Genomic DNA, 288,358 nt, shown 5'->3' on the forward strand with positions numbered 1-288,358 from the left:
TGTCAAGCTGAAAGCTGTGCTCCAGGGGCAGTGGGCAGCTGCCTGGTGAGTGACCAAAGCCCTTCCCATATCTGCCTCCACAAGACTGCAAATATGCAAACTGAGAAAAGACCACAGGGTTTGGGGATGCCCTTGGTAAGAGTACATATGGTCTTAGTACATCATGGAGGCAGTACAGACACTACGGTTGGGGTTAGAGCATGGGCTTCAGGCTGTGAGGATTCTATTTTTCCTTCTTGATTCATCCTTTAGTTTGCTTACTTCAGTTTTCCTAGATTTTAATACACTGAGGGATGCCATGATAATCTGGCTGGATTTCCTATATAACATGTTTCACTGAGTGATCTTGTGGTGGCTGAATACAGGAGACAACCTTCAGCAAATGATCCCGTTTTGGCACAGGATCCAAGCTCCAGAACTGCAACTAAAACCTGACATTTTATTGTCTATCCACCATGAGTAAAATTTTAACACTCACTATATCATTTCCCTCACATTTTTATCACCACAATGAACTGGTAGAACATATGCCTATAACTCTCTAAAAGCAGAGATACTAAATGCACAGAGAACACTTTAAAATAGAAAATCTTTTGAGAAAAGTCATTCTTTTATGTTGTGTAGAACACAGATTCAACTAGTACAAAATTGTGTAGTTGCAGGTATTTTCCCCTTTCTCCTTGACCAACTTTGTCACTTATTTACATAGGCAAAGATAGAAAAATAATTAATATTTGCATGCACTTTAACTAGCTGGCTGTGCTCATCTGAGGCTGAACATCTTTGCCTGGGCATAAAGATGATGCTGTCTGCAAATGTTTTAACTCCTCTGTTCTAAGAAATTCAACTGCAGCTTTATCTGTTCTGTCACTTTATCTGTTCTGTCACTTAATCATGTTTCCCAAACATCACTCCATCACCTGCCTGTGACAGTTTCCATGCTGAATGAAAAACACTGGTGAAAAGGCCTGTCTTCATCCCTGCACCCTGTCACCTTTTAGGGCTTTCCTGTTATTTGAGGAGCATCTATTGAGAGACTCTGAAGGCAGTCTTCCTTACTCTGGCTGTGGGCATGTTCAGAAGACACAGATATGCTCAGCCCTTTGAGATAGATGTTTAATAAGTTAGACTAAATAACAAATATTTTCTTAACATTCCTAGTGACAAATATGAGTAAATAACCATCACATATTTCTGCCTATCTGCATGGCATTACTTGCACTGCATCATGACCTATGAATGCGTAAATTAATATGTATGGTTATGATACTGTAAGAAAAGCAATGGTAAACAGTTTCTGGAATTCAGATGTCTGAGCTCATGCTACATATGTAATACCTGCTTAGGTAACAGCAGTTTTGTATGCAGGTGTTGTAGTTTAGGAACTGTATTCCCCAATTTAGTGTTCCCAATGAAATATGCCAAACCAAGCACCACTCACTCACTCTCCCTTCTCTCCCCTCGTTCCCCTGTAGTGGAATGGAGAGAACTGGAGGCATAAAAGGTGAAGATTGTGAGCTGATATATGAAAAATTTACTAGAAACAACAATAAACCAAGAAATGAACAGTAAAAGCAAAAACATTAATAACAATATTAATAACATATATCAATAACCCAGTGCCACCCCAACCGCTCACCCTGCCTCTGCCAACCGGAAGGGGCCCATCTCCCTGCTGCTCCCTGTGTATGGCATGAGGTGGTACAGAATAACTGCAGGTGGTACAGAATGAGGTGGTATAGAATAACCTAGCCATGTCCCTTCTGGCTACTGCAAAATTTAACTCTATCCTGGCCAGAACCAGGGTAAACAGGCTTCTTAAAAATAACCAACCAACCAACCAAAAAAAACTAACCAAAAAACCCAAAACATATATATATATATATACACACACATATATAGAGTAACAGAGTCGAAGACGGGGGATTTCCTCATATAAATACATCCCTAATGCCAAAATAGCACCAAATTACCCCCTTCAACAGGAGCAACTGAAAGTCTCAGGAAAGCCATAGACTCTCTGCTCTATTCTGAAACCGATCATTTGCTCTCCCTTTGTCTTTTGAAATTTTATCTAATCTTAATCCCACACAGACAGAGCTTCAGAAGCAATTGCCAAGGAAACACTGGTCATGCCCAAATGCACCCGACTCCACTCCCCCTGCAGGCAGCAGGCACTTTGCAGGATTGCTGGGCAGACCAGGAAAACAGCATGCAAAGCACAGACATGTCTGTGGGGAGCAGAGGAAAGGCTTTACATTTAAGTAACATCTTAAAGTCGCACAAAACTTGCCTCAACATGTTCCAGGAGAAGCAGCCAGGCAGAGGGGCCACTGTGTCCCTGTTTGATATGTCTGCCAAGAAGTTTGTGTTTGCTTTTGTCTCTGGGAAATGCTGAGGAGGAATTGTGCTCAGGATTGTTGGCTGTGTTTCTCTTGCATACCTCATTTAAATTGCCAAGCTCAAATCACAGTCTCTGATCCTCACTCAGGAAAGGGTGAGGGGGCTGAGGAGGCTCTCCCAGCCTGGCAGGAGAGGGTACTGCAGGTGATGACACTTTCCCAGCAGCTGTCTGCTGAACTGACTGCTCTGTGGTGGGGACTTGGCCTCATCTCTGCCGTTGTGCGGGTCTCTCTGCTGCCACCTGAAAAGACCCCTCCAGCTTCATGCTCAACATCTGAAAACTTCAGCACAAGTGGGATGCAATTCAAGTGAAATATATGATCATAGGTGGATAAATTACAAGGGATTCAGGGAGCATATTGGCACATTTGCAAATAATTCCTGCAAGACAAGTTGCACAAGACCTTGCAGGAAGCTCTTCTGAAGACTGTTGTGTTCACCTGGTAGTTGCTGTGTCAAAGCAGGATCCAAGGGCTTGAGATCTAATTTGGCAAAAACACCCAATGTTGCTCCTCATTTCCAAGTGGGCCAGAGAAATGTAAAGCCACAGCCAGCATAAATGTGATGGATGACCAAGAAATGGTAAATGGTGCTATTTCCATGTGAGGTCTTGCATGTAGAGCAGCAGATGGCAAGATCATAGAATGGTTTGTGTTGTAAGGGAGCATAAAAATCATCTCATTCCACTCCCCTCCTGTTATAGGCGGGGACACCTACCTTTAGACCAAGTGCTCCAAGCCTCAAGGCTGCTTCTCAGCCTTGAACATTTCTAGGCATGGGGCATTCACAGATTCTCTGGGCAACCAGAGTGCCTCACCACCTTCACAGTAATGGTGTAAAGGGAGGGCTGCATGTGTGTGGTGCGTGTAATCATCACATAAGCATCTGGGGGTACCAAGAGGGATCAGGCAAAAACAGATCACAGTGTAAAGGTTGGAGAATCCATTTGACACCCCTCTCCCTATCAGTGAGATCGTCTACTGTTTCGCTTGTGTTTTGCAGCATGTGGATGTGCATGGGACAACACAGAGCTGATCACGTCAAGATGCAAAATGCAGAATGACAATCCCTTCCTTTTTACTGATGCTTCTGCAAATAAAAAATGACTGTGATTTTATGCAAACATATGTCAAGAGCAAGAGCTGAATATGTAAGAAATCTAAAAGGTCTTTAAGAAAATATTGCTGAATATGGGCAGTATTCTAGGTCGAGAACATGGCCTGCAAGTCAGTTTAAATCCTTCTGTGGCACTGCAGATATAAAACATCTTATACTGACAGCTTTATGGCCTCATCATGGCATCCAAAACACTCCACTACTGAACATCTGGGCACCCCTTCTCATCTCTGCTCCAGTAAAAATTACCTGCAGAACCATCCTAAGGGGCATTTGGAAGTTCAGCACTGCTGAATTTCGGTGTGAGTCCTGTTTCATAGCACATACTTTAGGAAAGATGGTGTGAAAAATCAGCCTCCTGATTCCTGCCTGAAATAAATCTGCCTTGTGACTCCTCCTGGACAGGACAAAGCCCCAGAAAATATCACAACACTTGTCTCTTCTCAAAGGACAGATGGTATTTTGCTATTAATTTGGATAGAAGAGAACCAGGTCCAAAATTCCTAACAACTGACTGTTTCTAATTAATATCTGTGCCTTATCTGATCCCCAAGGATCTTCTTTCCTCCCTCTGACTACAAACTTCTAGGGTGATCAGAAGAAGAACTCCATACATGCTTGCTGGTGAAAAGGAACGTCCCAGAAATATATTGTCTGATTAACCACTCAAACAAGGTTTGTTCAGATGCCTTGAGTTCCAAAGCTTGTAAGGAAAGTTTGTGAATAGAAAATAAGATAAAAACCTGCATCATCACTGTGGGAAGATGGCTAGGGTTAAAAATTACAGGAGACTAAGAATTATAGGGTAAAATGCAGCTATATCTCCCTGGATGAAGCGTGGTCGCAAAGACATGGTCCACAAAGATTCCCCATACAACGATAAGCACCTGTTGTGGGTGATGAAACAGAGGGTGGAGTGGAGACACCATGGCCTCCCTCCATAGAAATCCCTTCGTGGGGGGGAACATGGTGGTACTTTGTAGTTCTTAAGACCATATAGCATCTGTCAACCAAGGGAGATAGATGAAGATGTTCTGCAGCTGAGCCAACAACTACATCAAAATCCCTTTCCTCGGATGCCGAGATACAACCACCCCCATTAAGCATGTGAAGCAAAGTGAGAGAATTCTACATCAATCAGAGATGAAAGTATTTATGACTGAAGTAATTCAAACTCCACCTAAACCTTAAGAAAAAGTATAAAAGTAAGTTGCAAATGGGGTGAAAATTGAGGAAGACTCCACCAAAACTGTTGGGATCAATCATCAACAGGCTGAACCTGTCTTTTCCCCTCATAGGAACTCCTGTTGGGTAAGAATTATATTTTATGCATGTTAAATGCTGCTATAGAATTAGAGCTTGCTTTAGAGTATGGTAGATTGCTTTAAACACGTTTTTGCAGTCAGATGCTATCACTAACAACACTCAAACCTTATCAACCTGTCACAATCCGTGTTAATAGAGTGTTATTCTGTAAACTGTTAGAGTGAGTCCTTTATAAGGTGCTAGCAGTTGCAGGTGGTGGATAACACATTAGAAAGACCCACTGAGGGGTCTCCATGCTGTTGGCTTAGCCCCCCAGAAAGGGCAGTCAAATCACCCTCCAACCCAGTGAATCTGTTCAGTGAAGGATCTCCTGATGGGATGCTGACAGACCAGTCAGACATAAGGGTCTCAGCTTTCCTGGGGCACTGACAGACAAATAAATCACTAAGGGTAGAGAAAATGTCCCCACACCAAGGACTGGGTAGCCCCCCCCTCCTTTTCACATGACAGTCACCAATTCATGTGTAAAAATATATACCATGTTTTAAATAGGGAGTTAAAATTATTCACTTGCATTTTCCAAGACTTAATTTAAGTCTCTCTGCCTACCTCTGCAGCTAACAGAAGGCTTAACCTACTTCTCAGACCGAAGATATATATACATCTGTGTTATATACATATATATATAACATATATCTCATATATACGTATCATATATATATGATCCTTACATATATAAATATTTCTTTATGCTGCGTACGTATATCCCCACCAACCAGCAAGAAAGAAACATAGGCTTTCCTAGGCAATGGGGAGAATTTTTGGAATATGCATATTCCAGATAACAATCAGATTATAAACCCTCTCTATCATGGGACGTGGAAGAATAACAATTTCAAGTGGGGTGCTGAACAACAACAAGTTTTTGAACAAATTAAACATGAGATTTTTCATGCAATAGCCCTTGGGTCAGTGAGGACAGGACAAGATGTGAAAAATGTGCTTTACATTGCAGCTGGGGTAAACAGTCCTTCCCAAAGTCTTTGGCGAAAAGTAGCCACGGAGAGTAGAGGACGATCACTGGGGTTCTGGAGTTAGGGATACAAAGAATCCGAGGCCTCACACCACTGCCTGGAACACCATCTTTGGGCCTTGAAAAGCAAGTCCTGTGATGACATGGCACACCAGAAAGAATTGAGTCATACAACAGGACCCATTTCAAAGATAGTGTCATAGACATCTAGGGCAGAGGACATGGTATTGAGTAGGTATATCGCAGTCCCCATAATGCATCAGCCTCTGGGAAAACTGAATGGTACAGTGGACTGTTAAAAACATGGAAAGCAATGGGTGGTGATACCATAAAGCGGCAGCAACAAACTTCTTAACACCAATTTGGAGGTATTAAAAAGCAGGCATTCTTCTTTATTTAGTGCGCTGGATGTTTGGAGGATAGCTTCTCTAATCAAATGTGCCAAATGACAGAAGGACGGGGCTTTTTATTATGCATATTGTTTACATATTCATTAGATATTCTTGTTTACTTAATACATATTCATTAGTTTGTTTTACATAGTCACAACCCTATTGGAAGTCCTTCTTTGGTCCTTCTGGGTCTTCTTTGTCATCTTGACCTCACTTCTTGAGCAGGCACAGCATCATTATGTTTCACCACCAAAAACTGTAACGTTTATTCTTTATCTGGATACACAGAGCTTAATTTACATCATATTTGTTTGAGTTACACCCCCTATCTAATTCTTGAGGACTTCCCTAAGATTATATTGTTGCTTATTTAGGGATTCTGGGATACTTGTGAGTAAAGTTTCTATTTCTCCTTCAGTGGTGGGACCTTCAAACATTGGGATCTACATTTAGTGAAGGTTACTTAGTTAATATTAGAGGCTCTACCAATTGAGCTTGCCCTGCCCAATCAAGACCTCCACGTACTGTAGAAGAGGATAAAGTCCCCATGGTGCATATAAGGAATATGTTAGAGAAGACCCTTTGGATTAGTCCTGCCTCAAGCAAAGGCAACCCCTACATAGAACTGGTTTTGCTCAAGGACTTGGGTGCACTTGGTGCGTAAAGGAGAGCGACAGAGAAACATCATATGTACCTAAAGGGGATTTGATGTTGGGTGAGAACAGTCTGTAATTTTAAATTCTATAATATTAGTTGTTGAATGACACTGCCACTGTATGCCATAACCGCCATGGTCAATGAGTATGGACTGCTCCAGATACATCAGTTGTGAGCTTCTGATGCAGCTTGTAAGCAGCCAACAGCACACCAGCCCTCCTGTCCTGAAGACATCTAAAATGCAAAGAACCCAAAGCCATGGGCTAAATGAACTCACCAGACATCTTGAAGAATGGCCATTGACTATGGAAATGATACCTGTGCTTGCACGTATACATATATAAAAATACACAAATATATATGTATATAGATGGAAGGTATAGGATCTGGTCATGATGTAGATGGTATAAAATAAGGGGTGGATAATGCCCTGGTTCAAACCAGGACAGAGTTAATTTTTTGCAGTAGCTGTGAGGTAGTGGAGCCTGGAGTTATGTGGGCTTGACTAGGTGGTTTATTATATACTACCTCATGTCATTGCTGGGGGCAGGGGTAAGGAACCTTCTCGCTCCTGAGAAGAAGGGTGGGGCTTCCAGTTGAAAGAAAGGGCTAGAGGAAGCTGTCTCCCATTGTTCATTGTTGCCAGGGATCCACAGTGAGCGTTTTTTGTATGTGAATCACCCCCTCCTTTGTATACTTTTATTATTAATATTGTTGCTAATATTGTTCATTTTCTTATCTCATAGCTACTTCCAGTAAATTGTTCCTACCTCAGCCTGTGATCTTCACCTTTTGTGTCTCCAATTCTCTTCTTCCTTCCTGCCTAAGCGGGAAGGGAGAGTGGAAGGGGGGGAGAGAGAGAGTTGTGTCTATTTTGGGACAGTCTCTGTGGGGGTATGTAGGGGTCAGGTTTCAGGAAGGGTGCCAAACAGCACCCTGGGAGATGTAGTTTCCCAAGCACTCTATCACATGGGCAGTAAGATACCCATGGCGATTGGTTGTTAAGGTCACATGGTGTGACGTGTTAACCCATATATAAGGTGTTGTCTCATTTGAATAAAGAGGATTTGGCAGTGAACCCTCAACCATCTACCTGGGTCTGTATAATTTAATTACTTATTATCATTCATGGCTGGGCTTCACGAACGAAGATTTGGGAAGGGCTCTACCCACGTTTCTTGCAAGTGCGTTGGTGGCTAAAAAGGCCAATGCGAGATAGGCATGTCCGGTTGCAAAAGGCACAGCAGAAAGGCTCCTTAGATGGTATATTCTGCAAGGCACGATTCTTTCTGCGTTGTCTTTTCTCCTCAAGGGTGATCCTGCGTGCTTTCTCAAAGGCATCAGCAGCGTTATAGATGGTGTGTCTCCAGGCCTCCCGATTGGAGGCCAGAGTAGACCAGTTATGGTGGTCAATATGCCCGAGGCTGAGATGTTGTTTCAAGGAGTCCTTGTATCCTTTCTTCAGGGAATTACTTATTATATTAATAAGCAATAGGGGCACTGAACTGGGGAGTATCATTCCTGAAATACGACACAATATTATCAGTAGAAGTCCTTCGTCATGAGTATATGAGCTCTGCATGTGATAAAGGTGTAATTATTGATATTACTACATCACTAATAGTAATGCAATTATTATTGTTATTATTTTTATCAATGTTATAATAATAATACATATAATAATGATATTAATATAATTATATATTAATTTACTTTAAGCAGACTGTTATAAATAAAAAAAATTTGAATATGTGGGTTTGTAGCTGCTAGTTTTCTGTAATTTATGCCATGGCATATTTTTATCAATTTTTATCAGTCCCCGTTTGGGTGAGTATGATATTAACACTGGACATACCAAACCAAAACTTTTAATTTTGGCCAGGTAACTAAGATAAGTAAGGAATGGCCGAGCAGCTCTAAAATAGGTCACCCTTCTCATAACCTCTGCTCTTATTCAAAATAATTTGTTCTTTCAGTCAATGTGTAGGAGTAGAAAAGACTTTATGTAATGAAGCTCAGCGCAGTGAGTTTAAGTCCCTTTGAAAGCCTCTGATTTATTTATCACTCTTCTAACCCTTGCTAGTCCTCACAGCAGGCAGCTGTGGGAGTGAGTGGGATCAGACTAGACAAGTCATCACCGGCCACTGCAGGAAACGAGTGGCTCTGGCTTAAGGATCCGCTGACCTGTGCATGAGGACAACTCTCTGTTGAGATGCTGTCTGTGTGCTTTAGCTCAGCTATTAGACTGCTTCCTCGGGCAGCTGGCTGCTTATATCCCTAGTATTCTTGTAATAGTGGTGTCACAGTTATTTCAGAAATTGCAGTACGTGCAGTGGTTGAGGCAGGGTCAGTTTTAGCATGATCTCCTCTGTTGGTCAACACTTTACTCATATATCTTTGAGAGATTTAGTGAGAGCCTGAGACGGCCTGTACGAACTTCAATGCAGAATGACTCTCTTGATAGCCAAGGAGGAGGATAATTACTGTGGGTTAAAGCTTGAAATACAAGCATAAAATCATCTCCACAGAGAGAGCAGACATGGTCATGTTCTTCGAAAATGTATTGAGACTCACAAAAATATCAACAGGAATGAGGTTATTTTGGTTAGCGGAGAAAAAAAGAGTTGACTCGAGAAATGTGTTGTGGGATCTAATTGAAGGAAGAAATTTGGCTTACAGTTGTTGGCAGGAATTAAATATATTTGGTTCAAATACTTTTCAATCAAAGAATATAGAATATTTTGTTGCCAATAGAGTAAACCAAAATTGATGGAAACTGGCATGGAGTCTAGGATAGGAAAAAGCACAAAGAAAATAATCATAGGGAAGTCTAAGGGCATTGCCTAGACACCACCAACGTGAAAGTAGGACAAATTGCTAAAGAGAAGGGGAACTTGCCCATTGCCCTCATGCTGGATGAAAGTAGAAGAAAAAACATGTCTCAAATCCCATCCTGTTCCAGAATGGTAAAATACTAGAGTTAGATTTATCAAAAATATCAACCTTCCTCGTCACTCAAAAATAACTCTGAGTATATTGATTTTAAAATATTCTTCCATTTATAGTTCTGGTTTTTTTGGCTGAACATTGTGATGACTAACAAGAATTATGCAATTTACCCAGGGAAATTAAAAGCTTCTATGAAAATCATGCAAAGTTTTGCTGCACTCATAAATACTGCTTCACAACAACCTATCTTTTTGATTGAGTTTTGTTTAAACTGATGGAAAATGGAAATATAAATTAATAATTTTATTTTAAAAAATCAAAGTGTATATAAAATGCACAGTGTAATAAAGATAATGTTATTGCAAATTACATGACATTCCTATGGCTGTGAATATTTAAGTCCATGTCGATGAATGTCAGCTATGTCACACTTACCAAGACAGAAGGATGTAGGTAGTTGTAGTCAAATCAGATGAATTTTGCAAAGCATTACTAATTAAACATCTCACCAACACATTTTCCCCTGAAACCTAAGATATTTAATCTACTTACCACATGTCAAACAACTTTTCACCGAAACTATCACTCCAAAAATGTTGATGGTTGATTTCTCCAGTTTTGTGGAGGCCACTGATATGGTGACCCTTTTCATCTGTTTCCTACAGAAGAACACACAGGACATAACTAAAGGCAGTCAATAGCCTCCTTTCTTGTTAAGGAAGAAGCAAAATATCCCCATTATCACCCTTAAGCAGTGCTAGGACAGCTCGGGTAACCTCAACTCCCAGTGCAAAGTACAGCAGGGAGGGCCATATTATTTTTTCCTACCTGGCAGTGAATTTCTAAAGCTATGATGATGGAGAACATTTGTGTATTCCAGCAGAAAATTACTCATAAACTCATGCATTGTTTTAACACATCTTTCTCATTTGTTCTAAATTCTTTTTAGAAAATTTGTAAATGACTGGATTTGTCATTTTTATGGCTTATTTATGCAGTCCCAAACCACTTGATGTCAAGTGGTGGTCCACATATTTATTGTTATCTTCCTATAAGTAACAAGACAGTGAGCTCTGTTGTGCATATTCACTAAGGAAAATGTTTCCTGCATTAATATGTCATCATATATTAATTCAGATGAATGCTTGAAGATGTCTAAGAAGGGTTCATCAGCTGCAACAAGAGAGGAGGCACAGAAAAATTCACTAGAAATTCCTTCAGAATATTGCTAACTTTTATTGTACCCCAACTTGGCTTAACCCTGACGTGCAGGTTGACCTGAATTCAGCTAAGAGAAATGTCATTTTGACTTATTTCAAACAGGCATCATCCTGCCTACTGCCCATATCCAGGCAGGCATGCAGTCTGGAGATCTCGGTGGATGGCAGGTTATTTAGGTCTGTGCAAGGAAGCAGCCCGCTAAACAATGCCATGTGAGTTCTAATTACACGAGCTGCAAAGTGGTGGTAATGATGGCTACAGACAGCAGGCTTTCTCAGCATGCAACAGTCCGTTTTCATTAAACAAAACCTGCAGCCTTGTCTACACATATTATTGCTAATCTCAGTCAAGCGTCACAGGGCTGTTTCAGGTGGGAAAAATGTGGATGTGGGGTCCTGTTGCAAAATTACTTCTGTAGCAATGAATTTACTAATATACAGAATAGTCTCCTCTTATGGTAACCACATTCTATTTCTTACAAAATGTAGCCCTTTTCCTAGTAGACAGACATCAAATTTTGGATAAAATAACAGTTGGCTGTATTTTGTCATTCTTTTCTCCCCGACTGTAAAATACTGCATTAAATAAGCCTCTCAACATGTCTGTGAAGTAAGTGTTACATTAATTAAGATATGCATGGCCCTGGAAAGTCTCCTGCAGATCTAAGAACTCATACCATAGCAGAATAAAAAACAAGTCAGCTTTCTGTACACTAACGAAACCAAATAAGAAATGGTTCTGTACACCAGACTATTACAGTGCTCAAAGTGAAAGGCAGAGAAATATTTTTTTTATAAGCTCTATTCCACACCATCATTTTCCACTGGAAATCCATACCAATAACAAGACACTAGAAAGAACAAGCTGGAAAGACCTACTGTAAAACTTAGATTAAAAGTGAAGGATATGGACCTTATATCCATTTCGGCTTCTTTTTTTGGTAAACTAATTGATGAGTCTTTCTTAATTTAAAACTAAAAATTATGCATGTCACAGAGAGTTTGAATTTTACAAGATGTCATTTTGTTCTTTGTGTTTAGAAACATGTCTGTCTTGGAAACAAGATCTGGAGACTGGCAGGTGAGAATCATGACAGACTAAGTGTACTTCAGCATCCCAGCCCTCATGATTAGGGATAAAAAATATTATCTTTATTATTACTGTGTTTTTTCCTAAACAGTTTTCAGACCGGCTGAACAACCTGCTAAGGGATTTTTTCAGAGAGGAAAGATGCTAGTCTACAGTATATTCCACCTCAGATGTTTTGGGTCACTGGTATTAAATCTGGGGTAGTGTTACCACTAACCCAAAACATCTGAGATGAAAGATGCTACATCCTTAAAGCCCTTAAAAGTATGGTGTTAAAGAATACACATCCAACCCATACTGCAGCATAAGGAAAGAAAAAGCAACAAAAAGGACTGCTGCTGTGTCCTGTAGTTATTTTTGTCTTACTGAAGATGACATGACTGATCAATAGATATTTTTTTGCCATACATACAAGGTTTTCTTCACAAACACTGAATTCAGAAGTGTAGTTGCTCTTTCCTGAAAGTTGATACAGGAGCTGTTCTGTACAGCTGCATCTCAGAAGGCTACTATAGTGCAAGCCTGCACAAGACCTTTGGAAACATGAATATATTGGTTTGACAAAGGTGTGTAGAAATGCAGGTGAAATTCCACTGGGGTGCCCTTGCTGGCACTCCTGGGGCTGCAGGTGACCCTGGCTTCCAGTAGCACCTCAGCAGGGAGGCTGGGGACACCAGCACCTCCCAGCCAAGTATCATCTGCACTGCTGGGAAGCTGCTTTTGAAATGGGACTCCCACAAACATTCAGGGTTTGCAGGATTCTGGATGTGCAGTAAGGGCTTATAAATCCCAGGAGCTGCAGCTTGTCGGAAAGCTTTGCAGCTTAGGCTGTCTGGTACAAACTAATTTCCAGGTTTTTCTAAAATTCATCTGGACAAGTTTTCTGTATGTGTCAGTGTATAGTTAAATGCCTTAAGGTCAAATAATCAGGCATCCATATCATAGCATAGCTCTGTACATCATCATCTAAACAGTGCACACTGTTTAAATACCTAAACAGTACTGTACCCTCCAAGAGTGCAAAGTCTACAAAAATGTGAACATTGAAGTAGTTGCCAGTGAATCTGACTTGTAGCTATTTGTACATCTATTTTAAATAAATATTTTTTTAATCAATTTGTTTTATGGACTGTAGTCTCCATGTCTGGAATGCATTATGCATCAAATGATTTCTAACAACATTCAATCATTCATTAACCTTTTTGATCTAGCTGAAAATGTTCACATTAATTTCAGTAGACAAATATTAATTTTTTTCTATGTGTAATTATCCCTTTGACAACAGCTGTTGTCATGGGTTCTTTGAGAAAAACCCATAAAAAGAACTCATTATGAAAGGGAAATCATTAAACTTAATTGCTAATTTCCTGCCAATGACTGGGTTTCTCATGGTTCTCATGGATACTTTCAGGGATGGAGAAAATATCAACAGGAGAAAAAGCACATCTGTCACAAGTAAGAAACAAATGAAATATTTTTTGAAAAAGATGTCTTTATCTACCTAGTATAAGCAAACAGGAAAATGTGCAAGTGTTGCTTAGATGGATTTTACCCTTCTACTTTTCATCATAATATTCCTTAAAGTGTTCTGACACTTCAAACTTCTTACATCTGGCACTCGGAGTTAAAATGTGGTATGACAGACTGTAGGACTCAATTTGACAAAATTTCTGATTTTGCTAGAAATGAAAAGGCAAAGACAACTCTGAAAAAGCAGACAAGTCAAAAGAAGAGTGAATGAGAGAGATTAAATAACATGCAGAAAAGAATTAAAAGGAAAAGGCAGAGAGATGCTTGGAAGGATTAGTGAGAGTGAAATGATGGAAAGGGCATGTGGGCTATGAGATCACTTGCAATGTTGTTATTCCTCACAAGAGGAATTTGGCTATCAGAGGATAAAGGCAGCTCACCCACCTTCCATATTTTGAGATGCTGTTGGAAGAGCTTATCATGCTGTAAGAAAGAGCTATAGCTTGGCACAAATATGTAGCCTCGAATCCCTATTATATCCCACATCTACACACAGTGGTCCAAAGGAACAAAATGCTCACTATGCTGCTCCACAGGGACTGGTAGAAGGAACAAATCTCATTGGGAGAGTTCATCATCCTGCTAGATGTATAAAAGTAGTGAAAGCAGCAATGTATTAACCTTGAGAGACCAAATTTTTCCTGTACAAACCATAAGGTATGGAAAACCTTTCAAGTCAAACAGTAATTTCTAGGTTTCTTCCAAACTCTGGGTGCTAAGAAGTCTCTTTTATGTAGCACAACCAACCAGGTTGGTCTTAGAAGATGCCTGTTTCCTAAATGCCAGCTACTTTTGGCTTTTTGCATAATTACAAAGTCCTGACATAAGCAGTCTAGACAATTAGGTTGGTCCTTCCCAGTTAAAGGTGTGGGACTGATATCTCATGCAGCACAGCTCTGCTGTTCTGCTCCTTACTTCTCTACTAACCCAGTTCCTGTCCATCAGAAAATATGGCACAAAGTGGGGAAACAGAGGTGAACCCTCTTGATCTCTGGGTTTCCTCTGCGTACTTATAAATATACACGTATGTGGGTATAATTCCACACATTTAGTGGAAAAAATGTATCTGTATTGTTCTTTGTTTCAAAATAAACAATTTTTTTCTGCTCGAAAATATTTCCATTACAGATTACATCAGTTCAGATCATTATGCCAAGCAAATCATCTTACACAGATATTCTTTTTTCTCCTTGTTTGATATATTTTAAACTACCTTTTTTTCAGCTAGTCTACTTTTTCTAAATGTCTGCTTTTCCAGCTTAAGTTCTCTGATCATAACTTTTCAGACAATGGGGATTTCTTAAATTATCTGATCAAAGTAAAAATGTCTGCAAAGTAGCAGACAAGGATTGGGAATACTTACTCTCCTACTGTATAACTAGTAAATTTGCTTTGAATAGGTTTGCAAGTAAAAAGAACATAAAGTTCTGCAGAAAATTAGTTTACCTGAATTGAATAATGAGGCTGTTGCCAGATTAGAGGGACAACTCCTCTCCTCTTCTTGGACTACCCTCACATCTTCAGTGTTGTCTCCCCAGGACTACATGAATAAGTGAAATGCTCTGGCATCTTCTTGCAACCTTCCAGTGAAGACTCTATACAGCTGAAAACTGCCCATTTTCAGTACTGCCTGGTTGCATTCCATGCAGCAGAAACTTCAGCAATATGAGAATCCTCTTTGCATGTTGTCCACTTTTCTTGTAAACAGATTATAACAAAATACAGGGAAAAACCAGATCTAATGTGGGTTTTTTTTTCATTTGCAATGCATCAGCTATATAGAGATACACAGGGATAAACAGAGATAAACAGAGTGTGATACAAACAGATATACAGAGATACTACATTGACTCAGAAAGACATCAAAAATTTTGAAATGCTGAAGTTTTGAAGCAGGAAACAGTTTTATGTTTGTGTGTGCTGTTCAAATACTTAAGATCAATCAGGAAAATGTCCATCACCGTATAAAAGCATCAAATCACTTTCCAGAGTAACTGCCAGTGTGACACACCCCAGTGATTCGCTCACAATGGATCAACCCAGGTCCATGATGCCCTCAATTCGACAGATACGAATGGACCAGAAACTTTCAACAATGCTCAAGTACTGCTTTTTGGGGCTTCAGAGTGTTCTCTGCTGCAAAAATTGTTCAGTCAGAAGCTAAAAGGCTTTTCAGCTTCATTTTCAGACAGAGTCTGTTTCAGATGTATTCACAGATGTAAAAATACTGCTCTCTTAATTTCATATGAGACAAACCAGTAATTACACCTGTTGCCTTAACGCATCTACTTTTGTTTTGTCTTTTATTGATGCTTTCTTGTACAAGACATGAAGTTAGCCCTGTCTGACAACGATCCTTTTCTGATCAGTAATGAGTACAAAGAAGGGTAAGCTGTAGTTCCAATAACACATCAAGGAGAACAGGTGCTGAATATTAGTAGGTATACCTATTCTTCTTGATTGTATATGACAAAGTTCTAGGTTAACATGTTGGAAAGTCTTTGATTGCAGTTATGAAACAAGCTCACATTAGAATGTACATACTCAGGACTGAACATGCAAAATGAAGTGCCCATTTTGGATTACACAGATTTCACAAAGGTGTGATCTCAATCACTTGTAGGCCACTTACATGACACTGATCAGTTTCCTCAAAATTTTTGCTTGGTGAGAAAAATCACAAGAGTCATGCCTAGTCTTAGTGGGTGGGTATCTTGGTTTATTGACAATGTGTCCTAAGAGGTGGGACCTCCAATGGAATAGAAACCCCTCCTCCTAAATTATGAGGTTTTTTTAAATTATGAGGCATTCCAGTGGAATATGAAAATTAATAACAATTTTACTAAAAACGAAGAACAAACCAGAACAAAACAACAACCAAACAATAACAGAAAAAAATTGTCACCCAAAATGCAACACAGTCCCAACATGGTCACATGATCACGATGTAGGTGGGGCAGAGTTGCAGCTGCACGAGTGGCAACAATGGTGGTGGCAGTCAACGGTGCCAGGAATGGTGACTCCGGGCAGAGATGCTGGCAGCAGTGGCAGCAGCGGCAGCAGCAGTGAAGCAGGTCCCCATGGCGGCTGGCTGCAGGCAGGTGGTGGCAGCAAAGCAGGTCCCTGTGGCAACTGGCAGCAGGTGGGCAGTGGCAGCAAAGCAGATCCCCACAGCTACAACGGGCAGGTGGCAAACTCCTCTGAGCCACAGCCCCAGGACAAAGAGAGACAGTTCCTGTCCCACCACCCGCTTTTATCCTTCTTAAACACTCACAGTATCTCTTAAGGGAACCTTCATCTCTCCCCGCTCCACCCCCTAGCCCTGCATGGGGGACAAGAGGAAAGGTTTCCCCCCACGATCACCAAAACCACGTGATGACATAAAAAAATTAAACAGGAAAATCTAAACCATATCAGTGGGTAACAGGAGATTCAGATTACAATTTTTCACATGAGCAGGGGAAATAAATTTATTGTGGTGTGAGATTGCTAAAGATTGAAAGGACTAGTGTTGCTTTCATGCTGCTCAAAAAATTTCTCTTGTCGTAAGAACACATACTTTTCAATGTTTACAATATAGATACTAAATACAAAACCATTTTAACATTTAGAAGTGTGAAATTGTTACAAAACTAATTTCAGGTGAACTTTATACATAATCTCCAGCTGATAAACAGCTAATGGGATTAATAATAGGCTACAAAGTCTCCCATTTCCCAAGAGAAGTTCTCCTCAAAGGATGGCAGTGCAAAAAAGTGTTACATTCCCATTGCTCAGTTCTGTTGCTCAACAGAGGCTTAATTTTTCAGACTTAGTCTCTCAGACTTAACATTATTCAGGTTCAGCTCTCAATGTAGCTTGCAGTTTGGGAGTTTACACTTGCAAATAATTGCACATGCAAATAAAGTGTGTGCAAATACAAGTTGGTAGACATCCAGCCTGAGATTTTCAATGCTCAATTCAAAAATACAATAATAAAACATGTATGCTCCATCCATTTCTTTAGAAGTTTCCATGTGCACGCAGGTAATTAGATAACAAAATAGTACTGCTTGCATCTGTCATTTAAAAAGTTGAAACGTAAAAGAGTACCTAGAAAACACTTGCACTCACACCTCTGAAAATCTGTCTGTTGATGAACATTAAATTTGTCATCTGGCTTCTGCACTTTGGATGCCTCTCAAAAATCAGTTTTGTTTGGGTTTGTGCAGGATCCCGTGCACCAGATGGCACTTTTATTGAACTTGGCTCTCAAGCAACTGGCCACAAATTAATATGCATCCTATCAATTCTGTAAGAACGTTTATCATTTAAGGTAACTCTAGCCTACCTTTGAAGTTTTTTACTTCTTCTTGCCAATCAGAATTTTCTCTCTCTGTAATGCAATTTAACAAATGCATTTATGGACTTTGAAAAATCAGAAAATATATGGTAAAACCAACTGAACAAATCAATTGTATAAACACTGTATTTGCTATGAGTTTCTTATTGAAGCTATTAATGAAAAAAATGAAAGCATGGTCAAAATTGTATTAGATTATATTATGCTCAAGGGAAATACTTATTTTAAAACTCTTTTCCACTGGAAGTACAGTGAGTAGTTTTAAAACATTTGGTCTAAATTAGAGATAGGAAACATAGACACCACCTGAAGGAAAATTCTCTCAATGTAGTTGGAAAATACAGTTGGTCTCCAGCAGGACAGAAAAGTTGTTGCTTTCCAGGAATCTAGGTAATCACTGGGAACCATTTCCATCTTACTGTTGTCTGTTGCACTTTGTTTTTATCAGAATAGACACCTACATTTCACATTGCCTAATTTACAGATGCAGACACTTGTAGTTAAGTATTTAATAACCTATTTCCACATGTGCATTCTGTCAGGATAATATGGATTTTTAATCAAGCAAGGCAGAATGAATTCAGAATTGTATTTTTAAGACTTTGCCTACTGCATTTAAATCTACATCAAAAGTTTTACTTTTGTGAGAAGCCTGATACTGAAATAGTTTATAAGTGAAATATCTGTGTTTATCTGCCATCTCAAGTAAAAAAAAAAAAAAAAGGTTTTTTTTCTACTCGGTTATGAGCAGCACAATGCTGCAATGTTCAGACACATAAATAAGATTCTTTTTTACTAATGTATTAGAAAAAAAGTGTAACTGCAGTTTATAGAAAAATACATTAAGGAGACATGATGAAAACCTTAATTTCCAGCCTCTGTCATTTAATGAGTCAGTAAATGTTCTCCTTTCTCAGATCAAAAGCTATCCACATGGAGACAGAGAAAAATAAATAAACTCTGAAACATTAAAAAGCTGACTCAAATGCCAGAAGGCAAAGAGAAAATATCCAGAATACCAACAGGATGATCAAAGTCCACAGCAGAGAAATAGTTAAAAAATTGTATTGTAAACACTTTAAAGCAATTCAAATCATAAAGCAGTTGTGCACCAATTATTCCTCATTAAAAAAAATAAAAGAATTGTTAGGACTTTTAAGTTACTGCTTATGATCTTAAAACCAGGATTGTAGTTTTACCAAGTACATGGGATTACACCGGAATGTATATTCACATTTAACTGGAGTTCCATTACTAAAATAAAAGCAGGCATCTTGGGGGTGCTTATTTAGAATGTTGTTTCCAATATACCTGCTCTAAACTACAATACAAAGTTCAAGGAAGAATTAACACTAAGTTTTTGTGAATAATTACTGGATTCCTAGAAGGCAACCATGCTGAATGTGTGGGAGTAGGTGCAGGCAACACTTGAGAGGTCTTGTCTCCTCTTTGACCAGAGAGGAGGACGAGCACTGTCTTTTCTTATCCCCACATGCCACTAGGGGTTTGTTCATCTAACACCTGATGCTGTCTGAACTTCTGACAGGTGGATCTTGCTCCAGCATAATCTGCACTGGGGTTAGTTCACTTCTGAATGTCCTGTAGCAAGTGAGGAAGTAGTTTCATTGACCTCTAAATCTGCCTCACATCTTGGCATATTCCTAGTGAAGCTCTTTAGATATGGAGGACCCAAGGATGAGAGATTATGGTGGGAGTGGGGAGTGGACCTGCTCAGAAGTTCTCCCTCTTAACCTACAAGATGTGTTCACTGAGAAGTAAAGAAGGATGCTGAGCTCCCTCAGCATCAGAGTTTGCAAAAAGAGAGAGCCTCTCCTCTTCCACCAGCTTCCAAACACCTCACCAGTGCGAAAAGGACAACAAGGTGATAGATAGTGTGGCTGTGGAAGACAGTGTTCCTGTTGTGCAGAAAACAAAGTAGAGCAGGGACCAAGGCGTTCATTCTGCATCGTATTAGCAGGTATGATTGCAAGATGGGGCATTTGGATGAAAGCCTCCTTGCATCTGTGCTGTTTGTACCACACAGTGCACACTGCTGGCATCTGCTGGTGGGTGTTTCTCCTTGTGAAACCTGTGCACCAGAAGCAGCACCACATAGCATTTGCCACTGGTATGGCACACTGCCTCACCTGAGTAATAGTCAAAGTGGCATGTCTCAGATCTAAAGGCCCTGCCTTCTGTCATTGCTGACACATTCACCACAGTCCTAGCAGAGCTGAGGGAGACAGCATGCAACTCCTGTTACTGTCTGAGCATTAAGGAAAGGAATAAGGAATTTGCTTTCCTTAGTCTCTGGGGAAAGAATATAGCCTCAGAGCTATTTCTCTCTTTATCCTCCCAAATTCACTGGTTGTGTGGTAACAATGGGGACCACTACGGTCATAGGACATCAGTGAATGGGGTGGTCACAAGGACTTAATTGGTAGAAAGAGTTTTTTCCTTCCAGACTCCTTTCCCAAATGTGCATTATGTTTGGATTAATGCAGTCACAAAAGAGATGGATAATGGATGCAAACCAAGTAGCAGTTGATCTTACTGTTTATCCAGCATGCAGGTGATCAGCAGCTCTGAAAGACATAAAGAATGAGGAGAGCAGAAAAGCAACAAGGTAAACTCAGGAAACTGCTCAAGCAGAGGTTCTGTGGCTATGAGAATGGGCAATATGTCAGTGGCATCAGTAAGCCCTGACAAGGTGGCCATTGTTCTGGAAGCCAAATTAAAATAAAAGTAAAATAAAATAAAATAAAACTATAAAAATTTTTTTAAAAGGAGGAAAAGAAAGAGAAGCCCACAGTAGTGAATAAGCTGGTAATGACAGCTAAAAAGATGGGGAGGAGGAGGACTTTGGAGATAAAAGATGGAGAGATGGTAATAGCTCTGGAGTGTCAGAGACAAATATCAGAACTTTGGGGCTGCGATTAAAATATTATTACTCTAGGACTTCTACAAGGGGCTACTGTGGCTTGAAACAAAGGTTCTCAAAGCCTAGAAGGTGGTAGTCAAATAAGATTGCAGTTGAAAGACTACATCAGAGAAAAAACTTCATTAGGGTACATTCAATTCAAGCATAGTTGCACAGTAACAGAAACCTCTTTTGATTCTCCATGCTGTCAGAAAATTGAAAAAAAAAAGTATGGAGACAGCCAAACTGAAAAAAAATATGGACAGAAACAGCCAACTATTCTTTTATTTGGGTAACTTAATAAGCAGTTATGCAATGATGGATAGAGTTAAAGCTAGGGGGGATTCAGAATTTTAAAGTCAAAAGCAGCTGCAACTCCCTGTACAGACTGAGGTTGACATGCTCCCCTGAACAATGATAAACACCTGCTCAGAGAAACAGAATGGAGTGTGGAACAAAGTGGAGACTACATAGTGTTGTGGTGGGGGAAAAACCAGTTTTCCCCCTAGAGTTATAAAATGGTAACCCTCTAGGGGGTAGTGACCTTTGGGGTCAAGCCAATGAGCGCTTCTGCAAAATATAAACATATCACCCAGCCCGGAAAAGAAGGTAGCTGTAGTTGGTGGTTGGAGGAGAGTGGCCATGTTGTGAAAGCCATGCGCTGAGGGGCCCGGAGCCCCACTGGGGGCTGAGCCCCCCCCAGCCCCGGCTGGGGGGCTACAGGGACTTGGAACAGTGCTGGACTGGGCTAAGTATCTGTAGCTGAGAAGTTGGGAGTTTTTTCTCCACTGTGAGCAACAGCAGGAGCAGCGGCAGAAAACAGCATGGAACGGAGAACAGTGGCAAAGAGCCAGAAGAAGATAAGAACTGAAGGAGCAACAAAACAAACATACAGCCAAGGAAGACACAGAGATCTCTAATGGAGAGAGAGAGAGCAGAACTAAGCCTATAGAGACAGGGTTTGAGGTAAGAACTGAAAACCAAAACCCCCAACCTCCTTTTGAGTACCCTCCTAAAGTGGAGGGGGTGGACTCCTACTGGATGGAAGTCCTAAAATGCAGCATGCACTGCAGAGAGGAGCTGAGAAGCTCAAGGCATCCCGGAGCTGGACCAGGACGGCCAGAAGAATGAGGAGGAGGGCTTTGCCCCCCCCTGCTGCCAAGCTAAGCTAGCAGCCTGAGATCAGAGCACGGGAGCTCTGTAAGGGAATTTGAATCCCCTGAGGATAAGGACCGTCACGAAGGCTTCTGCACTTTGTTAATATGACGTGGTGAAGCGACCTTTGTCCTGGTGAACGCAGCCCACGGAAGAGAAAGACCCTCGCTTGGAGCTGAAGGGCCAAGAGGGGCTTGGAGGCCTCCCTCGTGTGTATTTAATAAAAGTGATCCAGCTACACCTGCTGCATGGGAGAGAGAGAGAGAAACTGCTGCCCTGGAGAGACTGCTGCTCTGAGAGTGGAAAGGATCTCTTCCTTCTTCCCTCCTGGACTTTTATTTGGAGGAAGAAGAGATTTGATCCATTGTAAATACTGCTTTATCATGGTAGAGATAGTTGAGATTGTGTGTGTAATGTATTATAATATTTATTTGTACAGTCATTGTAATATAATCCCCCCCATTTTTCAGTCTTGTGTGGTGTCTGGAAAACCCATCTCACACTGGGTTGAGATGAGGGAGGGGGGCTTGGACTCGAGAACTGGATTTTTGGGGCTCTCAAACCACTACAGGCCCCCCTCCATTCTAATCCCAGCAGAATGGGAGAACCTTATGGTACTGAGACCATACACTACCTGTCTGAAAAGGGAAAATCAAGATGTTCTGTTGCTGAAGCCAATAACCATGTCAAATGCCCTCCTCAAGTGCCAAACCACAACCACCATCCCTCTCCCATTAAATACACCAATCAGAAATAAATGGTATTTATGACTAGAGCCACTCAAACTCCACCCAAACATTAAGAAAATAGTCTAAAAGTAAGTTGGAAATATGGAAAAAGTGGGAGAAGACCTCCACCAAAACTGCTGGAATCAGTTAACAAGCTGAGTCCCCGAGAGGGACGCCTTCGGTGAGAAATATACTCTACGTGTGTTAAATGCTGCTCTTAGGACTAGAGCTTTTGCTTGTGGTTACCCCATAGCGTATTAGTTAGACTGCTTCGTATCAGAGCTTGTGCTTGCTTAATATATGTATCAGTAGATTGCTTTAAAACATATTTTTGCAGTAGACACTATCACTGACAGTAAACCTTATTAATCTGTCACAATTTGTATTAATAAAAAGTGTTATTCCATAAACTGTTAAAGTAAGTCCTTGCAGTTGCCACCAGTGGAAAACACCTCGGCATGACCTGCTGAGAGGTCTTGGCTCTGTTGAGTTCCCCCTAACAAGGGAGGTCGAGGTACCCTTCAAATCTTGTGAATCTGTTCGTGAATGATCTTACAAGATGCTGACAGACTGTCGGACACCAGAGTCCCAACTTTCCTGGGGGACCGACGAGCAAAAATAAAAACTCCGACCTTTGATGTGACAGCAGTTATAACAAGAAGGCTGAATTTACAGACAAACAAGGCACCCAAACTTTCAGTTAAAATTAAGAACCAAGGCACCTTTTAACTTCATACCAGATAGCTTCCTATGTCCTTAGACAGGAAAACAGTTTAAAGAACATGACCCATAGGAAAAATCAGGCAGCTAGGTACAACCAGATTTATAGTTTGTCAAAGCAGTGTAATATAGTTACTAAATTCACTCCTGCTCCAAGAAATACTGATTGTAACAACAGCAAGCAGTAGAAATGCAGATAATGGTTTTCCTTGAACAGAAATTTTGCAAAGGTGATGGAAAATATTAATTTAGAATGCTAACTACTGTCTCAGGAAACCCTCAGTACCTTCAAGGAAATAGAAAATTTTTTTAGGAAAAAAAGCAACAATGCAGATAGATAGATAAACAAGGTAGGTCCAGGGCTAGTATAATGTCAGATCATAGTATGTTTATAGGTTCAAAACCAGAAAGAGTTATAATAAGAGTTTACATGGATTTTAGTACTAATAAAGACTTTATTACTTTTTATTTATAGTATATTGCTAATTCTTGAATAGAAGGGAACCAAAGAAGCCATTTGTATGAAATTAAAATTAAAAGAGTTTGACATTTTGATGAAAGAAAAGACACTGTGATTCAGATTATATATATATTTACATGCAAGTTCCAAATGATTCTCCAATCAACTTTTTCCTTTTCCACTACTTCTAATGCCAGTGCTAGGATGGAGCAGGAAATCAAAGAGACCACAAGAGTCCTCCACAATCTCTCATTTCAAATGAAATTGAAATTGCTCATTGTGTTGCAGGACCCCAGTGCCACTAGCAGAATCAGGAGGCAATTCTAAATGTGAGCACTGTTAAGTCAAAAAAACCCTATAAAAATCCTTATATCTCCTTGGGATATTGAGAGCTTACAAAGGAAGAAGGCTGTTGGGAGGAGAAATGATTTTAAGTAGAGATGACCTATGAATACGACCTATGAATAAGTTTAAGAGACAAGAAAAAAATTAGTTTCTCTGAATTTGTTCACTGGTAGTTGAAAAAGATTAAGTGTATTGACCATAAAGATCAGTAAATGTTCTGGGTATTGCAGCATTTGGAACTCTTATTTATGATGTACGCAGTCAGTTCCTCATATAATTTATACAGGGTCAACAGGAGACACCTGAAAGAACTAGCAGGAATTGAAAAATGGGCACCACTGATGATGCTTCAACAGAGATGTAAAAGTTGTCAGAGACTACTGCCAAGAAGATTCCCTCTGAACATCCAAGATACTTAACATCTAGATGAACATACAGAGAAGCTTTTTTGTCAAAGGGTAAAAATACAGAATACTGACAAAGACTAAAACTGTTACCCTTTTTAACTGTAAAAAGAATTAAGACAGCTAAGGAGCCAAGCAGAATTTGAGGCTGACATGGCAACAGAAGTTGAATATGGAAAGTATCTACAGTTTATAATTTTTAAAATAATATTTCCTTTTGTTTCTAATACTAAAATAAATGACATTCTGATTCTAAGAAGACTTTCAACTCAGTGGCTACTGTGCATGCAAAGGAAGGAAATAAAAAAGCCTGAACTTAATACCTGGAGAGACACAGGAGTTACGAAGACATAGGTTCCACAGTGAATCATGACATTTCTCTGAAAGCTAGGCAAAGACCTAAAAGCAAGACCCATATAAAAGAGGACGAAAAGAGGAAAGAGCTACAGCTGTCCCACTAACCCTGACAGGTACTGAAGGAAACACCAAAACCTGTCCTAAAGAAAATGTTGAGGAGCAGTGGAAGCATTTTAAGGTTTTGCCATTGATCTAATAGTTTATGAACTTGGGATTTTGCAATGATATAAAACTACTTGAGTCAATCATTAAAAATAATTTTAAAGGCCAACATGACTATTACTAGTGAATCATAAGCACTGATGGGTTATACCATATAGGAATAAAAATCTAAGGCTGAAGCTGAGAAGAATCATAGAATCAAAAAGAGCAATTGATGGACATATTTTATTTTGCAAAAATACTTGTCATGCTAGCAAGATAGAGGGTCATAGAATAGGCCAAAATATTTAATACTACAGAATACCCTACAAACCATTTAAGGATATAATTTTCTTTACATATATTTTTCATATTATAAAACAAACACAGATACAATATAAAATATGCAAAGAGTAGTTTGAAATGTATCAAATACAGACTTATCAATATTTATATGTATTAACTAAGGAAATACTTAAGATGCCAGACAAGTTAAGAATAAAAATGAAGCTTTATAAAATTTCTAAATTAATATTAAAATTTAGTACTGACATTGCTGCAATTTAAACCAGAACTCAAAAATAAAAGGGTTGTATATTCAGTGTTGCAGATCTGAATCACAGATTCATAGAATGGTTTGGGTTGGAGAGGACCTGAAGGATCATTTTGTTCCTTGAACACTTGTACAATTCCAGCGATGAGGCATTCACAGCTTCTCTGGGCAACCTGTTCTGTGCCTCACCACCCTCACAGTGAAGAATTTCTTCCTAGTACCTAATTTAAATCTACCGTCTTTCAGTTTAAAGCCGTTACCTCCTGTCCTTTCCCTATCTGAAGGGGAAAAACATCTGCTAACATCAGAACGAGTGCCAGATCTTGATACTTGGTCCTCTAGTAGGGTCAGCTGTTGGAGGTGCCCTAAGAGACTCCTATGACTGGTGGAAGAGACTTAATGAGGAGAGACTGGCAGGAGAAGAAGAAAATATCTTGGAGTGCACTTATGCTGTCATGCACAAGACATGATTATCATAACCACAAGAGTGTTTCCAGTGTTTTACGTGGTTGTGCAATTGTTCTCTTGTTGGCATAACGTGTTTTATTATGAGAATATATGATTCCCTTCTCTGTACTCCTGTTACCTTTTCTCCTAGTGGTTCTATACAAACCCTTTCCCTATTTGTCCATGTTTAGATAGGTTCCGCCCCTTGTTACCATGATTGGCTGCCCTTTTGAGTACTCCTCCCAATCTCCTCCTTAAGTTCTAGAAAGATCCCTGTTCTCCCTTTATAAACCTGCATCCATGTTCAATAAAGGGCCATTTTGTGTCACATTGTGACTTGCGTGCAGAGTGGTCCTTCTGGGTCTTGCATATGGGGGGTTACAGCTCTCCCCCCATCAGTCAGCCTACTTCTTCTAAGCTGTGAGAATATCTTGCTGGATTTTCCACCATTGTCTGTAGACCGGAATATGGTCTGACTACATGGTCTGAATTGCTGCACATGGCTTAGGATACACCAATGCTGTGTGACTCTGCTTTTTCTCTCCTTTATTCCCAGGAGCTGCATTAGACCTTCCAGTACATGTTATTGAAGGAACTGTGTCAGGTATCAACAACAACAATCAAAGAAATAGCTAAGGAACATTAGCAGAAGGCTAGCAATACGGTTAAAATATTAGAGACAAAGATGTACATGAAATGAAGGGAAATTAATCTCCAGTAAATTGACTTAATTTTTCATAACAGTTCAACTTGGACTCTTCCCAGTACTTTGTCATAAGGAGGGTTCTCTCGCTTCAGGAATACACTTTGAAGCCTGCACTATCCTAGGTTAATGGCTGAATCTGTACTGTTATCATTACAGCCAAAAAACCCCGTAGCTGTATAAAAATACTCAAAACTACATTAAGACAATGGAACATTTTGTGGAGCTAAGTTGCAACTGGTTTTGTGAGATGCTATGTTTAGTCACATTAGAAGAGCAGGAACAGAATTACTGGTATAAAATGCAAGAAGAAATGTACTCATTACTGTGTAGCTGTGGGTGAAAACAGGACTTGTAGCACTGTCTACAGCTAAGGTTGCCTGAAGCTTCAAATCATAAGACACAGTTTCAGTACTTGTAATATTCCAAAGCTCTTCACTATTCTGGCTACAATATTCTGTACTGGCTACAATAGTCTATTTCTTGATTCCCACTGAATCTCAATTAGAAAGTTTCAGGTAAAAATATTTTCACTGTGGAGGAGAAGAGTTAAAGAGTATGTGTTTGTCCGTATAATATGAAACTTCTTACAGTGGGCGGGGGAGAACTCATTGCCTGAGATACTGTTTATGATGACAAGATGTGAATTTGTTTACTGGGATGCCTATGTTCATTTGTTAGTGTGGAGATAAAATCAAGCAAAAAACAACATTTGAGGGTGTAGTTAAAAACTGTGTTACAGACAAGAACTTTTCCATCTGAAACACAAGTCTGATGAAAAAAGGAAACACAAATCCATAATAATTCAGAGTGAAGAAATATAGAGAAAGAACAAGGCAAAATGATGTGAAAGTGGTGTTAAAAATGTGGTTCTAAACTAGAAGAACAAAATCATGCTAAGCTTTTGAGCCTAAGGCCATCTTCCAATACTGCCTTCAAAAATGTCTGGTATGTATTTCCATATTACCATTCTCGCTGTATTTTATATTCTGAATGATGGGAGAAGAGAGGGTGTTTCAAAAGGAGGCATTAGCTAAAAAATTAAGTGTCTTTTGAAATATAAATACCTAAATATCAGAAGCAACAAAGTAACTTTTTTTTTAAGAAATAAGCAAAACCAAACCAAAGATTTTTATTTTACCTAAATAACTAGAGAAATCTGGGGCTTTGGGTTAGAGTCTTAAAAAGCATTAGGAAATATTTAAAAAGAAAATGCATGGTGCTTAGTATTGAGTGGTACATTTGTTTTATCAGTTTAAATTAAACTAATTAGAGTAATGACATATATAGATAGATGAAGTACAGTTCTGACAAGACTGATAGCTGCCTTACCCAGAAAATGTTCTTCCATTTTGACACATATACTTTATATGTTGGAAATAAAAAACATATTCTTCTTGGTTTCCTAATTGAAATACCACATCATTCTTTTATGTTTGTTTGTTTGTTGTGTTTTGTTTTAGCTTACAAAACTTTGAAGCAATATGGTGTAAACAAGTATTTTCAGATAGCCTTCTTTTATTTCTAAGGCTAATAAAGGTTTATTTGTACGTTTAGAAGTATCATTTTCATAGGCACAGGTGTTAAACCCATGGTTTTGTTAAACATTGAGATTTCTATTTGAATGTTGTTTGAAGTCTTCCTGTGATCTTTCTGCCAGGTTCTGCTTCAACTTTAATAAACGAACATAGCTCAGAGAGAATTCAATGTGAAGAATGACTCATTTTGTTGTAAAACTGTTTATGGTGAACCGATTTGAATTAATTCTAGAATAATCTCACTCTGCCTGTTGCAGCACAGCCATATACTGCCTTCTCATCCCAGATGTACTTCATACCCAAGACAATGAGTATTTCTGCAACTAAACAGCCTAAGCTCCTTTGATCCTTTTATAAGCAAATCTACTTGCTGGTTGGATAAAAAGGAGGTGAATTAGACCAATTTAGAAATTACAGTGTAATGACAGAATTTTAATGCAAGGAAAGCTTATGCTGGTTTATGTGGAAGAAGAATCAGGACGTTTGCCAGCATGTTATTTGGGACCACTCAATGCAGGTCATAAAAACACAGTAGAAGGCATATTGAGGCTTGTGTACACCTCTCCCAGACAATGAGCATCCATGTACTGTTCTACTTGCGAGGTTACTTTCTTTAGGGATTATGTCTACACAATCAACAAATTTCTGGTCTTTTTTTTTCTTGAAAAGGAAAATGTGATCCCTTGTGAAAATAACTGTCATTTAAAGATATCAGAGTAGTTCAGTACTTTGACAAATAAAAATTTCTTTTGGACAGAATGTTGTAGTCCTCTATACCTATTGGCTTTGTGAAAAGAGTATTAATTTTAACAGAAAATGCTGTTTACCTGACAAGCTGCTTATTCTATGTTTTAATGGTAATGTGAAAATAAAAAGAGTGACACACAAGGCACATGTATATATCGAAATACTTCTGTAGTCTTTTTCACTCACTGGGGAAGAATTAAATTCATATTTTATTCTTTTGATTCCTGCTCATTGAGTAAACCCATTATTTACAAGAAAGCAGACCTTTTAAAGAGCTTCCATTTTAGCACATTTCTTCTTAAATTTAAAGATGTCATTTCAAAAATTCTGACACATAAGCTTCCTCGAGACCTTGATCCATTTGAGCTTTGCTACCTGATGGTTTTGCTTTTAGGTAGTAGAAGCTAATAATTTAGATTCACTTACAGGGATCAAAGTAGGCTGACCTATCTGTCATTTTCTATCTTCAATTTTTTTTTTCTATGACTATCTTTGTCTTTTTCTGGTCCTGAAATGTCATTTATCTGACAGGACTCATCAAAAACAACCTTCAGTGGTTCAGAGGTTATTTTGCCTATTTTCTCAAATACTGTAGATATAATTCCAAGCCCCCAATCATCTGAAAGCACCCATTTTATCTCAGTATTTTTAATTTGTATTCTTCCTGTTCTGTTCAGCAAAAGTTGTACTGTCAAATGCCTGGCTGCAAACTTTTTTGGGAAAGTTGAATACAGGTGGCCAAAACCTCAATGGTGTGAAGAAGTGTCTTGTGAAATGAAACCCAAAAGTACGCTACATAAAGGTAGCTACATAAAGGTATGGCTCACTATACACCAAAAGATTTCTTTTGCTTGTTTGTTTCATGGAACGTAAACTCTTGTTGTGAAATCATCCTGCTGGTATTATTTTAATTAACAAAAGACATTTTAGATAGCGTTAAGCATCCAAAAATGCAGTGACGGGGCTACTAATCCAGTATGCTGTGATGAGAAAACATTTTTTTTTTAAATTAAAAAATACGAGAGGGGCAAACGCCCATATCTGGCGGGTTCTGCCTTGCCGTGCTCTGCATTTTGCGCCCACCGCTGCCGAAGGGCAGAGCCAGTGACGAGGCCGGTTATTTTCTGCAGCGTTTACTGTACCTGCACGAGCAAATCCAACTGAACCTTCCCTCCGCAAGGTTGCCGCGGCTTGGGGACGATGTCTGCCCTGCCAGGGACCCACTTCACGTTCGCACCTTCACACAGGGGCCTGAGTGTACCCCGACCCCAAAGGAGACCGCAGATATCACAGCGCAGACACCCCCTACCCTCGCTCTCCGCGGCGACCTTCGGAGCCGTTTGCCCTCCAAGCTTCTCGTACGGTGCAACTGTCTCCAATGCAGAAAATAGATGGGGAGGTGGGCAGGATAAGCCCCCTCCTGCTATGTCCTCATGTGCATTGCCGCACGTATACATAGCCGATCCGCCGCTCCCCTTGCACCTCGTTTCGCGCTGCCCGCCGCCATCGAGGGTACAGCCAGGGTGGGGGGCCTAGGGAGGCAAACTTTCCGCCCGGCTGGGCCAAGGTGAGGGTTTCGTCCTTCTTTTAGCTTCAACGTCAGCGCTGCAGCTCCAGCCTCCCTCAGTCGCGCCACTCTGAGTGGAGGGCGGCGCGGCGGAACCCTGCGCTCGTTCCCGACGGCGGGCGCTCCGCTCCGGCCCGCCCAGCACCGGAGAGTAGGCGGCGGGCTCCGGCGTGCTCTGCTGCCGCCACCGCCTCCGTCGCAGAAGAAGAATGGAGCCAAGCAAGGAGCCCCGGGTGACCACCGGGGGAAAGCCCAGCGAATCTGAGTCGGCGGTATCCTTCCAGGCCCGGCTGTGGAAGAACCTGCAGCTGGGGGGTAAGGGCCGGAGCGGCGGCGGGCGGGCAGGAACCGAGCGCCGCACTGCGGAGCCCCCCGCACCGCCGCCGCCGACCAGCGGCAAGGGGGACCCGCCGCCCGGCGCAAAGTGGAGCGGCTTCAAGCGGCGGCGGCAAGTGCTGGACCGCGTCTTTTCGTCCTCCCAACCCAATCTCTGCTGCTCGGCCGCCGAGCCGCTAGAGCCGGACGGCGAGTCCGGCTCCGCCCTGCGCCGCCTGCGGGAGCACCTGCTTCCCCAGGGCAAGGGGCCACCACCCGGCTGCCGACTAGTGCCGGTCGCCGGCGATGAGGGGCAGGCGAGCGGGAAGGAGGGGCGCCGGCCTGGGGCGCACCTGTCCCACCAGAAGAGCTCTTCATTGCCCAGCACCGCTTGCCTGGAGCAGCTGCTGCAGGGCTCGCCCACCGCCGGCAGGAGACAGGAGCAGCGGACGGAGGACGGCGACGGTGGCGCGGTGAGTGTTGGGCCCCGTAGCCCTTCGTGGGGCTGCCCTGGTGGTTTTGTACGTACTGGGCCGGGGTGGAGAGGCCAGGCGGGAGGGAAGGTCCCGGAGAGGGCAGGCGAGACGAGGCGCTGGGGAAGGGAGCTGAGGAGAAAGAGGTGGGAGGACGGACAGCGTTTGGACTCAAACCCCCGCCCGCTCGCTCGCCAGTGGGGATATCCTTCGCCTGAGAGGGGGAACGGCCCGGGGTCCGCCCGTGTCGGAGCCCTGCACGCTGTGATAGGCCGTGTGGCTGAGCCATCCCGAGCTGTGGGCGCAGCGCTGCCAGGGGTGCTTGTGCACCGAAGCAGGAGCTACTTCCATAAGGCATTCCTTTTTATAAACCATGCAGAGGAAAGTTGTTTGGACGGGGAGTTGGGGTTCCCTCACTCTCACGCCTTTCCCCAGAGCCACATCTCACCTCTCTGAGGGCTCTCTCTGCTGGCGTCTGCTCTTGCTTGACACATGCATCACGGCTTTTCCTCAGACAGCCTCTGCTTTTTCCCTTGTCTGCTTATCCAAATTTGAATTATTATGTCTTTTAATTTCTGCAGGACACCCAAATGATGATCACTAGTACACATTTAACAGATGATAGATAATTAATTGGTACAACATACTGGGTGTTATCACATGCAGCTGGTTTCTTCAGTCTGATAAGATAGTCATTCTTCCCTGGTTGTTGAGGGAAGGCGGTGAACAAAGCTTCTCCGACTGTTAGTTTTGAAATAGGTGGTGAAGTTAATGTTCATAGGGGCTGCTGAATCTTGGCATAAATTTCCTGCGACAAAAGTGCAAAGCATATGAGTATTTCTGGAGTTTGTGTAATTCGAAGCAGTCATCCACTTTTCTTCAGGAAAAATTGACTAATACCTATTGTTATAAATTGTCTTCTGGCATAATTAGGGAGAAATGAGTAGCTGAAGTAAAAGGCACGCTCTGTGTGTTGTCAGAAATAAATGGTATGAATACATTTGGCTGCGTACCTGTGCTTGGGATCTAGAGTGGTAGTAGTTCTGTGATGATTTGCAAGTGTCCCTTGATGTCAGTGGGACTTTCATGTCTGGCTGCAGAGTTCAGAGGAGTTCATCTTTACAAACACGGGACCTAACTTTATGTCTGAATCTCACAGGGTTACTTTGGTGATAGTCATCATCCTGACTGGAAACCACAGTGGTTGTTCCTTATATATTGCTTGTAAATGTTTTACATCGTTGCTTATTGATGTGGGATTATCATGACAGGTGTCTGCTAAGTGGGAATTTCCCTGCAGTAGTTAGTCCCTTCCTCCCCACACCCCGGCTCACAAAATGTATTGCACATTTTAGTATTATTGTTTAAGACTACAAGCTATTATTCTGCTTTAAAGACTGCTACATCTAACAAATAAACAAATATGAAAATATGAGGTTTTCTTTACACGGAATATGCTGAGTTGGAAGGGACCCACAAGGATCATCAAGTCCAACCCTTAGCAGTGCACAGGACCATCCCCAAGATTCACATCATGTGCTTGAGAGTATCATCTAAATGCTTCTTGAACTCTGTCAGGCTTGGTGCTGTGACCACTGCCCTGGGGAGCCTGTTCCAGTGCCCAACCACCCTCAGGGTGAAGAACCTTTTTCTTATATCCAACCTAAACCTCCCCTGACACAACTTCAGGCCATTCCCTCAGGTCCTGTCACTGGTCACCACGGAGAAGAGATCAGTGCCTGCCCCTCCTCTTCCCCTCACAAGGAAGTTGTGGACTGCAATGAGGTCTCCCCTCAGTCTTCTCTTCCAGGCTGAACACACCAACTGACCTCAGCTGCTCCTCTATACGGCTTCCTCTCAAGGCCCTTCATCATCTTCATTGCCCTCCTTTGGACACTCTCTAACAGCTTAATATATTTCTTATACTGTGGTTCCCAAAACTACCACAATATTCAAGGTGAGGCCCCACCAGTGCAGAGCAGGGCGGAACAATCCCCTCCCTTGTTTGGCTGGCGATGCTTTGCCTGATGCCCCTCAGGACATGGTTGGTTCTCCTGGCTGCCAGGGCACTGCTGACTCATATTCAACTGGCCATCAACCAGGACCCCCAGGTCCCTTTCCACAGAGCTGCTTTCCAGCATCTCATTCCCCAGTCTGTATGTACATCCAGGGTTTCCCCAACCCAGGTGCAGAATCTGCCACTTTCCCTTGTTGAACTTCATGTGGTCAGTGACTGCCCAGTCCTCTAATTTCTGCTGTTGTGTTCAGCAAAGAAACGGCATGTTCATTTACAAAACCTGTCAATTGCTGTTTAGTTGTGAGGGCACTGCTCTTGTTTTGAACAAGATACAGTCAACATTTGGAAAGAATACTGCTAAATCAAATCAAAGTGGTACCCAGGTTTTCTAACACTTGTCTTTAATTAGCAGGATTATGGTCAATTCCTCCAAGCAGTTTCTAGTATTAATATGGGCTGTGCCTGCATACCAAACCTGCTGGTTTTGATATAAAATAAAGCTTGTTTGTGTGTTTGTGGAGTTTGCCAGAGCTGCTGATCATGTTTGTTTTGGAGGGATGATTGGAAATAGAATACCTGTTCTTATACTGCATAATGAGCACATCCACTGCTCTTCTCATCTCTAGAGGTGTAATCTCACTTGATTTAAGTCAGCGGCTTCACTGAGCCATGGGATAGTTGTGGAAATGAGACTGTGACTATAAAGCATTGTTGGACTGTGTTCAGGTATGCCTGGTACTCTTCAGTGATCTGTTAACAGAGCAAGTACCTTCCATTGTGAGCAGCTGGAGTTTCTGGTTCAGTGCACTTCAGGAGTCAAGTCTTGCATGCTTCCTTACAGTTCAGTATACTTCAGAAGTCAAGGCTGCACCTCAGGGCAGTAAGGTGCCTGTAGTGGTTTGAACCAGGTTTTTCCCCCTAGAGCTAAGAAAGTGGTAACCCCCAGGAGGTGGTGACACTTGAGATTTGAATCAATCAGCGCTCCTGCAAAATATAAACATATCACTGGACCGGAAAAGAAAGTAGTTGTAGTAGTTGGACAAGAAGTGGGCATGTTGTAAAGCCACGAGGAAGGGGCCCGGAGCCCCACTGGGGGCTAGGCCCCCCCAGCCCCCAGCTGGGGGCTGCAGGGACTTGGAACAGTGTTAAACTGGGCTAAGTACCTGTAGCTGGAAAGCTGAAGGAGTTTTCTCCACCGTGAGTGGGCAGACGGAGAAGCGGCAGAACATCACTGACCGGAGAAAAAGCGGCGGCACAGAGCCGAGAGATAAGAGAAGCACCAAAACAAAACATGCAGCAAAGCAGACAGGAAAACTTCTGCGAGCCGAGAGGGAGAGAAAGAAAGCAGCAGAGAGTACTAAGTTTTACGGAGAGAAAGTTGGGGTAAGAACTGCCAAACTCCCCCAAACTTTCTTTGAGATCCCTCCAAAAATGGAGGGGGTGGACTCCTATTAATTGGAAGTCCTAAATGCAGTGGTCCTGAGAGCTCAACCAGGACGAAATGTGTGAGAGGGGACCTTGGGCCCTCCCTTGCTGCAGCTTCAGAGAAGCTAGCAGCCATCTTGAGGCAGAGCACAGAAGCTCTGACAAGGGGCTTGAATCCCCTGAAGATACCAGACTGTCACGAAGGCTTCTGCACTTTGTCGACATGACCGTGGTGGAGCAACCTTTGTCTGGGGTAACGCAGCCCACGGAAAGACCCTTCGTTTGCGTCGGGGGGCCGAGAGAGGCTTGGAGGCCTCCCTGGTATGTATTGGCAAAGATCCAACAACTGCTGCTTCATGAAAGACACAGAGAGCCTGTTGCCCTAGTGGACTGCTGCTCAGAGACTGGAAGGGGTCTTTTTTTCTTCTTCCCTCCTGGACTTTTATTTGGAAGGGAGAAGAGATTTGGCCCATTGTAAATACAGTATGTCATGGCAGAGATAGAGTTAAGATTGTGTGTAATGTATTATACGATTTATTTGTACAGTATTGTAATATATCCCTTTCCCCCCATTTTGAGTCTCGTGTAGTGTCTGGAAAACCCATCTCACACTGGGTTGAGATGTGGGAGGGGGGCTAAGAATCAGGAATTGGATTTTGGGACTTCAAACCATGACAGTGCCTTATCTCAGTCATGGCATTTACACCTCTCTGAGGACCTGAGAGTGCACATCTGGTAACATGAGTTTGGAATAACTTGCGTTTTTAAATCCAAGTTTTACCTAGCACAGACTTTTCAGTGTTGTCTGGATTTTTATTGCCCAGCAACCTTACACGTCCAAAGATGAAAAAAATTCTATAAATTAACAGAATCACAAAAATGAGATTAAATTACCTAAACGTAAAACAACCTAAGATTTCAACTTCCTTTAAAATGTATTTAAAGTTTTATTGAACTACAGGGCAAGCAGATGCTACTGCTTCATTTGGATCTGTTGAATTTTTTAGCAAATCTGTAAACAAAAAGACCTGCTAGATATTTTAAGGGACATGGTGGGGAGAAATAAAATCCCACAATAAGTCAATTTTTTTGTGCTTTTAAGCTAAAATAATACAGTTGTCATAAGTGAAAAGGCACATAAATAGCGGATGGGAAGATTTACAATGTAAGTTGCCGTACTCTGTGGATTTTATCTTGAAATGTAATTTTGGCATAATCAAACCGGCATGGACAATCCAGTGAAGACCTAGTTTTCTTAGCATTGAATAAAGCTTCTGTTATAGTGAATAGGGTTAGTACCTGGGTTTGAGTAGAGGTGCACGCTTAAAAGTAGAGTCTTATACAAACAATACCTATTATATTTCCACACTGAATACTCATCTAGTTCTTTGCTGAAGACTGAATACTTTGTGGAGCTGTCTGTGAATATTTTTGGGTAGGTGATCATAGCTATTTATTGGCAGAAAACTGAGTTTCCTTTTAAAGGATAGCCAGAGTGTAAATGTGGGTTTTTAGGGCAAAGAAATGAACACATGCAATTAAACATTGTCTTCTTCCAGCTTCCTAAGACCATGGCATGTCTCCTTGGCCAAACCTTCTGTAACTCTCCATGTGGCATCCAATTACCTTCATGTAACTGAGAGCTGCCAGATGTGTGCTGTATCTTTGAGGGAGTGAGAGAAGGACCATGGAAGCCTCCTGGGGTGTCCCATGGGCAGGAGATGACAAGAGCCCTCCAGGGACAATGCTTCACAATGCTTGTGTCTGTGTGTTGCCATGCCCCAAGGCAGTGTGGTAAGGGTCCCTTATAATTTGCATCTTCTTGCCAGCTGGAGCTTGAATTTATCCAACAATGCCTGTGCCAGCATGGTCTTTCTCTTGAATATGAGACATAGTTTTGTGTGGAAAGTTTTATGCCTCTTGCATTTTGTCATAGTAATGTAGTGAAAACCAGGAGGCTGGACATATCCTTGTTTCTTAAGATTTGCAGTAATAAAGACCCTACAGGTGTTTCACAGCCTTAATTGGAGAACATAGGTGTGGGCATATGTTATTTTGAAGCAACAGTGAACATGAAGAGGGCTTAGGGAGAGGATTCCTGAAGGGGCATCCAGGCTTCAGTCTGACTGCCACAGTGAGAACTCTTGTGGGCACTTTTCTTCAGTGGGTTTTCTTGCAAGATAATGCTCTAGTAACAACAAATCCTGTGACTTCTTAAAGAATGTTCAGGTTGATCGATTAAATTGAAAGAGTGGACAAGTTCCTAACGCCTTCCCTCAATGTCTGTTTTCAGTTTTGTGATTGCATAAGTAAACTGGAGATGTGGCAGGGCTCAGGGGTTACCACAGAGGGAAGAGTGAGGGCTGACTAGGGCTGCTTCTCAGTCTCTGGGTTCTTAGCCATAGTAAATCAAGAGTCATTAGTTTTGTGAACACAGACTATTTGTTTCATTAATAAGCATCCTGCAGACTTACATTTGTGGGTCTTCAAAGCCAGAGATTGGAAAACAGTGGTCTAGATTATGTAACACAGATTGATACAAGAGACAGATTAGATGAAGTAAAAAACTAGAAATATATGTCCAGGTACAGGGTCTCTCCCATTCCTGCAATAATGTATAACTGTTGGCCAATACAGTTCATATAAGAAGGTGAGCTCCTCCATGAGAAAGATCTGCAGAATAAAGGGGAGTTTAGTGGGCTGGGTTGTATGAGGAGAGGTTGCACTTTCAAGGCAAGGAGCATGGTGTTGTATTGAGATGCTGGGAAAGAGAAAGGGAATAGTGATGTAAAAGGAGCAGAGATTGAGCTGTGAGGAAGCCTGAAGACAAGAGAATTATGAATTTGGTGTGAAGGGGGATGTAGAGCCAATGCAAAACAAACTGGAATACCATGCACATTTCTCTGTCTATACCAAATAAATTTATGTCTGGCTTAGAGCCTTTTGAGTCAGTGAAGTTACACAAGGGAAAACTTTGGCTTGTTGGTTATAATTGACGTTTGTCACAGCTCACGATTGATCCAGCCAGTGAAGGAAAAGGAACAAAATAAAGACAAACGGCTGAAAACATCAATGAAAAGTTACACAGATAATATCACCCAAGAGAATCTTAATTCCTACTTTAGCTAATTGCACTGAGAAAGATGGCAGTGGTGAGGAAATCTGAAAACTGCTGACTGAAAGGCTTACCTTTTCCTGTCATAATGCCAATACAAAATAGGAAGAGTCGGAAAGACTAATTTGCACAGGTATTTAGAGCATGATTTGAGAGCAGCATAATTCTGAAAATTAACAAGGCAATATTTGGGACAACACCAGAAAGCTTGCTTTTAGGGATCTGGCCATTTACACAAAGGGAATGAGTAGATAAATAAATGTCAGAAGACTGTGGAGCTAGTTAAATTACATAGAAATAGAAACCAGGAGTAAAAAGCTGTTGCTAATGTTCATTTCTTTTTAAGAAAACTTTGCAGCTGATCAAAGCTGTTTCTCCAAGAGTTTAATAAGACAACTGATTTTATCAAGGAATGTTCTGCATTGCCCTATTTTGTTGTTGTATTAATTTCTAATAAAAGATTTATCTTTCAGCAGCTTGAGATATGTTAATCTGTTTCCTGTGCTCTGTCAGCATCTGACCGGTCTGTCAACTTACAATATGTTAATAGAGTGTATGTATATTACTGATATGGAAATCAAGATATGGTGCAACAGAATTGTAATTTCTGCTTAATTAACTAAAGAAGATCTGCAGAGTTTTCAAAGTGAGCTACATAATTTTTCAGGATTCACCAGTTTGCATTTATTGTTATGTGAAATATTTAGATGTTTTAAAGTGAACTAGTAGCAGCAGTTGAGTTACTGTTTATCCATGACCTCACTTCAACTTTATTTTCTCTCCCCCCCTGGATTTACTGCTTATATATAAAGGTGTTCATTAATAATTATATTGAGGATAATAGATATGGATAGGAATTGCAACAGTGCTTGCACAGAAAAGTTAAAAAAATGCATATTTTGTACCGACTGACTCTGCTGTGAAGTGTTTAATTTTCGGTGTAGGGGTTCTATCTGGATTTCAAGTGAATGTGTCAACTGTTACTTCAGTGTACTTCATGTGTATTTCATAACCTACTGACCTATGTTGAACTTTCAAAATTTAAAAATACAAACACTTAAACATGGTTATAGCATTGCACTTTTTTCCGCCCAAGAAATGCTGGAAAATGTTCTTTCCTTCTTTTTGACATGTCAGATGCAGAAAATTATTAGTCATACCAGTAAGACCTATCATCAATTTCTATATTATTGCTAAAGAATTACTTTCCAGTGTTTTTTAAAAAAACAGTTTTAAAACTGCCAGTGTGTCATTTACCGTGCAGCTGTATGGGTTGTTCCAAGTTAACTGATTTGTCTTGTGATATGGTGCTACCAAATTAATAGACTTTTCTTCTTTTTTTTTTTTTTTTACTTCTTGAATGAATTTCTGGTCTTTGGCAAGGTGACTAAGAACTCACAATTGATCTTAAGATGGAATTTGCGTTTTTCTCTCTAATCTTGCTATGCATCCTCGATCTCAGATATTACAAGTGTTTCCTTCTAGGGAATTTTAAGAGGTTAGCTATAATGTAAGCCCTGAAGCTGTTAAGTTTAAAAAAAGAAATATTTTCCTCTTTCCATATAAAAGAAGGCAGAATTCCCCCCAGTTTTGTGCGTGGTAGACTTTTGATTTATCAAAATGGCAAATTTGATCACTTTTAGTTCAGTATGGAGTTTTGTTTTATGTGGCGTTTGTGTTGTGTTCAGGGTATGTTCCATTCAATGTATTTCTGTAATGGAGAACTGATGACAAACCATAGCAAATGCACCAAAAAATGATCTGTCTAGATTTGTATATTTTGAAGTCTTGTGGGGTAGGTGATTCATACCTTCCCACCAAGCCAGAGGTTTCATCTTTCAAAGGCTTAGGAGCTATGATATACCATCACTGTCAAAAAAATCTAGTTTTGAATGGTACGGATTTGGTCTGAGTAGTGGGACCTGGGGAAAAAAGTACTGCAGTGCTGGGATTTTTGTCAGTAAAGGCACCTCATGTTTCATGTGAGTGATTTTTTTGGTGAGGAGGAAGACTATGTTTCATCAAGTCAAGTAATCACTGACTCATTTTTAGATGGTGAGCAGTCTTTTGTTCATTTGTGCTTGGATGTTGCTGATTTGATTTTCTATGTAGTCATTTGACCAAATAAAATCACAGAATTACAGAGTGGGTTGGGTTGGGTTGTAAGAACCTGAAGGATTATCTTTTTTCCACCCTGCTCCCATGGGCAGGGACACCTTCCACCAGGTTGCTTCAGCCTGGCCTTGGACACTTCCAGGGATGGGGAACCTGTTCCTGTGCCTCACCACCCTCACAGTAAAGAATTTCATCCTAGTATATAATCTAAATTTACCTTCTTTTGGTTTAGAGCTATTGCCCCTTGTCCTATCATTGACCAAATAAAATTTGTAGTCTCACATTCTTAAGTGACTGGAGGGTGATAAATATACACCGAATTCCTAAACCCTAAATTTTGGTGGGTCTCCAGGTCAAGTGTTACGAGTAAGAAACATCACAGCAAGCAAATTTATAGGCAGCAGAAAGAATCTTACTTCTTCCTGTGCAAACTGGGGCATTGGCCATCAAACCTCCATATTCTTACAAGTCCTTGTATTAGCTCCTAAGCTAAGTTTGGAGTCCTATTACAATAGTTTATATTTAACAGGAAGAGGGTACAAAGGACATATTGCCAAGGAGTGATAAGTAAAACAACTAGGCAAACAACAACACATCGTCAAAATTCCTGACATTAACACTGATCTACAGAACAAGGTTAATTTAATTGCTCCATCATAGTTCCTGTAGGAAAAGAGAAAGAGAAAATGCTGTAACGTAAACCCAGTGATTAAAAAGAAGGCACTATCAATTTGGTGTGAATACAGTGTTCTTATCATGGGCATTGGTAGCTACCCGTGAATAATTGCCCAAGGCATCTTGAATCACTGCTCCAATAGTGGATAAATCCATTAAAACTGGTTGTCCTGGGTGGTGCTTAAGCTTAATTGGATCTTTACCTTCCCTTTCCTGAAAGGACCAATTAATCCCTTCACCCTTGGCCCACTCCTGTACCCCCCCCGCCATCAGTAAAGTGGCTGCCATTATTTGATTGGATGAAACTAGGCTTGGGTAAATAACTGAACATCTCTTTTAAAACTCTTTGTGTGCTTTTGCCTGCGGCTTGACTAACGGCTTCTGCTTGGGTTAGTCCAGAAACAGTCTCCACATTTGAAGTGAGAATACTTACAGGGTCTCCCATCTCCTCATTTAACTGATCTGGCAATAACTTTGGTATCTCGGTTCCAGTATATGACATTGTTTTGGTAGGAGTTGGCTGACATGACCATCATCTGTGGTTTCAGTTTTAGTTAGGGGTCCAGATTCTACATCCTGCAGTTCCTCCAGTTAGATTCTCTTTCTCTCATACACATCCCAATGCTCTGCCTAAAGCCTCTTATTATGATCATGCTTGGCAGCAAGCAGCCCCTCTGCCTGCAGCCTCTTTTCCTAATCATGCTCATCAATAAGCAACACCTTCTCCGGAAGCCTGCTTTCCCTCTCCAGGGGATCCAAACCCCCTGACCAATAGGCAGCCTTCAGGGTGACAGACCAGGGTTCACAAGAATCATTTACCAGTAGGAAAACCCCTGGTTCCCAGTATCCCTGGGCTTCCCCTTCTGCAGCTTCTTTTTGCTCCACAGCAGTTGGTGCCTGCGCTTCTGCTGCTTATGCCTGCCCTTCTACAGCCTCTCCCTTTTTCAGAGCTGGCTTTTTTTCCTGTTGCTTCTGAATCAAATCACCCTGTGGGTTTTCAGTGAGCCTTCTTAAATACCTCCACTGGCTGTCCTCCAGTTCACTTTTTGAGAACGTCGAGAGGAGTTTCCCAATATAGGCTAACCAGATCTCCAGCTGGAGCTGAGGGAGTAGCTGGAACAGCTTGAGGGCCCTCAGGACTTTCTCCCACTCAGGGGAAGAGATCCCAACTCTTTTGGTGTTCTTCTGTCCTCCCAGCCACTTGTGTACCAGTTTTTTGAGAGTAGCAGTGGGCAATTCATCCATCAGCTCCATAGAAGACATGCCCTGTTTTCTCCCTTCAGCCCATAGCATATTTCGCTGAGTTTCAAACTCCTTCCTTTATATAAAGAGGGTGATTTTTCTTTCTCTTGCTCCATTTGTCTAACTGCAGGCTTTTGCCTCTCTGTATTGAGGCTAACACCCATTCTCCTCCCATAATTCATCAATTCCTAGGCCACTCTCCCCACATCAGAGGTCTTCCCTGAAGGGAAGACCATCTTTACAATTGGTCTTGCAACTGAATTGCATACATTTTTAAGGAATTTGGTAGACACCAAATGAGTAGAGTTGTAAAATTGGCATTAGTGATCAAATGCAGGGGGTATAGCTAATGCTGCACTAACTGGCAGTCATGCATTAGTTGAAGACAGTCAATCTTCTGAATATTTTCTGTTGGAGCCCCCCCCTTGACATGGGGATACTTACGGGGTCTCCCCTTTCCCAGGGAGATAAACTCCTCGCCCAGTAGGCAGCCCTCTGGGTGAGGGACCTGGGTTCACCCTGGAGCTGGATCATTTACCATTAGGAAAACCTCCCTAGTTTCCCTGGGCTTCCTCTTCTGATAGGAGGATCCTGTCCCCACCAGTTAAAACATACTCTGTTTCTAACTCCTGGGGTCGCTTGCCATACTTCTCTTGGAGTTTTACTAAATTCTCAGCTGAATAGGATACTGACTTCTTAGTTATTTCCTTCTTCTCATCCTCCTTACTCTCCACTACTTCCATTTTAATTAGGGGTCACATTGCAACTCGTTTTCTGTGCATGGTCTCCCTGTGCTCATTTAATTCCTTACTGGGTACAGGGACAGAGGGCTTAGTGTTTTGTTAGTCACTCTCTCTAAAAGTTTTGCAGCCTTTCACTTGCTAATTGCTGCTGCAATTTCTCAACTAATTCCTTAACTGAGCTGCTCTATAAGACGTTGTACTCCCCTCACTAGCATCTTATCCCTGATAGGGTACCTATGTCACTCTCAATATATTCTCCTGCTCTGCAGCCTTATAAAGTTCAAGGTGCATTCTTCTGATAAGGCCTCTTTCTATATTAAGGAGGGATTCCAATTTCGTTCTCTCAGTTTGCTCTCTATCTAGACATTTTTGTAAGGGGTCAGCCAAATCTTATAAATGCTTTTGTAAAGAGTCAACAAAATTTTGTAGGAATTTGTTTCTCTCTATCCAAAAGTTTTAGTGAGGAGTCATGAATCCTTTTATCCTCTTATCAGCACAACACACAATACTCCACATTTGAAGATGAGGATGGGGTAAGCATTGTCTACGAGGGGAGAATGGTCAAGATATGGCATTTCCTGGGCCGCTGTATCTTGCTCTTCCTTCTTCCAGATCCATCCTGTCCCCCAGTCAGGGATAAACAGATCTGAGCCCATCCTGGCTATAAATAGCTGTTTGTGATTCCTATTGCCATGACCCACTGCCAGTAGAACAAAACCCCCACATTTATCTACCTACTTCTTCTGATCTCTTTACCTAGCTTTTGAAAGTATATATTTTGATACTTCAGAGGCATATTGCGGCTAGTATGCTCTAGGGTGGTCTGAGAAGACCATATGTGGTTAAATCTACCAGTCTCTTTTGTGCTTGTGATACAAGATTGTTTTGCACTGTTTTTGTGCAGACTTTTTTGAACCACAAAGAGGTTGCAGGCAAGGAATGTAATTTTTAAAAAATAAAAATAGGCCTTAGACTTCTAGTCAGACATAACAAAATTGCTGCAATTGTATCTAGACTACATAACTCCTTTCTTTATTAAGTCAAATAGTTTGTGTTGTTTTGTTCCTTTCAAGGTTAAGGTGTTTTGCATGTCTTCAGACATTAAACACATTTTTCATGTGGTGGAAAAAGGAAAATAATGGCATGTTGATACCAGCTGGCCATGACCATTTTTTTGTGTGTGTATACCGCACTTGAAACTAGCAAATACCTATCTTAATGAGCCAGGTCAGCTGGAGGAGCTGGTTAGGTCATACGGTTCTTTCTGGTTTGGGGCTGTTTGTTCAACAAAACATGGCTGTGTTTTTTTCCCAGGACTTTTGGGCAACATTATCTCGTTTGTAGACTCTGAGGTATTCTCACTTTAGGATCACTAGTTACACATCAAGGTGATATTTTTGCAGTTACTTTATAGGATGCGTTTTTACTTTATGTATACCTTTCTTATGTCTACAGAGTAATGCAGATCGCTGTAGGACCAGCTGTAGTTGGTTACCTTCTATAAATGCTGCTGCACTATTTCTGGTACTAAAAATAATTATGATGCTTTACAGTTGACTCAGGCTGCTGTAATACTAATGTGGAGAACGTGGCAGACATCTGTATTGTATCTGTGAATGTGACTCATTTGCCTAACTATTCTTATGTTATGGCTGGTTTGAATTCAAGGGGTTAACTCTTCCTTCAGTCTGTCCATCTAGAAGAATAAGCAGTGAGGTTGTGTCTTACTCTTCTGATGGTAGACACAATAAAGCTGTAATTGGCCAAAATATTTTTCCTGTCTAAAAATTGAAGCTGGATACTTGATCCTTTCTGGTCTTTATCTGGAATCTCAATATTTTTGTTAAAGATTTATTAAAAGTAATTTCAACACATTCTGCACATTTTAGACACAAAAAGTCAAAGCATGCCCTTTCTTTGTCAGGTTTGGTGTCATCATGTAGCAGTCAGTAAGAAACAGCTTTGAGGCTAAAAACTACTAGTTGTGGGGTTTTTTTATGTTGGTTTGGTTTTTTTTCCCCCCAAGTACAGAGAGCTTTTTTCTTGACATTGGTGGAATTATTCTGAGTGCAGAAGTTCAGAAAATTTGGTTTCGAAACAGTTCTATGGTTAGGGCAATCGTAGGCTTTCATGCATGCTCCCAAGTTGCTTGTCTGAATATTTCTAACTTCAGTTCGTTACTACAGGCCGTGCAAAAGTGGTTCTTTGTTTCCATTTTAATTTTTGAACTCATTAATTAAAATAGGTGATTGAAAAAATGATTTATTGAAAGTTGTGTTTATTATGGCAACCTCCGGTTTTAATGGAATGGTACTTCAATTGGGATGCAGAAATACTTTGGTTTGACTTTCTAAATACTTAGGGACAGTTAATATCTCTGCCTTTTGTTTAACTGTTTACATACTGTAGGCTTGTTACATTGCTCACCTAAGTGTTTCTAGCCTCCTTGAACAGCTGAAAAACTGATTAATGGAGCTCTGTTGCAAGAAAAAAAGATGGAAAAACATTGAAAAATATGTGAGAAGTGCAAAAGGAAGCAACATGTTTAAACCAAGGAAGTTTAATGTAGAGCTTGCGTTCTACCTCAGAGGGGAAGAGAGAGGAGGAATATAAATGTTGGGAGACATCATGTTTCTTTTGTGACTGCAAATTCTTGTAGAAGGGCAAGAAAGGGGAAGGAAAGTTTTGGTTTTTATTGTTACTGCAGAACACATTTCTTTGTTTCATAATACTGTGATAAATGCTATGGTCATGGATGAGGCTGGGGCCATTATGCAGCTTTTTCCTTATTTCTGACTGGACTAGATACTAAGCATTGCAGGAGTGGGGTCACTGTTGTCAGTCTTGTATCCTGCAGACAGTGCATTAAAAAAAAAGAGTGAATAAAAGAGATGATAAGTGAGGAGTTAGTAATTTAAAAGAAGCTGGTGGCTGCCTTCTGCAAGAGTCTTGCAAGGTCTTTTGATATTTTCAGGCATGCCTCATCATTACTTTACAAGGACAAAATTAAAAGATAAATGTTGCTAGATTTCAAGAACAACACCCCCCACCAAATCAAAACTCATCTAACCATTTTCTTTGAAATGCACTAGTGTTGAAAAAATTTCATTGCTGTGGAACCGGTGAGCATATCGGTGCGCGATTTGGCCAGCACTGTATGTGTGGCAGCAAAGGTTAAATATGTTAGGGCTCAGAGTTATGACTCTGGAATAATGAGAATAAGCCATCTGTTGAAATGCCTTTATTTTGCGCCTGCCTTTGTGCTTTAGTTTCATTATTACCTTAGTAAGAAAAAAGGGTGTAGTAGGAAGAAAGAAGACAAAACTTGTTTCTTTTTGAAATAGTATAGCACTTGGTACCCATATGGTCTCTGTGATATTTCTGTCATGCTGTTTTTTTTCCCTTGCAGAGGACCTGTAATCACATAATAAAATATTAATAGCACTGCTTTTAAAAGATTTAACTTCTAGCTTGAGCATATGTATATGGTGTTCACTGTAACAGATAAAGTTCCTGTATGTACTGTGAATGTATAATTGGTATAGTTGTTCTAGTCTTAAAATAAAATGTGGTGTTCCAAGCACACACTGTAATTAGATTCTACTTACAGAGAGATGTGTTGAAAACTATTTTGCAAAAGCTTATGTGTACTAAGAAATATAGTTTCTCTACTTTGTCGTATGGGACAGAAATGTGGTTACTGTTCATGCAGTCTGGAGGTCCAGAGAGTTACTTGCATTCTGACTTCCTTTATTGGTTTGTTTTTTTTTTTAATGATACATTTTATACAAATAACTAATCTAAGAGTGATTGTCCTGGCATGCAGAGCTACAGCTGCATTTAATGTCTTTTATGATTATTTTCCCCTCACAGCTTCCCCCAGAACTTGTGGAAAAACCCCAAAGTACTGCAGTAGCTGACAAAATCTTAATTCACGTATATTTATTCAATGCATAGATTATCACTCTTGGATAAACACAGGATTTGAGGGTACTGGTGATGACTACTCCAAATAGTACTGTAAGGTCTAGCTTTTCTTTTTCTTACCTATTTTGCTTTAGTGGGCCAGGACTGTATGTGAATGTAATTAAAAGTGGAGGTTTGTAGAATCATCAAATGATTTGGGTTGGAAGGGACCTTAAAGACCTTATTTTCACCTGCTGTGTATCAAAGAATTATTTTTTCAACCACATTTTTAAAATAACGTATTTAACTATCAATTGTCAACCAGTTTATTTTTCTGGTGTTGTGTGTTGTTTTTGTTAAAAAAAAAAGCGAATCTCAGGAATTGTCATACTGATAAGATGGACAGATTCCTTGATGCTGGATATTAGCTCTGAGGTGGGAGAATGGGATACGGCCTTGTCTTAGTTCAGTAGGATGGTGATACATAATACATACATAATACCTTACATGAAACTTTTAGTAACATTAGCTATCGTGTTTTTATTTCCGCCCTCTGCAGAGAACAAATTTGGTTGGAATAAGTAATGCAGATTTTCCCTCTGGGGACCCTGGAATGTACCAGTTGGATGTTACTCTAAGAAGAGGACAAAATCTAGCTGCCCGGGACCGTGGCGGTAAGTGTGCTGTTAAACACTGCCATAATGATTGGGAAGCTCCATGTTCATTATGTAAATTTATATGAGGGTATTAAAATTACAATTAAGGTTTGAGTTATAAACTCAACTCAGCTTCAAACTTTGTAGAAGTTCTTCGACTCAAGAGCGTGAAGTGAAAGGAGCTAGGGCCAGTTAACCCCACAGAGGTGGAGTAATAAGATTTAACTAATATTGGTTTAATACTTGTGCTAGACAATTTTCCTCTCTTTTTTGAATATTTCAAACTAAGAAAAGGTCAGTAGATGTATTTTAACCATGTAGCTTTGTGCTGTCTTGCTTGCACATGTGCTGTCTTGCTGTTTATTTTATTCCTTGACTGCTTAATTGATAAACACTGGAGCTGTGTTTAAAGACAAAAACAGTAAAACCCTAAAACCCCTGTACTAAATGTGTCCAGGCTTTGCCGGTTGATCACTCTGCCAATCTCATATTAGCATTTTTCAGTCTGCTCTCAGACATGTACCACACACATAATTCAGATTTAGAAAGGATTCCTAAAAGGTGTCTTTGTTGCATATAACTCAGTGTCTTTGTCCATACAACTGCAGCTCATATTTAATATTAGGTAAGTCAGTAATCCCCTTTCTGAACAGCAGTATAAGCATGATAAATCTGATTAACAGCATATTTGGATTACCTCTAATAACATTTCCTGTGAGAAAGAAGAAGCCATAATAAATATTTAAAATAAATAGTATTGCACAGGACCTTTCCATGCTTACCTGATAAAGTTATATGACTGCTTTCAGATCTCAGATATGGTAGTAGAAACCTAGACAGCTCTTTACATGAATAGGACATTACTCCAGTGATACTTATGTCATGAAGCTGAAATTTTGATACACTCACTGTTGCAAGAATAAACTTTTCTTCCTCTAGATTTATTGGTATTCTGTCAAGCTTTGCTTGAAATTCATTAAACACAGACACTCAAATGTTTCTGTTGCATGAGCTAGAGAGATTTCCCCAGTTTTTGAATGATATGTTGAAATTAGGTCACATCCATTATTTATATTATTTATAAATGGATAAAAATTTGAATGTAAACATGATTATTCATATGCAAGGAATACATATGTACTTTTTTCTCCCACAATACAAGAGTTTAGGTCTAGACTAAATAAAGGAGATCTGATTCCTGAGGTGGAAATACCAGGTGCTGTATAAAATGTCAAGTGCTTTAAAAGGTAATTACAGAAAGCTGCTGCTTCAGCAGGAAGGAAACCTCTGAAAGCTAACTGGGAGGCAACATGGCAAGAGTGGTATTTTCTCAGTACTTATTATTCCTAGAGCCCAGAATCAAGGGTTGCAGTCTTCTCCCACCCTGTTTCAGAGCCAGTAATTTGCTTTGAATGGCATATACCTATAACCTTCCAGAAGGCTGAGCAAGTACTGGTTCTCCTTTTGAAGAGGTTGTTGGGGATGGAACAGGGGAAGGTTGTTGGGCTCTGGAATCACAGAGTAGTCTTGTAACTTGAAAACTTAGCAAAAAAGCAAGATGCATGGATTATTTTTTGCTCCCTTTCTGAATTTTTTCTTGTCCCTGAAAAAGCTCAGCACTCCCATCTTAACCAACCAAGGGAATGTTTTACCAAGGCACTGCAAGCTTGTCAGGAAGGAGCGTGTGCATTGCACTTTAGTGAGTATAGAATTTCCTTCAGACCAGGTGGGAACTACAGATGTGCTCCCTCCTGCATTGAAGGTTTAAGATCTCCACTGGGTTTGAGCCTCCAGGACTGAGTTTTTGTTTCTTAAGGGCAAAATACAGAAATTGCACTTGGTACTAGGACATCAAGCTAGGACCCATTCACTCGTGACTGAATGTCCTGGCTGCCATCCACTGTGTTTCTACTTATTTTCCTTTATGGAGCTACCTGGAGTGAGTTTTTAGGAGCACCTGCAGCATTTGAATTGAGGAGACACTACATGCATTAGTCAGGCACTTAGTGGATTCAGATGGCAGCTCAATAGGAAGTGCACAGAAAGGGGCTTGATTTCGGTAGTCAGTTTTGTCTAAATTTTTTAACTATAATAGTAGCTTTTTTTTATTCACTGTTTAATATATCAGTGGTAATTAACATATCTGGTGGTGTTTCACTAAGAAACCGGGCATGTAAAATTGGTGTCTTACTGAAAGTTTATGTGGGTGCAGAGGAGATTCAGTGAGTTCACGGAAGAAAAATCCACAAAACACATTGAAATGCACAGAAAACACATCTCACTCAGAAGGTCTGTGCTGCAAATTCTTGATGCCTAAGAGGGCAATGGAAGGATATAGCATATGTACGTCTTCTTGTTTTTCTATTAGCATCTGCTTACAGCCCTCATAGAGACAAAGGACTGAACTCACAAGACCTTTGCTCTGGGCCAGTATCAGTGTTTCTGTGGCACTGCTAGCATGCTGCAGCAGTGCTTATAGCAGAGATTACAACACAGAAAGTGATTAGAGGACAGTCTGTGAAAGGGACTGTGTAACAATGTATATTCAAATGCTAAATGGAGCTACTGAAACAGATGTGATATATATTAACACATCTTGGAATATTTATCCCAGGACCGTCTCAAAGGAGTCTTACACTATAAGTCTGTAACAGGGCGTAACACCCCATTCTTCCAAAATCTTTCTCAGATCCTCCACTTAAGACTGACAGTTGATTTTTCTCCAAGTGCTGTGAATTTCACTCTAAAATAATACTTGAACTTGAATTTCAGTTCAGTTTTAGCTTTTTGTTCTTCAGTTTTTGAACTGCAGTTTCACATAACTTTTTTGGAAACCTGCTGCTGATCATATTGCAGTCTTGGAATTCAAAGCTGAATTCTCATGTCATGAATGTTCTGCACAATTTTTCTTCCCCAAATTTATAAAAAGAGATACCATAACATTCTCAGAGGAACAGGGGGTAGATTAAAGCTATATTTATGTGGGTAGAAATACCAGCATTAATCATAGCTATTAGTTGATAAATGGCACCACTGACAGTCATTACAAAAGAGGAGCACAACATTCTTCATGAGAAGACCAGCATCTTGCTGTTGTCTTCTCAAAGGAATATCCTTCATTATAACAGGCAGTATTATGTTCAGGAAACTTCCCTTGTCCAACCATCTAGGAGCCACTCTGACAGTCACACTCGCATCACCTGAACTAGAACTGAAGCCCCTTCGCAGCTACACACCCCACACTCACAGTCAGACCTGGTCTCCTTACCAGCTTGACCCTAGATTTCCCATGGCAGAGTATCATACATCCTGATCTTTAAAGTTATTTAATCTTGGTGCAATAAGTAAATCACAAAATAACAGCTTGAGCTGGGTGCCTGCAAGGAGGGAGGATCCCAAACAAGGAAACCCTGGGCTTTTATACCCTTACAGTCCAAAAGTCTATGGGTCACCGTCTCCTGCTGTGTCTATGAGTGTCTGGTCCCAGTGCCCTTTGTTATGCAAAGGGTCAGCAGTTCATGGCCTGCTTACACTGCAGCTGCACACTGTGAATGTATTCCTCAATCCTGTCAGGAATCCTCAGAATTCCTCAGGAATCCTGTCATCAGTCTGATCAAGCTTTCCTTCCACGTACCCTGCAGCTGTGGTATCCTAACTTCACCTAAGCTATGAGATGAGACAGCTTACATTTTTAGCTTCTGGCAAAATCCTGTAGTAACCTCAGATGTTGTTTATAACATATTATCATGGTTTAACCCCAGACAGCAACCAAGCACCACACTTGTTCCCCACCACAGGGGTGAAGGAGAGAATTAGAAAAGTAAAAGCAAGAAAACTCATGAATTGAGATACAGTCTAATAGGTAAAGCAAAAGCTGCACATGCAAGAAAAATAAAACAAGAAATTAATTCGCTGCTTCCCATGGGCAGGCAGGTGTTCAGCCACCTCCAGGAGAACAGGGCATAACAGTTACCTGAGAAGACAAACACCATCACTACAAATGTCCCCTACTGCCTTCTTCCCCATCACTTTATATACTGAGCATAATGCCTTTTGGAATGGAATATCCCTTTGGTCAGTTAGGAGTCAGGTGTCCTGGCTGTGTCTCCACCCAATTTCCTATAGACCCCTAGTATCCTCACCAGTGTGCCAGTACAAGAAGAGGAAAAGCCCTTGGTTCTGTGTAAGCACTGCTCAGCAGTAACAAAAGCATCTCTACATTATCATTACTGTGTTCAGCACAAATCCAAAACACAGCCTCATACTACCCACTATGAGGAAATTAACTCTACGCCAGCCAAAACCAGCATACATATGCTTTATTTAAGCCCATCCTGAAGTAAACTATACACTTGGTTTGATTTAAAAATTTCTTTTCTGAGACACTGTCATAAAATTTGGAAAACCTGTGTAATGTTGGACCTGGTAAGTTCATTAACAACATAACTTTATCACTTATATCTTTGTTTTCCTTTTCAGTTTTGATTTCTCATTTGCTTCTTGTCATATACAGTGCTTGTGTAATATTGTGTACATTTTTAAGAGCTTTTTCTGGAGTTAAAATTTTTGGGTTAAAAAGTCCCTTTTGATTTGTTGGTGGTCTCTGACTTCTTGCATGTGGAGTTTATGTGGCTACTTCATTTTGGTAACATATCTTTACAGATGTTTGCAGTATCTTAAATGGATTTTTAAAGCAAACAAACAGAACTTTCCCTCTTATGATTAATCTATTTTTGCTTTAAGAGGCTCATTTTGAGATGCAAACTGAAATGTTATAGCACAGTTGGTGAAAAGGGGAATTATCTCTTAGTTGCTGGCTTTCTCCGATTCTCTTTGGTCCAAAGAAAAACATCAAAATATTCTTTAAGTGTTTTAAGTATGCTTACCTCACAGTGTCTCCTTGCTTCAATGGAGCATGTGATCCACTCCCTTTCATCCTTTTTGAGAAATGTATAATGTTGGTTTCTTGCTCTACTTCAGACAGAATAGGGAAATAAGTAGCACAGGTTAATCCCATAATGAATTTGTTGCCTTCTGCCTTTAAAATTTATATTATTTTTTTCTTTTTTTTTCCAAAGTGCATAAATATTGACCTGATCTTCAAATAGCAGTAGGAAAACACTTGTTCTGAGCACAAGGGAAACATTTATTGGCATTTTCATGATGACCAGAAGTAGTGTGCTTTCTGGTTGAAATCTTACAGGAAGAGTTCCTGGAAACAGCTGTTGATCACCATCTAAGATCTTGACCTCTTAATGGAAAATATTTCTAGATCTCTGTGTCTGTCTCTGCAGGAGACAGTTCAGTAATGCTTCTTAAGGCTAGAAAACCTGTCTTTGTAGAAAGAGCTGAGGCGATGATCCTTAAGTGGCTGACTCTGATACCAGAAATGGCAAGAGGAATGCCAGAAATAGTGCACTTAGTGCTCTGATGCAGTGCAAAGGCTTGCATTTCAATTTGATAAATTTACCATTTCTGATATGAAATATTTATAACAGTAATAAGCTAGCTGGTTAAATTCAGAATAACTGGGAGAGATGACTGTCAAAACCGGGTGACTATGAAGAACTGTAATAGTCCAAGAGTATTCACATAGACTTTGCTTTTTATCTGGTAACTCTGTATATATCTGCATTTTCAGGATCTAAAAAATTAGGTGCCAATGGGATAACAAACTGTGATGATTAAGTAACCTTTTAATATACTCTTGATTTTTGTGCTTGAACACAATGTTGAAAGCAAATCTATTTATAAGGCAGTGCATTTAAAATTATTGAAAAGATTTTTCATTATAGCCTAACTACGGAGCATACTATATATGTTTGAACTGTGGGTTTCACTGATATACCATACTGAAATTCTGTCCTTAACCTTTCTTAAAATACAGTGCATAAACTGTAGTTTTTTAGATTGAAAAACTTCATGCTTAGGGTTCAGGTAACCAGGATTATGAATAAATTTTGTTTTTGTGAAATATTGCTAAGTCTCTCACACAGTTGAGAAAGATAGGAACATGCTCCTGTTCTTTTTCCTGTAGAGGTGAGATGAGAAAATTATTGGCATAAATCAATAACTTAATGCTCACACCATCTTCCAAATTTGGCAGGTAGTCACAAGGCAATAATCAGAGAAATGCTATTCATACTGTAACAGCTAGACAGATGCCACATTCTTTTAAAAGTCCTTTCGGGCCAGTATTCATGTCACTAATTGTAAAGATGCATCAAACTAGCTCTTTACATTTTTATTTTAATGTATTAAAGAAGTATATAATTTGAATGCTGTAATACAAAAGAAATCAGATATCATTAGTTTTTGGATCGACATCAAAGGGTTTCTATTTACATTAAATCAGAATGGGCAAGAATGTTATCTTATACAAAGGCATTTCAGAAGGGTTTTATATGAGGTAAAAACACACTTAATTTTTAAGAATTCCTGGGGATGTGAATGTCTGAAAGAACTAATTTTTAAATGCTCAATTTCCTTATCACAGAGGATAAGATACTGAAAGAAGAAATGGCAGCTTGGCGTACTATTTACTCTGGAATTCATGTAAATATATGTAGATAAATTTGACTGCATTCATAGAATGCAAAAACTTTTATAGGACGTTTTATATAAAGGTACATACTTGTTAGCTAGGCAGTGGTTTTACTTGAGTAAAGATGACCAAAGTTCATGAACAGCCTTCAGTCTTTTTTTTTTCCTTGGATAAAGAGAATTGTGGCTCCAGATTTAATTCTGATTATCAACAGGTACAGTTCAGCATTGCTCAGTGTGAAAACTAGACTAGGAAAATACTTCTCCATTTCTTTTCTACTTTGTCTTAGCCTTGCTGCCATTGTTTTGCTCTCTGCAGCAGTGCAGTGATTTCTCTTTACCTTGCAAGCCTGGCGTCCTGCTGCTTGGCAGCTGTGGAGGCCAGTGATATTTTTCTACTCCCCAAAAGGTAGCCAGATCTCACACCGGAGTCCTAGTGTCTGATACTAGTCATGATGGTGATGGGATGTAGTGTCCTTTTGTGATGTAGAAAGCATGGATGGAAGAGCAGAGAGGAGTAGTGAGATATGGTGGTGTGCACTTCTCTCAATGTACTACCACAGCTTTGTCGGTTTGAACAAGTCCCTTTGCACAAGGTGCCAAAGTCCACTTAATGATGGGCTGTGTTGATTTGGTTCTTTCTGCTCTCATCTTGACCTGCTCTCACTGCCAGGTCCCTCACTCCATCCAGCAAAAGGCTTCTACTTGGTCTACATACAGCATTTTTCTTCTAATCTGGCTTTCTGTTTCTATCATTGCCAGGAATTATGCACTTCAGGAAGCGGTTACCTGTTAGGGACTTTACTGTCCCCTTGAAAACTTCAGAGGGAACAGCTTCTCCCCTTTGCCTGTGAAGCTGGAAAAAACATCAGGCCATCATTTGAACCTTAATAATTGATCGCTTGTTTACCCCTGTATTTCTGTAAGCATCTGATGGACTGTTGCATTTCTGTTAACACACTGTGGCTCTTGTTTTCTCTCCTCATATTTCCACCCCAAGAAAAAGAAAACACTTGAGGAAATTGCATGGCAGCCTTCTAAGAGTATGGTTAAATGCCCTTTCCTAAGCTTTTAGGTTTATTCCTCTAGGAAGATGGACTGTCTTAAGTAAATTGTGGGAATATTAACTAAATGAGAATATAGTTTAGGAGCTAATCCTGGACATTTTACAATGAAAGCTGAAGGCTATGTAATTTAGTGAAAATTTTAATTAAACCCCCCCCAACAATATTAATTCCCCAGATTGAGATTTGTTTATGGTGCCTATGCAGAAATATGTATTGATATGACTGAATGGATATCTGTAAGACCTCAGCACCCAAGCTACGAGCTCACTGAAGGGGTTTTACTTTAAAAATTACACAAGGCTCCAACAATATCTGCCCTCTGGATGTATTAGAAGAGCCTTTGATTCTTTTAACACCTTAAGAGAGAGCACAGAGGAGAAAGGCTGCACACATTTTCTCAGGGGGTACTTTTACTGGTATACTTTAGGAAAAAAGAGTACTTGGCAAAAGTTTTTTAAAGGGTAACATTCAACCAAAATAAAGCATTCCACAAAACATTGACTTAGCACACGCTAACCCATACAGTTTAGCAAAATCCAACCCATCTGGTCTCAAGCTACCCAAAATATTAAGAAAGGAGATTAAAAGACAAAGAAAGAAAGAGAAAAAGAGAAAATTATAGCTACCACTGGAGTCCTGTGTAAGTCCAGCTTCCTTGTGTCCAGGTAGCAGGGTTTGCACAAGCATGGACAGCACATGTTGCTGTTTTTATTTGCTTTGACCTCCCTGTGGCCGCACCCCCCACCCCCAGGCAGGACCACCCCCCAGGCACACCAGGGTGTGGTATGGGCAGTGCTCCCAGGCTGTTTTTGACTGACAGCTTCTCCAGGGTTGCCCAGTGAGATTTGCAGAGGCTGGGGTGTAGGATAGGGCATTACCTCACCTTTGTGAAATCCAGCCTGTCCCTTCTTCCTGTCCCCAGTCCCCTCAACACTTGAGTTGCTCCGAGCCAATAATTAATATAATAACCCAGTGTCCCGCAACAGCAGAAAAATAGTTATGAAATGCAAAAATAGCTTTCTAGATTTTTCAAGCATTTTGTGATTAGTTGCTTTTAGGTACTCAAAATTGAAACTGTCCGTTTGCAGTACTCTAGGAAAGTTCATATGCAGCGAAGACAGTGGTTGCATGGAGATGGACTGTGGGCTAAATAGGTTTATTGTAGTACCAGAAATCACAACACATATTAAACAGCAGGCTTCCTGTGTATTTTAGGTGCACTCTAGATTTTATGATTAATTAATTCATTTCTGATCTGATTGAAGTAGATAGCAGAATCTCCATCAGTGTGAGTGGACCAGAATTTCCTCAGCTGTAACAGTTACGTGTGTAAAATATATTAGAATCCTATAAAAATGAAATAGAAAGAAAACAATAAAATAATCTTTAATTTCTTGTGAGAAGTGCTGTTAAAACATTTTTCATGTTTTCTAGAAAAGGCCATTTAATGGGTTGAGTTTTACAATTAAAAATAGAAACTAGAGAAACTCTCTGGTAAGCGCTTATAAATAGCTGTTCAGAGGTGATCTTTGGGGCATTTCTTTGTATTTTGGTTACAGGTCAATTTAGAAGAATAAGAGGGGATTCTAATGAAACTTGATAATGCAGTGTAACATAAACTGTCAATAAGAAATGATGCACCACATTGAGCAATGTGGTGTTCCTGCCCATGGCAGAGTGGTTGGAACGAAGATCCCTTCCAACTCTATGAGTCTATGATATAACTTAATACTTAGAGGAGTCCAGCTCTCTAAAAATGCTTTTTCCAGTTTTTTTTCCCCTCTTTTAAGACATCATAGCTCTTGTGTGCCCATTCAGCTAAACTCATGATCCAGTATGAGGAAGAGTAAATTTGCTATTCAAATTTGTTTGTAAAACTTTCCTACTGTAGTGACAGCCTTGCCACTCTTGTTGAGTACAGGTAGAGAATGCTTTTGGATTAGCACATCAATACAGAGAAATCAAGATCAGTTTTTACGGCAGAATCATTCCAGTCTTAGCTACCTAAAGTAGTATTTTGAACTGTGTATGTGTCATTTCATGGCGGATCCACTGAACCGTACAAAGTAAAGATCTTGTATTATCTCAGTCTGTCACCTAGTTAAACTTCACACTGGCTAAACTTTTATTAACAGCATTTCTAACTGCAAGGTGTCCTTTCCCTTTTGCTCATGTTCAGGAAGACATTTTTAAAATAAAAGAATCCGTTAATCCCAGCTTCTGCAGTCTTTTTGGACTGACTTCTCCATTGATGTCCTTGAAAAACGTTTAGGAAATAAAACAAGGAAAAGTGTTTACCAGGGTAGTTATTTTTCATTGTTATGAAAATCAGTTTGAAAGTATTAACTCATCTTCATATCAGGAGTATGAAGATAGATAATTTTTAATCAGAATACTGTATCTTGACTTCTAATGGTGCTTGCCTTCTGTGTTGATTTTTAGCTGACTTCGTACAGTGATATCCTTGGTAGCTTTCGCTGTAATGATGTGAGAGTTTTGCAAACGGGTTCTTAACTGTAAATAATCCTTTTCTGATTGCTGTTTGTCATTGATACTGTTAGTTTCTTATCATACAGGATTTGGTGAACAAGTATGGTCATGTAAGCTAAGTTATAATGCAGAAGATGGCAGTCATGGGAAGTGAAGCTTCTGGCCAAGAGCAGCTCAGTTATTAAGACTGTGTGCTGTTTTCTGTGAGGCTTTGTGACTGTAAAAATTCAGAGACACTTATTCTGTGTCTAAAAATGATTCGAGCATTGACTGTGCTCAGAATTTGACTTTAACCCTGGAAAAGGAAACTGCTCTGTTTCTCTCTATTATGGCCCTATCTGGACTGCACAGAAGCTTACATTTATGAAAAAGACTTGCTATATATTTATTCTGAAATTATATAAGGCATATATATACACATATACCTATATAGTTGTTCATTTTTGTGTCCTAAACAGGAAAGTGAATCATAGGCACAATCCATCCCAGAGTGATCTTAGTCTCAACATATAGATATGCACAAAATACAGTTAGAGACAGATGAGAAAGTGTAGGAACTTCATCCTCAGAAGAGCCCCACTTCTCACAGCAGTGGCATGATGTGGATGCTTTGGTGTGAGCTATGTGGCATGAGATTGAGAATGAAGGAGGAGCTGGGGTTAAGTGCACAAATTCTCGGGGAGGCCAGAAAGTTTCCTACTATTCCAGTAAGAGTAGCAGTAGATACTTCTATGATGCAAAGTGGAGTTTACTATTGTGTTGCCATTATTCCAGTCTGTTAGGGCTTATTGGCATGGGGGTCACATTGTTTGCCTGCTGATCAACCAATACACTTTGTCCAAAGCACACATTACATGGCTTTGTACTTGTTCATTCTTGTAAATTGTCATAGTTTAGAGGCATCATTTGGATTCTTTTTCTCTCGAACTGTGAAACTGTAGCTGTGATTCCATTTTCAGTAGTTACAAAAATGGTAAGAATAATCAAAATTTGTTTGAAAATTCTAGTACTAACACTAGAGATCATTCTTTTTGGCCTGTAAGCCAATCCCAGCAGACTTTTCCACATTTTTAACTTACTTTTATATTATTTTTTTAGGTTTAAGTGGAGTTTGAGTGACTCCAGTCATAAGTGCTTAATTGGGTAGTCATCCTTGGCATCTCTCTTTCTTGGTGGACAGATATGGCACAGTCTTTGAACTACAAAGTGTCACCATGTTCCCCTTCCTGCAGGATGTTTGTGGAGGGACACCGCAACACCTTCACATAACTCCCCTCTCTGTTGCTTCCCCCCTAAGAGATGCTTATCAGTGTTTAGGGAACCTCCATAGGGCATCATGACCCTGTTCCATCTGGGAAGCAGCAGCTGGGTCTCCTCTCTAATTCTTATTCTCCTTTAACTTTTAACCCTATTCACTATTCCACAGCTTTTATATTTCCTTTACCTAGCATTTTTATTTTACGTTTTAAGTTTCAGCTTTCATTTCAGTCTGAAATAATAAATTATTGTCCCTGTGGAATGAAATAAAAATTGCATGTTTTGCTGGAGAGATAGATTGTTGCCTGCACTGTTAAATTGACAAGGGCATCTCACATGTTTGTCAATTGCAAGTATATAGCCAAAAGATTATTTTCTATTAAACTGGAAGGTATAGTGTATAACAACAACAGTGAGCTCGGTTTTTTGGGCAAGGCAAATCAGAGGCTTCTGTCCTTGTCCCAGTAGAGATGAAACCTCCGGTTTTGCAGAAGTTGACTGTCTTGAAAAACAAATGGTCATGCTTTAAACAGTTTCAGGAAGACCATAATTTCAGGCCTGAGATTTTAGGCTAGAAGAAACAGAGTTTCCTTTGATTAAGGGATTCTCTTTTTGTGTGGTGGGTTGACCCTGGCTGAATGCTAGTGTTCAAGGCCACGTTGGACAGGGCTTTTGGCAACCTGATGTAGTGGAAGATGTCCCTGCCCATAACAGGGTTTTGGACTAGATGGTCTCTAAAGGTCCCTTCCAACCCCAGCCATTCTATCAGAAGAAGATAGTTTCTTTATTTTCCTTTTTGAAATTTTTCCCAACAGGCTGAAACCCAATTGTTCCCCAGGGGAAAGTTAGGTTTTCTTAAAAAAAATTAAAACTAGAATTTTAATTGCACAATGATGAGTATCTCAACTATGCAGAACTTTCATGGGACAGTCACTCTTTTCTCTTCAGAATGAGCTTGCTTATGATTTTCTCTTCCATGTTGAAAGTTAAAACTGTGAGTGAACAAAAGTGATAGAAAAATGCATGTGACTGTGCGATAGCTAAACAGCTTTAGTAAAATCAGTTAATTAGCCATAGTAAATGTACTTGGAACTCAGTGTTTTTCTAAGATGTGATTTCTTTCTTCTTAATATATGAAGTATAAAAACATCTCTTCCTCAAGTGACAGCTCAATGGGCTGTTTTTCAAAATGGGACTTCATGATATTGGGGTTCCTGTAGCTGGTGTTCTCTCTTTTTAGTGGAATATTTTAAAACTTGTGTCATGGTTTGAAAACCCCAAAATCCAATTCCCGAGTCCTAGCCCCCGTCCCACATCTCAACCCAGTGTGAGATGGGTTTTTCCAGACACCACACAAGACTCAAAATGGGGGGAAGGGAAATATATTACAATGACTGTACACATCACATAAATATTATAATACATTACACACACAATCTTAACTATCTCCTATGATAAATCACTATATACAATGGATCAAATCTCTTCTTCCTCCAAATAAAAAGTCCAGGAGGGAAGAAGGAAGAGATCCTTTTCACTCTCCAAGCAGCAGTGTCTCTAGGGTAGCAGGCTCCTTCTCTTCCATGCAGCAGCTGTAGCTGGATCTTTGCCAATACACATGAGGGGGGTCTCCAAACCCCTCTCGGCCTTTCGACTCCAGGCGAGGGTCTTCTCTTCCGTGGGTTGCGTAGCAGGGACAAAACTCGCTTCACCACGTCATACCACAAAGTACAGGAGCCTTCGTGACGGTCCCTATCTTCAGGGGATTCAAGCCCCTTGCAGAGCCTCCCATGCTCTGTTTCAAGCTGGTTGCTATCTTAGCTTAGCAGCAGGGGGGAGGCAAAGCTCTCCTCCACATTCCATCGGCTGTCCCCATCCAGCTCCGGGACACCTAAGAGCTTCTCAGCTCCTCTCTTTGCAGTGCTGTAGCACTCCAAGACTCTTCTCAAGCAAGAGTCCATCTCCCTCCTCCTAGGAGGGTTCTCAAAAGGAGTTTGGGGGTTTTGGTTTTCAGTTCTTACCCCAACTCTTTCTATAGAGATTAGTTCTACTCTCTCTCTCTCCATCAGAGATCTCTGTGTCTTTCTGCTCGGCGGCTCTGCTGCTGCTTCTTATCTGCTTGGCTGTTTGCCACTGTTTCTCCGGTCAGTGCTGGTCTGCGGCCGCTTCTGCTGCTGTTTACGGTGCAGAAGCTTCCAACTTCTCAGCTACAGATACTTAGCCCAGTTTTAACACTGTTCCAAGTCCCTGTAGCCCCCCAGCCGGGGGCTGGGGGCCATGGCCCCCCAGAGGGGCTCCTGCCCCTTCCTCGTGGCTTAGAACGTGGCCACCTCTCTTGCAACAACAACTACAACTACCTTCTTTTCCGGTCTGCTTGCGATATGTTTATATTTGCAGGAGTCCTCATTGGTTCAACCTCAAAGGTCAGCACCCCCTGGGGGTTACTATTTTTATAACTCTAGGGGGAAAACTGTTTCCCCCCACCACAACTTGTCTTAAGGATTTCAGTGTGTGGTTACCTTATGCTATAGGTGGAGCTTCAGTTGGGGTTTTTTAGACATGCTGGTAGTGTTGCCAAATACCTCTGAAAACGATGGGAGTAATAGAACCCTCTAACACTGTCTTTTTAGTGTTAGAAAGCAAGTCATAACAATTTTTGCTATATGCTGCCTAAAAGTGACTTAAGGCCTAACACAGCTTATGATTAATTAAAACAACTAATTGAAAGGTTTAATTAAAAGGTAACTAATTATAAGATTAATTAAATTATTCTCTGCTAAAACTATATATTAAAACCAAGTATTAGAAAAGTTACGTCATTTCCAAGAATTCCTCCCTTTGGAAGTGATTTTATTTTTTTTGTAAAGATTATTTCCACTTTTTTTTAGTTCCATTGAGTATTTAGCAAAAGTTAAAACATTAATCACTACTAAACCATAAACCTTTTAATAAAACTAATCACATTTATTAGACTATTTAACACTTTAAAACATGTAATTTAATCTTTTTTAGGACTAATTTAAACTTATCTTATTGAAGTTATCTGGTACCTCAACAAAACTACTTAAGATCCTTAACACTGTATGAACAAACTTAAGTTTATAAAAAAATTCTATTATGTAGAGTGACCAGCTATCTTTTGAGACCCTGTTTCAGCTTTAGATTAAATAGTTTGCATTGAATGTACATGTTCTGTTACATCCTATTTTGCAAATTTGGAATAAAATCCATAGTCCAAAAATTAATATCAAAACTATAATAATTATGCCAATCAGTTTTCTTGCACTTGCACTTAAATTTGGGAACCCCACAATGATGTTAACCAATTAAACACATCTTCCCCTTGGTTTTGGTATATGTCATGAAAAATTCTACTTTTTCCAGATCAGTCTGAATTCTTAAGGTCTGATCCATGTATACACAGCAACTGATGTTAATGACTGTGCACACACCACCTTTGGAAGCCAGAATCAGATCTAGAGCCATTCAGTTTTGTTTGACTACTTTTGAAAGGCTGGTAAGTTCTTGTTGCAAAGCATTAATTGCATTGTTTGTTCAGTTTTCTATTTGTTCAGTTACTGTGGATATACTCCCTATAGCTTTCTCCAATTCTCCTAGCCGTGGTAGAAGTCCTCTCACAAACTTGTGGAATCCAAAGGACCTCTCAATTAAGGGATTTAAATTTCACTTATGTCTTCCTATGAAAGATCCTAGATGTCCTGTGGAGAATTTCAGTTTATGAGTGTCATCTGGTTTTGGGCCTACAGTTCCAATGGTGCATATTCCTTGCCATCCAGGGGGTAGAGCTTTTCTAGCCTTGTTTCTGCAAAGCCATTAGTATCCCATGTTATCTGGAACAGGCCACCAATGTATATTCAACATACTTGTTCCTGTTACATCTGAATATGAACAACATTTGGGATAATCTCCCACCATTATTCCTTGGTTGCAATTAGATGATCCCATTTCCGTTGAGGGGCTGCTTCTGGTCCTTTTAGGAATCTTTGAAACAAGAGTCCCCATGATTGCTATTTCTACTGACAAAATTTGTCAATCTATGGCTTTGGGCTGCTTTTCTGTCCAAAAAGAGCATCACTCCAGTTGGAGTAAAAGCATTGGAAGATACACCTAGTATTGGAAGCTCCATTGTCTGAATGCTTTCATCTGAATGAGTGGGAAATTGAGAAGAAATCCAACAGTTACTGCTATTTGTTGTCAGTGTCAAAGCCTGCATTAGTTTTAGGTGTGAATTTTCTTCCAAGGGTCTAGTAATATTTGTTCTATTTGTGTCATGCTAGAGAGATCTTCAGGGAAGAGGATGTTGCTGTCTTTCCCACTTACCCCCCAGGCTTAAACAACAAACTTATATGGTAATGAAAGTATTTTAACCAAAGAGATTATATATTCTCTTAAATTGTGATTACCTATCACATGGCTCTCTCCAGGAGTAGTTACATTTTGATATGGTCTCCCATAAAGGGTTTTGTATGGGCTTACCTTTTTCATGGAGTTTGGCTGGATTCTAGTTTTTAACAATGCCAGAGGAAGAGCCTGCATCCATTTAAGTGAGGTTTCTTGACAGAGTCTGTTTATTTGCCTTTTTAATCTTTGGTTAATGCTCTTAATCTCCCAACTAAATTGTGGTCTCCTAGGAAGATGTAAATCCTATTTGATTCCTGATATTTCAGAGCATTTTTGCACAAATTCTGCTACAGACTGAGGCCCCCTATCTGAGGACATTCCCAATGTGATTCCAAGTTAGAGTATTACTACTTCTAATAATACCTTGGTAACTTCCCTTGCTTTCTTGGTGTGACAGGGAAAAGCTTCAGGCTGTCCAGAAAATATGTCAAGTAAAACCAAAAGGTATTGACATCCTTCTTGTCAAAATAACTTAGAAAAACCTATTTACCAATAATCTCCAGGGCAGTTTCCTCTTTTTGTAGTCCCCAGAGGCTTTTTGTAGGAATATGGATAGTTTTGTAAACATATTTTACATTTACTGACTACACTTTCATAGAATCATGGAATCAACCGGGTTGGAAAAGACCTCTGAAATCATCAAGTCCAACCCTTGATCCAACACCTCCATAGTTACTAGACCATGGCACTAAGTGCCACATCCAGTCTCATCTTAAAAACCTCCAGGGACGGAGAATCCGCCACCTTCCTGGGCAGCCCATTCCAATGCCTAATTACCCTCTCTGTAAAAAATTTCTTCCTAATACCCAGCCTAAACTTCCCCTGGAACAACTTAAGACTGTGCCCTCTTGTCTAGTTTCCTGGGAGAAGTGACCGACACCCACCTGGCTACAACCTCCTTTCAGTTAGTGTAGAGAGTGATGAAGTCTCCCCGAGCCTCCTCTTCTCCAGGCTAAACAACCCCAGCTCCCTCAGCCTCTCCTCATAGGACTTGTGCTCCAGTCCCTTCACCAGCCTTGTTGCTCTTCTCTGGACCTGCTCCAGCACCTCAATATCCTTCCTGAACGGAGGGGCCCAGAACTGGACACAGTATTCCAGGTGTGGCCTCACCAACGCTGAGGACACGGAAAGAATCACTTCCCTGGACCTGCTGGCCACACTGTTCCTGATCCAGGCCAGGATGCCATTGGCCTTCATGGCCACCTGGGCACACTGCTGGCTCATGTTCAGCTTTCTGTCAATCCAAACTCCCAGGTCTCTTTCTGCCTGGCTGCTCTCCAGCCACTCTGTCCCCAGCCTGTAGCGCTGCATGGGGTTGTTGTGGCCAAAGTGCAGGACCTGGCACTTGGCCTTGTTGAACCTCATCCCGTTGGAATCAGCCCAACTCTCCAGCTTGTCCAGGTCCTTCTGCAGAGCCCTCCTGCCTTCCAGTGGATCGATACTTCCCCCCAACTTGGTGTCATCTGCAAATTTGCTGATGGTGAACTCAATCCCCTCATCCAGATCATCCATAAAGATATTAAACAGGACTGGGCCCAACACTGATCCCTGGGGGACACCACTAGTGCCTGACCGCCAACTGGATGCAGCACCGTTCTCCACCACTCTTTGGGCCCGGCCCTCCACCCAGTTCTTAACCCAGCACAGAGTGCCCCTGTCCAAACTATGGGCTGCCAGCTTTTCCAGGAGTATGCTGTGGGAGACGGTGCCAGAGGCTTTGCTGAAGTCCAGATAGACCACATCCACAGCCTTCCCCTCATCCACCAGGCAGGTCACCTGATCATGAAAGGAGATCAGGTTGGTCAGACAGGACCTGTCCTTCCTAAACCTGTGCTGGCTGAGTCTGATCTCTTGTCCATCCTGTAGCTGTTGTGTGATTGCACTTAGGATGATCTGCTCCATAACCTTGCCAGGCATGAGGTCAGGCTGACAGGCCTGTAGGTTCCTGGGTCTTCCTTTTTGTGGATCGGCATGACATTTGCCAACTTCTAATCATCTGGGATGTCCCCATTGAGCCAGGACTGTTGGTAGATGATGAAGAGCGGCTTGGTGAGCTGTTCCACCAGCTCCCTCATCACCCTAGGATGTATCCCACCTTGTCCCATAGACTTGTGAGGATCCAAGTGGCTCAGCAGGTCACTATTTCCTCCTGGATTACAGGGGGGCTATTCAGCTTCCTGTCTCTGTCTACCAGTTCCAGAAGCCAGTTGTCTTGAGTACAACCTGTCTTTCTGTTGAAAACTGAGGCAAAGAAGGTGTTAAGTACCTCAGCCTTTTCCTCATCTTTGGTGACTATGTTCCCCCCATGTCCAACAAAGAATGGAGGTTTTCCTTGCCCCTCCTTTTGCTATTGGATATTTTGCTTTGGATAACTCTTGTCATTTTTTCACAAAGTACTTGATGACCAGGCTATTTATAATAGCTTCTGTTTCCCAGTGTGTTTCTATTTGCTTATCTTCTGCTTTTTGTCTCATCACTGCTTGAGGTACTATGATTTTCTATTTGCAGTTACCCACCATCCTTCATAATTGAGGTGGGCTTTTAAAGTTTTAGCTAGCTTTTTGTTCTGGGCCTGGTACTCTGGGGTTGCATCTGAAAGGTTCACACATTTTAATGGAGTAACTACTAAGATGCTTTTCTGTGCCACCTTTGTAGCAGTTTTATCTGCTTGTCAATTTCCAACGTTAGTTGGTGTGTTTCCAAACTGATGACCTTTACAATGCATAATATCCACTTTGATTGGTAACTGAACACTTTCCAGTGATTGTTTAATGACGTCTCCATACTTGATAGGGGATCCTTGTGCTGAAAGGAGCCCTCTTTCTTTTGAGATAACTCCATGAGTGTGTACTATTCCAAATGTATATTTAGAATCAGTCCATATGTTGTTCTTACCTTCAGACAATTTTAGGACTTGCTGCAGAGTGATGAGCTCAACTTTTTGTACAGAGGTGTTAACAGGTAACGGATTAGCTTCAATTACTTCCATTTGGGTTACTACTGCATACCTAGATTTCCGCTGTCCTTTGCACACAAAACTGCTCCCATCTGTGAATAGTCCCCAGTTTGGATCTTCTGTTGGAGTGTCCCTTAAGTCTTCCCTGCGAAGTCAACTTTCTCAATGGTTAGGAGACAGTCATGTTTTAAGGCCTCTTGGCATTCTGGTACAGATTCAAGAAACATAGCTGTGTTCAAGGCATTAGTTGTTTTCAGTTTCACATCAGCCTGTCTCAGCAGGAGAACTTGATACTTATGCATTTGGTTTGGGGGCAGTCACCACTCCTTTTGTTCTCGGATGGAGATAACCATGTGTGGAAAACAAACAGGTATTTCCTGGCCCACGGTCAATTTCCAGACTACTTGTATTAAAAGTATAGTTGCTGCTCCAGCTGGAAGACAGGTGGGCTATCCCTCACTTGCATTGTCCAATTGCTTGGAAAAATGTCCCACAGCTCTTTTTCATGCCCCCAGTCTCTGAGCTAGCACTCCTAATGCAAAGTATAAGCGTTCATGCACAAACAGTTCAAAAGGTTTGGCCAGGTAGGGTAATCCTAATGCAGTGGCTGACATTAGAGCACTTTGTAAGTGCAAGCCAGCTAGCATTCCAGAGTCCACTGTAGTATCTCTAGGGTTTCTTGGGGCCTCATATAAAACTCTTACCAGAAGTCCGTAACTAGGAATCCATGGCTGATACCAATCAACTATTCCTAAAAATATTCTTAATTCACATACAGACCTTGGCTCTGGAGTTTGGCAAATCATCTCTGTTGTTTCAGTTTTGAGGCTTTGCAGTCCCTTATATTTGAATCCCAGATATGTCTGGCAATTTGAGCCTTCTTCTTGGATACCTGTAACCAGCTTGTCCTAAAAAGTTTAGTAAACTTACAGTCATTTCAGTACATCTGGTTTGGACTTCTGTGGCTATCAGTATATTATCTACATGCTGCAGCCAATGTGATTTTTTTATTTTCCTTTTTCCATATTTCCAATTATTTTGCCAGTTGATTCTCAAACAAAGTGGGGTTATTTTTGACTCTTGTGGGAGGACAGTCTATGTTGATTGGGTTTTACATCCTGTCTAGTGACTTTCCCATTCAAAGCAAACAGAGATTGATTTACAGTTGCAAAGGGTGTGTGGAGGAGAGCATCCTTAAGATCCAAACCAGTGAAGTATCATCAGATACCTTAATTGTGGTTAGAAGTGTATAAGGATTTGCTACCACTAGGTGTATTGCACTGTTTTATTAATAGCTCTTGTACTAGTCTGTATTCATTAGTATGTGGCTTTTTACTAGTAAGATGGGAGTATTATATTTTTACTCACATTCCCTTAGTATCCATGTTTGGACACATTTAGTAATTAATTCCTCTGACCCTTGTCTAGCTTCTAATTCCAAAGGATATTGTTTCTGCCATACCAGTCTGACATCTGGTTTCAGCTGTATTCTGACTGGCTCTGCTGCTTTTGATCTCCCCAGAATTCCAGAGGCCCACACCAAAAGACTTAACAGCTTTTTCCACCTCTTCTGGGATTTCCTTTGTTGTTTTTGGTTGTTGTAACAACATAAAATCCTGGGCCAACACCATTTCACTATAAAAAATTAGGTACTTGTATTTGTTCATTTTCAAATATTATCTCTTCCTAGCAAAACCATTGGGCATTCAGGCCCAATATATAGAAATTGATGTGTTAACCACTGTTTACCTATCTGGAATTTTTAAAGGTTGGAAAAAATGGCAAAGTTTTGCTTTCCCAGTTGCACAGTGGCATTTACAATATTTTGGCTCAGAGCCCTTTTGCATGTATTGAGAACAAAATAAACTGCGCTGTTTAAAATCACCAGTTCATTCCTCAGCATCTAGGCGTCAGCTGGAGATGCCTCCCCTTTGTGTTTTATCTAATATAATTTTAATAGCATAATTGCCTTTGGAATAGTGTCTTTCATTCCACATATATGTGATCTCTAGTAACTGATTAGTAGCTTCCTTTAAACTTAATTTTTAAGATTCTGCCAATTTAGTGGTTGAAAAATGATCATCTACTGTCCCCTGCTGGATTCCTTGAGCATGCATTCTTTCTCCCTTCCTCTTTTTCCTCTGAGGTCTCCCCACTTTTCCAAGTCAAAAGCTTTGTCTCAGTGGAGTCACTAGAACTTGTTGCCAAATACCTCCAAAATTGTAGGGGAATAATAAAACCCTCAAGCACTGTCTTTTTAGTGTTAGAAAGCAAGACATTACTTTATTTGCAGCATTGGGTGTGTATGTGGCCAACAAAAATCCTGCCTCCATATGGACACCAATACATTACTTTTTCACCTATTTATATATTTTTACCAAACAAATTATTATTAATTGGTTCTTAATTACATAATTTTCTTTCGTTATTTACTGTTCTACCCTCTATTGGTTATTAATTTCTTGCTTTCTATGCTAATTAAGTCCACATCTTTAGTCTGTTTAGTATTTTTTTCCTGAATTTTTTGTTAATTCTTTTCTTTATCTGCTGGTTTCTGCAAAATGTCCTTGGTGGTTCATTCCAGATGTCCAACAATACATCTTTTTCTCTTGGGCTTTGTTCATTGAAGCACATCCAAGTTAGTTTAGCAAAACTTACCGTTTTAGTACTTTTCCCAAACTATGTTCTCATAAAAGTAGCTTATAACAATTTTTGCTATATGCTAGCTAAAAGTGATATGAGGCCTAATACAATTTAGGATTAATTAAAACAGCTAATTAAAAGTTTAATTAAAACTATATATTAAAACCAAATATCAGAAAAGCTTTATCATTCCAACAGTAGTTTGACTTTGTTCACATGGAGTGAAGGGCAGAAATACTGTAGAGGAATATGGAGGCTTTTGCATCATACTTTCCATCTCACTAGCACAAGTTATGGCAGAGCAGTCTCAAGCTCCCCTGTGTTCACTGTTGAATACTGTTCAGCTAACAGTTTATCACATTATATTAAATAGGATTTCATTAAGAAAAAAAATCTGTTCAACAAATGGCCTAACGATGTTGAAAAACCTGTTATGAAGCCTCATGAACCAATTAAGCAAACAAATATAATTTATGGGGAATTCATCTTCTTTCTCTCCAGTAGAACTTGGATTACTATGCTGGCCAAATTTGTCTTTATTGTATTTCCACTCTATTAACAGCTCTGATTCCTTCCCAAAAGTAGTTTAGTAGGCCTGTCAGCAAACATCTTAAATATTTCTCCAGAAAAATATTTTTTATCTTCCTGCTGTGTGCTTATGAGATCTAATCTATGTCCTGAACTTGCAAGGTGCATTTTAGGAGATGTCTGCAAGGAGAGAGAGGAATGTTAGACCTTGGTGTTAGTGCCAGAGTTGGACCTGCAGGACCAGAGGAGAGCTTGCTTCACAGGGCCAGGTAATAGTGACTGCAATGATGGATAGTTTCTCTATCATCTTGGTGAGAGTTAGGCCAGTGTTTCCTAGGAATAGAGAGGCTGCCACCCTGTGCCAAGAGTCCTTATTGCCTTTACACAGGCAATGTTGGTGCTTCAGCAAGAGAGCAGTCTATCATAGTTTGGGTTTTTTGAGAGAAGGTTTTCTGCTGTTTAAATGAATTCTCACATGGATGCACATAGACACAAAGAAGTATGTACAAAGGTGAAAAACTCCCCTTGAGTTCCGTGAAATAGTCACGTTAGGAGCCTTGGCATTTTTCAAAGGCTGGAGGGTTGAGATTTGAGGATTAGGGGGATTTTCACCTGTCCAAACTGTGGGCTGTCAGCTTCTCCAAGGAGAATGTTCTGCGAGACATTATCAAAGGCTTTACTGAGGTCCAGGTAGACAACATTCACAACTTTTCACTGATTAACTAGGTGGGTAATCTGATCATAAAAGGAGATGAGGTTGGTCAAGCAGGACCAGCCTTTCCTAAACTAATGGTGGCTGGACCTGAATGCCTTGATTGTTTTGTATGTGCCATATAATCAGTCAAGATAATCTGTTCTATAACCTTCCCAGGCACTGAGGTCAGGTTGACAGGCCTGTAGTTCCCCAAATCCTGCTTCCAGCCCTTTCTGTGGATGTGCATCACATTGGCTAATCTCCAGTTGTCTGGGACCTGCCCAGTTATCCAGGACTGATGATAAATGATGGGGAGTGGCTTGTCTAGCTCTTCCACCAACTCCCTCAGTGGATGAATCCCGTCTGGTCCCACAGACTGGTCCAAATGGCTCAGCAAGTCACTAACTACTTCCTCCTGTATTACATGAGGTTTATTTTGCTCCCTACTACCTCAAGGACTGGTTTCCATGAGGATAACTGGTGTTGCTGTTAAAGATTGAGGAGAAGTAGGCATTAAGCACCTCAGACTTTTCCTCATCCTTGGTGAAAGTGTTGCCCCCCGTGCCCAATAAAGGATGGAGATTTTCCTTGGACCTCCTTTTGTTGCTAATCTATTTATGAAAACACTTATTATTTTTCACAGCATTGGCTAGATTGAGTTCTAGCTGAGTTTTTGCCTTTTTGATTTTCTCTCTACATGACCTAAGAACATCCTTATACTCTTCCTGAGTTGCCTGCCCTTTCTTCCAAAGGTCAACCAGGCCAGTCTTCTTCCCTGACAGCTCATCTTTGAGCACATAAGGTCCTACTCCTGCATATTTAAGATTTCCTTCTTAAAGTATGCCAAAAAACTCTATAATTTCATGATCACTGTGCCCAAGATGGCTTCTGCCACAGCCCTTCTCTCTTCATAAACAGCAGGTCTACTGGGGTACTACACTGGTAGCCTCACTTACCCCTGCAACAGGAAGTTATCTTCCACATGCTCCAGGAATTTCCTAGACTGCTTCCTCTCTGCTGTGTTTTCAGCAGACAACTGTCAAGTTAAAGTCTCTCACAAGAACAAGGTCTGGTGATCATGAAACATCAGCCAGCCGCTTACAGAATATGTTATCTGCCTCTTCATCCTGGTTGGGTGGTCTGTAACAGTCCCACCATAATGCCTTGTTAGCTTTCCCCCTGATTCTTATCCATAGGCACTCAACCTTATCATCACTATCCTTGAGCTTTATACAGTCAAAACACTCCCTTAATGTAGAGAGCTCCCTCACCGCCTCTCCTTCCTCGCTTGTCCCTTCTGAAGAGCTCCTGACCATCCGTTGTACTCCAGTTATGCAGTCGTTTCACCTTGTTTCTGTGATGGTCACTATGGCATAGCTTTCCTGCTGCACAATGGCTTCCATCTCCTTCTGTTTGTTACTCCTGTTGTGTGCATTGGTATAGATGCACTTCAGCCGGGCTGTTGATTTCACCCCCAACAGTGGCATACTGCCTCCAGGCTCATGTCCAGTGAGCCCGGTCTTATCCTTTTCCCCCTTCAAACCTGGTTTAGAGGCCTCTCATTCAACCCTTCCGACTCATAGGCTAATATCCTTTTCTGCCTTTTTAGATGTTGCAGGCTGTCAGGGGATGACTGATTTTGCCCTCTCCTACCTTAGTCATGCAGGAATTCCTGGTACAATCAAGGGATGCTTCACTGCCAAACTCTTTACACGAAGGCCAAGGCCTAACAGGATTCCTGAGGTTGTAGAGTGGTCCCGAGGAGCAGTGGGATGGATGCACCACCCCATGGTATCTATATTCAAAATATTCTTCTCGTTACACAGAATTAATTAAAATACCTGATCTTTGCCTTCAAAATCACCACCACTACTTGAATAACCAAGGAACAAGTTAGTTGTGCTAGACAAAACATTTTTATGCCAATGAATTGCGCCCCAGTAATTATGGATGGAAACGACTCTAACCCTGTCACATATGAGACCCTGGTTTCCACCTCTCTAGCTTTCTGAAAGGGAGATAAAACTTTAGGTAAAGAATACTGACATCTTCTGGCTGGATGAAATAATGCAAAGAGCTCCAGTCATACCTTCCTAATTTATGTTTAGAAGAATGTGTTACAATTTTAAGAAAAGTGAATGACTGTATTTCCCAGTAGATGGAAATGCAAACTTCTAAAATATGTCAGGCTTGTGAAAAGCCTTAATAGTAAAAAAAAAAATCTTGTCTTGTAATTTTACTGCTGTTCATGAAGATGCAACTGTTATTCATGCTAAAGTTATTGTTTATTTTAAGATAGTCTTTGATCACTTAGTCTCAGATGTGCTCTTGGATTACTGCAAGAAGCATGTTGTGAACTTTATGGACTGACTTTAGAGTTGATTTTGTCGTTGCGAGTGTTGTAGGAAGTGAATCTTCATGGAAGAGGAAAGCCTGGACACAGTAAAGTCAATGAAAAGTTGCACTAGTGATGTCTGTGGACTATGTGCCTTTTGAAAGGCACAAGATAATTAGATTAATGTTTTACAGGAGTAATTTTAACTATATAATCTAATTTTTGTGGTTGCATTAAGATAATATCCTAGCCTTAAGAAAGACATAGTTTTGTTAAGTAAAACCAACACTGCAGTAGCCAGTATTTCATGTGTGACTTTGGGAATGGATTGCAAACAACAGAAAGTGATGCAAGCACTTGATATTAACAGAGTCAATTACCTGAGTAATGACACCCTGGAAAATAATAGATTGCGACAATAAAAAATTCTTTCATCTGATGCTGTTTTTGGTTTGATTGTCTATAGAAATTACTTTTAGTTCTGTTTGAAGTAATTTAGTCTCCATTCCCTTACTGTATTACAAATATATAATTAATAGTATATGTGTCTTTAACAGGAACCAGTGATCCATATGTCAAGTTCAAACTTGGAGGAAAAGAAGTATTTAGAAGTAAAACAGTACACAAGAACCTCAATCCTGTGTGGGAAGAAAAAGCTTACATTCTTATCGATAACCCAAGAGAACCATTGTATATAAAGGTAGGACACTATCTTACATATGTTGGACAAATTACAACAGAAGAGTTATTGAAAGAGTTTAATTTTGTGATTTTTGTATGCTGTAAAGTTTATTGTACAATAGTGCATTACTAAAGACTATTATTTAAATTATGTCTGTGGAATGATGATATCAACATTTTAGAAAGTGGCAAATACCACAAATCTTTTTGTTTATTTGAGGTCATCATTGTTTTGTATTTCTTTAGTGTGATCTTAGCAGAAGGACAGAGAAAGTAAACTGTCTTTCATGGTGATGGCATGTGAGAGGCTTGTGCTCACATACTTGCATTCAAACCCTTTGAGTCCTGCAGCAGTGTTGTAGCCTTTGGGCCATAGGATTTCTGTTACTGCTGTCTTAACGCTGTCCATATTAAGATATTTGTGGAAGATGAACCTCTTTGCCTCCTGGAAAAGAGTTAGTGTAATACAATAGTTGAAGTATTTGCATTAAAATTGAAGAACTTGAACTTAGTCCTGTTATACCTCAGTTAAATGTTCTCCTTACAAGATGTTCACGAGTCTCACTTTTACTTAGCTGAAAGTATATTCTGGTCCTCAGAAATCCTCATGACAATGCTTACCAAAAAAAATTTAATTTACCTTGAAAGTTGATTTTGATAATTGACACTTTCCCTTTTTTTTTTTTTTGTGTCACAATTTTTTTTTGTTGCCTTTTTTGTTTATTTCTCTGCAAATCTGCCCCTAGTTTATTTGTTGTTCTTTCTTCTGACTTAGGAAGGTGTAACCCATCTCAGTTTGTACTATTCAATGTATTGGCCACAGATTCCTGTCTGGATATCAGAAAATTTGTCCAGGTGCTCTCTCTTTAGGTAGGAAATTAGCGGGCAGGGTTTTCATAGTAGATTATTAAATGTCATTGTTTCCTTACACATATCCATTAAGTTTTAATCTTAGATTGTAATATTTCTAACCCTAGAAAATTATGCAACCTTCAAAATGTACAATTATATTATTCCTAATACTGATGCAAGTGCTGTAATAACCCACTTTTCATAACCGTATCCTGCCCTCCTCCTTCCATTTTGCAGAATTGATAAAGGAATCAATGTATAGCAAATCAGTGATTCTGCTTAACTTTAGATATTCTTTTGATCTTCATTCTTTCAGTGCCAATGTTTATCAGAATGCTTTTTTTTTTTTTATAAAATTGATGTTCACATATGTAGTCTAATAGTAGTATACACCACTATGTGTCTCTACGTGATGCAGTCTGACTTTTAAACAAGCAGTTTCAAGCTTGATTTCTGGCCAGAAAGTTTCAGGTTGCTTTCAGGTAGTCCTGGTTTAACAGGTGAGAAACATGAAGCTGTAACTCTGGAAAAGGAGTTTCAAGAACCATTCATAAAGTCAGAAAAGCTCAAAAGAAAGAAGATTTCTAGTACTGAAAAATGCTCCTGTGCATCTTAGGTATTTGACTATGACTTCGGACTTCAAGATGACTTCATTGGTTCAGCATTTTTGGATCTCACGTCATTGGAATTAAACAGGTATGGCACAAACAAGCCTACAGAATATTTCTATATGGCTGTCTGCTAATATCATGTTTGTGGAATTGCAAATAGTACTTTATGCTAGAAAATAATTATACCAGAGAATATTTTGGGTTGGAAGGGACCCACAAGGATCATTGAGTCCAACTGTTAAGTGAATGGCCCATATGGGGATGGAACACACAACCTCGGTGTTGTTAGCACCATGCTCTAAATAACTGAGCTAATCTCAGGGTTTATATATAAACCTACTAAACTAACCAAGGAAAACCACATATGGTTAGGAAAGTACTTTATTCTGAATGTTTATATATTAGCTGATTACGAACAACATTTTTATAGTGTCTGTGGAGCAGTTAGTTTTATAACCACTTTAATCTTGGTTTTATGCTGTCTTCATTCACAACATAACCACCTGCTGTTTGACTTTCTTTTTTCTGGTTTTTAATCCATTAATGTTAAAGTTCTGATTTAATTTCTTAATAAGTAAAAGCATTTAGTATTTTTTTATGATCATTTAGACAGAAATACTTTAAAGCAGAAATAGGGCAAATTTGTGACACTGTTTTTAAGTAATTTCTTATAAATGGAGATGCCTTTAATTCTCATAATTCAGAAATTTCATTATCTGTGAAATATATCCATAATATATCAAGTTAATGGAAATCAAAATAAATATGTACTTTTTTGTCTCCTAGGCAGACAGATGTTACCTTGAGTCTGAAGGATCCGCATTACCCTGACCATGATCTGGGAAGTATATTCTTGTCAGTTCTGTTGGCTCCCGGAGAACAGCGAGAACAGGTAATTTTAATATTTTAATATTTTAATAAGTGTGATCGCTCCTGTGATTGTTCTGTGGTTGGATGACTTAGAGCACAAGAGTAAACCTCAAATTCTGAGATTAATTTGATTTTTCTAATACTTAAAATAACACTGAACGGTGTTTCGGTATAGTACAGCGTGCTTCATCTGAGTTGGATCCTTCCTGAGATAGTAATGAGGAATCCAGATGGAACATAAATTTCAGATAAAGTCAGTTACAGGTGAATGGTGCTGATTAATATGGAGAAACATCAGTAAACCACTGGCTGAGAATTTTGGACCTAGTGCTGCTATCTCTAGGTAAGAATATTTGATTCCTATTCCATGCTGAAAATAAAGCTGAAAAAATGTAGTGTTTCTGCTTTTTTACATCTAATATTAAAGTATTATTTGATGTTTTTTAATTTCCTGTTTACATTTCAATTATGAAATGGTGTGATTTTCTAGGTTTATTCTAGTTCCTTCATCAGTCTTAGTTTTCTGAGCTGCTTAGTTGTAAGTGAAAATATTTTCCAGTTTTCTAGTCCTAGTTGTGACAAACTCTATCTCTAGATGGATATATTTTACTAGCTTTTTGTGTGTTGACTTTTGACTTGGGTAGTATAACCGTGGCAGAAATAGAAGAGATGATATCTCAGAGGTTGTAAAATAATATGGATTCCTCTGGCTTCACAGAGGCTGCAGTGAACCACATGGACCTTGCAGCTAAATTTTGCCTTAAATAAGCTGTTTTCAAATTAAAGAAGAAATCGCTGTTAAGCAACAGATCCTGTAGAGGCAGGGTAGCGTTTTTTTTTTAATGCCAGTCTCTTTGCCATACCAGCAGTCACCCCTGTGCAGCCACTCGGAAACTTTCTTCAGAAACTTTGCCCAGGCACTCGGACACATAGACACACACCATGAACTCCACCCCGACCCCCAACGCCACCAGACTTCCAGAATCTTCCGGAAAGAAGACTGCACATGCCCAGAAGTCATCCAGGAGGAGAGATTGGGGCATTACTGGATAAACTCCCAATTTTTGACCTGTATGTGGGCCCCCACCTCTGATGGACCGGGACTATGTATTGTAACCACAGACTATGATCACCCATACATGGCTTGAGCCACGGGTGGTGATATCCTTCTCTCTTTTCTCCTGTCTCTTTTTCTCTATTTTTCTCTTTCCAATTTTCCTCCTCTAAGATGATCATACACTCCAGAAAAGCTATACACCCCTTTTCCAATCCATTACCTTTTTTCTCCAGTTTTGGTTTTAAAGCATGTTTTAATTAAATTTGTTGTTATATTGGTTTTTTAGCATCATTTTGCTTTAATCTTTCCCCAAGGATCTGTTAACAATGAACCTGGTTGCCCTGCCTCAGAAGTCGGTTGCAGCAGAGGCCAAGGAAAAAGAAAGCATTAATCTGATTAAATTTTCCATGGATATGGTCAACTACATGGTTTTTGTAAGACCATTTATGTTTCTGAATGCTGCAGTGTGAGTCATCATCCTCTTGCATACCTGAGGGCTACTGGCAGGTTGTAATAGTTCTTTTTCCACTTTTCTCCCAGGTAACATTAAATAGCCTAGTAAGTCAGTTACTGGAACTAGATATTTGGTATAACCAAGATGATGTAGAATTTTGAAAATGGGTTTCTTCTCTGTTAGTTTGCCTCGTAACATTTTGTTAGCACTGAATAAAAATAATGGAATATGGTAGTAATGCGCATCTAGCTTATTTAAACAGTGTATTTTACTTTTTTTTAAGCAATATGTTTGTCCAGACAATTTAGAATTCTGTCTTGCACATTTGCACCGCAAGTGTTTGTTACTTAAATGAAAAATTTATTTTATTTTGGATTTTTTTTGCGTGCATTTAGGTAAGACCAACATTTCTGAGTCAGATGGTAATTGCCCTGTTTTTCCAAGTGGTTTTGGCACTATCCTGCCATAATACTAAATCAAGTAGCACAGAAATACTGTATTTTTATGTGGGACATGATTATGTGAACAGCATGTTAGTTTCCTTTTTCATCATACTGCGCTGATCTGTGTTGTCAGCTCTTATAGAGAGAGTGCTCAAGAAAATTACAGGTGAGAAAGTGAAATTAAGACACTACAGTGTAGTTTGTCTTTCATAGGGGGGTTGGTGATTTAGCTACTGAATGTCAAAAGTATTGGGAGCACCACAGACTTGTTGGGTAGCAACTTTTTTCATATCCAACTGATTGGTTGTAATAGGAGGAAGAACTGGGTTTGTGCTATCACACATTTAATTGTTTGCTTTTTTTAGTTTAGCTCAAGTGAAAAAATTTTCTTCCCATTCAAACTGTTAAATGGGACTTCATTCTGAAAATGTTCAAGATTCCAATTAAGAATCTGGTTCCTAATCTGAATCTTATTGTTAGAAACCAGTCTTCCGAGATACAGATCTCAGAGCAGTTCTGGCAAAGTTGCAGTAAAATCAGAGAATTTGTATCACAGTACGAGCAAGATAACTTACACAATTAATATTAAATTGATGTATATGAATGTGTTGGGGGTTTCATAATTAAAGACTGAATTATCTTGTACTCAGTTACCATATGTACTTATTTATTTGTTAGATTTTTTTACTCTTTAAGGAGTAGATATATTGCTAAGTGTATCACTCCAATTAAACTATTGTCTTTGGTTATTTTTGAAAGGTTTTGTAATAATGACGATAATTTCTATTGAAATTAGTATGGCTGAGATCAATAAATTTTCAAATGTTGTTAAAAGATCAAGACTAATTCTTGTCCACTCTCGAAATGTGCACCATATAAAGTAGCAATTAAATAATGTCCTACATTCTCATGCTGTTTGAATGATTGCTGCTCCCCCTTTACTTGGATATCTCTATTTAAGTAATAATTCAAGTGTGGTTGAAATGTATAGATAAAAACCTGTGAGCACCTTTAAATATGCTTTAATGACTGCTGCACAGAAGACATGCTGTCTCTTCACATTATGTACATTTTTTCCTAAGTAATTTCACATTTACTTAAAGCCTGTTTGTTTGATATCCCTATATAGCTTACATTTCAAAAATATAGTTTCTTCTGAATAGGTTTTATTTTGCTCTGGTGATAACTTGTGAATTCCTTGCAACTAAGAATTGCAAGTCATTGAGTAATTAAGATAATATTTTGCCATTTTACACCATTTACATGTTGTCACACATAAATAGTGTAGAATGGTTAAATCATAGAGCTGAATATTTCAGAAATTAACTGCAAGTACTTATATTGAAGGTACTATAATTCCATATATTTTAAATGAGAGTGTTATTAAGACCATTGGGAAATAAAAAAAAAAGGAATAGCTTCAACAAAAGAAGTATTAGCTTTCCCATGTAGCCATAGAAGCCACATATCCTGTATTTTGGGCAGGTCTATAGCCGTATTTCAAATAAAGACCTCTTGAACAAGATGATGTTTGTGATGTGTCCTTTGGTAACTTGATGTGGATGATACTTTCCAAAGAGATCCTTTCACTGCCTCAACTGCAGTGAGGTTGTTTTAGAGGTCATGCATTGATGTGCAGGTGAAGGAAAAGTTTTCTGAGAGTGTGTTTGTGTGGCTCGAGGACAGGTCCTGTAGCAAAGTGCTATATTGGCATTTCAAAATAATGTAGCTATATGTTACAGGAAGATGCATCCTGTCACACTGCATAAGAAATATTGATGCTGATGGAGGATAAGGTACTCCAAGTGGAAGTTTGAAGTTAAATGAGACAAAATGGGGGGCCTTATATATTGCCATCTGTCTGTGAGAGAGGTATTATTGCAAATGATTTTAAAAATAAGCAGTCCATTTGACACAGTAATAGATTATTTTGTTTTGGGTGAAGCCTTGAGATGTGAAAAGAGATGAGAGAGAGATTTGATCCACACAGGAGCATTTTCTTCCTTATCTTTCTGGAAAAAAATTCTGATGAAATTCAGATTTTCTGTGTACTGACTGATAAGGTGATCTTGAGAATTATAGCTGGAAGGTCCCATTTCCTCAGATCAAAACATTACATTTTTGGATTCAGATATCAATTAAGAATGTTAACATATACATATGTTCATATAACTGTATGTAAAATTATATTACAATGACTACAAAAGGGGAGTATTTATTTTGGAATCTGGTGGAAAAACAGTGCTTAAGTAGTTTATGATTGTGTTTTTCCAGTATGAGAATATTGGACATAGTTTCAATTAAAAGAAATTCAATATACTAGTTTCATAAGTAAGAACACAGTATTCGATTTTGTGGTACATTTTATGTGAAGAAGATGCAGAAGTAGCCTGCAGTTATTAAATATTAATGTAAGAGCATGGGCAGGTGAACAAATCAAAATTTCTAGCAAATCTTGTCTCTAAATATCCTTGCCTTTTTCTACCTGGTGCTTGTTCTAAAAGCATAAAAATGTGAACATTTGAGGTAATAATCTTGTAACCTCTTATTTGAACTATGTATAAATATTCTTTTGATTTTTGACAAATGAAGGCAATCTGATTAGTTCTGATTTTTGAACAATCATAAATTGTGAATAAATTTGATTAATGAATTATTCTTATAGGACAATAAAAATTAGAAAGTTTTTAATATTTGTGTCCATTTCCGGCCTAACACACTTAAGTTGCCATAACACTAGTTACAGTAATTCATTTGTATTTGCTCTGTGCTATTAACAGTACTTACCCTTTACATTAATGTAGCATTTTAATTTTATTGCCTTGAGAGGACAGATAACTTAGGTAACTACTGTAAACTAAAAAGATGTAAAATAAATAAGTATGGGGAAAGTATGTATATATAAAAATGTTAAAACATGTGAGCTCTAAAAATTCATTAATTTATCTGTATTTATAAAAAATAATGTGTTTATGATGTACTGTCTGTATCTTTCCTTTTGATGGCCTTCTGAATTTCTCTTTTTGATGACCAGTTCAAAAGAAGTCAGAACCAGCAGTTACTCAGTTTTTTTCTTGGACCTGCTCCAAAGCAGCTTGTTTTGTTTCTTCTCTGATAGTGTTCTAGTAGTATTCCCTTTGGATACATGTAGTGCAGCGCATGCCGGTGTGCTGTTTTTAACTACATGCGTGTGTACAGGCTTCTTGCAAATTCTGTTTGGTGTTGTAGTCGTGGGTGCCACAGTGCATGTGAGTTTTTCTGTCTCTTTCTCCATCAACATTCAGTGCACAGATTTCACCACTGGAGAACTTATAGTGACTGTAGCTTCTTCAGAGCTGCATGTCACCCAGGTCTTCACTACAATAGCTGTTTCCTACCTGGGTCAATTTCCAGCTACAGGAAATGACAAAGTTGGTAGCTTGATGAGAACTGTTCTCTTGGGACCAGCAGAGATTGAGGACAACTGTTCACTGCTGGCAGCCTAAGAGGCACAGAAAATGGAAAAAAGGAAGCCAAGTGCTACTTGGATGTTGTTATTTAATGAGATTAAAGTTCAAGGCATTGTTTTTTCCCTAAAATGATCTATCTTAATGATGCTTAGTTTTTTTACTTCATATGAAAATATTAACAACATTAATATGCTGTCAGTTTGTTTGCTGTATTAAATCTTATAATACACTATTACTATTTATTTGTTTGTTTGTTTGTTTTATTTGCCAGAGGGATAATAATACAATAGGAAACAAAAGGCAGAGACTGAGGGCATGGAATATTTTCAGATTAAAAAGTTCCATGTAGATCATTCATCCTGATCTGTCCTACGCTATATATTTATTTTACTGGCTTCTAAGGGTGTTGCTATGGCTTCAGCTTATCTTGCTCTAGCTGGTAATGATGCCGGTGCACTCAGCAAATACAGTATATGTTTCTGTAGCTAAAAGTCAAACTGAACTCCTCAGAGTTGAAAGAATCGTAGAATCATAGAGTTGTTTGGTTTGGAAGAGACCTTAAGGATCATCTAGTTCCAACCTCTTCCACTAGACCAGGTTGCTCAGGACCGCATCCAACCTGGCCTTGAACACTTGCCAGGATGGGGCAGCCACAGCTTCTCTGGGCAGCCTCACCACCCTCATGGTGAAGAATTTTTTCCTAGTATCTAATCTAAACCTACATAGTCAATTCAGCTGTTGGGCCATATTCTCTTCCTTACTCACAGCCTGGTCTGAAGCCTAGTGAAGCTGAGTTTGTACTCTGACTTGTAGCTGTGTAGGATTCAGAAATGACGAGGAAGAGAGAAGCTGTGCTGTGCTGGACAGGACCCAGGAACTCAGACATTTTCATTAGAGCCTTCTGTGGGCCTCAAGCTGCTTAGTTCTTACATGCTTCTTCTGTAAAAATGAATTCAGGGGCTTTCTCCAGCTTTATAAAGCGTTCAGTATCTGTGTATATTTTACAAAGCCACAGTGCTACAATTATCACTAACTTACAGCAAAGCCCTTGGGTTTTAACTGTCCATAGCAACTTAAAAAGCATCCTCAGCAGCTTGGTGTTTTTCTTCTCCCAAAAAGCTGTGTCTATTTGAAAAATTTCTGGATATTTCAAACATATAAATCCTACATATTTTTTCTCATTTTAATTTTTCCCCATGATGTAATTTAATTTATTAGCGAGGAAAATGTTTGCTTTTCAAAATTTATTTCCATTATCTGAAAAAAAAGTGGTTTTGCAATAGTTAATAAAAAGAAACATTACATTTACTTTTCATGACAAAGTTTCAAAAGGAGTCAATGTTCTTTGATTTATTCTTGGTCAGTGTCAATATCAGGCTGCTAGATGTTATTAAATTGTATAAAGTAATTTTTCTGCATTTCCACAGAGCTGCTTAAGCAACAGTTGTGTTCACAGATAAATTTTCCCCAATCTACTTGACCAGTATGTCTCCTTTATGGAATGATTTAGAATCTGTCTGTGGACACTTTGCCTCTCAGCATGTCAGAGCATGGTGTTTAGCAGTGCCAAGGTTTTACAGGTTATTTAGGTATTGGGACAGGGCATCTGAGATTTAGGTTTTTTAAAGAATGAAGGTATAACTTTGTTTTCTCCCTCATGTGCGTAATTATCAAACTAAAGAGAGATTTTTACTGCTGTGAAATGAACTAACAGCGGTAACTTTAAGGATTTTGTAATAGATTCATGTTATCAAAGGAGTCTTATGCGGGATTTCTATTATATGGCTACACTTACGAGTTAAACAGCAGCGTTCCAAAAAAATGGAGTACCCTATTATTAAAAAAGACTACTATTCAAGTATCAGTCAGAATTGTAATCACTATCAGTAATGGCACATTCATTTTTTTCCATTTGCTTATCTAATTCTGTTTTTCTGTCTTTCTTATGTCAAGTTCACATAATGCATTGTCTCCAGAAATGAGACTTTCAGACCACCAAGAAAAGTATGCCTGGGTGTGCAAAGGGCTGCTACTTGCCTGGATTTGTTTCTGTGTATCTGTTGCTGAGTTGTACATGTTGCTGTTTCAGTTGTAGTGGTGGTTAAATGTGAATTGTCCTGTTGGAGACAGTTGGCCTCCTTTTCTGTATTGCAGAGGAAAGGTAATTAAAATGCTTTATTTTATTTTCAGACAATGCTAATGAGGAAGAGTTGGAAAAGATCAAGTAAGGTAACTGTTATTTTTAGCATGTGGTCTTCTGGCTGTTTGTTTTTGGGTTTTTATGGGGTTTTTTTGGAACAACTATGATGTTTTACCAAACATGACATCTAGGACTGTAAACTTCTGGCACAGGATTCATTGTCCTTCAAAATGTGTTTTAAGGACCTTGTTTTTGGTTTCATCAAATCAAAATCATGAATGTAATCATAAAACCTGTCAACTTTGTTACAGCATTTTAACCTATCTTGAAGTCATCTGGTAATGGCCAACATGTCCTGATTCCTTTTCTAAAATCTTTATTTCCCACCTATAAACAATTTCCTTTGTTAATGGGAACAAGGAATTCATGCAAAAGGATAACTTTCATTTTCTTATTAGTTACTCATTAGAGGTTCTGTGTGCTGTTTTCACAGTGATGCTAGTCGTCCATAGGTGACAGTCATAGCCAGGCTTTAAAAAAGCAGAATGCTTAAGGAATCATTCTTGGTGTCCACTTTATAGAGCTCTTTAGATGCCTCTTCAAGCAAATTCAGTATCTGGCTTTTCCCCTCTTAGGAACTGATAAAAAAGGAGCAGTGTATGCTCTTTTCCACAGGGGAAATGCTGAGAGTTTTACTATAGTGGAATACAACCAGTTTTTACCTTTCTTTTTTGCTGTATGTGTCTCCAAAGAGATAAAGAAAATGTATATAGTTTCTTAGTAGTTTTCTGACCAGTCTTACCTAATGCTGCCATTCTGTTTAAAAGTTTTAAGCCTTCTTACTATTTGTATTGATAAAAATAAAATTGAAATTTCTTGAAATCTCGAGTTGGTGTGGTAGATCTGGGGTTTTTTGATATGTTGCCATGTAAAGGTGTTAAAATGAGAAAAAAAAGTGAAATGGCTATGTGGAATGATTGACTTATTTTATAAGGTTATTTGCTTTTCTAGCATATTGATGCACAAATTTAAATAGAAGGTTGTTAACAAACGATGTTGTATATGCTGCTCACTTGACAAATATTTACACACTTTTTAATCTTTAAGTAAGAGAAGAGAGCAGTGTTCATAATTCTTGGGTTATGGATGGGTTTTTCACAGTTTGCTTCTGGGTGCAGGACAACACTCTATCTCTGCTTCCTTTTTGAAATTTCAGAAGCAAAGATATTTCGTGATAATGTATAGTATTTTGATTCTCATATGGTTCATGTAACTTCATGAAATATCTAAGGTGCTTAAATTCCTGATGAGATAAGGAAGAGCTGTGAGAATGGTGAAGGGTAGAATTGTTTTGCATCATGAAAGTGATGTGTTGGCTCTTGATATGCTAAATATATGGTTGTTCTCATACTTCAAATTACAAATTGACAAAACTATGAGCTTCAATAATCCTGAATGAATGGCACAACATGATAATTGGGAATTCTTGAGAGCTCTTCAAGTGAGTTATTTATTCCTGGTCTCCTTTGTTACATTAATTTCATAACATTTCATTCAGTAGTGGCATTTTTGCAAATTGGCCTCAGAGCTGGTACTCCAGGTGGGGTCTCACCAGAGCAGAGTAGAGGGGGAGAATCACCTCCCTCAACCTGCTGGCCATACTTTTCTTAATGCAACTCAGGATACAGTTGACTTTCTGGGCTGCAGCAACATATCACTAGGTCACATATGTTAAGCTTCTTATCTACCAACACCACCAAGTCCTTCTCCTCAAGACTGCTCACAATCTATTCTCTGCCCAGCCTGAATTTGTACTTGGGTTTACCTTCACCCAGGTGCAGGACTTTCCATTTAGCCTTGTTGAACTTCATGACATTCACATGGGCACCCCTCAGTCACAACTGACAAGGTACTTCTGATTACTTACAATTGGGGATAAAAGCATGCATTTACTGCCTAAAGCAAGTGAATGAAGTTGATTTTTAATTTGCGTTTAGATAACTATATTTGCTTTAATTCAGCTTTAGAAATTTTTGCATATACTTTTAAGCTGAAAAATAGAATGTATGAACATTTTAAGCAAGAATGAATTGCAAAATATTTGGCTTTCAGCTCCTAACTGCTGACTGTTCTAAAAATTTCTTTCAGAAAGCTTTTCTGAAAATATGTGTGTTCCAGTTGCACAAACTAAAATACCAAGACCTATGGCCTTAATAACTGATGCTTTTATGCCCGACTCGAAATATTTATTTTCTGTGGCTCCTGATTTGCATTTTCTTAATACCAAAAGCCTTATGAAGCATTTGTTGCTGTTTTAAAATTGAAACAAAATGCTTTTCCACTGAAATTAGATGTCTCTTGAGTAGAGAATAAAATTGTAAATAGCAAATCATGGTATAAGTATTGCAGAGACAAACATAAGCTTAGAGTTGTATGATATTTCTTAATTGAAGTAATTTACAGTCAGTTCAATCTTTCAACCAGAATCTTTCAGCCAAAATTCTGTGGAATTTCAGAATAGATGGTAGAATTCCTGCATTTGGGTTTTTGTTAAAAATCTTTTAAAACTGAGAAAATATACTTTTTTTTGTAAGCCATGAGGTTCTAGATGTCAGTTTATCAGCTGTAAATGGTGCTTGAAGGAGAGCTACTATATGTTGGAATAGAAGTAGAAAAGTCAGAATAGGTACGCCTGTCTGCTAGACATGTGATTATAAAAATTATGCAAATATTTGGTGAGGCTTATATTTGCATTAATTGTATGTGAGTGATAACAGCTGACCTAGTTAACAACAAAATCAGCATAGTAACACTTCAGCATGTGGGTTTCTGGGTTCATTCCAGAAATTACAAAAGTACAGAGAGGTTCCATCAAGTATTGGTGGCCACTGTCCTTCTGTGTATCACATTCACATCAGCACTGGGACTCGGTGATGCTGGTTGTCCAGGGCAGTAACAGGATCATCAGGAGACCTTTTGACTTTCACATATTGCAGGCACAGTTTCCAAGAAGAATTGCTGGGAGAAGGACAATGGAGAAGGTTAGGACCGTACTGGTACAGTGTCTCTGACAACTCCTTTTGCACGCTGTTGTCCTGTATAAATATTTCCACTCTTTCCCAGAAAATGCAAGTCAGAGTGAGTGCCACAGCCTCCCTCATACTACACCTGAGCTGCCTCTGTCAAGTGGACTTAAGGCAAATTATTCCATTTAAAAACTCCACAAAAATATATGAAATGCTGCAAAAGTGTGAGCTCTTCTTACTGTAGTATCATGACAACATTCCTCTACAATGGCAGTATCCAGTTGTTAGAACAAACACCATAAACCAGATTTAACATGGCAGTTATAATGAAAATACACAGGGTATAGGGCAGTGTAAATTTCACAACTACAAAAATTTTGATAAGCTTCACTTACAGTTAAAATATCCTAAAATGTAAAATTCAGTTGATAGAAAATTAAGTGTTTTTTCATATTGCATTCATTATCAGTAGCAGTCATTTGGTCACAATGAGCAAACATTAAGAAAGAATCATCATGATCCCACTGATGGCATTTTTGTAACTCAGTGTCTGTATGTTGATGACTTCTGCAAGGTGTCATACTTTGTGTAGTTTCTAATATAGGAAAAGCATTGCAAATGCAGGTGACTGTCCCTTGGTTTTTTCATCGTGTGGTACATAGAACTAGCGGCTGTATCTATTGATATTCTCAATCTTTATTTTACATGTTTTATCCAAGTCGTGTAAGCCTCCTAGAAACTGGGGGAGAAGAATTCTGTTTACTTGAATTTGCAGCAGTCATTTGTAACACTGGGTTTGATTCACTTTGCTGTATTTGTACACCTGTCCTCTGTTCAGTGACGGAGAGAAGTATTGTTCTTTTTTATATTCTTCCGCTAATTTCTTGATTGATATTTTATTTAAAGCTTCCAAGCCAAAGTTATTTTTTGGATAGAGATGCCATTGCAGGACAGAAAGCTGCATTATTGATTTGGTTTTCAAAAATTTTTTAGTAAGTTTGTGGTAGGCACACGGTTCTATTTCTGTCTATTTCTGTGTTCAAGGACACAGAAGAGCAGTGTGTCCTAGTGGTGTGTGTACCAAGGAGGAGATTTTGTAAAAGCAGAGTCTGTTTGCGTGGGCACAAGCACATGCCAGTGCGTGAGGTGGTACTTGGCAGAGCATGAGTGCTGATCAATGAAGAAGTGAGGTCGCGCTGGGAGAGGACAGTGCATGGGGTTTCTCCAACTCAGTATGGGCTCAAATTCCAAAGGTCACTTAGATACCCAAAGATAAATGTAAATATTTTGAAAACCACCTACTAAATGAATCTCTTCTTTTGATGAAAGTAACACTAACTCATTGAGAATGTGGTCTTGATGAACCTGGGATAAATGCCCGGATTCTGACTAACCCTAGTTGGTTTCCCACCCAGTAATGTTACCCAGATATCCCTGAACACATGCAGAACATTGAGTCATGTTATAAGGTTATCTTTCAGCTAACTATATTAACTATATTAAACCTATCTAGTAGAGGATACAGTTCTGTATCAGAAGATTTTCTGCTGTTAATGCCCCTAGCCCACCCACTACTCTACATTTAGACAGAATAAGTGGAACACAAATAAAAGCTAAGTTTATCACATCAGAAGATGCTGGGTTTGCATGCTCTTATGGTAGAAGCATTAAAGCACAGTGTGTGGATATGAAAATATGTGGGTTTTTCTTTCACGGGTAGCTGTAAGCATCCTTTGATGTGAAAGATTCCTTTTCAGAAGTCAAATTTTAATTTCCTTTTGGGGAGAGTGAAAACCTCACTGCATGCAGGCTGCAATTTTCCCACCACCCCTCTCTCTTTGGTGTGTTTAGAACATGTCAGACAGGAGTTGCCATGCCTGTATCCTGCATATAAATTCTCAAAAATGTGAATAATGTGAATAATAATCCCACATTAATGACAGTTAGTTATGGACTGAGATTTTGACTTTGCTTCTTTTCGTATTTTGGCATTATATATGAAATATGTAACTTCCCACCTATTTACAGAGAAATGAAAGGTTGTATGGTTTCTTCATGACTTTTTTTCTGTTTGTGGCAGAAGAGTGAATCCAGGCAGCAATAATCATGACATGCTTGCTGAGGGAAAAAAGTTACCTAAGAATTACTCTTGAGAAACATCCTTCACAGGAGAAATTGAGAAAGATACAGACTCATTTTTTTGTTTTATTCTCATGGTTTCCCTTCTGACTTTGTAGTCAACTCACTTTGGGCTGGATTTTACAGGCGGTTTCTTAGCTACCTAAAAATGTACCTAGAAATGTACCTGTCTCACACTGTGACGTTACATTCATAAGGGAAGAACTCTAAAAGGTGAAATCAGGCTTGCTTTTTCACTTTTTCATGTCTTAGCTTTTTTGTCAAATTTGACTTGAAATCTAAACATTCATTTTTTTTGTTTTAACTTCCTACAAGAACCATTATATGAAATGAGAGGTTATGTTATTATATGTAATTTCTGAGGATAAATGTGACTTTGACTGGAAGGAAAGCATGTTGGATGCTCTTCAGTCTTGCTTGGAAACAAGAAAAGTGCCAGCTGGAAATTATTCTTGCTGGAGAAGGCCACATAGCCCATGCCTTTCATGTCCAGGAAATCTCAATAGCTTTAGCTCCAGCAAGCTGTACCCTGACTTCCAGTACATCTCCCTTTTGCTGTTCCTTGGATCTGTGTGTTACTGACAAAAAAAGAAAAGAGCACTGTTGTGGTCTACATTTCCTACCTTGAAAAAGAAGCAGTCACAACCAACTCTTTTAGTAGCTGGCTGCTTTTCTTCCAGCCTGTTGAGACATAGGCTCTGCAGCTTCACTATCAGTGAATACACTACTGGGCTGTGCAAGGTGCTTTAATTGCTGTTGACCACAGAATGTGTCTTTGACTCAGGAGGGCTTCCTCCAGCAGCATGTGAATGGTTGTTCTTGGGGCTCCTGCCTGACCCTTGTAAACTCTTGTCTTACCTGTCTGTCATTTTACCCCCAGCTCTTGGGCATTTAGATCTTGCCTTGCCACCTTTTATGTAAATTACCCCCTACTGGTTATGAAACATCCTACTGGTCATAAAAACTCAGCACACTTTATAAGGTGGCAGGTGCTCTAATGCAGCAAATTATTTTAAGAGCTATTGAAAATATGGAATTCAGATCAAATATACTCTCTAAATGATTCAGTGTCTCATTGGTGATCAGTGAAGTAGACAGCGATGCTGTGGTGCTTAAGATTTACTACAAAAGAGTTGTGAATGCAAACTCAAGCTTATTTTCCATGATAGTATCCTCAAAATCATATGGATGCCCACTCAGCTCTCAAAAAAACCCAAGAATTGTGTGTTTTTTTGCAAAGTCTCCATCACTGCATCTATCCCAATATAAATATCTTCCTATGGTCTTTTCTTCTTTCTGTACTCTCATCGCCTTATGTTCAGGGTAGAGTCAATGTTGGTTATTTACTCTTCAGTATTTCTTTTGCTCTAAGCCTTCTAAGAAACTGGAACAAGAATTAAAAAATCTACCACTTCTTCTCAAGTCAGGTCTTTGGCAATGTTGACTGTATTCCCCTAATGAAAGGGGTATTTGTGCCAAGAAAAAGTTTTAGTTTATGTTGTATTCCCAAGTTGTAAATGAAGTATCTTCTGGCAAGTGATTTTCCCAATTGTGCCTTAATTTTTGTAGAGTGTCTGCTTTCCGATGTCCCACTGCTGTCACATGTTAAGTTAAAGGATATTACAAAGGTTATTCCTTGTTTGCCTTCATAGAAACAGTAGGTTTGTGAGAAGTTTCTCTGCTGTCAAATCCCTCGCTTCAGGAAGAGAAATCTTTAATACATATAGTGAAATATTTTGGGAGTAACCATGCTATTTGGGATGAATAACCATTAGAAAACATAAATGCATGCCAATAAAAAATCTGAAATGCTGCAAAAAGCATGTTAATCAGATTTGCTCCAACCCCGGTGGCCTCAGTCCCCATGTATAATACATCTCTCTGGTGAGTGCAGGTTATAATCCAGGGATTGTTCTCCAGTCTACTTTTTATCATTGTCTCTGGGTAATAAGGTAAAATTCTGCCATGGGCACCTGCACAGCTGTAACCATCCAGCTGTGTTTACTGTCTAAAAGACTCAAACCAGATTTACACTGAAAGCCTCCTCCAGAGATACTGGAGGTCTGCAAATGATGAAGCCAGCCATGCAGACATGATTGCTGAGCTCATAAAGCTTTTGTTGCCCAAACTACATTGCAAAATCAAGAAAATGCATATATTTTATATATTTACACCAGTGTATATATAAAGACTAGCTTTTTTTGATTCCTAGAAAGAATAATTTGCGAGATTAAATATTGTTTAGCTGTCCAGTGTTCTGATTATAGATAAGGTAACCTTGAACAAATAAAATCTCAGAATAGAAGGGAGAGCCTTTGGCAACATTGCTTCTCAGATGCACCCAAGACTCCTTTGCCTTCCTTAGGAGTGCACAGGTGATTCCCCAGTTCTGATACCTTGTAGGTCAGAGCAAACTGGAGATGATCTTAAATTACTCAAGTTTTTAGCCTCTTGCTCACCTAACCCCCAATGGAGTTCATTAACGAAAGCCATAGCCAACTGTTTCGTGTGTGAATTTTCTTTTAACCCACAAAATCTGTGGCCAAGGGTTTGCATTCTGCAAGTTTCTGCACAATTCTGAACAGAGGTTCTGCAACATTGTTTAGAAACTCTTGAACTTATGTGCTGGTATTTAATGAATGTTTCTGAGAATACCATGTCATTTTAGAGGCTGAGGTACAGGGATTTATATTATTCCAATGGAAGTTTTGTATTCTCTCTGTTTTTTTCTGTTTATTTTAATGTTTCTTCAAGTTCATTCAGTCATATACTACTAATAGAGGAGAGTTTGTAACATTTATTTGTATTCTTATCAGCAGAGGGAGAAGTGAAGCAGAAAAAAACCTTTTTGTTTTAATGCACATTTCCTTAAGTAGCATTTGTTCTGCTTGCTTCTTTCAAAGCATCACATGACATTATCTACTTAATTGTCACTCTTTTATTTCTTTCCAAGTTATTCTATGCAGTATCGTTTACATATGTATTATCCAGTAACTTCAAAATGGCTTAAAGTGGTTGTTTTAAATTCCTGGTTATGTGAAATTGAACATTGAAAAGCGGGGGAAATGTTTGGAACTGTGTTAACGAAATGTATGGTTTTGTTTCCCTGAAGTTTCAGACCCAGAGTTTACGTCTCTCAGACCTGCACAGAAAGTCTCAGCTATGGAGAGGGATAGTTAGTGTTACCTTAATAGAAGGTCATGAACTTAAGGCGATGGATGCAAATGGGCTAAGTGATCCATATGTGAAGTTCCGACTGGGGCATCAGAAGTACAAAAGCAAGGTAATTTTAGCTGTGACTGAAAATGTTTTTGAAATGCTTTGTTCCTGTTTGGGTTTTTTTACCTTTTATGACTTTCAGTAGTGATGGAGATATATTGCTGTAATAATCAGTTGCCAGAGCACCTGGAGCTTTGTTTAGATGTTTCTTTTTATTTCATTATAAACAAAAGTAGTACTAGATGGGGAAAAATGTAGCACTGGAAAATGTGGGTGTACCAGAGGACACACCTGATATTCCGTACAGACTGTGTTGGCTTTTATTTCTTGTAGGGGTCATTCATGAGAGGGGAGAGATGCAGACTGATTGTGACAAGTACTTTCCAGGCTTGATGCTGATTGCTTCTTGGATCCTTTGCGTTGTCTTATCCTCAAATCATGTTGTGCTTATATTCTCACTTTTCTCTTTGTGTCCTTACAGGAAGTTTCATTAAAGTTTTCTTTATGTATGAACTTCACAGGTAGAGAGGATTGATCAGAGAGACAATTAATGTGAGGACTTTCTTGACTTTCTTGCTATTATTTTTTTATTCCCCTGGTCCCTACTGTTTTGAAAATTGCTGTTTATGGAAGATGCTTGGACCGCCAGTGATGCACATGACCTTCCTCTCTCAATGGCAATGATGAATGCTGTGGTTTTCACAGCCAGACGAAGGAAAAATTGAAGAAGAAGGCAGGAACATTTAGTTGCCGTATTTGCAGAGCTCTGAGCCTGCATTAGTGCCTCCTAATCTGAAATTAGAAGAAATCAAATTTCATGCTTTTGTGAATTACAAATTTTCATAATCCTCTCTGAATTTTCCGTTTTTTCAAGCCAGTAGAACTGGTGGGTGTAAGAAGTAGTGTTTCCTTAATAGGGAAGGTACTAGGCTGTTTCTTGCTCAGACATTTGTGACTACTGTGAATACTACTTTTGCATTTTGGTAGAAAAATCTGTAAGCTTTTCATTCTGCACAGTGTGATCAGAAGTACATGGACTGAAATCCATTGAAGTCAGAAGTAACTGGACTGAAAATGATTGAGAAAGCTACTTTCATCTGAGTTTTAAATGAAAAGAAGTAAAATACAGTTTTGGGAAAAAAAAATTTATTCCATACAAAGTAAACCATAGTATCATATTTCTCCCAGTATCACTGCAGCTGGGGAAAAAGGACACGATAAAATTGTTTGTTTAAGTACTTAAAGTCACCATCTTCTTGTCATTGCAAGTGTTTTGTTTTCTTTTGGGCTCAGAGACACAACTTTACAGCTGTCACTTAAGAGAGGACATCATTTTTCTATAGAGAAATGTCTCCATTCCCAGGGCAAATCGTTTGTTCAGGAGGCTTTTGAAGGTGGACAGGTTGCAGGATTTTGGAGGTTGCTGTTAAGTCAGAGAGGCATGAGAGAACTGGCCAGTAGTCTTTTCCTAATGATACTATTTTTTAATTCTCCCTGCTTGATATACTGATACTGCAGACAGAAAAAAACTTCCTGAACAGAGTCTAAAGATCAAATTTACAGTTCAAGGAAGTGTGTGCCTACACTATACAATATGACTTTCTTTTTTGATCTCCTTTCAGATTGTGCCAAAAACTTTGAATCCTCAGTGGAGGGAGCAGTTTGACTTTCATCTCTATGAAGAACGAGGTGGAATTATTGATATTACAGTGTGGGACAAAGATGCTGGCAAAAAGGATGATTTTATTGGCAGGTTTGTGCAATTCCAGCCTTCTTATTCCCTGGGGCTCATTAAAATGAGCCTTGCTGTTAAAACTATTTCTTATGATCATTTGGTCTTGCTTTTGTTGTGTGGTTTGTTTTTTTTAAAGTTTGGGGAGGATTTTCTGCAATGTACCAGTACAGTTTGCTGCATTGATGTAATTCTTTACTTTGATGATGTAAAATAATTTTTACTGACCAGTAGATGGCAGCTTTTACCAATTGATAGATGGAGGTTTTCAAAAATAAAAATCCCCCATTTAGAGCAATTACCAAGATGCGGGAGGTTCCATACAGCAACATCCAGTTTGGAGGAGAAATAACTCTTTTGACTTGTAATAGATGCGTAAGACCAAATTTATGTATCAATCTATTTGGTAAATGAAAATAGAGTATTGAAAGACTGCACATATCTTTTGGGGCAAATAAATAAGATCATTCACCTAATTTATAGTCAGGAAAAGTGAATTTGTCTTAGAGTTCAAGAAATAGTATGTATTTGTGTGGCTATGCTCCATTGCAAAGAGTAGGAAGTGGCATTAACTGGTGCTAATGGGGAAAAAACTGTTTGTGCTTTTAGGTTCTATGAAGTAGAAATTGGAAAGCTCAGGTATTTTTTACATCATACTTTCGTTGATATCCATACAGTCATTATAATAGGATTAATAATTATTAATCCTATATATTATGGTTGTTTGTGAGAGTATTGGTTGTAGGTGCTTTCACTAGGACATTGATACTGTTAACTAGCAAAAATACTTTCTTTTTGGTGATTAAAATCAGGAATGGAAATCCCACAGACCAAGCCATGTATTTTTGTTGTCAATATGGCAATGTTTCTACTGACCTTTTCTTCCCTCTTGTTCCATTTAAGGTAATGGCTTTCTTTATCAAATTAGGTGAGGTGAATAATATTCTGTGTTTATTTCTTACTATAAATTCTGAAAACTCAGAATGTGTACAGAGTCTGTGGCAAGCAAACAACTTTAATATTGACAAAAACACTTTTCAAAAATACACACAGTAGGATTTTATTTTATATGATGAAACTCCATGACATATATGGTAGCAATAACTGTTTTTCTGAACTAGTGTAATCATTTAGTCCTATGTTGACATATTATATACTTTGGGAAATTATTCCTATTTTCTTCATAATTTTACCTTTTTATCCAAAAGATGGTGAAGCTTTCATGTGTGATTTTTCATCACACCATCATCCAAGCAGCACTTGCTGAAATCTTGCTGCTCTTGATTTTTGTAACCTCTCTGTCAGTGTATGTATAATCCCTCTTCAGTTTGTCCTTTCAGATACTCTCTCATTTCACCTTCTGTTGGTACCTTATCTCTGGATAATGCAACCTGCAAACAAATTCCTTCCCATGAAGATTTCCATAAAAAACTGTCATTTGTCATGCTCAATCTGAATACAAAAATAGGTCTTAATATTCCCCCTCCCTGATATTCTTTTCCAGTCATTGTGGATAAAAATCACCAACACCTGACAGCTCCACTTAACACTGACCTCTCTTTCCCAATTTTTCCTTTAAAGGCTGCCTCGAAAAACTGGAAATACCTTGGCGCACACATTACGACTTGCTCTTTGTGTGTGTGTGTTATGATAAGTGTAGGTTAATTTTTAAAAGCATGGCTGAATTGTGCTCCATGACTAAGGCTCTATGGCTCTCAAGGCACATGTATATTTTAATTCATGTTCCAGAAGAAGTGATAATGAGGCTGTGGGAGGGAAACAAAAGACTTCATGGTAGCATTCTAGCGTTGGTCAAGAATGGAGGGTAATTCCTTTCACCTGCTTGCTTGAATAATGTGCATACAGCAGCTGTAATATTATATAAGAATATTTCTGTTAAATGCAGATGAAAACAATTGTTTCTTGAAGATGTCCTGCCTGGCCAAAGAATAGCTAGGGAGAAGACACATTTGATTGAATAGATCCTATTCATTGAGGGAAAGAACAAACCAAATTGAGAAAACAGAAGAAAAGGTTTCCCAGGTGGAAGGTTGAAGGGACAAATTCCAGGATCTTCATGGAAAATAGCACAGGAGACCTGTGTTTTTACTCTGCTGAGCTCAGTTACTTGCAAATTCTGTTCCAAATCAGAACGCCTTAAACTCTCCTGGAATAATACCATGTTTCAGCTGCACTTTTTTGAAATAGAAGAAGTAGGAAGTCAGGGACATAGACATCTGTGGGCCTTGTGTATCGTTGTACTCGTTAGGCTAGAGCATGGTAAGGACCAGGTGAAAGCTGGGATTGTGACGCAGTGGCAACAGCATGTGTGCTCAGATTGCAAGGGCTTGGGTTTGCTATACATTTCTGAGGGTGAGAAGATGAGATCCGGGAAAAATGTTCAAGAAGCCTGAAGACTTGGAATTGAGATTCTGGTTTTTGGGTGACATAACAGGAGGACAGAAGTGGAAGGAGTGGCTTGTAAGAGGGAGGAAGATGTTAAGAAGGTGAAAGTAATGGCATTGCATCCTAGTTGAGAAAAGGAGAACGTCTGTCACATAAGTAGCATAAAGCTCTGTCTTCATCTTGATGCCCACGCACGTTCAAAATGGCGGTTCCTGAAATGAAATGCTAACGGGTTGATTTCCATTCTTAACTTGGAGCACTATGGGTTTATAAAATTCATTTGAGTTTCAGTTGTGTGCATTCTCCATGAGAGTTCAAAGGCCTTAGCACCTTGTAAACTTCCATCTTAGAATATTCTAAAAAAATCCCAAAACCCTGGAACCAATTCAATGTTTATTTGGAGATTTCAAAATCATGAGAAAAGACCTCATTCAGAAGTCTTGAGGAAAATATATTTCCAATCATGTGCTGATTTGTATGAGAAAACACTGGTCTTGATCAGAACTGAGCTTCATGTTACAGAAAGTGAAATACTGGCATTCTTCTGAATATAATTTTTTTAAAAAACAACCAGCATTCCAGGACCAAGTACATGAGATCGAGAAGTTCTTTTTATGGAAAGCACCGGGAGCTAAAGCCACACAGCATTCAAATAAGTGTGTAGACGTGCATAAGCAGTATTACTTGTTGTTTCAGCTGATAAGTAGAAATACATATGTATGTGTATATATATTGTACAGTCTGAGTACATTTAATATTCACATCTTTTTGCTATGAACAAGTAATTTATGTTCTGTATCAAGTCAGTATGCTCCTGTGATTAAAAACATACACTGCAGTAAGGTTGTTTAAGTAATATTAAGATCAAAATGAAGGTGAAGTGATTTTAATTGTCATGTAATTATTTAAATTTCTTATCATTTGTGTTAAGGCGATTCTGACTGTCACCTTTACGATAATCAGTTAATAAATCCTCATGATTGTTACACCTTTGTGCGTAGCAGTAATATGAACAAATTGGCTGCTGACAGCTGCAATAAATTGCCAAGAATGAGTGCTGTCAGAGAACAAGTTGTTTCTGTGAACATACAGGATAAGTAGATCCCATGTCATGCAGTTTTATTCAGCTGAAGTTATTTGTAATCCAGTGCAGCAGGATTTATAACATTATTTATTGATATGAAAACATACATATTCATCTTTAAAATTACATTGACTTTTGCTCTTATTTTGTGCAAATTAAGAAAAAAAGACTTGTGTATAGTATGTTCGTTAAGGCTATGTATTAATTTTATCTGTAGCAAACTGAAATTTCCCATAAACTCTCTCAATATTGTCATGAAAATTCAGATTGATTTAGTGACCATCCGTATAATGGATGTTATGAAATAAAAAAGTTAAAATATTGAAAATTAAGTATTTAGGTTTTCAGTACCTAATCTGCTATGTCTTGTCTGTTTCGTCTTCTCAGTTACAAAGGTATAGAGTTGTGGATGTACAAATACTATAGGTTTTTGGTTGTACATAAAACAGTCAGTGTGCGACTATGATTCTGTGATTAATCTGAAAGCACTGGGATATGCTATCAGAGTTCTAAACTAAAGTGAGATTTTATTTTAAAAATATACGATTATAAAATTTATGGTTTGGGTTTTTTTCCCCACTGACATTTGCGTAATTCACTATGGGAGACTGAGCATTATCATAGAGAACTGAGTGATGCTGTAAAGCTGTGTATGGGTACTCCAACATGCGTATAAAGTTGGGTGAAGGGCACACTAAATATGCTACTGCAAGTGTTTCTTTGCAGATTTTTTTCTAGAGATCTTGTGGAGACTGTGATAAAATACCAGCAATTTTCTTTTTAAAATATTGTTGCCCGAGAAAAAGGTTTTGAATGGTATTTGTGAAAGTCCAGGGTAATTTTGAAATTGCCGAATCTTGGCAGTTTTCTCGATTTTGCAAAACTCTGTAGACAAGATGACTTCCTCTGGAATTGTAGAGAGTGCTTTATTGCGCCAGTCTTTCAGAAGTGTTTTTCACACGGTAGTTTGAAAATTTCTGCACGTTGAAGTAAAATTGGAAGGATGTATTGTATTAAAAATGTAAACATAATGGTCAATGCACTGTTATAATTTGAGATTTGAACTCTGTGTGCATGTGAATTACACAGCAATTCTGTGCAAACATAGACAAGCACACAACCAACAACCTGTCTGTATAATTGTTTGTTGATTATACATGATGACTAAGGTTAAATTATTGCAGATGCATTTCTCTGAAGCATTAAAATCTAAAAAATGCTACTGCCAGGCCTGCCCTTGAAAAATCCTAGGATGTGCTGAGCCATCTCCATTTCTGATTGTTATTAAAAGGAGCTAGATGTAAATACCGCATCTCAAAATCTGGCCTTCAGGTATTCCGCACCTTAATTAGTCCTATCTCTGCACATCTTTACTAATGCAGAGGCACTTCTGTTCTGTTAGAAGGCCAAAAAAATTTCAGTTTTGGTTCACAAATCTTCGATAACTTTCTTTTACTTTATTATTTAAAGCTCCTACTGACATTTGTTTTTGTCACATTCTATTGCGAAACTGATAGTATTCCCCGACTTATTCTGAAATACAGAATGCTGCATACAAGCTGGGCTGTTTATGGATCCTTCTTCTGACCCTATGTCTTCCTGCATATGGAAATGTACTACTTGAAGAGTGACAAAATAAAAGGAAGAGAGAAGGAATGGGTGCTTAGACATGAAGAGCATGACAGTGTGTAGAAAGTGGTGAAGGGTGCAGATAGGGTTTTATGAGGATTTCTGAAGGGCACAGATTGCAGCTGTGAAAAACTTCCTACAAAATTTCTTGGACCAACTAGTGAGGGAAGAACCATTCAGGGAGACATAATTTTAATCAAAAAAATAGGCTCATTTAGCAGATGAAAGTGTTAATTTTGTTGCAAAGAAATTGCATTGGTGACAGCACTACTAGTCGGTAGTGTATGGCTGTGCTGTAGGGACAACCTAGGAAATATCACATTGTAAACCATTTTTAAGTACTTTTTTCTGCCTGTGCAATTTCAAAAGTAAATCTGTAGTTTTATAATGAAGAACTATGCTTACAAAGAAGCTAGTCTATCATTTCAAAATTGAAATTTTTGTGGCATGGACTGTATTTCTTTTAATAAGCAATAAACACTTATTCTGTATTCAGGAGTTGCTTGGTGACTGGTGAGATTGTCCTGTATTTTGTGGATTTCTGTAGCCATGACTTACCCAAAACTGCAGGGCTCTTTCCTACATTCCGGGTGTTGGTACATGGCAAATAAGAGCATTGTTCTTCACGTCTTACTGAGGTCTGTCCTCTCAGCTTCCCTGGGGTCCACTCCAGCTTCCCCTGCTTACCACCATTCTTCTCCTCAGTCAATGTCCTATTTAGCTGAGTTACACTCTCCAATTCCTTTGGGAGCTTTCCTGGTTTTCAGTCTATCACCTCTATCGAACACCTCTCACAAGCATCATATGAAGTCCATTATTTTATTTCTTTTTCATTATCTTTACAGTTAAAAATGTCACGCTCTGATTCTTCCAAGAAGTTCACATTACTGCAGTCAACACTGAGTGTTTCTGAGATGTGTCATTTTCTGTCAGTGCTTTGCAGAATTTTCCCTCTTCTTTTGTTCCTTGGTTTTATTGGAACATTTTACTCTGCTCATAAAGGATATGGAGTCTCACTAATTGTAGCAGTTCATGCCTCGCTGCTTCTGATGTGTGTCCAGCTCAGTTCTAATTGTGGAATCATACAGTTTCCTCTCCTTGGCATCCTTCGGAGCAGCATAGACCTGGATCACAGTGGAGTTAAAAGGGTGTGTTCCTGAACAAGTCATGATGGTAATTAAGTTGCCTGGTTTGTAGCCAAGTGGTGCTTTTCTGTCCCTAACACTTAGGATTGTGCCAGTTCCTCTTTTATGCTTTATTTTGTCATGTGAGAAAATGATCTCACTATCTGCTGTCTCTCACTTGCCTGGCCACCTGGCTTTTAAGAGGCCTTCTATGTCATGTTGCTACCTTTGTAATTCATTCATTAGCAAGGATATTTCACCAGGGTGCCAACGCAGTCTTACATTCCAGGTTCTGTTAGAACTAGAGAGGGGAGGTGATTTTTACCTGTTAGACATGCTGATAATAAAATACTACATATAGTTCTGCCTTCCGCACTTTAAAAAGGATGCAGGAGAATTTCACTGGATCAGAAAAGTTACAAAAAGTCATTTGAGGGCTGCAGGAGATATGTTCCTAGGAAATGTATAGGGAGCTGAAGATGTTTAGCATATCAAAAGGAAGATGAAGAAGATATATGATTATAGCGTATGAGTACCTTCACTAGAAGAAAACATGAAACACTAAAGGCTTTTTCAACTGGGTAAAGAAAGGCATAAAAAGAACCAAAGGCCAGATATATTCAAATTAAAAATGAATCTGAAATATATTTCTGAAAGTTTGAACGATTAACACACTGAACACAGTTTCAGACAAGTGGTAGATTCCCCTTGAACCTTCGAATTTTCCTCCATGGGAGCTGTACCCTGTTTCTGAGCAATTTGTATCTGTATCTGTAATAACTTTGGCACACAACCTTGATGCATTTGCATGGTTTTTCTCCCCTCTGATCTCTCAAGGCCTGAAAATCCAAATAGACGTGGTGCCTGAGAATATTCACATGCAGAACTGATGGGGGGGGCATGCTCCTAATGCCTCTTTCTCAGGGGTCAGCCAGCCACGGCAGTGGTTCCAGTGCCCCAGTCCAACACTTCTAGTGCTGCCAAGGGATTATACAGCATGGAAGATGGAGAAATATTCAAACTGCCCTAAAAACTACAGTTCTGTCTATGATTTGATTTGTAGCCATGCTTGGAAATCTGTCTATGGAGCTAATGGCAAATTTTTTGCTGTAATTCTTCAGGCTGACCTCTTTACAGGTGGTGAGCTCTTTTCTTTCAGCAGCATCATGTAAGTAATAATTCCTTAAGAAACTGGGTTGTCTGAAGTTACTATTATATCGTGCTTTCAGTGTGACAGCTGCTGGTCCTATGCAACTTATGGCCTTCTCAAAGTAGCTGTAATTTTTCATGGTCCTCAATTTGAGAAAACGAGACAAAAATTTCTCACTCATTCTGCATCACTTTCTGGTAACATTCAAGTTAACCTTCATCCTCAAAGCATCTTTGTTCTCCATGGAAACAGTTGTGGGTGACAAATGTCTTTTAAGAGAACATCTTAACTGATATAAGTCAGTATTGCTAAAGCTTTTAAAGATTGGAATACTTGTATATACTGTTAGTAAAATGTAAAGGAGCATTGTCGACTTGAACTTTCCAAAGTTATTTACATTTGGAAAATTGATATTTTCCAAACAGATACTTATCTTTAGAAGTATTTTATTAACTTCAGTCCTACTAAAGAAATGTAATAGAAAAAGGAGTTTTGTGGGTTTCCTATTGGTGTCTGTCAAAGTTATTCTAGGACAGGGTTAGTGTTTAGGTAATGCATTAATAAAACCAGACTTCCTTCACTTTTTTTGGTCCCATACAAAGATCTGGTGAGGACAAAGAAGATATAACAAAAATTCTTTATTTTATATTTTAGGAAAATTTGGCATAAGAGCAAACAAAGTTGATTTTTTATCATGAAAAATTCAACTACTAATGAGAAAAAAAATTGCAATTTCTCCTATAGTGTCTGTAAATTGGGAAGTCTTATCATTTGTCTGAAACACATGTGTTGTAGATGCACTCACATTATGCTGGATGCTCCTTGAGCCTTGGCACCTTTGAATTAGACACATGCGAGCTTCATACCCTGCAAGGCCAGGGGTGAGAGGACCTGGCAGAGAGTGAGAAATATGCTTTCACCTGACTGTGTACACACAGGGACATTCTTAACCTGGACTTCTATAGAGTGCAATGGTGACACTCCTTAATGGAATAACTCTAGATTTTTATCAAATTATCTGAGGACTCTTCAGAGGATATTTTTCCTTTAAAATGATTAAGGCTTGCACTGGAAAAAAGTTTCCAGAGCATTTCCTACTGTTTGTATGATTTTAGGAGATAACAAACTGGTGATGGGCTGTTCATGGAGATTTATCAAGCAGTCGATAGAGACATACTTCTCAACTAATTTGTTCTGCTATTAGGAGTATTCCATAGCTGTAGGAAAGGAGCACAGATAAAATTGAATTGTCAGTTGCTTCTTTTAGCCTAAATAAAAAATAACATGGTAATGTTGCAAAAGTCTTGTAACTTCAAGAATTGGAGAAATTGTATCTGTAGCTCTGATGCAAACCCTGAAATTTAACACTCATTGCATTTTTCTGGTGAATGTAGGTGGGTTTTTCTCCAGAGGGGTTAGTTGTTGTTGCCTATTTTTGAGTGAGAACTGGATTATTTCTGCATTACTAGTATCATAATGACTTTCTGATTCTTTTACTGACTTTGAGTTTAGACTGGTTCTTTAAATGATTATTGGTTGGAGTCTCAATATTGTTGCTGAGCCCTATTTTTGAGGGATATCTGTTTTGAAATAAATTATCAAAGAATATTTAAGAGTATTTTAACCTCCTCCAGCTTTGAATGCTTGATTACAATATTTGTTATCTTAAGGAGGGCTTTATATTTCTCCCTGCATCATAAATAAAAATGATGTACATATGCAGTCTATGTACATATGCAAAACTTGTATTGACCATCAGCTTGCATTGACAGCAATAGCTTTATTTTTCCTTACTGTTGTTAATTTAATTTCTCACTCCTTATCATCTGAAGGGTTCAAAATAGAAGGTAAACATTAAGCTCAGAATGCTACATCAGTTAGAAATTTTTTCATTGTAAGATAATTCAACCTTATTACCATATGAGCTTTGCAGTAGTTTAGACTGCTGCACAACAGACAGTAAATGTTTTTGAAATAATAAAAGACAGTTTTCCTGTAGCAAATCTAATCTGCCTATGATAGCACAATGCTCATTTTATGAGGCTGCATTTATTCTCATAATTGACTATTTCTTGTCCTTAAATGGCTATTTATTCATGTCTGCCACCTTTTTCTCAGTTTATTGACCTGTGGTGACCACATTATTTTTTTCTTCAAAATCAATTGACATTTTATTAAAAGAGTTTGCTAGATGTTTAGTTTAGTGAGTTAGTGCCAAATAGTACACGTCACATGCCAGCTTCTCACATTAAATAATCACAGTTGAAAGGAGAGTATTCAGTGGCTAAAGTAGATATAGAATATACGCATTTATTTTATTTCAGTATTGTTACTGTTTTTAGAATAATGAGTTTGGCAAAACTCATCTTGGGATGCTGTAAGTATTCCAAATAGTGCTTTTTCACAGAAATTTCTGTGCAATGCAAGCTGGCATTACATTTGACATGGATACTGAATTTCTATGCACGCTCAGAGTGGCAGTCTAGAAAAGTTGAAACTTGGGCATTTTACAAATTAAAATATTAAAACTTCTAAGCTATGCACTAATTACTTACCCTAAGGTATTACTGTTTTATTTCAAAAGGTTATGGTCAGCTCTTTGATAGCAGATGCTGTTTTTCTTTCCATGCTTTGCCTTATATTTCTAAAGACGTTGCAAAGCTATTTCTGCTGTCTGGAATGTATAGAGTCATTCTTCATTAGTTCAGTGTATGGTACAGCCAGAGTTATTCAGAAAGGGATCAAGCAGGGCGGATTGACTTCAGCCACTCTGCGCAGTTATAAGCAGTCCCTGCTCATTACAAAGTGAGACATCTTATTATATACGGGGTTGTGGCATCAGATTTTATCCTGGCTGCCTGCATGAAGCTTTGACCCTGAGCCACACACAGCTTACTGCAAGAGAGCTGAGCCTTTCAGGTAGTGCTCAAGTCGAATTTTTCTATGCTCAGTCATCTTAATGCCATCACAGTTAAATCCACACAGATTTTCTCTTTTTTTAAGAAAAAATTTTTACTGTTGTTATATGAACAGTATTAAAAATGTTCACATCAAAACTTATGTTTTTTCTTTATACAAGAGACTTAATTAAAAGTAAAATTTGCATCTGAAGATGAATTTTTTGAAATTCTCTTTGTGTTTGAGTAAGGCCTGTTAACTAATCTTACCTCTAGTGTCTGTACATTCTTTTTAATATTTATTGTTCACTTCAAAACAGGTTGTGTAGCCGTTAGGAAAAAAAAAGGTCAAAAAAGCAGCATGGATTAAAGCTGAAGATAAATTTAGACTTTTTCCAGAAGCTAGGAAGGAATTTCTACTTACTTGGTTTTTTTGTCCATTTAAATGCAGGTAAGCCAATGTGCTCTTATTTGATGTAAGGAAAACCACATGCTGATGCAGAATGTGTGTTTCTAGATGCCAGGTTGACCTGTCGACCCTGAGTAAAGAACAAACCCACAAGCTGGAGTTGCCACTAGAGGAGGGAGAGGGATACCTGGTGTTGCTGGTCACTCTCACGGCCTCAGCTGCAGTCACCATATCTGACCTCTCTGTTAACTCCCTGGAGGACCAGAAGGAGCGAGAAGAGATACTGAAGAGATATGTATGAAATTCTATTTCACCCTTTGTTTGCAAAATGTTTGCCTATATAAAAAATAACTATCACGAGGGTAAAAATCTCTTATATTCTAAGAACACCTTGCCAATGAGAATCATTTAAACCAGTTACTAATATAGAAATAGTTACAGCTGGTACAGGTAACATCACGAGGGCTACAAATGCTCTTCATACAGGGAAGTATTTTTAACATGGTAATTCAACTGTTCATGACATAAGATGTCATATAAGGAAGTTCATTTTACTGCTTTGCACGTAATTTTTACTAGGCACAAAGTAACTAAGGGGTCACTCAGCAAATGTAGTTTCTAGTGATTTTTTATGCCAAATACTTTGAGTTGCTAATAGTTTACAGCTTTTTTTGAACATCTGTTAAAAGGCAAGAAAACTTTTTTTTTGCCTTCATATTAGAGGCTGAAGCAGTATTTTATATCATCAAACTAATTGTTTTAAACAGTATTTCCATTTCAAAATATTCTGAAACAAATTATTTCCATTTCCCAGCATCCTCACATTACACAGTATCTTTGTAATTTTATCAAAGCAACAGAGAGGGGAGCTCTTACTCCAGCATTTGCTAGTGCCTGAATCCCTAAAAGTAACTGTTTCACTATGCATGGAGAAAGAAAGAAAAAAACCATGCTATTTCCACTTAAAATTACAAAGCTTTTATTGTACAATGCTGCCAGGTGTTTAGAAAGGCTTCTCTAGACACTCAGCCATTAAACCAAGCTCTGACTAACAAAGAGCTGCTTAATTTATTTCCAAGATTTTAAAATATTCCTATTCCATGACTGACATCCTTTCAATAACTGAATTTAATAAAGATGTACCTTATCAGGCTGTGCAGATAACATGAAGTGCTAGTACTAATGCTGTACAATATTCTTCAAACAGATTAGCAGGATGTGCGCTTCAGCAAATTTATTCTGGCTATCTCCACTGAATCAGCTGTCTGCTAATGCTTGTACAACTCATACACCAATAGTGTTATCATAAACGCGGTTTAATAGAGGTGACTTAGGGAGGCTAAATATAATATTCCTAAGTGAACTGAAAGCTAAGGTATTGTCCACCATCTTAGAAAAATAATTACAATTAAGAGAGTTATTGCACATTTTGGAATCCACCAAGACAGTCTGTGGTTGTCAGAATAGATGTCTATAAGTAGAACAATTTTCTGATGGATATGTTTTTGAGGTGACATAGTTCTTGCTACCAAGAGCAACAATACCCTGTTTCTGTGGATTATTCTGTGTGGTGATATGGCAGACAAGTGATACTGATGGTTTTGATTATTTCAGTAGCAGTACAGAAACATGTTATGACTGGGTACTATTAATCAGTTTTCTTAAATTCTCATTTTTTTGTCCCCAGTGTAAAGCATAATTATGTGTCATAATATTGATCTGGTTTATTCCTGTTTCTTGCATATGCATCGATATGTGTCTTTTCTTACATTGCTGTATATGTTTGAAAACATTGATATTTTAGGACAGTATTCATATTGCAAAGGTGTGAATTTCTCATTATGTGTATCTGAAAATTGTGGCTTCTACATACCTTTTGGATAAATTCTACTGTTTTTATTGAAGTGACCAGCAGAAGAAAGAAATTACCAGGATTAACACAATTCAAGTGGTTTATTTTCACTGATGTTCAGTTTGTCTTTGGTATTCATATCTCCATTCAGAATGAATACAAGGGCAACATGTGCAATTAGCAAGACCTACAGTTCCCCACTGAATGGCTGTATTTTTGGGTTTATTTTTTATCCTCTTAAAAAAATCTAGCTTCCATTAGAGAAATGTATTTTGCACCTTTTCTGCAGCCAAAAACAGTTAATGAGCTGACCTTGCCATCAGATCCAATAGCCTTAAAAAATTACTCTATTACTGTCATTTAACCATTTGTAGCTGAACATCAGAGCCTTACAAATTAAACAGGCATTACCGTTTGAACCATTATTTTACCACAATTGTCTGAAAAGATTAATTCCTTTTGGGGTGAAGAGGGGGGCGAATTAATGGGTACAGACCAAGAGAGATTGTATGACCTTTTCAGAACTGGTGTGCTGAACCCAGGGTCCCCCTTGTCACAGTTTAAAAACCAGAGGAGCTAGTTTAGAGAAGTTGTTAGCATTCCATTTTTATTATGACATTTCACAGTCATCTGATTTAATGTCCCTTGACCGGATTGTCCACTGTGAGACGATGGGCTTGAAATGTTATTTAGAGCATTGATAAAAGGTGAGCAGTTCTAAGATGACAGCGAGTCATAAGGCTGGTGGTGTGACATTAATTTTCTCCATAACGGAGATGGAATAAGACGTCATGGTGACAAGCTGTCAATCAGTACTGGCCCCTTAGTGTATCTTGATGCCATAGGATGGAGTATTGCTTCTCCCATAATAGAGCTGAACTGAGATGCTCTCCCTGACAGCTGCTGCAGCCATACAGAAAATATATTATACAGCCTTTCATTAAAAAAATAAAGAGGACTCATCTCCAGAGCATTTCAATCTTTTCCCATCTATTGAATGCTGAAAAGGTTCCCAGCAAATCACAGATTGCTCTGCTATGGAAATTTGAGGCTTCAGAAACCATGTGGATCTTCAACAATAATCATAAATAAGAAGACAGAATATCATCTGATAAATCATTACCTAAAGTTATGTATTTAAAGTAATGTATTAAAGTAATAGGCTTCTCCCAGAGCCTCTGCTGTGGCATCATATACATTTTCAGCAGAGTTATGATGTGTGGATGAATCTAAGGCAGCTGACTTGCTGGAACTAAAAGTTCAAAAATAATTATTCTGTGGGATTCTAACGAGGGTGGCAAACCGAAATACAGCACTGGTGCCTTTTTGAGGAGTGAGCTTACCAGGATTTGGAAAAAGGGGACTGTTTGGCATCATAGGAAGTGGGGGCAGTCACTTGTCTTGCTTTGTGTTTGGTTTTTGCTTTGTTTTATTTCTCCAGCTTGGTGTTTGTTTGGTCATTGAGAAACTTGTGTAGAATGTGGAAATATTTTTATAAATCCTTTCACTTTCATCACAGTATTAGAGCAGCATTATCTCTGTGGTACCAGTTCTGATAACAAGCTTCAGAAACCAAACCTGATCATTACTGTTATAAAGGAGTGACAGTGCCAAGATGCTTTGAACTAAAACAGTGCTATCTGTAACACCATCTCTGCCACCCTCAGCTTGTAAGCACATAAGCAAATGTTTGAGTGTGTGCTGATTGACCATCAGTATTTTGAAGTCGTATTTATGATGATTTACTTCTTAAAATAGGTAAAAATTTATTAACTGTTATCGCATGATAACTTGCATACATGTATTTGTATGTATGTAACATGGGCTACTACAGTAAACTGGATTTCTCAGTTCAATATAGCAAGGTCAAATCTTCACTGTAAACAGTAAATGGTCAGTTAGGGCTTGTAAAATTATTATCAATGTGAATTAACTCTTAAAATTCTCCTAGTAATAGACAGGGATGCATATTATGTGTCTAACATCTTAATGGATAGATTGTCTATGGATAAACATACTGGGGGTTTTTGCAAGCTGGCATTTATTATTTCATTTAAGCAGCATGTGTGGTTTTTACATCTAGTGATGTTATTTATTCTGGTTTTCCAAACAGTCAGTTTTGCCTAGTGATAAATTAAAGAATTGTTGAGATGATGTTTTACCTGGTGTTTGCTTTTTATGGAAACCTGGACACTGTCCCAGGCAATGGAAATGTTTCACTACATTAAAATTTTAGGAAAGATGACAGGCATTATAGATGCATTAGTCCAGATTTCAAAATAAAGATATGTGCTAGTATTTATAAACAAGACTTGCAAAACAAACAGAAATTAAGCTACATTTGTATATGGTTTTAAATACATTTTCAATCCATAATTTTACTATTTTATCCTATACTTTTGGATCCTCTCCTAGGTTATCAAACTGAATTGTAAAGCTAGGTTAGTTATTCATGGATTACAGATTCAAAGTTGCATTCAATGTTCTAACATCTGAAATTCTACAAATTTTAAATTATATTCAGAGTTAGTGTTTGAGAATTATAGCTTGTCACACCTAATTAGTGCAATACTTGCAGTTTGTTAGTTTTAGTTACTCGGGAAAAAAGCAGCAACAGAACATACTTTTCAATCAACTTTCTAAATCTGTGTTAGATGAATAAATGCAAATGTTAGTCTACTCTTAAGTTTTTTCTTTCTCTTTTTAATATCCGTAGATGTTGAAGAAATTTGTACTAAAGAAATATTATGATTTATGGTAAAAGCTTTCTGCCATTTAATTTAAAACTTACTTCAATTATTTTTTTATCCTTTTTGCATGTGATTATTATGAAAATTATTAAGTTGTTGTTATCGTCTTTTGATTGCTTTTGCTCATGTTACTTGCAAGCTTATATAGGCATATGTGTTATATGCAAGCTTGTCTATAATAGTCAACTACAAAACAACTATATTGGCCCTAGGTCACTGTTAGGATATTATTGGAACCATCAAAAAGAAAATATGAACATAGATTTTGCAAAATAATTCAGGGAGAAGAATACTTTCATTTTTTGTGTTAATTTCGTTAAGTTACTGCTCTTATTTCAAATTTTGAAGTACAGTTGTTCATATACTATTAGGGGATTGATTCACTAGAATTAGTGTTAGATATAATAATTAATATTCTAATTTGTCCTTTGTAATTTTTGTTAATAAGTTAAAGTTGCAAAGTACAGAAGGAAATGCTGACAACTGTACTTCTTCAGAGAATAATATTTAAAAGTCTGAATACATGGACATATTTACATAGTAACTCGTGTCTGGGCTAGGGAGGAGACTACTAATCTTGCTTTTGTTTGTCTTTTTTGCAATCCAGAATTATTTTTCTTTTTATTATTTTTTAGAGTCCAATGATGATGTTCCATAACATCAGCGATGTGGGATTTCTTCAGGTGAAGGTCATCAGGGCAGAGGCATTGATGGCAGCTGATGTCACAGGCAAGGATTCATTTAGTTTCTGTGACAGTAAATACCATAGTAAAACTAGGTCTTTTTAGAAATGGAAGAAAAATGCTTAAAACAGAAGCTCATACAAACATTATATTCTGTTTGTGCAGTTTCACTTTTTGCTCATTAATGAAAAAATTTAAACACAAGCAAACAGAACTTTTGTAAGCAAGGCAGCAAGTCATTCTAATGGTAGCATAGCCCTACATAGGTTATTTCTCATAAGGGCAAAATACACATTTTTCTCCATCAGAGACCCTGTAAAAATTACATAGAAAACCCTTCTTTTTCTTAGTAGATGAAACTATACAAAATTATCAACATTAAAACTGAATTCCAAGGGACAAGGCAAATGAAAGGTGCTAGACTTAGATACTGCTTTAAAGTTGTTGCCGAAAGAACCAGTTGATATCTTTCAGATGTTTATTTGGTTTCAGACATTTCAAGTACATGCAGTTTACTGTAGCTACTGCTCATCTTTTCAAGAAGGAAAACAATTTTTTTTTATTCTCTATTTTATGTGATATAAGTTGAATAGTTAATATGACATATAACTTTTCACAATAAAGGGAAAGTATTTCATCCATACTGGCCATATTTCTCCAGAAATGCCAAAGTTACCTCTTCTAAGTACCATCACCTTCGTGCTGCACAAGTTGAATGGAGCAGAATTTTCTGCATCTGTATCAGAAAACAGCCATCTCTGCTTTTAAAAAAAGAAAAAAGATAAAAGGAAGCTAGACTTACCTGGTTTAATTGCTGTTAGGACATAAATGTTCTGTTACAGGAGCAGATGTAGATATGTAACAACTTATTCACTTTCAATAGTTTTTTGATAATTAGCATGACTATCAGGATTTCAGACAAGGTAACAGTGGAAATATTTTATTGCTGAAACTGATCCAGTTTGTGGCACACAAAATAACAGGTTCTGTTTTTGGGGAGGTTGGAGGAATGCTTCTAAAGATTCCTTACTATGCTTTGACCTTATAATCCAATGTGGTCTGAACAGAGAGAGAGATTAAGTTATTCAGGGGCAAATGGGATAATTCAGTCTCTGATCTCGTTCAGCCTTTGACTTTTTCAAATGAACATGTTATTTGTGCTGGTTGAACAATTGTTTTGGAAATACCTTTGATTCAATTAAAGATGTACAGAGCCACCAAAAGTTTTCAGACATTGCATTTAGGATGACAATCAGGAAGAAGGGGAAGAACACTCAATATCTTCCCCTGTCTTATAATAACTAAATATTCTGGTTTTTGTAAGAAAAAGCATTTATACAGCACATACTAAGATGGCTGCACATTTCAAATGTGACAGAAATCATTATATATTTTGGACAAAAGGACCTGGCATTTTGAAAAGAGGGCAAAGGGGGTTTATTATCTACTGTAATAACTTATAGCTATTTTTAGTAACTTGTTGGTATGTACAAATCATTCATTTAAAATTAAACTTTCAATAGCAATATTGAGAAATAACTCAAAGTAGCTATTTGGTGATTGTCAATAAATCATGTTTGCAGAAATTTTGTAAAAACTTGACCCACCACCCTTACTCAACTAAGCAATACTTACTAGTCAGTAAGGAGGATGCTGCCATCAGTGATGTTACTCACACCACTAAGGACTGCTTCTTTGAGTAAAAGCTAAGGACTTGTTTGCTTTTCTGACTGTGTTGTATTTTCAGAGTTAATCTTTTGTCCCTGAGTCTGAAAAGTAGCTAGAACAACTGTATAGTATCTGTGTGGTTTGCTCTGCTTCCTTCCTGCTGAACATATCCCATTTCACTTCCAAGAATCTTTTCATGTGAAGTAATAAATCAAATTTTATTAGTTTGAGCTGAGTAGATTCTTAAAATCCTTAATGTTCCATCATTAAGCATAAGCACAGACAGAAAAAGATTTCTGTAATCTTTTAAGTAGTCATCAATATTGCAAGGATTTTTTTCCTTTTCAAAACATGAAATTTTTCTTTTGTTACTGTACATTCATTGAGCAGCATTGTAATACTGTATTAACTCTGTATGAATAAAGAGTAATTGAGACTCCTGTTGAATGAATGAGTAAAAAACACAAATTACTTTTTAATGAAACCCTCAATTCTTCTCCTTTTGTCAGAAAGCTCATAGCCTTTTTCGACTGAATGCTACTACAGTAGGTCACTTCAGTTAAGCCCCTAATAAACTGTTGATAGCCAGGGCAGTTTTTTTCTCCAGTTTCAATAGTCTGGTGTTGGACAGTGCACTTCAAATCTTTAAAGTTAGTAAAGATTTTTTTTTTTAAAGGAGAGTTATTAAGGGTGGTAGTTCAGGCCTAAGCTTAGAAGCCTCCTCACATACACATGGCATTGAATAGGGTGCCAGGGTGAGCTGAAATTTCAGTTGAATTGTGGGCAGGGGAGCAAGTGAGCACTACCAGTTTTGAAATGGGGCACTGCTGGAGCATCCCATAACTGGGTATTAAAAATATCCCAGTATAAAATAAATAAAGTCAGACTTCTCACTCGACCCACTTGCAAGGAGGTCTAGGCTTTAAAGGAAGGACCACTGAGGGATTGAGATTCCCCACTGGTGCTTGAAAGCTCTCCTTGATTTTGGGAACAGCTGAAAAACAGGGCATCTTTCAGGACTGGGGCCTTTGGGGGAATTGCTGGGTCTGTGAGGATATTTTCTCAGAGGAAAACAGTGTCTTTCCATGGTCAAAACACAATTTTCCACCAGTTGGATTCCACCAGTGGAAAATTACGTTCTGTTGGAAATTATGGTCACAGCAAATACACCTTCCTCAAAATTACATATTTTTTATTGTGATTACTTAGAACTGTAATCTAATTAATGGAAAGATGTTGAGCACGGACTTTACTTTTTTCTTCTTGCTCTGAGAAGAAATTTTCAATTGAATCTTCCATTGTGTTTTAGCTATTGAATGCATGGCTGTTTTCTTCCTAAATCCTCAGCTATGAGGAGTTATATTTTTCTGTTTCCCTACATCTTTGCTGACTTATGGTTTCTCTGGCAGACCTTCTCAAGGATTTGGCTGCTTGTGGAGTCCTGGCAGGATAGGGGCTGTGCCTACAGTGACATGAAGAAATACTCTGATGATGCAGTAAAACCTAAAGTATAATGGACTCATCATGATAGTTGGCTTCTGACATTATACATATGGTTTTCACCTAAGGCCTACAAATTTCAGAAAGCAGACCCTTTACCGTAACATAGTTTAGGTTTAGGAAATAGTCAGATACATGTATTCCTTTTACAGCATAGCCAGGTATAGGTGGTCAAAGGCTGCTGGCTTTGCAAGGCAGTGCCTGCATCTCCTTTACTGGGGCAGGTGCATCCGTCCTTTTCCTTGTGTCACAAAACAAAATTCAAAATCTCTGCCTTATGAGAAGCAAGCAGTATGGGAAAAGATCTGCCACAGGTTTGATTGATTTCAGCAAAAGTGCTGTGTTTTAAAGGAATAATAGCAACTCAGATTAGCAGAGCAAAACCCAAGCTCCATAAGATGACCTGCCTAGAAAACAGTTTATTTTGCTGCCTTTGGGCTTTAATTAAGATGTGTTCAATTCTAGCCCCTGGCTCCCCTCTCCCCCTACCCCCACCCCTCTTGCTGTGTCACAGACCACCGATCAGACGCTTTCAGATGGTCCAGCCCATGACTTTGACCTTCTGCATGGTCTGGCGTTCCCTGGGGAACCGTTCAGCTCATGAGGTCCGATTTCACACTTCCAGGATGCCTCGGCTCTCATAACAATGACAGGGAGACAAAGCCCTTTAGAGTGGGCTGCATGGGGACTTGTTTAAATTGGAAACTAGAGAGGAGTCAAGGAACAAGGTTACAGGCTACCGAATAGTGCTTTTAATAAAGAGCTCACAGCTCTGGTTCAGCTCAAAGAGGGCTACCTCTGTACAATTAATTGAGACATTAATCGGGAGCATCTTAGGCCTCCACTTTCTCACAGAATTATGTGGTAAATATCAGCTAAGAGGCAAATGAGATGTGCATGAAATGAATTTTTAACACTTTGATTACTGTGTCTCCAGTCTTCATTAGAAGTGAATTTATTTGTATTTCTGACCTCATTAATAATCAATTGTTTGCATTTTTTCTGTGTACTGTAATTTCAGAACCTGGTATATCAGATGGACTTTACTGTGATATTTAGGTCTGCAGTCAAAATTTGCAGGCTTTTCCTCCTCTGAAAAGTAGAAAGTAAGCATAGAAAATGAGTCAGATTTTTGTTTTATTCTTTTTTTTTTTTCAGTTTTATGTCTGGAATTCAACCTCTCTTCTAAGAAAATTCCATGTAAAATTTTGATTACAGTACTTGAAAGTATGATGAAGACACCGAGATGGCTAATTGTGCAGAATGTAAAAGATTTTTCTAAAATCTATTCTACTAAACTGTCTTAATATCACATCTTTGAAATTGTTCTTCCGATGCTGTTAAATATCAGAGCACACAAACATTAAATTCACAAAGGTATGGAAGCCCATGCATGTAAAATTGAAGAAATAAATTTTCAGTGGCCCTTTGGAAATATGGTTCCAAAAGTAATTTGCTCTGTCAATTAGTGGCAAACATATTTCAATATACACTTGAACTATCTCCACTAAGTATGGAAATCTAGTAGATGGGCAGGACTTTTATCTGTCTATGGTAGATAAAGTCTCACCGAGTCCTATAATATAGATCGCCTGAAGACTTCGGTCCAGTATCACATACTGCAAAACTACTGTTTTTTCAAGTACCATTTCTAGGATAGTAATGGCAAAATTAGGATTTAAAAGATATTTTTAAAAGATATTTTGTTAAAAGATATTTTTTGTTGACCATAGCATTTACAATTAAATTTACAGTGAAAGGATGTCTTGTGATTATTAAATTTTCTTTTTCTGTAAATACTCTGTGGAGATGAGTTTAACTTGATTATGGCACTACACTACCTTGCTTGGTAAGACACCTCAAGCATTCGTTATATCAATCTGTTGCAACGTGTTTGCAGCAGCACAGATAGAGTGGAATTATAATTTCCATTTTAAAGATGGAAAACTAAGAAAGGTTAACTGACTTGGCTAAGGCCAATAGAGCAAATCCTTCTCAAAGCTGGCATTTGGCTTGGGTCCTGTACTTAATCCATTAGATAAGGCAGCTTCTCAAGCTATTGAGCCATTCCTCCTCCTGGCCAAAGGTCAGACTGACTGCTCTGTTGCAAGCAGCTGGCTGGCAGGGAGCTTGGAACAACATTAGTGACATTAGCGTCTGCATGAGTGGCACTGCCCCCCAGAGTCATGAACTGGCTGTCTTGTCTTCCCAAAAACTAAAGGCCTTTTTTTGCTGTTTTTCTTTTAGATCTGTAGTGGATAGGCATGGCCAGAGGTAGGAGAGGACCATAATAGCCTATGAAATATTCAAATAATATTTTGGCTTTCTTAACCATGTTAAAGTTAGTTGAATTTTATGAGGTCATGGTGTGAGAACTTGACTTTTAAAAGTAGAAATGGAATTGAAATCCCTTATTAGGCTTTTAAACTGTCCAAAACATTTTTAGTTCCATTTTGATAATGTAATTTCAATAATGCAAAAATTAATGTAATATTTAGTTTAGAATAAGGTTAGAAATCTGCTTTACATTGGTTCATGGTCTAGCTAATGCTGAAGTTGACTTTCTATCAGTTTATGTAACTTTATAGACTGATCAGTGGCAGGTAGATGTTAAGTGCCAATCTATATTTAGCCTGCCATCTGGTTTCTTTTGTTGAGAATACATTTGAAACAGCAAAATTAGGAAATTATTTTTGTCCCTGGAGATATACTTTAGCAATGCATGTTTTCTACAGCCATGGTAGAAGTATCTCTGCAAGGCTCAAGGGTATCTAGCCCGATGCTATCTGCTGTCCCTTGTGAGTTAATACTTATGAAGTGCAATAAGTTTTTCAGGGGACAGATAGGTCTGCCGTGTGCTTCTTTGCTTGCATCTACTCTGAAGAGCAATTACATCCATGGTAGTTCCATGGCAGCCCTAATTAAGAAAGGCAGAGTCTTTCTACAGTGACTGATGGTGTTTCTAATTTTTCATTTTCTTTCCTAAAGGCTGGAATTTCAATGATTGAAAACAGAAAAGCATGATGTTTATTACTGTACACAAGTGTTTTCTTCCTCTGTAAAGCAGAGAATCATCTTACTGCATAAAATATGGATGTTTCCATATTTTTGTTTACTGAAGTCTCATTTTTTGCAGTATTAACTGAATAATATGCAAATGACATGCAGTTTTCTGGAGACAAATGCATGCATTTAATAGAGTTGTATAATAAAAGGACATCACAGTTGTACAAAACCTGGAAAGCAAGAAATGCGAATTTAAGCTTTGATAGCGTTTCGTCAAGGAAAAGCTCTGCTTTGTGTACAAGTGGAGCTAGGAAGTGAGTGTGAAAGTGCAGTTGTGTTGAATTGAAGCCTCTGTTTGGAAGAAGTGCTATGCCCCAAAATGAATTTTTGCGGGGAAAACAGTTTACCAAGATTTATATTGGACAATTTCCCCCTCAGGGACTATTTAAGGACAGATCTATTTAACTTGCCCAAAAATATGAATTATGTCATATTGCAGTTTGGCAGCTGTAACATTCAGGTAAAGTTCATAATTATACAAACAAAAGATCCTTGCATCTGATTTGTCACGTCTTTACCATCTCTTGTGATAAAGCAGTGCTTCTGTAGTCAATTTGAGATAACACCGGATGGTTTGTTATTGTAGCTGCTCTCTAGAGTGGACAGAGTCCAGCTCACCTCCAGCCTGGCAGGTAGGCTGCAGTGGCATGTGTCAGAGACCGGTCCACCAGCCCATGACTATCATTTCACCACGGTTCACAAGTCACCTAGTGTGTTTGGTGCTTGCTTATGAGTTCCAGCACAAAGAGCCAGCTGATCTACAGATGTGGAAGTTTTGTGGTGTTTGAACTGATGGAAAGGGCCTTTCCCAAACCTTTCCAAGTGAAAAAACACGGGCAAGATGGTTCTGTAGCTACTTGAGAAAAAAATTCAGAAGCTAAAATTGTGTGGAGAGTAACGTTTTGTTGTTTTGGTTTTCTAAATATTTTGAGAAGCAATTAAAAGTTGCTTCTATAAATCAATGTTTAGGTATCTTTTCCATGATGAAAAAGTGAATTTTATATACTTGCAGGAGAAAAATGTTTTGGTGGTCCAACTTCTGAGATACAGATAATGAATCTGAGCTCTGAACTGACTTTGATTCATTTGTGAAGGACTTTCTGGGCTATGGAGGACTTTCAGTTTTGAAGCAAACAACAAATAACACATATATAGTTCCTGGTTGTCCTCTGTTGCAGAGTTGGGCTGATTTCAGGTTATGGGTGTTCATCCAGGGGCATGTGGTAGTTCTAAGAAATAAGGTGACAAGTAAATGACTATAATTTTAATGTGTGCATCACGTGCAATGTGAGGAACACAGTGCTGTCTAAGTTAGATCTAAGTTAGGTAATCTCAGCTTGTGTTCTGGTCTTGCAACTGTCTAAACATTAAATGCAATACAGCATAGCACAAACAAGGGTATCTGTTGAACTAGATGCAATGTGTGGCATAAAATGGGAAGCTTCAAAAGATAAGTAGTTCTTCTTTTCAGTGTTAGCATACATTACAAAGTAAAACTCCTTCTAGAGGACATTCTCAGATAGTCCACTTCCGTAATGGATAAAGGGGGAAAAGGGTGAGGGAGATCTGTCAAAAGAGATGCTGCTTTCCCTTCCTATTATGAATATTATGTAAATTAGCAGTTCATTTCTGTAATTTCAGGAGCCCTTAGGACTGTACAAATAGAGTCCAAAAAGCATGAGACATTACAGCAAGAGAATGGATTAATGAGATTTGTTTTGCTTCATATTGAGGTTTCTGCAGGTTTGATTTCAGTAAATGGGAAGATGTACTTTGTTTTTTACTACCTACTTTTTATTTATTTTACTACCTACTTTTTATTTATTTTACTACCTACTTTTATTTCCTTCAAATGTTGGTGGGCATACTAGCAGTTAGTCCCACTGAGGTCATGGGATTACTCAGAATTTGAAGTGCTGGTGTTGGTGCTTCTGGGAATGTGCTTTTAATGTTTAAGTGCTGTATGCAGGCGGTGGTTATCTTACCCATGCATAATGCCAAGCAAAGGAGCTTTTTGTAGATGTCCACCTGATCAATAACTAAGTGCCTCTAAAGTCACTGGAATAGTAGCTGGAGGCCTATTTAAGACATGGAGAGGGGATTGCTAGTTGGAACATCCTCAGTAGCCACAGAGATTTGGGTAGACTTTCTTGACATGTGACAGGTTATATACACTTATATATGACAATTGTGATTTATTCTGTAGTGAAAGGCATACTTATGATGACAACATAATATAGAATGAATGATGTAATAGAGCATAGGCAGCACAAGTCTAATCAGAGATTTTTAAGTGTACTGTTAGACAAGCTAAATGGAGAGCATATGCTTTTGTGTACATGTGTGTTTCTTTTGTATAAAAATGAGGAAAACCGTTTCTGTATCTCTTATTCGAAATTGCTAATCACGTTAACTGACAGAAGTTGTCTGAGGCTACCTTGGTTAGAGTGTATGTTGTGCTTAAGGTACTCGGTTTGAATAATAGAGTGATGCTGGATCTTTTTGGTTGTTGTAGGAACCAAGGAGACCTAAGGACATACTTTAATATTTTAGTGCCCTCTTAAGGCTTTCATTGGGAACAATTCCATTATTTTGAACACTCTCGCAGTGCAGCAGGTTGCCAAGGCTGTCAGTGAGAGTTAAGATTCCAGTTATTGTTTCTAATAATAAGAACTTGAAAGATAACAGATGGATATGTGTTTCACCAAGTCTTTGTACATTTCTGGATCACGTTCACTTATTTTAGTTAGTATCCTAATAACGTTTGCCCATACCATATGTTGAGCATGTCAGCAGAGAGTGTTGCCTTTCAGATACCAAGCTGAGTTGAGCGTTTTAGCATATGGAAGAAGTGCCCATATGCAATGGTGAAGGGCTTTGCCTATGGGAACTTCAGAGCCTTCTTATATAATAAAACCAGTATTCCTGACAAGAGATGTTGAAGCTTCTACTTGTTAGCTATGATATTTAGACCCTTCCTTGAACCATTTCATGATATTGCCTTTATTCATATTTGGTCTTGAACTGTTTTCAAATGATGGGGGGAAGAGGCGTGAAATGTTGACTGTGGGTGAGGGATTTTTTCATTTCTGGAAACCATTTATTTGTCTTTGGTTTGATTGAGGAGCTTTGTAATTAATGTTACATATTATTGATTGATATCCATATGAATATATAAGAAGAGTCATTGAAAAAGCACATGCCAACAGGTGCAGAAAATAAATAAATGTAGTAAATACCTTCTCTTTGTTTGTAGAAGATGGCCTGTATATGCTGCAGTGCATTTTCTTGTGTCTGTATACGATTCATAAGCTCAACTCACATTGTACCACCATGTCCAAATATGATTGATGATACTTTAAAAAATGAGATAAATTAGTTTACCTGCCATGTCAGCGCTGCCGTTATTTTAACTGTCTTCTGGATATTTCTTTTTCAAATACTGAAACCTACAGAACTCAAATAATATGAATTATTTAACTTTCCTACCACCTTTTAGCCTTGTAAAGTAGGAGAACATTGAGATGTGTGATGTGTCCACCTCTGCTTACTAATGAGTAATTTTTCGAGATAATGGGAAACAGCAGTATATTGTTTTCTAGAAAAGGTAAACATCAACAGTAATTTAGAATGTGTTTAAAACAATTACTCTTTATCATTAAACTTAATAATATACACATTAACCTCTGATGTATTCAGAATCAATACTGCAGTTTCGGAGATGTGATACCTGGACATCTTTGTCTAAATATTGATTTCATTGTCATTTGTATAAGGTATGAAACAAATTCTGTGCCTCCTAATATCATTAAATAGCCCCATTAATTTAGCTACTCAATTTATGGCTTCTTATAATGCATGAAAAACTAATATGGAGTTATGGAAGCCATTATGAAATACAGATGCTTAGTGTCCGAGATTTGATTGTGGAAGGCCAATGCCAACATTCAATACCTTTCAATCACTTTACTGCCCAGAGAAAGTCTAGAGACAAGAGCAAGCCATGCTGTAGTCCGCAACTCAGTTGTTAATTTTCAGCAGAGTTCCCTTGGGTCCATGGAGCAGCAGTTTTTTGTTCAACTTTCTACTTACATATTTGTAGCCTTATGTGAAAATTATGTGTACACACACGTGTATTCTGTGCCAAAGGCAAAAGTTACTCCTTTTACTTACTGAAGAAAATAAAAACAGGTAAGAAGGACAGTGTCTCTTTTTTGGATAGCATTTATACAGTTGTCATTACTATTATAATTTGAAATATGAGTTAAATAATTTAGTCCACAGTGTGATTTCTTTCCTTTATTGCCTCTTTATTGCAACTGTCTTCTCACCATGCCCTCATGTTTTCATTACTGCTCTTTCCATCATAGCAGTTCCTCAGGTTTACCTCACAACACCTTCTTACCCTTCCAGGAAATTTCAGGAGTGCCCTGAAACCCTGGAAATACCAATCTTGCTGCCTTTTGCTTCCTCCCTCTTTGGAGAGTTCCATTTTACACAGCCAGCCTGTTGTTAAGCATCAGATTCAGTTGTCTACTTTTCTTCTTATCCTTTTGTCCTAGATTCAGCCAATGATGGGGGGGGCAGGGGCGAAGCCTGGAGCCATGCAGACCTGTCTAGGTTGTTGTTCTATACCATGCACATCGTTGCCAAGGCGGGGAAGTAGAAGTCAGGGATTCTCACTTCCCAGAAGAAAGGGTGGGGCTTTGGGTGGGGGAAAAAGGGGGTGCATGGATGTTCCACGGCCATTTTGTCCTTTCTCAGGGGAGCAGACAGCAAGTGGAGTGGTGGGGTGGTGCTAGTCCCAGCTGCATTGTGATTGTTTCATTGTCTTGGGTTTGGGTGAAAAAACACAGGCACAGAGGGTTTGTCTGCCATTGTTTTTCATTATCTTGGGCTTGGGAAAAAAAAATGGTGGAGGGAGCATCAGACTTGGTGAGCATTTTGCATGTAATCACTCTTTTATACACTATTGTTATTAGTATTGTTGCTGTTACTGTTCATTTTCTTATCTCATTGCTGTTTCCAGTAAATTGTTATTTAAACCTGTAATCTTTTGTTTCTCTCACCTGAGGCAGTGGGGGGAGGGGAGCAGCTGCATGGGGCCTGATTTCCGTCTGGGCTTAAACCATGCCACCTTTCTAAATACAAACCTTGAAAAAACTTAGTGTAAGTTTCCTGTTTTACCACCTAAACTTGTAGTCAGGATGTTTTTTCCTGCTCTCTGCTCAGTATCTAAGCACTGCTCACCTGCAGTCTTTTGCTATAAGCTGCTTATTTCACATTTAAGCACGCACACACAAGCACACTTGCGTTCCCGATTTTTTTTCTTTAGATAAAAAAAAAAGATAAACCTCCGTAGCCATTTCCATTATCCTGCTTCCATTATCACTTATTACATTTTCAAAGGAGCATCTTCATACTTTGTCTTCTGATGGTGGTCCTGCTGAGGGACCTTTTTGTAAATATATGCAAAGATACTTCATTGTTCTTTAATGTATACATTAGTCTCAACCATGTTTGACCTTCTGCTGTGCTGAGACTACAGCCCATCATTCCAGCTGATATAATTTCATTGTTTATTTGTACTTGCCCACTTTCTCTGGTGTTAAGCTTTTATATGAGACTTTCTTTAAGACTCCTTGATTTTGGGGAGAGGATTTGTATAATGTGAAACATGTAAGGCTTAGTAATTTTTGGATAATTCTGATTGGTGCTGTGTTATTGCAAATAATATGAAATAATACATTTCCTTCATATCAAAATGCTCTGTGTTATCATTACAATCAGTGGAGTATGGGCACCATTAAAGTTCTCTTAGCTGTCTCGGAAGGGTGCTTGGCATCTTTTAGGAACATGCTGTTTTTTCATCAGAAAAATCTGTATAGTGATTTTTTAAATTTTTTTTTAAGACAAAAGCCTGTTCTTTTAGCAAAGAATGTTAATAGATTAAGGAGATGAGGGCCTCTTGAATATCTTGAATATCCAGACCGTAGGACTTCCTTGAATTAATTCTTAAGAGAATTACAGTACAACTTTGGAGAAGGAAAAAAAAAATGCCAAACTAGTTTTTATTTAAACTTTGCTCTTCATATGTTTTCTTAGTTCATAAATTTTGTTCCAAATTTTCCCTTATAGGTAAAAGTGACCCATTTTGTGTAGTTGAATTGAACAATGACAGACTGCTGACACATACCATCTACAAGAACCTCAATCCAGAATGGAACAAAATCTTCACATTGTAGGTGTTTGGATTTGTGGGGGGAGTGGTGTGCAGTGGGTGTTTGGGTTGGGAAAGAGGGCAGTGGGTTTTGGGTGGATTTTTCTGGAGGTGAGGGTGTTGAAGAGAATACCTACTAGTGGTTCTGAAGAAGAATAGTGACAACATACTGATATTTCTAAACTAAACATCTGAATACTTTTTTGAAGATTAAAAACATGAAAAAAAATTATAGCAGTGGTATCATTTTAAAGGTTAAAAAGCCAGGTCTGTTTCTTGGAAACCAGCTATATGTAATGCTAAGCACTCCAGACTCCTGCTAGGTTCAGTGGGAGTTTCAAGGACCGAATCCGGTATGATGGGTTTGCCCCTGAAGTTTGAGAGGGGAAAAAACATATTGTGGTTATGACCTTCATTAAAATGGGGTTGTTAACTTTAAAAAACATTAGTCAATTGTATAAAGTTAGAAATTCTAAAAGTCTCTGAATTAAGATCAAATACTTTCCACTTCTTTTCATTTAACAACTGCACTTCTCACAATACTCTCTAGTTTAGTACTAGTACAGTGCAGCTGTTGGGTAAAATGCAGTCTAAAATATTTAGTTTGTCATGAAGTTTGGGTTTTTATCTTTCTGTTATTTCGAAGACAGTAAAAGGCTTTGGCAAAGTAGAAAAAAAGTCTTCCACAAACAAAATGTCCTTGTTATTTGTCTTGCTCAGTTGCCTTCTTTTTCTCCCTTCTTCCCTCTATCTGACTGCAATGTGACACCAATGAGTAGAAAAAAACCTGATCATTGCAGGTCTCACTGCTGCTGAAATCAGCTAACAATCCTCTGCAAAACCAGTAGAAGCTTTAGCTTTGTGTACACTTACTTCACTTTATCATCAATGAAAATGCTATATTTTGCCCTTGATCTTGAAATTCAGTGTGAATTTAACTTTTTTCCCCTCTAAATTTGTCAGTCATATATTTGGCATCCATAGATTTTTTGACCTGCAGTGAGTCCTCAGGAATGAATTCAGAACAAAAAAAAAAATCTCTCAATAGTTGTACTTTTCAACAGCTTATTATTGTTGTTCTCATTTCTGTATCTGCAAAACCATGTTAAATTCTCCATTAATTTATTTTTAATTATATGCTAATAGAGCCAATAACTAATCATCCTCCAATGGTCGGCAGTGTTCTCTGCTCAAGGAATTGCCTGGATTTCTAGAGGACAAAAGACTAATCAGGAATCAATTAGAAAACCTCTGAAGGCCTTTGTGGCCTTTTTTCTGTGTATAGTTGCATTGAATATTATATTTATCCTCAGATTTGTTAATTAATTTTTGGGCTAGCAATCCCTCATCTAGAGGCTTATATTTTACTGCAGTTAAACTGCTTTGCTTGAATTTGTGTTTGCTGGTTCAGCCATTCGATCAAAAATGAGTTCTCTCAAATAATTCTTTTTCTCCAAATAAGGAATAGAAATGTTTCACTCAAGAGTTTACAATGTACAGTGACGTTCTAGTGCATGGCAGTGGAGTGTTTAATAGCTTGCAGGCTTTTTTGCCTCAATAATAGCTGAGAAACTGATTGTTTCCTACTGTTTGTTCTTTATTTGTTGTAATGACTTTTGTATATTTGTAATTAAGCAAGGATTTCAGAAGTAAAGAGCTTGTTTTCAGTGCAAGGATATGTTCCTGTAGCTTGTAATTATTTCCATTTACAAAGCCACAGATTTCACAGTATTTGCAGTAAGAATTGCAGCAGTGGCAGCAGTGTTTAAGGGATAGCCTTTAAAAGCTCTCAGTCCTGCTACTGGGGGCTGTAAATCCCTCAGTGCTGCTCCTTGCAGGTCATGCAGCACAAACCCGAAGTAGGAGATTTAAAGCAAACCTCAGCTGGGAAAGCCTTGCAGAGAGAGAGAGAGCACGAGCAATCATTTCAGCTCTTAGAACACATTTTGGTTATACACAGGGAGGCCTCATTTACTTAAGTTTTGTTCTTCTCCATGGCTTGGAAAAATAGGTGGGTATCTGTTTGTGCTAACCTTTCACACTTTTGTCCTTGGTACTCACTGGTGTAAGTCACTTCCTCTCTCCACTGTGTGTACTACTTCCTTTGTAGTAATATAAAAGACATCCACTCGGTGCTTGAAGTGACAGTTTACGATGAAGACCGCGATCGAAGTGCTGACTTTCTAGGCAAAGTTGCTATACCACTGCTGTCTGTAAGTTTCATTCACCTGACATACCACTGAATTTTCTCTGCTGAAGCGGGGGAGGAAGAAAAAAAAATAAATTTGCAGCTCTGTATCTGTCATCTCTCAACCAAGGTCTGTAATAAGAACACTAAAATTTTAACATACTCTATTCACGGCCATGTTGAATCCCATGATAGTTAATTTTTCCTGACAGACTTAGTCCTGGTAATGAACAGGTACTTGTCAGACTTGCCACAGTTGTTTTGGGTTCTGTGTCAGTTTCAGCAGCTGGGGGTCAGGGGTCACTGGGGGGGTGTATTCAGTGGAGACTGTGAGACAGACGGCTGTCATGTCCTTTTCCTGCAGATTCAAAATGGTGAACAGAAAGCCTACGTCTTGAAAAACAAGCAGCTGACAGGGCCAACAAAGGGGGTCATCTATCTTGAAATAGATGTGATTTTTAATGCTGTAAGTCTTAACTTTGGCTTTTTTGTACTGCTAAAGAGTTCAGTTTCATGAGAGCTTTTGTTCCTGATTTGTAGAGAATTTCTGTCATTCCTCATTTTCTCTAAACCTTGATGTGTACTACAGAATACTCTTCTGCCAATGCCTGGCACACCCACTCTTTTTGTTGCTGCTGCTGCTATTGCTGCTAACGTAGGAAGCAGCAACTGTTGTCTCTGTGTACACTTATGTATTGTGGTTTGGCAGCCATGACTTTGAAACTTTGTAATTTTTGCAAATTAAAGTATATGTTATTAGTAAGGAGCACGTAAGTTTGAAATACTGACTCACATTTTAATGCATAGGTGAAAGCCAGCATAAGAACCTTAATGCCTAAAGAACAGAAGTATATTGAAGAGGAAGACAGACTGTCTAAACAGGTAAAGAGTAAGGAAACACTAATCCTTTCCAAAATCTGTAATATCAAGTGTGCACGTCCAAATATCTGGCGTCATACTACTGAGAGAAAAGAAAAACATTTTCATTATGTATTTACGAAAGAATATGATATGTTGGAGAAGGCAGAAACAAAATACATGGGTTTATTGTGTCTCCTCTATAAATTGTGGCTTAATTTCCATGAAATACATGAATAAGAACACAGTTGAAACCAGCATGTTCCACACATATCAGATTATCGCCCAGGTGCATGTAAACTAAGTCTTGCATAAATTTTTGCTGTTAACTTTGACCTAAAGTTCTCCATTTGTTGCAGGGTAAAGAGTCTTTCAGCATTATTTTAGCCAAATTTTAAATAAGTTAGTTGAATAAGGTTTGAATCAAAGGTGAAAGAAGACTAAAACACTTTATACTACAGAGAGTCCTGGGGGTAGGAAGTGTCTGGACTCTTTCTTTTTCCTCTGGATATTTTTGCTACATACAATTTTAACATTTTGGTGAAGAATATTTAAACACACATGTTTTTCTCCACTTGAACTACTTTTGATTCAGTTTTCCTGTTCCACAAATGATGTATTTTATATGGAGAGAGCTGGGCTTTCAGTTGGCTGTGGGGATAAGATTTTTGTTGTTTTCAGTGAAAAAGCAAAGGTCTCAGAACTGATTTTTACTTTTATGAAAACTTATAGACTTGAGCATAGTTTAAGTTACGTGCTGGATGAGTTTTACATCAGTTTTTTATATAGTTCATAAAAAACATTTCAAGAGGCAAAATATTTCTTTCTTTACTGTTGGGAGTAATGTAATTGCTAAAGCTACAGTTTGCTCTACTTTCCCAGCAAAGAAGCAATAAGACCTTTTACTCAAGATTAATTCTTCTTCCCACTTTCATAACAGAAAATAGTATTGTGACTTTTGGAGATGGCAGGAGGAGTGATCATTTTCTATGCAAATCAGTACACAAATAATTCATTGGTTTGTTTTTTGTTTTTGTTTGTTTGGGGTTTTTTGTTTGGTTTTAGTTTGGTTTGGTTTGGGGTTTTTTTGGGGGGGCTGAAGTAATTTTGGAGGATTTAAGTACATTTCCTGAATCAAAACCTAGAGCTGTTACGTCTTGTAGTTTGGAAAAATGCAGTTAAAAGTTAGTTTGGTAAATACTTAAAACCAGGTTTTTCAAAATACATGAGAGCAGACAAATTTGTTACAAATGTTAAAGAGTACAGATGATCTTAATTAGATTAGAGCAGTAATTTTGCATGGTTTTGGGTTAGTATGCTGCAGCATCTTTATATTGAGAAAGACCAACATTTGTTAAGGAAGGCTAAATAAAACTGAAATTTAATAAACAAAATAATTTATGAAAATTTGCAAGTGGCTTTTTAATGTTGGACAATTTCTGTACCATCTAAAATGAAATTCAGCAAATACCAATTCACATAACTAACAAATTCTCTCTCTTCTAAGCCAGAGAATTTAAACTAACTTGCTCCACTTGTGAGCTAGAGAGCTTGTTATTTTCTGTCTTCACCTTAATTAAGAAATTAAGAATGAAATTATTGTAAGCATGAGCCTTTTCTGAAACTTTTTGGGGTTTTGAAATATTTTTGTTCTTTCATGTTTTTAACAGCTACTGTTAAGGAACTTTATACGGATGAAGCATTGTATCATGGCAGTCATAACTGCCATCTGCTACATTAGCAGTTGCTTTGACTGGGATTCTCCCCCGAGAAGTCTAGCTGCTTTTTTGGTATGATCTTCTTTATACTATTTTTAATCACCCCGGTGTGTTTGTGTTCTAGACTGAGGGACAATACAGTGTAGATATGGAGGTTTTGGGTTTTTTTTAATTTATTTAAAACTTTGCATTATGATGATACTCTAAATAATGTTTATTCAGCTTTTTAGAAAAGTAACTAAGTTTAAAATGTCACACAAAAAAGAGTGTTTTTTTAAAAAGTCATAGTAATATATATACACATATATTAATAGTATATATATAATTGCTTATATAATTTATAAGTGAGTGATCCAAATCAAAATGGAGTGAAGTATTGATAATATATCTTAAGCATCTCACAAATTACTTCCATTAAATCTTCTTTGGTGCCTTCATATATTGCGTATTTATTGCATACACTTGTTTTGAATGTTATTTAAATATAATTAAGATTAAATGAGTGTTATTTTGTCCTCCGTATATGTTACACCTGTAGCTTTTTCAGAAGTACAGAGTTACAGAAAGAAGTACTCCAGACCCAAATATTTGCTTCCCTACTAAGAGGTAGTGTTCCTGAATTAAAAAAACAAACAAACAAACCAAAACAAAAAATCCACCAAAATAAAACAGAACCAACTTTAAAAGCATTAATACAAGCTTTTAGTACCTTTTAGACAGCAAGCTCTGGTCATAGTTCAGTTTTTAATGAATTCATTTTTAGTGATTTAAACAAAACTGCTGTTTCTCAATTAATGTTATCTTCATTAGTGTTAACCTTTATTTTCCTGTTAAATTTTGAAAATTCCAAGCATAAATGTTGATTGAATTGTGTTTCACAGATAAATATCTTTCTGTTTTCAAAATCATAACAGCTACAAACAAGTAGTTCCCATTTGTTGTTTCATGAGGGAGTCCTACTAGGTGTAAAAATGTATGCATGGACATACTTTCTGGAATATCTACATTTATTAAGTTGGCTGGAATACTGAGATTATGAGTCTCTCCCCCATGAATATGAACAGAGAATGGTTTTCATCTAACTTTGAATAATTGTAGAGGGAGTCTGTGTGCCTGAAGGTCAAGTGCCTCAGATTTGGAGAAATCAAACAAGGCATTGGAGCTGATTGTGCAGTAAAATGAAGTAGTTGTCTGTGTCATTAAGTCATGATGATTTGCAGGGAGTTTCTTCTAGCAGGGCTCCATTTGTACTGTTACTTGTTAAACCACCTTTTGCCTGTCAAGAATGGCAGAATGCTGTTGGTCCTTGGTTGTAGTGTTCATCAGAAGTGCAGGAGATACATGTGCTGTTCTAAAAGTCAGGGGGTTTACACTTTTACTGATGTCTGTAGCAATGACACTTAAGTGCAAAGATCTAAATATACTTGCTATTGTTTACTGTAGGACGGCGATCTGTCATTTCAGTTAAAAGTTATCAACATTTCATAGGAAAGTGCAGGTTTCTACATAAAACTCTAATGTTCATATTGCTATTACTCCTCCAGTTAGTAAGTACTCATCTCTCTAAGTCTAATTTTAATACGAATATGGAACACTCAGCAGATTGCAGTGGAAGAAGGAGAAATGGGAAAATATCCTGTTATTTGAGGCAAATGAAATTATTTTTTTGCCCATGGCACACTGGTGTAGCCATGGTAGAAGTTGTGTTGCTGTTAAAATGTAATTGTTGCTGGTCATAGGAAAAAATGAGTGTCGTAATAAGTAGTTGGAAATACATAAAACAGGGAATTTAAGCAGGTAGATCTATAATCAGTGTACATCATCATTGTAGTTACACTGTATTGCAGTAGAAACATGTTCCTGATTTTATTTTTGTATACATATATATTAATGTTTTACATATCTCTCTCCATAGAGAGAGAGAGAGAGAGATCAAAAGTTTGATTTTCTTAGTTTCCTTGCACTGTTTGTTTTGCTATGTAGTGGTTGTGGTAGTTATGGATATATTATGTTTACATTTGTGCTGTGACTGAACAGATTTATTTCTGCTCTGCATCCAAAATGGATCCTGTGCTTTTCAACCTGATGTTATTCACTCCAAGGATCTATCTGGCAAAAAAAGTTTTTGCTAGCTAAGTCAAATACATGTGAATTTCTATCATGATTATAAGCTTTGTGTTTAGATTGTTTCTGGACTTTCGTAAGCTCTTGAAATCTTGAGAGTGGTTCGCTTGGATGTGTAATGCTGAATTATACTTGCACTAAGGTTACGTTTGAATGTAATAGAGTATATAAAATAAATGTACCTATATGTATACTTTTCGTCTCTTCACTATTATACAAATTATATCTCCTCTTGACATTGACTCGCAGAGGTTAGAGAATGTCACAGTAAAATGTCATTGCCAGAAAGGAGATGAGAAATAGGCTGTTCTGGAGGTTTCCAACTCTTTAGGCAGACTAGTAAATAATGTACTGGATGTAGACTTTTAAACTAACCATTTCTTCCATCCTGTTGGATTTGAAGACATACCTTGATGGTTAACATCCTGATGCAGATTTACAGCCATTTCATGTAAGTTACATATGTGGGGGTTGATTTTTCATATCTCCCAATGCCCCAAGTCCTTGGCATTACAGTTACAAGTACTTCTGTCTAGCACCTTACCCCATGGCTTTACTTTCTCATGGGGATACGCAGGACCACAGGTGAAGAAATTCTGGCAGACTAGATCAGTTTTCAGAAACGTAATTACTAAGATCAGTCTGGAAAAAAGAACTGCTCTTGGAAACCTACAGAAAGGCTTGATTAATATGGTGACTCTGTAATAAGCTACTGTTACCTGCTTTATACACCTTCTGCACTCTTTACTACAGTTGTTTTTAAAGTCATTCTCTTTAGAGGGTCACAGTGTTAGTCATCAAGACTAATAGTGTTCATTGAAGGGCCTTGCTGATAATTTGTATTCCAGAACTTAGTTGTCTCAAACCTTTACGTTATTTGGGACATCTTAGATAAGGAAATGCTATATTAAATGTTTAGGATGATTCTTTCCAAAATCTGTCCAAAGGCACCAGCCCAATGACTTGTGTTGCCTATGCTGTGTCTAGAGTTAGAGAAACTTAGAAGGTAAATTTTCAAAGTTCTAGATTATTTCCTCCGCTAAACAATATTTTACCTGTTCCTGTTAAACTTCATAAGCTCATCACCTTCGCTGGGGATTTTGTTTGAATGACTTAAGGTTTTCCCTTGAATTCTTTTTTCTGTGCTTCAGTAATTAACAGCAGAAGAAAAATTGCCACTAACACATAATATGTTAATGTTTTCATGTAACTGTGATGTATTACTAGCTGTTATTTTTCAGATATTCAAAGATATTCATAAAATAGCTCATAAACCATAGATTGATCTGGCTAGCATATGACTTTGGATTAGAACAATCTGAAAATTTGATATTCTTTCCTGCTTTTTCATATTTATTTCCTTTTAAATACAGGAGGTACATAGCAACAACGTTAAATTAACGTTTCAATTACAGAGCAGCTTTATTGTATCACATACAGTCCTGTTATGTCTTGCAGCTGATCAAGCATGTGTTACATACTTGTGTTTATGCTTCTTAAGCACCTAAATGCAATGGAAAAGAATAGAATATGTACAGGGAGCCTTTGCCATAAATTCACATGATTTTACGTGTTTAAAACAGACCTTTAGAGTATTTAGCAGTTAATTTTCTTATTTTAATTCAGTAACTAATATGGTGCGTTTGAGGCAGAAGAACTTTATTAGAATATGCAGAAGTGGGTGTTTTTTCTTCAGATTAATCCACTGTGGGCACTGAAATATCTGCTAACTGGGCCTAATTTCCATCAGCTTCTTGACCAGACATTTCTGTTCTTGTAGATCACAAAAAATAATTGGACAACTGAGCTATCAGTAAAAGGACATGCTTCAATGTCAGTCAAGGAATTATTTTATGGGACAAACTTCAATCTTTAGTAGTGATTGTAGGTAATTTGTGCTACCATGTGTCCATTTGGAATTCTTCTAGCCTTTTCAGTTGTTATACAGTAAATACTGCTGCATTTAACGTTAGTATTTGATACACATTTAATTTCTGTACTGCTGCATGGTCCTTAGGGAGCTTTACTCTAGTGCTGTGTGAGAGAGGCAAAGTATTGATCAGTTAACATTTCAGCTACATTTATGTATGTTACAAAATTAATGAAAATGCCAGACAAAAATGTCAGAGTACACAAAAATGTAGAATTTAAATTTGGTAGTTTAATGAAAAGTTTAAGATGTGCATTGTCAAAAATATCCCCTTGCCTTTAAAGTACAATTCACAACTGAGTAACTAAATGGAACCACATATTTTACTTAGAGGAACACTAAAAACGAAATATGAGGGAATATAATCTTCAAAGTGTTTGGTATCCCAAAATGGCCTCAATAAAGTACTTTAATTGCCTGTTTGAACTTATAAGTGTTGCTCATAAAATAAACATTTTTCTTTTCTCATTTGGGAGCAGAGTACCCTCACCCAGTCACACCCATATGTCCTCAAATGAAACCTTTCTATGAAGACGTTCTCATATTCGTATTGTATTCTTCTGATACTTTCTATACGAGTATATGCATGCACACAGAAAAGTCTTTCTTAGCCTTTCAAATGTTGGTAAAATTACTTTCCCTGCATCCAGGTAATTTGTCAGGTCTAACTCACCTCGGCTTTGTCTTCTTTCAGGCATTACAGAATTCACATATGAAAATGACATAATAGTGTCCCAAGCTTTTGATCAAGTGCTCATTCTCTTGCACATACACCATTTAGTTATGGAGGTGTCATGCTAATTAATTGAAAAGGAAACAGGATTGAAAAGAGCTGATCCCTAGCAGGAAATGAGACTGTAAAATAGTTTTGTCAACTTGCTTAGCTTTTCCCAATTAAAAAGGGAAATGATCACTACTGCATATTTAGGAAGCAACATTCACTCAAAACTGAAGGAAAAAGATGATGTTTTGGGAGAGACTCGATATGACACCATCAGGAGTTGGAATGATTTGTGCTAGTTATTACGTATTTTTCTTTTATTTAACACTGTAGTTGTAGGAGAATCAGAATTTTCAGATATATTTAAAGACTTGCTGATGTTGCCATTGTTGATACTATTATTGAGGATATAACATATAAACACCTTAAAATTGCTTTTTACTAAACCTGGATGAAATGTATCATCAAATTGTCTTTGCCACCTCTTGTCTAGCATTTGAAATTGGAATAAGTGCTGGTAAAGTAGTTGCAAAAGCTTCTTACATTTCAAAAAAAGCCTTTCCAAAATTTTTTGTTGCTGTCAAAACTGCCTGTTGTCAAAAGAGAGATTTGCAGAGGTAAGGTGACATGGCAGTGGCAAGGCCAGGTACAAGATTAATTTCTGATGCACATTGCACACATGTGCAAGAGTCTTTCAGCTTTTTGTCAGCTGTATCTTGGGCAGCAGGAAAGAGTAAGAAGTGGACCAGACTGCTGTGGGGTTTTGTTTGGGGGTTTTTTTGTTTGTTTTTCAAAGTAAAACAGACAAAAAGAAAAGTTCTGTTTCCATTTTCCTAATTTTCCATAGACCAGCAGAACTGCTATTGGACCTCTGCAAAATTGCAGTGGAATATGAGCTTTCTGCAACACTTAGCTATACTGTGTGCCAGGTTTTGGAAGGTGGGATAGGAAAGAAAAACAGTAAATAGTGGAACCTGATATATATGACCATAGAGATCCATTAAATACTCATACTGAAAGAACCTACCAGCACCAGCTGTTATTAAGAAACTCCTATTTACTTAGCTATAACAAATGAGGAATGATGCTAGTGTGGAAAAACTGCTGTCATCAGTCTACATTTTGTGTTTGTCACGTTATGTGTTTGCAAATCTGATACAAATAAAGATTGGGAAATATTTATATACATAAAAGCTTCTTTTAGTATTTTGTTTTTAAAAAGTCACTTTCATTTGACTTTTTTCACAGGATGAACACATACTTGCTAGCCAGTTTTACACTGAAATTCATTACGCAGGCACAGACCTAGTGCTGTTTTTGGTAACTCAGAGCATCCTGTGTGCCACCCAGCTGCTGTTCCGGGAAAGTGTCTGACTTAGTTTCTCCATCATTTCTGCCATCACCATTCAGGGGACGGGGGTGCCCACCTGAGGATGTCTAAAATGGCATCAGCACTACCTTTAGGCACTTTAATTACTCCCTTAGGTGTTTATTTTACCTGCATATGTATTTTAGGTACCTAAGTAGATTCCATTCTGAGTTTCCTTACAGTCTTAAGGTGTTAAATCTCAAAAATACCTATGCAGTGCAGGGAATTATTTTCCTTGCTTTTCCCTTCACTACCAGACAGTTCTTCCCACCTCTTTTCCTTAGAAAATAGGTATTTGAGTATTCTGAAAGTATTTCGTTATCCACAAAATTGTGGTTGATGAAAAATTGTAGAAATTGACAAAAACTACTAGTTACTCTCCTGTATTTAGAGTTACCTCAAAAGTTCTAAAAACAATTTTAGATTTCCTGTTAAGGCAGTGATGTGACTAGAAATCTGGGCAGCCAATTTGTGTGAGTTGCCGTCTTGCTCTGGAGTGTGTTTCTGATAACCTAAGGCATGTACAAGGCAATCTCCCCCTGCCTGGTGTTACTGGAAAAGTTGCAGAGTACTTCTATTGGACCCATCATAGATATGTGTCTGGAGAGGGCTGGCATTGCACTTTCCTCTTGAGTGCACATAACTGTCCTGAATGAAAAACTTTTCACTTGAAGGAATTCAGGCTACATTGATACTGATTTTGGTTAATTATTTAGTAATGGTGTTCTAAGGTAATGTGTACTCTATCACTCTTGGTTTCTCTAAGGTGCTCTTTCACAGTCGTTGCAGGAAGTCTCGGCCATTTAAATTTTCATGACTTAAAATGTGGACATGGTTGATTATAAGATATCTTAACTTTTCATCATCTTTTAGTGATGAGTTATATGAGAAGTAACACATCCTCACGTAGCCTCAACCACATTGCTTGTAAAGCCTGTGTGTTTTCAATGGCCTATCTTGCTCAGTAACTTCTTTTACTGTCATGGCAATATAAGGAGGAGCAAAAACTGCCTCAAAGATCTTTTTAGTAAAGCGTCGAAGCAAGAAAAAATGTTGTCTAGAGATAGCGTTTTAGTATGTGAAAAAGTATGGACAGAATGTTAAATTTTTACTGAATGTGTTGCATAAGTGATTTCACTTCTGCAGGAAAGGAGAATTTCAGTTGACCTTGAAGTAAAAAGCCTGTAAACGTCATAGTCTCTTATTTGATAGAAGCAGCATTTCTTCTTTCATTTTTAGCTTATTTACTTTTCAGAAGAAAAATAGTAGGAGTTTATATCTCCAAATCTGTTTAATAATTGGCAACAAGAAGGCATAATTTAAAAGCATTGTTTATTTTGGATTCAGTGGTAGCTTGTACTTACTCCAGAATAAGTATTAACACTTATCCAGTAGAGATAACTAACATTGTGAGCACAGTTGTTACTAAAGAGAAAAAAAAATAATAATTGTAAGTCAAATGGCTTCAGCTGAGACTGAATAGACTTACAAGTGTATGGCAGATCTTTGAGTTTGTACATTTCCATGAATGACATCTGAAGTTACAACACTCTAACTGCTTTCCAGAGATACAAGTACTCTACGAAGAACCCACTCATTTTCAAAAGTAAAAAATTGACATAATTTAGTCTTATTTATCTGAGATTGACCACTGCTCTCACAGCTGTTATTAGCACTGCAAAGTTATCTGTTAAAACTAGTATTATGTAATTTGAACTTCTTGGACAATTAGTGTGCAACACTGGAAGAATAAGAGACATGATTTTCTCTTTTCAGTCGTATAGTAGCTGTGATTAGCTATGCCAGTTCTAATTGACTGGTCTCTTTAAGCAGACACTGCTCATTAATGAATGGAGACAGACACTTCCTAACCCCATTAAAAAAACAAAAAGGTATCAAAGGAATGTGCTCAAAAATGAATAAAATTAATTCTGTTTTGATGTACAGAATACATATTTTGCATTCATCACACCAGGAAGTGGCTCTGTATGCTTGGGAAAGCTATGATTAAAACACCATCAAGCTGACATCAATGCATATCTATGATTCTCTGCACTCCGTATGTCTCCTTTATATCATAACTTGTTAAGCTGAAGGTAAATATCTACTTTAATCATACCTTTGTGTCCTGGTTCCAGCCAGGAAATGGTTAATTTTTGCAGTAGCCAGGAGGGGGCATGGCTAGGACCTGGAGGTTATTCTGTACTGCCTCATATCATTGCTGGGAGTAGGGGGAAGGGAGTATCTTCCGGGGAGAAGGAATCCCTTCTGGGTTGGCATAATGTGGCAGAGGGAGTGGTTTGGTATTGTTGTTTCCTCTTTCTTGTACCCTCTGTCATTAGTATTGTTGCTGCTACTGTTTGTTTTCTTGTCTTATTGCTGTTTCCATCTCAACCGGTGATCTTCACCTTTTGTGCCTCCAGTTCTCCTCTCCATCCCACCTCAGGGGAAGGGAGGATGGGGAGGGGGGTGAGCAATCGAACAGTGCGTGGTTTGGAGAGTCTCAGTGGGAGCACTGAATTGGGGAATATCATTCCTAAACCATGACAAGTAACAAGGACAATGACAGGCTGTTTTTGGAAGTTGAGTGCATTTTTAAAAAAACATTATTTGTTTAAGGCTCAGTCACAGTGTATTTTCTGCCAGGCGAGAGAAGCACAATAGTATTTAGTATTTGCTTACATTTGTCCTCAGTTTTTAAGTACACAAGTGCATGATGTCTGTTTAGCTTGAGATGCTCTTTTCTGGACTACTCTCACCTTAATAAAGTCAGCTTGTATGATTCTCTTCTTGCTCTGTTTATTTCTGGTGCTTGTTTACAAGGTAGAGAAGAAATCTCTTCCTTATCTCAGACCAGAAGGCACAGGTGTACGTATTTGAATCTCTATTTTCCAATGACAAATTCTTCATTTGTGAGGAAAAGTGTATTTTTAATAATTAAATCCAGCTAATTCCTTTGAAAATGAGTGATCAGTACTATAAGGGATACTATTAATGTTTATTTAAGCCTGTTTATTTAAGAAAGAAAGACTGAGTAATTTTGTCTTGTTTCAATGTTCTTTTTGCTGTTTTCTCTTGAAGAAAAAATACCAGCAGATACTTATTCCTTCATCATGACTTAAATTTAAAATTTTTAATATTTACTGCCATATTAATTATTACTTTTGTAAACCAACACTGTTAGCAGAGGGATTCTGAGTTAATAAAAACATCATAGTATTAGTATATAAAACACAATATAATTTTCCCAAGACAATGATTACCAGTGTAAGACCACATTAACAGCACTTAATGCTTATTCTTTAAATGTGCTTGATTTTCATCAGTTAGGAATCATACCACAAAATTGCAGCAAGCAAACATAGAAATGTATTGCAGTGATATAGTTTACAACAGAGGTAACTAATGCCTTGCTTGAGCTTTGTTTCTGTGTTGTATCATTGTCTTCATAGCATTACAACTTCACGTCAATCTGAATAGTGCTTTTAATACTGAATATTAGGCTCCTTCAATACAATGGCAGTGAAACATTAAAAAAGTTATTTCTTCATGACAATCTATTAGTTGGAGCATTTGGAAAATAACTTTAGTGTGCTGATAGGTCTTTATAGTGTAGTATTCTTTTCACATTCAAGAATCGCTTTGGGTGTGATTTACAGGGTTTTAACCTTTTAAGACACTTCAGCTTTGCTCAAAGGGTGCTTCAGGTTTTTATTAGCTACCTTGATTCCATCAGTATAAGCAAGATACATCTCTATAAATTAGCGATTCTCTGGGGCATACTTCTTTGCATATTCGGAGTTGAGAGCTCTATCAGCCCCATCCAATGAATGGTGGACCAGTCTGAAGTTACCTACCACAGCCTGGGCTCCTGACCCCAGTCAGGCACCCTCCTGCCTCTCCACCGGAGCACCTGCAAACTGAGCCGTGCCCCATTCAGCCCTGCAAGAACAGCTCCATTGTCACATTTTCTGAGGGAAAATTATTCCAGTTCTACTTCTGAATTAAAAGCAAGGCTGTTATTACTCAAGGGATGTTAGGCCTCACTGCTTTCTTGAGAAAACAAATTTGCTGTAATTTTATCTGTAATTTAGTACTGCTTGCGTGCAAATAGAGTCTACATTGTATAGAATTTGAGGAAGAAGTAAGGGTTTGTTAAAACCATAAAATGGTTGGGTAACCATTATACTTCCAAAAGCAGCCTTATCAAAGTCACAGGTTAAGTAAAAAAAAAACAAACCAAAAAACCCCAAATCCAACCCCCCCGATAAACAACAACCAACCTCCCCCTCCAAACAAAAAACATTTATTACATTAACCATCTATTTTGAATTTGCTTCAAAGAAGTAAGCTTTCTGTCTATATGGAGAATATGGCAAAATTGCAAGTGAACAAAATTTGCCTTGACCAACAGCCCAGCTGAGAATGGCTGTGGTAAAGGCTACTCAGATCTTTTTTTCTGCAAGGTTTTTTTTTTTGCTTTCTCACAGTAAATGTAGCGGAGCTTTGCTGTTCTCAAGTTCCACTTTCTTGAAGAATATGATGTCAAAATGCTTAAATGCTGTTTCCCTTTCGTCGGTTGATTCTCGATGATCAGCATTTAATAGAAATAATATTGCTTAGAACCTTCGTCCTGTATGCATAGGAAAACTTAACCCTCACCAATGATGCTGTTGAGGCTGGTCCAAATCAGTAGAGTATTTTATTCTGTCCAAGTTCATTTTTACAACTGTGTGCTTGTTTGCTACCTTACATCCTGATTAGGCAGCAAATGTGCAAACTACTTTCTACATATTCTTGCTCTCTCTTTTTCTTTTTTTTAATGAAAAAAATCCAATCCAGTTGTAGGAGTTTGATCTTGCTGATTAGCAGAGGTAGAGTTAAGAACTTAATGTGGTTTCTAATTATTTGGCAGCTGTCATTAGTGAGTGACAATGTAGCTAATCCCTCCCGACACACAAGCCTGCTCCTCCATTCTCCCAAAAGCAGCAGCAGCCACCTCCAGGCACACTCTTAGCTGAAGCTGGAAGCAGGGAGTGCGTATCTGACCTAGGATCTGAACCTGGGAATCTCTGGTTAGTATGCTTCATTGCCTCTGGATCACGGCTCTCACCCTTCTGCTCCTTTTCTTACAATGTCTAATATGCCTAATTTAAATTAAATTATTTTAATTAAATCATTCCACTGTTTCTCACCATGCAACACAGTTAAGAGCTGTAGCTGGCAGTGTTATAAATCAGGTGTCTCCCCTTGATTGGGTCAAAGTTAGTGAGCCAAAGATGACTCTGGATGCTGGCATAGGCAGAGCAAAAAGGGTATGTGAAAAGGGTATGTGAAAAGACTCAGCACTTAAACTAGAACTGAGAGACACAGCGGTTACTGTTATAAGCATCAGTAGCATTCCTGCTGGTATTTTTCTCTCCGCATTGTCACAAGCACTGGGTTCACTGTTTGTGGGGAAGACAAAAGGCTGAGCAAGGAGTCTGTGATTTCTGGATGGAAATAAAGCTCATCTTGGTTTATCTCTGATTTGAGCAATCCTGTAATTTGCCAGTCAGGGAGCGTAGTGAATTCTCCACTGCATCACCGGAGTTTTTCGTAGATGACCCCTCGACAGCTGATGACATTGTACTGTGGTACTCTGAGGCTTGTATTTATTTTATTTTCTGCAGACATCCATTCCTTCTCACATTCTTTTTATTAAGAATCTGAATTAATCCCCTCCCTCAAGTTACACTGAGGAAAGTAAACAAAAAGCTTGAAGAATTCTAATGCAGGAGGAATGCTTTAAAACAAGGCTATCTGTGTTCTAAAATGTGATTATTGACTAATTAAGTTCTATTGTCTGCCTTGCAATGACAAAGATGGCACTTCTTTGAGACCACTTTAAGATCTGGAAGGTAGAACCAACAACCCCGCTTACCTCTGAAGTACCGGGCTATCTGCTTGCTCTATGATGTATTTCACATCTGTTGAGTTTTGATTTTTAGAACTGATAGTCAAATATAAAATAGAAATTAGTTTAAAAATTACAGATTATTTCTGGGGCACTCTCAGTGTTCACTTTTATGATAGTTGCATTTTTTTAAGTTAATGCAGTTTAAAAATAATTTTACGTTTCCCATCACAAAGGAAGGAAATGAGACATTGGATGCACAAACAAAAGCTTTATTAGTTTACGACAAGTAATCCATCTTTTTGCATTAGTGTAGCATTCTACCCCAGATTATTTTTCATAATTGATAATTTGTGAGTCCTATATGTTATTTATTCTTTTATGCGTTTCTAACTAGTGAATAATGGCAAAGGTCATAGAGATTTCATAAAGGAAATGGTTTTTATTTTTTCAGTTTTGATTGGTGTTCTGAAGAATTTTGTGAATCTTTCAGAGAAAACTACAAAGAAAAAAAGTGATAGCCATTTTCCTGGAAGGAAGTTTATGCAAATACTGTTATAGCAATGCAAAGAACAAATTAATTTTAGGACACACATGAAGCAGGGTGAAAATATTTACCTAAATCAGTTGTGTTTTATGTAATAGTGATTAGTTTTAAAAGTTGGAAGTGTATGTATTGCCTATACATGCAGCAAAATTAAAAATTATATTTGCATGTGACTGAATAAATTTGATTTTTTCCCTATCAGAAATATTTTTGCAGTAGTTACCTTCTACCATGAAACTAGGGGGAATGATAAACATGTGCCATCTCCACTTTTTAGAAAAATTTAATATTGGATACGGGTTGAGAAATTATAACAAGGGGGAAAAAAATCTTTGCATTTAAAATATTAGGAGGCACCAAAATGGGATTATGTGTTCATGCATTAGTTTGTCACAGAGAAGTAATTAATAAAAGGGTTTGGGCATATCATTTAAAATTTAGTTATCCTAATGAGAAAGCTAGTAGGAACTTTTCCCTTTACTAATATTTTTCCCACTACCCATGAACATTTTACCACTAACTGCTCACAGACTTTCTGATGCAATTAAAAATTGGGGGAACTGAATAAAATATGAATAAGTTCAATTAGTGGGAAAGGCAACTTGATATAATTTACAGACAACTACATAGGAGGTATAAAATATTTTTAAAATAATTAAATACTAATTTCACACTAAAGTTATTATGAATTTCCTGCTACGGCTTGTGTGGTTCTCTCCTCAACAGTCATTTAAATGTGCTCTGAACATTTTAATTATTATGAGACATTTTTATAAAAAATATGATCAAAGACTATCTTCATAATTAAAATAGAATTGAGATCATTTAATTGTGATGTAAATATATTATTATATTTAGAATATAATTACGATAATGTGTATTCTTCCCCCCTCCATTACTAAAAATAAAAAAAAAAAAGAATAGGTTTTGGTAAAACTGTTCTTGAAATTTTATCCAAAAATCATGAATAAACGAATATTTTGCAAAAAAATTTGTATCTCAAATCAGTAACAATATCAGTAGGATCTTGTCCTTAAGAGATATTTTAGTTACCTAAGAATAAAGCAAAAGATATGTATTGTTGCTGAACACTTTTTATTTCATTCTATAGCATACATCAATACCATTGGTTCTTTAAGGTGTTTTTTTTTCAGTTTTGACCAAAGCTTATGTTGTGGTCTTTTTCTTTGTGATAGTGTTTCTAGCTAAGCTGGAATTAGTTACTAATGTATTCTATTTATTTCAGAAAAGTGCTTTAATGTAGATTATCTGTTCAACTGAGACAGTAAAATAAGGCACTTTTTTAGCTCATCAGCTAATTGATTTTACATGTCATAATTGTTTGATACAAATAAAAATTTATGTGGACATTTATTCCTTAGGAGGAACTTAGGATTTGGACAAATGGACACAAAAAAAGTCTTGTTTTAAAATTCCCCTTTTCATAGCATGGCAGTGTTTTTAAAACTTACATGATTATACTTTGAAAGGATGCTGTCCTTTCATCACTATAGATATAAAAAAATACAACCTTTCAATACAGAACTGCTGAATCCTATCTCTGAAAGGAAAATATTTTGAATTATTACTCTGTTTTATAATGTAAAATGCATTTAATAATATCTACCTTTTTATTTTCTGTTTTTATACTACTATTGAAACTATTCCCCCTAAAAAAAGGAAAAGAAAGAAAGGATGTCAGAATTTTTTTGAAAGGCAGAATGTATTACTTTTGAATTGCATGGCTTGCCTGAGTCTTAGCCGAAGATATATACAAGAGAACACTTCTGCTGCTGCTGTTATCATTATCTGCTGGATGTATACTGCAGTGGTGTCTACAGTGTGGTGGGCACACCTTTGTTCCTGGAAGTTAACAAACTGAGCCTATGCTTCTGAATTCATATTGTTAAGTTCAATTCAAATCACTAGGGCTGTCCGCAAGAGTAAATTTACACATATGCATAAGTATTTGCCCTATCTGACCTGCCTAGGGGAGAGAAAAATGTGTAAAAGATGCAGGGAAGAAAAAGCTTGCCCTTAGATTAATGCAACTTCCCAAGCATCTCTTCATTATCTCAAAAATATTGGATTAACTGTTGGTTTTAGGCTAAGTAATTCTCTGTACAGTTGCACTGTATTGAATGAAGCTTTTTTTATACAAGAGATATAGGATAGATACATATTTAATATGGTACAAATACTTCCTGTCTTGCAACTTTCTGTATTTGCAAGACCAAGCATTAATTGTGATCTTCAAATGTGATCTTTCGATAGTTATGGCCAAGTTTATTTGTCAGCAAAAATATGCCTGAAATATATGTCTCAGAGGAGCATAGAGCTTATTTAATGTTTGTTGATTAAAAAAAAAAGCCTATTTTGCATGATTCTTTAAATTATTTAAAGAAAAAAAACGGAGAAAAATACAGACACCATTGTAAGATTTGGAATTAAATTATTAGAATAAAAATCTTTGGTATCATGGATTTTAAAAATTTTTGGTAAAACGTGTTCTTTAGCCTGAAATTAAGAGGTATTGAGTTTAGTGATAAAGCTAGTTCTGTCCTATTTCCTGATAAAAATAAGATCCTTTTTCCTGTTTTTCTGCATGTCATTCTCCACTTAAGCCTGTAGGTAGCACCCTTGCATCACACAAAAATCATTGCCGTTACTGAGAGACAATTACTATTTAGGTGGTGAAGCCTTTACTGCTGCAGACCTCTAAATGTAGCTAGTATTATTTGCATAATTTCCAGACTTTGATGACAATATGTGATCTTAAAACAGTAGATCACTCTCATGAGGAACCTCAGAGATACAGTGTTCTCTCATAATTATTTGTTTTAATGTACTGTCCCCATAATTCTTCGTTTCTGTTTCTGATTTTCTTCTCTATTCTGAAAAATACATGACACTAGTAGTCTCTTTTATCAGCTGAGTAAGGTAAACTCTGTTAATTTAACTGAACTCTGTTCATTCTTCTCACTGTGGACTTGATCCATAAGTTATACCAACCAGCAATTGACCTTAAGAGTTGCTGACTACTGACTTGGTGGTGATGGAGTTTCACTGAAACCACTGCACTGCAGGATCAGGCCACCTGAGGAGAATACCGACCTTGCTGTTAGTGCTGGGAAGGTGACCCGTTACCAATGCTGCTATTACTTGCTTTTTCAACTTCGATATCCAATGTCAAAAAATTTTAATATATGCATTACTGTTAAATCTGAGGCAGTTCAGATAGAAAATTGTTTTGCAAATAATTTTTTCCCCTCTCAGTATGTGCTTCATAATATCATTGCTTATATTTCCTGAACCCAGTGATATCATACCATCTCTTAAAATGGCAGTTTGTTTTCCTTCGCAGTTGCTCTTCAGAGTCATATAATGCAGAATGTCTGTAGGTTTATTATTTTTTTCTTAGGAGGTCGTACCAAAGAAGATGTAGTTATTATTCTTACCCATGATCACAATGTTGACATTTACTCGATTTTACTAAGATTGTGTTTAATTTTAGTGAGAATCAGTAAGTAGGGTATAACAAGAAAAAAATCACACAACGCTCTTGTTAATGTACAAGTTAATGATTTTGTCTGTGTGCTGGACTGAGATATTTGAGAAGGGAACACTGAATGTCTGAGAGAGCCTCCCATGAGCAAGCTGCTTTTTAGTCATATTGTCTGAATGCTTGGTTGTGCATTAGAAGATGCAAAGTGTGATGCAGGTGGGAGGGAACTAACCTTTGACTCACTGTAGCAGCAGGAAAAGATCCGGACTATCAGCATGGGAGTTTCCAGCCTTTCCATTTCTCACTAGAATAGAAGGAATTTTTTTGTGGATGACAGAGGCACAGATTGAATTCCCAGATGCACTGAACCACTCTTTGTCTGGGTTGGGTTTTGTTTTGGTTTGGTGGTTTTTTTTTTTAAAGCAAACCACCTCAGCTTTCAAATTGTTACAGGAACCCAAGCATTTAAAAAAAAAAACAACAAACACAAACCTGAGAAGAGAGTATTCTTTATTGGTTGTTTTGCCTTGGCAAATGCTATGTAGTTAACAAGGAAAGCTGACTTGTTTCAGCAGGCCCTGCTTCAATTTGTTGTATCACTGTCCAAGTTAGAAAGGCACTTCTGTCCGTAGCAAATGCTCATATCATGACTCATTAGACAAGGGAGTAATTTTCCAGCTCGGGGAGCAGAATGCCCAAGGGGAGGACCCCATTGTGACTGACTCTTGTCAAAGCAAAGCATATACTTGTATAGACCAGAGAAGGAAAAATGTTAGCATGAGGAAAGGAGGCTACTCCATCTACACATTAAGAAAAAACTTGTTTTAGTAATAGTTCTTTTTTTTGCTTTCCTGTCACATCCTCACAGTAATGGACATCTCTATGTCAGGTATATTATATGTAGATCATACATAGGTATCAGTTTGTGTAGCAAGATAAAACTAAAGGTGTACAGGCATGGCTGGCAGGTTTTTTTCTGCATATTGCATTCTCTTTATTTCTGTTCTCAGTGTGTTGAAAAATAAGGCTACACAAATCATGATAGGAAACTGTGTAACTGCTTGTCTGGAGGATATGCTGTAAGTTATCCTCTTTAACTTTTTCATTGTTAGATAACAGTAGGTAGAAATCTGGTGGGTTCTGTGGCAGAGAGATTACAGAGAAATACACTTATATGCCTCTCTGGTAGATTCCTCTAAACTTTAAAGAAAATCTCAAGTGAGGGTATAAAACATTACCTCATGATAAACTTATGCTAAAATTGCTATAGTGCAATTTGGGTTTTTTCTACCCTGTTTTCTCTTTCTACTTGTTTTGTCTAAGTAAACTGATTGGTTTTTAAGAGTTATTCAGAAGATGAATACTACATAGCTGTCACTGGGCATGTGGTATGGCAGCAGTGCAGAACTTGCATTTCACAGATATCAGTGTCCTGGGAATGGTATCTTAAGAAAAAATAGGCATTTTCAATGTTTGAACTAATTTAAAATTTAACTGGTAATCTATTGCAAGATGTTCTGTTCTATGATGACATTCTAGCAATTAGATCAAACTCTTTTTCAGTATTGGGATGACTCAGTACATGTGAAAGTGTTTACCTGAAATATTCTTTCTCTTGGAGAAGAATATCTTCTATTATCAGGAAGGTCCACTGAGCAAAGAACATGTGATTTGTCACTGTCAAGACACAACATCAGATTTTCAAAGGAAAAAACAGCAATGCAATCATGAGCTTTCATGAAGCATTGTAGTCCTGCTTTTAATGTATTTTTCATTTTGAAATCTGACACGGATAAACATTATTGAAGTAGTGTTTTAGGGGATTACTGGTATTATTTGTTATATCATGTGAAAAACCCACAGCTGAATTCTGTTCTCATACGGCTACTTTACATCAGGATTTCACCTGTATTGGATTCTCCACTTGCTCACACCGTTTGTGTATTGAGTTTAGGTATTTTGTTGATAAGGCTAGTTTGCTGGGGCAGACTGACAGTGACATCATCTTTATAGGGAAGGAAATATGACATGTTTTAGCAATGGCATTTTGATTCGGTTAGGCAGAGTCTAGCAGGTTCCAGAAGTCACTGCTTTCTGGATTCCTGCCATCAGGAAGGCTGTGGCTGGGTTTCTACTACCACATGCATTTCTGTCATTTATATCTATTGTCCCAGCTAAGAAAGGAGTTTCCATTTCCTACTATTGGGATGCTGTTGCCTGAAGTTTTAGTGTAGTGAAATAAAGATGCAAGAGAAGAGAACTGAAGAGGCTTACAGCCAGTTCTTTGTGATCTGAAGTCTTTGATCTTGGTGCAGTGGTTTTATAGTGGGATGTAAACACGGCTCTGTTTTTGGCTTTCTGCTCTCTGAAATAACTCGACCCTAACCGGTTAATTTTGCCTTTGTAAAAGGAAGGTCACCAGATTTTTTTTAACCCATCTGTTTTCAGAAGTCTATTATCTAAAAGCCCCTGCTGTAAAATATTCAACTGTTTGAAAAACAGCAAACAGGTTAGTTTAGAAATATCACAGATCTCACAGGTTACTACAACTTGATATGTGAAAGCCTTTTCTTATACTACTGCTATCCAATTTTTTCTTGATCCATGGTGTTTGTCCAGAAGTTGTTGTCCATCTCTGGGGTGCAAAGATGCAATCCTACCAAAGACATCTTAAAAATTATCTTTTTTTTTCTGAGTGAATATAAATTATAAATCTTTTGTTCCTGCTTTTAGAATCTTTCACCAGATATTTAATGAACTTTTTAACTAATCTGAAGTCTTCAAAAGAAAGCCAGTCAGCAGTACTACCATGTTAGAACTTGTTCTGCTCACAGACCAGAGCAGAATCATTTTACTCTGAAGTGTATTAACTTCTGCCAACAATCAGTGACTTTGCTACCCAGTTTTTTCATTTGTACAAGTAAAACATCTACCCATAGATGGAGAAATAACCCCACCCTTTAGGTATCTTAAGGATAATCACAGTTAATGATAAAGTCGTTAGCAGAAAGAGCCTTTCCAACATTGCTTTTTATAGTTTTAAACCTTGCTTCCTCTTATATATAATGTGAAACATCTTCCTCTTACTTCTCTTTTACTGGGAAGATCAAATGGTCCTGCCACTAAAAAGTTTAGTTTAGTTTTTTTCTCCTACTGGGATGAACTGTTCTCTTTCATCCTGGTACCTGCTCCAGAATCTCCTTTTGTCCCCACATTGTTAACAGTACCTGCCCTAATGGCAAAGCACCCATTCTGTTGCCCATATTCCTTTCTCAGACTGTTTATGATGAAGGAATGTGTCGCCTTTTCTGACAAGAGAAAATGCCAATAATTGTTAGGAATTATATAAAGGACATGAAGTGAAATACAGCTAATGGCGAAACCAAGTGGCTGTCTAGTAATGATCCCAAATTTGAGAAACAGGAGATCAGAGTTTTGTACCTGCCTGCCCTTGGACAATCAGCTCTGGCTTGAATTCTGATGGACTGAATTTGCTGAACCAAAGCTTAGGGGAACAAGTTTCCCACTGTTTGCTGTTAGACCATCAGAGGCACTTAGCAAATAGAAAACGACAGTCAACTCACTGTCAGAAAAGATGCCTGCTTGCTGTGATAACAGTTTTGGAAAACAAGGCAAACACAGTAGGGAAAACACATTGCTCAGGCATCACCCAAACACAAACTCCCTTATCTCAGTTGGGTTTTAGCTGGGTGCTGGTTGTTCGTGACCATCTGGAAATCATCTTATTTCCAAACCAGAAGTTGCATAGCTAAGGACCTCCACCCTAGGTGATGACTGGTCTTAAGGACAGAGCCTCATAGCTCTTGCTGGTTAACTGTGATAAAGACCTCATAATTTATCCAGTGCTTTCCAAAAGTTACAGCTCTGGTTGTATATTTTAGTGCTTCATCTTACTGAACTCTGAAATTTGACATTTTGGGTGTAGGGAATTAGTTTTCTCTTTCAGAGTTGCATGTCTGTGTTGGAAGATATACTTTTTATTTACAGAGGGTTGGCAGTATTTATATTTGTTTCGCACTCATTCAATAGGTAGTCTTGTTACCCTCTGCCTTTACCACAAATACACATGATACTTTCACATTTACTGGGGTCTCAAGCCTGAAGTCAACCCCAGGCTTCCCATCCATGCTGTCGGCAAGACAGCAGACTCAGTGTCAGATCCTGAGTGCAATGTAACTAAACCACATGGAGATGCCTGGAGACGTGGCTGTCACTGGCTCAGAGTCCAGCCATGCCTCTGTAGCCATTCTTCTTTGAGCAATACAAAGTGTGGAAGTCAACACCAGCTGAACACACCCCAGAAGTGCTGCAGATACCACCTCAGTTTTCCTTGGATACTTCTGTGACCCGTCCTCAATTGTCATGCTTTGAAATCTTGCTTAAACCTTTTGTAGGTGTGTGAGCCATCTTCAGCTATTTTTTTCCCTGTCTTATCTCTTTTATTACTCTTCAGTAGTATCTGTGAAGTGTTCATAAAGTAACTAGACTCAAGTTAGCAGGCCAGAAATGCATGAAATCTTTGGAATAATTTCAGTTAATATTTGAGAGTAGTGGAGATGTGTAGCTGTGAACATTTGGAGATGTGCTCTCATGTCCTGCTTTTGACATGACAGGTTATTTTCTTTGTGTTTGTGTGTGTGTGTGTGTTAAGAAAGTAGAAGTTATGAAATGGCATTGTGCTTTCTCTCAAAATAAAGATTGAAAGGAAAAAATAATTGGGTTGGGGGAAAAGACAAGAAAAGGAAAAGAAAAAGACTGTTGTCTTACGCTAGGTGATTTCAGGCCAAGTTGTTTTCCTGTAAACAGTGTAATGCCTAACTGGTTTCTACCAGGATTTTAAGTCACAATAACTTCTACCTCAGCAGCCAGTGTTGTTGGTAAAAGACACACTCTATTGACACAGATTTACCTATTAAGTAAGGAAAAAAATCTTCATTGTAACTTGAAGCAGAGGCTATTAATTTAGACTTTGTCAAAAGCAGCTTTAAAATCAAGAAGGGGACTACCTTTTGGTTATTTTTTTATAAAAAATGCTGTAATGTCTTTATGCTGTCTTGTTGTTCACTAAAAAGCTAATCCATCAAGTGAATCTGAGCCTGTTTATATCACAACTACTTTAATTGTACCTTTCTTTTTTTTCTTTCCTATCTGTCTGAATGTTTAAAAAGACCTTTTCTGTCCAAGTCTAAGCGATGGAAGACCTAAATCAATCCTAAATGGCAACCACTTGTTACAGTGTTTCGTGTGGTTGTGTGTTAATTAGCTGAAGTAGATTATCCCCTGGTGTGTGGCATAGTGTTTGTAGTAACTTTCAGTGTGCATAGTTTGCAGTGGATTTAATGTTTGTTTTCACATACTGAGGCAAATTCTCAGTATGTCTTCAAATTATCTCCTTGCGGGTGTTTTTTCTGAGCTAATCCTGACAGGCTCTCCCTGCCAGATATGCCCATCTTTAAGAACAGTAGAACACTACATATGCAGGAACCTCTGTGCTTGGGGCTGTATGCAAATTTAATGCCCAACTCATTTCTGTTTCTCTTGCATGGATGACAGACATTTTAATAATAACTTTTGCGTTTCCCCATGGAAATTCCATTGTAATTCTGTATATATATGAGCGCATATATGCATTTAGTCTGTGTATGTGTTTGAATATGATACTGGGAACACCTATACTTGTAAATATGTTTTAGCCCTTATTGTGATATAGATAAAATGTATGTAAGAAAGCTTGTGACAAGAATGCAGTCGTCAAACAGCTCTTTATTAGAGATGTAGCTAGATCCCAGAGAGACTTATCAGATACTAAAAAATAGCATGGAAAATGTGATAAACAAGAAATTGACATTGAAAATAATTCTACAGCATTTGGGGTTTCATGGCTTCATAGGGTAGCAAGAAGCAAGAGCATAGGAAATAAGCTTTTGGTTTCTGATGTTTGAAGCAAGTACAGTCAGAGTAAATGATATTCCAGCAACTGCAAATAGAGCTTTCTCCAGATGTGTCACCATCTTCATGATTGAAATGAGTTCTCAGGTGCAACAGGTTTTGGAAGAGCTGGGAGTAGCTGAAGAGCTACTAACTATTTTCTGCTTTTTAAATGCAATAACCACAGTGTGAGTGCTTACACTCCAACATTTGTATATAGGCGCTGAAATAAAAAGTGACTTGGCTGGCAGGGGTGCAGCCCAGTGTATCCCCATTCCCTCCTTTATTCCTCTGTATGTGATTTTGCATGTGGAGGCGTGCTTCTGTCTGAAAGGAATTACATGAGGAAAGGATTGCATCCTTACCCCAAATGGAACATAGGAGATGTACTTTTTCCCCAATCTCTGTGAAACCAGCTTTCAGTTATGCTGGTTTATATGTTTAAGTTCAGGTTGTACAAAAGTCACTCTTCAGAAGAACTTTGAAACAGAAATTACAGAAATATGGGAAGATGTTTTAAAGATATTTTAATGCAGGGAATTCATACAAACAGTAAACACTATTTTACTATTTTTTATTTTAATAAGAATTCTTTTTCTCTGCATTTCATTGTCTACCTGTATGCCAAAGATATGTTTCCATAAATCTTTTCTTCTTCTTCTCCTCCAGTAGTCATCATTCACACTGCATTTGGGGGCTTAAAAAGCCATCTTTATTGGCATACTATTTTTACTTTAGTACACTACTAAAAAACTGATTCTTCTCTTTTTTTTTTCCTGCTTGAGGTGCAAATGACAATTTCATGGTGGTGATGTGCAGAAGTATTCAAAGATTGCCATCACAGTCAAGAAAAAGTTCTTGAAAACTAATAGTAAATATGTTCAAATATAAAAAATATACTGTAGAAGTAATTCAACCAGTTGTCTGTCTTTTCATTCTTAGAAATGAAATTGCTATTAATATGGAGAGATATGACTAAACCTATGTGTATATGTAGTTGCAAAATATACATATATATATAATATAAAAATTTTATTTTTCTCTGACTTGTGACACTATCTGTTTTGGAGTGATATTAAAGAAAATTCAAGAAAGTATTTCACAATTGTGGTTTATTCAATATAAGATGTTATACCTCATCAATTTTAATGTTATTTCACAAATAATGAACACAACTTTGTTGCATTGTATGTAATAAAGTGACAGGAATAAAAGAAGTGATATAATTATCTGATGAGATTTTGATGCTGCCATTATTTTTGTAGCTGCACAGTTTCAAAACATAAGCAATACATACAACTTTCCAAAATGTTAGTTACTTCAACATGTTTTTATACTTACTAGTGTTACTTCTCTTTTTGACTTCATTATATGATGTCCTCCTTTGTCTCAGATTGTATTTCTTCTGTGGTGTATTTTATCTTTCATAGTGCTATATAAAAAAATCCCTACACCTTTAGTTCTCATACTGTGATTTGTTGTCACTTTCCATAGTGAGTGCTTCCCAGTTATAAATCCACATTAAACAGCATGTATTTAAAAGTTTGATGATAAAGATGTGTGATAGTATGGAAGAAAATGTGATAACTTAAAATGGCCTGTGATTTCAAGAACCTGGGAAGCAATCCTCTAGGTAGTACAGACGCAGAGGTGTAGCCGTATCTTGTATAATTGGAAGGTAAGGTAAATAACTCATGGCACGCTGTCTCATGCAGTTTTCATACAAGTTTCCAAGTTAAACTACTGGCTAGTTAGCTGTAGATGCAGCATCAAAACAAACCCCTCTGACTTCTTAATATCGTCTTATACATTCTGAAATCATGTAGGAAGAAAGGATACTCTAATAAAGCGAAAGGAGACCAAAAGAAAATTTTCCAGCCCTGTCTGTAAAATTAAGAGTTGTTTTCCTTTCAATAAGAGTAAATATTGTGTATCATTTTTACCCAGGCAAAACAAGTACAAAGTAGAAGACAGATTCTCTGCTTTGTCTCATTTCATAACTGTGCAAAGGTGTAAATGATCAAATGAGGTACTGAGGAATGTAACCTCATCCCATTAATAATATTACTAAATAATATATGTGTCCCAAAGGACCTATGTAAAAGGTGTAAAAATGTAATTAAAAAATGTGTGGAGAAAAGATTACTGTGCTATATAAACATATAGTTATATCTGAATGTGTATATATATATAAAATTATTTATGCACATAATGTGTATTCATCTCTTTCTTTGGAGCTCATTCATTTCTGTTTCAGGTTGGTATGTGTTATTTTTAGTGCTCTGGCAAGTATCCATGTCACCAGTATTTAAAAAAAAAAGGAACTGTGGAATAAGACACCAGTATGTCTTTATTGGTTAAATTACCCAAAAGGTTTTCAAAGACACAGGAAGAAGTTTCATGCTTTTAAAACGTAAAGAGAGGCTTTGGGAAGGGACTCTTGATAGTTGTTTTACTTTTGGATGAACCATACAGCCCTTTAACAAGGAAGACAGCTTTTGCGATTGTCTCAGATCTCCATAGAGACTTTGGCCAGTAACTCGGACCCTGTTCTGGTTATACACCTAAATTCCTTCTTTCTACCTTATGTTTATTATTGGTTATTTCTGAAGTGCTGTCTACAGTTAAAGTCCATCTGTAATTTTCTGAATTGCCTTTGACTTTGTCAGTCATAGCATTCTGGGGCTGAAACTTCATTGAGCTGTATTCAATGTAGTCATGTGGTGTATTTGTTTCTGATTTACAAAAATTATATCCTTACCTTAAAATACTTGCAACCATTTTGACACTGTATTCCTGTATTTTTTAATTTGTCAGGACTTCAAGAAAAGAGGTTCATTTCTGATATTGGTGGTTTGCCTATTGTTTTCTGTCTATGCAAATATGGAAATGGCCCTAGCTTACACTAGCAGAAGTTTACATTGGATATTAGAAAAATTTCTTCAAGGAAAGGACTGTCAAGCACTGGAACAGGCTGCCCAGGGCAATGGTGGAGTCACCATCCCTAGAGGTATTTAAAAGACGTGTCGATATAGCACCTAGGTGCAGGGTTTAGTGGTGCACTTGGCCACAGTGGGTTAACGGTTAAACATGATGATCTTAATGGTCTTTTCAAACCTAAGTGATTCAGTGATTTTATATTGGCCAGCTCCTGAAAGTTACCCTGCCTGTGTATTGTGCTAGTTTGACTCTGGGAGGACACAAAGTGCCCACCAACACCACTCCATCACTGCCTATCACAGCTGGACAGGGGACAAAAAATGTAAGAAAAAGCTCAGGGTTTAAGATCACTGGGCAATAACCGTCATAAGTAAAAAAGACTCAGCTTGGGGAAATTAGTTGAACTTATTGACAATTGAATCCGAGTAGGATAATGAGAAATAAACCCAAATCTTAAAACACCTTTCCCCACCCCTCCTTTCTTCATGGGCTCAACTCCACTCCCACATTCCTCCTTCTCCCCAGTGGTGCACAAGGGCCACGAGGACTGTGGTCACTTCATCACACATTGTCTCTCCCACTGCTGCTTCCTCAGGGGGAGAACTCCTTGCACTCTTCCCCTGCTCCAGCATCCCTCCACAGTCCTCCATAAAGTTCTTCAATGTGAGTGTATTGGGTTTGCGTGGCCAGGTTTTGATAGGCGGGGGGGGACTACAGGGCAACTTCTGTGAGAAGCTGCTAGAAGCTTCTCCCATGTCTGGCAGAGCCAATGCCAGCCAGCTCCAGAATGGATCTGCCACTGTTCAAAGCCAAACCACTCAAACTATAGTAACACCTCTATAATAACATATTTAGGAAGGAGAAGAAAAAGTTATTGCGCAGATGTAATTGCAACCAGGGAATAGTGAAGTGAGAATATGCAAGAGGAACAACTATGCAGACACCAAGGTCAGTGGAGAAGGAGGGGAAGGAGGTGCTCCAGGCACCAGAGCACCTACAGTCCATGGTGAAGACCTTGGTGAAGCAGACTGTCTTCCTGCATCCCATGGAGGACCATGGGAATGCAGAGATCCACCTGCAGCCCTTGGAGGATATCCATGCTGGAGTAGGGTCCTGGTAGGAACCAGACCCATGGAGAGAGGAGCCCACACTGGAGCAGGTTTCCTGGTAGGACTTGTGACCCTGTGGGGAACCCACATTGTGACAGGCTGTGCCTGAAGGACTGCACCCCGTGGAAGAATCACCCATGTTGGAGCTGTTTGTGGAGAGCTGTTGTCCATGGGATGGACTCATGTTTGAGAAATTCATGGAGGACCGTCTCCCATGGGAGGGAGCTCACACTGGAGCAGGGGGAAGACTCTTCTCCCTGAGTAATGGCAGAAACAACCTGTGATTGTGTTGGTTTGAACTTCCATAACCCCTATTCCCTGTCTCTCTAGGCCACTGGTAGGGCAGGAAGTAGAGCTCGGGAAGGTGTTTTTAAGATTTATTTTACTTATCATTATCCTGCTCTGATTTTGTTAGTAATAAATTCAGTTAATATCCCTGATTTGAGTCTGTTTTGCCCCTATTCAGTGAGTGGTCTCTCCCGGACCTTATCTCAACCCATGAACTTTTCATTATGTTTTCTCTCCTCTGTCCAGGTGTGGAGGGGAATGATAGAGTGGCTATGGTGGGTGCTTGGCATCCAGCCAGGGTCACTACGGTGAGTCCTTCCCATATGGGCTGCAGTTCTTCACAAACTGCTCTAGCATGGGTCCGTTCCCACACTGTCCTTCAGGAACAGACTTGCTCCTGTGTGGCTTCCCTGTGGGGTCACATGTCCTGCCAGTAAACATGCTCCAGCTGATCTCATCTGTCCATGTGGCTACAGATCCTACCAGGACCTGTAGCAGGATTCCTACAGAGTCACAACCTTCCTCAGGGATCCAGCTGCTCTGGTGTAGGGTCCTCCATGGGCTGCTGGTGGATATCTGCTTCACTGTGGACCTCCATGGTTTTCAGGGGGACAACCTACCTCACAGTGGGGTGCAGAGGAATTTCTGCTCCAGTGTCTGGAGCATTTCCTCCCACTCCTTTTTTGCTGACCTGGGTGTTTGTGGAGTTGCTTCCCTCACATATTCTCACTCTTCTCTCCAGCTGTGGTTGTATGGTTTTCTTTTTCCCCTTCTTAAATATCCCAGAGGTGCTGGTACCATCACTGATGGGCTCAGCCTTGGCCAGCAGCTCCATCTTGGAGCTAGCTGGCATTGGTGCTATTGCAGGTGAGTGAAACTTCTGGCACCTTCTCACAGAAGCCACACCTACAGCCTCCCCACTACCGAAACCTTGCCACACAAAACCAGTACAATGTGTTCATCTGGCTGCAATCTCCTTCTGTAGACCCTTTTCTCCTACCAGCAGCCTTGGTGCTCTGTTCTGAAGCACCGAGGGCTGCAAATGGTCCTATGTGGGGGAAGTACACATGCGGAAAATGGTGACTAGAAAATCCCGTGTGTTTTTGTTCTCCTTTCCAGGCAAATAAAAGGAATAGGGATCCTGATTTGAAGCTAGAGCTTTTTTGGGAAGGAAGGGTAGTGATGTTAATGAGTGCCTGTGGATAAGAATCAGGGGAAAGGCTAACAAGGTGGACATTCTGGTGGGAGTCTGTTACAGACCACCCAACCAGGATGAAGAGGCAGATGAAGTATTCTGTAAGTGGCTGGCTGACATTTCATGATCGCCAGCCCTTTTTCTGGAGGAAGACTTTAGCTTGCTGGATGTTTGCTGGAAACTCAGCACAGCAGAGAGGAGACAGTCTAGGAGGCTCCTGGAATGTGTGGAAGATAACTTCCTGGCTACAATTGAAATTTTATTTCTGTCCCTTTAACTCTCACAGTTGGCAGTGTCGGTTTTCCTACAACCAAACAACTTACTTTATCAAAGGTTGCATTTCCTAATATCCTAATGGTCCTTTTATTTTGATGGTTTCGTTTTTCTGTCATATCAATGAAGATGAGCACAGTTTAAACACTTGGGAGGTTTAAGTAGTTCACATTCAGGATTTTTAACGTAAGTGACTTACTTTTCTTTGAAAAAAAGTTATTGTTTTCTACTTTGCATTCAAAAAAGCAAGTCTGCAAGTCTTGTATTTTCCAGTATTTGGGTAATGGTGACTATTTCTACCCTATTATAGTTTTTATAGTGTTTTTTTAAAGTGTTAAGTAGTTTTTCTTCATCTGCAAAAGTGGATGGAAGATAAGGGAATGAGCAGATTAAGAAAAAAGTTAATTTTAAGTGAGCAGATTAAGAAAAAAGCATAACATTTGGAACAACTTCCATATAGATGTCTGGGGACTAAGTATGTTGCTTGGACTACAGTGGATGTACAGTGAAGCCATTCTAATTCAGCTGAAGAAGGTACCAAATATTTTTTCCCTATATGTAGTTTAATAACTTTTGCTGGACAATTTACAATCTTCAGGAATATGGGAGGAACAGGAGGCAGGTTCAAAGTCTGTCAGTCTCTCGAGTTGTAAGAAAGGAAAGAGGAAATAACATCGTTTCATTCTCGGATTATCTAAAGAAATTACATTTTTCAAAATGCCTACAAAATGAAGATAAATGTGAATATGTAGATCCCTGGTTGTGTATGATCTTTTTCAGCACAACATAGTTTAAAACTGTGCAGAGCTCTTTAACTCACCATTCCGTTCCGCATAAATAGCTGCAGTTATCTAGCAGGATCCATGTTGTGATTTTGCACTTCTCCCGAAGTCAACATTTTGGATTTTTCTTCTAAAATGGCATGTACATTTACACTTTCAACAGTCCCACCCTCATAGCAGTGAAATTGTAAGAGGAGAAATCTGCTAGATTCTGAATTTTTGTGTAAGAAGAACATAAATATAAATTTGTGACATAGATCTGTGTGTGCAAAAAAAGTTTAAATAGTTATGTGAAATGTACTTTTTAGAAATATCTTTCATAGTATGACACCACCAACAGAAATGGCGTGTGTGGTTCTGAAACAGCCAATGTTAAGAAATTTTGAAATTGGAAAAGATGAGATTGAATTCCAAAACTGGAAGATGTATCTTCAGTGGGGAGAGGACCAAAGTAAATCTATTTTAAAAAACCCAGAGTAAAGTTGGACAGTTAGAATTACGAACAGGCTGGAATCTTTCTCCTGATGACTACCCATCTCAGCAAAACTGAGCTAAAAAGAATAGGTCAATCTGAGTGTTATATATTAAACCAAAGCAGAATCTAGGCAAACTTGATATCCACAAGCCCATGAGTGCTGAGAGAGCTGGCAGACACCATAGCAAGGCCTCTCACAATCATCTTTGAAAGGTTGTGATGATCCGGAGAGCTACCTGAGGATTGGAAGAGAGCAAATGTCTACCTAGTCTTTAAAAAGGGCAAGAAGGAGGACCCAGGGAAATATCGTCCAGTTAGCCTCACCTCAATCCTTGGAAAGGTGATGGAGCACCATCTTGTAGATGATGATGGAGAGCAGTGGATTTTGTCTACCTTAACTTCAGTAAGGCTTTTGACACTATCTCTCACAATTTCCTCATAGACAAATTCAGAAAGTGCGGACTGGATGAGCGGACAGTGAAATGGATTGAGAACTGACTGATAGGCAGATTGCAGAGAGTCCACAGGATCCACTTGCAGGCCTGTCAGTAGTGGTGTCCCCCAAGGTTCAATACTGGGCCCACTATTGTTTAACTTATTCATCGATGACTTGGATTAAGGAGTGCTCCTCAGCAAATTCGCTGATGGCACAAAGCTGGGAGGAGTGACCAGTAACCCAGAGTGCTGTGCAGCCCTTCAGAGGGACCTCAACAAGTTGGAAAAATGGGCAGAGAAAAACCTTCTGAAATTCAACAAAGGCAAATGCAGGGAATGCACCAATACGGGTTGAGGGCTAACTTGCAAAGTAGCTCTGCAGAAGAGGAGCTGGGGCCCCTGGTGAACAACAAGCTGTCCATCAGCCAGCAGTGTGCCCCTGTGGCTAAGAAAGACAATGGAATCCTTGGAAGCATTAGGAAGAGCATTGCCAGCAGGTCAAGAAAGGTGATCCTGACCTTCTGCTCAGCTCTAGTGAAGCCACATCTGGAGTGCTGTGTCCAGTTCTGGGCTCCTCAGTACAAGAGAGACATGGAGCTCCTGGAACGGGTCCAGCAAAGGGTGGCAAGGGACTGGAATGTCTCTCTTATGAGGAAAGGCTGAGAGAGTTGGGCCTGTTTAACCTTGAGAAGAGATGACTGAGAGAGGACCTCATCAGTGTCAATGAGTACCTGAAGGGAGGGTGTCAAGAGAATGGATCCAGGCTCTTCTCTGTACTGCCAGGCAATAGGACAAGAGGCAACAGGCAGAAAATGATGCACAGTAAGTTGCATGTGAACATGAGGAGGAACTTCTTTACTGTGAGAGTGACCGTGTACTGTAACAGATTGCCCAAAGAGGTTGTGGGGTTGTGGAGTTTCTCCCACTGGAGATATTCAAGAACCATCTGGACACAATCCTGTGCAGTGTGCTCAAGGATGAGCCTGCTTGAGCAGGGAGTTTGGACCAGATGACCCACTGTGGTCCCTTCAAACCTTACCCATTCTGTGATTCTGTGAAATCAACCTGGGGACAGGCATTAAAAGCACTTTTTTAGTTGTAGACCAAGACTGTAGAACAGTCTTCTAGGTACTGTCACTTACACAAAGATATGGGTCATTCAGTAGACAATTAGGTATTGTTCAGAAAATATGGTATTAAAATGGAATGGAGGTTCAGTGAACCTAGTAGCCCCATTCTCAGACATGCCTTTGATGTATTGTATCCTAGTTGGTCATTTGTCATTTGATGCCAGGTGTTATTGCCCATAGGAAAAATACTATCAATTCCTCTTAGTTTGTCAGCATTTTAGCAGTCTGACAGAACAAATCCATCTTTAAGAGCCCTGTGAATGGCAAGAGGCTGCGTGTATGGGAATTACCTCAATGAACCATATTTGCCTTTCTAATTTTATCCTGAATACTGACTACACAGCTCAGAAAGTCTCAAGTGAAGGGGAAATAAATGACCCAAGAGATTCCACATCTTGTAAATATTTTTGGAGGGTGTAATTTTTATTTCCACCCAAGTTTTGTCATTGATTACACTAGCAGCTGGTTACAGAAATACAAATTTTATATCCTGAATCCATGTGCTGTTTAAAGTGGCACTGCATTCATGCTCTGAGGTTTGCATTCTTGAAGTTGTTGGCATTCTCAAAGTAAAGTTTTTAGTACTTCTAAAAAATGGTTGTGAAACATCTGTTAGAAGTTGTAAAGAAAAAAGTAAAAAATTAAATGAAAATTTTCAGGCTTTTAACTGGAACATTTTGTTGGTGCTGACAGTCTTATAGAGGGGCAATGTACATTATGATGTGGTTGGAAAATGGTGTCATCATTAAGGTTGTTCTGGCACTAGGTGTGTTTCACAAACAAACTGGGTGGATTGATGCACATCGTGTCAGAATGGTTTCTGTAGTAACTACTGGTACATCATGTTTAGATGAAAGGAGTGAGATGAAATAGAACCTTGGGTTTGTTGTACAGATTATCAACATGGAAAAACCATGACCAAAAATGTCCTATGTGGTAAGAAATTTTTTTTTTTTGGTGTGTTCTTCTACATATGGGACCCAAGTGCTCTAATGAGTGCTACTGTAGGTCTTTCAATACATCAAAATACGTCAAAAGCCCCATTAGGGCTGGCATTAAATTAATACTTCATCTCTTCGGTTAAGATCTTGTTTTACTTGTCATGGAAGTATCTCCATTTTCTCTTTCTATATGAAATAAATAGAAAGAATGATTATAAAAGCGTAAATTGCAGTGAATGCAATTCTTCTAATTCCAGCAAAGAGGAAAATTAGGGCAAATTAGGAAATCCCGTAAGTTTGTTTCTGAGTTAAAGGAAAATTTCTTAGAGTGTAAAAAATACTAATTATTCTGTTTTTTCAGATTACCAAGATCTTAGGCATTTTAAAAAGATAACCAACATAAATCCAAGGTTGAACTGAAAATCTGTCAAAATAAAGCAATGGGAATTAAATAATTTTTTCTGTATTTTTTTTTACACATTCAATGCTTTTGCTATTTTCAGTTTGACTTTAGCCTGTGTACAGAAAAATGGAGTAACAGATAATGTGTTTGAGACTCAAACCTTTCTGACTCCACCTTCTCCTGGCAGTCAGGTAATTGAAACTAAAATTGCAAGACTTATGAGAGGAACTGTGGAGGATGCTTTAGAATATGTTTAAAAGGCATATTTCTTCCAGATTTACCTGAATGAAGGCACTGCATTTGGAATGAATTCCCATAAGTTTTTACAATAATGCTAGTGTGTTTGAGATCTGATATAGCTAAAAGAAATGCTTCCTTTTTAATTTTTTTTATTAGAAGTGTTATACAAGATCAGAGGAGCTGTGATTGCTAGAGGTAATTGACTACTTTTGTAATGGAAGAAGCTGCTGTCTCTCCAAAGTATAATACAAAATACTATTATTTGTATATAATACAAAATGTTTCTAAGGATTTGGTGGTATAAAACACCAGGCAGGATTTTACTGTCCTTAAAACCTGGAGTACTTGGTAGACAGTCTGTACCATGCAGATATGTGGGTTATCTCTCATTCTTTCTAGTCTTGTGAGAATACATACAAGGGATAAAGCCTCAGGTAGTACAGCTGTCCTTTTAAGCTTAAAGGGTAAATGGATGATCTTGATATTAAAGTGTAGTATTTGGAGCTGCAGTTGTCGTCTGTTTGTGATTGTGCCAAAATGCTGTGCAGCCAACCTTTGTGTTTCCAGGGTAATCAAGAGATTGGTCACGAATATAAAGGCAAGGATATAGGTAAGACGTAAATGAGGCTGTAAGAATGTTCTGTGAAAATGATCAGAGAAAGCCACGACTTGAAGAGGAGACTGCAGCATGAGTGGTGTGCGTCATGTCAGATGATGGCAGTGGGGGATGTCTGTGTCTTGCCACACTGCCCATCACATTACAGCTCATGGCTCTGGGTGCTGCCACTGCAAATCTCTGGTCCACCAAACTCAGGCATTTCTACTTTTCTCAGAAACTTCTCGAACAGGAATTCTTGCAGCCCTCCCTTGTCATATCCTCTGCTCTCTCCTGTACCTGAGGATGGGGTCGGTGACTCCTGTGAGGGATAATTCTTTTTTTTATGTGCTCTTCTCTGCTAGCAATCAAAACAGAAACAAAAGAAAAAAAGGAAAAGAACTGGGAAACACAGGGGTTAATGCTGTGAAGTCTGTGGGTGCAAACAGGATTTTGTTAAAAGTGAAATGAAATTGGGTGGAGGTAGATAAAAAGAAATCTGAAATAATTGTTTTGTAGAACATGGCCTTTCCACATAGGCAGAAATCTTTCGCTTCGCTTCAGTCTGAAGATAGTCAAAAAGAGAATCTCGTCTCTTAATTAGAAAGAAAAATACTCATCAAACACATCTCATCACTGGAAAGCTAATGATTCACAGCTGCTAGTCTGAAAGGGCAGGCTTTTTTTCTGAACAGTAGGAAGCGTTAATCATTTTGGATGAGATTTCTTTTTAAAATATACTGTAGTTTTCAAAAGAATAGGATATTCAATATCCTAACTTAAATTATTTTTTGAAGTGTTGTACACCAGGGATAGTGTCATGTGTCTCCCTGAATGATCATTTAATGCAAGTGTCGCTCACTAAGAGTATCAACTGATGTGATATTGTAAATGGCCAGTTCATGCCTGTGACTCTGAAAATCTTGATCTCATGGGGGAGAAGAAAAAGTCCTTTCTTATATTCTTCTGTGTAGGAAATGGCAGCTATATTAAACTGTAACCTTTGAGACTCCCACTCCTCTCTTAAAATAGTTAGCTTGCTTCAGTAGTGATGAGGATCCTTTTTAGACAGAGTTAGAGCCATTATTTCCTTAGAAGATATCATGCCAGATACAGTCCATGTTCCACTGGATGCTTTATAGGCATGGGCAACTTGCAAAACTGTCCCCTTGTACTTGTTCCTTAGCTTTTTCTGGTTTGGGGGGTTTTTTTGGTTGGTTGTTTCTTTTTGTTTGCTTTTGGAGGTTTTGTTTGTTTGTTTTGTTTTTGGTTGTTTATTTGTGTCTGGCCTATACTTGTTTAAGGGATGGATAGGTTTATTTCTCCATCATGCATGAAGGTTTCTACATACCACTTCCCTTCTTCTCTTTCACCCCAGCTATCAGGCTTTTTATGTGTAAGGACTAAATCCCTGAGTTTTCTTGATGTTCTGCACCAGATTTTGGGTTTGCTCATGTTTACTTAAAGGTTTTGTCTGATACTGGAAATCTGCTTGTTTTCTCCATTTGCTTTTCATGAGTGCATTTCTTGTCTGGGAAGGATAGCGAGGCCATTTGTTTTGCAATGGCATCACTGCAGATCTCACACAGCACACATCTCATTTGTGTTGCACTGTTTTGCTAGTGCCTGGCTGAGACAGGTGCCTTAAAGGAGGAATTGGTAAAAATTCAGCTGGACTAGATGGAAATTAAGGTGGCAGATCAGGGAAATCATCTTCAGGAGATGGCAGGTGTAATATTCACACTTTCGAAAGGTGTATCCATACAAGTTGTAAAGTGGTAATATCTTAATATAATTTTTTACTGGCCCTCAGAGTATAGTCTTATAAGGAATTAATACCATTCAAGATCATTTGGCACTTAGAAACTTCCAGTGAGAAGTGCTTGGATGAAAATTCATTGATATTCTGGAGTACAGGGTACATGATGACCGTGTTCCTCATTCTCCTGTCAGGCCCATATTTCCTGAGACTGTGTAAGTTGTTAGCTTCTTTTCTCTCTGGGGACGGGGATTGAATAGTACTTCATTTTCTTTCCATCTTTTTAACCAAAGTTCAGCTCGGACCCTAAGAAAGACTATGCATTGCCATTTATCAACAGGTAATCTCTAGTATTTGCTTTTCTAATACTTGGTACTGTTTGCTGCCTTCCAGAGCACCCTTTGGTGTGCATACATTAACTCAGGACATTTCTGGGGTTGAAGCATGCAATGATTTTTTGCTTTTCTTTTGAGACGTGAAATCTGTTATAAGTTGGCTACATCAAATTTACCACTTTTCTGTAGATAGCAAGCTCATAGAAGAGCTGTTGAATTCCATGAGCTCGTTTGCTTTTTCATTACCAGTTCTAACAGATTTCCTTTTAAACTAAACAACCTAAAAAAGGCATTTTTCTTTCAATTGAAATACTGTTAGAAGTGCCAATATACTCTTGTGAGTCATACACACTGTATGTTCAGTTATTTTCAGTATTTATTACGTTTGTCTTGCAGTTTCATAGGACTTCCATATACATAGCACTCAGTGGTAGAAAGTACACGGGTGAGGTAAGTTAGCTGATCTTGAGAGAAAAGATTTGTGGCAATGGATTTATGGAAAAAGTCCTGCCAAAGGTGGACTGGTGAAGAAAAAGAAGAAAACAGCTCAAATGTTATGGAAACAGGAGTTTTTAATGTTGTTTAAACATGTCTTAAGATGGCCCTTTTGCATTTCTGCAAAGTCACTGCTCCTTCTTCCCGACACCCTCTGTAAAGACCCCTTATCTCCCAGGCAGGAGTGTCCTGGGAAGATGTCCTAAGGTGTTCTCATTGGCCTTTTGTTAACCCTTTCTATTGGCTGTTAACTCCCTACCTTGTCGCGACGGGGAACTCTGAACTCTTAATATAAGGATCCAAAAACTCCGTTTATTGAAGATAGACAGCAGCTTAATATACACTGTATAATAGGCTCATACATATTACAGAGATTAGGCTCCTAATTGGTACTTTACTAACAGGTGATATCATCTCAACTGCCTTGCCTTGTTTACACAGGTGGCTAATCAGTTGCCTTTGTTTTGGTAATGCAACCTCTTGTTTATCACCCAGCTTCAGCATATCAAAGACACTGTTGCTTTCTCATGGCCCTGTGTCTCAGAGGTTTCACACGAGCTAAGGCAAGAAGTTCACACGAGCTAATTCCCTACATTTCCCCGTTTTTGTTTTTTTTTTTTATTTGGCACCACAAAAATCTTATTAGTAAAAACCATCGTAAACCTTTCTTAACAAGACTTAAAACCCATTGTGACATTGAACCAAAAATAGACTGTAACTTGCTTTGTGTGATCTGTTCCCCAAAAGGTGTTTGTGAATTTGTGTTCATATATATACACTTATTCATATTCACCTACACATGTATATACTTCCATTCACCCACATCCACACGGTGGCCACCAGCACTCAAACACATTTCATACAAGCATACTTCTGTGTTCCATGTCACTGCGTTCCACAAACCTAAGAAATTATAATAATTCTCCAGTACCTAATAATGCTAGAGTTTCTTAACTACACAGATAAAACTAATCAGATAGACAAGCTTTCTTCCACCAATGTCTAGTGAGCAATCCAAAGGTCACACAACACACCATGCTTAAATTCTTACTCTCTATAATTATGTGTTTTAAAAATACTAAAAATTTGTGTTTAATAAACTGTGTTCTAGTAATATTAAAACAACTGTTAGCTACAACAGCTTCTGGTGGTGTCATAGTCACTTGCAGGAATAACATCAACCTTGTTTCGAAGAACTAATTTCTCTTAAAGGCTTCATCCATCATGCAGATAACTAGAAAACACCTATGTGTAAAAACTTAGGGCTGGCAATGGCAGAGGAGTTGCAGAGAGCCCCGTCACTTTAACTTCGGGTTTGCCACAGATGTCCGCAAAAGTTTTCTGGCAGCTGTACTTGATTTTTTAAGTCTCTCTGTCTGCTCTCGTAGTTCGATGTCGTTGTCGGTGACGCGGGGAGCAGGCAGCGGCAGCAGCGCGATGGCGCGGGCCCGCTTGCGGCTTTTCTCCCCTCCTGCCGTTCCTACCGAAGCTGTCCCTCGCCGGGCTTGGTGGAGGCGGGGTCGCGGCAGCGGGAATTGCTTTCGCGAACAGGCAGGCGGCGGCAGGCACAGCCGGGCAGGCAAGGCAAGGCGCGGCGGCGCCAGCAGCGCACAGAGGCAGCGCATGGCGGCGGGGGGGGCCGTGGCAGCGGCGGGCGGAAGCGGCGGGGCTGGGGGAGCTGGGCCCGGCCGCGGCAGCGCCGCTCGCCCTGCGGCTCCCAGCGGAGGGAGAGAGGGGGGGGAGGACCGGCTCCATGCGGCAGTACATCGGAGCCGGGTTCGGCTCCAGGCAGCAACAGGGCAGCAGCTTTAGAAGCAGCGATGGGAAAAACGGCAGCGGGGGCGGCGGAAAGCTCGCCGCGGCGGGAGGCACAGCTGGCAGTGGCCTCTCTGGCGTCCTGCATAGAGCTAAAACTGTTTAGGGAAAAAGACAAACTGCCGCTGGGGCCGCCGGCCGACGATCGGGCAGAAGCCTGCACTTTGAAATTTGTCGGTAGCACGATTATTGAGATAATGAATAAAAGTTGAAAAATTGACTCGCTTTCTTTGCTTTCAATTTCGCTGCTCGTTAATGCAGCACTTTGATCTCTTCCCCTATCTGGTCCCTTATAGCATCCCGTATGGACACTTTAAAGGTAGCTTGAGCAGTAGGGATTAATAACCCTTTAAGGGCTTTTTCGTCATAATAAGAATCTCTCTCAGAGAGAATTAAACAGAGGAGCGTTCGCACGCCTCTTCTTCTTATGAAAGAGCGGACCCCATGCCCCCCTTCAGCCGCTCACCTGACCAGGGTGAGATTCCGCTTGTATTGTGGTTCTGCACGCAGCTTTAAATTCTTAACGCCGGGGGCAATGTCTCGTCTATCGTCTGTTTCTCTCGGCTCTTTCTGTTCACCCTACGTCCCTCAGAACGGCGAAGTCGGAGTCTCTGTTTGTCCAGACACCTGTTAGTTCCTTTTTAAAGTCTATACCTTAAACTCCTCGGTTTTCCGAAAAGCATTGGAGTATTGATAGTGCCGCCTGTCCCTTCATTACCTAAACAACATATTACCACGCTGTGTGCAGCCCTTTCCTCGAGACTTTGCGGCTTTGTCGGCGGGCTCCTTCTTCAGGAGTCCCGGGCGCTGGGTCCAACTATTTCGTTGCCGGAAGCGCGGAACTAAATCCCTTCGCCGTCCAAAATCCCCGAACGAGAGGCTTTCGGCGGCGGCGGGTTTGAGCTCTTTTCGCAACGTGGGACGCGGAACTAAACTCTTTCACCGTCCAAAATCCCCGAAAAAGAGGCTTTCGGTGGCGGCAGGTTTGAGCTCTTTTTCGTCCAACCCTTTCGCCTTCTTGTGCTGCACGGCAAGACCGACCGAAACTACGTCCGACCGCGGCCACGAGAACCCGACTTGGTTCTACGGAATCCGACTTGATTCCAGCCCAGAAGTCCGACTTGACTTCTAGGGACCCCCCTTGGTCCCTGTCCACGGGCGCCATTTTGTCGCGACGGGGAACTCTGAACTCTTAATATAAGGATCCAAAAACTCCGTTTATTGAAGATAGACAGCAGCTTAATATACACTGTATAATAGGCTCATACATATTACAGAGATTAGGCTCCTAATTGGTACTTTACTAACAGGTGATATCATCTCAACTGCCTTGCCTTGTTTACACAGGTGGCTAATCAGTTGCCTTTGTTTTGGTAATGCAACCTCTTGTTTATCACCCAGCTTCAGCATATCAAAGACACTGTTGCTTTCTCATGGCCCTGTGTCTCAGAGGTTTCACACGAGCTAAGGCAAGAAGTTCACACGAGCTAATTCCCTACACTACCTGATTGGTTTTTTTGTAAGACCTTACACCTGTGATTGGCCCCCTTTGACCCTCACAAGAGCCTTATAAACCCCTATCCCCCCAATAAACCTTCTCTTTCATCCGTCCCTCCCTGGTGGTCTGTGTGTGTGCTCCTTGCGGGGTCGCATGCCACATGGCGAGGGGCAGGGTGGAAGATCATGCTCCTTCCAGGTAATGGACTAACTTCCAGGGCCTGAAGGTTCCCCCTCCGAAGATTACCTAAGATATAGATTTTTTTTTTCTTCTGTGCAGCAACTTAAATTTGATAAGAGCATTTTGTTTGTTTTAACTCCAAACAAAAAGCCAGCAGAAGACTAGTGAAATCCCAATTTTATTCTTACTCAGCTTTATATACATCCTGTGACTGATTTGGGAAAATGAGCCACATTTTAGTTAATCTGAAAAAAAAGGTAGTGCTTTAGGTTTGCAAGTTTTGTGGCACTACACCCTCCTTCATTTTAGTAGGTATTAAAAATACAAATATTCAAAAGCTTAACTATTTGGATGGAAAAGGCTTCTTATGATTTAAAGATGTTTATCCAGCTGTGGTACATAGTGTGATTTGCTCTGACTTTTTTTTTTGTTGTTGTATGGGAAGAAAACAAACCTTAGTAATGACTACAGCTGGGTTTTAAGCTGTAAGGGAGGGTTTGTTCATAGGGAAAATTGGAGATAAAAATTGTTTTTGTTTGACCCCATCCAAGTGAAATTATTTTTAGTTCTTTCCTGCAAACCATGAATTTTGTAGCAACATCAGTAGAGGACAGTATCTAGACAGTGGTGTATGGAGCTGGTAGTGCAGATGGGTTTCTCCTGGTGTGCAATCCCTGTTTGGGCCCAATACTAAAGAGCAGCCCAAGTTATTTAGGTGCACATCTCTGGGAGATATAACCCAACCCGGTTTCTGGCAGCCCCCAGTCATGGAGCATTTGAGCTGTTTTGGGAAAACACTGCAACAAATGAATGCTTTCAGAGGGGTGGACTTATGTGGCTTCTCAGCATTTTTTTAAATCCCATTTTTGATGAGTCTGTGGTCATTTCAGTTTTGCTATGCTTTCATTAAAATGGTTGTACACTTCCAGCTTTTTCTGTGATTTTTTTTACTAGTTTTCCACGCAAAAGATTTTTTCAGATTAATACTTCTGCTTGTTTGTGTGACATTACTATGCCATGACCATATTCTTTCTTCTAAACAGCAAATTAATCTTTATTCACTCCTGTGCCAACTTTGCATTGCTAGAGGATTGTTTCAAAGCTAAAACCAGATTCACTGACATGTTGAGGTCTTCTTTAAATTAATCACGTTCCTGTGACCTACAAGAAAGATGGAGAGGGATATTTTACGAGGGTGCGTAGTGATAGAACAAGGAGTAATGGCTTTAAACTGGAAGAGAGTAGGTTTAAATTAGTTATTAGGCAGAAATTCTTTACTGTAAGGGTGGTGAGACACTGGAACAGGTTGCCCAGAGAAGTTGCGGTTGTCCCATCCCTGGAAGTGTTCAAGGCCAGGTTGGATGAGGCCCTGACCAGCCTGGTGTAATGGAGCATTTCCCTGCCTATGTCAGGGAGTTTGGATCTGGATGATCTTTAAGGTCCTTTTCAACCCAAGTTATTCTGTGGTTCTGTGATTCACAAAAATAACTAACCTTTCTGAGGATGTAATCTTATTTTTATGCTATTTTGCATTTTGTTGTCCACAAAAGCCTTATTTTATGAGAGAACAATTAATATTCTTCTTAGACCATACTACATAATTTTTTCTTTTCCAAGAGTTAAGGCGGGAAGCAATGGGAAGTGTAGCAGTTGTTTCATGCAGGTAAGTGTCAAGTCAGCAAAGTGGTTAAACAACTTTCCTGTTTGAGGAGAGGTGGAGTTTTTTTAGAATTGTTTTAATTTATTGGTTTTAACTGTGCATAAGAGTTTAATGTAATGCTGATTTGAATCACCTTTTTTTCCTACTCTGTCTTCTAGCTTTTTCTTTTTGTGGTCTGGAACTTTGAGCTCTACATGATACCACTGGCTTTGTTGTTGCTGCTGGCATGGAACTACTTCTTGATCGTATCAGGGAAAGATAATAGGCAACATAATACAGTAAGTCTTCTCTACTTCAAGGGCGTACGTGTCCTTTTCTTTTTTTAGCTGGGCAAAATTTTTAAACAGGATTTAAATATTACATCTTTTTGAGGATCGTTTGAAACAAGACAGTTTCAGACTGGAATGTATGCAGCTTTTCTAGCAAACTTTTTTGCTTTAAGAATTGTTGAGCAATGGAAAAGGTAGCCCAGGAAAGTACAGTAGCTGTTGGAAGTTTTCAGGACCTGGCTGGGTAGAGCTCTGAGGAACCTGATCTGACCTCATGGCTGAACCTGTTTTAAGCAGGGGATTGGAGATCTGTTCCAGCCTGAGTGATCCCCTAATGTCTAGCAACTGCAATTATTAGTGACCAGAGGAACCCACACAGCCTTGATTCCAGCACTGTTGTTACCTGTCTACATCATTGAGACTGTTGTGCTTTCAAGGGTCATCTAAAATTAAGGGTGGGATTGATAGAGGTATTCCCTAATCCCAGATGTTGTTACCTATATGGAAAAAAGCCTAAGATCAAGATTTAAAAGATGCTGTACTTAAAATACAGCTGCTACTCTCCCATTGCCTGAAATACTTAAGGCTTTTCAACCTGAAGATTTCTTAGTAACCAAAATGAGAAAGGAGAGATTTCACTTGTGAACTGTAATACACCTAATTTCTCTCTGAAATACCACCTGCCTGTGAAGATTAATTGGGTTATGTAACTTTTCTAATGAAGCTAGTGATGGACTCTGTTGAGAACACTAAATGATGCTCAAAAAGTGTTCCTCTGAGAGTGCTTCTGACCAAGCTATATATTAAGCAACCATGTAGATCCCAAATCTCTGATATCTGTGCCATTAATGACTGCTTTTTCTTTATGTTTATCACAAGTAAGTTGGGACCTTGGTTTTAATGTTTTGAGTTTGGTTGTCCTCATGTTGAGCATCTGGCTTTTATGAAGTCTTCCGCAGACTTATTGGATGCCTTTCTAATTAACTCATGATGTTCAGTAGTATCACGAGTCCTTAGCTCAGGTCATTAGCACAGTATCATTAGAATACTGGTAATTTAAATATTTCTATTTTCCTATGCAGAGTGTAAATATTAAGTAAATTAATTAAGCAGTGTTTCCTAGTGGTTAGAGAATGCTTCAGCATTCACATGATCTGGCTTCTGTTCCCAAGTCTCCAGAGATTCCTTCTGGGCCTCAGTGAAATCATTGACTACTTTCTGAGGAGTATCATCTGTCTCTAAAAGTTACTCTGAAATCCTAAAGCTAATTATAAAGATAAATGTATTTGCGAACTTCACTTAATTAACATTAGACAAGCATAGTTAAAAATTGTGCACAGTTGTCTAAGTTTTATTTGGCTCCCTGCCAAGTCCCCAGACCCAGCACAAAAACATCCGGCAAAGAGCAAAGAAAAAAAACTATGAAAAATCCAGACTAGCTGAACTATATTAAAATAAATGTATTTACGTATATTACAGTTGTATGCAGTTGAAATACTATATACAATACCAAAAGGGAAAGAGAAAGGAAGGGGAAGGGAAAAAAACCCCAAAAACCAAGAACAGATATACACAATAAAAACAAAAACAAAAAAACCCTCAGGATCTAGCAAACTAAGGAATTAGCAAAAGAATATCTTACTACTTTCTTTGGGATAGCACAATTGCCCAAACACCACTGCCACGCTACCGGACTCAGGATCAGCAGGAACAGCAGGCCCCGTAGGCCCAGCCAGGCCTCAGCTCCCCCACAGAAGCGAGACTGGCTGCGGGGAATCTGCTGTCTCCAAACCTCGCTGGAAGGGAAGAGAGGAAGAAGCTTCTCTCTCCGTCTATTCATATGTTTGGATTACGTAAAGGAATAGGATGAAATCCTTCCTTCCTTCCTTCCTGGCGACTGGGAAGGAAGGCCTAAACTCAAAACCATTACAATAGTTTGTACTTTTTTAATGTCTATGGAACATACTTAAATTTGGGACCATCAAAAATAGCTTGGAAAAGTTGGTTTCCGTTACAATATCCCATGAGAAAGCAATTGTCAATTGTCTCTTCAGTTTGGGCTCTAGGAACCACACTCTTCTGCAGGTCAATGATTAGTTATCAGAGTTTCTGTCTGGATAGAGCAGAAAGACCAGCTTTAACTCATCCTTGTTTGACCATCTCTATAGACAAGGTATCATTTGCTATCTCCTCTTGGGCATCAGTTTTTTTGAAGCAGTTTGGAACTTATTTCCTTGTGGAATAATTTACCTGCCAAGCAAGGATGTGGGTTATTCTGTCATAGAATGAACCTGTGCTTCCTGTTTGAGTGCAAGTATGATTATTTTGTCATTTACTCTGACTCCTAATAAGTTATATGTGCGAGTCCTTTCTTGAATTCAAGGTGTACTGAGATTGGGGCAAGGGGGAGTCCCAAGTGTATTTACTAATAGGAGATAAGTGTATTGGAATGCCCAACAGAGAGGTGAAACAGCATGTTAGGCATTATTGCCTTCATAGATTCAGGTGGACTCTTTGTAGGATTGATGATCATTGTGGTTTTAGTCCAACACTGACACCAACTTTGAAAAGAACTATTAGATTCCCTATCTTTCATATATTTAGATCAAGATGAGTTGTGTTTCTGAAGGATATGCTTTCATGAAATAGGAACTCTTGCATTAAACTTTGGTGTAAGCAACTGTAGATAGACATAGATTTAATGGATGGTTCTCTAAATGAATCTGTGAGAATTCAGAACTGAACTAAAACAATGAGCTTCTGTCCTTAAGTCATGTGATAGGTATAAAAAATGAGATTTAAATATTTCCTGCCAGTATTAAGTGAGGGAAAACTATCACTAGAATGGAATTCCTAATGCCTTCCTCTGAATTTTGCATTTTTGCCTGAAGTATACACAGCTTCTTTCTCCAAGGATCCTTGCTCTTCCTTATAATCATACTGGGGGGGTCAAAAACTAAGCGATCCCAGATATGGGGTAGAAAACTGAAATCCTTTATTGAACACGCGCTTTGCAATATTAGGGTCTTGGAGGCAGGACATGTTAATGAGGAGGACGAGCTATGTTAATTAGGGAATTACACAAGTTTTTACTACCATTGCCGAATGGGTTAATATTTCCCTCAACCAGGATTACATAGGGAGAAAGGGATTAAAGGGCCTAGACATGGTCTGATACAATAATTTCAAAAAGTCCTTACTTATTTCTGCTGCAGGAGCCAGGCTAAATCCATAAGGTTGACTCTTTAATAAGTCTTGTGAAAAGGATTCAGCTCTTCAGATCACGGGATTCTTGTCAGCCACTGTTGCCCAAGGTTTATGGCTCTTTTCTGCAGATATTATATTTTGGGATCCTACACATACTCCTTATTATCTGACCACACAAAATAATTTATTTTTAGCACAACTGCTGTTCCACTATTAAACCATGATCACCCAAACATACAAAACTAGAAGTGAGTGAATCCTACTTGTTTGCTTTTATTTTCTTCCCCTGCCTTTTTTCCATCATCTTTTTCACATCTTCTGTGGGAGGATTATCAACCATTGCCATATTTCTGTCCCCACTGCCTGCTGCTTCTTGTCATCTGCTCTAGATCTGTGTGGTGGGGAGCAGCATGGAAGTACTACCCCTACACATTGCCAGCTCTTTGCCTATGGAAGGTGCAGGGTACAGAGCATGACATGGTGACAGACTGCAAACTAACGGAAAATGTGCCGGGGTTTAAAGCTTATTTTCAGTTTTTTTAAGAATCTACTTAATAGTTTGATGATTTCAAATATCTTATACAAAAAGACTCCCTCACTTTTGTGGCTTGGAGAAAACACCAGTGCTGCTGTCTGGTATCTGGAGTCTTTTCCTATTTCTAAGCAAAATTCACAGTCAGAACTGCATTAAGTTAATGGGGGGAAAAAATTCTTTTTTAATTTACTCCTGCATTGCTACTTCAGGCTGTGTTTTGTGTGTTCTGACTGCCTGCTAGAACTGTCTAACTTAAAGAATAGTCAGATAATCTCTCAAAATGTTCCCTCTCTCCAGCTCTTCATGGCTATGGATCATTTTTACCCTGTGTATGTAGGCCTGGCTACTACAATTAGGACAAACCATGACAGTCTCTCAGGTGTTGGGCTATAATGCTTAACAGCTGTAATAGGTACACTGGATCTCCTCTGATAACAGATTCTTGTTCTTCCATGCAAATTCTTTTCTTCCATGACCAGATAGGGAGCAGACAGGGACCCCAGATCATCTTTTCCTGCATACTGTCATTGAGGAGGAAGGGCTGGAAGAGGACTGGACAGATCTGGGAGGACAACAACCACTTGCAAAGCTTTTACTGACAGCAGGGACTTGGTTTTTACAACTGTGGGATCCTCCTTGAGGATTGAGAACTGCTAGGAAGAGATCCACCTCACCACTTGGGGCAAAATCTTTCTCAGAAGGTCATCCAACCTAATGAGTAGAACATTAAACTAAAAATAAAGGGAGAGGGTGATGATGACCTACAGTCAAGTGAGGAATCACAGAATAGATTGATTTGGAAGAGACCTTCAGAGGGACGCCTTCTACCAGACTAGGTTGTTCAAAGTCTTGTCCAACCTGACCTTGAACTCTGCCAGAGATGAGGCATTCGCAGCTTCTCTGGTCAACCTGTGCCAGTGCCTTACCACCCTCACAGTGAAGAATTTCTTCCCAATATCTAATCTTCTGTCAGTTTGAAGCTATTATCCCTTGTACTATCAAGAAAGTGGTAGTCTGAGTTGGCAAGCAAAGGGTGCAGGATGAATGGACAGGAGAGCCCTCAAAACCAACCCAACAGTACAGAAGGGCTCCACTGCAGGTGCAGGCACACAAATGTCTCTGGAAGAGGCTCTCACGCCCTCCCTGAGAACCCAGCATGCCAGAAGTCTCTCCCTGAAGTGCCTGTACTTTGGTGTGCACAGCATAGGAACCAGTAGGAGTTCAGGGGTCCATGTGCAGCTACATTCATTCATGATCACAGGTATGTGGTGAAATTGTTCTCATGTCCATCGCGCAGTGGATGTATACTGGCTTTTTAATCAAGACAGGCCGGGAAGGTGGGGAGAGGGAGTTGCTCTTCAACCCAGCGAAGGGAAGATTATGAAGGGATTGGAGCATCTGGCATACAAGGAGAGGCTGAGCAAGCTGGCACTGCTCTGCATAGAGGAGAAGGCTCAGGGGGTTCTTGATAATGTATATGAATAGCTGAAGGGAGTGGAAGAAGAGAGAGACAGGCTTTTTTCTCAGAGGTACTCAATGACAGGACAGCTATCAACTGCCACAAACCAAAACACATGGAATTCCATCTGAGTACAAGAAAACACTTTTGCTGTGAGTGTGGTCACAGCCAGTACCAGGTTGCCCTGAGGGGTTGTGGAGCCTCCATTCATGAAGCTGTTTAAGACCTTTCAGGACATGGACTTGGGCAACCTGCTCGGAAGTGACGTTTCTTGAGTAGGGAGGTTGGGCTTGATGATGGTCTGCTTGAGTGGGGAGGACAGGATGTCCATGCCAACCTCTGCCACTCGGATATTCTCTGACTGAAGATGCTAATCTTTCTCTCCTTTTTGGCCTATTATTTTCCAAGCAATTAAAAATTTAATAGAAGAACAATGCACATCCCTGGAGTTACCTGTAAATGTTCTTCTGCCATATATACACCTGTGGAGAAGTTTAATCATTTCACATCCTGCATTGACAGTTAATACTTAGAGCCTTTAAAGAAATATTAAATAGGTAATTTCCTCTTAAGTTTTGAGATGCACATGTCATTGCATAGAAAATGACACAACAGCTGGGAGTTAATGTGCCATACACAAATTTTTATGAATTTGTATAATTGATTATACATATAATATTTATAATCTTGTAAGAATTATGTAAAATGACAGAAGGCATCTTTTAACTTCATTATAGATTTTTTTACTACACAGGCTTTGATGACTTATATGTATATCTTTCTATTAAAAGTTAGAACTGGACATATTCAGGATAAAATTTTCAGAATAGAAGAAAAATAATTTTGCTAAAGACAGCCTTTCATTTTGAGATTTTAAGCAGTTTTCTCTGGATACTTTCTGTGTAGTCCTCCAATACGATATGTATATTCAGATCTTTATGTGTCTTCTGGATACTGCTGAATGAAGAAAAACAAAAGACGGAATGGGAAAAATTATGCTTATGAATATATCCATTTTATGGCAAAAATAAAAATTGTGCCTGTATTCTAGCTAGACAGTGTCCAGAATATGTCATTTGCACAAGATAATACAAAAGGTTATTGTCAGGTTGGAAACTACATCTTGACTTCTTTCTGACTGTGCTTTCATGAGAAGTTTTGCCTCCAGTATGTTAGCAATAGTAGCAGCCACAAAACCCCCAAAACATAAGAGCTGGTGGGAGAGCCACAGAATAATATATGTGTGAAAGTAAAGGCAAAGTACAGAAAAAGTAAGGCAAGTACAATTGTTTCTATAAAATTATTTTCAACATTATGGAGAACTGATTTTACCTTACATTTTCTAGCCCCTTGCTAATCACAAACTTTGTCTCCCTTTGTTATCATAATAAAATAAATTAGAAAGCCTTTTGCAAACAGGTCATCATCTGTCTATGTGCTGTTGAAGAACAAAGACCACTGGCAACATGTGTCTGAATATTAAGTAGTCTTCTGAGAATCATTGTTGTCTTCATGCAGCTGTTTGTTCTTTCTATATGATTCATATTGTTGGAAAATAAAAATACACTAAAGTACCCCACTAAGGGACAGGGTTGGGTTTTTTAAAATATATCAGAAAAGAAACATGAAAATGTCAGCTTAATCAAGCATTTAAATTTTATTAATCAAGTCTAATTTTTATGAGTGCAAATAATCACTGAAGCTGGACAAATTTGTTCTAGATTGCATCAGAATTATAATTTTAATATTTGATGGCCTGCTGAATTTAAATGGAGAATTATCTTTATGAAACATGCTCTTCATAATTTGCCATTAAATGAGAATTGAACAAAACAACATAAATCTTACATAAAGGTTATTTAACTAAATGTTGGTACTATAAATATTTTAAGTGCATTATGCACTGATTTAACAGTCATACAGTACACTAGGTAAAGATATGTGTTGGGCAGTAAGCATTTCTCTCCTGCAGTGTAATAGAATGTGTTGCTATAAGTGGCTGTCTGGGCTGAGTGAAAAGTTAAAAGTCTGTCCATGCTGCAATCATAATCCTTTGTCAGAGGTTTACATAGAGTATCAGAGTATGTAGTAACCCCTTGGTAAAACTTTTTGTGGCTGTTCTCATCCCAGTAACAGTTACAGAACCAAAATGTGCTACAGAATTGGAACATATTGGCTTGTTTTGATCTCCTGAAGACAAAATGCCAAAACCAAAATCCCACCTGAAATACATCCAGCATTTAAAAAAAAAAAGGGATTTTTTTTTCCTCATGAACCACTTGTTTTTTTAATTTAAATTTTGCCCCTTTTTTTCACATAGTCTTTCAATATTGCTGGCAACTTAAAATAAAACAGAGCAGGCATCTTTTTTGTATGAGACTGTTTTAATGATTTTTTTAATGCTTTTGCATCAAGATTTACATGGCAACAAGATTCACTAGACAGATGAAGTGGTTATTATAAATAGTCAATATTATATAACATAATATCCCTTTAGTTTCTAGTAAAAGTTCCATCAGTCATATTTTTCTAGAAAAATTCCCATAGTAGTAAAAATGACTACATAGTCATAGTAGTAAAAATTGTAGTAATGATTTTTATTCATTTTTAGTTTGGTTTTCTTTAGCACATTTTAATGCAGCCAAGAGTTAAGGAATTTTGGGATTGTGTTGTATTTACAGAAATGAATAAATACCTGGGGGAAAAAAACCTAAGTGAAATGACAATAATATGTGTATTACATAAATTTTCACCTAAAACACGGTAACATACATTTTCTCTACCAGAAAGCTTGCCAGCTTCAAACTGGCATTTAATAGACTGGATCACACCCACAAACTTAAAATAACTTGGATAAATGCTGATTTATAAGAGAAGTGTATCTGGTCCTACTAGAATCTGAAAACCATTTGAAGAGGAGCAGTAATAACAGTGAAAATCTATAATGAGCCATTGTGTTGTTTATAAGATAGTTTATCATCAGGTTTTGCCCAAGAATTCTAGCTCACAAAATTTTGTGAAGATGTTATTTTTTTTAATATTCCTGCATAATAATCTTACTGAAATAAAAATTAAGCCTTATGATAGATCTGAGATTTCAAGTGTACAGTACACGTTGAAGCCTTTAGATGGAGACATACTTCAAATAAACACTTAATATTCAGTTCACAGTGCATTGTGTAAATACAAGAAAAAGCTAAAATAAATGAGAACCAAATATTGAAAGAAATACAGAGAAAGAGGTATACTACTTGTGCATGTAATGGTAAAAATTACTTACTCTTAACTGCATTGGCAACTGAATATTGAGGGCATATAAAGCTGACAACAGGAAAAAGGTCACATGTTCTTGTCTAAATATCTATTTACTGCTGATGCATGTTCCTTAGAAATGTATTATATTGTAAATAAAAATTGTTATTGACATTACAGAACTCCATGTAATCAGCAGCATGCATCAAAAGGCCTCCGATAGCTGTATTAAAGTCTCATTTCCTGTTAAGAATCATACTAAATCACAATATGAGTGCTTTCCAGAATAAACTAACAAAATGCATTCTGTAAGAGAAAATAATTGTATTTGAATGCCTATGTAAAAACGAGGAAGTATTTTAGCCATAAAGTACTAATGCTTTTCTTTTTTGTCTGCTGTCATCCATACTGCAATATGTTCGACCTTACTGGCAAACTTATTGCACTAATTATTATTACATCTAGTGGTTCAGTTATTTTGATGATTGCTGCAGATGAATACCCCAAAGCCAAACCGTAGTGGTATAAATCAGGATCAAATGTATTCCAAATATACTACACTCTTAAATAAGAATCTGTTAATTTGATTTTTATTTTCCATATAAGTGTGATATAAAAATGTGGGTATTTTAATTAGTATATGTCTCCTGTAAAGTTTCTCCTTGGCAATTCTATGAAAGAAGCAGACTTCATGTTGTGAAAATGAGCACAAAACTGCTGCTGTAGTGGGCTTTGCTTCCACGTAAAATACCTGGAAATTACCTGAGAGAGCCCAAGTGGTTTTATGCATCTTTCTTAATCCATACACATTGCACAATTTTATATTACATTTACACATAAACCCTGAGTTGCATGACACACAAATTTACAGAAAATTTTATGCCAGGACAATATGAATTATCATTAAATCTGAACAGTCCTGAACAATGCAATTCTGAACACATTCATTGCATATCTGAAGTGCATTTAATTTGGAACCAAATCTTGTCCTCTCTTTTGTTTTCTCATATGAATTAAGTAAGATAAAAGCAGATCTAGAGAAGTTCTAATTGGGGGGCATTACTTCATGTTAAAATGTTAAGGTAACAGTCATCAGGGTTATCTGCAGAGATAGTGCCTCTTTTTTTTTTCTTTTGTTTATTTTACATCTTAGTGCTGAGCAGATGCCTGGTATTATTAACATGTAAAGACATCATAGTATCTTCTATGCAAGTGTTTCTGTTGGATCAGCCAAAAAATGTAGAACAAATACAATGGAGTGACTTGGCACACTTTGTATGAGAAACATTGGGCTGATGCTAAGAGAGAAGGACCTTTCATTAAAAATGGTGTTAAGTTTCAGTGTGTCGCTTTTCCATTGATTCTTTAGATTCAGGAGGTATTTCTAAGTTCTCTACATTTGTGGGTTTTGATTCATCACACTTGTAAATAACTAGAATCCAACCCTGCTTTGCAGGTGTTGAGGTTAGAAGTCAAAATCAATTATTTTATCAGAAATTCTATCTTGTTAGTCAGTAGATCTTTAGATAAATTCCTTAGAATAAAGTTGTGTTTAATGTCAGCTTCCCCAGAAGACAGAATTCTGCCCCACAGATGCAGAGGTTTTCTTCAGTGTGCAAATGTGGTGGCTGTGCTTCCATCTGGGGTCCTAGTGTAAGGTGTCTGCTGTGACTCCTCCAATCTGTTGTTGATTATGAGTCATACAGTATTTTTGGCCTATGTTTCTCAAAGAAGGTGGGAATGGAACAGGAATAATGGTGGTACATAGGAATTAGACTACACGCTGCTTCTGATTAATAAGCTTTAAATAGGGCTATTTTGCAGGGGAAGGATCTTACTTTGCAACATTTAAATATCATCTGGTTACTGTTTGGCCGTGAAATAGCTTACGTGCCATATTTGAGGCCATCTATGTGTGTTTTTTAAAATGTCATCTGTATTCACGTTACATTCAAGGGACAGTACCAAGAAACAGTTTCTTTCAAGACCTTCTTTCTACCAGTGGCATATAAGTCTGTGACAAGTGATATTGCAGAAGGTCATGTCACTTTTAACTGGTTGCATTAGATCTTTCTGATTTCCCCAGTGCCATTCCTTTGTTTGATTAATACTACTTGATTGCAAGCAAGGTATCAGAAGCATAATTTAGAGTGAATATTCTCAGGGCAATCTAAGATTTTTACCATAGAACTTTTATTCAAATAAATCTAACATTTTATTTTATCTTCATACGCTTTTTCTTGTCCACCCTCTCTCTCCTCTCCCTCCTTCCCCATCTCCTCCCTCCCTCCATTATACCTCCTCCAGGTACAATGCTTGACGCAGACATCCAAATAACTACTGTGTTCATTTAAAACAGAGGGGCACATGTGCACTTTATTTGAATAGAATCGAAGCAGAATCAAGGCAGAAAAAGTTTCGTTGTGGGGTTTTTTTCTACCGCATTCCTACTATAATGTTGAAGTAAAATCTGTGTTCAGATCCACCATCCTTCTCTTCAATAGCCTTGCTTTGTTCTGCAGAAGTAGACTGTACTTCAGTATACAGCTTTTATAAGGCTTCAGGGTGTTTCTTCCTATATCATAAGACTATGAAGAATCTACTTACCTTGTTTTAATTTGTGGCAAAGTTCTGAAAACACTTGTTTTGGTGGTTTAATGAATTGTATTACTGTGTCTGTATTGTCTGTATGTTCATGTGTGTCAGGTTTTTCTCTTTCTGCTCTTCCTTTTGAATTTCAAGACACATGAAAGCATGGGCTGTATATGTTTCATATACTTTAAAGAATTATTTGTTAATCTTGGGCATTGGCACACTTTCACTACATTTTATTTTGCAACAATAACTGAATTCTGTTTTTCTTTCCAAGCAATTCAGTACTCCAAATCTCAATGTAACTGATGATGTGACTAACCTAGAACAAGACCATAAACTAGTAGTGGCTTTTGAATTAAAAAATTGAATGGAGGATCTGGAAATCTGGGATTAGTCTGATACTTCAAGTAATTTCAGAGGACTTTTTATGCCCTTTGAACAAGTTAACATTTTGCCACCCTACAGAAGCTTGTAAAGTAGTTTGAGATCATTAGGTGTGGAAGAAAAAAAACAACTGAGTCTGAAGTAGTATTATCCAGATAATTTAGAGTAGGTATTGTCATGCAAGTGATTTCTCCGCTATCATTTGCAATAATTTTAGAGATTTCCAAGTCAACTGATTGTCCTATTGCTAACTTTAATGCCAATGTGAGATAGGCATTCAGCTATTCAACCCTGTCAAGACAAGGAATTTCTGGATGTACATAAAAGAGATCTTTAAGTGTCTGGGGAATATTAATGTTGAAAAGTAAGAGACTCAGTGAGTTTAGTCAGCTCCAGGCGTTAGGGAGTATGTGAGCCAACAGATCTGTTTTATACCTTGGGCTTTGGTCAGCTACTGATGTAGTTAAGTGGGTTTTTTGCATGTGGCAAAATTGATTTAAGAGGGTTTCCATCTTGCTGCAGCCCTTAACAGTTTGTTTTCGTCCTCTCTTCTCAGTTCGCCATTTTCTTGGTAGAGCTGGTGGAGTGTTCCTGAAGCTGCTTAGTAAACTGGGTCAATGCATTAAAAGTTTGAGATGCGGTTTTTTGAAGAACTCAGCCCAGTGATGCAGTTTATGACTCAGCTCCCCAAAGATTTGGAACAGGCCAGGGAAGATGACAGTCAGCTACCAGGAAAGGGACAAGAAGGTGATATAGGTGCATGGGAAATGGGAAATGCCTTTTTTTCACAGGGAGGTCAGTGAAGACAGGACTTCTCAGACACTTCCAAATTGGATGTGTAAGATGGTGTACTGAGCTAAGCGGGAGCAATGTGCTCTCAACATTTCCCTGTGACCAAAACTCTCTTGTCACTGTTTCTGGTCCCCTTTTTTTGAGCAATGGAGCAGACCTGGCCTAAAAGGCCTACAAAGAACAGGAGGGAGACTTCTTTATGGATAGTGGCTAGAGCACAGCCTGGATTCCTTCTTCAGCCTGAGGGGACTCAGAAGTACACCTGCCTAGCTGGCATTAGGTCAGAGGCTACAGAAGGTTCGGTCAGTCAGGCTCCTCCTGCTGAAATTGTTGTTCTGGGCAGGAAGGGATTCAAGAGTAATTCCTTCATTGCTTGCGTCATGCTTCCTCCTCATGCTTTTGGACATGCTCACTTTCTATGGTTGCTTTGTATTTCTAGTTTTATCTTTGATTCTAAACTCCAGGACAGAGCAGGCAGTAGACAGAATTAGACGTTCCTTTCCCTCCAAAGTACTGTTGTCAGAGGTGTTTTGGAACAGAGTTCAAACAAGGAGGAGCAGCTGAAACTGGAAACGTTTTGAACTGTGCAGTTGACTTGCATGTATGCACAGTGCTCTACTAGATGTGCATGTTACATCAAACCGTGCATTGTTAATGTTTTGCATGGGCCCATGTAATGTGACTAACTGTGACCTTCCTGATGTTTGAGCTGAGACAGGAAACCAATACACCCACTTTTATTTTTCCATTCTTCTCTTACCTGAATTTGGCTCTAGGATAGTGTAAAAGTCCCTTAAGTTCTTGGACATGGATTTGGGAATATCCTTACATCTGTGTTTGGAGGCTGATTATGAAATCATAATTTTAATGTGTTGTCTTAAATGACAAGTACACTAAAATTGTTTGTAGCTTCACCTATATCACGTAGTAAACTACCATTTTAGTTGGCAGCAAGTCTGTAAAATAGGCCAAATTATTATTGTTTCATATCAGTGAGTTTTTCCTTCTCTTTTCCACTCTATGCATATTTTATAAGATGTAGTATACGATTTTTGCATTCATAATGGGACACTGGGCTAGATGGATCTTTGTTGACCTTTATTATGGCACTTCTTGTATCCTGATATGTACTTAGATATAAATAAAGATCTGAAGAGGCACATTATTTTCTGGTTATAAGGAGGTACAGCTTTTTTTCATTCCACCAACAGAGAATTTTCCTCTTAGGGTCATTGATCACAGTGTCATGAGAGAAGGATTTTTGACTTTTAAGTCTGAATCTGCCACTGCTCATCTTTGGAAAGTCATTTAATTTCTGTAAACTAGATTTAGTGGTTCATTTCATGCTCATGGTGTGATTAATAATTATAATATTTGTAGAATGAATTGAATGTGTATGTGTATATTTCCCAGTGCTAGACTGAAGAACTTTATATGGAAAAATACACAGATGCAGATATGTGGCACCTGCAGCTAGCAATGAATGTGCATAAAGTTAAATGCACAGATTGTATAAAATTACTATTAAGAAATACAGTGATAATGCTGATAGAGCATATGGAATATATAATTGTTGAAGATTATAAGGAAATAAACTACTATGAATTTATTCCCAGCTTTGTATTCTTCAAAAATCTCGTAGTGAATACTGTAAATTCTATTAAAAAGGTTGCATTTTTATGTAGGTAACAGTAAATTTGAAGTGAGCATATGTGTGTGCTGCATAGGCACCAGTGGAGCTGACAAAGGATTCCTTTAATTAAAGCAAGCATATACTGAATTTTGAACTACCTTTTAAATACTTAAATTGTCAAGCAAGCATTTTGTGCAGGAAGGATTTTCAGTATATAATTCCCTAATGTAGGTCAATTAAAGCTATAATGCTTCCTAAATTTGAATCTTTAGATCAAGTGTTTTTTCCTGGTTGTACATTTTCCCTCTGCATTTATTTCAAGTGTTAATAAAGTTTTCATCTACAAAAGGCTTAGAATTGACAGAACAAAACTCTTCCTTTTTAAATCATGACAACTACTACTGTTTCTGTCTGCAGGTAGTGGAGGACATGCTAGAGGACGAGGAAGAAGAGGATGACAGAGATGACAAGGTAATTATGTTTCCTAGCACTTGGGTATCTGGGGATGGGAGAATTTAGACATGACACTGTTTTTACCGACAGTTAAAAAAGGAGTTGAAGTGTTTTAGTCCAGAAAATTGGACAGATCTGTTTATCATCCTAATAATGCTACAGTGTGTTGCAGGAAAGGATAGAGGTCTATAAATCCTGCCTTTTTTTTTTTTTTCCCAGTCCAGAGCTGGGTCAAATATTTTTCTGCCAGGAACAAAAATAATTCAACATGTCTGGAACTTGATAGCTCTTGTGAAGATAACTGCAGCAACAACTGTTTTTGAAGGACAAAAATTCCTCCTGTCTTGAATATTACAAATAGGGCTGCACTTCAGGCGAAAAATGATGTGGAAATCCACATCATCCCAACTCCATATGGGTTAAAGTTGGGATATTGACATCTAAAATTTTCAAAGAATTACTTGGTGGGAGAACGGCTTAAACATTTTGCACTCCATATGACATTACTTAAGTAATCACGATTCTTCTAGACATCCACTTGATCTGAAGTTTGCATTGTGGCCCTGCAAGGTGGGAAACTGTGGGGGATCATTCAGCTATTTGAGTGGATGCGGTTCAGTTTAGAGGCTGCTGATTGGGTTGAGGATTGCAACCACAGTGAATAACAGCTCATTTTGCACATTTAGTCCAGCTATCAGACTACTTGGATTGGTTGTCCCCCAGGGAGAGGGAAAAAACAGAGAAAAGAAATTAGAATGGCGTTCCACCACTGAAGCAATGGCTAGCACTGGCAGGATGGCTTTCTGGTGAGACAAGTGCAGTGAAGACAGCCCCTTTGTTGCTGGTATTTTCCTATCAGAAAGGTGGTATTTGTGGAAGAAAAGAAAAATATAGTTTTACAACAACTTTGTATTAAAATTCAGATTATTTTGACCTTCACAGATGTTCCCCCCACTTCTCTTGTAGTAAAGCAATTTTTTTTTTCGAAAGGAGAAAAACAGTGTATTTATGCTCTTGACCTTTTTTCTGGCTGAGATATACATTTATATGAAAAATATAACAATTCATATGCTGGCAGCAGCATTTGAAATGTCAGAAAATTCACTATGATTAGTTAATACCCTGAATGATTATTTTTCTGTTAGCCAACACCTAAAATATGAGAAATTATTTAAAAAAAGATTATTTTCCTTGTTCCATTGCCAGATCAAACCTTTTAAAATTGACAGAAAGCTATTATGTGAAATTCTTCTATAAACCACTTAAATTGTTAGCTACATAATTTCAGAATGAGCAAACATTGTAATAACAAAGACCTTCTTTTACAAAACACATATGTGACGGTTTTTAACACTAAATGATATGAGCATCCACTTCTGGCAATAAAATACATGATTTATTGCAAGGGTCCATCATATAGCTGTGAAGAGCTTGTATTTTATCTCAACATGCTGGCTTTGAATCATCATTTGTTTTCAGATAAACACTGATCTACCATCCATTTGAGGCCATTTTCTCCTGTTTCTTTCTGCTTTATTATTAGAGCTGATGCAAATGTATGATACTGGTAGTGTGTGTATTCCTGGATATTTTAATCACTGTGGTTAGTTCAGAAAGAGTAGTGCTTGTCTGCTTGTAGTTTAAGCCAGCCTAGGTAGTTACTGCTTAGTGGGTTTTGGAAATTGCTAAACAAACTCCTTTAAAGGGGAAGATGAGGGCGGGGGTCAGCCCTCCCTCCCCCCAATTCTCTGGTGATTAGCAAACGCCAGGCAAAACATACCTAATTAGATATATCACTCTAGATTTCAGTGTTGTGATCAAATATTCAGCTTTCTCAAATTGACACTAGAGTTCAAAGATTCTTCTAGATCTAGTTACCAAGGTTGAATAAAAGTGAGTACTGACATTACCATGTGTGTTCAGTGAGCCCTTTTATTGAATATTTAAGAGCTGTCTTTCTATACAGAAGGTGTTGAGGTTGATTTTTATAAATTCAAAGCTGTCTTCGTTATTGCAAATGTTTTGAGCTCTCAAGATTGAATATGCTGTTTGAATGGGAAAAAACCTTACACTTTTTAAAATAAGCATATGTGGACTACCGCCTATATTCAGTGTGTTTTGCAGTGTGTGTTATTTTACACAAGGGTTGTAAATTATAAGCACATGCTTAGGACTGAATTGTTTGTCGTTCAAAGCTAAGTGACTGTTTTTCCTTTTTGGTGTACTAGACATACTCTCATACTGCTCTTCCTGTTACATATTTTTGGCTAAATGGAAGGGTGCACTTTTGTGTTATTTTAGTTCATGTATGCATTTTCTTAAAGCTATGTGCAAAATGAAGTTTCATGAGAAAACAAATGCAGATTTTGTAACACCAGCTGATAATGGCCTCTGGCTTTTATTATTTCTCTCGGTGTTTTTCATATGGCATAATAGAAGACTCAGGAAAATGGGTCTTCTTATGCAAAGAAAGTTACAAGAATAATAAATGTGCCAAAACCTCACTTTAATTGAAACTGAAGCATATGATGCAAATATGTAAAATACATCCCAGCTGTTTGACCATGGCCAATGTCTTGGCTCCCTGATTACCATGAGGCAGCTATTAGTCCTGTGACCTTTGGACTTAAGAGTAAATGGGACATTACACAGAACAGGAGCACCTGTTTTCCATTTAACGAAGAATCCTTGCAGGCTTTACCTAAACCCCTCCATATGTTTCACTTAGCAGATTGTTGTGGGATTATGAAAAGTGTCTTTCTTTAGAGCTGACTTGGATAGTAGTGACTTGCTCATGGTGAAAGGGTAACTCTAGCAGCTTGATGAGGTCAGCATGGGCATGCGCTGGTGTTGGTTATGTGTGTTGGAGGGGCATTGCTTGACATCCCTAAACTGCAGAGTTACAGAAGTAATAAACTAAGGATAATGACTGCTCATATGTATGTAATTAGATAATGTAATGCATTTTATTAATAATGGTGTGGAATACTGAGAGGAGTTTGACAAGGTAGGTAGATTTGCACTTACCGTGTTACTTAGTCTCATTCTAATGTTCTGGATTTTAGTGACTTCTTTCACCATCTGCTGCAGTTAAGGTAGGGTAGATAGGACTGTCAGTTTAAGGTCAGAGGATGTGATTTTTTTTACTGGAGAATCTTAACTTTCATCTTCACTTGCAATATCAATAGTAAATTAAAATTGCAGGTATGCTTCTTGTATCAGTTACAAAGTGGTGCTTAGCAGTGGAACACTTTTTTCCTAATATTGCTTCTTTGTCATGTGGCTGCTGATAGAATATTTAGGATTTGAAAGAGATGTAGTTTGTTTGGCTCAGGCATTTGTCTTTCATTTAATACTAGTTTTTCCAAGAAATAGTATTGCATTCTGCATTCTGTATGTTCTGTAATGCTTGCTAAACCTATGCCAACCCAAGATTTGCAGTTTAATCTGATTTCTCTCTCTTTCTTCTTTTTTTCTTTTGGCTTCTTTCCAAACACTGGCTTATACAGTATCTTAGCAAATAAGGGTCAGTTAAATTACATTAAGTCAATAAGCTATCAGAAGGATTTTTACACAGTTATGTTATGATAACATAGTGGTCAGTATACGTAATCTATGTATCTAAGATTTTAGTTTGTCATTTCAGAAGTTCACATATGCTTTTCACATAGCTTTATTCTTTGAACAAGCTCTAGGTAAGATATCAGATAATCACAAAGAATTTAAGCTCAGCATTTTGTGGGAAGTCCTCAGCGTGCCACAGAATCAGGCCAGTGGTAACTGCTACTATTGCAGACTTAAGTGGAGGAAGATGCACGATATGAACACTATTTTATTTTGCCATTTTATTAATAAAAAATATTCCGATCATTTGCACCTTTGGCTACTCTCTCTCTAGGCTTTCATTCTTTGAAAAATTCTTTGCAGTTCTCAGTTAATGTTATTGTACTTCAAGATAAATAGAAGCTTTTGTAATGAATGATAGTTGAGTCAAATTAAAATATGTTTTAAAACTTTTAATCATTGCTCCTGAGAGGTACTAACTTTGTTCTCAAGCCAAGACATGTTTGTAAACTGTCTCAGAAGCATGCCCTGTATTTTTACTGAGAGTAGATCGTGAAGAGGAGGAAGGATAACACTGATGTAGCCTACATTTTTTATATTCCATAAAAAAGAAGATGGCGATCTATTATAGTGGCAGTTATTTCCTGTAAAATATGTGGTGGAAAAATGATATTGAGAAATAGAGAGTGAATGGAGTCAAACTTCTCAGTGCAAACTTCTCTTCTTGTTTCAGCTCAGTTTAGTTAATAATGTAGAGATAGTGATAAGAGGTGTGTAGTTTTTATAAAAATTGTACTTAATAGGAGGATTGATGGTGTAGACTGCTTCAGCCCATACTCTGGAATACCAGCTGATGCTGGTTTTGATCATTGGATCACGCCCAAGTCACAGCCATGGAGTTACTTTTGCTTGGATATAGCTTGGGTCATGTGGAGCCTTTGCACAGCAACTTCTTCCTGCCCTATACTAGGACACCACAAGGGTTTTGTCATCAATATATGATGTACCTTTGAAAACAGGTAATTTGAACAGCTTTTGAGAGGTTTAATTTTAATGAGATCAGGTTGCCTTGTCCTCGTACAGTCCTGAAATACTATCAAAATTATTGAAGTAAAGTAGGTATTAGTGAGATCAGAATCTGATATTTATATCTGAAGTTATGGTAGATGTTTAAGAATGTGACATAGTTTTGCCTTATATTTTCCCTCTACCCTTAATTTTATTTCTTAATGTAACTAAGCAGATTTAAATTCTTTGAGGCAAAGAAAAGGGCTGTTTTCTCCTAGCTCCTCAAAAAGTAACTTTAAGGTGTACATCTATATGGTCTTCTCTGTGACTTGGGAGAGGAATGATGACTGTTAAAGGAAACAACCAAAACACTTTACTGCAGGGTTTTCTTGGAAACCTTCCTACATGTGCAGATTGGTTTACTCCTTAGCTCCATGTAGCATCAAAATGGTGAGAACGGACTATTCCTCATTCTCTAACAGAATTTCTTTAAACTGGTTTCACACAGAATCAGGAGATCTGAGTTCCATTCAAACTACTGTCATTAACCACTTGCAACTCTAAGCAAGCCATGTAGTCACTGATACATGAGTATTTGGCAGCTGCCTGAATGTTTCTTCAGGTTTATTCACAGCTCCCTATTTTAACCTTCCAAAGAGCAGCCCCAAAGACCTGTTCTGGAGAGATGCCTTTTGAACTTTTTCTACAGCAAAGTGTAGAGCAATAAAGAACAAGTCTTCATCTAAGTCCCACAGGAAGCAGAGATAGTAATGGATAAGTGTAGTGGCTTGACCCTGGCTGGATGCCAGGCACCCACAAAAGCCACTCTATCACTCCCCCCCACAACTTGACAGAGAAAATACAACAAAGATTTCATGAGTTGAGATAAGGACAGGGAGAGATCACTCACCAATTACCATCACAGGTGAAACAGACTCAGATTGGGGATATTAACTGAATTTATTACTAACAAAATCAGAGCAGGATAATGAGAAGTAAAACAAATCTTAAAAGCACCTTCCCGCCCACCCCTCCCTCCTTCCCAAACTCTATGTCCTGCCCCCCAGTGGTGCAGGGAGACATAGAGTGGATATTCAGTTCATCACACATTGTTCCTGCCGCTGCTCAGGGAGAGTCCTTCCCCTTGTCTCTCATAGGGTCCCTCCCAGGGGGCCAGTCCTCCATGAACTTCTCCAGCTTCTCAACATAAGTCCATCACACAGGCAGCTGTTCTCCACAAACTGCTCCAACATGGGTCGTTCTTCCATGAAGTGTAGTCCTTCAGGCATAGCCTGTCACAATGTGAGTCTCCCACAGGGTCACAAGTCCTACCAGAAAAGCTGCTCCAGTGTGGACTCCTCTCTCCATGGGTCTGCAAGTTCCTACCAGGACCCTACTCCAGCATGGATATCCCTCTTTCGGGCATCCAGCTACTCCAGCGTAGGTATCGTCCAAGGGCTTCAGGTGGATCTCTGCACTCCCATGGTCCTCTGTGGGCTGCAGGAAGACAGCCTGCTTCACCATGGTTTTCACCATGGACTGTGGGAGAATCACTGCTCTGGCGCCTGGAGCACCTCCTTCCCCTCCTTCTCCACTGATCTTGGTGTCTGCATAGTTGTTCCTGTCACATATTCTCACTTCACTCTTCCCTGCAATTACATCTGTGCAATAACTTTTTTTTATTTCCTTCTTATATATGTTATCACAGAGGCATTTACTATAATTTCAGATTGGCTCGGCCGTTGCTTTTAGCAGCTTCTCACAGAAGCCACCTGTAGCAACGCCCGCTACCAAGACCTGCTCACGCTTACTAATACAGTAAGATACAACTTGTAGAAGAAAAGTGATGGTTGAGATATGCTAACCTAAGTGACAGTGTGTGGTTGACAGCGTATTTGAATGAGAATGAAGGAGTGGCAGAGATGACGCTGTGAGAGAAGAGGATGATCAGCAATGTGGCTGTCTCAGCAATATGGATGGTGCATGGTGGTCTGGGTTTTCATCTTAGATTTGATGCTGAGGCTCGCAGCACAGCACAGCTGAAAATCTAAATCTTAAGCTAGGTGTTTGACTTTCACCTCACTGATATGCTTGTAAGAAAAACTGCAATGTCAACTACAAAAATTTGCCAGGATAGTTGATCAGACTTTTCTGTGCTTTTTGGGGAAAGCACAGGAATATGAGAAAATAAACTGCAAGCTTTTGCAAACAATATGCATGTATTTTGTTTGCAGTGCGTAGAAAATTTTATATTGTTAATTTTATGTTGATGTTTGGGTCACTGGTGAAGTTGCTGGACAGATCATCTAGGGAAAATACAATCCTGACAAAATGAAAGAGGCACCCCTGCCCCAAAGAGCTGAAGTACAAAGCTCCTCCTAGAGCAGTGTTAAAAAATTGGTGTTGTGCGGCGGCATCCAGAACACATCATGGCATGGTAGAGAGCAGAGTCTGCCTCTACTCAGATGTCATCTACTGGCAGATTAAGAGGTAAGTTTGGCATAAATAAAGCTTGTGGACAAATACTGCATACAACTGCTTTGCTCTGCATTCTGCATTTACTGATAACTACTAAAAAAGCTCCAAATGTAGGGAGCTTGTCCAGGCTGCTCCTGGCTGCACTCCTAAGTCAAGCACTGGAACCAAGTGCCTGATAGAACAATGTTTTTTGTGTAGATTTATTGACTTTTCTATTGAGTTGCGTGCCAAGACTACAGACGCCCACCCATGAGCCCTATGGGACCAGCTCTGAGTTGAGGAGGCTGCAGGAGCTAGAGCTGTGTGCAGAAAAAGTTGCACACATATATATGACTTGGGGAGCCCAAGGCCAGTACTTGGGCAGGAAGTCCTTGTGAGGAAGGATGCTGAGACCTATGTCAGTAGAAGGCAAGGAGGCAGAGATAGGCCACAAAGCCCCAGATGGAGGTGTGCTGTGGTAACAGGCATGGATTTGGCATCCAATTTAGGAATGTGTAGAATTTACCTTAAATGTCCCATACGTTAATTTCAGAGCAGTTGGCTTTGCTGTCTCAGTAGTTCTTTGAATGTAATCTTAGGTGTACAGTTTAGATAAACTTGAAAATTAGAATTTATGGCATATGGAAAAGCAATAACCAGTTGTTTTAGCACTCTGACTTGGTATTCAATGTGACTTAAGAAATGGGGAGGTATCTGTGTTATTTTCATGATCATCAAATGCGTGTTTGACTGGTTTGGGAGCAGGTGAAGTAATATGATAGCTTAACGTACAGCTGTAGCCGTCTGATAGTGCACTGTTTTTGTTATTGTCTGATTGAGTAACTACACCGGGATATTAGGTTTGCTTGTCACGGTGCTTAGTGCCTGTGGTAGTTGAGCAAGTTACTTTTCCACTGAGTTGACCCCAAAGTCCCAGAGTTTTTCAGTCAAACTCCTCAGATTTCATACACTGTTAGCTCCTTTCCTTTTGTAATGGGTTATATTAAAGAAAATGTGTCACCTTTTACACCATGTAATACAAAATCAGACAGAATTCATGCAAGATTATGTCAGGGGAAATATAATATTACAGACCTGCTTATCTCAAGATAGCACATGGAAAAATAAACTTGCACAACTGACAGATTTACTCGATTCTGCAAATAAGTTATTTGTAATTAATTGAGCTGAGAAATGTATATGGATTATTTTAATACATCTCAAAAAACATGTAAGAAAAATTACTAGTAAATATTTAAGTATTCTTTCTTTCTCTTTCTCCTATTTCCTTTCTCTTTTTATATTTTCTTGGTGTGCTCAAGTGCTAAAGTAACGAAGTCCAGGATGGGAAAAAGAGATTTTATCTTACCAAACTTTTTGTTCTGAAGGCTAGCAACTTTAGAAAAGCAAAATGGACACCACTCCTTTATGTAATGTTATAGATATCTAATGCCACCTAGGTAACAGAGAGCTCTCAGAGAGAAGCATTCTTTTGAAAAAGTATTGCTGTCTGGTTTTCTTTAACAGTATGAAAAGTGTGAAAAAGTCAGAGCAGCATTGCTAATTTGAAGCTTTCTTGCAGTCAGAAACAGTAATTTAAGATGCAACTGCTCAGCAGATCTGCTTTTTAGTATTTTGCACCAGAAAATGGTGCTCTTTCTCCTTCCCTCAGCATATGAAACAACGATGTGTTGCTACGCCTCTAATGTATAGTATTAGCTGCAATTTAAGATTAAGTATGGAAAAGCTGTTTGTTGACCTTTAATTACTGTTTGATTAAAATTTTAAATACCAATAGGGAAAGAGTAGATAGAAGCTCTTTAGAATGCCTTCTCTGCTGCTGAGTAGGAGGCTAATTTGTAGCTGGATTATTCGTTTTTTAAATTTGGAGGGAACTTGAAATCCTGAGTATGTTCATGTGCGTGTTCACGTGCACCAAAGCATCTTGTGTATTTTCTGTACTCCCAGGATTGCTTTCCTTCCCACTCTCAGAGAACAAATGCTACCTGAATGTTCTAGATTAATACACAGCATATAGTGAAGATCAAGAAACTGTTTACTCAGCTATTTTTCTTAAGTTTAGTACACACCCCTTCATTTTGACAGAAAAATGGTTTACATAGTAATGGTTTTAGTTTCTGGATTGTCTGTTAAAAATTAAGACTTTACAGTCTGTTCAGGGAATATTTGAAGCTGCATTATCTAAGATTACATTATATAATGTTATAGACCAAGAGTCCATTTCTTACTAAGTATTTGTTTCATGCAGCTCTTACACTGTGTAATCATTTTCACCCATCTATCTCAGAATATATAGATTCAGAAGAAAATGTGTTTTAACACCATGGTATTTTTAGAAAGAAAAAATTTATGCTGAATTTTGAAGTCTTAGTGCATAAATACAGACATGTCATTCCTTGAAAGTGCTGAAAATTGTTTTTTTCCCTGGTGAAATGTTGTCTGTTTGTTGAGAACATTGGAGATTCTTTGTTCTTGAGACTGTCTGCCTTTGAAAGGAAGGCACAACAGTTTGGTCTGGAGCTGTGTTTTCCTCTGATGCCAGTCAGACTTTTTGTGACTATAGCACCAAAAAGGCCCAATCAAAAACCAGCAGATTGAAAAGCAGCGCCTCACACTGTTGAAGCTCCGCAAAAGAATTTGGTGAGAAATCCCCTAGTAATGGAGTGGTTTGACAATGCATCTTTGAATCTGGTCAAAGAACCAGATTCAAAAAACCTCTCCTTGGGAGCCTGCTGGGAGAGTAATATGGAGAAAGTTCAGCAAATTTTGTAATTCCAAATTAGTGTGGTGAGGAGTTCAGGTGTCACTGCCGACAGAGTTTGTAGAAATACCATTTGCTCTTAAAAGCAGGTCAGCAAGCAAAAGTAGAACAATATACAAGATTTGATGGAATATGTAGAACAAAGCTAGACTTTTTTCCAGATTACCCAGTCAGAGTAGTCATAAAACCTAGAGAGTGATTATTGTGAGGGTTGGAGGAATTAGATTTCATAATCTGAATAAGGAAAACATTCAGAAAAAATGGTATTACCTTTTAAAAAGACTAAAAATAAAATAAAAGAATCTGCAGTCGGCGGGATCTTACCCCATATTCTTATTTCAATATTCCTTAAAATTTTGAGTGAGGTAATTTACAAGGATGATACCTTGTAATGACTTCCAGGGAGTCAAAAAGTATATATTTCATTAGGGTGAAACTCAATAGCAGACATATTGCTACAGTCATGCTTGAAGTAATATTCTGCTGTGATTTTTTCCACCATATCTAGAGCAGGGTTAGTCAAGGACAGAGAGAACTCCAGCACTGCTACACTACCTTGACCTACCTGAAGTGTTGTTCTTTCCCTTTGAAGATGTCAATATCCAGACACTATACATTTCTTCAGGGCACTATGAATGTCTCTATTCAGAGTTGTATACTAACAAAGCAGATAAGGACACAAGGCAGGAGCACAGCCAGAGCCCTGACATGGGTTTAAAATGTATGATATACCAGACCAGGTTACTTGCTGTTAGGAAACTGACAAGTTTTTGTGCTTAGGAAAGCTTTTTTTCTTCCTTCTCCCTCCTCTTTTCCGTGTATAATGCGTCCTACTCTTATGCTCTAGGAGAAAATAGGTATTCTGACTAGATATGCTAAATTATCTTCACCATAAACTACATATAATTTGCAGCATTTGGTTATTGCTGTTGTTTTTCAGGTTTAGGTGTCTATTTAAACCACTTCAATGGTGGCTGAGGTTTTTACAATGTTCATTCAGGGTAGTAACAGTAAGGAAAATTAAATGTGGTATGGATGAGTTTAAAACACAGTGCTGCAACCTTTTCTTTTACTCTGTGAGATTAGACAAGGTGAGGAGGGGAGAGTTCTGTGCAACTCTTGTCACTGGAATCGGCCAAGGGATTTCTGTGATGTAAATGGGATATAAAAAAGTTTGAAACAAATGACCACGCAGAAGGGTATAATAAGTAATAGCCTCTTGCCACTGAGCTGATCTCAACCCTTCTGACTCTGGGACTGCATGTGATGACACAGTGCTGTACACAGTAGTACCCTCATACTTCAAACAGTTTTTTAGGCACTCACAAAATGCAGCTAGGGAAACAACATGGCAACATGTTGCACCCTGTTTCAAGGTAGACTCATCCTCTGGGGATGCTAGGACCCACTAGACTCTGCTCAGGCAGGAGCCCCTGTCCCCTTCCTAGGGCAAACAACAAAAAAAAGTCTTAATGATGGTCATTAATTATTAATATTAATAATATTACTTATTAATGTTAATAATGCTACTAATAAAGAGTTTGAGCCATCTCTCTGTGGTGGGGACCAATCTCAAACACATCGCTGGAAGGGCACCTAGTCAGGCTGTGCTATTTACAGGAGCCATGGGATCTTCCCTACATTCCCTTTGTATTATTATAACATAACAGAGGTATCTCCCAGGTACTGGAGGAAGGTGCTTTGCACATTACATATGTCTGTGCTCCCCTGTTTTTAAATAAGGCTTGTTAGTGAATTCTCTCCCTTTCTCTCCCCTGTAGCACTATATTAATATTTTCCATCACATTAATATTTTCACCTACACAGAAATCAAAAGCAATAAAGTCAATACAAAGGGAGTGATATTTCAGGGCCAAGGAGGTGCAGTAAGATGCCATGTGGGAGGTTTGTGCTAAGGAGTGCTGGCTTTGACAGAGCTTGGAGTTTGTGTGAGAGTGAAGCTTAGTACCTCAGGAGGAGGAGGAGGAGGAAGAAATTCTTGCAAAGTTTAGGGGCACTGACTGGCAGTAGCTGATTTCTACACTCTTCCATCATATAAATAAAAAGTAAGCAAACTCAAAAAAACCTAACCAAACAAAAACACACAAAACCCAGCAACAAACAAAGAAACAAACCCAAAATACAAACAAACAAAAAACTATGCTGTTGTGTTTTGATATGTAAAACTGGGGTTCTCATGTGATTTTCAGTTTGAGGTCCAGTTGAAAGTATTCAGATTTCCTCTCTTCCCCAAGAACACTGGAGCTATTCTTACATGTTTGCCAATTCGCACTTTGAAATTTTTATTACACAGTTGTACAATGGCATGTACAAAAACAGAGTTCAACCAAAGAAAACATAAAATATGTGTTATGACATCAGTATTGGTGCAAGCGATTAGTGTTACAACCATGGGCATACCATGCCTTCTCTTGGTCGTAGTGCCCATAATCAGAAAGAAACGTAGTTAAATTACCCATTTATTCGTCTGGAATGGGAAGCCAAAAGTAGAATTTGCAAGTTATTTCCATCTTTTTTTCCATCTAAAAGAAATCAGTCCTGTAACTGGAAAATGCTTATGTGACCCTGTTTGTTCAGAAACTTTATTGGAAGTTTATTTTTACTGTATAGTTGAGGTTGTTTTTCATATCTGTGCAATCCTTTTTAGCAAGCAGTGGTCTGTACTTCTCAGTACATTTTCTCTAAGTGACAATATCAATAGTTCCATGATTATTGGTTTCTTGTTCCCCTATTACTCTTCGGAAACATTTTAACACAAGTGCAAGTGTGTAAAATAATAAACAGGACAGGTTTCAGCTTGTAGAATAGTTTGGGTTGGAAGGTACCTTAAAGATCATCATGTGTGTATTGTATATGATTAATTTTCATATTATCTTTTGCTCTCTATTCTGACTCAAACTCCTCTTTGAGTTCCACAAAACATTTTAAAGGTTTTTTTATTGTCATATTTTTGTGTGAAATGATGGATAGTTGTCCTACCTACTATTTTGATAACTCGAAAGGAAAATGATGGTATATGTATTTAATTCTGCTATTATTTTTATTAGGTTCTTGATACTAATGCTGTTTCGGCAGCAAGTTCCACCAATGAGTCTTGCATTGTATGGAAAAAAGAACTTACTTACATCAGCTTTACTTCTGCTGCCTCTCAAGTTCATGGAACATTTCTCTCTACGGTCTTATAAGAGTAATTAAAAGTCTTGATTTTCTTTCTCTAAACCATTATGTTGAATATCTTTATTATGTTCATTCTTCTGCGTAAATTAAAATGTCCTCATACTTTTTGTTGCTCATTGTCTTAATTTTCCTCACATAATTTTTATTATTTCATAAACTCGTGTTTGCTTTTCTGAATCTGCATTTCTATTTTTTAGTTTGGATTCAGTACTTTAGCTGAAATTATCACATTTTTATAATGGCACTAGGTAAAGTTAAACTACCAGTGTCAGTAATTATTTTAACTTTATTATATTCCTTGGAAATTTGACATCACCTCTTTAAGTAATTCTGTCATCTATAAACTTGGCATCTCACCCTTCCTTCTTTTTGATTTAGATAATAAATATATTAAACATCATCTCTATTGCCACATTTTATAATAGTTTACAATTAATCCTTTGGTGTATATATTTATATGCTATTTTACTTCTTTCGGCTTGCACAGTTATTTTGATATCCTTTTTCTTTTAGGAACAGTCTAAAAGATTTCTTTGAAGCACAATGTAAATTATCATTTGCCTTCTTATTGTTGATTCAACTGGTTTTGAATTCTAAAACGTTTAAAGAAATTTGTAATAAATGAAAGTTCTGTGTATAGTACTAGGAACTTTTAAAAACAGCCTACCCAAGGGCCTTGGATTTAAGCCCTACTCCTAATTTCTTGCATGTGTGTTTGTTATGGAAAAACCCAGGGAAGTTTCCACTGGGTTTGTCTGCTTCAAATCACGTGTTGATAAAAGAAGTTGTAGAAAAAAATCAACCAGATGAATAATAACAAATTATCAGGACTGGATGGTGTTTGCCTAAAAACTCTCAAGGAACCTGGAGGGAAATAGTTGAACCACTAACAGTGGTGTGGGTTCTTGAAGCTTATGTAGGTCCAACATGAGAGTGGTTGAACTCAGGGAAGAAAAAGCCATTGAGAATTGTTTGGAACAAGCAGCTGTGGAAACTCCTGAACCACAGTTCTCTGAAAGCTTACGAAATATTTTAAGTTGGTTTACCTGTTTGACTTTAACTTGCTGATTTCTGCTCTTGACCACTGTGTTTCTGTACAGGTGTATGTTCACCCAATGCTGTGCATGAGCTGTCCTTTGATGTGTTTGATATCAAGGAACCGTAGTACAGTCAGGGTATTTCTAAATATCACACAAAGCTGGGCCTTTGCCAAATACTGTTTTAATCCAGTAGAGTTGCTTGTTGCAGCCTCTGAGCTAACTGGTGTGTCACAAAGTCTAAATACCGCAGGTGTTTGTGTGTGTAATCCCAAACCGTCAGGAAAGAATAGCACTGCTCTTCTTCTAGAAGAATGGCACATGCTCTCTTCCATGTTTTTTTGGGGAAAAGGTTGAATATCATGTAATTTCCCAGCCAGTTGTTTCCTATGATGATAAAAATTTCACATCCTTTCTCCCTATTTACTTAGTATCACTGTGCCCCAGATATGACAATGTGCAGATCCAGGAGAATTAATGAAATCTATGGAAAGCAGGCATACAGGAGAAAAAAGACATTTTACAATGGCAGCTTTATTCCCTGCTGTTGTTGGACTGCAGCTGGGTACTGAATTTGCAACCAAGGCTGAAAAGCATTTCAACTTTATTTACTAGACAATAAATAATACAAAGACTGTTTGCTGAAATTTGAAGAAGAGAACTGTCATTGAATTCTTGCAGTGTGGCTGGTGGTTGTTGCTTTTCTGAGCATCGTAAAAACAAGCAATGAGTTTAAAGTTTTGGAAGAAGCAAGCCTTTTTAAGTATGGTGGCCTAATTTGTCTTCTCTGCTTAAAAGGCCTATGGGAATAAAATGGGTTTTCCTAAACAGACTTCACCTTGTTAGGGATGATGCAGTATATAACATCTTCCATCAGACAGCAGTGGTGGAGTTGGAGAAGCAGGAGATGGCACAGTGCTCCTGCATCTGTGGACTGCTGGTTCCAGCAAACCTTTGAAGCTGATGTCCTTCTACATGGATCCCTGGCTTTTGTGAAAATTATGGAAAAGGAGTAGGAAGGGAGAGATGGTTTCCAGTTCTCTTTACTATTTCCTGTTTCCTGTCCTAAAAATCATTCCATGATCAAAAGTGTCCCCTTCCAGCAGGAGTGCATCGTGGGTTGAACGCCAACTCTTTTGCAGCTTTTCAAGCTAAGTGCTGTTGGGTGCCCCTTTTTGCCCATTCTAGAATCTGTCTTGTTCATTCATTTGCTTAATGCCCAATATCCACTCTGAATTGTGAAACAGAAATGATTTGTTAGCTTGCTGTCAGCTGCAGGTTTCCCAGCCCTCCTCCTCTGGCACCTGTTGATCTTGGTGCTTTAAAATCTATAAGCAATATGCAAGCTGGGAGATGATGGGGAAAAAAGTAAATTAGGGAAGTGCGTGTCGCATGGTGGTGTTAAAGTACTTTGTTTATTTGTTTCTTTAGGAAAGTAGATAAATTCCTTTCAATGCTTATTTTTTTTATCTTGTGTATACTAGGTATATGTTTTTTCTTCTTTGGTTGCAGGATTTAGTATAAAGAGTATCATCTGTGATTCAGTGTGCTCAGTGACCAAGTTGATATTGCCCAAAGAACAGCAAATTTTTGTGTTTCCTGCCATTTATTTTTTCAGCTGTTATCCCAGCATTGCAGTAATCATCTGTATTTTGTATTACATTTTAACAAAACTGTGCTTTCCTTTTTCTTTCTAAGGCATTCCCATTCATTATTAGTTTAAGTAAGCAAGTCTCATTATTCAGTTCTAAAAGTAAATTCACCAAAAGTGATAGGAGACAAGCTGGTAGCTTTTCCTATTAACATCTTTTATTGTAACGTAACAGATATATATACTCAAAGCCTTTGCCTAATCTACAAATATTTGTTTTTCTGGGAAAAAATAGACATTTGAGGAAATAAGTGTCTTTGAGCTGCTCGTTTTCTTTCTGGTGTTGTAGTCTGCAGTGCATCACCAGAATGTGAACATGTCTTGCAGTTTTTGGTCAGAGTGTGATTCACTGTGGTCAAGCATATAAATATGTGCTTTTTTCCTTCTAAGAAATTAGCTTCCTGAAACATATTTAAAATGAATGTAGAACAGACTATTGTAGTGGGTAGACATTAAAATAACATTGTTACAGATTGCCCTTTGTTGTGATTTTTGCATATTCATGGTACCACTCTATCTCCACTAGATGGCTCAGCTTTAGATCTTTGCCAGAATTTCAATGCTTCCTAATAATTGAAAAGGGTTGGGGTTTTTTTTCCTGATTTCAGTAAAGTAAGCATACAGAGAAAATAGGTAATGGAGCCTTTCCAGGTTTTTCTCAAGATTTTCTCAAAAGAGACCCTAGAATTCTTGGTTTACTCATCACTTCTTGCCCACTGTACCACCAGAATATTTGCAGCATCATTTTCTAGGTGCTGCTCTTTTCTTCCTTTTTATATTGCTTTGGCTTAAATGCCAAATTATTTTTCTACACTATGTCATTTTCCAAAAACACAACCTGAACATTTATCCAGGGGAGTTTTGTAAAAAATTGATAGCTTTGTCTTTCTTTCTTTTTCTTTCTTTCTTTCTTTCTTTCTTTCTTTTTCTTTCTTTCTTTCTTTCTTTCTTTTTTCTTTGTCTTTTTCTTTTTCTTTCTTTCTTTCTTTCTTTTCCTTTCTTTCTTCCTTTCTTCCTTTCTTCCTTCCTTCCTTCCTTTTTATTAATATTTGATAGATTCCTTGGATAATTGTGGCTACCATTTGAAATGTGTAGTTATATATGCATTGTTTTTGGAACATCACTTAGTCTTTCCTTTTCAATCCCAAACTGCTTCCAAGATTACTTTCTTTAAACATTCAGCTCATACAAAGAATGCCACTCAGACCTCATGTGTTACTTATCTTCATCTTCATTGCTATAGGTTTGTTTTTAGAGTGAACTATTTCAGATAATCTACACTTGCCAGTTTAGCTGAGCGTAAGGTGTAACATTTTTCTTTTCCAGATTGTATTCCTTAAGAGAGGAGTTTTGACTAGTGATTGATCACCTGACAGCAGTCAAGTGTTTCAGATTTTAGGGTTTGTTTGTTAACTGATGTAGACTGTCTGGGCTCTGTTGATCTCAGGATATAAGTCTCTGTGAACAGTTGCTCTTTACAAACAGTGTCCCCAAACAGTGTTTGCCTTTTCTCAAAGCAACTTGCCATTGAGTTGAATCACTGGAATCCAAAGCCATTTTACAATGGCAATTTTACTAATTTTGGGTTACTTATTCCAAAGGGGCACTGTTTGGGCAGCAAATACCAATGGTAAAGGCGTTTCTGTAGTCTTCTGCTCAGCAGTCTGCTTGACCAGGGCCATGCAATTTCATCCCAAAGCTATATGCGCTTGTACGAGTAAGGAAATTTCAGTGTATGGAATCTCTTGATTTCTGTAAGTCAAAAACATGAGCAATCCAAGGTGTGATCACATGAATTTTGAAATACAAAATTACTTTTTTCTGTGTTTGATCAAAGGATGTTGTTAATAGCAGGGAGTCTGAGAGAAATATCAGAGCAATAGGCTTTTGGAGATGAGTATTTCCACCTGGACACTAAAAAAGGGAGGGAGTAAAACTCCTTTCACCAATCTATGGTAATAGGCAGCTTTGGTGCCTAGAGGAAGACCACATTCCTCCTTCTGAGAGAATAATTCGTATTAACTCTAAAATAGAATCTAAGACTGGAATGCTGGATGAACTGTTAGATCAACATTTGACTGCTTTTGCTGTCTCCTATGATGGCAGTTCATGTAGTGATGGTGACAACTTTGAGGTTACTTTGAGGTTACCTTCTTTCAGGTAGTCCTGCGCTGGGGATGTAGGTCTTTGGGCAGAAGCGGCAGCAGCTATTCCTTAGGCTTGCCAGGTCTGGTCAAGAAGTACGTGTAAAATCATTATCGCTGTTTGTTCAGGTGCGTGACTTATATAAGAGTTCTAAGATCACAATATCCTATCAACACAGGACTGGGAAACTTCCAGAGACAGTAATCTAAATCTGAATCTAAATGCAGGGTTTTATGCAAAGATAATGTCCTAGCCCAGTGTGGAGGTGATCTTAAAGAGTCAGTCTTGTCCTCTGCCGAAAAGCACATTTATCATTTTCATAATCTTTACAAGGAAAAAATGAAAACTACATTCTATGTACACTAAAACATCAAGTTAACTTTTACATCTGCTATATTCAAGAAATTTAAAAACTGTAACTGAGTTTTTAAAGGACTGTAACTCCAAGAGTACTTAATAATCTTCCTTGCATATCAATTAGTGACAACCGTACAGACATTTATTGAGAGATAAATTTTCAGACTACTTTAAACTTGCAAAACAGAGCACTATATTATTTTGATGGAACTCTTGTTGATAACAAGTGAACAAAAAAATATGTGTGTATGATATAGATAAACATCTCAACCATTCAGGTGTTTTGCTAACCACAGTCTTTCAGTATTCCTTTTCTCTGTCTTTTTCTCTCATGTAGAATTTTTACACTAGCTGGTATGTCTTGTTTTCACTCCACTATCCTTCCAGGCTCTTGCATAGCAAGATTGTTCTTATTTAAAATAACTCTTTCCAACAGAACCTGCAGGCTCTTTCTTTGTATTTTTAGGATTATTAGACCTTTGAGATTGAACTTTTACATCTATCATCCCTCATGTTTGTATAACAGAACTTGAAGAGCTGCATTAATGAGCACTTCTTTAATTTTCCATTCAGTGTAGGGTAAACACTGTTTGAACCACTGGAATTTACAAATTCAACTGTAAAATCACGGCCAAAGTTTGTTCCTTAGTAGCACGTCAGGACCATATTCTAACTAAATCAGCTACCGCAAACAACTGATGCACAATATACCAATATACTGTCAGATAACATCTATGTGGCTGGATACAAAAGGATCATTAATGAGATCACTGTCAAGCTTCAGTGTTGTTCTGTCTCAAGTAAAGTAAGACATGCTCTCTTCCCTGCTTTAAATATAGTTGAACAGGGTGAAGGGGCAAAAAAAGACATCCGAAATGGGGTGTATTCTCATTATCTCAATGCTTAACCACACAGTGCTTTAGATCTACAAGTTTCCTTCCAAAATAAGGCCAAGAAGGGCATGGCAAAATTTGGCATTGTTAGCTTTTTGCCCCTGAATCTATCACCATGAACAAACAAGCTTTCACCCTTTTCAAGTAATATATCTGCTTAGAGTATATATGAAATGAACATCTCATAGAGGTTTAGCATTAGTCAAAAAAAGTGCCATGCAAGGAAAATTTAAAATTTTGTTTCCCCCCACTAGATGGCTCTTCAGTGAAATGGCACGTCGCTCCATAAACTGACTCTGTTTGCCTTCATGTTTCTGTCTTTTGTATGGAGTGCTGTCTTTACAGAATTAAAATGTGCAGTGAAGGAGAGATCAGGACGGAACATACTTAAAGATACATGGAATGTAATAGGGAGGGAGAGAAAATAAAAATCACTAGCAAAAAAACCCTCACTTTAAAAATAGTTTACCTAAGAATTGCCATTACGGTGTTCTTTCCCTACTCTTTGGGAAGTTTGCAACATCATCTTTTTCCCTAGAATTATTGCCGTAGCTCTTGACTTCCCCCCGGCCCCTGGATTTTATATTTTTGTTCTAGCACTGCAGCAGTTCATTACACATGAAAAAGTCTTATTCATTACATACGTGATAGTGCCAAAAAGTCACAGAAGGTTCAAAATTATTTTTATCAATTCTCGGTGTATGTTTGAGGAATAACAGATTGTTGTAATATTCACACAGAATCACAGAATTGTTAGGATTGGAAGGGACCTCTGGAGATACATAGTCCAATGCCCCTGCTAAGGCACGGTCACCTAGAACACGTTATTCATGCTTACAGGTGTGATGTCTTCATAAACAGTGAGTCTTCAGTGTCTTCACCCACGTGTTTATATAGTTTTTATTTTGCCTACTTTTTACTGTTTTAAATATGGAATGCTTACTAGGCAGTAACAGTGTATTGCTTCTTTCTTTAATAATCATGACCACAAATAGGATTTCTTTCTGTAATACCCTACTCTTCTAATTACTATGTGGTTTTCTCTGTATTTTAAAATCCTCAACCTGGTTTCGATTTAGGGATGAGCAATTAGTTTCAGACCTCATCTTTATGCACACATAAAGACCCATGTTAGCAAGTAGACTTTAGAGATGACATACTGAGCATTTGTAAACAGCTGATAGTATCTGAAAAATGTGGTCGCTGAAGGTGTGGTGCCAGGTAATATGGGCAAAGTTGAAGACCAAAGTTTAAAAGCTCAGTTCTGGTTATCTATGTAACCCAGGGATTTGATGTCCAATGTGAAATGTTGCCAGTGCTTTATGGAAGCCTGCTCCTGTTGTTCCTTTTCAGGGTGGAAGGAGTACCAAACAGGTCGTCTATTTTGTTGATGCTGAGGAGAGAACATATGCTGGTACCTGTCTGCCTGGCATGCCATCTGTCACTGTTTTAAAAAAATGAAAGTCTCAAAGCTTAGGAGCTGGCTTACTGGAAGGGTGGAAACTTCTAAGTCTTTAAGGTCCCACTGCAAAGTTTTAAAGTCTCCAAGAGTCTTTCCATACTTTTTCAATTTAAGAAATGGCAGGAACAATGGCATTGTGGTATTCCACAAGTGACAGCCTGCAAGAGGGGAGGGAAGTAAAAATAATCCTCTCAGTTCATTACAGGGACCCCTGGTGGCCTAGTGGTTAGGATGCAGCACTCTCACCACTGCGACCCAGGTTCGATTCCCGGTCCCCCGGGCAGATGGAGCTCGTTAGCCCTGTGAGGCCATCCATCTATGAGAAGGTCACTCTAAAACAAACCTACGTCCTGAGGACCTCACTGCCATTGTCCAAGCTTGCTTGGCCCCGGCAGATGAACCTTAGGATTAAAGGGTGGGCTCAGTTCAGCACAGGCTGTGTCTCACCTAAAAAATCCATTGCGCAGGCTTGAAAGGTAAAAAGACCTTTCCCAAAAATCTTCGTTCGCGAAGACTGGCCATTATATATAGTTCATTACAGGATGTAACAGAGGAGGCCGCTTTCAGGTGATCCCATGCACCTTTCCAGGTCCTATAGACCATTCCACTTTACCTCATGATCTCACTTCCACAGTCAGTTTTAAGATAACAATATCATTATGGTTGTCTGTCCTCATTCTGTTTACCTGAGAATGTGGCAAAATAATAACTTATCTGTGTATCCATCACAGAAGCCCTTTGATAGAGATTCAGAAGACTTAAAGGAGATTGAATGTGTCCAGAACTGGAATAGTGTTGGCTTATGTCCTGGTTGCAGAGAGGGGGCAGAGTTTTGAGCCATCAGGCATGGTTAGTATTCCATATCACCCATGTCATTGCTGGGGATCGTGAAGGGGGGAAGAAAAATGTGAGTACACACCTGAAGTGTGCCATTTTGTTCCATCTCTTCCTCGGGGAAGTTGCTGGGACCAGGCCTGTGGAGTCTGTCCTTCTGCCACCACCCATCCCTTCCCATACATTGGAAAGAACACAATTCCAAGCAGCAAACACAGCTGAGCCCAGTGGAGTGCACCCATGCCAAGGCACCAGTGCAGGAAGCAGCCATGGGGAATGGAGCACTGGAGGCAAGCTCGAGCCTCAGCTGAGTCCAACCCAAGCTGAAAGGAGCTGTGCCAAGCCATGGGCACTGAGCCAAAAGGAGCAGCACAGAGCTGGGTGGAGCTGAGTAGAGTCAAGCCAGGCCAGTCAGGGAGGTGTGGCACGGTGTGGACAATCCAGCTTTTGGGGGTTTGTCTGCCATTGTTTTTTGTTGGGTTGGGCTCAGGGACAGGGAACACCAGATGCGGAAACATCCGCCATCTTGTCTTTGCCTCAGCAGCCACACAAAACTGAGTTGAGGTTCTGAGCACCTTTTGGTGTGTAAATCACCCTCTGTTTTGCATACTTTTATTATTAATGTCGTTGCTTTTATTGTTCATTCCTCATCTCATGGCTGTTTGTTTTCAGTAAATTGTTATCTCAACCCATAGTCTCTGCCTTTGTCCCTCTCTCACTCAAGGGGGTGAGACGAAAGGGAGCAGTTTGTTTGGAGTTTAATTCCCAGATGGTTTTAAAGCACCACAGTTTACTACCTTCCTGTTAGTGAGCTTGCCAGAAAGCAGTGGTTAGAGTCTTAAGAGGTAATTGCCAAGGTAGGGTTTTGAGCACTGGCAAGACCATAGACCAGTATTCCATAGTCTCTGTCTGCATGCTCTTCCTGGGACATACTAATGACTCCTACCAGTTAAGGACTAATGTGTTTCCTACTGACACTTCTGGATCTATTTTAGCAGAAAAGGTCTACCGGGGTACTGTAGTTCTGTGCATAGCTGAGTCTATCATGCTAGGGGATGACGTGGGTGCCTTTTCATGGGCTCTACTTTGGACACTGTCCTGGATTAAGCAGGCCCACTCGGGGGGGCCCTGAGTTAGAAATGGTTAGTTCCAGTTGAGATTCCAGCCAGGAAGACCAATAGCAGCTCCTGTGGAATTAGATATCACAACTGCTGGAACTGAGTTGGCAGAGTGGGCAAAGTCAGTTTGCTGCTGTGTCTTGAGTGAGTGTGTGAGAGAGAGCCGCCGAGGAGTAGATGGAGACCCACCACCACTCGGGGGGCGGGCCCTGTGCTCCCACAGCTCTGGCCCAGCTAGGGCTGGAGGCAGGATGTAAGAATGAGTGTCTGTTGGGAGGGAAAGGACTCACAGCAGCTGAAGGTAAGCGGGAGAGAGAGAGGCAAGCTCCTTGCGAGGAGGCCAGGCCCTCTTCTCCCCCCCACCCTTCCAGCCAGACTGCAGAGCTCGGGACAATTTATAACTGGACCGAACGCTTGTAGCAAAAAGCTGAGTGGGGGCTTTTCCCTCTCACTGTAAGTGGGACTGGAGGCAAGGCTTAGTATTTTGAAGCTGAGCCAAAGGAGATGGGCTGTTAAGGAACGCAGCTTGGTGCCAGGGAAGAAAAACCCCAGGCAAAATTGGAGACGGGCCAAAAGGGCTCAGGAGTTGCCCCTGCAGTGATTAAACAGGGGGCAGCCGAAAACTGATTGAGGAAGAATGGATTCCTGGAACACATGCACGTGATAAGCTGAACTGAACTATAGCAGCTACAGAACAGAGACACAGAGAGAGAGAGAGAGAGAGTCACACAGCAGAGATTGGCACAGAACCAAGGATCTTCTTGGACTTCATGAGGAAGAAAAGACTTCAGTAAACAGCTAGAGGTTGGTGGGGTGTGGATCAGAGGAAACCCTTTTCCCTGAACACTCCAATGAGAGAAAGATTGTTTACCTATCAGCCTGAGGGCTTCTCCTGGACTGAATTAAGGGGGAGGGGCTTAGAGGGATGATAGAAGTGTGTAATATTGTATGTATATAGTTGCTTGTAGCTTATACAGTATTTATTTGTATAGAATAAATGTATATATTTTCCCTTCCCCTTATGGAGGTGTGCCTGCCTGAAAGTTTCTCTTCGGTGTTGAGGTAAAATTGTGGGGAAGGTGGGGGAAGCTTGGAGATTGGATTTTTGTGGGGGTCAAACCACCACAGACACCAATTATTAGATGAAAAAATCTGAAGAGTTTCCTCATGGAAGTAGTATTTTTCTGTTCAAGCAATAGAGATTTATAGGCTTGTTACTAAAAGTCAAGAGGTGATTAGAGGGGTTCCTCAGTGATAACATCAGGACTATGCTTTTGTGGCTACAGGTAGTGCAGTATGACACAAGCTAAGAAGAGTTCATGTGTCTTCTGGTGGCCAAGTGACAGGACATTGCACTTCCAGCATACCAAAATGGTGTGCTTGTCTCAGTGGTGACTTTGTATGCTGTCTCTCCACCTATCCCAAGTTAGTCTTGCTTTGCCTTGGTTCCTGTGGTTTGTGCGGAGGGGCTCTATCATACCAGCTTGGGCAATGAGGGTTATTTTTGGGAGGTCCATATGGAGTCTTTTTCCCAGACAGCCTCTTGAAAGATTTCAACATTTACTTCTATTCTTGGAACTCTCCTATTACTTTGTTTTTATGATCTATGCCTTTGTCTCCAAACAAGCAGTTATTAATAGGACATAAAATGGTTTACTCTTTTTACTTAAAGCTTTATTTTTTCCCCTGGCTTAAATTCATTATCTTTATCAGAGTTTACTTTTGAGTCTGGCTTGTTTGTTTCTACTATTTTCCCAGTCTTTTGAAATGTTAATTTTCTATATGCATTTTCACTTGGAGATGAGAGAGATTTGGTGTTAGAGATATAATCCTTACCTAAATCACCCTTTTTTGGTCATGGGATTGGAAGCACAGTCTGCTGAATAAAGAGACTCTCACAATATGGGTTGTATTCAGGTTTTCATGTGAATTAGCTCCACATAGTCTAGAGTGAGTCATTTACTTTGTTTTGCTTTGGTTTCACCAAGTGTAAAATATGGTTATGGCTGAAAATCAGTATGCAAATGTTAAATATTACTATTGGCCAAACAGCATATCAATCTTAAATCTACAATTTCCTATGAAAGAGGAGGAAGACATGGTCTGTCTGTACTTTGGGTTCATTCCCTTTTTTAAATTCAATTCAGACTATCAACGTCAATTTGATTTTGCTTTCACAGTTTGTGCTTAAGGCCATCCCCTGGCAAACATCTTACTTTTCAGATACCTTAAACCTACTGCAAACAAACAAATAATGCAAATGAAATAGTAATAAAGTTACTGTTAGCTTTGTATAACAAATATTATCTACTATTTAAATGACAATTATTTTCAGAAACTTGGCAATTGTAGTCATGCAAACAATGAAATTGCTTCCAGTCACAGCCCATCATTCTATGGAAAGGAAGTACCAGTAAGTCCTTTAAAAATGGATTATTAAGAACCTTGGTTTACTTAAGGTGGCTCATGTGTTGTATTTGCTAACACAGCATCTTGCTGGAAGAAAATAAGTGCAGCTTTTCCCTGGCGAGATTATTTTTTCCACAAATCTCTGGAGCAGGAAATAAAAAACAGCTAATAGTTGAGGGGCATGTGGAATTCGTTTAAGCAAAGCTGAACCATGATCCTTCTGACTGCCTCCTCTTTCCTGTGCTGTTTTCTCTAATCCTGCCTTGGAGTGCATCAACAAATCTCTATTAATCTCAGAAAGTGCAGGAGGTGGAAATTGTGATCCTTTCTCTGTCTCTTTCTGTCTTTGGTGTTTTTGTGGGGAATGATTTAAGCTGATGTATTTTCAAACTGTCCTTGTTCTGGCAGTAGCCAGGAGTGCGCATGGCCAGGACCTGGAGTTTTTTTATACCACCTCATGTCATTGCTGGGCGTGGGCAGAAGGTACTCTTTTCCAGGGAGAAAGGATTTCTTCCAGTCGAGTAAGCATGGGGGCCAGTTCTGAGCTGGAGGGAGCAGTTCGGTGGTGCTGGTTCTAAGCTGGAGGGAGCAGCTGGGTAACACTGGTTCCAAGCCAGAAGAAGTGGTCAGGGTGGCATATCTGCGCTTGGGTCAGGCTCTGCAGTGAGCATTTTGCATGTGAATCACTCTCTTTTGTACACTTTTGTTACTAAAGTTGTTGTTACTGTTAGTTTTCTTATCTCACTGCTGTTTCTAATAAATTGTTCTTATATCAATCCACGATCTTTGCCTTTTCTGCCTCCAATTCTCATCTCCAGCCTGCCACAGCGGGGAGGGGGAAATGGAGTGAGTGGCAGCATGGTTTGGAGAGTCTCAGTGGAAGCACTAAATTAGGAAGTGCCATTCCTAAACAAAGGTACAAATTTGTCCTGTAAAATATTTGTAAATTAAAACAGCCTCGGGACTTCTGAATGTAACCCCAGCTGAGTTCTGGAGATGTCACAGAGTACTGGTTTTGTTACAGATACATAATTCTTTTCTCACACAAGTTAATTATAAATCAAAATAACTTGACAGAGAGAGCAGAATCTATTATACAAAACTGAAGAAGCAAAGTGTGTGTATAAAAGCAGAAAAATACCTGTGATTTCTGTACGGCCTATTTACTTCTGATATACAAGAAAACATTACTTTCATATTTCTCCAGTACTGGAAGTATGTGTTTTACATGAAAGAATAGAGCAGGTACCTATTTTCTGATGACAAATGAAGCATACTGGATAAATGCTTCACTTCCCCAGAAGCTGTATACCTGAGGACAATAATGCATTGTCAAGGCTTCAAGAATGCAGAAAACATTGGGGAAATAACTTACATAAATGACTCTGTTTTGCTGTGCAGCAGTGGATATAGTTGATATCACTGGGTGTGCTTATGGTCATCCTCAGAAAACAAAAACATTTCTTTGTGATACTATAATTATTGATCTTAAATGAGAGCATAAGCTCTTTCACATTGCCTGAGAAAGTGGTGGTTTTGCTTTGTCTGAAGTGCTTGGTTTATAAATTACACTTGATCACTGAAAGTAGTTTTGCCATCTCTGTCTGTCTGCTCTCTCATGATTGTTTATTTTTAGACAATCTGTGTTCTGTAACTAAATACTTTCAACATCTTCACAAGGTAATCTTGATAAGCAGAACCAGCGTTGTTGAAGTGATTTCAGATGATTAAATGTTAAATGATGTTTTCTTCCAATCTGGTTTAAGACAGCAAAAAATGTCAACAAAATAAGTGAACCGATATACACTCTGCTAGTTAAGCATCAGGAGAAGAAAAGAAAAATTAAATGCAACATATGCTAATTTCTTAGATGCTGAACTTTGGAGTCAATGACAGAGACTTTTGTATCATGGTTTGTGATGATTGGGTTTTAGTCAAAACAAAAGGTTGAACTTTTTAAAGGAAATATTTTTCTAATAGTGAAAAATTTTCTTTCAATTTCTTATTTTCAGCAGTCACATTCAAACTATATGGTGTAATATGACATCAACCAATGAGTAATGTTGAACATAACCATTTGGCTTATCTGCAGTCTGGAAAAAAATGAAGGGAAACTAATTTTTTTTTGTGGTGATGCTTCATTTTAATCTCATGTAACACAGCATTGTTTTGAAAGTGCTATTGGGTCTGAGTGGAGTTGATGCTGCAACCTGTCTGGGTTCAGAGATAGAAGGATAATGGGGGAAAAATGAAGAGATTGTCAGAACAGGAGAAAGCCTTTTTGAGGAATGGCCCATGGAGTGTATTGATGTACCTGGGCAGCACCTTGTTGTGTTCTTCTGGGAGGCAAAGTCTGCTTGGGGTGGCAGAAAGAAGGACAACATGCACTGATGGCAAATCTATCAAAGACCCTAGAATATGTCTTACTGAGGGTGGTTCCTGGTTTTGAGGTGGAAATGGTCACTCTGTTTATGAAAGAGCTCCCACATTTTTAGGGGCACAAATAATCTTGACAAATTTAGTAAGAATGAAAGTACTTTTAGACTTTTACATTACCATAAATTGATGACTTGGTGAATAAAAGTCCTAATAGTGAAACCTGAACAAGTAAGGAGGTAATTAAATTAATTCCCACAATGATACCTCCCCTGCATCTCACATTTTGTCAATGGCTGGCATTTTATATGCTTTTGGGTTTCACTAATCTGTATTGTAAAGGCAAGTGGAGTTACATTTGCCATATATTTCATGTATTGCAGCACTTGAATATTAGTCAGGAAAAGTGAGAGAGAGACAAGGAACATGTGCTCACCAGCCAAGGTAGAATAGATGATGATGGGTGGCACAGGTACGTGTGGCACCTTAAACACAGATTGGAGTCAGAGGGAATTGTCCCTGTAGCTGAGGTCTTTCTGGTTTCTCACTCAGTGCCTCCCACCAGGAATGTTTATTTTCCTGGTGCCTACTTCAGTGCAAGAAATAGCATTTCAACAAACTGCCATTGTTCTCCCTTATGACTTGTCACTTGAAAGAGCACACAACATACAAGGTTGGCACCTTCAGCATATTTAAAACCTAGAGACCTGGCTTATTGCAATATATATTTAGAAACTAATGCAGTGACAAACAAAATTGTGTGGAGCTCAGCATATATACTAAACCATATGTGTTGCCAGTAAGCACTGCTTAAAGGACAAGAAAACATTTTCCAATTGCCATGTTTTAACAATTCCTTTTACATGAATCTGTAACATGGGCACTTTTGAAACTTAACTGGTGGATACACAATCCTTTTTATACTGTCAGAAATTCTTTTACTCAACTATTCATATTCTTTTCTTTAGGAAGGTGAAAAAAAAGGATTTATGAATAGACTTTATGCCATCCAGGAGGTGTGTGTCACTGTTCAGAATATCCTTGATGAAATTGCTTCATTTGGTGAAAGGATCAAGAAGTAAGTGCTGACACAGGTGCTGGATTGCTCTCTAATATTGTTCATACTTTTTCCATGCAGAGATACAAAATGTTAGACCTTTATTTATTTATTTCAGGGGACTCCAGTTTTGGATGATCCATCTTCAAACCTTCTATATTTACTTTGCTCGTGGAGGCCATCAGTCAATGAAAATCCTGTCATATTAATTCTGAAATTTAGAATTATATTAATTGGGAAAAAAATCAGAACTAAGGTTTTTAAGTAAACCAGAAAGAGAATCTTGTTGAGAGGTCTAACAGTAGTTATTTTAAAATAATGATAAAAAATGCACTTTTGATAAAGGAAATAAACAAAGCTGAATAGTATTTTAACGACGTGCATACGTTCACTTGCTGGAAGTTGTGTTTATGTACCTTAGCAAAACCTTTCCTTCTAAAGTATTTGTAATTTGTAATACTTAATACATGTTATATAAGAATTGCCAGCAAATCTAGGCATTAAGAAAGAGAGGATCTGATATTTACTGAAGGAAATTTGTTGTATTTCTGGCATGGTCAGTGAACAGCAGCACAGGGTTTAGTATTTGAGATGAGACTGGTTCCAGAAAGATGCCTTCCAGCTATCAGCAGCAAAGCAGGGACAGGATTGACTTGGTTTTCCGCACCTCCAAAGCCAGGCGCATCACACCACCACCTGATTCACTTCTGGATGTGAATTTTAGGAAACTGGTGCCTTGGGTGGAGGTCAGTCTGCAGGAATCCTGAGGATCATCTCTCATCTGTTCTGTTCTGTCTTGATGAAGAGGAGGTTGCCATTTTTGTGTTTAAGAGCAAAGTCCCTAGTAGGAAAGCCTGGGAAACATTTCCATAGGGACACTTACAGGCAGGCTGTGTTCACAGCAGCAGAGGCAGGTGCAAGCATATTGCATCACACAAGTTTTCCAGTCAAAAAAATGAGCCTGTCTCTGAAAAAAGTCTTATCAAAAGGCTATTTGTGGAAGTTGTCTTCATGATTTAGTTTTTTTAATTGTGCATTTTGAAAGTAGGGTTTGTTCTATTATATACCAGATGAGAGCAACAGAGTTTTCTAAACTGAGTGAGACTATAAATCTTTGCTCCTAATTTGCTTCTAAAACTATAATGGGAAACCTGTACTGAATGCTGTGCTAACATAGCACATAAGGAGGTTTGCTAAGTGAGGAGCCAGTGCTCCCACACATGGCGTGTCTGTGATCCATTGCATACAGCCGAGTCACAGGAACATGAGCAGACCTTCTGTTCATCCCAAACGCATACAGAAGAGGGGAAAAGAGCAGGTGTCCCTTAAGGATAAAAGGAGGAATCCGACGCTAAGTGACACTAACATAATGTTCATTCTGGAGACATGTCAAAATTGCCAGCGAGAATATAAGACAAATAAACACAGGAAGCCAGAGCTCATTATGAAAAATATGGCTAGCAATTCAAATAATTATTCTGCTAGAGAAGCCAAAATAATGTAATCGCATTGATCGGGGATGTAGTTAGTAGGAATACTTTAAAGAGTATCATGAGGCAATTTAGAGCCAAAGCCACATTTTCCTTCTAGATGAATGTCATGCAACACTTTTGGTGTGGGGGTGCCTTCATGGAACAAACCCACTGAGCCAAGCTCCCTTTAACCAGCGTTCCTATGGGATATACATGTAAATTTATCATCTGGCCTTTCTCTCTTCTCTGCGCATAGAGGTTGGAGAGCCACAGCACACTGTTTCAAGTCTCATTAACTTTCTCTTCCTCATACCTCAACCTCTGCAAAATTAGGTGACCAGCAGTGTTTTGTCACAGAGTTTGGGATCCCTAGTAAGTATGTTGTAATCTCTGACTTTTGGAAAAGGTAATGAATGTCCTGAAACTCTGATGGGATCCCAGAATTTTTTTTTCCTTTATCCATAGATAAATAATATTTACTTATTTAATTTTATTTTATATTTTATTTTATCTGGTAGATAAGCTTTCCTTTGCTTGTTCTGCAATATACTTTACCTTATGCCACTCCCTCCTTTTTTCCTCCTTGTGTCCTTTTTTCTTTTTTCTTTTTTTTTGCCACCCGGTGGAATTTTATTTCCTTCCTTCATCTAGTGCTGCCTTCTGGACTGACTGTTCTACCCCCTCCTTTTTTTTTTTCCCTAACTCTCTCCTCCTTAAGCTCATTGGATGAGTTTCCAGCTTTGCATACCCATACACTTACCTTTTCCTTCTCCCCCAAAACAGAAGGGCACCTGATTGAGGAGTGCATCTATTCCTCAGACAGAGGGGAATGTCCCTGCTCAGCCTTTAACTGCTTGTGCTGCCCTTACAGTGGAACAGTGAGGTGATAAAACAGAAAGCCCTAGCAATACTCTTCCAACTATTGTATCCTGCTTCTACCCTAGTATTGAAGAAAGCAATCTGAGTTGCCTGCGGGAATACATTTGGGGAATAAGGAGCTCTGTGTGTCTTGCCTGATGCTAAAACTGGGGACAAGCACTGAGATTTCCAAAAAGCAGAGCAGTAGTTCTCCTGGCAGATGTACGCTGTTGGGCAGGGAGAGGTGCCATTCAGCAGGCAAGTGGGTGAAGCCAGGACCTCCTTTCATTTCCGCTAACAGTGGGTCCAAGCCCAGGCTCTCCCTGATGTCCAACATCCATGCATTCATTTGTAGACTCAGTTTGTTCACCCTGATGGAAACTGGCACTTCTCCCACTCTCCTGCCCTTTATTTGCTCTTTTATTGGGTCTATTGGCTGACCTCAGTTCTTTCTTTTTTTAATTTTTCTTTTAGTACATTCAACTGGACTGTCCCATTCCTTAGCTGGCTGGCGATTGTTGCCCTCTCTGTGTTCACTGTCATCCTGTATTTCATTCCCCTGAGATACATTGTTCTTGTCTGGGGTAAGTAAAGCCTTTTTAAACTGTCTGTACCACTTAAAACTCCCTGCTTCGTAAGGGATGACTTACATTGTCAGTACTTTTTGGTATTTATGGTCATGAAGCTGCCCCATGATGGAAACAAGCAGGTTAGTTAAAAATCACAACTCTGTAAAGATGGAGGCCCATCTGCAAAATGCATTTTTCTTGGCTGGCATTGTAGACTTAATCATACTATGAACATATAGCCATGAGGATTCTTCATATATCAAAATGTAGTTTTGTCTAGATATTACTCTGATTTATTTTTGCTACTTATACACAAACAGGGGCATTTCAATCTATATAGTGCATTTAGGACAATATGCCTTTTTTACTGCAGTACTTCATCTTGTGAAAGTGTATGTAAACATAGCAACAACAAACCTATTTAAGGGGTCACCTTTGGTTGGACAGAAAGGAATGGCTGGTATTTGGCTGGTTGATAAGGAACAGAAAGTATGGGTGGGTAGGGGGGTGGAATTATGATTGATCCAGGCTCTCACTACAATATCAATTGTCCCTATATCAATTCTTTTTACTGATTTACTGCCATTACCCCATCTGTTGTAAATAATGCTCCTGATTTTCATTTGTACATCTTTTCAATACATCTTATACCACTGGCAGCTGTACCCTTACTCAGTACCACAGATTTGTGGTAGTTCAGATAGTCTCAGTTAAATCTGTGGCTAGATTTTCTTTCTGAAGAAAGAATAACAATCCCACTTTTGTAAAAAACTTTTGAATTCACGAGACAACATAAAATCATCGAGCCGACTCTAAAGAATTAATTTTTTATTGATCAGTCAGTATTAGTAATTTCTTAGTGTGTTTTCACAAATAATCATAGCAGAATATTTAAAATGGAACAGAAGCAATAAAGAGGATATGAACGAAAGTATTTCTACAGAACTAACACGAACAAGCATGTGGGCTTCCTTTCTTTTCCTGTCTTTGGAGTTTTACTTCTCCCACACATACCCTATATCACTTAGGTGTAACCCAAACTCTTAGTTTGTTCCCAAAATTTCATTCTTCCTAGCACATACATGTGAACTTTGAAGTAGTTGGTCTGTGTCCTTTTTCTGTCGTTTTTCAGACAGTTCTGACATCTTGCTTTCTTACATCCCCTTTGTTTAATGCAAGAACGTGAGATTACAATACTCCTCCAAGACCCACAAAACTATAGAGTGAGAACTGTTCTTTGAAAAGCTCATGACCGATATCCCAGGAAGGGTTACACTCCCAAAGAAATGTCTCTGTTTCAGGTAAAGTAGAGCCTTAACTCCCAAGCCTCCCAAACCATGGATGGATAGCATAAGCACAAATTATTATAAATGCACCTTGCATTCTTTCCATCTCTTTCCTCCTTGCCCCCAAGTTATATAGTGTGCCTACATATGAATTCAAGGCCATTTATTCACTAGAGATTTCAACTCTACGTTTTTCTCCTGCATTTCGGTTTAGGTGCCTCCTTACTCAGCAAGTGTGTGTGGATCCCTTCTTTAGGGATCTGTTTCTCTTGTGTCATGCCAGGAGACCAGCCGAGTACTGCATAGCTACAGCTCCCACAGTCCCAACCTTTTCTGGGTGAAATGCATTCGCACAGAGCCATGTTTTGCTGAGCGTAGCTCTGTGCATCTGTCCCTTCAAAAACTGCAGTATTCCAAACACGTACCTGTTTCCTCTATCATAATGTGTTTCTAACCTCCCCCGTGTACGTACATTTCTTCATCCCATTCATCCATCCTGCACTCGGAAGCCTTGGAAGCCTCTGTTTTCTGACCTTTTTGCATAGGAATGTTTGAGCTGGCCTGTAGCAGCATTTGCCCATTTTGTTCTTTGGGAAAGCAGAGGTTTTAAATGAAAATTCCTCCATGTTATGGCACATCCTTTCTATAGCTGTCTTTCTTCTTTGCATCCATAGGGACTGCCTCTGTCACCATGCCCTGGTAAGAGATTCTCCGTGCTTTCCCTCTAGCCATCTCTCTCTCCAGGAGACTACTGGCCCTTGAAGATGTAGTGTGTTAAGTGGGGTGGAATGGGAATCACCTCTCCATCCTAATCCCATTCAGTGATGTGCAGAGTCCTGTTAACAGCTACAGCTGTTTATGTGAAAAAAGTATAAAGATAATTATTTTATTCTGAAAATTCTCAAGCTTTTGGAAAAGATCAATCCCCTTGTTGTATTCTGCTTCCCTTGTAGTTTCTCATCTCTTCTGTGCAGTGCTTTTCCTTTCTCAAGCCTTGACCATGATTTATTCATGCATTTGCTTTTACGGGATGACTGGTATTTTTCTTTATCAGATGTGACAAAGTGAAACCATATTAGCAGCTGAATTCAGCCATAGGTGGTCCAGTGGCCACATGCAATGAACGGTAGAGTTGACCTTGAATTTCTCAGTCACTTGCTATGCAAAGCATCTTCTTAAAGATGTTGACCCTCAGATATTCCTTCTGAACACTCACTGTTCAATCACCAGATAAAGGAATGGCAGCATCTCCTATCTACATCATAGAACTGAGAATTCATGCAGTGGAAAGCTGTGGGTTTTATCAAGCTTATGAAGCTTACATGCCCCATCCCAAGGCCATAAGTCCTTGCTAAAGCTTTCTGAAAGGTACATTTTTAATGCTGTCCTGGATATCTTCTGCTCCTGAAACTCTATGTAGTTTGTACTGTTCCTGCTCCTGTTTTAGACATGTGTTCCCAGAGGCCACAAACTGGGTTCTCAAAAAGTGTATGAGTCTGACTCGGTATGTTATGATAAGAAAATAAGTCTAATTTAAAAGCCTTCTTTCTGCTTAGCTTCTGCTTCTTTCTGCTTAGCTCTGCCTTCAGCTCATCTGTGTCTGTCATTCGAGACAGAGGTTTGTGCAAACTCCTCTGAAACCTTCACATGATGCAGACTTCACTGCTTCTCATATGCTTCATTGTCCTTACCATGAAGAAGATTTTCCTTGAATCTCCAGAATCTTTCGTGAATGTTCTGACCTGCAATTAAGCCCATTTCTGCTCATCCTCTCCAGTACAGAAATGAAGTACTCTTTATTCCTCTTTTTTTTCCAACCTCCTCATAATAATCACAGTTTCTGTTACTTTCCAAAAAAATGTATTTGAAGGAATTTGAAAATGCCTTTCAAACTTTTGCATTTTGAAACAGAGGGAACCACAGCAGCAGATTTCAACATTTGGAGCCTGCATTTGCAGTTCATTCATTCATTCATTCATTAGTTCATTCATTCATTCGTTCATTCATTCATTCATTCAGTGTTAATGTCAGACTTCAGAATGGATCCAAAATCTTATATAAAACTTTGCCAAAAATACTTGGATTTTTTAAAATGATCATAGTAGCATTTGAACTTTCACTTTTGCAGGCATCAATAAATTTACAAAGAAGATTCGAAATCCATATGCAGTTGATAACAACGAGCTACTCGACTTTTTATCCAGAGTTCCTTCAGATGTTCAAGTGGTGTGTATATATTTTTTAAGAGTTCTTTCTGGTTTTGTTTTTTTTTTTAAATGAATTTTTAAACCAGTTATTTTGATTCAACATTATACTGTCTGCTACAAAGAAATTGCAAACTCAAGCTGGGGATAGTCCACGAACCATTAGGAGGCTGCTAGACCTTTTTCCAGGAAGAAAGTAGGTACTACCTTGGTTGTGCCTCTGAGGATCCTTAGAACAGTAAGTATTTGTTAGATGGTAGCAGATGCTAGAGCTTGTATTAAACAGCCTCCAGCATCATGTGAATCTGACTGGGATAAGACACTATGTAGGAAACACTGGAGCTGAGGCTGTCAGGATATGCAGAGAAGGAATAGCAAGGTCAAATGATGGAAGAGGCAGCACCAGGCAGTGTTGCCCAGTGTCTTGTGACAGCACTCTGCGAGCACTTTGGCCTTTCCTTTTCTGGGGTGAAGGCTTTTGCTGTGGCCACAGTTCAGTTGTGCTCATAAACTCCTTAAAAAAAAAAGCTGGTTGTGAATTACAAGCTTTTGTGATGCAGTACACAATCTCCTGAGAGGATGCAAGCTTTAAGATAACATCAGGCACATAAATCACCTCTGGTATCACAAAGATTATAGACTTCACATATTTCTGGTTTCAATTCAGAGCTGGTATAAGTAGGAGGTATGGGTACACATACCTTCTCTGAATCTGATACCCTCTGTGGCAAGCATTTGGAAATAAGCGAGTTTTTAAGAAATATTACAAAGAATATTCATCCAGTTCAACCAAGAGGATACTGTTTATTGTCTGTAAGAGCTCATAGAGAAAGCAAAAAAAAGAGTAACCTTTTCAAAGCTTACATCAGTGCACAGTGTTATTTCCTGGCAGGATTTTCCTAATGTTGATTTTCCTTCTTACTCTAGATTTGCAATTCTGTTGTTGTTGAATCACATCTGCAAATCCTGTATAGTTTTTAGGGAGAAAGTTTTCTTCATCTTTTTTAACCCTGGGGGAAAAGAAAAGGTGTCTTCCCTTTTTTCTAGGAAGCACCATGTGAACTCTTTCTTTCTGAACTTTGTGTTTAAACAGATGCAATACCATGAACTGAAACAAGATCCCAGTCACAGCCCGAGCAAGAGGAAGAAAAACAACCCTGCCTAGCCAACTTCATGTGTTGAGGAGACTAGCATCCGCCAGGGGAGAATGAAAGAGCAAGCCTAGGCAGCGTTTCCTTTCCCTAAGCTTTTTATTTATTTTGCCTTTTTATCTAGTGAGGAGATTTTGTAAATAGTGTAAAAAGGTGTTTCTCATTGAATATCTCTTTCTCACTGTAAAGACATTTGTTTTAAGTAGGGTTTTTGCCATTTGAAAGCCTCGTTAGAAACAGCCTAATGCATTAAAGGAGTCAATCTAATGTGGTAAATATGCACTGCTACTTGGTAGTCAAAGATACATGAAATACTCAAATCATGCTAACTAAACCTACAAAAGGTGTGAATTTAAATCTTACTCAAAAATTTGTCAGTATCATCCAGTAAGTCACCGTTACAATGGTGACATTACTATGTTTTATACATTTACTGAGAAATACAATGTGGTTGAGCCTACTGCACTTAAGTTTTAGCAGATTTTTTGGTTCTCAGACCTTGATGTTAACTTCTGGTGCAACATTTTCCTGTGCAGGTGGGCTGCTTATAAGATAATGAGAAACACCAAGTGCAAATCTTTCTGGAGCTCCCAAAAGTAGTTCCTGATGTCTTTATCATTCCATTGTAAGATCTAAAAATCTCCATCTCTCTCAAAATACTGCCAGGTTTGTAACTGATTGCCTGTCTGATTTTTCTGTATGTACCAGTAGTCTTCATTTGTACTACATAGGTTAGTGAATAAAGTTCATAGTTTTACTGTAATGGAAATAGTATAAAACTAACTCCATATTGCTTTCGATGTCATGCTACGAACACTTTTTGTGCACATAACTATTTTAATATGGAAATCTTGCAGAAAATGTTTTTCTTTCAAATCACAAGATCATATTAATATGCTTTACCAAGCTGAAATATAGTGTAGAGGAGAAAAATGCAGTTGTGGTAAAATTGTTTTATTTTCTTAGCTGTTAATGTCAGTTCTTCTGATACAATCTTTATCTACTGCATGGAAACTGCATTATCTTATAAATTACATGGAACATAGATGAGAAACGTTTACATTTCAAATGTTTTAGTGGCCACTGCATAATGAGTACTTGGGGATATATTCTGGTAGCTGCATGCAGACTACGTAGTGAGCAGAGACTCATTCCTGAGGGACTACCTGTACACAGCTCCTCATCGTAGCTCCCGGTGACATTAAAGGGGATTTTTGCCCAGGGGAGAGCGGCAGGACTGCATCCTCGAGGAGAGCTGTGGTCCTCTCTGGATTACCTCTCATTGGTTGCAATTGCAGATAAAGTTATATTGCACTACTCTAACAATACTTTTTGAAAAGACTATTTAAAAATACTTTGCAAGCACATGTTTATATATATTTGTCTAAAGAATTATATGTTAGCTGCACTGCTCATGAAAGATTGTCCTGGATTTGTTTGTTTTGCAGATAAGATGATAGCCAAGTTCTGATGTGACAGTAATTTTGTTCTTTCTGTTTGTATATTTGAAAGAATGCCAATCAAATGACTGTTCTGCAGAAAGTCTTGTCCTTGTTACATCATGACTTTAAAAGAGTTCTGGCTGTGTGATGCCTGAAGACCAACATACTATTGATGAAATGAGAATCACTGATTAGCTTATTTTGTTTTAAAAAAGCCAAATTTTTGACTCAGCAATTATGTGAATGTTTGTTGCCTGTTGTCAGTTTCACGCAGTTCTTTAATACACTGCAAGCCTTGTACCTTCTTAATGTTGCCCACCAGGCTGTGTGTGATTTCCTGTTGTCTTTTTTTTCTTTACCCAATTTCAAATGTCTACTTCGATGGTTATGTATGAGTTAGCTATGCACATTTCTTGCATTAAACACACCTTTAACATCACTCTTTTCTATTATGAAGTCTCTGTCTTTGAAATCCTATGCTATCATTTTTCCTTGAGTGGTGTGACGTGCAAGTGTCAAGGAAAGCATCATATTTCTGCGTGCAGCATTTCAGTATTTTAAGCTCCATAACGTGCAGGTGGAGGGGGCAGGGAGAGAAAGACATCTGTTTGTTGAAGATTGGTCAATTCCTTTTAAATGCCTCAGTCACTTGAAATTGATCTCACTGAAAATATAACTCACAGAGGCAAGGCTAAGAATGCATGTGTATTAAATACAATTCTCCTGCCACAGCAAGACAATTTAAAATCACAATTTAAAATAGTTTGTGAGTGAATCCGTTTTCACTATTTGTAGTTTCTCTACTCTGCTTTTTGTGGGTGGCCTCTGTAGCAAACCAGTCCCACTTTATGCCATAAATATTTTAACATACCTTCCTTTTCCAGAGTGGTTCTGAAGTCCATTTCTAACCTGTTAGATTTATCAGGCTTTATTCTGAGAGCAACTTGTCTGTTCTAAACAATCATGAAATAATAAGGCATCACACAATCATGAAACTCTTTCAGAAAATAAAATTTAATGACTTTATTTGGGTCCATTGAAAATTATTAGCTTAATTGGGGTCCACACTTATAGTAGGTGTCAGAGCATTTAGGATCCACCAAGGCTGATTGTCTGAGAGGCTTTAGTTACAGTTCTGCTGGTAATTCATAGTACAGAGGTTACTTACCCTGTTTTTACAGTTGTTTCTCATTGTAGTGAGGAATGCCCAATAGCAATGAGCTTTAACTGGGAGAGCTGTGTACTGTAACTTAGTATTTTAAATCCAAGTACAATAACCCCCAAGATGTTTTTCTATTGCAATTAAACCAGTGGTGGAATAATGAAAAAGCGATTGAGCAACCTGCATACAGTCTATCAGCTAATGTGGTCCCTGAGAGCATAAGCTCTGTTGACAGGAGGAAGAGCTGCTGGCCCCTCCTGCCTTTTCTCCACCTTGGCCTGCATTCTCTAGGTGACCAAACTTGTCTTCTCCGTTTCCTGGTCACCACTATACTATCAATTAAACCTTAATTGGAAACTGTTTGCTTTGTCATCCTCTCCTGCTTTTTCTCCCTACTTTTATTTTTTATGGACTTCTTTTCCTTATCTACATTCTGTGACTAATTCACCTTCTTATAGATGTAACTCCTTGACAGTTTGGTCACAAAGCTTCAGCTGCTGGTTTCGTGTCAGCACTTCAGTTTCCCTCATGTACCTCCCACCTCTGCAGTTTCAGTGTTTGATTTCTCACTGCTGCATTCAGGAGTCATCCATGCCTGTCTTCCATCAGCTCTGCTTTTCTTGGACCTGCAGTGAATCCCATCCAGACCAACCTCATCATGGTACTCCACGTACAGACTTTGTTGGATCCTCACTCCCTGATGGTGATATATTTTGAAGTTGTTCCCTGTGATAGTGCAGAAAAGAAGAGTAAAGAAACTGAAATCTAATTTTAGCGGAAGGAAATATCTTCTGGAAGTTGTATAACTGTTTCTGCAATATACATGGATCTTGCTGTTGGCTACTGGCTTCTGAAATATCTGAGCTTATAGTTTTCCTCTGCTCCAGTTGAAGGATTTGGACCTCTGTGTGATTTGCATCAAATCATAAAGGGCATTTGATCTGGGGGGGAACCAATTAACATAAAGGCATACCAAAACATAAAACCTATAGTTTATTAAGTTTGTGTTTAAAATTGGCAAAAGTAACAAGCATGGGTTGCTTGGGACCCAGGGGGATTACTCTAATGAATTCTCCATCATAGAAAATGATTGCACAGTTTTCACTGTGCAATTTACTGTTCTTTGTAAAATTCTATGCTTCATAATTAAATACAGCACTATGATTTTTGCAGTTTGGCTTTCTTCTCTACAGAATAATGTGTAGGCTGCACTCTGAGCAGACATTTTCACAACAAAGAGTGGCATTTGAAAAAGAAATTAATTTTTGAAGTAGTTGACAATTGACATCACTTGGTGAAAATGCCAAATGTCAGGAAGTTTAAAGCCAGGGTTTGTGTTTATCTTTTGATTTAAGTTGTGATAAAGCGAGGGAGAGTCACAAACATTTGCAGATGGAGAGAGTGTGCTGTCCTGGAGCCACCAACACTGCGCATTGCTGACAGTAACTGAGACAATCATGCTTGTAACAGAGGAGACATGAGATACACTTTCTGTGAAGAGCTTTATAGAACAGCTGCCCAGCCTCAAGCAGGTGCATTAGTTCATCATTTTTGTGAGTGCTAATTTAAATGACCAGTGTACAATAGAAAAATGAATAATGGTGCAAGGGAAGGAGGGAGTTTCTTGGGTTTTCTCCATCTCAACCTGAATGTTAAAACCCTCTTTCTGGTCTCAGTACATGGTTGAGGAAATGTGACATCACTGCAGCTAATTGAGAAGTCCTGAGCTTTTAGAAACCCTAGTTCCTATACTGAGAGTTGAGTCCATTTGTACAGAGTATGCTTCTAGGGCTAATGCTAGACAGTAGCCATTCCCCTTAAATCATGCATGCATGCAACAGGACAAATCCATGTATCTCAAATTCTGTAATCTCCTCAAACATGTAAAATCCGATGTTATTTTCAAATAATGTGTTTTAAATCTGATTTCTCAGTCCCTACATTGGGAATGAAGTGCAGTTGACAACTTCTCTCTTAATTTCTGCCCTGTTCAGCCTGCTGCCAAAGGCAGAGGTTCAACCACAGAATGGAGAACTACAGGCATCAACTATGTGTGGGCTCCGTATAATAGGCTGCTATTATATGAGAAAATAAATTTTTATTCTTAACCCAGAACCAGAGGACACAAATCAGGTGGACAAGTAGTTATGTAAGGCCTGTGATGCTAAAATGGAGAGACTTTGATGCATGGGCTATTTGATGGATAAGGAATTGGCTGGACTGCTGCATCCAAAGTGTTGCAGTCAACAAACAGCTCAGTGTTGAAATGGAGATCAGTAATAAGTGGTGTGATTTAAGGGTCTGTCCTGGGACCGATACTTTTTAATATTGACATCAATGACATAGTGGGATCAAGTGTACTCTCAGTATAGCGAATGACACCAAGCTGAGTCATGCAGTTGATTTGCTGTAGAGAAGGGATGTATATAATAATGGCCAGTCTTCGCGAACGAAGATCTGGGAAAAGGTCTTTTTTACCTTTCCAGCCTGCGCAATGGATTTTTTAGGTGAGACACAGCCTGCGCTGAACTGAGCCCACCCTTTAATCCTAAGGTTCATCTGCCGGGGCCAAGCAAGCTTGGACAATGGCAGTGAGGTCCTCAGGACGTGGGTTTGTTTAGAGTGACCTTCTCATAGATGGATGGCCTCACAGGGCTAACGGGCTCCATCTGCCCGGGGGACTGGGATTCGAACCTGGGTCGCAGCGGTGAGAGTCCTGCATGCTAACCACTAGGCCACCAGGGGTCCCGAGGGATGTATATCAGGTCTTCAAAAAAAAAAATGAAGTGTCTTTTGACTGATGGAAGAAGGAGAAGGCTTGAAAACTTGCATGGTTTATGTTCAGAGTAGAACTGAAAGCATCCTACCACCCAAACCCACACCTAAAGCATTACAAGGAGTCAGGAGAACAAGCAGGTGTCATCAAAGCTTCCATACTTTGCACTCATCAAAGGAAACAGATGGGAAAGCCAATATTGTGTTGTAGCTTTTCTAAAATGAAGACCGTGTTTCCATAAGGACTGATAAAATACCTTCAATTTCTCATAAACTGTAAAAGCGTTTTGGGGTCATCTTCCTACATGAGAAAAAAGTTTTACTCTGCTAATAGAGGCAGTAGCTGAGAGGGATGTTGCTAAAGTCTTGAACACTCCACAAGAGTTGACCTCTACCTGCAGGATGCAGAGGTCAGCTTCAGTAAGCCTGCTGGAGGGCAGGTGCAGACATGCAGAGCTGTGATGGTGACAACCACAACTCAGATGACATGAAGCTGAGCCAGCTGCAGCTCCTTAATTTCAGTGTAGTGAGCATGGCACTTGCCCTAGACAGGAGCCTGCGGTTTCACTTTCTGTTTAGTCTGAGTGGACCCAAACCCCTGACACATAGTTTTAATTTAAGAGGATGCTGTGGTAGACATGAGGCTATTCAGATGAAAGGAAAGGGATAGCTACTCTAATTAATTAGAGTATCGATCCTCTTGGAGCTGGAGCTCAGTGCAGAAGAGGATTCAGGACTGACACACAAGATACAGAAGAGGCAGTGGGCAACAGAAAAAATTAGAAATAAAACTAGCAAAAATGTATGCAATTTTCAGGAAGGCATCATAGAAACAAGTGTCCATGTGCTCCCCTACAGGAGAAAAGAAAACAAATGCCTTCTTGCCCCTTTGAAGATACCCTGGCCTGTAGAAGTTTCTGGGGAAGGGTACAGTTTTGAAAGATAAGCACCATTCTCATCCTGCTTTGTAGGGACCTATCTCCTCCTGAGTCACTAGGCAGAAGCCTAGAGGGGACCTGACAGTTTTTCCTTGGATCTGACACTTGCTAGCAACTCATGTTATTCATCTGTTATTTACAAGCCTTTACTTCACAATAATGAACAGGGTAAAAAACCAAAAATTTGTTCCTAAATTTTTAAAAGGGAAATATTTGAAACAGAACCTACTTGCCTATTTGTAGTCTGTCATTCAAAGTAAGTGTTTTTGCTCTTTCCCTTCGGACAGACCATGATGGCCCCTTTTAGCAGACCCACCAAGTTTTGTTTTATTGATGACTAGCAGTCACTATAGGTAAATGAAATAATACCATATGAAAGCTTTGTGTCCTAAACCTGATACTGCTGTGGCACAACATGCATGTGAAAGGATTTTTTTGGATTTGTGGAGAAACAAGACAAAAACCACCCTGTCCTGGCTGAAACCAGGACAGGGTTAATTTTTGCAGTAGCCAGGAGGGGGTGTTGCTAGGACACAGAGCCACCTCATGTCCCACCTCTGGGGGCAGGGGAAAGGGACTCTTCCAGGGAGCAGGGGTTCCTTACCATCAAAAAAATGTGGTGGAGGGAGCTGTCTGGTATTGTCTATTATCAGGATGAGTTCCATGTGAATAATTTTTTTTTGTACCCTCTGTCATTGCTAGTGTTGCTGCTACTGTACATTTTTTCTTATCTCCTTGCTGTTTCCAGTAAATTGTTCTTATCTCAGCCTGTAATCTTTGCCTTTTGTGCCTCCAATCCTGCTCTCCATTACACCACAGAGGGGAAAGGGAGAGGGGAAGGTGAGGGAATGAGAGAGTGGCATATGGTTTGGAGAGTCTGGGTGGGGGCACTGAACTGGGGAGTGTCATTCCTAAACCACGACAGTCTTATTTGGAGCCCAGTGTGGCACATGAAGAGTTGAGATAACAATAGATCTGACCACAGCAGGTTGGAACAAATTTGATCTAAGCATTTGTTGTATTAGGTATGGACCCACTGGTCACAATGTTGCTTGATCTGTTCACATGGGTGTGGCACCTAACCTTGTATAGATGCCCATATTTGCTCCTCCCGGTGCTCTCTTGCAGAGCAGGCGGAGGGGTCAGGATTGTCTTGTTGCTCTGTGGTGGGATATCAATTGTTTATGACATGATAACATAAAGGGCAATGAGGCTCACTTGAGATGTGTGTTCAGTGTTGCTCTCCTACCCTTCCCTCGAGCATTACCTTTGAGAATAAATTAAGTCTGTAGGGGAAACAGGGGAGAATGATTTTCTCTAGCTCTTCACCTTCTTTTCCGCTTCAGGATCGTTAATACAGCTTTCAAGAATTTTGAATTTCCCTTTGGATGTTAAGGAAAGCATGTTCTTGTTGCTAGGTCTGCCACGTCTCTTCAGTGCTGTCCACACCATGTTTAAGAGTTACAAAAGACATTTTTAGGAAGGCCTTTCAGAGATTTGCCCTGAGGTGGATAGTCACGAGTGGCATGGAAGGTGGGAGGATATGGGCCAGTATTTGGAGGACTTCCCTCCTCCAGTAGTTTGGAAATTCACCCCTGAACAACTACAGGTCACTGTTAAAGTGCTAAAATACGTGAAAGAAAAATGCTGTAGCAGCTCCAGAGAGGCGCAAAGTTATGCAGTGTTCTGGGCCCTGGCTGCTATTTATCGGGCACTTCTTGATCCTAGACAGCACCCTCGGGGGAGGAGGAGGAAAGCAGACCAACAGGCCACTCAAACTGCAGATGAACCACAAGAACAATCCATGCCAGTAGCAGTTGCCCCTTTACAGAAGAAGAAATCCAGGACCAGAACAGTTCACTTAGTGAGAGACGAAGAGGAATTAGGGCCCTCACAACATGTCTGGGTTTAAGACAAATGCTGGGGCAGAGAATCCAACAAATGAGCCTTCTCCTCTTTATTTAAAACCTCTCCCCTTTGCACCAATAAAGAGAAACAAAATGTGAGCAGATATAAGTGAAAAAACCCACAGTTTACTGAAAAGAAAATATAACTATAAAAATACAAACAAAACAGTTTAAGCCAATAAGGGACAGAAATCATCTTTAGTCTCTTCCCCATTGGTACATAGACAACATAGTGGCAAAACATGCTCTCCCCCCTCTCCTCTTGGGAGAACAAAATAAAAGTAGTGTGGCAGAAAACTTTCTGCAGTTTAACACCCTCCCCAGCTAGACAAAAACCACGGTGAGGTTGGGATAAAGCAAAACCTTGGAAAAACCGTTTGTCCACAAAAAGTTATGGTATTAAACTGCTCAATTCACATCACCTGGTCAGGCTCAGGTCCTGTTCAGCTCAAACTCGTAGGTTGTTGCTGGAGAAAGTGGCTTCTTACCACTCAGCTGCACTCTGAGTTGGCTCCACTCAACTGGGACTCTGCACAGCTCATCTGGGCTCAGCTCCACTGGGGTTTGGGCTCCGTGTAGCATGGCTGGGCTCAGCTCCATGGTGGTTCTGATGCAGGGACTGCAGTAGGGCTGATCCCAAGTGCAGCTAGCAGATAAACAGCTGCAGTGGCTGCAGAGTTGGTTTTACTTTCATTTTCCCCCTGATTGTGGAGGGGGTGGCCCTGGGTGGCTCCCCTTTTCAGAAGTCCCTGGTGTAGGGGAGGGTACCGGTGTAGCAGTGGCTCCTGTGATTGGTTCCGGCAGTCTGTGTGTGTGTGCCTCTCTCTGCTCATCCGACCAAAAATGTGGTGAGTTGGAGAGAGGGATTTGTGGTTCCATCCTGGTGGCATCTTCCTCTTCTCCCCCCAGTCCCACTGCCCATCCGTGGCTGCAGTGAGGGGTTCACTCTTAAAACAACAGGATTCCAAAACAGTGTTGGAAAAGGGAATAAAAAACAAACCCCTTCTTTAACCATGACACAACAGCAGGAAGAGCAGGGCCAGAAATAATCACCCAATCCCTATCCCCATGTGAACTGTGAGATATGACAAAAAATTTCAGCTGCCACTCAGGAGGGCCCCTGGTGACCTGGGCTACTCTGATGCTGGGATAGTGCAGCCCATGATATGAAATTAGATGGTAGTAAAGCCAAACAACGGGGATCTACTGGACTGTGCTGATCCAATGGCCTGGCACATCAGACCCACGAGAGTATAGGGCTTTAGTTGACACTGGCACAATGTCCTCTGATGCCATCAAGATATATAGGGACAGAATCCATTTCTACTTGTGAGGTGAGAGGGCGATCCCAACAGCTGATTGTAGTGGAAGCTGAAGTGAACCTGACTTGGTACGAATCGCAAAAACACCCTGTGGTGACTGGCCCAGAAGCCTCATGCATCCTTGGCACAGATTACCTGGGGGGAAGGTATTTCAAGGACCCAAAAGGGCATCTTTGGGCTTTTGGGATAGTTGCTGTGGGGACAGAGAAAATTAGAGACCTTGCCTGGTCTCTCAGAGGACCCTTCTGCTGTGGCACTGCTGAGGGCCAAAGAACGACAGGTACTGATCGCTACCACAGCAGTGCACTGTCGATAACACTGCACCAACCCCAACTCCATGACCCCCATCCATGAGATGATTCATGAACTGTAGAGCCAGGGAGAGGTCAGCAAGACTCACTCACCCTTTAATAGTCCCATATGGCCAGTACATAAGTCCAGTGGAGAGTGGAGACTGACAGTAGACTATCGTGGCCTGTAGGAAGTCACACCACCACTGAATGCTGCTGTGGTGGAACTTCAATAGGAACTGGAGTCCAAGGCAGCAAAGTGGTGCCACCATCAACATTGCTGATGCATTTTTCTCCATTCCTTTAGCAGTAGAATGCAGGCCAGAGTTTCCCTTCACCTGGAGGGACATCAAGTACATCTGCAAACACAACCCCATTATTTCCCATGGACTGATCCAGACTGCATTGGAAAAGGATGAGGCTCCAGAAGACTTGCAATACATTGATGACATCATCATGTCGGGCAACACAGCAGAGGAAGTTTTTGAGAAGGGGGAGAAGATAATACAAATCCTCCTGAAGGCTGGTTTTGCCATAAAGCAAAGTAAGGTTGAGGGGCCTGCCCAGAAAATTCAGTTTTTAGGAGTAAAATGGCAAGATGGATGTTGCCAGATTCCAATTGATGTGGTCCACAAAACAGCAGCTGCATCCCCACTAATCAGCAAGAAAGATGCTTGAACTTTCCCAGGTGCTGTGGGTTTTTGGAGGATGCATATTCCAGATTACAGTCAGATTTTAAGCTCTATCATGTCACATTAAAGAAAAATTATTTCACATGGGGTCCTGAATGACAACAAGCTTTTGAACAAACCAAACAGGAGATTGTTCTTGCAGTAGCCTTTGGGTCAGTCAGGACAGGACAAGATGTAAAAAATGTGCTCTACACTGCAGCTGGGGTCCTCCATATGAAGTCCTGTGTGGCAGGTCACATAAGCTATTGAGGGACAAGGTGGATCAAGTCAGGTTGCAGAGCTGAAAGCCATCCAGCTGGCTTTAGATATGGTTGAATGAGAGAAATGGCCAGTGCTCTACCTCTACACTGACTCATGGATGGTAGGAAATGCTCTGGGAGGGTGGCTGGAGTGATGGAAAAAGACCAGTTGGCAGCACAGAGGGAAACCCATGTGGGCTGCTGATGTGGGGTAAGACATCACTGCCTGGGTAAAAAAAAATATGTCATGCAAAAAAGTAGCCTGCAGAAGTACGTCATGTAGATGCCCACATACCGAAGAGTTGGGCTACTGAAGAACATCACAACAGGTGGATCAGGCTGCCAAAACTGAAGTGTCTCAGGTGGATCTGGACTGACAACTTAAAGGTGAATTATTTCTGCCTCAGTGGGCCCAGGACATCTCAGGTCATCAAGGAAGAGACAGTTGGGCTCATGATCGAGGGGAGGACACTATCTCTAAAGTTATCCCTATCTGTGAAATATGCATTGCAATCAAGCAGGCCAAGCAGGTAATGCCTCTGTGGAATGGTGGACGATGATTGAAATATAAATATGGGGAGGCCTGGCAGACTGATTACATCACACTCCTGCAAACCCACCAAGGCAAGTGCTACGTGCTGACAACGGTGGAAACAACCACTGGATGGCTGGAGATGTACCCTGTGCCTCACACCACTGCCCAGAACACCTTCTTGGGCCTTGGAAAGCAAGTCCTGTGGTGACGTGACACCTCAGAAAGAATTGAGTCGGACAATGGGACTCATTTCAAAAGCAGCCTCATAAACATCTGGGACAGAGGGCATGGGATTGAGTGGGTATATCACATTACCTACCATGCACCAGCCTCTGGGAAAATTGAACTCTACAATGAACTGTTAAAAACACTGAAAGCAAAGGATGGTGGAACCTTCAAACACTAGAATCTACGTTTAGCAAAGGCCACCTGCTTAGGTAACACTGGAGGCTCTATCAATCAAGCTGGTCCTGCCCAGTCAAAACCTCCACGTACTGTGGAAGAGGATAAAGTCCCTATGATGTGTATGAGGAATATGTCAGGGAAGACAGTTTGAATTAGTCCTGCCTCAAGACAAGGAAACCCGTCTGTGGCATTGTTTTTGCTCAAGGACCAGGGTACACTTGGTAGGTAATGCAGAGGGACTGGGAAACATGATGTTCTCCTCAAGGGAATTTGTTTTTTGCTGGGTGAGAACAGCCTGTAGTGTTGAATTCTATACTACTGGTTGCTGAATGACACTGTCACTGTATGCCATAACTACCATGGACAATGAAGATGAACTGCTCCAGATACACCAGTCATGAGGTCCTGATGCAGCAACCAACCAACAGCACACCAGCCCTTCTACCCTGAAAGACATCTGGGATGGATAGAACCCCCAGTCATGGACTAAATGAATGCAACAGACATCTTGGAGGGACAACCCTTGACTATGGAAGTGATATCTGTGCTTTTGTGTATATATGTATGTGTGTGTATGTGTGTGTGGGTGGGTGTGTGTGTGTGTGTATAGATATATACTTACATACACACACAGAGACATATATATGTGTATAGTTGGAAGGTGTAGGATCTCAGCATGATGTTGATGGTATAGAAAAAGGGGTGGATAATGTCCTGGTTCCATCCTGGACAGGGTTAATTTTTGCAGTAGTCAGAAGGAGGCATGTTTAGGACACCTCACATAATTGCTTGGGGCAGGGGAAAGGGAGTTTTTTCCAGGGTCAGAGGGTTCCTTACGGTTGAGAAAACATGGCAGAGGGTATTGTCTATTGTCGAGAGAGTTTCCATGTGAATAATTTTTCTTGTTCCCTCTGTCCTTAATATTGTTGCTGCTATTGTTCATTTTTTCTTATCTCCTTGCTGTTTCCAATAAACTGTTCTTATCTCAGCCCGTAATCTTTGCCTTTTGTACCTCCAATTCTGGTCTCCATTGCACTGGAGTGGGGAGGAAGAGGGGGAAAGAGTGGGGAAGTGAGAGATTGACACTTGGAGAGTCTTGGAGGGGGCATTGAATGGGAGAATACCATTGCTAAACTATGACACACCCCAACCTGAACATTAGTTTAATAAGAGTGGTGAAGTCCCTATAAATACAACTATGCTAGAGCCTTTGATTATTGTAGCTATAATTTAATGATATAATTTCTCTCACTGCTTTTTTGTGTGGAATTTGCAAAGGCCCATCAGGGAACAAATTTTATGAACGCTCCTGAAATGAGAAGGAGTGTTACAACAGAGAAGATCTGTTATCATCGGTCCACATGGTATCCATATGAAGTTCAATCTTTGGTAGTTCAAGAGCCACTATAAATAGCATGTACCCTATACAGGGAGGGTGTGCTTTGAACAGCTAAAAGTGGTGGCTGGTTGACCGCCTCAAACTGCCAGATCATATATGTTCTCAGAGCAAAATTTCAGCAGGTATGCAGATAGCATAACATCATTAAAGATAATCAGAGGTGTAGCATTATTGAGAAGTAGCAAATGTGAAATTGTAGGACTAAATGGGTAAGCAAGGCAAAAAGCAAACCAACATACTGAGTTATTGACACTGCAGTTCTATGATTTTTAATATAGATTTCCCTAGTTTGGTTTATTTTTTTTAAACTTAGCTTTGCCTTCCCTAAATTTTCCAAAGCATGACAGTTACATATCTTGGCAAAACATCCACTAGTTTTAAATGAAAGAGAAAGATGATTTATGTGCACTGGGAGTTAAACAAAAATGAGAATCTCTTTACATGACACTCTGGAAAAACTCTGACATACAGCAAATGTGTACAAGCTCATTTAGGTAAGACAAGAATTAGATTAGTTAAACTTCGGCTGTGTATAAGTGACAAACCAAAACAGGTAAGCTTCTCTGTGTCAGCACTATTAACAATTGGTATAAACGGAATGCTCACTCTTCGACTGTTTTATTTTCACTTCTGCTACATTCAAGGCTAATGACAAAATTCCAGCATCAACAAGATAGCTCTTCTAAAAGACTAATGAAACTTGCATTGAAAGAACTTTGTAACTGGATCTCAGTTTCTTAAACGGACCTGAGCACAGTATTTTTTGCACTGCTCTTTCTTCTTTCCTTCCCTCTCTAGCCAGCAGTCTCTTTGAATGTGGGTGGTAGCAATACTTCCTGACATTGTTGAAAGCCATCAAAATAGTCTCATTTCCCTTTTTTTAATGTATATTGTCATCAGCTATAGAGAGATAAAAATATTGTTTCTTAATAGTTCTAATTATTTTGGGAGCAATTTACTTGTGGTCTACAAACACCTGTTTCACAGATGTCTGTGTAGATAGTGTCATTGGAACTCTGCAGCTTTACTGTTTCATCTCTTCTGCTTGAGGTTCAGTGCCTGCATGATGGACAGTCTGCTTAGCTCTTCCTTTTTTAAAAGAAGGCATTTTGCATTTACTCAGGTGCCTAAAGTATGCTGTTATAGTAGTATTTATTCAATGCAGAAAGAATCGAGCCTTGCACAACGCAGAAAGAATCGAGCCTTGCAGAATATACCATCTAAGGAGTCTTTCTGCTGTGTCTTTTGCAACCGGACGTGTCTATCTCGTATTGGCCTTTTTAGCCACCAATGCGCTTGCAAAAAACGTGGGTAGAGCCCTTCCCAAATCTTCGTTTGCGAAGCCTAGCCGTGATTGATATCCTGACTTAAACCAACTTCTTAGGCAAATCAGAATCCTTTTTTCTTTTTTTTTTCTCCAAGATTACAAGTTTGATTGATAAATTATGTGCATTTCTCTGTATTTATCTGAATATGAGCACAGGGGTGAATATTTTCCAAAGTTAATTTTAGAGGCGTTTTCCTGAAAAAGCATAATTTCATATCCTGGTAAATACGATGATAAATTTATGAATTTCTAAGGCTCTTTATATATTACAGTTTGATGATTGTAATTACTTTATGTGCATTTTACAGAATAAAAAAGGAGCTATTTGACAGATTTGAAAGTGTATTCATTTGGGAATAATCACCGACCATGAAATGTAGGACCTCGCAATGAAGGCTGTACTTACTGGAAAATAAGCTGGAGATGGATCTTTTCAATTTACTGTGGACACTTGACCACATGGGAGCATGGCACAGCGCTAAAGCAAAAAGGCTCTGTGTGGTCCTTGAATGTATGGACAAAGGGGATGTCTATCATAGAACAGTTTAGGTTGGAAAAAATCTTAAAGCACATCAAGTCCAGCCCTTAACTGAGCACTGCCAAGCTCACCACTAAACCATGTTGTAAGTGCAACATCTACGTATCTTTTAAATCCCTTCAGCAATGGTGACTCTACCACTGCCCTGGGCAGCTTGTACCAGGGCTTGACAACCCTTTCTGTGAGGAAATTTTCCTAATATCCAACCTAAACCTCCCCTAGTGCAACCTGAGGCCATTTCTTCTTGTTCTGTCTCCTGGGAGAAGAGATCAACCCCTACTTGACTACAGCTTTCTTTCAGGTAGTTGTAGAGAGTGATAAGCCTCCTTTTCTTCAGGCTAAACATGCACAGCTCCCTCAGCTGCTCCTCAAATGGTTATTGAAGCTACAATGATATTTAAATGTTATATGCTAAATTTTGCTCCTAAATAAAAATAATACAATTCAACAGCAAAACTTCTGAGCCCAGACTCAGTAGTGATTTATTTGCCAATGTGACCATGTTGAAATCAAGACTTCACAAAACTTCCTACAAAATAACACCAAGATTTTTGCACATGAACTGATGTGCTTCGTATCTTGTAATGGAAACAAAGAATATATGACAGAGAAAATACAGCACTGAAATTTGGCTTAATGCAACTTTTTTGGGAACTTTTGAAGCTTAATTGACATCTTTGTATGCTACTAAAATTCCTGACTGCATATCCCAGTGTGCTCTACCTTCTATTTTACTGCTCTCAATTCTTGTGCTGATGACCACTGTTACTCACCTGACGGGGAAGCACCATTGCAGCAGCATGATCCGGTACATGTGCAAAAGGATTGAGGATGAAGGTGTACCTTTGTGCTTCTGAAGCATGTCAGTGTGTGAAACATGGGCATAGAGAGAAAAAGAGGAGGGGGCCTGGCAGGCTGATTTTGTTTGTTCTTTTAACTAAGCCAGGAAGTGGGAAATGCCCTACATGCTATGAGGAATTTTTAAAAAGCAAACAGTTTAATCACTTATTAATAGATCTCACTTTATTGCAATCATGATTTAACAGGAAAGTTGTGTTACACTGAAAGAGAACAGGTACTCTCTAATAAATTGGATGAAACATAATTTTATTTTAAATATGACTGAGATATACTTAAGATTTTTAAGGGTATGGAGTTTGCAAACTTGAGTATATATAAAACTGAGTATGTATAAAACTCATGTATAAACTCATGTATAAAATGGTGATAACTGGGAAATAACAGGAAAATTTTCAGTATTTGATCCTTAAACCAAGAGAACATTAGAGAGAAGAGAACAGTGTCACCATATAATTAAAGATTGATGATGCACACAGACAATATTTAAATTGGGACTACATGTGGAATATTAATTCACATATTTGCTAACTTTTGACTGTTTCATTTTGCAATGGTAATAATGTTCATTTAGAGTATGTTATCTAATTTTCTTTACAATATCTTGGAGAGAGGTACTTGAAATTAGTTTAAATGGGTAAGTAGAACTTAAAAATGATTGATTTTTTTTCCCTTTCTAAATGACATACATGATAACAATTTTGAGAATATCTTGGCTATATAAACAAAATCACTATCTTTATCAGACCAAAATAATGCTTTTCCTGCTTTCATTTCAGTCACTCGTGTATTATGGTAGGAGTATGAGTATATATGAATATTCTGAAGCATTTGCTTTTCCAGATCCACCAGAATTTCTTTTTTGGTGGTTCTCTGAGTCCCAATTATTTTAAATTCTTAATTCTTGAGTAAAGAAAATGTCAGTATTGCCAACTTAAATGTATATTTTGCATTCTTTACAACGTACACATGTAGCTTTTCTTTCATTGCATCCTCCAACAGGAAATACTGACATTTATTAGTCCATCTCATATATGACAAAGGTTTTTTTGGTGTTGCTTTCTTACTAGAGAAAAATTAAAAGTGCAAAGACAGAAGTAAATCTACTGACCAGTCATTAATAAACACAGAACATTTGTAATGAAGGTCTGGTTCCAAGATCAACTCAGTCTGTGCATCTTCCATGGATTGCTATAAGATCATATATAGTAACTGCAGAAAGGCTAAATGTAAATTTTAATGTGCTGCAAGCCAGATGCATGAATGGAATTATTCCCTCTAGTCAAGGAACATCAATTTCAGAAGCAGCTATTAATCCACACCCTTCTTTTAGGGTTCTTTTTTTAAAATATTATAAATCGCTTTTACAGAAGAACTGGAATTGAAAGGGTTTTACTCGCATGGCTCGCTTAATTGCAGCACACATTTCACATTCATGAATAACCTGTGTGATGGCCTCCATGGTCAGGTCCACCCCTCGATCACGAGCCCATCTGTATGTCGCATCTCTTCCTTGGTGTCCTGATGTTTCATGGGCCCATTGGGCTATAAGTAGCTCACCATTCCACTCCCAGTCCAAGTCTACCTGGGCTATTCCAATCTTGGCAGCCTTATCCACCTGCTCCTTGTTCTGACGTTCTTCAGTGGCACGACCTTTGGGCATGTGAGCATTGACATGACGCACCTTCAGAGTCATGTTTTCCACCTGTGCAGTGATGTCCTGCCACAATGCAGCATCCCAGATGGGTTTACCCTGCATTGCCACTTGGCCTTCTTCCATTGCTGTAGTCACTCCCATAGGGCATTAGCCACCATCCAGGAGTCAGTATAGAGGTATAGCACAGGCCAATTTTCTCGTTCAGCAATTTTTAAGGCTAGTTGGATGGCTTTCACTTCTGCAAACTGTCTTGACTCACCCTCTCTTCAGCAGCTTCGACAACCCGCCGTGTGGGACTCCACACAGCAGCTTTCCACTTCTGATGGTTTCCTACCACATGGCAAGATCCATCAGTAAATATAGGATAGCCTCATTCGTTTTCTGGTAACTCATTATGTGGTGGTGTTTCTTGAGCATGAGTCACCTCTTCAGGCAATGCTCCAAAATCTCTGCCTTCTGGCCAGTCCATAGTCTCTTCCAGGATTCCTGGAAATTCAGGCTCATTGTGTGATCAAAGCTACCCACTTGCTCCATGTAGCACTGATTGCATGATGTGTTGAGGGGATGTTCCCTTTGAACGTCCAGTGCAGCACAGGCAACTGCGGTGCCAAGAGAAGTCATGCTTCTGTTCCAACAACTTCTGAGGTACCTTGAACCCACTCATAGGCTGCTAATATCTCCTTTTCAGTTGGCATGTTGTGGCCTTCTGATCCTCAATAACCCCGGCTCCAAAACCCTAATGGTTGACCTCAGTTTTCTTCTATTGTTTTCTGCCAAATGCACCAGGTGAGACCATGCTCCCCAGCTGCCGTGTACAGGATATTTTGCGCAGCTGGTCCTGTTCGAACAGGCCCCAGAACTACTGCATGGGCTACATCCTGTCTGATCTGCTCAAAGGCCTGTTGTTGCTCAAGGCCCCACTCAAAATGGTTCTTCTTCCAAGTCACTTGATAGAGGGGCTCACAAGCTGACTGTAACCTGAAATGTGCATCCTCCAGAAACCCACAAGGCCTAGGAAAGCTTGTGTTTCCTTCTGGTTAGCCAATAGGGACAAAGATGCTATTCTGTTTACTATATCCATGGGCACATGACAGCGTCCATCCTGCCATTTTTTTCCCAACAACTGGATCTCCCATGCAGGTCCGTTTACCTTGCTTTGTTTTATGGCAAGACCAGTTTTGAGAAGAATTTGGATTATTTTCCTCCCTTTCTCAAAACCTTCTTCTGCTGTTCTGCCCCACACAATAATATCATCAATATATTGCAGGTGTTCTGGAGCTTCCCCCTGTTCCAGTACAGTCTGGATCAGTCCATGGCAGATGAATGGGCTGCGCTTCTACCCCTGGGGCAGTTGAGTCCAGATATACTGGATGCTCCTCCAGGTGAAGGCAAACTGTGGCCTGCACTCTGTTGCCAGAGGAATGGAGAAAAACACATTGGTGATATCAATTGTGGCACCACTTGGCTGCCTTTGACTCCAGCTCATATTGAAGTTCTAACATGTCTGGCACAGATATGGACCTGTAGTTTGCCTTATCCATTTCTTCTTTTTCACTACTGGGGCAATGACTGTAGTTGTTGTGGTTTGAGTCCCTACCTCAGCCATAGTGTCCTCCATTGCAGTTTGTGTCCCTGCTTCCACCAGAGCCTTCTGAGAGTATTGAACTGTGGCTCGATAAGCACAGGCCAGATCCCAGTACAGGGCAAGAAGCTGCTGGTTTTGATTGGGCTAGGCAAGGCATCCTTCCAACAGGGGATGTGTCAGTTTGCTAGGGTCGAATACCTGTTCAGGTGTGAAGTCCCAGGTAACAGGAGGTGTCAAATGCCATAAGAACCTGCCCAAATCCATCCACACACACTGCCACCCAGGAACCGGGGACCTAAACTTTCTAGCATCACCTAAAGTTTGTTTTCTCTTACACCAGGATAACACCAGATTCCAAGAACTCCATAATGTACTGACAGTTTTGTAAATCACCTGGGTATCTGAGCCAGTCTCCTTAAGACAGTTACTGCACAAATGAATGTGACCACAAGCGACACAGTGCTGATGAGTGAGAAGATTTTCCACACCTCTTTGTGTGACCATTTCTATCAAACAAAGACAGGGGAAATGATAGTATATTGATTCTGTAAATATAGATATAGTGCCTTCTGTTTTGAATTTTACAAGACATAATTAATTTACATAACATAATTTTAATTTTTATAAGACAAGGATAAATAAGACAAAAATTGATGAGAGAAATTTGCTTTTCCATATGTTTTTATTTCATGACAGATGTTTATAACATTAGCTTTATAAAAGGATATTAAAATATGTAGGCACAAGCCTTTCTCAAGGATTGAAACAATCAATTACTAGGTTTAAATTTAGGGTCACTACCTCTGAAAACCAAAGTGACCTATGGCATGAGACAGGTAACAAAGACTTTCAAGACAGAAAATACAAAGCTTAACTCATTGCAAATGATATAGCACCCTCCTAAGAAGATCACAGACATCTAGATCTGTCAGGCAAGTACTGGAAAAATTTTGCCAAAAAACTGTGCTGAATCAGTGTTTCTGACTTCCAGGATCTGCTAGAGGAAAATAGTAACACTGTGGGAGATAACAACATGTAGGTCTTGTGTAGGGCTGTGAAATTTGTCAGAAAAAAAGCTAGGCCAATACCAAGGGTTAACAATCAAGATTCAGCCAATGTGGCTTGTTTAGAACTTAACTGCTATAAAGATTTAAGAGCTGATATGCTTCTATCATAGTTTCCAGAGTTGCTAACAAGACTTTCATCTGTTCTCCAGGGAAGAAAAACATGTTTGCAGATATTTCTTGAAGAAATTGTGGTAGTTTTTGAAAAGTTTCTAGCTCTCTAAAATATGTATCTACTAACCAATCTTCAGAAAATGTGTTTTTCATCTTGGAGTTACCATAAACCATTACTGGAAGTACATTTGAAGAAGCTACCTCTCTGAGAGTTAAAGTCAAGGGTGAAGAGAGATTATAAACTGAACAATAATTCAGCAGCAACTTATTAAATAAAATCAAACACAGTTCTCTCTGCTGACTGCAAAACTCTTGTTCTATGCATTTATAAAAGCTTTCAATGCTCTCTTCTGGGTGAACAAGATTCAAAAGTTCTTCCTTTACTGCTGCTGACTCAACACAATCCAGTGGCAATTTTCCATTGGAGTTCCTTTGCTGTAGAAGGACTGGTCCTGCAGGGAAAATATAAACATTAATAACGACAGCAGATTTGATTTGGCAGCCAAACAAGATTTTGGATTGGTTTTTGCCAGAAGCTAGGAGTCTGTTTAAGTTCCTTTTCATACTAAGTTATGTTGATGCAACTGATGAGTTACATACTTGCAATACAATCTAGAACATGTAGAGAGACCCTTCGTAAAATTTTCTTTAAGCTTTTGTGTTAACTTCCATAGAGTATGTAAAAATGTAATGTTATTACTGTTGCAAAATTCTAGTAAGTACTTTACAGACCAGGTTATTTGCTGACACTGACTTCAAATTAAAGGCATGTTACTGTCATGATCTTTATTTTCCTTTCAGGATGGTGTGGCCAATCTTGCCTTAGGCTATGCAGCAAGATAAACTATTGACGTGGGAATCCAAGTCTTCCCCAACAACTGAGTTTCAAAATTTGGTCTTAACAGACTTCTGAAATGCAAAACATAATTACTTTAATAAATAGAATTAAAGTGAGTAAATGGGATGTTTACTTTTTAGACTACACTGCATTCTTTCAGTATTTCCTGTTTATTAGTACAGTGGACCTATTAATATTTGAACAGCTTACACATCTCCTGATAACTTTAAGAAAGGCTGCCTCAGCAAGAAAAAAGGAAGGCTGTTAAGACACTACAGGTGTTTTTCAAAGATGAACACATCAGGAATCTACTTACATAAATTTGGGTTACTTGGTAAAGCAATAATGTCACTTTAACTTGAATACTTCTTCGGAAATACATTTTATTGACAAAAGGTAAAGCCTCGCATTACATATCCATAGTAGAAATTTTAACTTTGCCCTGATTTAAGATTTAGTATTATTACTGATTATTTAGTATCATTAAATCTTCTGCAAGCTGAAGCTTTTTAAAGACAGAAAATGGAGTAAGTTTTTAAAGAGATATGTTCTAAATTACTAAGCTGAGTAAATTCACACTGAATGGGTAAGATTCTTTCTACCACAGTCTTGTTACTTACCAGGCCATAACTCAGAGAGTGACAAAGGCAAATATATATTTGCAGCCTTAGAGTTGCCAGAAAACCTTGATGAATGCAAGTGCAAGTAGACCTCTTTCCCTAAGACAACCAGATCATCCACTACCAATTTTTCACAATAGCCTAGGAAAAATGTACATCTGCCAGTGCAATGCCATTTCCAATTGAGGAGCTGGGCTTACTATAATATTGGCTGTTGCATCACTTAGACTGATGGAACTGAGCCCAGGTATTGGCTTGGCATGTCAGATACATGGTTCAGTAAATATATAAAACACCTGGGAATCACAGAACTGAGGCTCCTCCAACTGCAGAGGAATGTACTCATTATGATCCAGTACTTGCACAACAGACACAGACATAGCCTTTAGGGGGCAGGAGAAGACTGTAAATATTGGTTGTATGCCAAGAATAAAATAAAATTTTGTTTCTCTACCTTAATTAAGTAATAGGCCATCTCATCACAGTGCACTCTTCTGCCTCATGACTATACACAGAATGATTTTTATTGAAAAAATCGACTAGGCATATAAAACACAGTTTATGCTGACACAGTAGGTCAATGGTACAGATATTGAAAACCACACATTTTAATAAACTAATTAAAAGAAGGAAGAGTTGATACCCAAGACCATTCTATGTAGTTGTTTCATTTTGGTTGTTTTATTTGCTTGTTTTTTTAAAAAATATGGTAAGTTAAAAATATTGATACAATACATACTTCAAACCAAGATACAAATACCTGTCCCCGAACAAAAAATATTGTTTAAAACATTTATCATATGCCTGCCTAAGGGGCAATGTATCTTTTTTTTAGAAACTAAGGTATCCCTCCCACTATTATCCCTAAACAGCAGTTATCATGATTACAACATAAATTCCTTTCTTAAACTAATTACCAAGCTAATTGTGTTCTTCAAAGACCATCACATTAATTTTCATAAATCCTGAACAAATTTATGTTGAAATACATGATTATATTTGCATTGTGGTAAAAATCAATCAAAACAAAAGAAAGTCCTTAGCCTTGCTTGCCGACTAGGTAATCTGCACCTTCATTAATGACTATGGAGAATATAGTTACAATGCATATGGTGTAAAATGCAGAATAAAAACATCAACATACTGGAAAAAATGTGAAAATCCTGGTTAATTTCATGTTCAGCTGATCAAGATAACAGTGAAAACAGTATTATTTTTATTGTAACCAAACCAGCTCGGCTTAAAAATATTTTAAAATAAATCTTCCATAATACATTGTATTTTAAAACAACTATTAAGAAAAACACTGTGAACTTCACATGGATTTAGAACAGTTAGATAATTTCCCTAAACCAGTTTAGCATAAATGCACTCACCCCCATGCTGAAGTAGCAGCTTGCCAATTTCTACATGTCCATTTGACAGCGCATCATGCAAAGGAGTCACCCCATCCACTTGACTGAGCAGGTCTACCTCTGGACAACGCTGCAAAATTTCACGGACACACACTGTGCTGCCATGGTTACAGGCTTCATGCAAAGGAGTCCAGCCAGCATAGTCTGCATTATAAATCAAGGGAAGTTTTAAAACAGCAGCAGTAGTACTAAAATGTTAATGACGTAATTCGTTACACAGCAAAATACTTTAATTTTTAGTGTTCATTATGGCTAGAGTGGCAGCTTGTGATTTCAGAACAAGAAATTGTACTGAAAAACATCTGAAAAAAATTAAATAGCATTTTTAAAAATCAGTAGAAAATTTGGTGGTAAAACTCGCTTCAGTTACAAATTCATTTTACCTCAATGTTTGCTAAAAAGTCCTCATTTTGTGTTGTTTAAAATAATAAAGACAGTTTTAGTACTATAAATACAAACTTTATTACCAAACAGATATTAATAGAGTTCTTTATCTGGCTTAATTTCTTAGTTCTCTAGAGAAAATTAATAACTTACCTTTAACATTAATGTCTGTTCCAGGGAAAGAGAGAAGCTGAATCAATCTCTCCACGTTGTTACTTATGCAAGCTTTATGCAGGGCTGTCTCTCCTACCATGAAAAATTAATAGATTACACTAGACTAGGCAAGATAGCATCTAAAGAAAATAATCAAAGTGCCTGGAACTAGGAGACTTGGCTATGTACCAGAAAACTCAATAATAACTAAGATTTTCCTTTATCCTTTTTAACCATCTTTTAAGGAAAAAAAACCTACAGAGCTTCTGTTCCACCAGAGATCTAGCAATGAAATTGTATTGCAAACGGTTTAACACAAGAATTATCCCCCCTCTAGTTCAAGGTTTAAAGCTTCAATCACACTATAAAAGCACCAAGTGATCACAGAACACCAAAAAATACCAGGTTTTGAAGCAATAAAACTTTAGAGTGCAGTTGTCCTCCCTTAAATTTATTCATGAACCTACATTAAAATGTATGGTTCTTTTTACACAGCATTTATAGCTTAATTCAAAATGAATGTTTCTGGCTAAGCACGAGTGCCTCTACACACTCAAGTATAATTCAGAACTTCAAATCCGTTAACAGATGGTTTGCTGTTTCTCAATAGGCTGTCTGACTTGGCTACAGTAGCAAGGGAGGGAAAAAAGAGAGACATAGTAATAATAATAATAAAAATAAGAAAATCCTCTGGAAAAAAATCTCTAGCACTAGTAATAAGCTGAAATAAGTCTGAAAAATTAAACAACAAGCAACTGAGAGCTGATGCTTATATGTAAAGACACTATTAGTTTCTGCATAATAAAAACTTCAGACCCGTTCTAAATGCTCTTTTGCTTTCATTAATTGATTAGGTTTGACTAAGAGCCAGAAGAAAATCCTGATGCTAGGTGAAAGATGATGCACCAAACATCTGAGAAATTCAAAGTATCTCAGGCTAAATCTCTCAGCCTTTGTGATAAGATTTACATGGAACATTTTGTTATATTAATACCTTCACTATGTAAATCTGTCAGCTCCATACTCATTCTTTCAGCAGAAGACGCTACTTACAATTTTGGCAGAGGAAGAACAGAAAAAAAGCAGGGTTTGTTCCCCCCCCAGGTCCTTCAGCTCACTTCTTTTTGTAGAAGTCAGTGCATAATAATTCACACCAATTTTACTTGCAAAAGCAATAAAAACAAAGGGAACCAATTTGTAAAATGTATGGTCTGGCTCTGTTACTGAAGCTCTCTTACATAACAAAAGGAGGTGAGGTTTCCTTTTATCCTTCAGTGTTTTGCTACAATTCTGTTTTTATTTTTTGAACAATCCCAGCTTGCTTTTGCCAGGTTTTTTTCTGAGCCTTCTCTTGGGTGTCATATTAATATAGTTATAGGTAAATTTCTTATGATGAAGATGACAAATAGTAGTTCCAGAAAGTAATTCTGTTCAAGCAAGGGCTCATGCAAAGTACAATTTTTAAAATTTGTGTAATAAGGAGGAAACAAATGAATGACTGCAATGCTGTTTTATTCCTTAGGTACTTGAGTTCCAGTATAGCTAAGACAAAAGCCAAATGCCTTTCATAGTCTGGGCTGAATGCCTGGAAGAAAACGGTCCATATGCTTAACACAGCTATGTAACATAGCATACTCCTCAGTCTTTGTTCACAAAATGTCTAGGACTCAGAGATGAAGACTGAATTATACTTTCAAATCAGAAGACGTTTATCCTACCAAGCACAGGTTGAGGTGGATTAGCAAAGTAAGGCAGGCAAGACTGGAATATGCTTACACAAGCTGTACATTTTATTTAATATCTGGGAGGAGGGTAATGAAGAAGGCAACTTTATTGCACCATATATATAGTTCCACCTTTTAAAAAAGACATTGCAAAAAAACTCCATGAACTATAAGAAAATAATTTTTGGGCATAAGCCATCACTTTAGCTCAGCATTCATCAGGATAAGTTTTTAAACCTGAAACTGTCAATTCTAACCATTTTAAAGTTCTTAACATATATTAGATATATAGAATACCTTTAATATTTCTCTTGTATACCTCTTCAGCCAAAAGATAGCAATTTTCCTTGGTGTGTGCAGTGTGAACTTCTGCTTCTGATGTAAGCTTATTAAAGGTTAGGTCTCTGAAAAGAAAGCAAAGGGGACAGGTTTAAAATCCCTATTTCATGTTTTAAGATAATGTACATATACTTAATGTTTTTACATTTTTATATATAGCATACTTAGATCTATCCATTTCAGTGTAATTTCTAAAATGTCTTAATTACATAATTTCTATGTCCTTTAATTATAACTATTTAAAACAGTAATAAAATTCCATTGCCCATAATTAAACTTTCTTTAAAGGTAATTCTATGAACGAATCAACTTCTGTATGTACCCTATAAATTTAATATTGGGCAAATACAACTACATCAGTCTGCATATACACTGAAACTGATGATCAAAGGGAAAGGGGGAAACCCCAGCCCAGAGGTGTTACAGGTTTACAATGGAGTTTTCTGTCAGTTGCAGTAATTTGTAGACAACAAAACAGGTCATATAAAGTTCAAGAAATGTGTCAGGTCAGAAGCTGTCCCCCAAAGCAGAATAAAACTGGTGATGTTATAGGTATTACTTACGGTAGATCAGGCAGCACTTTGACTTGGTTCTGCTTATCGCCATTTAGCATCTGTAATGCCCTTTGAGACTCAGGGCATGGCTGTTGCCCTATTTTCTTTTTCTTTGCTTTGTGTATCTTTGTCTCATGCAATGCTATCTCTCTCAAAGCAGGCAAATAGGAACAGACCTGTTGCAGAAGTAGTATTTTTAAAATGAAGTAATTTTCTTTTGTTGTTCTTGATGCAAAGCAGTCATCTATGACCCACAGCTTGCTGCATCTAAGTTTTAAAAAATCTGATCACTAAATGATAGTACATATAGATAGTTTAAAGCTGTCTTTTGCAATCCCTTTTAATATTCTTATAATTCACTCTTTACACTGGCCTCAGAGGTGAGTGGCTTGTGTCTGAGACAGAAACTGGAAAATTCTAGACTTCTCTCTTGGGCTTCTGGTAGCTGAGAAAATTTGGATTGCTTTAGCTGGACATAAGAGTGGAGTACAATTAATTGATTTTCATGTATTTAATGAAAGAATTTTAAAACTTCCTGCTCCCAACCCAGGGAGCAATTTGCTAAAGAAATACTCATTCTGCTCCTTCACCTCTTCTAAGATGAAGGGTTGGACTAAGTCTTTGAGCAATTAAAGAAAATAAGCTAGTGATCTCTTAGTGTTCTCTCATTATTAAGATAGTGTTGGGTGTTCTAGATATGTTAGCTTCTTTCCAGTAACACAGAGCTTCAAACTTACTTATATAGCTCATTTAAAAAATTCATCTAAGTTTCTGCAGTTTGATGAAAACATAGGAAAAAGTCCAGTGAGGGGATTCACTCAATGAAAACATAATCTGAAGAAAGGCATTACGGAAGGCTTTTAGTATTTAGATTACTTGAGATCACTCTAGACTCTGCAGGCAATGTGCTGTGGGTGAGGGACACCTTACTTGCGCCTTCACTGCACATTTACCACCAGGGACTAGGATGTCACTCGTTGAACCCAGAGAAAAGCCCAGCTGATAAGAGGCTGTATGAGAAGAACTCGCAAAACTGGATGATAGGTAATTTTTATTGTATGGAATAAGAAAGGAGACATAGTAATACTAAGGAAAGCCACAAAAAGCACATGAACTTGTTTCAAGCACTATAAAAATTTACATTTCAGTAGTTGTAGAGAGTGATCAGTAGTCATGGCAATACTAAAAATAGCAATCCTGCTGCATGTGTGTTGGCTATATACTTAAATATTAGATAAATAGTGGGTTTATTTTTAAAATTCTGAGTCTTTTGTTTAAGCTCTGTTTAAACATACTTAGTAAATATTAATAAACTGTATTAATAAACAGTGACTTCTGTTCACATTAAACTCCTGTAAAATTCAAGAAAACTTATGTATGGTATATGTATGAAGATGTAAATTTGTTTTTCTGTGATTCTAACCGTAGAATTTTAGGACATAGAGAAACAGTGAAACAGTTACGGATTCCATATTCTGTTTAGGCATTGGTACTAAGATTACTGAAATGACGCTCTATGTTAGGGCATGTCATTGTCGTGTGATCACCCTGATTTGCCTGCAACCTGCCAGCAGTCGTGGTTTTAAGAATTTCTTTCACCATTTCTTTCATCATTTATGTCCTTACAAACTATCACAAATTGTGATTTGAGGGCAGGCAAAGGTTTGTAAGTAGAAGAAAATTTTTAAGAGGAGAAATTCACAGGAATACACTGTGGTTCAAAATCGTAAAATCTTGTATGTAAGAAATGCCCGGACACAGCAGAATAATAGACTGTCACCTCTTAAAAAAACCAGAAGGAAAAGGTAGCCCAGAAAAATCACACTATTTGGCATTTTCCTTAATTATAAATGTAGCATTGCAATATACTATTTACATCAGAGATTATTTTTAAAAGCTTTTATTGTGTTCACTATTGTTTCATTGTTTGACTTTCAAGTTAACTGCATGTAAACAAATTAATCAGGTGTGACAAATTCTCTGGCAAGAAAAATCTTACCATTGTTCCAGACCTAGATCTTAGGCAAAGAGAAATTTATATGCAGTGGAACACATGGAAGACATGCAAAAAGCATGACTTTAGACCACAAACAAAAAATATTTTTCAAGACTTTTGTGAATCCAATTACTTGTCAAATACTGAAGTCTGAAAGTTATTAAGGAGTAGAAGAGTTACTTACTATTTTCTGAAGAGAAAGAGGTTCTGTAGGAACAGCTATATTCCTCCGTAAACACATGTGTTTTAAAATTGCTTCTGCGACAAACATTTGAAGCCAGAGGGATGGTATGGCACAAACAAACATTTTTAATTCACATATAGAAAAATCTGGATAAAAGCAATGGGGGGGAAACATAAAGTGAGTATTAAAATGAGAATGCAAAATCTAAACACCTAGTTATCTAGAAATATAGCTCTTCCAGACTTTTTTTCTCCTGTTACAGATTTAGAAGCTATTCTCCAGAAGAATTACTAAAAATAATCACATTAAAAAACATTTTATCCATCATCTAAGATAATGACCAGCTACTAAAAGAATGTTTAATGTGTGCTAAAAGACAAAGTATCAGTTTTTATGTGAAACTTTTTAAAGTGCTCTCAATATGCTCTTATAAAAGTTACACCTTTATTTTGAGAATAAAATTATTTATTTGTGAAGTTATGCAAGTGATCACCTTTTAAATATCTAAGTGACACAAATTCAGATAAGAGTTGCAACATAAACAATAAGTCTGCAAGTAATGCAGGGTGACCTACAAGTTCTACATTAGAAGTAACTGTAAGCAAATTGCAACCCCATTCGGATGCATCAAATAGTTTATACTGTTTAAAAAAAGAAAAAAAATTCAGTGGAGGAAGAAATTATATATCTTTATATTTCTCAATATACATCAGTCATATGTCTGGCCTACCTCTTTTTTTTTTGGAAAACAAGACAGAATGACTGATTTTTCTTACGGTGATATGAATTTGTATTTTGATTCTAGCAAAATAATTTTGTCAAAATAACAAGTGAAACAGGTGGAGATGAATATCTGCCATGAGGAAGGAAGTCTTTACTGCATTGAGGAAATATTCTGTTCTGCTAAGAAGTGCTCATAAATTAACTGATCTGTAGACTCAATTAAAACATAAGTTTTGAGAGTACAGATGTTTTCTACCCTAAGAGCAACTGAATTTAGAAGAACTCTGCAACAATTTTGCTTTAAGTGCTGCACATTGTACCAAGTTGCAGAGGTCAAAAAATCTTTATTTTTTATAAATAGACTGTGAATGCTGCTCTTGTTTTCCATTTGTGTATAGGAAAGTAAGAAATATATAACTAAGATTCTCCTTATTCTAGGACAGCTAGAAAATCTGTTGGAGGGGTGGCAATAGCAGTACAAACTAAAAGCTCCATTGATTTAAATACTACAAAGTTCCATCTGATTTGGCCTTCTAAGATGCAAGGCAGGCTATAACAGTTCTGATAATTTGCTTTCTGTAAGACTGGAGTGGAAATATTTGTCCCGAGACTAAGATTTTAGTTTAATTTTTTTTCAGGATAATTCTCAAGTGCCCAGGTAGAAGGCAGATACACTTTAAATGAAGCCTACATACACCTGCTACAACAGAAAATGATGACTGAAACCACAATATCCATATTTCTTAAATGCGGGCAATAGAGGGAGTGGGGGTGGGAATTAAGTTTGAAAATGAAACTAAAATAATTAAGTATTTTTCTTGAAATGATTTTTTTTGTCTTTTGAGTTCTGCAACCCCTAGTTGCTAAAAGTACAGACACCTCAAGCAACACTACATATTAGATGATAATGGTTACTTGAGTCGTGACATTTCTTTTTAAGCAGTATATTTAATGAGGGGGAACACCAGTCATTCACAAGACTCAATGGAATTTTCCCCCACTCCCCAGATAAAGTCTATTAATTCTAAGGATTTGGAATGAGACATTGAAATGTTTCACTTCCAGTCTGTAGGAGTCACAGAGTTCAGCGTAGCTTTTGTACTTACATCTGAAGTGTCTTTAGCAAACTATTGGTTTTCTGAAGTGACAAAACTGGCCTGAGTTAAGTAAGGTGTCTCCAAGTGCTTCTCTGTATTTAAGTTTTACTATGATATGCTTAAAGCTTTTCCTAAACTGACAAGAGAGCTCCAAAGATTTTTTTTCTTCTTCACACTGTGCAGTCTTGCTTTCACATTAATACTTAATGAGATTTATTTAGAGGGATTTTAATACGAAAGCCTGTTCTCTTTGGTCTTTGCTTGACACCAAGAGACAGACAATAAAACACTTTCCTGCATATGCACACACCACACTATCACAGTACACAGCTGCAACAGGACGTAAAAAATAACTTGAAAGTAAACCCAGGATTTTAGTTAGGACTTAGTGTACCTGGTTAGAAGACTTTTGAGAGACCTTGCTAACACTCACCATCACATGAAATGGCAAGGTACTCTGCCAAATCATCAGCTATTTGATGAAACACGTTTCTGTCCATAAGAAAACCTGAGATGATCCAATACTCCACTACAGTTCCAAGAATGGCACTTAATAGACCAGCAATTTCACATCTGAAAGCCTAAATGGAAAAAAACAAAGAGTATCTATAGACCTGTACTGCATAACAAATTCACACTGATAATGTACCAGCAATAACGTGGTCTATGACAAAGAGGATATCTTTAGATAAAAGCCTACTCTGTTGCCATGTCACTCCTTCACTGGCCTTTCTTTTTCTGCTCAAAAGCTAGCGGTTGCAGCCAGGTCAACACAATTAATGTCACTGATGCCACACCAATTAAGATTTCACACTGGAGAGAAACAAGTTATTTGAAAACATCCTGTCTAAAACAATATGCAAAATGGTATCAAAGCTTACCAGTACAATTATGTGATTTCTTTTTAAGTTAGGTTTTGTTTAACCATAAGATTTCAGGTACTGGACTTATTCCAGTTAACCTTGTATTTGACAACATGAGGATCATCTTCTCCCTGCTCTATTAGGATTTTCTTTTCCTAAAGATTTCACCATGAAATTAAAGCTCCTTTTGTGCCTAACTATGTATGCCTGTGCCAAAAGGGAAAACGGTGCGAGGTGTTAGTGTCCTGCACAGAAAAATCTTTGGCAGCCACTTTGCAAAAGGAAACTCTTCTTTCCAAAGAGAATAGCAGGCGCAAATTTTGAAAAAAACACATACCTTTGGGTATTAGCCTCACCATTTTCTCCCTGTGGCATAAAATGGTCATGTGTAAATAAAAAAGCCTAAGTGTACTTTCTTCAGGAGGCATCAAGATAATATACAGCAATTTAGTATGCTATCCAGTCACTACCATGAGATAGACGAAGCATTTGTTCACCCATGTGAGAACTTAATCAGCACTGCTTAGGTAAAGCAGTGTTTCTAGTGTCTGAGTTAGTCTGTGCAAAGTGAAGTCATATTTATCTACTGAATACTTTTCTGTGCCATGTAGAAATACTTTATGCAATGACTCTGAAGTAAGTTATTCCTCTGACCATATGTACAACCATAGAAAACTTAGTTACTTATGAAAGCACAACTTGGAAGAATACGTGCACCATAGTAGGAATACACAAAATCCATTTGACCAAAGACACCCACCTAAGGGTCTAACAAAAAAATCACTACTGTTACACTAGAGCACCAGTTGACATATGGTATCTAGTGAAAGAGAATGAGTACTTGAAACTAGACAATTTTGGTTAAGAGGGAAATTGAACTGAATATGTACACACAACTAAGTCAATGGTTTGTTCTGATACTCCTTTGAGAAGAAAAGTATGTTCAAGGTTGGTTTAAAATCATTTAATAGGACTCCCTCAGGAGCTGAAAAGCACCAAAACCAGTTTGAACGCAAGTCAAACAGACATACATAAGAGCAACAGAGACTCTGACATAGGTGAGTTTTATAATAAGAAGATTATAAAGTAATTTGTCAAAAAAAACTACATAAATACTGTCCCTATAACCTCCATCACTGAAGGTTTTTAAGAAGTGGCCAGACAAAACAGGTTAGAAATGTGATCTCCCATGTTGCTTCCAGTCATACTTCCTCTTACTCTGTTAAGCTCCACTTGATTTGGTTTGCCCCTTGCTTTACTGTGTCATAATACTTTATTGTAGATGAACTGTGCAATCTCACAATTAAAAATCCCTTAGAACACTGATATGGACGTTAAAAACCTGAAAATAACTTTTTTCAACTAAAATTTAAATATTTAGAAGGGTACTCCCTATCTTTTAAGGATTCAGGAACAGAAACTGAAGAACAATTTAAAACATCCGAAGTGCATTTAAATTTTCCTTAAGTATCCATACCTCTTATCACTGGACCCCAAAGCAAAATGCTGGGTGAATAATTTAATTCCATCAATAGTTCTCTGTAGGAAATAAATTTCACAAATGCAGCAAATAAGCACAATTTTAACAGAGGTTAAGTGACAGGATCAATGACATAAAGATATAATGTGAGGTAGATACAGATGTAACACACAAGTATTTACATTCTCTTTCTTGTTTCTAAATCACAAGCTTAATTAATTCCTTCATGAAATACTTTCAAGAAAATGGTGAGGGTGAAAGCAGACCTTGAGGCAGAATACTGAAATAATGTCTGTTAATACTGCAAGTATTAATAATTTTTCTTAGTCAGTTATATAGCTGCATATAAAATGTAGTTGATATACTACTTGCAGCTATGTGTGCCCAGATAAGTATCTCCGCATGCTAATGAGACAAACCAGATACTGCCAACTGGTGTAGGCTTGGTTGACTGATTTTGGTAAAAAAACAGTAGGACAAACCAAGAGCTTCTCCTTAATATTTTGAAATAAATGGTCCTATGCTACAAATGAGGGGGAAATTGCTCTAATTTTACTGAAAGGATCATATGTTCTACAAATATTTAAATATTGAAATATTAAAAATATTTTCAACCACAAAACAATACTAACATAGCAATTAAAACACATGCAATATTAAAAAGGAAAAAAACCAGAGCATTTCCAATAAACATGGAATTTGCTACCATGTATGACAGTGACAAGGCCTTTTTCCCACTCTGCCTCTACAACAAGAAGCTAGGAGAGGCCACAGCTGGCACAGCTGATCCAAAATGACCAAAGGCCTTCTAAACATTGTGCTCAGCAATAAAAGCTGGTGGAAGGAGGAGGAGGAGGAGGAAGGGAGCACGTTCAAAGTTATAGTGTTTACCTTTCCCAATAACTACATTGCTGTTCCATTTAATGGTTTGCCAAGTCAAGTACAGTGCTACAGTGGCAGAAGTTTCACCATTTCTTTTAGTACACATAAAAGTACTAATAGGAAAGCTTTTAAGTTAGAGGAAAATTAATATTAACTTTTTTATTTTGAATTACAGAGTTATTTTAGAACTGTTTTTTAGTGTTCTTTTTCATGTGATGTAAATGCAGTACTCCAAAAATGCCATACTTCCAAAAAAGCCACCGGAAGTGATCAGACTAAAAAGACATTTATGTCTGCAAGTTTACACCACACACATTCATAATATGCAACTAAAAACCACAATGAATGCCTTTTTCACTTCTTTGTCATGCTACATAAGACAGTTCTTTAAAGAAAAACCCACCAGCATTTTCAGGGATGAAAAGCACTTCTGATACAATCTGTGACATTGTGAAAAGCCATGCAACGCTATAAGCAATATACACATTCCCTTCTAAATTCTAAAACTGAATTGACAAATTTGATTCAAGGAATTTCGACCGGGAATTCCTGCATCAAGCCTGTTTAAATAATACAACAAATAATAAACATTATGTATATTAAAATTATATTCAATATTGATTTGAAAAGCTCAAGTGATGGAAAAACTTCCATGTTCTTCAGCAATGCATTTTAAACTACAAAAATAGTGTTTCAGTTTCATTCCTCCAAGTTGTACCAACAGATTAACCCAGCGATCATAAGGGCATCCAATTTCCTGTCACAAATTTTATTCTGGTACTTTTATGATACTGCAAAGTCTATCTAGCACTGGAAAGCAAACACATTCATATATGTAACTTGAGTCTTTACAGTCCCTTATTCTTTGTTTTCCTTTTTTTTTGATTGCTCTTTTCACAAGGTGTGTTTACATACACACATACATAAAACATAGTTTTGCCACAAATCAGCACTAGAAGAGAGGAAACAAATATTTTCCCTGCACTCAAGTGCTTATTTGTTGCAATCTCTTTGAATCACAAAAGAGAGAATCAGATTCTAAAAAGCTAAAAAAATTAATAATTGCCCACTTTTAACACTTAGAAAAGATTATGTTAGATATGTCCCAAGAAAGAATTTAGTTAAATTATTCATCTATTTCTATTTACAGGTATTTTCACTGAAGAACTGCACCTACGTCTGGTATATCACAATTGGCATGTTTGTTTCTTCTCACAAGCTAACACACTGGGAAACATGATTACCCCTTTAAACTTTGCTACAAACCACATAATTTCAGTGACCATGCAGATAGTAACAATACTCAGTCATTCCTTTTAATTAGGTTTCTGAATGGCCCTAAGTCAAGGTGTTGCCTCTTAAACGAACAGCTTTTAAAAACCAAAACTGGTAACAATGACTCACACTCTCAAACTGAAGGAAAATTTTGCACTCTGTATGCTACGTTTAATGACACAGAAATACTGTGGATTTATTTATGCATCTCTAAAATGATAAAAAAAGAAGGAGAAAACATAATTCTGCCTGCACAGCTGGGGAGGATCTGCTCTTTTGGCTTTCCAAATGACCTTTCAAAGTATGTAATGGAATTTTAAAAGGAGTCTCTGAGTATATAGAAAAATCAGTATAATAAGATTGAGAGTTAAGGAAGAGATAATGACAAGTTGGATTGTAAAAATATGGTATTTTGGTTTAGAGTTTATCTTTGCCAAAAAATGTAATGGAAAAGAAAGTGCAGTGCAATATATAAATAAGGCTCTTAGAAATAACATAAAAACTCTAAAGATATTATGAGGCAACAAGTTTCTTTTTAAGGCTAGACTTCATATCTGCAGGGATATTGTACATTACAGTGCATAAGATCAAAGTGAGAAAGCAACAGGCATTTGGGTTTGTGCTGAAACCACAGTTCTTACATATGTATATAAAGCAAACAATCTAAACAAGAGGTAGGTCTCTGTGTTTTATGTTATGTTTTATTCTTTCCTTTAAGCTTATTTTTCGTATATACAGTCTGACACAAGTGATTACTCTGACAATGCAAAGAAAGGTTTATGAAAAAGGTATGACTTACAGTGCTGGAACTTGTCAAAAGAAGGAATAGCAGAAAAAAAGCAAATGGTGCCTACACCTAAACTGCGGATTCAACATCACGAAAAAAATGAAAGCATCTCATTTTCCAAAGAAACAGAATGGCCGCTGACACCAACTGCATGTAAGCCTGCTTGGTGCTCAGTAACTTTGAAAGGGTAGATTGTTTAAATATAAATATGAGTATAGAAGCCTAATTTTAGGCACTTTTAAAATATCCTGACCAAGAATAAAAAGGAGCACTGTTTAAGAATGTTTTGCTTTGATAGCCCTCAAAAAAGGTAGGAGGTCTGTCTAGGTAAGATGCGTGAAGCTCTCATTATGTTTAATCTTTTTGCCTTCATAACATAATGAAGAACTACTAGGTATTATATTGAAAGTGCTTTTTTTCTCCAGAATACTTGATTTTCTATTGTTCTGTTATCGTATTGAAAAAGCGAATGAAGTATCTATTTATTCTGTGCTTTCACAATAATTTAAAAGAGAATGCAGAGACAGCAGTTAAGTTTTCATTTTATGTGAGAATCTAGAACTCAAAGATGTTTTACAAGACCTCTTGCTTCTGAAAAGAAAGAGGTGGTATAGAGGACACTCAGTATCTTTCAGGTCAACGTCCTGCTGGTCAGCAGGTCACAGAACAGCAATTAAGTTGCCTTCAATTCCATTTTTATGAAAAGTCCTAGGGAAGATACCAAATGAAACTAAAAGACTTGGGAAGAAAAAAAAAACTGGGAAGAAAAAGGGCATTTATTAGAGTGAAAAAATTTATGTCTGTAGAAAATAGCAAAAAAGTATTAGTTTTGTTAGGTTTCTCTTTCAAACATTTCTTGAATCCTACCACTGTAAAATAAGATAATCACCTCTTTCGTTACACCATATTGTTTGACAGGATGTGTTAAGCTGGTGTCCCTAATAACTACAGTAATACCTGCTGGTAAGGGCATGTGAACATCTGAATGTAGCCAACAAACTACTCACGACTCGTTTCTTCTCTACACATCTATATGAGAATCTTACGGATCAATTCATTTCCTTTAGTGGAGCAAAAACCAGCATGCTTCACAACAAAAGGTAGCTATAACAAGCAGCTGTGATACTTACATATAATTCCTCACAAAAGAATGAACAAAGAATGTCTTTAAAAAAAAAGTCAGTCTTCATTATTTTAAAGTATAAAATTCATACTCACATCATTTTTTTTGTTCAATTCTCTGTGGGAAAGTATGACCCAATCTGCTAGAATATTTATGTGTTTGGTAAAAAGCACTGAGGCTCCGCTTCCCAGCCAAAATGTCTTCAAAAGAACTGTCTGTGGCATGACTTGCTGATGCTGTGAATTGATCCCTTCAACCAAACTGTAAAAAAAAAAAAGGGAAAAAACCTGAAGCTTTATGCCACTTTTTTACTACAGTTACCAGACAGAAACCTTGTCTTCTGTCAAAACACATACAGGTTTGGCAATTTTTAAATATGGAAAGATCAGACACAGTTTCTGAATAATAAGTACCATAATGATGACTATTACTGTTAGAGTGGAGGAATATTGTGCCAATATTTACATAAAGGCCACCTTTACTATATAAAGGCAGAGAAAAACCAAGACTTCTTTTATACTTCATAAACCAAGGAAAGATAATTATCTCCATAAGATAATAGGAAGATAAGTTAATTGAATGTAAAAAAAAAAACCCAACATAAAAATCAGTATGTTCAAAATGCTGCTTGTCTGCCTTAAAGGATGAATACTGAAGCACTGCAAAGCTAAATATACAACATGAACAAAATTAAGTGCTTACTGAAACTTGTAATATAGTGAAATAACAGGCTCGGAAAAGTAAGAGGCCTTAAAATACAATTAGAAAATGTCTATACAAATTACAATAAACAAACTAAGAACTGAGAAATATAAAAGGAAATCCTAACCTGTAGAACAGTATCTTATTAGGGATATACAAAAATCAGGATATAAGCTGCTGTAGGTAAAGAAATGCATGTGAAATTGTGAAAAATAAGAAAGTATTATCCTACAAACCTCACCTTTTTTTCAGAAACTCTACTTCAGCTTTTACTAAATCAAAGAAAAACTTCAATAATGTTTTGTGAACTATCTTCTGTTCATCTTCTCTCCCTGAAACTGGTTCAACATGACAAATGGTTTTGCAATAAAGGCAAGACCTGAAAAATTAAACCCAAAAAATCCATTTGTATGACAGCAATCATAGTCTGATCTAGTGGCAAAAAAGTCAGCTTTGAATTTTGACTGTTTTGACAAGGAAATAGCTTGCTCCCCAGCAACATTCAACATTTTAAAGCCTAATTTTCTGGTTTAAAAGCTCTTTTCAGAAAAACAAAACAAAACAAAAAACATCTTTGTGACTGAGTTTCTGTGTTCCACATTAAGATTTTGTATTATAGTGTAAACTAAATAATTTCCACTGTATTTCATTTTTCTATCTCTACTCGAGTTATTGTACAATTACTACATTTAACAGAATATCTTTAAAATCCTTTAAATACAAGATAATCTTGTAATATTCTATAGCCATTGTAACATTTGCAACATCCTACAAACTTTAGTTCAGATAACAGTTCACACATACCATTTGACAGGACTACGGACTGTCAAGTATGATGGAGATAATTCTTAAGTAACATGCAAACACATTTTTTAGCTAGAATTTTGAGTACTAGCACCACCAGGTATACAACTGCTGGGTATTGGCATTCTGCAGTAAGTGCTAAAGGACAAAATACTTCATCTAAAAGACAAATTCTCTTCCATTACATGTGACGTGTTCCTAATAAAAACTATTAAATGTCCATTTATAGTGATTCAATGCCCTTCAAGACATGCTTACAATCATACACTTTCATATATATGTAATTGCAGTTGGATCAATTTAAATGTTAGTGAAGATTTTATGACAGCAATAAAAAGAGGTATAGTTTTTCTTCCAAATGAACAGAATAACTAAATTCTATTGGTCCAAATTTCAAACAATGAGTTCTTAAGATAAAGCAGACATTAACTACCCAAACAACTCCTATGTACTGTCTTGCATTTGTAGAGGTATAAGATATCGGACTTCTCAATAAGATGGTGAAGGTTATAATTAAAATCAAAATACAACATGAAACTTCATGTTTGGTAAGATAAAGCTTGAATTTTCTTTTTAACTGCAGATATGTGTGTATATCTATACACATACATTCCACAATAGCAACAATACATAGATTATTATAACCTGTGGAGAGCATAAAAAATAAAATATTTTTTAAAAAGGAAGAAGGCTAAGAAAATGTACATCTTTTTCTTTCAAAAAAAATCCATCTGACTGTGAGCTAACACTTTGTGAAATATTAAGTGAAATGTCCAAACCTGTTACAATTCTAGACTTTCACGTGCAGGTAACTTGTTCTGTTGAAAATGTGACTTTGATGCAACAGAATGCCAATTCTCCTCCACTGTCCCCGAGTTTGGAGTAACATAACAACTATTGCATCCAGCATCTCATTAAACTTTCTTACCTTACAAGCATCTCTATGAAAGACCATGTACCTTTCTTACAGATAGGACACTGAAGAAGATCCAGATAATACTTCAACATAGACAGGGACTTCCAGGGAGGATCATGTTGGAGAATAAGGTACAAAATGTGACAAAGTTTGGCAAAAAATATTGCATTGGTATTTCCCTGTAATAAAACGAGAAAATAATAACGGCTCCATACCAGCCAAAGATCCATATTCATTACGAGTTTATTTATTTTCTTTATTCTTTATAATACCAAAAGACTTTATTTAATCACTGAAGTAACATGTAATTTAATGTATAACTATAAGCAGAAAAACTCATAGTTTAAAAAGAAAGGAAGGAAAAAGAACTTGCTCTTGAGTGATATTCCAGCTGAATGCACTGTTTAGAACAAACCTTCTCAATTGATGTCTCTACCTGTGGCCTACTAGCATAGTGCTGTTTCTAAACGTAACAAAAAATATTTGTGGTCAAGCCTTCCACAATACTTAGAGCACTACATTCATACGGCTTGCAAATAAATATTAATCGAAAAAAAATCTTTCAGTATTAAATTCTTTTTTTTTTGGTAACACAAGCACATTGATGAACACAAAGAGAAGAGAGAACACATCACTAAAAATTACTAAACACAATGTCAGGAGCAAAGATCATCACACTTCCATTTATTGCTTTAATTTTGAAAATACTTTAATTTTCAGCTCTCACCAATAGGAAATACTCTAGAAGAGAATGAAGAAGTTGCACGGGAGGTATACGGTACTTCTGACCAGCAGCAAGTTCTGTGATGACATCAGCAAATAAATGCTCTTCCACTAATCCTTGAAGTATATACCAACCGCGTCTGGACAAGTCAGTACTTTTAACCTAGAAATTAGATATTTTTGTAAATAAAATAACAGTTTAAATAAAAAACACACCTTAACTAATTAACAGGAAATGCATCAATGCATCAACCAACAGGAAATTTCTAAGTAAAATGTTGGTAATATATGTCCTGGTTCCGGTCAGGACAAGGGTAATTTTTTAATTTTTGCAGTAGCCAGGAGTGGGCATGGCTAAGACACAAAGGTTATTCTGGAAGTTATTCTCATGTTACTGCCAAGGGCAGGGGAAAGGGACTTTTGCTTCTGAGAAGGTTGTTCCGAGAAAATGCAGCAGGGGAGCTGTCCAGTAGTTTATTGTTGCAGGCTTTCCATATGAATCCTTTTTTCCTATACCTTTTGTTAATAATGTTGTTGCTCTTACTGTTCATTTTCTTACATCATTGCTGTTTCCAGTAAATTGTTCTTATCTCAACCCATGATCTTTGCCTTTTGTGTCTCCAGCTGGTGAGGAGGGAGGAAGTGGCACATGATTTTAGTGGGTGTACTAAATTGGAGAATTCCTAAACCACAAAAATGGAATGATTACAAATTAAACTAGAAAAATTACTTATTGTCTGGTCCAATCTAGATCATTTTGTTCTAGAAAGGCCCTCCCTCTTCCTGAACTAGGCTTTCATTGAAAATATAGTAGGTTTTAGAATGTGCTTCTCTTCTTAGATCAGATTGCATCTACACTTTTAAAAAACAAATTACAGTCCACACATTCGATAATTTGTGTATAATTTATTCTGGAAAGGTATGAAAAGGAGTTTTAGTATTTCCAAAAGTGCACAGTACATCCCACAACATACAGCTGAAGCAGTAAGATAGTGAGTACCATGGAACAGCTAAGAAAGTCAGAGAAAAGTGTAAAACCATGAGATACATAATTTAAGGGTACACATTATAAAACCATAAACAATATAACTGTTTTATCTCCCTAGTTCTTCTATTCCCATATAGAATGACAGAGAAGCATCTAACACTACAGATTGCACAGGTAGTGACCCCAGTGGATTTCAAAACTCTGAAGATCTTAATGGCACAGGGCTTCCTGCTTGTTCTCTGCCACTCATGACAGCAAAGCATTTAACTTTGCATGCTTTCAAAGAACCCGCACAGATATAATGGCTTTCATGAGATGCTGTATCTGCTCTGCAATTTCCCTGTTATTGTCTGTACTTTCAGCTTTCCAAAACCCACAAATAATGCTACTGAAGACCTCAGCTACATTGCTATTTATACCTTTCCTCTAGTCCAGGTTCAAGCCAAAGCTGACACACAAATTAGTTGCAGAGATATTACCAATCAAAGCACAGCTTCCCTATACCAAATAACTTCTCTTTTGAAATCCTGCTTTTTCGTTTGACCACACAGCCTGAGGCTCTGGTAAATTCAAAGAAACTTGGATAAGGAATCAAAACTGAAGAATCTGAGTGAGTAAGATGACTGACTGGACTGCTGGGAATTAAATAGTTACATAAATTTACTGTTGCTTTAGTCCCCGACAACTTGTAGACTTTATGATCTCTATCAAAACCCCTGTCTTTTAATGTATATTAGATAAAGTTACTCAAGACATAGAATCACAGAACCATAGTTTAGGCTAGAAAAGAACTCTAACACATTCATTAGTATTATTGGAAATGTTTATTAGAGCTGTTTATAAAAACCATAAATATGGTTTTTTATACTGCCTATAAAAGTCCAATATCAGATGCAAAATCTACCAATGTATATTCCACAAAGCAGTAAAAGACAGTGATAGGTCATGCATAAGAAAAGTATTACAATTAGTCTTAAAATTTCCAAACAAAAAATTGTATTATTCTAAAGAATACAGAAAATCAATTCTGGTGTACAAGAAAGATAAATTTTTTATCCCATTCTTCAACAAACTAAACACTAAGGTTAAATTTCAATGCGAATCTGTTCAGGAGCAGAAATGCACACAGCATTTTGCTGTTCAGTGGCGGTGTTGGACCATGACAAAGCATTGTAGTACTCGTGTTTTAAAAGTATTTTTCTCCTCCCTTCCTTATTGTGTCAATAAAAAGAAATCAGAAAAAAAAGAGATTTGCAGTGACTATTTATGTAGTAATGCTTATAAAGATATTGAATCTTCAGCTACCAAGAAATATAGGAAGCTAATAGATGCTTCAAGTGTTTCCGTTTTTAACTAATAGAAGTTACCATAAAAAGTACACTACTACTAGCTCATGGTTACTACGTAAAATGCTTTTTGAGTACTAAGAAGCAATGTTTCAACATGTTTAAAGATTTATTCTTAGTATTAGAGACAGAAAAGGCAAAATTTATTTTCTTCAAATATATATAATAAAGACTTAACAAATTGCTGATTTGTACCTGATTTAGGGCATATATTTGGCTTACTGGAAATAAAAAAGAGAAATTAAATAGCACAAAAAAGAAATTAAGTCAAAGTAATTATGAAACAGGATTGAAAAACAAAGTATTCTACTTGCAATCTGTGCTTCAGTTGACCCTGAAACTCACACGATGGTGTTTCAGGCATGTGCTGAAAGAACTACTGCTTCTTTCTACAGTGAAACAAGCTTTGGCTAAAATCTGTCCCTACTAGCAAAAAACTGTGGTAAGCACTGCTAAAAGTTGTGTACACTTTCACTTTATTGCCACTGCATAAATACCCTGCTTGGATAATTTAAGATGCTCTAATCACAGTAGGGCATCTTTGCTTCATTTTTTTCTACATTAATAGGTAAAGTTCTCTTAACTAGTAGGATTAAAGGGCTTTGTAATAACACAGACAGTACTGAAAGTATTGCAAGAACAAACAACATTCAACATCCAGTGATGCTCTTTAATGCTTTAATACTTTTATTAGAGTTTTGGATAACAAAAAAAATTTTAAAATGTTTCTTTGATAGCTAATTTTACAAAGTAAAATTACAAAGTATGTTTGCCTAACTTCATAACAAAATTCCATATATGCAACATGCCCTCTTTATTAAAATTCTTACCTGTGGATTGCATTTGTTCAGCTGGTCTGTTTGAGCAAACCTGTGGATAACAGTCTGTAAAACAGGATAAAGTCAATCTACACACTGGATATCAGTCAACATATTCAATAAATACTACATAAAACTCCCCAAACAACAACTTTTATTAAACATCATTCAAGCACAACATTTAACATAGCAATCTATTTATATTTGTCTTTTTAATATTTGGATGGTAAAATTACAAAATAGAGGATTAGTGACCCAAAAGGAACAAAATATGGCAAGTTTTTCTTCCACTTTTTTCCTGTTATTGCCTATTTGTTGTTATGTGGTTGCTATGAAATGACATTGTTCCTAGATTAGACCTTAAACACTAAGTGTTTTCATGCAGACTTTGGATTCCTCTTGCAGGTTACCTATAATGTAAAGATATGGCAGTAGATGCAAGAGTATGTTACTACTATTGCTTTATTTAGTTATCACCTAGTGTTACAACCTTACTAAAAGATGTTACAAAACAGTCTTTAGGAGAGACCATCTTTGGGATTACCATTACTCTGTCTGCACATTGCTACATAATGTCTAGTACATATGTACTACACAAGAATTTGAACAAGTGCAGTTGCTATGGGTAATATACATGAAAAGTCAACAACAAATTTATTTTTTAAATGTCTGGGAGGGTATAGCCTTGATAAAACGTCACCGATAGAAGATGTAGCATTTGAAGCTGCACAGATTTAAGCAGCATGAGTGTTTAATTTGCTGATTTTCTGTTGAAAAATTGCATACCTTGAGGACTTAAAAATTCTAATTCTTTTGCTACTAAGAACATACAGTACTTCATGTAAACAAGCTCCTACAAAAGTACTTACACACCATCATTTGCATCACTGTCACTTACCAAGATAATATATCCTAACTCAGAGTAATTAGTTGTTCTTTTCTAGATATGAAATAGTGGTTTTAATTACTAATGTAGCACTCTTATCAGGATTAGATATGTGACAATATAGAACCAAAGGAGTGCATTAGCTCTATTTTTGACTTATGATAAAAAACATTCATATGAATCAACAAAATACCAGCTCTAAGATACGATTGGTTTGAAAAAATAACAGGAAAGTCACAGAAACACTGTAACTCAATTTTGTTGAACATTTGCTACTATTTATCTTATATATTATACCAAGATTTCAAATAGTTCACCATGTCTTCTACACAGCCATGTCAACCAATTACCATTACTAAATTATAATTTAACTAATGGTAGATATAGTAAATATAGCATTATTAAACACTGCAGGTTGAAAGGCAGTATTCCTATTTCAGAAGGTTTTAAACTACCTACTTTATTAGCTCAGTACTATAATGAAAGATATAGTCAATAATATCCATTTTATGCTAAGCAAGCATTAACTGTTACTTACCGCTGCAAAATACATATGTTTTATAATGGCGTTTTTCATTTTAGTAAGTTGCATTTTAGACATGACTTGGTCTGTTTCTTGTGCAGACAGCAAATAGTTCATTTGGATATCTTCATTATTTTGTATTTCATTCTGTGCAGAGCAAAAAAAAATACTTTCTTTGTTTCAAAGCTAACCGTTAAACCGACTTTTATGTGCTAAGTCTACCTACATGTTGTATTGCAAACCCTTCTGTGCCTGTGTATGTTTATACAATTGTTTAAGGGTCTACATCATGTGCCAGATAAACAGCGAGGGGTTTGGAAATCAACCACTGATGCTGTAGGAAGCTGTAGATAAGAACTATCATTGTAACCTTCCCCATATTTATTTTCTCTAACTGACTTTTAACTCAGTCACAATCCCTGTGTTTCCATAATGGATTCTCTCTCAGGACTTTTCAAAAAACTAAAGTCCATTTTCAACTAGTCAAAAATGTAGTAAGGCTTTTTAAAGACATTTTTTCTGCAATTAGTCTATTTATTTTATATAGACCACTGTAATGAAATCTTTTCAGTTCTTGCCTATAAACCTGAAATAAAAGAGTAATTTAAAATTTAAAAGGTTTTTTTTTTCTTTTTTTTGGGTGGTTGTTGTTTGGTTGGGTTCTTTTTGTAATTTTGTTTGTTTAAATAATTTACTCTCTGAGTCCAGCTATCATTTCCAGGTATTTCTTCAGTACAGGAAATGAGAAAATATTTCTCAAATTGGTTTCCAACTCATTCTGAAAAGACTCTGAGTGACACCACAAGATATTTTTGTTAGTAAAAAATAGCTACAAAAATATTTAAAATTTACTTCATGGATTAAGAACAATACATTTCAGTAAGAGTTTCAATGTATGCTTTTCTTCAAAGATACAGAGATTAGGATTACAACGCCATTTTTATTTTAAGTTAATACACATGCGACTACAAAACCAGACACCTCTTGCAGTCTGATGAGTTAAAATATAGGTGAAGTGTTCCCTTGGTCATACAATGATGGCCATTTTTTACTGTGAGCAGGTGTGGAAGGCTTGGTGTAGCTTGCCTACTAATCCAAACACCTAAATCCGATGGACAAATCAAGTATGGGAAATATGGGAAATAACAGTATGCAAAAAACCACAGTAGTGTATGCAATGACAAGATGCAAGCAGTTTATACTTCTAAGTTTAAAAAATAAAGTTTCAAAAGTTACATATATCATCCTATTTTCAGATTTTCCCTTAAATGTATAGTTCAAACCAAATGTATTTGGTAGGTGTATAACTGTATTTCTAAACAAACACTGAGTTGATTGCACATTTAGAAGATGAAGTATTTTTGGTAAAGAGTATAAACAGCTTTCGACGAGCCTGGGATAACTGAACTCTGATGCATTAACTAGTCTTTACTTCTTGTGGCACTTCAAGCACATTATTTTCAACATGCTCATAAAAATACTTACATTCAAACAATTTATGTACAATCATGGCAAAAATTTATGAACTCCAGCATGCATCCAACAAAGCAATTAAAGTCACTGTTTGAGACTAGCTCTCTAAAATCATGCATGTGTTCTAATATCCTAAACCAATAAATTTGACACCTTGCAGAATCAAATCATCAATGACAATCACACAGAGTATTTTAACAGTAGTTACTAGGCTGAGATAATAAGAATAGATACTGAAATACAAACATGAAGCAAAGACTTGGCTAAAAAAATTCACACTGAAAATATCTGAACATCAGTGCAGTTCCCCTGAAAAGAAGAAAATAATAATGCTATTTTGCTGAATTCATCATCTGGACACATATATGGATGTTTAGGGGAGGAAGAGGATTTATATTTGCTAGAAGTAGCAGTCAAATAGCATGAATACAAATTTACAAAGCTGGAAAAATCAAATGAATTATATGCCAAGTACTTCTGGGACAAAGAGAAAAGAGTGTGTCCATAATGTTCTTTGATAAAGCCTAATACATTTGGACAAGTGCTGTGATTTGACTGCCTATGTTTTATTTTTTCCTTTTAAGAGACTAGGAGGCTTAGCAGTTTTCTCAGTTCTTCAGATTCACTTAAATAGAAAACCAATGTTCTCTTGGCCTCTGAGGTGAGTTATTTTTATGAAATCCAGGAAAAAAAAGTTATGTGCAAGTTAATGGACTGGTTAAGATGGAAAGCTGGTTAAGACGTGGGAGGAATTCAGGGTGCATAGCAAGAAACACTTGATTTTGATAGAGATCAATAAAAGGTGAAGTAGCCATAAAAACCTGACACTGTTAATGTAAATGTCTATCTTAGCTGAAAGGTTTAAATGAGAACAGTTTCCCTGAACAAGTTCCATTAAGAGAGTAAGCACTAGAGTAAGAACCCACATTGATGTGTTTTATTCAGGATGTAAACATTAAGACCTTCCAACCTTCTTCTTGCCCTTCTGTAACAGCTTTATTACAGGGAGCACAAAATGTTTTGATCTGAAGAATCCAAAGGGTTTTCAAATAGTAACAAACATAGTTTTAGCTCCTACTTGCTTGCAAAGGTAATATTTTCAATTAGCAGTTGAATAAAGTCACCCCAGAGCCTGAGGAACTACCATACTAAAAGAATATTCTGAGGCCTTTGAGTAGTTCCAGATCAAAATACTAGGAAGTTCTGAACGGTGCACCTGGTAAGTAAACAATTATGAATCATTGGGCGTCTCTCTTAAAGGAAATAGTAACAAAAAATTCTACCGAATTCCGCACTGGCCCAGGACCATGTCCAGATGACATCCTGTTACAGCGTTCCATCACCCTTACAATAACAAGTGGTTCCTGACTTTCAGACAGAACCTCTGGTGCTTCCGTTTATACTCATTGCCTCTTGTCCTGTCAAAGGGCACCACAGCCTGGCTCTGTCTACTTTGCACCCTCCCTTCAGGTATTTGTATACATTTATGAGCCTTCATACCTCTTGGATACACAGTCTCAGAATCAGAAAGTTGTCTTACCTTTAATCAAATTACAAAACTTTCAGGCTGATCATATACCTCTCTATTATTAACACTGCATTGTTTACAGTAATCAGTAAAATAATTCACTCACCTCAAAAAGGTAATGTCCTAGATATTGCAAAGGGTAGTAACGAGCTTCTGAGAGACATTTTTTGTTTTGCATAGGACAAACGTTATTATCGATGAGTATATGAGTTAAACTGTGCTCTGCATCATGAGATGAACATATGGTTGCCTTTCCAGCTTGAAGAACTCTAAAGAAACACATTTGGAAAGATATATTTACTCCATTATATTAATACTGCCTAGAGCTACAACATAGTTTACAAACTACAAGCACGTAAGTGCAACTGAATAAGACATGAATGTATGTATGGCACTGCACAAACTTCATTAGAAAGATAAAAGGGCACTTAATAGCCTTCAGAAAACTAAATAACCCACTTAACAAGACATCTTTCTCCTCACAATTTAATACTATTAATTAACATCAATATACACCTCCTACCTATCTGATAGAAAGCTTTACCTGTGCACTTTTTCAGATACCAAATTTGATGATAGCAGCTATAATTTATTCCATTATCTCCCCCAAAATGATGACAGTCTTTCAGTTAAATCTTCCTATAAATTAAGCAGTTTACAAAAAAATGAACACTGCTTTTCTGAACTGTAATATGATATTTTCATAATACAAATAACATATTTCCATAACACATTTACAGCATTGGTGCTGTCTAGTACCATATATATTGTTTGTCTTCGGGACACCATTACCTAGAATTTTCCCAGGGACAATTTCCAGAGCTGTACTACTGCAAGTACTCCAATGTTTTAGAAAAGATGCCAGACAACAAAAAAAAGGCTGAAAAAAAAAGGTCTTGTGACATTCTGGATATATGTTTCATTTTTTATAATCCAGGTATGTAAAAAGAAAAGGCTGCTGGTCTCACACACACTTACCCATCCAACAGCTAGGCACTAAAAGCAGGAAGAGCATAGAAAGAGGAAAAAAGGCACAGTATTGTTAAATATTAGAGAAAAATTTGTCTTTCCCCGAAGCTATAGTGGCCTTTATGACTGAAAAGAGTATTTGCTGAAGACAAAAAATATCCAACTGTCAGTTTTTTCTTACTGAGTAAAAGGATTCCCATGTTGAGTGTATGGGAAACAGTCTGGAAAAAAAGACATCTTCCACAAAACTGCTTGTTCACCTCTCTTGCTGATGTAGTTCCTGTAAAGGTTATTTGTATTGCAAACAGACGGTTGTGCAAGACACCATTTCAACAGTGTTATCATGAAGATCTGCATAAGCAGTTTTTATGGAAAAAGAAGCAGCATTTTTCACAAGTGTGGCAGGACATAATAAACTCTTCCACTCAGCCAGGAAAATAGCATACTTAGAACGCTTTCCGTTGGCAAAATCAAAAGATGGTAACTTCAGCTACACCTCACTTTGTCTCTATGAACTACAAAGAGACAGGCACCTGTGATGTAGCATACAGCCCTGTACTATGATTCACCAAACTGCACTTCCCTTCTTGCCTGTGCATCTGTGGCATGCCTAGACCTGAGCATTCCTAACTAACTGGGATTTCAACAGAGAGCAGGACAGTTTTTGACTAAATGGAAAGCTCTAAAACAGTGTCAGGAGATGTTTCTTTTACTGTACCAGATACAAATATTACTTAAATGTACTCTACTTGTACTTCTGTGCAGTATTTAAATGAATGAATCCAAATGTGTAAGAAGAGTATGGAAAAGAAAAACACAGTACCAGAATTCTTGCACTTCAATCGTTTCCCTTCCCTCTGCTTTCATTTATACTTTTGTCCTTCCCTTTCAAACTATATGTATTTACAACATATCAGAAACATCTGATAAGTACAAATTAGATCTTCAGAACTACAAGAAGCTGTTACACAGATGTGACACAAAGATTGATCAGGTCAGTAACAGTGTGGCCCAGATGCTTAAGACATGGTCTCAGGTCACCCAGCCAAGTGAAATAAGGTGTCCTATTCCAACTACTATTTGAATCTAACACCCACACAAAATAAACACTCATAAAAACTGTAAGTATATATTTCTTGCCTCATGAAGAAGTTTCTCTTAGCAGCTTACTTGATAAAAACATACACAAATGCACGTTATTTTTGACACTATACTAAAAGAAAGCAAGAAAAGCAGTGATGTTACAGATTTAAAGTCATTATAAAAATATGGAAATATATTAATGAAAATAATTCAGAGTTTGGAGAGCTGAGGTTATTAGGGGCCAAATTAACTGGGATGGAAGAACAAAAATATGTTCAACCATACAATAAGTGCTCTATTCTGTATTATTTAAGCTTTAAGACATATACTCCTACCTTCTAATAGATGCCATTCGTTTATCACCTTCCTTAACAGGAAGGACAACTTTCCATCTGTGGAAGGCCCCTGGAGCACTAGAGAATGTCAGTTCTTCGCGCCATCTTTTAGGTGCAGATTGCATTTGAGGTGAATAATGGGTGTCTTTTTCAATTTCATATCCCCATTCGTACGTTGTTTCATCAAGCCATCTGCCACTTTCAGCACTATTAATTATGTACTCCTTAGTTAGTACCCACTTTCCTAAAAAGCAAATGAACTGTCAACCACAAGAGATTTTTTTTGTGCAGACAAATGGCAATCAGCTGAAGAACTAATATAAAATTAACTTAAACCTTTCTTGTGCAAATAAAAGCTGAAATTATAAGTACCATTTTAAAAACTTCTTCCTGTTACAAGAGTTCTCCACTTCAGACTTTAGAATCAAAAATCTCACAATGCCACTGAAAATGATCATTCTGTTTTCTTTTAATGATGAAGTGCCTTTTTACCCTTCCTAGATAAAATTGTCTATCTCTTCAAAAATCTCCAAATACATCTTTTCAGCTTCCCAGATTTTGTTCTTATGAATTCCACAGAACCTTGGCAAACACTTTATTTTTAATACCATTTGACACTTACACAAATGTACTAAAATGAAGAAATATTTTACTACCAATGATTTAAAAGAAGAACTAAACTTTTAGCATGTAAGCTCTTTCTCATATATATTCTCAAAATTACTTGCACTGCTAGTGTAGTGAATATCAATATTCGGGGACACAGTTTTAGACTTTTTTCTTTCCCCTTTCTTCTTTTCACATCCTTTTCTCTCATCCCTTGGCTCCACCTCCTCCGCCTCTCCTCTTTCATCTTCCGCATGTATGCTTTTGATACAGTATGTAATGATCTTCCCCTTTTCTCTGTCTCTCTCTTCTTACAGGTTCAGGTCAAGAGCAGTGGTTAGTATCCTGCTCTTGTATTGAAACACTACCTACAGAAGATACTGTAAGAGAAATTGACTTGAATTGTGTGAATCTAATTGGTTTCACAGAACAGCAGGGTTGACTGGCAAAATGTCTCAGTGCCGGAGCACAGATGGTACTTTTACAAAACCTAGCATAGGTACCAGTAGGCTTATGACTGGAAAAGGTATGTTGTGCACAACCTGTATGTTAAAACCATTTCCACTTGAAGTTTCCATGTCAAAACTTCTGTCAGCACAACAACTGGCATCCTTTAGTATTACTGTTCAACCCTACAGAGTTCTAAATGTGTTTAACGTTATCTTTCTTCATTACTTGCAGTACGAATGAATGAATACACTGTCTCTGCCATCAAGAGTAAGACCAATGATTACGCAAAAATAGCACCTCTTCAAGATTAAAAACTGCTAGATGTTATTGTGGAAGATTTGTAAGTAGAGAAATATGATAGAGTTTTGTATTGCCATGTGGACATTACATGTCCACTCTGTTCAAGAAAACATCTCCACGTTTTAAATTCCAAAAAGTAAGAAAACATTAACTCAAAGGTTTAGAATTGTTAAAATGAAGTGCTATGCCAGAAATCTATAGGCATTTTAATATTGTTTCCCTCATGGAAACTTTTAGTTATTTCCTTTTTGATAAGAGTGAGATGAGAATTTTACATTAGTACAAGAAATCATCCATATATATACACACACACCCCCTGCATACAAGCATGAAATCAAGAAATTTATATATATCTTTAAATCCAAATACATGTTTAATCATTTCTGTCTATTACCTTTTAATTTAAGATTAGCCGTTCTAAAAATTGCTTTACCACTTTGTTATAGTATTACATAGGGAAAATACAGATCGTGTTAAAATCGGTATTGTGATATCTCATAACTACAAGATAGTCTAAACTCATCATAGAATCCTTACCTGTAATCAGTCTATAATGAAATCTTAAAATACAGAATTCTCATTCTGAAAGCATTTAAGTTGCTTATGTATGGGATTGCAGCATCAGGCCTCAGTTAAAGGGGAAGCAAGAGGAAAGACCAGAGGCGTGTGTCAGAATGGTAGAAGTCTGGAATTTTTTCTTGCTGCATAAACAGGAAATTAGAGACTGAGCTTTACCAGTGAATGTTGCATATGAATTTGGTGTCAAAAATCCACTCCGACTATGGGTGTCCATATTCTCTCTGCCTCCTTTCAAGCAATCCATTTTTAAGTGTCCATGTAATTTGCTTATGACTGCAGGATCTAATATACAACAACAATTTCTGTTTGGTAACAGGTGCAGATCCAACAAAGGGAGAGAGCAGGAATACAATTTAGGAAAAAAATCTAAACAAAAAGAAGTAAATCATAACTTGAACATAATACTACATTAAAAATCGAGGTTAATGGAAGAAGAATGAGTGTTTGTAAGACAGTTCACTCACACAATGAAAACAGATAACCCTTTTAAGGCTCCTTTCTAGACCCGGTTGTGATGCTATGAAATTTAACAGCAAACCTTTTACTCACCAGCAGCACAGGCAGCTAAGATCTTTTCACTCTTGCACAGCTTTTTTGCTACAAGATGTGTACAATTTCTGTATTTCTAACAAAACAAAAACAAAACAACACACTTGTATCACTGGAAACAGTTTAAATTCCTTGGCTATTTATACGCAACTAAACTACAGCACAGTCATTTCTTTTAAGGCTGGCATTTCTACTTTTTGCTCTAACCCTCTTTTCTGTACTTTGGTGAACAATACCTTACTATCTATAAAAACACAGTTCAGTTTAAGCAGCCATTTGAGCAGGGCCTTTTTCTCTTTTTTAAATCCAGTTATTTGGATTATCCGTTTCTGGTTGCCACTTGCCATCTGTTGAAAAAAAACAAGAACAAAAAGGAAACGTTAACACACAAAATATACACCATGAAAAGTTGCTTGCAAAGTCTGACTACCATTTCCTACTTCTTTTCCATTGAAATGGGAAAACACAACGAGAAAAAAGAAAGCTGCCTGAGGCGGTACACCACATTTTAAGCTCTCACTGCCTGCCACTGTTAAGATATCTCAAAGGCGGTAACGCGGTAGTCCCGAGACGCCCAAACTGCGGCCTGCAATGGGCCGAGGCCCCCGGGTCTGGCATCTTGGCTCTGCACCGGGATGCCCGTAGGGTCCGCCGTTCAAACCCTTGTTCCGCTGCTGTGCGGGCCCCGCAGGTGTGGGGAAGCTCTTTACCGCCCGCCGGGGGGGAAACCCGCCGCCCTCTCTCTCACGAAACCGCCACCGAGGTGCGGCGGGCTGGCGACGCTCCCGGACAAGATCTGAGGAGCGAGCCCCCATCGCTGAGGTGGGGAAGCCCCCCGGCGATCACGTACACAGGCCATGGGCGTGGGGAACGGGCGCTGTGCTGGAGCCCTACGGCTCCTCGATCCGGCCCGGCCCGGTCCCCACTGGGCGCTGCGCCCCTCGTTCAAACCCCGGCGCGATCCCGCCTTCCCCCGCCCCGCCCCCGGATGTGGCGGAGGGGCCGTTCCGGGACGTTGTCACGGACGCTCCGCTGTCGCCGGGGCTGTCAGCGCGGAGCCGCTCGGTAAGTGGCTCCAGCGGGGCTGCCCTTCCCCTGCCCTTACCGTGAGACCCGAGCGGGACAGGGCTGGGATCCGCTGCGGCCGCCCGCAAAGCTCCAGGGTTCCCCGCGGCCGCCTTCTCTCCTCTGCGGCCTGGCCGGGCGCTGCGCAGTTTTCAGGCTCCTCGGGCAGCCGAGGCGCCGGTGGGTGCCCGTCCCTGCTGCGGAAAGGCGGCGCTGGTGTCCCTCTGAGGCGGCCCTGGCGGCGCGGCGCTGGGGGCCCGGCTTCGCACCTCACCGCGGAGCGGGAAGGGGCGGTCTGCCCTCAGACCGAGAGGAGGGGGTCCCCCCACCCAGGGCTGGGGGAGGCGGGGACAGACTGGGGGCGAGTGGCGGAGGGCGAGCTGGGAAACGCGTCGGGGCTGCCTCGGAGTCTGAAAATCACCGTGTCTGTTGCTCGGCAGAATTAAAATTGTGGAAGGCGGTCTGATAGGGGTGTGCTAGATGACGGAAGAGACCTCGCAGAGTAGAGGAAGCTCACAGATGAACCAGGTGGAATTCTATGTAGATGCAAGCTGAAGTGTTTCTTCGGGAACAGACTGGCTATGAAAATCAGGAAAGGGGCCAGGGATTTCTGATCCTCAGTACCATTTTCTCAGTATCTCTGAGAAACTTTCAAAGTGCCTTGTGCCTTGTCTTCAGGGCAAGTGACCAGATACTGCTGCAGCCAGATAATCAAACCACATACCGGGATTTCTGCCCCGTTTGTGAAGGGATTCCTGCCCCACTGGTCAAGGGGGTGCAAACTCTTCATTATGAGAGTCAGGGTTTGATTTTTTTCAATTACAAAGCAATACGAAGAGCTCAAAATAATATTCAGCTTGTATCTCAAGCACTCAGTTTAGAATTTAGAAATGTAGAAATGCCAAGATGGTGATTGTTCATCAGACTTTGTTTTGGTGTTCCACGCTTTATTTTGGTCCTTTCTGTGTTTGAGAGATGACTTTTGACTATTCCTGTGTCATGCAGAGCACTGAATGGATAGTGCACAAGAAATCTGTCAATGCTTTGTAGTGAATAAAAGTAGCTTTTTAGAACACTTTTATTCCTTTTTTCTATAACTTGAGACTAGAAGGCACACATCCTGATTCAAATGGAATCAGGAAAAAACTTTCCTGAAAGCAAAACTTTCACAACTGCTGAGTTTTTGTCACTGCAGCTTAGATCAATGGGTGCAATGCTTTGAACTCACCATTGCTATAAAGCATAGGTACATATTATTCCTTTGGAAAGAAAAGCCAAAACCACCTAGCTGCAGTCATCTAAAATTTGACAGCGGGTTGGACACTTGATTTTAAATCTGAATTTCCCAAATATCACAACAGAAGAACAGTTTTTCCAGGCCTCAGATGAGTCCTGTGTTGCTGTTTATGAAGTATTCTGGTACGCTGAATGCTTACTTAAGTTTTCCCTATCTTTTGTTTCTTTAACATTGCAGTTATATTTTTGTATGCAAGCATGAAGAAATAACCATCAGCAACCTTTGTCATTAGTTTATTTATATAAATGACAATGAAAAAAAACCTTAAGTATTCAGAATTAAATTACTACATTTATTGCTTGCACTTCTTGATTGACAGTGAAGATTAGTTGCATTTTCTATTTTGTATCTGTTGCATCTTTGTACCTTCGCTATTGATTTGTCAAGACTGTAAAGATATAAATTTAATTCTTTTAAATTTTATTTTAAACAGTTTAATTCTTGCTACCTAGGACTAGCTACTAATCATTACTGAACCAAAAACTGTTAGTTTTTTGCCACAGGACTGTGTTAGACACCAGGTCAGCAATTATTGGGTCAGAACCACTTTATGAGGGTGCGTGTGTGTGTGTGGAGGGGGAAGGGATGGATCGAACCTCACAGAGGTGGGGTGGTGTTGTATCCCTCATGGCAGACCCCTGGAACCCACACGGGGAAACTCCAGAGTAGCTGTCAGTCACAATAGCCTGGGAAAACTATAACATACCACACCTCCCAGAGCCCCTAACCCAGCTCAGATTGGCAGAGACAGTGAGAACACTGCCCTTCACCCTGGCCTGGAACCCCAGAGTGGCTGGTGGGTCAGAGACCCCATCTGGAGGGGTTGGCCATAGACATCAGAGCAGATAAAACCAAAGGCATGTATTTGCCTCGTGTCATGGCCCTGCCATCGGGACGTGTGAGAGCTGGTTTTCCACAAAGTTCCAGTGGTAGCTGTCTCTTCCTCTTTCTCTTTGTCTCTTCTTGCTCCCTCTGCTTCTCTTTCTTTGTTCCTTTCTTACTGTTTTGAGTGGCTTGGAGCTGAAGGGATTGGATTCCATGTGGAGGGATTGGATTCTGACTTATGTGTTGTGGAATAGTATTTGCTGGGTCAGTATTGTGGTGAAACATTTTTGTCTAGCTTGTGTGGTACACTTTTGAACTTTTTGCCAAGTTCCCTTATTTTCTCCCCTAAATTAATAAAGATAGCTCTTGGGAACAAGTCCATGGGTTATTCTCTTAGTGCTATCTTGAGGTATTAGAGAATCCTATATATATATATATATACACAAAAGTAAAACTCCCGGCTAAGCCCATGAGCTTGCAGCTTCGGGGCTGGAGTGTTACAGACTGGAGGAGTCTTCAGCATATAATACTGTCAACTAACTCCTGGTGAAGAAGTTGCATAAAACTGTGAAGTTGTGTTGGGGGAGGTTTAGGTTAGACACTAAGAAAAGGTTCTTCCCCCAGAGGGTGGTTGGGCACTGGAAAAGGCTCCCCAGGGAAGTGGTCACAGCACCAAGCCTGACACAGTTCAAGAAGTGTTTGGACAACACTCTCAGGCACCTGGCGTGATTCTTGGAGATGGTCCTGTGCAGGGCTAAGAGTTGGACTTTGATGATCCTTGCAGATCCCTTCAAACTCAGGTTATTCTATGATTCTATAATGATGACCATTTGTTACCTATAAGAATTAGGTATTTTTTTCCTTGTCTCTGGCACAAGAGTGTGGAATCAAAATAACCGAGGCCTCAAGCGTTTCACATCTAATTTCACCTTAAAATACATTGTTACTAAAGTGTAGCTTTAAGCAATTACGTTTTTTAACGTTCATTTTAGGGATGTCTGATAAGTTTAGATTTCACTTACTCTCTGATTCTATTATTTTTTTCATAAAAAGCCTAAAATATTTTCTTCTTTTCCATCCTTGTTGTGATCTCATTATAGTAGCCAAGTATCTCTTAATATTATGTTTCATAGGTTCTAGGGAGTAGGCTTTTTAACTGAGGTACTTTTAAGTACCTCTGTGTTCCTTTGTTCTTTTAATGTGTTTGTCAAATATATGGTTCAATTGCTCAGTATTATACACTGTATTTAAGCAGTTTGTCTCTAGGTTTTAGATGATATTTGCTTCTACACATTCTCTTCTACACTGCATTTGACATCTTTTATAAAAATGGAGAAGTGATTTTCAGTGCTACACAAATGGTATTTCACTTCTAAAACTTCTAATTGCATTTTAAGGACTAGCAAGAATGTCTGTACAGCTCTTATGTCCTCAGTTCATTAAGAAGCCAAGATCAGAGAAATATATATTCCTTTTACTCTTTCACAAAAAGAGTTTACGTACAGAGTATCAGATGCCCATCTCTTTCAGACTTTCTTTCTTAATTTTATTACCTAGAGAGACAAAAGAGAAATTCCATTTTCATTGCGCCGTTCTAGCTTTCTACCTTATACTTTTTGCTTCCTATATATTCTACATATAATTGTATTACCATTATGTCTTTTGCCTTGAAATTTCACTTCTTACAATTCCCAGAGATAGCTAGTTTACTTCACATAATATGTGCAGTTATCTTTCTCCAGGCCTCATTGATGCTGCTGCTGTTAATGGGATCATTGTTGATCCTTGTCTGTTAATCTCACAGCCTCTTTCTGCAAGTCTCTTCCACTTTTTCCTTAATTTTGCAACTTAATGTATTGGGTTTGGGGGTTTTTTTGGTGTGGTTTTTTGGGGGTGGTTTTTTTTTTGGTTTTTTTGGGGGGTTTTTTTGTGTCTCTGTGTGTGTGTGCGTGTTTTTTGTCCCTCACAAAACTTTTGACTTTCTGTGTTGAAAATGTTATGTAATTACTTGCAGCAGTTGTGATAGTGATAGTCCATGCATAAGCATCTCTTCCATTGTGAAATATAATCTGTCAGATTTTTTATCTAGTGGAAGATATTTGGCATTATGTGCTTAAAGTATTTTCCATCCTATAAACAAGTTTATCAGTTGACTGATTACAATTTCAGAGGTTAATAACATTATTAATTGGAGCTTTTTTCCTTCTGTTGTCTAAACATAACATGTATACTTTTAAAAACAGTATCATTTGACAAAACAAAACTCACAATGCCATAGGCAAATTTTGGTCAAACATTTAGTAATCACAGCTTTGTAAAAAAAAAACCCTGAAACTATATTGAAAAATCAATCATAAAAGCTAAAACAGTGTGAAGTGTCTCCACACTGCCTTCATGTGGAGAAAAATCTAACTTTGTGCCCCTTTAAGTCCACTTTATAAGTCCGTCTTCAGTATGAAGCACTGCCTCTGGCTTTGTTGAAACTGAAGGAATTTCAATTTTCTTCTATAGTGGTAAGGGATTAAAAGAATTAGAAATAGTATAATATAAGTCCACAGAAGCTAGAATAGCTTCTTAATAATAATAATAATCTTTCTATAAATGTATCTTTAGTTTATTTCATGAATATAGGAAAGGCGGAACAAGCATTGTGAAATTTGCTGGTTTTCTTCAATCCTTACTGATTATATAAACTCTCAGTTATCATAACTTTGTACTTATTTTTAAAAACATCTTCATGTTCTTTTCAGGATGTATCATTTATATTTCTTTTATGTAACTGTTTTTGTTCCAAAGAATGTTTATTTTTCTGATCATTATTAAAGCTCAGTGCGTCTTCTCATCTCCTTGCATTCATCTGCCCTTCTGCCAACTCACATTCCATTAATGTAAGTCAGTGAATTAATGTTGATGGACAAATGAAGAGAGCACAGTGTTCGACAACTTGTTCAATAATTTTTCTGTTCATGAGGCCAGTCTGTATACTTTATGTGTATTAGTTCACTCGTTAATGAAATAGTGACCTGTATTTTATTAGTGTGCTTTCAGTCACTCATGACTTGGACTAGGGCTTTGTTTGTTTCTTTCTTTTAAAATACAGGTAATGGAACGGTTTAATTTTGCATTTAATACTTAACTTTCCTACCACATAAAGTTCACGTGAAGTTCAAATTTCTTTTTGTGCCTGACATGAGTTAGTCCCTCGCTGCTTGGGCCTTCTTAATCTTATTACTGTTCTTCTGCCCTGTTCTAAATCCTCTATACCTGCCTGGAATACTTAATTGACCTAATTCCCACATTGACTTTCTAGTATTTTTTCCTACATAGCAGATCCATTCTGATATGATCAGCAATTTTTCATTCATCAAAGTCCTTTCACCTTCTTTTTTTTTTTTTGAGAATGCCCATAAGCTTGTTCAGATTGTGTTTGCTGCTGATTTCTTATTTTTTGAGTGTGTTGTAAAATGCATTTTCTTTGTCTTTTGATTGTTTTTTCTTCTCTAAGTAACTGCAGTTAAAATGGTGAATGTAGGTAATGCTAGCAGATACTATAATTTTTTCTTAATAATTGTATGTTGTTAAATAGCAGTATATATACTATGAATATTCTAGAATGGTTTTTGCTCTGCAATAACACCTCTCTCCCTGCAGTTTTATTTCTGAGTGGGCAACTGCCAACAGCATGATCGAGCCCAGAATGCAGATAAACATGAACTTGGCTCACAGACATTAGAAAATCAAATCAGTATAACATGTGTTGCATGTACGCTTTCTACTTTCTCTGTAGTTCACTGTACTGGAGCTCAGTACAGAGAGTAGGGAAAAGATATAGATGATTGTGGATGGAAGGAGAAAAAAATCGTTAAAAGAAGTTAGGAGAAAATGTGATGTAAATTATTATAGGGAAGATAATGAACGTGCAATAAGTGCAAGAAAGTACAAAATACCCTACCCTATGTGTATTTTATCAATATGTAACTGGAAGGTTATATAAAGTTGTGACATAAAATTTGCTACTTAAGGTGAGGTTCATAGAATGGATTGGATTGGGAGAGACACCTTAAAGATCACCTAATTTCAACCCTCTATAAGTCCCCTTTTAAGTTCTGAAAGGCTATGGTAGGATTTCCCCAGAGCCCTCTCCACACTGAGCAGCCCCAATGTATCCATAGCACGGATGTGTGATCATCTTGGTCACCCTCCTCTAGAATTGTTCCAGCAGGTCCACGCCCTTCTTATGTTGGGGGCCCCAGAGCTGGGCAATGCTCCAGGTGGAGTCTCACCAGAGCAGAGCAGAAGCTTGAGCAGTATCATGGAGTATCTCTTGAGTATCACAGAGGTTCCTTGTAACTGTTTAATTGTCCCTTAAGGTGGAACCCCTGTTATCAGCAGATCTTGCAAATAACTATTGTATTCTTACCACTTAGTCATCTGTCCCTAAGATTTCCAGGCTACCACCCAAAGACAACTTACTCTGAGTAATCAATCAGTGTCTCATGAAGTTTGTAGTAGAAGCATTCAGAACTAACATGATAAGTGTGCACTGATGTGTTTTTTTGGTTTTTTTAAATCTTACCAGAAATCATTGTCTACTAGACTCAAAAAGCAGACAGCATTTACCAAAGAATAAATCCAAAATTGACTGTTAGAGTAATCACAAAAAATGGGTCTTCTTAATGAAGTAATTTATTGCCATAAGAAATTGGGTTTCTCTTCAGATAGGCTTTTCACGCAAAATAAGTTGAACATCAATAATTTTAATTTTTCTCACTGGACCTTGTTTAATTTGGATGAACAGGAAATTTTGCATAATGACTGGCTGTTTTTCATCACACTTGCAGACTGAGTTAAGTGAAGTTTGGTTATTGCAAGCATTACTCTGTGATTCAACTTGGCTTTGGCATATGCAGATATGACATATAAGTCGTCTTTCCATACCACTCTATGCTATGAGGAAAATGTTCCCCCTCGTAAAGAGACAGCAATGTCCTTTTCTGGTCTGTAGTCCAAAGAGCTTTTTGAGAATTGTTGAGTTTCTCCAAATAGCAGCTACCTCAAAAATCTGAGGGTTGCAGAAAAAGTGTCTAGACCTTTTGCAGAAGGGGTGCTTCTGCAGTCACATATGCACAGAAGAATAAAAGACTTAGTTTGAAGCAATGACATAGATAAGGACTCTACCTCTTTTCTTCCACTTTCCCAAATGAAGTAATGACATTTATTAGTGTAGAAGGTTTTTGCTGTCAATGATTTCTCCCATCTGGAATGCCAGTATTGACAGAAGAGTTGTGTGGTTAGCAACATTATTGCTCATAAATATCATCAGAAAGGGTTGCAGTAAGAGCAGGACTGAAATCCCTGACTGGGAACACTGAATCATTGTTAGTAGGATGAAAGCTTTCTCTGGGAAGGCATTATGGGCTCTTCTGTATAAGAGTAAACTCCCTAAGGATGCCAGTCCTTTTCTTCTCCTATTCCTGCCTCCCCATTCCCAGCAGCATCTTCAAAAGATTTATTAGCAGAGTTGAATTTAGGTGCCTAAAGTCCTACTTCCCAGTTGCTTGCATGTAAACAGGAGCCCCCTTTACAGGGCCTAAGAAATGCCTTTGAAGGAAGAGTTGCTAGTACCAGCAGTAAATAGGATATTAATCTTTTCAGTAATAAGTATGTTGTAAGTGGAATGATTTTGAATTCAGTTCACGAAGGGATTCTGGGCAGAGATGGCCTTTGAGATGTGTCTCCTGGAGTGGAGACACCACAGTACATTTGTCCATCTGCAGGTAACTCTTCCCATGTATTGCTGGTGGAAGGCTTAAACAAAAATGACATATATGTTTAATGTATGAAATGTAAAGACTGTATGGCAGGAGAGAGAACAAAATGAAAAAAGAGCAGGATGAGGATTAATGGAGAAACTAATTAGGAGAATTATATGTATAACATTTTAGAGATACATGACGTTAATTTTCTGAGGTAAATGTTAGATGCTGATTGAAATATAAATGTGACCCAATGAAAAATAGTTGGGTTTTCGTGTGTGGTTCCCTTCCCTTTTCCCCTCCAACACACATGCCTCCTTCTTTGTGATTGTCTCTGATAGAGAATATGATTTGTCTTAAGATAAGAACACTGGGTGGGAATTGTCCTAAGGTAAGAACAGTAGGTGGGAATTGCAGGGGGAACTGTCGGGATGCTCACATAATTGATGTATTGCAGAGATGGGGGAGCTCTGATGACAGTGATTGACTTTGGTGCCCTGCTGGAGAGTGGGTAAACTAGTCTCCCAGACTTGCAGACAGCTCCCCACACCTCCCAGCAGGGATGCCTACCAGATACATCAAGCCCCAAAAGCAGGGAACACTCACTTTTTGGTGGGTGATTATAAAAACATGAAGATCCAGTCACACATAGAGGTGTAGTTGTGCGTTCTGTGAGGCCAAAGAAGGTAAACCTGTATGTTTCTAGGTGAGCCTGCTGATATTATAACCCTTTATTGTCAATACTGCATTGACAATATTTAGATACTGTATTAGCAATAAACATAATCATAGTCATCCACATAATCAGTGTCATATTTCTTGCACCTGACCGAGAGTCTTCTCCCTGCTACTCTACTAAGCTGGCATAGTTGACAGGATGCTCTAATCAGGCATATTGAGGTTTGGCTAGGACCTTTAGAAGGAAATTTGTGTATTCAAACATAGAAGACAGTATTTTGTCTCTCATAGAACTTTTACAGTAAATTATTCTGTTGGGTTTTATTCTAAACATTTAGAGTTACTTCCAAATACTGATTTGCTGCAATCCTCGGAGGCATAAAATAGGCTTTGATGAATTATATTTGGAAATGTTTCCATATTTAAGTTACTTATAAACTGTTTTTTTCATAGTAAGACATTCATCTCTTAAATTTTCACAGTAAGTGTTGTATTGGAATAACTTTGTCTTTGCAAGAGGCAGTAAAGCATTAATCTGAGACGGTATCTAGTTAAAAATGTGTACGTGTACATGTATCTGTCTAGAAGTATGTAGGATGGTATAATCTGCTGTTCATGGGCTTTTCTGGAAAAATTCTTTGCTAATCCAGCTAATTCATTAGAAAATATTTGTACAGGGTAGTGACATATTGAAGTATGATTATGTGTTCTATGCAAAAATTTCTGTGTTTTTTTGTTTTGTTTGTTTACTTGTTTGTTTATTTGTTTTTTCCAAGTGAATAGATTTAGGTCCCTTTATAAGAATCCTTGACTAAGAAACTTTTATTTTTTTGTTTTCAGTTTCTGTGTGTACAGTGTAGTTTAGAATTTTGTTGAATATGTGGTTAGTGGAATTTAATCATAATTTGTGTATGTTTAGTCCTCGAAAGTATCCTTTTTCACTTTATTTTGTAGTGATTCAGTTCCTACACTGTTTGAGTTTTAAAGACCGCAGTACTTAATTCTTTCTTAACTGAAGATAAGAATTTAAATGTTCTCACAGGCAACGATATTCTAAGATGAAATTTGATCATGTTTTGACTTGGTATCTGTTTTAGCTGTTGGAAGGCTGCTCTGATGGGCTGTACTTCAAATACCAGCTTAACTTTATTTATGGACCATTCTGTAGTCTTTAGTTCCTTTACAAATATTGATCTTTACCTAAAAATCCGAGTAATATAATTCCTTTTATAAATAAATATGTCAGCTATCCTTCAGCTGTCTGATGTGCTTCATCTTCTCTCTTGCAGAATTCAATTCAATATCAAATCCAAGTTATCTGAATATCAATGTAAAATGCTGCCAGAATGTTACTCTGTTGTACTGTGTAATTTCCTCTTCTCTTCGTCTTTAAATTTTATGTTTGATAAACCTGAAAGTCCCAGTGTACTGAAAGGCGAGTCGGCAAAGAAGACGGCTAGCCTGGCTGAACAGGGAGATTTTAAAGGAAACTAGGGGAAAAAAGAGAGCTTACCAACTATGGAAAAAAGGGCTGGTTACTCATGAAGAGTTTAGGAATATAGTTAGGTAATGTAGAAAGAAAATTAGAGAGACAAAGGCACAATTTGAACTCAATCTAGCCACTTCTGTTAGGAATAACAAGAAGTGCTTCTACAAATACATCAATAGCAAAAGGAGGGGAAGGAAAACCTCCATTCTTTGTTGGACATAGGGGGGAACATAGTCACCAAAGATGAGGAAAAGGCTGAGGTACTTAACACCTTCTTTGCCTCAGTTTTCAACAGTAAGACAGGTTGTCCTCAGGACAGCTGGCTTCCAGAGGTGGTAGACAGAGACAGGAAGCTGAATAGCCCCCCTGTAATCCAGGAGGAAACCTGCTGAGCCACTTGGATCCTCACAAGTCTCACAATGGGACCAGATGGGATCCATCCTAGGGTGATGAGGGAGCTGGTAGAAGAGCTCACCAAGCCGCTCTCATCATTTACCAACAGTCCTGGCTCACTGGGGAGGTCCCAGATGATTGGAAGTTGGCGAATCATCAAACTGATCCACACAAAGGGCTGCAAGGAGGACCTGGGAAACTACAGGCCTGTCAGCCTGACCTCATGCCTGGCAAGGTTATGGAGCAGATTATCCTAAGTGCAATCACACAACAGCTACAGGATGGACAAGGGATCAGATCCAGCCAACATGGGTTTAGGAAGGGCAGGTCCTGTCTCCTTTTATGATCAGGTGACCTACCTGGTGGATGAGGTCTGTGGATATGGTCTATCTGGACTTCAGCAAAGCCTTTGACACCGTCTCCCACAGCATACTCCTGGAAAAGCTGGCAGCCCATGGCTTGGACAGGGGCACTCTGTGCTGGGTTAGGAACGGGGTGGAGGGCTGGGCCCTGAGAGTGGTGGTGAACGGTGCTGCATCCAGCTGGCCGCCAGGCATTAGTGGTGTCCCCCAGGGATCAATGTAGTGTACCATTAGCAGATTTGCAGATGACACCAAGTTGGGGGCAGTGTTGGTCTGCTGGAAGGCAGGAGGGCTCTGCAGAGGGACCTGGACAAACTGGAGAGATGGTCTGATTCCAATGGGATGAGGTTCAACAAGGCCAAGTGCCGGGTCCTGCACTTTGGCCACAACAACCCCATGCAGCGCTACAGGCTGGGGACAGAGTGGCTGGAGAGCAGCCAGGCAGAAAGAAACCTGGGAGTTTGGATTGACAGGAATCTGAACATGAGCCAGCAGTGTGCCCAGGTGGCCAAGAAGGCCAATGGCATCCTGGCCTGGATCAGGAACAGTGTGGCCAGCAGGTCCAGGGAAGTGATTCTGCCCCTGTACTCAGCGCTGATGGGGCCATACCTGGAGTGCTGTGTCCAGTTCTGGGCCCCTCCGTTCAGGAAGGATATTGAGGTACTGGAGCAGGTCCAGAGAAGAGCACCAAGGCTGGTGAAGGGACTTGAGCACAAGTCCTATGAGGAGAGGCTGAAGGAGCTGGGGTTGTTTAGCCTGGAGAAGAAGAGGCTCAGGGGAGACCTCATCACTCTCTACAACTCCCTGAAAGGAGGTTGTAGCCAGGTGGGGGTTGCCTTCTCCCGGGCAACCAGCAGTAGGACAAGAGGGCACAGTCTTAAGCTCTGCCAGGGGAGGTTTAGGTTGGGAATTAGGAGAGTAATCAGACATTGGAATGGGCTGCCCGTTCACCATCCCTGGAGGTTTTTAAGATGAGACTGGATGTGGCACTTAGTGCCATGGTCTAGTAACTATGGAGGTGTTGGATCAAGGGTTGGAGTTGATGCTCTCTGAAGTCTTTTCCAACCTGGTTGATTCTATTTATCTGTGTTATTGCTTAAATGTATTTTTCATTAGTTAATATTGGTGAAATAATCAGTGCGATTGTTCCTTCTTACAGTTTCAGTTTTAGTGAACAAGCTGCTTGTTTAACTTGTGCAAACATGTTGAAGGTATTGAATTTTAAGGCAGAAACACTGTCTGGAAAGGGAACACTGACAAAGTCATTCAAAAGGGAAAAGAAGAATAATTTATAAAAGGAACTGTAGCTAATGATGCCATCCACTTGCTTTAAAGTTCTTCTACCTCACCTTTAATGAATTAGATTTGTCAACAGCATATATTTTATGCACTACTTCTAATGAAGTGGCATACCGGCACTACAGTGTACTTTGAGGATTATTCCATCAAAGCTTTTTGCTGTCGTAAAGTAGACCTTTTTAAATAATAGATACTAAAAACTACATTTAAATAGCATTAAGGTTGTGACACAAACACCAAATGACAAACTTCAGGCAATTCAAAGTTAGGGCTGACAACTTGTCATTACCTTGCACTGTCATTTTTTAAAAAATAAGCACAATTGCATGATTTAAGGATTGAATGTCAGACTAACTTTAAATTTCTTGCCTTTTGTGGGCTGGAGTTACAACCTTACTGTCATTTTTTATACAGGTTTTTTTTGTATTCTGTTTTCAGAAAAATAATAAAAGCAGTGGAAACAGTACATGCTTTATTGGCTTTGTTTTTAATTTTAAACACAGATGAGAGAGTATTGGTTAAAGAGCAGGGGCTATCTTGTTATCAAACCTACATGTGTAAGTATGTACATGTTCTTTTAAAATTCCTTTGCTTTTTTCTTTGCTGATACTTCTATGGAACTTATGAGTTACAGGAACCTTAGTCCTGGGTTATTTAGCTAAACCCTCAGAAAGTACTAAGAGTTCCCAATTCTTTTCCATGTTGTTACGACCCACCCCAGGAAAAGGGGAGGGGAGGTAACTCAGGTTTTTATCAATAATTCCCTTGGGGTGGATTAAAGTGAAACGACACTAAATAATCGGTGTCTGAAAACATATATTGGTAAGGTTTATTTTAGACATATATAGATAGGGTTCATTTTAACAATTTTGTTTCAACAGGTATGTTAGCATTTTGGGTGTTGTCATCTATATAATTTATAGCAATATGGCATAGGGATAACTTCGGGGGGGAAAATGCATAAGGGAGAGAAAGGAAAGACAGGGTAAGGATAAGGGAGAGTAAGGGAAAGAAAATATGAGGGTGGAAAGATGCATATAGTCACCGCCCACGGGGTCCAGCGATGACACCTGGCAGTTGCCGCTTCCATGTCCGTCAGCTGAAGTGGTGACCTTGATCCGCTGGGGGTGAAGGAGGGAAGCCCCCACACTCCAAGAAGTTATGAGTTATTATATCCATGGTCAGTGTCACGGGCCATGTCTCCAGCCTCCAACCTCTCTCTGGGCCTGCACAGAACTTCTGAGTCTGGCCTGTTTCCCACCTTTCAAGATTGATTTCTCATTTTGTTGCTGTTAAACGTAATGGAACTTTCTGTTCAGGTAAGTTAGCATGTGCGTGTAAACACAATCCTCTCAGTCCCTCTCTAGAGATGGTTTCTCAAGGTCTGTAAGTCTAGTGAAGGCAATCCATTATTTTTATCATGGTTTTGTCAACTTCTTCTGGCATAGACTGGCACTGCTGCCAAGTGGTCAGGCCTGCACCAGTCACTCACTTCAGTCACCTGCCCCATGCCACCGTCAGTGCTTATACAGCTGCCTGGTAAATAGGGATTAATAGTCTTCCACAGGCCAAGTGGCTGCTACAGAAGGTTGGTAGGATTCTGTAGAAAAAGGGTCAGAAAATGTGGCCTCTCTTTCAAGTAGTCTGAATCTCTTCTTAGTACAGTCAATCAATTTCTCTTAATTTCTTTTTATGGTGTTGCCATTAATGCATAATAACACAAAACCCTAACTTTAATAAAAATTTGTGATCATTCAAAGAAGAATTGGTTTAGTGAGCTGTATCATCCACTAGTACAGATAAAGAAGTGGATTGTTTGAAATAAGAATAGTAGTCTCCATAATGTTTTTAATTCTTAAGATGCCATTTGACTGGGAACATGTAAGTTATGTCAGGTAATGCAGCTATAGGGAGTAATGAGGAATACAGTTCGCTTTGTTCTTTTCCTGTAATAAGCTTATCTCTGGTGCACACTGCGATGGAGAAAGAAAGTGGAAAAATCATTCCAGTCTGCCTTGGTACTAAAAATCAAAGGATTCATTCAATGCCATTACATGATACCCCCTTGCAAAGCTATTGACTTTTGATTCATTATTTGGAAGAAACTTAAAGTTTCTGAGTAATTTTTAGCTCCAAAGATTAGCATAACAGTGTTGTGATATTACTTCTTACCTAGAAAAAATATGTTGTTTCAATAAATGCTTCACCCCTTTTGTATCCTTGAACACTTTCTTCCTTATTCAGAATATGTACCTTTAACTACTTTTCTCATTGGATATTTTGTTTGTGCTTGTAACATCCTCAAAACTGTTTCATGGAGGTGTACTAGTGAAAGGAATCTTGGCTCAGGAATCTTGTTGGCTGGGTCACAAAAAACATAATTTATCTTACAGATTAATAGAACAGAATTGAAACTCTAAGGTTCACTGTTGGGCTCTTATATAAAAATAATTTCCTTCTGAAGGATATTCATACTTCTGAAGGGTACTCTGCTAGAGTTATTACTATACTCAGTTTTAGGCAGTTAAACCAAAAAATATATAGATTAAAACTTAAAAATTTGATTGTAATATACATTTCCAACTTGAGTATTACATGGCTTATTAATTTTGTATTTTTTAAGAACAGTTGTAAAATTCTTTGAAATTAATATAAGGGAAAAGAAATTTGCTAAAATATTAATGTGACCCTAGGAAAAAAAATTTTACTCCTTTAGTTTGTGATGTTCCCGTCTCTTTCTAGAAACTTGAAATGTAGTCTTCCTTCAAAACAACCGAAAATTGATCTTTAGTTTTCAGCCAGGTTTTGTTCTGAAGTAATAGGAAAGTAGTGCACGTTGTTTACACTGTAGTTGCACTTTGTGGCTGGTTGCACAACTCATTTAAGTCTTGTAATTATGTAAGAAATAATACAGTGCATGGTGTTCACTTATAAGATATTTATGAACACTTGCTCTCTTAATCGTGAAACCAAAGGCTAAGTGCTTTCTGCACCAGAGAATTTAATATAAATTTTACAGCAGTCATTTAAGGTAGGCAGGAGGAACTCCTTTCTGCATCACAAATCAGCTGATTGTCTTTCCTTCTTGCACGGTAATTTATGACCTGGTCTTGTTCCAAAGAATGATTTCTTTTCCCCTGTGTGAATGCATTAAGTAATGATTCATTCTCTCACCTTTTTACACTCTTGCCTTTATCATGTTTTGAAATAGTATTCTTGATACAGCATCTTCCCAGAAGAGACAGCTGAATGTATTAAAGCTGAGTATTCTTGCATAGTACCCACGTGGCATTTTCATGGCATATATAGATCAATAGTATAGAGGTAAACAAACTTAGCCATGAATACAGGATGTTTCTTTTGTGAGCTGACAGCTGCAGGACTCTTAGTTGCCCTATGATAAGGCTGGAGTGTGAAAGTATAGTTTAAGATGTCTTTGAGAAGAAGGAAGTTCCTTTCACAGTAACTATTCCTTTATTTTACTTTCTTTCTTCTTCAACAGCAATGGAAAGGTATTGTGGATAAGTATTCTTTAAAATTGCTTCTTGGTTATGCTTTTTTTTTACTTTTGTAGCATTGTAGTTGAGATGACTTGCACTTCCTGCCAAGAAATAAAGATATAAAATCTTAAAAGTTATCAGGTAAGACAAAACTGGGTATAAATATAGAGAGGGTGCTCTGGGAATATAAAGGCTACCTCTGAGAAACTAGATAAAAAAATCATTTATATATGAATTCTGAATTAGTAAGAAGGTCCTGTCTTAAGATTTATTTTTTTTATCTTCCATGATAGTTACAGAACTCCAAACCAGTTAGACACAAGATTTAGTTTTGCAGTTATTTTGGTTACCATTAACTAGATGTGGTGCAGACCTACTTTCATATCAATCAGTATATTTGTACTTTAATATACTGTTCTACAGATGCCTTTCCTATCTCCTATTTCTGTTCTGTTTGGTACTGCTTAAACCTGAAATGGTATATAACCTGTGCTTTTTTTAATGCATAAAGGTAGCTGTAGCAGTTATGAGTTCTGCTCTGAATACAAACTGATAGTTAACTAGAAGTCAAGACATAGTCAAGACTAAACACTGCACTTAAAGAGGCTTAAATCAATGTCCTTTTAATTAAAACTGACAATACCATTGGTCTGTGTGTTACTTACATTTTTTTTTCTCCTTTAAGTGATCTTTTGATCAGATACTTTTTTTTAGAATAAAAGAACATACAGATCTGATCTGATGCAGACCTGTGGTAGAATCAATATTCTGCTGAGTATCAAGATTGTTCTTTGACTAGCCATACTAAAGGAGAAGAATACGGTAAGCTCTTAAAACTCTTACTCTTCACTAGGAAGGAAAACAGATATAAAAGGCAAGCAGGAAGATATCTGGCCATGAAGATGAGTGAGTGATCATGAAGAGCCAATTGTCAGCCCAAACTGTTAAAAGAGCACTAAAAGGCTGCTGTATTAGTAGCAAGTATAGTTCTCTTGCTGTGGAACTCTAAACACAATCTGTGCATATACCTCTGCATTTTGTTGTGATTTTATAGATTCATCAAAGGTTGTTTTGGTATATGCTGACTAGTTACCTAAGAATCTTTTGAACTGGTTTTGGTTAGTCTTGAATTAAACCCATGCATGAGACAGTAATTTGACGTATTTAAGCAAATGTTTCCCATGAGGCTTCTGATGGGAAGCATCTTGGTTATTCTGTTTTCTTTTTTCATAGCTAGTAACACTTCACAACCTGATTGCAAACCTGATTTAAGTCAAAATACTAAGAAGCATTAGTATTTCAGATGATTAGAGATTGGTATGTCTATGTGAAGAAAATATTTTATAATAAAATGTAATATGCTCTGATTAATCATGTAAACCTCAAATAGAATGCTAATTATACAAGCATCTCATCAGAGAAATCACTTACTTTTATACTGCTATTTGTGAAGCAAAGAATTATGTTCTTGAGCTTACTTTAAAGACAAGCCAACAGAGAGAAAAATGATTACAGATCACATCCTTCTGCAGAACTTATTTGCCTTGAACATGTTTCCTGTTGTCTCATGCTAACTTTGCTGATGTTGTTGAATATAAAGATATCCTTCTTGAAATTCTGATTTATATTACATTGTTAGCAACAGCCATTTGGTCAGTCTTAGAAATGTAAAATGATCTTGAAACATCCAATGAGATCTACTAAATTAAAATATTTGTATAATAGTTTTCTTAATTCAGTTAGCTGATGACATGCAATTGTGATCTTTTACAAGCAAGTTTTTTTTTACTTGAAACTGCTGGCTTCTTTAAACATGACAGTTGTTGGTGAGCTAATCCTGTGAGTCAATCTACACTAAACAAGAAGCTTATCTCAAACCCTTGGCAGCTTCAGTGAAAATTCAAAAGCATACTTTACAGAAGAGATTGTCAAGAGTGGAACTAATATTTGTCCAGTTGGACAGCTTGCTTTTGTAGTCACTAAATGAAAGTTGAGATTCTGTCTCTTCCTTGAAAGCATCTGTGTCAAGAAAATAATTTGGACTGTTTGTGGTTTGACAGGGATTATTAAAATCAGATGAAGTGAAGGGAAGGAAGTGT

At 38.4% G+C, this 288,358-nt stretch overlaps 3 protein-coding genes and 1 long non-coding RNA gene across 20 annotated transcripts in view; 2 read left to right on the top strand and 2 right to left on the bottom strand.

The window, feature by feature from the left end:
* The first annotated feature begins 30,896 nt into the window (after window positions 1–30,896).
* On the top strand, window positions 30,897–220,307 carry MCTP1 (multiple C2 and transmembrane domain containing 1). 6 transcript variants are annotated; one of them, XM_027708764.1, is made up of 21 exons: window positions 30,897–31,571; window positions 47,369–47,483; window positions 72,958–73,100; window positions 74,550–74,629; window positions 75,331–75,436; window positions 83,008–83,046; window positions 91,235–91,405; window positions 92,964–93,094; window positions 103,881–104,067; window positions 109,010–109,103; window positions 121,430–121,532; window positions 123,622–123,724; window positions 124,064–124,165; window positions 124,507–124,581; window positions 126,228–126,347; window positions 167,023–167,142; window positions 181,408–181,461; window positions 209,703–209,812; window positions 212,596–212,705; window positions 216,105–216,202; window positions 217,274–220,307. In XM_027708764.1, exons 1-21 carry the CDS (start codon window positions 30,993–30,995, stop codon window positions 217,343–217,345), a joined length of 2,712 nt encoding a protein of 903 aa, XP_027564565.1. In that variant the 5' UTR covers window positions 30,897–30,992; the 3' UTR covers window positions 217,346–220,307. The 6 variants fall into 6 exon arrangements, 5 of the variants coding, with proteins under 5 accessions (XP_027564565.1, XP_027564568.1, XP_027564567.1 ...); XM_027708767.1 differs by lacking the exon at window positions 167,023–167,142; XM_027708766.1 differs by lacking the exon at window positions 83,008–83,046.
* A 16,758-nt stretch (window positions 220,308–237,065) lies between these two features.
* Window positions 237,066–270,805, bottom strand: SLF1 (SMC5-SMC6 complex localization factor 1). Of its 5 annotated transcripts, none has more exons than XM_027708752.1 (18): window positions 270,446–270,555; window positions 269,832–269,942; window positions 269,596–269,671; window positions 267,112–267,355; window positions 264,831–264,993; window positions 261,739–261,870; window positions 260,327–260,380; window positions 257,167–257,325; window positions 256,452–256,618; window positions 254,961–255,098; window positions 254,113–254,278; window positions 248,041–248,188; window positions 245,788–245,933; window positions 243,617–243,783; window positions 243,012–243,118; window positions 240,991–241,083; window positions 240,415–240,597; window positions 237,066–238,032 (listed from the first exon to the last, which is right to left on the bottom strand). In XM_027708752.1, exons 1-18 carry the CDS (start codon window positions 270,452–270,454, stop codon window positions 237,536–237,538), a joined length of 2,760 nt encoding a protein of 919 aa, XP_027564553.1. In that variant the 5' UTR covers window positions 270,455–270,555; the 3' UTR covers window positions 237,066–237,535. The 5 variants fall into 5 exon arrangements, with proteins under 5 accessions (XP_027564553.1, XP_027564557.1, XP_027564555.1 ...); XM_027708754.1 differs by lacking the exon at window positions 270,446–270,555 and adding an exon at window positions 270,701–270,805 and having other exon boundaries at window positions 237,536–238,032; XM_027708753.1 differs by lacking the exon at window positions 270,446–270,555 and adding an exon at window positions 270,065–270,324 and having other exon boundaries at window positions 237,536–238,032.
* The window catches only part of KIAA0825 (KIAA0825 ortholog), a 248,123-nt gene continuing 230,307 nt past the window's right edge, over window positions 270,543–288,358 (top strand). For 3 of the 8 annotated variants that reach the window (XM_027708748.1, XM_027708747.1, XM_027708745.1), the window contains exons 1-3: window positions 270,690–271,188; window positions 286,334–286,400; window positions 286,974–287,081. The gene's annotated coding sequence lies outside the window, so the exon portion shown is untranslated. Of the gene's footprint in view, window positions 270,661–270,689; window positions 271,189–286,285; window positions 286,401–286,973; window positions 287,082–288,358 lie in introns of those variants that run through there. The other 5 variants (XM_027708741.1, XM_027708740.1, XM_027708743.1 and 2 more) reach the window with 5 other exon arrangements.
* The window catches only part of LOC113981392, a 3,875-nt gene continuing 1,731 nt past the window's right edge, over window positions 286,215–288,358 (bottom strand). Inside the window, exon 2 of the long non-coding RNA XR_003538397.1 lies at window positions 286,215–286,360. This is a non-coding gene — a long non-coding RNA (uncharacterized LOC113981392). The remainder of the gene's footprint in view (window positions 286,361–288,358) is intronic.

This window comes from Neopelma chrysocephalum, unplaced genomic scaffold (assembly GCF_003984885.1).
Source record: "Neopelma chrysocephalum unplaced genomic scaffold, ASM398488v2 Primary Assembly neopelma1_96523, whole genome shotgun sequence".
NCBI classification, from domain to species: Eukaryota; Metazoa; Chordata; class Aves; order Passeriformes; family Pipridae; genus Neopelma; species Neopelma chrysocephalum.

Excerpts from the sequence above, each read along its gene's own strand:
- MCTP1 (XM_027708764.1), top strand. The coding sequence starts at position 30,993 with ATGGAGCCAAGCAAGGAGCCCCGGGTGACCACCGGGGGAAAGCCCAGC. Across the intron at positions 31,572-47,368 it reads AGGACGGCGACGGTGGCGCG|AGAACAAATTTGGTTGGAAT; the intron begins GTGAGTGTTGGG and ends CGCCCTCTGCAG. Across the intron at positions 124,166-124,506 it reads TAGATGTGATTTTTAATGCT|GTGAAAGCCAGCATAAGAAC; the intron begins GTAAGTCTTAAC and ends TTTAATGCATAG.
- SLF1 (XM_027708752.1), bottom strand. Across the intron at positions 264,994-267,111 it reads CGAATGGCATCTATTAGAAG|AGTTCTTCAAGCTGGAAAGG; the intron begins GTAGGAGTATAT and ends GTGTTTCTTTAG. Across the intron at positions 238,033-240,414 it reads GCTGCTACTTCAGCATGGGG|GACCAGTCCTTCTACAGCAA; the intron begins GTGAGTGCATTT and ends TTTTCCCTGCAG.